This window comes from Rhododendron vialii, chromosome 3a, assembly GCF_030253575.1.
Source record: "Rhododendron vialii isolate Sample 1 chromosome 3a, ASM3025357v1".
Lineage (NCBI taxonomy): Eukaryota > Viridiplantae > Streptophyta > Magnoliopsida > Ericales > Ericaceae > Rhododendron > Rhododendron vialii.
Genome location: NC_080559.1, coordinates 32,355,597 through 32,626,178, shown reverse-complemented (window position 1 = coordinate 32,626,178; position 270,582 = coordinate 32,355,597). Strand labels below are relative to the sequence as shown.

General features: G+C 38.6%; 33 protein-coding genes, 1 long non-coding RNA gene, 1 other non-coding gene and 1 pseudogene across 63 annotated transcripts; 14 read left to right on the top strand and 22 right to left on the bottom strand.

Annotated features, from left to right (window-relative positions):
• Nucleotides 1–4,751: 4,751 nt before the first annotated feature.
• On the bottom strand, nt 4,752–8,344 carry LOC131320102 (vacuolar protein sorting-associated protein 32 homolog 2). 2 transcript variants are annotated; one of them, XM_058350688.1, is made up of 7 exons: nt 8,067–8,344; nt 7,862–7,960; nt 6,825–6,924; nt 6,232–6,317; nt 6,063–6,154; nt 5,663–5,777; nt 4,752–5,178 (listed from the first exon to the last, which is right to left on the bottom strand). In XM_058350688.1, exons 2-7 carry the CDS (start codon nt 7,931–7,933, stop codon nt 4,987–4,989), a joined length of 657 nt encoding a protein of 218 aa, XP_058206671.1. In that variant the 5' UTR covers nt 7,934–7,960; nt 8,067–8,344; the 3' UTR covers nt 4,752–4,986. The 2 variants fall into 2 exon arrangements, with proteins under 2 accessions (XP_058206671.1, XP_058206672.1); XM_058350689.1 differs by having other exon boundaries at nt 7,862–8,190.
• Nucleotides 8,345–9,321: 977 nt separating this feature from the next.
• Nucleotides 9,322–15,742, bottom strand: LOC131320101 (ketol-acid reductoisomerase, chloroplastic-like; annotated as a pseudogene).
• A 3,067-nt stretch (nt 15,743–18,809) lies between these two features.
• Nucleotides 18,810–25,598, bottom strand: LOC131320100 (ketol-acid reductoisomerase, chloroplastic-like). The gene is made up of 10 exons (XM_058350687.1): nt 25,215–25,598; nt 24,997–25,089; nt 22,528–22,593; nt 22,204–22,344; nt 21,243–21,470; nt 21,041–21,158; nt 20,684–20,823; nt 20,338–20,505; nt 19,961–20,116; nt 18,810–19,402 (listed from the first exon to the last, which is right to left on the bottom strand). The coding sequence occupies exons 1-10, from the start codon at nt 25,488–25,490 to the stop codon at nt 19,040–19,042; spliced, it is 1,749 nt and encodes a 582-aa protein (XP_058206670.1). The 5' UTR covers nt 25,491–25,598; the 3' UTR covers nt 18,810–19,039.
• A 2,363-nt stretch (nt 25,599–27,961) lies between these two features.
• On the bottom strand, nt 27,962–29,402 carry LOC131320099 (small ribosomal subunit protein eS30z/eS30y/eS30x). The gene is made up of 3 exons (XM_058350686.1): nt 29,210–29,402; nt 28,943–29,080; nt 27,962–28,195 (listed from the first exon to the last, which is right to left on the bottom strand). Exons 1-3 carry the CDS (start codon nt 29,211–29,213, stop codon nt 28,149–28,151), a joined length of 189 nt encoding a protein of 62 aa, XP_058206669.1. The 5' UTR covers nt 29,214–29,402; the 3' UTR covers nt 27,962–28,148.
• Nucleotides 29,403–32,573: 3,171 nt separating this feature from the next.
• Nucleotides 32,574–36,843, top strand: LOC131320098 (uncharacterized). Of its 4 annotated transcripts, none has more exons than XM_058350684.1 (8): nt 32,574–32,730; nt 32,999–33,060; nt 33,158–33,241; nt 34,685–34,739; nt 35,910–36,045; nt 36,171–36,221; nt 36,301–36,431; nt 36,569–36,843. In XM_058350684.1, the coding sequence occupies exons 1-7, from the start codon at nt 32,625–32,627 to the stop codon at nt 36,398–36,400; spliced, it is 594 nt and encodes a 197-aa protein (XP_058206667.1). In that variant the 5' UTR covers nt 32,574–32,624; the 3' UTR covers nt 36,401–36,431; nt 36,569–36,843. The 4 variants fall into 4 exon arrangements, with proteins under 4 accessions (XP_058206667.1, XP_058206665.1, XP_058206666.1 ...); XM_058350682.1 differs by having other exon boundaries at nt 36,527–36,843; XM_058350683.1 differs by having other exon boundaries at nt 36,301–36,439.
• A 712-nt stretch (nt 36,844–37,555) lies between these two features.
• LOC131320096 (large ribosomal subunit protein eL31-like) lies at nt 37,556–39,796 on the bottom strand. 2 transcript variants are annotated; one of them, XM_058350679.1, is made up of 3 exons: nt 39,651–39,796; nt 39,398–39,522; nt 37,556–38,104 (listed from the first exon to the last, which is right to left on the bottom strand). In XM_058350679.1, exons 2-3 carry the CDS (start codon nt 39,478–39,480, stop codon nt 37,825–37,827), a joined length of 363 nt encoding a protein of 120 aa, XP_058206662.1. In that variant the 5' UTR covers nt 39,481–39,522; nt 39,651–39,796; the 3' UTR covers nt 37,556–37,824. The 2 variants fall into 2 exon arrangements, with proteins under 2 accessions (XP_058206662.1, XP_058206663.1); XM_058350680.1 differs by having other exon boundaries at nt 39,398–39,519; nt 39,651–39,794.
• A 772-nt stretch (nt 39,797–40,568) lies between these two features.
• On the bottom strand, nt 40,569–50,608 carry LOC131320095 (zinc protease PQQL-like). Of its 2 annotated transcripts, none has more exons than XM_058350677.1 (21): nt 50,242–50,608; nt 48,672–48,918; nt 48,469–48,594; nt 48,093–48,230; nt 47,859–47,993; nt 47,470–47,727; nt 47,261–47,398; nt 47,094–47,163; nt 46,788–47,001; nt 46,446–46,551; nt 46,052–46,285; nt 45,277–45,441; nt 45,045–45,194; nt 44,847–44,938; nt 44,132–44,213; nt 43,926–44,009; nt 43,723–43,839; nt 43,536–43,646; nt 42,262–42,342; nt 41,250–41,444; nt 40,569–40,998 (listed from the first exon to the last, which is right to left on the bottom strand). In XM_058350677.1, the coding sequence occupies exons 1-21, from the start codon at nt 50,448–50,450 to the stop codon at nt 40,921–40,923; spliced, it is 3,030 nt and encodes a 1,009-aa protein (XP_058206660.1). In that variant the 5' UTR covers nt 50,451–50,608; the 3' UTR covers nt 40,569–40,920. The 2 variants fall into 2 exon arrangements, with proteins under 2 accessions (XP_058206660.1, XP_058206661.1); XM_058350678.1 differs by having other exon boundaries at nt 48,672–48,913; nt 50,242–50,382.
• Nucleotides 50,609–51,840: 1,232 nt separating this feature from the next.
• LOC131320091 (uncharacterized) lies at nt 51,841–57,565 on the top strand. The gene is made up of 8 exons (XM_058350672.1): nt 51,841–52,282; nt 53,303–53,548; nt 54,272–54,357; nt 56,257–56,335; nt 56,414–56,473; nt 56,599–56,723; nt 56,818–56,889; nt 57,272–57,565. Exons 1-8 carry the CDS (start codon nt 51,935–51,937, stop codon nt 57,372–57,374), a joined length of 1,119 nt encoding a protein of 372 aa, XP_058206655.1. The 5' UTR covers nt 51,841–51,934; the 3' UTR covers nt 57,375–57,565.
• Nucleotides 57,566–58,257: 692 nt separating this feature from the next.
• Nucleotides 58,258–58,329, top strand: TRNAP-UGG (transfer RNA proline (anticodon UGG)). The gene has a single exon. It is a non-coding gene; the product is annotated as a tRNA-Pro (tRNA).
• Nucleotides 58,330–58,361: 32 nt separating this feature from the next.
• On the top strand, nt 58,362–63,297 carry LOC131320092 (deoxyhypusine synthase). The gene is made up of 7 exons (XM_058350674.1): nt 58,362–58,758; nt 59,649–59,816; nt 60,269–60,487; nt 60,766–60,852; nt 61,869–61,974; nt 62,060–62,295; nt 62,472–63,297. The coding sequence occupies exons 1-7, from the start codon at nt 58,549–58,551 to the stop codon at nt 62,559–62,561; spliced, it is 1,116 nt and encodes a 371-aa protein (XP_058206657.1). The 5' UTR covers nt 58,362–58,548; the 3' UTR covers nt 62,562–63,297.
• Nucleotides 63,298–64,092: 795 nt separating this feature from the next.
• On the bottom strand, nt 64,093–66,452 carry LOC131320094 (uncharacterized). The gene is made up of 2 exons (XM_058350676.1): nt 66,271–66,452; nt 64,093–64,575 (listed from the first exon to the last, which is right to left on the bottom strand). The coding sequence occupies exons 1-2, from the start codon at nt 66,450–66,452 to the stop codon at nt 64,389–64,391; spliced, it is 369 nt and encodes a 122-aa protein (XP_058206659.1). The 3' UTR covers nt 64,093–64,388.
• LOC131320093 (uncharacterized) lies at nt 64,093–71,449 on the bottom strand. The gene is made up of 8 exons (XM_058350675.1): nt 71,114–71,449; nt 70,065–70,175; nt 69,738–69,806; nt 69,443–69,574; nt 68,457–68,534; nt 68,255–68,383; nt 66,710–68,172; nt 64,093–66,464 (listed from the first exon to the last, which is right to left on the bottom strand). Exons 1-7 carry the CDS (start codon nt 71,420–71,422, stop codon nt 67,975–67,977), a joined length of 1,026 nt encoding a protein of 341 aa, XP_058206658.1. The 5' UTR covers nt 71,423–71,449; the 3' UTR covers nt 64,093–66,464; nt 66,710–67,974.
• Nucleotides 71,450–73,443: 1,994 nt separating this feature from the next.
• Nucleotides 73,444–77,182, top strand: LOC131320090 (uncharacterized). The gene is made up of 5 exons (XM_058350671.1): nt 73,444–74,283; nt 74,961–75,013; nt 75,858–76,024; nt 76,105–76,256; nt 76,351–77,182. The coding sequence occupies exons 1-5, from the start codon at nt 73,512–73,514 to the stop codon at nt 76,794–76,796; spliced, it is 1,590 nt and encodes a 529-aa protein (XP_058206654.1). The 5' UTR covers nt 73,444–73,511; the 3' UTR covers nt 76,797–77,182.
• A 2,392-nt stretch (nt 77,183–79,574) lies between these two features.
• LOC131320089 (pentatricopeptide repeat-containing protein At3g24000, mitochondrial-like) lies at nt 79,575–83,806 on the bottom strand. The gene is made up of 2 exons (XM_058350670.1): nt 80,621–83,806; nt 79,575–79,783 (listed from the first exon to the last, which is right to left on the bottom strand). The coding sequence occupies exon 1, from the start codon at nt 83,670–83,672 to the stop codon at nt 80,742–80,744; it is 2,931 nt and encodes a 976-aa protein (XP_058206653.1). The 5' UTR covers nt 83,673–83,806; the 3' UTR covers nt 79,575–79,783; nt 80,621–80,741.
• Nucleotides 83,807–88,988: 5,182 nt separating this feature from the next.
• On the top strand, nt 88,989–94,568 carry LOC131320088 (protein NDL1-like). Of its 2 annotated transcripts, XM_058350668.1 has the most exons (11): nt 88,989–89,166; nt 90,903–91,002; nt 91,131–91,228; nt 91,376–91,464; nt 92,323–92,383; nt 92,467–92,553; nt 92,637–92,714; nt 92,826–92,882; nt 92,974–93,029; nt 93,132–93,267; nt 94,044–94,568. In XM_058350668.1, exons 1-11 carry the CDS (start codon nt 89,107–89,109, stop codon nt 94,278–94,280), a joined length of 1,059 nt encoding a protein of 352 aa, XP_058206651.1. In that variant the 5' UTR covers nt 88,989–89,106; the 3' UTR covers nt 94,281–94,568. The 2 variants fall into 2 exon arrangements, with proteins under 2 accessions (XP_058206651.1, XP_058206652.1); XM_058350669.1 differs by lacking the exon at nt 88,989–89,166 and having other exon boundaries at nt 90,897–91,002; nt 91,365–91,464.
• Nucleotides 94,569–101,755: 7,187 nt separating this feature from the next.
• On the top strand, nt 101,756–106,080 carry LOC131320084 (mitochondrial carrier protein CoAc2). Its single transcript, XM_058350663.1, has 7 exons — nt 101,756–102,048; nt 103,880–103,965; nt 104,081–104,288; nt 104,422–104,548; nt 104,631–104,815; nt 105,448–105,570; nt 105,665–106,080. The coding sequence occupies exons 1-7, from the start codon at nt 101,890–101,892 to the stop codon at nt 105,803–105,805; spliced, it is 1,029 nt and encodes a 342-aa protein (XP_058206646.1). The 5' UTR covers nt 101,756–101,889; the 3' UTR covers nt 105,806–106,080.
• Nucleotides 106,081–106,272: 192 nt separating this feature from the next.
• LOC131320085 (protein EFFECTOR OF TRANSCRIPTION 2-like) lies at nt 106,273–109,971 on the bottom strand. Of its 2 annotated transcripts, none has more exons than XM_058350664.1 (3): nt 109,750–109,968; nt 108,062–108,412; nt 106,273–107,328 (listed from the first exon to the last, which is right to left on the bottom strand). In XM_058350664.1, the coding sequence occupies exons 1-3, from the start codon at nt 109,852–109,854 to the stop codon at nt 106,897–106,899; spliced, it is 888 nt and encodes a 295-aa protein (XP_058206647.1). In that variant the 5' UTR covers nt 109,855–109,968; the 3' UTR covers nt 106,273–106,896. The 2 variants fall into 2 exon arrangements, with proteins under 2 accessions (XP_058206647.1, XP_058206648.1); XM_058350665.1 differs by lacking the exon at nt 106,273–107,328 and adding an exon at nt 107,819–107,963 and having other exon boundaries at nt 109,750–109,971.
• Nucleotides 109,972–112,133: 2,162 nt separating this feature from the next.
• On the top strand, nt 112,134–114,025 carry LOC131320087 (uncharacterized). The gene is made up of 3 exons (XR_009198104.1): nt 112,134–112,266; nt 113,404–113,467; nt 113,813–114,025. It is a non-coding gene; the product is annotated as an uncharacterized LOC131320087 (long non-coding RNA).
• A 2,727-nt stretch (nt 114,026–116,752) lies between these two features.
• Nucleotides 116,753–126,956, top strand: LOC131320086 (uncharacterized). Of its 2 annotated transcripts, none has more exons than XM_058350667.1 (3): nt 116,753–116,866; nt 116,958–117,008; nt 120,410–121,105. In XM_058350667.1, exons 1-3 carry the CDS (start codon nt 116,855–116,857, stop codon nt 120,710–120,712), a joined length of 366 nt encoding a protein of 121 aa, XP_058206650.1. In that variant the 5' UTR covers nt 116,753–116,854; the 3' UTR covers nt 120,713–121,105. The 2 variants fall into 2 exon arrangements, 1 of the variants encoding a protein (XP_058206650.1); XR_009198103.1 differs by lacking the exon at nt 120,410–121,105 and adding exons at nt 126,069–126,195; nt 126,292–126,956 and having other exon boundaries at nt 116,767–117,008.
• LOC131320082 (K(+) efflux antiporter 4) lies at nt 121,944–141,879 on the bottom strand. 2 transcript variants are annotated; one of them, XM_058350659.1, is made up of 21 exons: nt 141,345–141,879; nt 140,414–140,457; nt 140,097–140,155; nt 139,794–139,872; nt 139,614–139,675; nt 139,418–139,493; nt 139,229–139,303; nt 138,674–138,745; nt 138,498–138,581; nt 138,266–138,334; nt 137,546–137,623; nt 137,283–137,371; nt 136,648–136,744; nt 136,500–136,553; nt 136,169–136,264; nt 135,514–135,702; nt 135,341–135,418; nt 135,029–135,073; nt 134,539–134,628; nt 134,329–134,385; nt 121,944–122,042 (listed from the first exon to the last, which is right to left on the bottom strand). In XM_058350659.1, exons 1-21 carry the CDS (start codon nt 141,562–141,564, stop codon nt 122,013–122,015), a joined length of 1,743 nt encoding a protein of 580 aa, XP_058206642.1. In that variant the 5' UTR covers nt 141,565–141,879; the 3' UTR covers nt 121,944–122,012. The 2 variants fall into 2 exon arrangements, with proteins under 2 accessions (XP_058206642.1, XP_058206641.1); XM_058350658.1 differs by lacking the exon at nt 121,944–122,042 and adding an exon at nt 133,838–134,230.
• LOC131320083 (protein EFFECTOR OF TRANSCRIPTION 2-like) lies at nt 127,984–132,207 on the bottom strand. 3 transcript variants are annotated; one of them, XM_058350661.1, is made up of 4 exons: nt 131,933–132,128; nt 130,347–130,602; nt 130,240–130,298; nt 127,984–129,492 (listed from the first exon to the last, which is right to left on the bottom strand). In XM_058350661.1, the coding sequence occupies exons 1-4, from the start codon at nt 132,023–132,025 to the stop codon at nt 128,305–128,307; spliced, it is 1,596 nt and encodes a 531-aa protein (XP_058206644.1). In that variant the 5' UTR covers nt 132,026–132,128; the 3' UTR covers nt 127,984–128,304. The 3 variants fall into 3 exon arrangements, with proteins under 3 accessions (XP_058206644.1, XP_058206645.1, XP_058206643.1); XM_058350662.1 differs by having other exon boundaries at nt 127,984–129,263; nt 129,342–129,492; nt 130,240–130,602; nt 131,933–132,126; XM_058350660.1 differs by having other exon boundaries at nt 130,240–130,602; nt 131,933–132,207.
• A 4,812-nt stretch (nt 141,880–146,691) lies between the features above and the next one.
• On the top strand, nt 146,692–150,696 carry LOC131320081 (1-aminocyclopropane-1-carboxylate oxidase 1). Its single transcript, XM_058350656.1, has 3 exons — nt 146,692–147,085; nt 147,169–147,392; nt 149,645–150,696. Exons 1-3 carry the CDS (start codon nt 146,984–146,986, stop codon nt 150,237–150,239), a joined length of 921 nt encoding a protein of 306 aa, XP_058206639.1. The 5' UTR covers nt 146,692–146,983; the 3' UTR covers nt 150,240–150,696.
• A 5,681-nt stretch (nt 150,697–156,377) lies between these two features.
• Nucleotides 156,378–160,898, top strand: LOC131320080 (tetraspanin-2). The gene is made up of 2 exons (XM_058350655.1): nt 156,378–157,016; nt 160,201–160,898. Exons 1-2 carry the CDS (start codon nt 156,519–156,521, stop codon nt 160,510–160,512), a joined length of 810 nt encoding a protein of 269 aa, XP_058206638.1. The 5' UTR covers nt 156,378–156,518; the 3' UTR covers nt 160,513–160,898.
• Nucleotides 160,899–168,926: 8,028 nt separating this feature from the next.
• Nucleotides 168,927–170,358, top strand: LOC131320079 (cytidine deaminase 1). The gene has a single exon (XM_058350654.1). The coding sequence runs from the start codon at nt 169,133–169,135 to the stop codon at nt 170,153–170,155; it is 1,023 nt and encodes a 340-aa protein (XP_058206637.1). The 5' UTR covers nt 168,927–169,132; the 3' UTR covers nt 170,156–170,358.
• Nucleotides 170,359–173,648: 3,290 nt separating this feature from the next.
• Nucleotides 173,649–176,147, bottom strand: LOC131320078 (uncharacterized protein At4g29660). Of its 2 annotated transcripts, none has more exons than XM_058350652.1 (3): nt 175,991–176,147; nt 174,763–174,976; nt 173,649–173,995 (listed from the first exon to the last, which is right to left on the bottom strand). In XM_058350652.1, exons 2-3 carry the CDS (start codon nt 174,943–174,945, stop codon nt 173,885–173,887), a joined length of 294 nt encoding a protein of 97 aa, XP_058206635.1. In that variant the 5' UTR covers nt 174,946–174,976; nt 175,991–176,147; the 3' UTR covers nt 173,649–173,884. The 2 variants fall into 2 exon arrangements, with proteins under 2 accessions (XP_058206635.1, XP_058206636.1); XM_058350653.1 differs by lacking the exon at nt 175,991–176,147 and adding an exon at nt 175,682–175,919.
• A 1,041-nt stretch (nt 176,148–177,188) lies between these two features.
• Nucleotides 177,189–182,106, bottom strand: LOC131320077 (protein HEAT STRESS TOLERANT DWD 1). The gene is made up of 12 exons (XM_058350651.1): nt 181,949–182,106; nt 181,698–181,864; nt 181,139–181,217; nt 180,070–180,243; nt 179,859–179,957; nt 179,119–179,287; nt 178,908–179,014; nt 178,610–178,749; nt 178,452–178,524; nt 177,909–178,024; nt 177,665–177,782; nt 177,189–177,573 (listed from the first exon to the last, which is right to left on the bottom strand). The coding sequence occupies exons 1-12, from the start codon at nt 181,994–181,996 to the stop codon at nt 177,430–177,432; spliced, it is 1,434 nt and encodes a 477-aa protein (XP_058206634.1). The 5' UTR covers nt 181,997–182,106; the 3' UTR covers nt 177,189–177,429.
• Nucleotides 182,107–183,212: 1,106 nt separating this feature from the next.
• Nucleotides 183,213–188,080, bottom strand: LOC131320075 (uncharacterized). 8 transcript variants are annotated; one of them, XM_058350643.1, is made up of 12 exons: nt 187,755–188,077; nt 187,448–187,504; nt 187,296–187,347; nt 187,127–187,200; nt 186,869–186,999; nt 186,329–186,452; nt 186,045–186,148; nt 185,637–185,936; nt 184,590–185,540; nt 184,256–184,378; nt 183,992–184,059; nt 183,213–183,611 (listed from the first exon to the last, which is right to left on the bottom strand). In XM_058350643.1, exons 1-12 carry the CDS (start codon nt 187,777–187,779, stop codon nt 183,608–183,610), a joined length of 2,013 nt encoding a protein of 670 aa, XP_058206626.1. In that variant the 5' UTR covers nt 187,780–188,077; the 3' UTR covers nt 183,213–183,607. The 8 variants fall into 8 exon arrangements, with proteins under 8 accessions (XP_058206626.1, XP_058206627.1, XP_058206625.1 ...); XM_058350644.1 differs by having other exon boundaries at nt 185,679–185,936; nt 187,755–188,076; XM_058350642.1 differs by having other exon boundaries at nt 183,213–184,059; nt 185,679–185,936; nt 187,755–188,080.
• A 476-nt stretch (nt 188,081–188,556) lies between these two features.
• LOC131321349 (uncharacterized) lies at nt 188,557–192,400 on the bottom strand. The gene is made up of 3 exons (XM_058352336.1): nt 192,289–192,400; nt 190,974–191,195; nt 188,557–189,271 (listed from the first exon to the last, which is right to left on the bottom strand). The coding sequence occupies exons 1-3, from the start codon at nt 192,398–192,400 to the stop codon at nt 188,958–188,960; spliced, it is 648 nt and encodes a 215-aa protein (XP_058208319.1). The 3' UTR covers nt 188,557–188,957.
• A 77-nt stretch (nt 192,401–192,477) lies between these two features.
• Nucleotides 192,478–195,024, top strand: LOC131321348 (uncharacterized). Its single transcript, XM_058352335.1, has 4 exons — nt 192,478–192,759; nt 193,677–193,736; nt 194,653–194,678; nt 194,799–195,024. The coding sequence occupies exons 1-4, from the start codon at nt 192,478–192,480 to the stop codon at nt 195,022–195,024; spliced, it is 594 nt and encodes a 197-aa protein (XP_058208318.1).
• Nucleotides 195,025–200,090: 5,066 nt separating this feature from the next.
• Nucleotides 200,091–202,204, bottom strand: LOC131320074 (GATA transcription factor 21). Its single transcript, XM_058350641.1, has 3 exons — nt 201,785–202,204; nt 200,977–201,363; nt 200,091–200,704 (listed from the first exon to the last, which is right to left on the bottom strand). The coding sequence occupies exons 1-3, from the start codon at nt 202,106–202,108 to the stop codon at nt 200,351–200,353; spliced, it is 1,065 nt and encodes a 354-aa protein (XP_058206624.1). The 5' UTR covers nt 202,109–202,204; the 3' UTR covers nt 200,091–200,350.
• A 12,538-nt stretch (nt 202,205–214,742) lies between these two features.
• On the top strand, nt 214,743–222,226 carry LOC131320070 (beta-galactosidase). The gene is made up of 19 exons (XM_058350637.1): nt 214,743–215,134; nt 215,475–215,570; nt 215,686–215,798; nt 216,146–216,212; nt 216,421–216,513; nt 216,616–216,759; nt 217,444–217,532; nt 217,777–217,882; nt 218,004–218,091; nt 218,323–218,441; nt 218,623–218,784; nt 219,099–219,277; nt 219,380–219,489; nt 219,862–219,971; nt 220,067–220,177; nt 220,547–220,657; nt 220,769–220,974; nt 221,110–221,443; nt 221,824–222,226. Exons 1-19 carry the CDS (start codon nt 214,955–214,957, stop codon nt 221,932–221,934), a joined length of 2,529 nt encoding a protein of 842 aa, XP_058206620.1. The 5' UTR covers nt 214,743–214,954; the 3' UTR covers nt 221,935–222,226.
• Nucleotides 222,227–229,684: 7,458 nt separating this feature from the next.
• Nucleotides 229,685–231,984, bottom strand: LOC131320071 (probable polyamine oxidase 5). The gene has a single exon (XM_058350638.1). The coding sequence runs from the start codon at nt 231,623–231,625 to the stop codon at nt 230,003–230,005; it is 1,623 nt and encodes a 540-aa protein (XP_058206621.1). The 5' UTR covers nt 231,626–231,984; the 3' UTR covers nt 229,685–230,002.
• Nucleotides 231,985–238,540: 6,556 nt separating this feature from the next.
• Nucleotides 238,541–239,965, bottom strand: LOC131320072 (uncharacterized). Its single transcript, XM_058350639.1, has one exon. The coding sequence runs from the start codon at nt 239,306–239,308 to the stop codon at nt 238,712–238,714; it is 597 nt and encodes a 198-aa protein (XP_058206622.1). The 5' UTR covers nt 239,309–239,965; the 3' UTR covers nt 238,541–238,711.
• Nucleotides 239,966–244,404: 4,439 nt separating this feature from the next.
• Nucleotides 244,405–247,391, bottom strand: LOC131320073 (uncharacterized). Its single transcript, XM_058350640.1, has 4 exons — nt 247,237–247,391; nt 247,031–247,137; nt 244,821–244,899; nt 244,405–244,595 (listed from the first exon to the last, which is right to left on the bottom strand). The coding sequence occupies exons 1-4, from the start codon at nt 247,237–247,239 to the stop codon at nt 244,548–244,550; spliced, it is 237 nt and encodes a 78-aa protein (XP_058206623.1). The 5' UTR covers nt 247,240–247,391; the 3' UTR covers nt 244,405–244,547.
• Nucleotides 247,392–248,088: 697 nt separating this feature from the next.
• On the bottom strand, nt 248,089–257,131 carry LOC131320068 (receptor-like serine/threonine-protein kinase ALE2). Of its 9 annotated transcripts, none has more exons than XM_058350631.1 (16): nt 256,638–257,131; nt 255,315–255,428; nt 255,009–255,236; nt 254,780–254,887; nt 254,599–254,691; nt 254,409–254,501; nt 253,174–253,302; nt 252,871–253,074; nt 252,673–252,762; nt 252,484–252,543; nt 252,258–252,365; nt 251,777–252,148; nt 251,417–251,695; nt 250,734–251,123; nt 250,162–250,405; nt 248,089–249,381 (listed from the first exon to the last, which is right to left on the bottom strand). In XM_058350631.1, the coding sequence occupies exons 1-16, from the start codon at nt 256,711–256,713 to the stop codon at nt 248,697–248,699; spliced, it is 3,273 nt and encodes a 1,090-aa protein (XP_058206614.1). In that variant the 5' UTR covers nt 256,714–257,131; the 3' UTR covers nt 248,089–248,696. The 9 variants fall into 9 exon arrangements, with proteins under 9 accessions (XP_058206614.1, XP_058206613.1, XP_058206610.1 ...); XM_058350630.1 differs by having other exon boundaries at nt 254,780–254,914; nt 255,009–255,212; XM_058350627.1 differs by having other exon boundaries at nt 254,780–254,914; nt 256,638–257,130.
• Nucleotides 257,132–260,410: 3,279 nt separating this feature from the next.
• Nucleotides 260,411–262,795, bottom strand: LOC131320067 (pectinesterase-like). The gene is made up of 2 exons (XM_058350626.1): nt 261,600–262,795; nt 260,411–261,327 (listed from the first exon to the last, which is right to left on the bottom strand). Exons 1-2 carry the CDS (start codon nt 262,636–262,638, stop codon nt 260,630–260,632), a joined length of 1,737 nt encoding a protein of 578 aa, XP_058206609.1. The 5' UTR covers nt 262,639–262,795; the 3' UTR covers nt 260,411–260,629.
• Between the last annotated feature and the right edge of the window lie 7,787 nt (nt 262,796–270,582).

The following is a 270,582-nucleotide window of genomic DNA, read 5'->3' as shown; positions in this document are numbered from 1 at the left end:
GAATTGACCAATAAAGTTTATTCCGATCAGAAGGAAAGAAAAAAAAAAGAAAAGGACTAATAAAGTTTAAATAATAAAAATGGTACACACAGATTATGATTATATTTCTGAGTTTTTAACCCCACTTGCGCGGGGTGAAAGATATGTCCAGACTCTTTTAATAATGATACATTAAGAAAAATCATCCGGGATTAGCGTAACTCGTATCTCATCCGATACACGTGTTTAGAAAATTATGGTCATTCTTACTGAGTTAACTGTGTTTTTAAGATTATCATGTATAAAAGGAAGTGACACTTGATCTTTTATTATGTTCTTCCTTTTATTGTTGAGATATTCTATCTTATGAATAAAATACTATTTATTCGTGTGAAAAATGACTACTTTTTTAGGGGGCCTATTTAAAATTTGTACCTAGTTGTCATTGGGAGTTCATATGGCTTTAGGAAAAAGGAGAGTGAAAGATTACGAATCTGAGGAATTTGTAAAAGGAAAAGACGAAAACAAATTAGGTAATGAAATAAAGCAATAAATTTAAACTTTTGTGGTTTTTCTAGACAGACACTTTGAAATGTCTCATTTTCGAAGATAGTGACAACCGTTTGGTCCATTTTTAGTGAGGAATTTGTAAAAGGAAAAGACGAAAACAAAGGTAATGAAAAAAAGCAATAAATTTAAAGTTGTTTGGTTTTTCTCTTGACAGAAACTTTGAAATATTTCATTTTCGAAGATAGTGACAACCGTTTGGTCCATTTTTAGTTGTCATTTTCTTTTGTGGGTGGACCAAGACTCTGTTTTTTTTTTTTTTTTTTCCTTCCTTTTTTTCTGTTGAAAACTCTGATCAGAGACTAAATTTTAGTAGTAAATATGGTCATGTGGCATTGGAGTAGCATATGATACTAATAATTTAAGGGCATCTTCAATGGAAACTAGAGTGGCTTCAGAATATTTGATTAGCGGTGATAAAAATATATAATAGAATTTTTCGTTACAAAATCCTGGATATAGTAATGATATTTATTTTTGTTAAAAATTTATTGAGCTTGGCTTATTTTCTTTTGTCGACCTGTGATACTATCTATTTACTCACAAATTTAAGTGAATTTTATGTACTTAGACTTTGACCAAATATTTCAATGCAAACTATATTCGAGAAAACAATTATACATCACAATTATCAAATTTCATTGCATGTTTTGAACCCCATGTATTCGCCCAGTTTTATTTATTTTTTGAACAGCAAAAGGGTGGGAAGGGGCGACCGGCATAAAAACCCCCTTGGGCGTAATTAAAGGGGTTCCTGACCCGCTGTAAAACGTCTGATTTGAGCCATAGCTACTGTCCGGAAAGACAAGTCCATCGCCACAACACCACCTAGGTACTAGATGGATAAAGGACCCTCCCTGCAAGTCCTGCATAACCCAAGGGATTCGCTTCAGCCCTCGTCAAAACCTAGCTAAAATTAGGGCACAATTTCTGACATAGACAATTGTTTAGCATCAGCAGTCGAGACTTTTCGGGGAATGGATTCAATGGTCAAAAATTTAACGGAGAGTTGATTTGAAGAAGCGGGCATGTAGAGTCATTGACGAACCCAGGTGTGCAGCATGCGTGTTGTGCACGATGAGCCGTCGGATAATGCATTCAACGGCTCTTATCTCATCTCGGCAATAGACAACCAAGAGCTGTTCATTACAGAGATGAGATCCGAGCCCGTCGGATGCACGAATCGTGCACAACACGCGTGCTGTGTACAAATGCACAACAGATAACTACAGTAAAAAAAAGAAAAAGATAATCCGAGCATTGTAGGTACGTAAACACAAGCAAGGAACTTATCTCTTCAAATTCGCAAGTTCGACTCTGTTTGCTTAAAAAAAAAGGAGCTTCTGGGTTCATTGCCGGCCGGATGGAATGAATATTCCACTGTTTGCTTCCCCGCATATGTCTCAGGGGTGACATGTGCAGATAAGTGTTGAGAGTTGGTCCAACGTAGTACTCCTAGATTAATTGAATTAATTTTTGAATATTAACCATTCGAGATAACACAAGAGGCCAATTTTGGATGGCTAATGTCACTCGTCTATCTCAATCGCCTCTACATGCTGTAGGACTGCACGCGCAATAGGAGCATCTGACACGTCGAGTAAGAGAAGGACGTTATTCTACTTATTGACGATTCGTTTTATAGGTTGAATGACTCGGAGTCTTCGAAAAAAGGACAAGAAAGAAGATGCAAACGTGAGTATCGTGCTGGGAAAATAGGGTCTTAGGCCATCCACAGTGGCATAATCAAAAATGGATAATCAAAAGTTGACACATCAGCTTTTGATTATCCATTTAAAAGGTTGTTAAGCTTAACAATGTTGAGGTCCACAATGGTCACTTCTAGTCCATAACTAAAATAAGGGATACACTACAATTACACTCTCTCTCCCCTTGTGTTTTCCACCATTGATCACTTCCCTTCATTACACTTTCTTTTTGGCAAAAATATATCGATTTTCTCCTTTAATTTTAGAAAAAAAATTGGTGACTTCCTTCCCTAATACTATGAATTTGGCAAAAAAAATCATGTACTCAAAAAAAAAAAAATGTGTTCTTGAATCTGTAAAAAAATGTAAGGTTCTTTATGTACTCAACCACAAGAAGAGGAACGAAAAAAGAATAAAATAAAAACAGAAAAAAAAAGTGAAATACCTTAATGCGGCGACAAATGTTTTCCACCATTGATCACTTTCCTCCATTACGGTTTTTTTTGGCAAAAATATATCGATTTTCTCTCATAATTTTGGACAAAAAATTGGTAACTTCCTTCCCTCATATTATGAATTTGGAAAAAAAATTATGTACTCAAAAAAAAAAAACAGATGTGTTCTTGAATTTGTAAAAGAATGCAAGGTTCTTCATGTACTAAATCACAAGGAGAGCAACGGAAAAAAAACGGAAAAAAAAGTGAAATACCTTAATCCGGTGACAATAAGTTGAATTGTAAATGATTGAAAGATATGAGCTTCACTTTTGGAGGGAAAGAAAAAGAAAGAGTTTGTGGCCGAAGAAAATGAGATATAGAGCATGCGAAAAAAAGAAGAAGAAAATACCATTTGAAACACGCGTGTACATAAATTTTAGAACTAGTTAACTTATGTGGTGTGATATCCACAAATTTTGATTATTGAAAAAGGTTGCTAGTTTTGGTTATCCAAAGCCCAAAATTTGATTATTTCTAAGAATGTTGTTAAGTTTGATTATACCATTGTGAGCCATCTTTTACCCCAACATTGTTAACTTTACAAATAATTTGCTTTTGATTATGCCACTGTGGATGGCCTTAGAGCATCCGCAATGGGAATAATCAAAATTAATAACTAAAATGTGTCACGTCAGTATTTGATTATCCATTTAGTTCATAATCAAACTTAACAAATTTTACCTCCACATTGGTTATTTTTGCATCTCTATAAAAAAAAACCCACAATAAGCAATTCACCTATGTCCAATTACAAACGAGTTCTAATCACGCACCCGACCACACCAAATTATTCTTCTCGATGAGACGATTCTAATGTGGAGTGTTTTTTAGTTTTTTAGTTTTGAATTTGGTTATTGGGTTTGATTATTGAGTTTTGGTTATTGGTAAAAGTTGTTAAGTTTGGTTATGGAATGGGTGGAATTTGGTTATTTGCTAAAAGATTTGTAACTTTACTTATTACAATGTAAGGTGTTTTTTTAGCATTGTTGTTAAGTTTGCTTATCCATACCAATTTGCTTATTACAATGTAGATGCTCTTAGTTTAGAGGATATAGAGCAAGACCTTAGTGGAAAGGATGATGCATAATGCCATTATTTTGAACAATTGAGGTAGGCCAAGTGATTGAATAAGAACCAGCAGATTAGACACCACTCTCTGCTCATGTTTAAAACGTGTTACATATTGAGTGAAATTTTTTGATCTTTCTATTCTATATTTCTAGTGGCCCACATGGTCTGTTATATATGCTCAAGATCATCCACGTAAACTTTCAATGTGGAACGGGTTGTTACATTTGTCTTGTCAACTGAACAAAGAAATTACATGTCAATTGACTTCAACGCAATTTACAAATTACAATGCTCTCTGCCTGCTTTACCGATGTGTAACGTTGGGATTTGGAATGAGAATATTTTCATCAAATATTGTCATTTGGCACTGGGGGGTGAAATTGATTTGATCTTGAAGAAACTTAGGATCAAAAATTCGCGGGGGAATTGAAATTTGTGGAAATAATCCTCACTGGCTGCTTTCCTTGCTCCCAGTAACCTTTTAAGTTTTAGTTTGTTACGTATAATTTTTTTTGGTAACCAGCGTCCGTGCCGCATCGAATACTTACCGAGAGTTCTTCGCTTGCAATGAGAGTCGAACATGTAGGTTTAAAAATAAGGAATAAGCTCCTTACTTATTGACATACTCCCTTTCGACCAAACCCCTTGGGTTAGTTAAATCATGAAGTCGAGGCCTGCCTTTTCATACAATTTAATGATAAGGAAAATTCACATTCAATACCTTAGCCATGCCGCGCCGCGCCCATACCAACAAGGCAACATGATCGTCCGCTCTTGAAATCACCAGTACAACCTCAAAGATGTTGAGAAAACATAAATAACTGGGGGGTGGAAACTGGAAAGTCATCCATCCTCTTATATTTATGGACATGCCAAAGATTTGAAAATATTATTTGGCAGCCAAAAACCATATACAATACAAGTGTGCTATCAGCAGAAGATACTCCATAATTAAGCAAATGGCTTCAAAATATACACACAAGTATATCGGAGTCTACAGTTCTAACTGGACAGATTCCAGAGACAAGTTACATATCACAAATCAGTCACTGATAGATATCTGCTGCACTAGCACTACAATTCCACATCTATAAAGCTTGAATGCCACACAGAGACCGTGATTGATCAAATTACAAATGAAAGAAAGAGATACAAAAGCACACTCAAAGTGCCATTTCTGCCTGTAGTGCAGCGAGTTCCTCTTCCTCAGCAGTGCGCTTCTGAGGAGCAGCTCGAGCCGGTTGCCTGCCAGCTGGAGTGTGCACCGGCGCCGCAGGGGCCGTCGTTGCAGGTTGCAAAAGCTCTTCCTCCAACTCGGCACCCTCCAGTTCTTCAAGTTCTGCTTCCAATTCGTCCTGGAATGAAAAAGATGTTTAGACTTACATAACAACATTACAGCTCAGTTTGGATAAATGGAATTCGAGGGGGGGGATCAGAAAGTGATGCTGTATTCTCCTTATTCCTACGTTACAAACAGACTGGAAATGAGAATGTAATTCCTCATGACATAACCAGCCCGGAATCACATCGCAGACCAAGTAGGAATTTCTACCTCTCCTACCCCATGGTAATCTTAGATTGCAGACTCATCACTAAAAGATAGAAATGTTGGCTAATAAATTTTCAAAAAAAATGTTTCCAGGATAAGATTTCCGATGGGATTACCACAGGTATAAGATCAACAGAATTGAATTCCTAGTAATCAAATATCACTTGTTACTCAAGATTATGGGCATCCAAACAAAGCCTAACCCCTTCGTTAAGTAGGAAAATAGAGGCTCAGAATAGACTTTGTTTTATATTAATCTAATTAGAGCTTTAAAGAAACAAAGCGGAAACCTCATCAAAATCAGCTGCTGCACCAATGGGAGTAGCCAATGCTTCCTGTATCTGTTTCATGTTCTCAGTCTGCTCGTTTATTTCATCCATCGTCTTGTCCACGTCATCTATGTTGCTGTATACGACAAGTTAAAAAATTAAGTCAGTTTACTCAATCAGAAGGGAAAATTTATGCCAGTTTAAACTAAGTTCTAAACATGTATGTTTTCCCTACATTTAGGTGATAAAATAGATAAAAAGTACAGTTAGAGTTTGAGCTGCTAAATTAACTGTTATATAAAGGAACTTCCTAGCCTGAAGGACAAATACAGCAAAAATAGAGCAAAATGCAATTACTCCCCAGAGGTGAAATCCAGAACATTCAATAAACATAAATAAAAGAAGAAAAGAAGCTACTTACGTTGCTTTCTGCATAGACTTCATTGCAGCTGCCCCACTTCTCAATGCATCCACCGTCTCTGTAGTAGCTTTTGCACCTTCCAACATTATCATCTGCAACATATCATGCGTATTAGGAAGCACCCAGTGAATGGAAATTTGGCAATCCTTGGATGTTCTTCAAAGCTAACCTGGTCGTGGATGCGTAATTGGAAGTTTCCAAGCTGCTCAATTTGTTGCTCATAGAGCCTCTTCCTTTTCAAACATTGAATAGCCGCTGTGACATAACAATGAGGATTCAGGCTCCAACAAAATCGTAGAACATGCCACTTCAATACAACAAGGTAGCAGTTGCCAACTAAACTGCTCCGCATGTTAAATATATGGAGGATAGACTTGTGGCTACTGGCAAATCAATTATCAATGTCAAATCAATTCCAGCTCGCCAAATCTAAACTATGCCAGCAGAAGCAGTGATGAAAGAAAAACAAGGCCAAGACTCCCTGTTTTATATGTAAGAAAAGGGAACAAGACAAAGCACTGTTCATCCATTTTACCTTTTAAAGTACATTGGAATTACCATATGTAAAGGGTTTAGAATCGCAGCAGCAATTTATTATGCCAACAAAATGCGAAAGTGTGCAATAAAGCCTATATGCAAATTCAAGTTGACATGAAGAAAGTAGAAAGATGCAAAACCAACTTGGAAAGAATGAAAACCACAAAAATCATACGCCATGAAAAGGATCGCTGTAGTATTATTGCAGACAATTGGATGCTATACCCCTCTTGTTTTTTGCTTTGGTGAATTCCTTTGCCTTTTCAACTTCTGCAGCAGCCTTCTTCAGGAGTACTTTCTCCTTCTTCTCAAGCATTTCAAGTGTCTACACAAGAGAAACATAGAGGCCTTAAGCAAAATGAGAACTGACATAGAAGCAATGGCAATAAAAGTCACAGTAGCATGCAACTGAGCAGGAGTATTTTGGTGGGAGGAAACCAGTTGTACAAAGTGACTGAAATCACAAAGTTGAATAAAAGGGTGACACCAAAATGTTATGATGCAGATATCATTTATCAGTTCCCGGTTTATTTAGCTATTCAGGTCGGATTGGGGTTACTAAAGAGAAAAGCTTCATTGCTTTTGAAACAATTTTCTGCAACTCTCCTATTATAAATTTACAGAATGAAACTTTACTACAATTAAGTATTCCCTAAAAAATAATCTGCCTCAAAGGTTTAGACCACTACAGTTCTTCAAGTAGATATCACTGCCGAGATTATAAATTGACGATATCACTGCGGAGATTATAAATTGACAGTCCTCTGACAATAAACTCAAGTAATTCACCACAACAGTAATGCAAGAGAGAGAATCCTTTTTCTTCACTACATCATGCAATTTGCGCAAGACATTACCAATGCGTCATAACTGTAACCATTGAACTTAAAAACTGGCTAAATTTTCGACAATATTAAGATAACTTGTCAATATGATGACTCAATTTAAAAAAAAAAAAACTGGGTAAACAGTTCTAGATCAAGCCAATACTTTCAAAGTCCTCTATCAAAATAAAAAACCTAATGGAAGACAAACCCAAAAATCAATCATTGAACAGCTCATTAGAACCAACTAAGTCATAGTAAATCAAATTAGCAAAAACAAATCACCATTTTAGGGAAACACCAAAAAATCAAACAATAAACCCATACAATAACAACAAATTATAACTAATTACAGGACACTAATCGCATAAATGGATCAGATTATCAAAAACCAATCTCATATGTAAAGTGAAGTACCAGAAACACAAATAATTGTACCTCGTTCAACTTGTCTAAAGTGGTAACAGCATTACCCTCCTGCTTCGGTTTGCCGAAAATTCGAGGAAACATGGTGTTGATTCGATTGAAAATCAAAATCTAGAGATATTCAGAACCAATCAATACCAACCTCGTATGAACCCTAATTTTGATCGCTCAAACAGCGCTGAAGGTAAGATCTAATTAAAAAAAATCCAACTTTTACCTGGGAATCCGATTTGAGGGTTTTAGATGACACCGATGGATCGATCGACGAATGACGCAAAAATTGAAAAGAGGTTGAGAATTAGGAAGAAAGACGATGATCAGTATGCGTGTTGGTTTGGTTAGAGAGAGGGAGGGTGGAAGTGTAATTGTAATTGTAAAGAAGGATTCGGGCTAAAGTACACTTTTACCCTCTACTTTTGTTCTTTTGCTCGATATTCCCTAAAATTTGTGAGATTACTCGGTGCCCCTGGGGCATTGCCACATAGTCGTAGTACCCCAGCCACGACACTCCACGTTATTGGGTGTTATAGTGGAGGAGCCTGGGACATCACATAACGGTGCTCTAAGAGGAGCGGATGATTTTTTCTCAAAATTTTTCTCCACCGTAGGAAGGTCAAAAATTTGTAATGAATCGATAGAATTGACTGATCACAAAGTTTTTTTTTTCCTCTTAATTGAAAATTTGGTAGAATGTCTGTAATTAAGAGAGAATTTGTTAAAATGTCTGTAATGGAAGAGAAGGCTCTCGTTCAAAAACAAAGGATGTAAGAGAATATTAAATAACGATAGTACATTAGAAATAAAATTAATTATTTGTATACCCAAATTTTCACAATAGTGGAATCAATAAATACATCTTTCGTTGATTGTTGACTTTTATTTGTAGTATTTTCAAATACAAACATATTTATACTTTAGCCCAAGATGTTCTGACTTTGAGGCTTTAGTACTCCAAAATCCAAATCCTTTGTTCGATTTTCATTTAAGTAGCTCTTGTACGACTTCCCGATTGCCACCCAAATCTGCAGCAGCAAGTTGATTTTGCAAATGTACCAGAGCCAGATCATTGGAGACCAAATCTCTTAAAATGACGATGGATCCCTTCAAGATTCTCTAAAAAAATACACGAGAAGCGAAAAAAATATGAGATAAATTATAAAACTCCCCTTAATATGTCACATTCATTATTCGTGTAGACCAAACCAAGACTTGTTCGAGCCTCCATTTCTCCGCGTTGTTCCAATAGGCTTCCAGTTCGTCTAATTGATTGCAGGTGTCCTTAAACATTGGCCAACTCCGATTGCTCATCCTGTGAATACGTATCTAGGTTTAGCTATTTTGGAGAAGCTCCATATAGTTGGAATTTCAAAAACTTGACGAAACGAAAACGCATGCAAATTGATTCATCAGTCATTTTTAGAGATTTTCTGTGTTAAAGTTTGCCCCAAAAAAACACTATCAAAATACCGAAATTGACACGAACACATTATTATAGGATTACGACCCAAAATACAAACATAAAGTGCATATCATGTCAACCTCCTTAGGCAGAAAACACAAAAACAAAGCGGTTCGAGAGACATAGATAACATTGAGATCAAGACTAGGCAAACCTAAAATGCTCCTATTACAGAGACTTCTCCCTCAAAACATCTCCAAACTAGCTGGCTCAGACACATGTTCTTCTTCAACACTTAGTTGCTGCGCAACTCTGGGCGAACAAAGTCAGCATCCGGGGGTACAGAGATGTCGACCGTAGGTCTCAGGCGAGCACAGACCTCCATTGCTCCATGCACAGGATCAGACAGGAAGTTGCTGATGAGATCTCTGTTGATTGGAGCACCATTGTCCACTGCCACCAAGGCCTGCTGGGTGAGAATGTAATCGAAACGCGGGGCCCACTTCCTTGACCCCAGCCTTGCTGTGGTGGAACAGTTATCAACCATGAATGACACTCCACGGGCATGCATGAAAGGATTCAAAGAGTCCACAGCTTCAATAACGCTTTCATTGATGATCTCAGAGTAGGAATGTCCTTTCTTCCTTAGAACCTCGATCTGTCAGTCCCCGTAAATGATAAGATTATGTCAGTCCTGACTATTGATGATGGATATTTGTTTCCAAATATTTACCAAGGTTTGGAAAAAACAATATCAGAGAAGATAAAGAGCACCATTATTGTCGGTCTAACAGAGAAACATCATCATATTCAAGTTCCAGAAGACAACAAAAAAGCACCATAACTTGATTCATTCTAACAGATATCAATCCAATGAACCATGTTCAATACTCGGTACGCTCAGTCATGATCTTGAATAAGTAACACTCAAAAGCAACTAACTTATAGAACAATTGATACTGATGGTGCGTGTAACCCACCTTGATAATGACTAACGAACAGTCTAACACAGAACAATATAAAAAGCACATCCGGTGTAACAAATAAGAATTATGCAGAACATATCCAGAACAATCTGGCAGCAGTAATTTTGTTAGAGATGAAAGAATCACAGATTCACAAAAAATCACATCACTATTTGTAGCAGTTAGGTCTCAAAATCATGCTTCCATGGCATATGGGCATTAACCAACTTGCTTGTGTGAACAGAGCTTACCTGGGCCATCATCAATGCCCACATAGACACCTGCTGTAAAGGGATACAATGGCCCCAAGTCACCTCCTGAACGTACTGCTCGAACACGCTCACCTACTTTCCACATCCGTGTCTGATCAATTTTACCCATTGGGAAAGCTGGCAAACCATCCTTCTCCTGTAAGATTGGGGGAGAGGAAACCAACAGACGTCAAGAAAAAGTAATGCACACAAATAAACACTCAGAACACTAGCAAGAAATGTTTTCACAAACATGCTTAGAAACATCGTACAGAAGACAGGTTTGCAAGCCAACATGAAACAATATAGCATAAGCTGCATAACTAAAAAACCAATGTCATATAATGGACGCATAAGGTACTAGTAAATGAACAAACATAAAAGCGACGCCCAGCCAAGACAACACTCCTGATCTCGCTTCCGGCGGCGACATCCTCATAGCACTCGTACAATATATCCATACCGGGATAAAAAGAAGCACTATATGCAGTCTCAAACTCCTTTTTGCCATCTTCAGAAAACGAGTTATACAAGGCCAGCATGCCCTGTTAGAGGGAGAAAACAAGTGACACACAGTAGGTAAATATCCTTGTTATGACATTGTATAAGAGTTTCAAAACAGGAAAAGATTTGTCACAATAAAGCACCAAGCCACTGAGTACAAGGAAACAGCAAGCACCGATCCATGCTGCATCGGGTTGGAATACAGGATTGATCACTGACCTGAGTTGAAATGGTTCTCGAAATAACCCCTGTTATGCACTCAACAGTATTCTTGTAAGCTAAATCTTCACTCATTCCATCTTCAGTATACCTTCTAAACAAGGTCTCAACGATTCCGTGTACCGCACCCGATAAAATACCTATTGTTAAAGAGAGAGAAAGTGTTTATTGGGGGCATTAATTAACCCTAACACACAAAACACTTCTATAAATATAAAGAGAGAAAGTAAAAAAGACTTAAATACCCTAAGTCACTGATAGCAAAATATAACTCCTAACAATACTAATTAACCAAAACCGAAAAATGTAATATAGCTATTGCAAGCAAATAATAAAGAGTAAGAAACTGCTATTAACCTCTCTCGCCAAATATGTCACTCTTGTATTCCTGCTCAAGTGTAGTGGCAAATGTAAACGGAGAACCAAGGGCAACTGACCATCCAAGGGCAACATCAGTGGCTCTACCATTAACATCCTGTACACAAACATAGCATCTTAAGAACACACAGGAGAGAAGAAGAAAATGCATGAACTGAGAGAGAGAGATAGAGAGAGAGAGAGAGAGAGAGAGAGAGAGAGAGACCTGGTGGACTGCAAAACTTGAATTGATTCCCGCACCATTTATTTGCTTCCCTTGAACATACAGTCTCCTAACAGACGGACCCATTCCCTTGGGACATACAGCTATCACACTGATGTTCTTGGGGAAATCAAGTCCAATTGACTGCAAATGCCCAAGAAGAAACCCATGGGAAAGCCCCAGAATGCTGTTTGGTTTCATATGGGAGAATACTTTCTCATAGTTATCAGCCTGCAAGACATGCTGAAATTAAGGACAAGAGAACTGAAATAGAACATAGAACAGACAAGATAACACACCTACCATGTGAAAAATGCACAATCAGCTGAGCCACCATGATACAGTAGGTTTGAGGGTACTTATGTCATTTTAGTGTCCTTAGTGATAGTGGAGTCTTGAGTCTATAAATATGTGTCTTGTGCCCTCATTAGTTAGTTTTTGATGTATTGATTAAAGAATATTGAAAGCTATTGCTCCTTGTCTCCCTTTTAGGGATTTCTCTCTTACGAAATCTATCCTTGATGTGGTTTGCATCACACCACCATGCCTACAAATAATACACTGAAATGGTGCAGAGTCGAACCAAGCCCTCTTATTGGTTGTTGATATAAGAGGTCACTTTAACACAACCCCAACATACTTTTATTCTCAAAAAATAGAAAGCAGAAATGGACAAACAATGCTTTGTAGCAACGTCTTGTAGACCAAACAATAGAAGCCACAGACTCGCTGCAGTTAAATTTTCATAGGAGAATTTGATTTTATATGCAAGTTCGTTCCAAATTTATGGATTATCCTCCTAAATACCCAACAGCTCCATGGAATCTATCACAATACTCAACTAAGCTAAAACAACGCAACGTCTTGTAGACCAAACAATAGAAGCCACAGACTCGCTGCAGTTAAATTTTCAAAGGAGAATTTGATTTTATATGCAAGTTCGTTCCAAATTTATGGATTATCCTCCTAAACACCCAACAGCTCCATGGAATCTATCACAATACTCAACTAAGCTAAAACGTCTTGAAACCAATACTTGGGAGTCGGGCGAATGCACAATCATATAACCAACATCAACTGTTCTGGGACTTCTGGCAAAGATCTTGATTAAGGAAAATATTTACCAACCTGTGCTGCATCAGAAATCAAGAGCAGCACCAGATCACTGCCGGATATTGTCTCCCATATGTCACCGAGGGTTCCATTCTCTTCAGTAAAGCCAGCAGCCCGTGCCTCGGCAGAGGAACGAGAACCCTTCCTAAGACCAATCTGCATAAACAAAGAAACCATAGCAAACAAATATATGCCAAGAGAGAAACTGTCTGCCACATGGTCAGTTATTCACAAGACCAAAAAAAAGAAAGAAAGAAAGAAAAGATATATTTAATATGTTTTAAAACTTGACCAAAAACTCTCCAACAAATTAAACAATAAATATGGAAAAACAAGTACCTTGACCACAATGTCTGATTTTGCTTCTCCCAAAGAATCCCTCAAATTTTGTGCTTGAGCAGGGCCCTATGACGAAATACAATGATGTCCACTCTGTTAATAGTGATGCATATTACCAAAGTTTATCTTTTAAGTTTTAAGTATTATTTTGATGACAAAGCCATGACAGAATGACTTTAGATGTGTAAGTCCATACGTTATTTGTTGACTCAAATTGCAGGAAAACATTTTTAGCGTAGATAAAATTCAAAAATTATGCCTTTGTACATGACAAGTCATGCAAACAGTTACAAACTCCGTTCATGTAAAAATGAGTTATAGGTTCTTGATTTCAAGAACTAAATTTTGCATTAGTTTGTCAAAGTGCAAAAATAGATTTCTGAAAGATCTGGTATCTCTTTTTTGGTTTTAAACGGAGAGAAGACCAGTTTGTGCATGGGGTATGGGGTAAATCTCCCTCATTCTCTCTCCCATTTTTCCTCTTTTCTTGATGGGAAATTTATATAAATGGTCCTCCTAGTTTCATCCGAGTCTCATTTTCGTCCTTCAAGTATCAATTGCAACTATTTTGACTTTCAAGTTTGGTTTTCATACCAAATTGGTCCAATTGATAACTTCTGTGAGCCAAATTGGACGGACAAAATCAAATTGATGGCAGTTTGGACGTTGCAGTTCGTACCAAGTTGGTCTAATTGATGACGTATGACCTTAATCTAATTTTTTCCGTCCAATTTGGCTGACAGCCGTTATCAATTGGACCAATTTAGTACGAAAACCAAACTTGAAGGTCAAAAGAGTTGCAATTGATACTTGTAGGACAAAAATAAGACTCGCGTGAAACTAGAAGGACCATTTCTATAAATTTCCCTTTCTTGATTGGTCAATAAAGAATACAAGCACAGAAACCAAAATAGAAAAGGTATGGATATTAGCTATGAAGCACCGACACCCCTAGAGGTCGAGGTATCGCAGTGTCGGACACGGGGACACGTACGGGACACGCCACGTGGCATGTCCCATAATTTAATTTGAATTTTTCACGAGGACACCGCGGGGACACGGCAGGAGCCAAACTGCAATTTTTTTTAAAAATTTGGGGGCCAAACTGTAATTTTTGAAAAATTTGGGGGTCAAACTGTAATTTTTTAAAAAAATTTTGGGTGCCAAACTATAAATAAATAAATATACATATGGCGTGTCCCCGCCGTGTCCGTGTCCCCATTTTTTTAGAATTCCCGTGTCCCGGTGTCCGTGTCCGTGCATCATAGGATATTAGAGTAAGAACGGAGCCATTCAAAAGATTAGTTGCCTAAAATGGCTGACTAAAATAGATTTGAGTTTTAACTTTTAACTGAAGTTGGGGAAGAGCTCTTTGTAGAGCTTTACAAAGCATCAGTTCTCCTAGCGAGGCTTAGGCCGACAAGGCAAGGGCACGGCAACCCCATTCATGAGTCCCAGCCCGACCTACACAAGTTATTTTGGAACCCACATTTCGTCGAAGGAATTACTAAAAAGTGGCAAGAAAAAATAATTAGCTGTGTAAAAGACAAATAACTGATCTTTGTGAGGATTAAGTACTTGTACGGTTGAGCTTTAACTAATCCATCTGTGAAGTTTTCAGTATGATTTTGTCCTTTCTCAATCTAGATCGTTAAGGCTAGCAGAGCTAATCCATGTAACTTTTGCTACGTTCGGGGTTGCCTCATTCTATTGTAGATACTACTTATCTTTTGAAATGAATTACATATTACCTACGAAAAACACATCATAAATGTATAAAATGCCACCCCTACGAGACTATCAAATTTAAAACTCGGCATCCATAAGAGAGAAAAACTTAATGACCCAACGTGGTTCCCGGTAGAAAAACGGGTAGTGCTAAGATGAGGAAAAATGTGTCTCGAAACCCCAAAGAGGCTGCGAATCATAAAGAGTGAACGATTACCTGTGAACCCCAGCCGATAACACCAATTTGCTTAATACCCTTGAACGCATCCGGTAGCAAGGGGAACAAATCCCTCCCTCCTCTCACAATATACTGCAGAAACACCAGAAACAATAAAATCCAAATCCAAACACCTACACGTATAAATTATCGAAAAAACATTTACCTAATGCAATCCAATTGCATTAGGTATATGATTTTGATGCATGAAATAAAACCTCATCGTGACCGGCGAGAGTGATTTTCTCCTTGTTGAACACGGAGGTCTCGAAATCGATCATTGTCGGTGGTTTAATCGCGGGCACAGAGACCGCTTGAACTCGAAGAGATGAACCGGGAAAGGATCGAGCTTTGAGAGGCTTCAAGGCCGTTTTGGATGAGAGAAACCCTAGACTGAGACCTCCGAGGGTTTTGGGAGCTGGTTTGAGGGTTTTCGACGAAGAAGGAGACGGAGATGGAGCTAGGGCGGGAGAGAAGGAGGTCGCAGCCGACATTGGAGCTGTACACTGCAGCAGCTGTGGAAGAGAAGAGTGTCAGGTAGAGACGGCCCTGACGATTTTGCAACTTATTTGTAGTTCAAAAATGCTACAAACACAACAACTCACACACAACAACTGAAACAACCGTCAGCAAAAAACGACGTCGTTTTGATTTGGAAAAAAAAAAAAAAACCCCAGGTGGCGAACACAACCCCTTCCCCTTTGCCTTTTCCCATTCTCGTTCAAGGGGCTCCCACCATCAGATCTTCATTCTCTCTCTCTCTCTCTCTCTCACACACACACACACACTTCCCCAACCGAAATCAGTAGATTTCTCAACCATGTCAAATGGATTCAACGTCCCCTCGTAATCTTCCCCTCCGGCGGAAACCCCTCCACCGCGGCCGTCGCCACCACCCAGCACCGCCTCCTCCTCCTTCTCCGCCCCGCAGTTCGCCGCCCCCGGTTCCATCGGGATCGGCGGCGGCTTGGGGTTCGACGACGAACCGCCTTTACTCAAAAAACTCGGCATCAACACACGCCAAATTTGGACCAAGACCATATCCATCCTAAACCCCCTCAAAGTAAACCCTGATTTGCACGAGGACACCGACTTGTCCGGCCCGTACCTGTTCTTGATGGCCTTCGGCTTGTTCCAATTGCTCGCTGGAAAACTCCACTTCGGGATCATCCTCGGTTGGGTTACAATGGCAGCTTTATTTTGAACGAGAAGGGGAAAGGAAGAAGGGGAAGGGTTGTGTTCTCGACCTGGGGTTTTTTTTTTTTTTTAAATAATCAAAACGACGTCGTTTTTTGCTGACGTCAGCATAACATCAGCAATTGTGTGAGTTGTTGTGTGTGAGTTGTTGTGTTTGTAGCATTTTTGCTTTTCATAGTAAGCCCTATTCCTAAAACGTGCGCATGGTATGAGCAAATCCGAGGTTTTAACACTTTTATCCCCACGATTATTCCAAATCTGTTTACTTCGTCCCTTATTTATCGATTTTGTCTACTTAATCCGTAGAGTGTAAGGTTCGTTGAAATTAAGGACAATGTTTGTAGACACCACCCCGAAAAATGGACGATATAACAACTATAAACATCTCTCTAAGGAAGGGGAAAAAAACATTTATAACCATCAGAATATCTTTCATTAAAATGGTAGTCACGTGACTAGGAAAGAAATAACTAATTATTGTTTTTGTTATCAAAATTTTCTCGATCATTCTTATGTAACATTTGTTTTCCTTCTCTATCTCTATCTCTCCAACTTTTTGATAAGAGAATTGATATTCGCGATCTATTTTTTTATGCAAGTGCTCCACTTTCAACGTGAAGTTAACTTCATGAACAAAGTGGAGCGCTTGTATCAAAAAATAGAGCGCGAATATCAATTTTTTTTGATAATATCACTAATCATCATTTTCTCTAGAGCTTAGATATCTGACATTACTATACCCTCACGTTGTCTCCAACACCTCTAAGTCTAAACATATGACGCTCTTGATGTAGTCATTGAATTACTTTTTGTTTAAATAGTAGCCATGTGATTATTAGAAAAGAAGCAAAAAAAGGAGAACTTAATTATTGTTTTTCTTACCAAATCTCTCTCCCTCTCCTCTTCTTTTTTTTCTTTTTTTTTTTTTGCAACATTTATTTTCCTTGTCGATCTCCATCTCTTCCCAACCTTTTAATAACATCAGTAGTCATGATGAGAGAGAGAGAGAGAGAGAGAGAGAGAGAACATAGGTCATTATTTTTGTTAAGAGGATTAAATATGTAGTTTAACATTTTTTTATTATAAATAATGGCATCAGTAAATACTCCATCTTCTGTTAACTTTAGATAATTACTTTTAGCATTTCCAATTCAAAACTTATATTAGCACTTGCTAGTTGCAGCCCTCATAACCCCAGTCAATGATGCCACAATCATAGCTGAGTTTAAGATGATCAACACAGGATTTAAGTACTCCAAACTATTGGGTCCAGACTTCAAATCTTTCTGAGAGCGTTCCAAGTAAGATATACAGATATACTTGAAATATTTTCACACAAATTTTTTTTTTTTGAAGATATAATATTTTCACACTTGCGAGCTCATACAGTATGCTATGCCTTTATAATGTTGTCCTGAGCAATCTACTTCCAGCAATTCCAGTTCACAAATCGGCTCAAGACATCCATCGCGATGCTAGGTTTTAAAGTCCCAACTTCAGTAAATTGGTTGAAAACATAAATATTTTTTTCCAATTAAAGACAATATGATTAAGTTGTAGCAACCCCAAACATCTCTATACCTTCTCTGTTCACGTGTTCCGATTCATTTCCGATCATTGAATCACGTGACCTAAAAACACGCTGAAAAACCAGCACAAGCAAAATTGGGTACAATGTCTGTAATTAAGAGAGAATTTATTAAAATGTCTGTAATGGAAGAGAAGGCACTCGTTCAAAAACAAAGGATGTAAGAGAATATTAAATAACGATAGTACATTAGAAATAAAATTAATTATTTGTATCCCCAAATTTTCACAATAGTGGAATCAATAAATACATCTTTCGTTGATTGTTGACTTTTATTTGTAGTATTTTCAAAATACAAACATATTTATACTTTAGCCCAAGATGTTCTGACTTTGAGGCTTTAGTACTCCAAAATCCAAATCCTTTGTTCGATTTTCATTTAAGTAGCTCTTGTACGACTTCCCGATTGCCACCCAAATCTGAAGCAGCAAGTTGATTTTGCAAATGTACCAGAGCCAGATCATTGGAGACCAAATCTCTTAAAATGACGATGGATCCCTTCAAGATTCTCTAAAAAAATACACGATAAGTGAAAAAAATATGAGATAAATTATAAAACTCCCCTTAATATGTCACATTCATTATTCGTGTAGGCCAAACCAAGACTTGTTCGAGCCTCCATTTCTCCGCGTTGTTCCAATAGGCTTCCAGTTCGTCTAATTGATTGCAGGTGTCCTTAAACATTGGCCAACTCCGATTGCTCATCCTGTGAATACGTATCTAGGTTTAGCTATTTTGGAGAAGCTCCATATAGTTGGAATTTCAAAAACTTGATGAAACGAAAACGCATGCAAATTGATTCATCAGTCATTTTAGAGATTTTCTGTGTTAAAGTTTGCCCCAAAAAAACACTATCAAAATACCGAAACTGACACGAACACATTATTATAGGATTACGACCCAAAATACAAACATAAAGTGCATATCATGTCAACCTCCTTAGGCAGAAAACACAAAAACAAAGCGGTTCGAGAGACATAGATAACATTGAGATCAAGACTAGGCAAACCTAAAATGCTCCTATTACAGAGACTTCTCCCTCAAAACATCTCGAAACTAGCTGGCTCAGACACGTGTTCTTCTTCAACACTTAGTTGCTGCGCAACTCTGGGCGAACAAAGTCAGCATCCGGGGGTACAGAGATGTCGACCGTAGGTCTCAGGCGAGCACAGACCTCCATTGCTCCATGCACAGGATCAGACAGGAAGTTGCTGATGAGATCTCTGTTGATTGGAGCACCATTGTCCACTGCCACCAAGGCCTGCTGGGTGAGAATGTAATCGAAACGTGGGGCCCACTTCCTTGACCCCAGCCTTGCTGTGGTGGAACAGTTATCAACCATGAATGACACTCCACGGGCATGCATGAAAGGATTCAAAGAGTCCACAGCTTCAATAACGCTTTCATTGATGATCTCAGAGTAGGAATGTCCTTTCTTCCTTAGAACCTCAATCTGTCAGTCCCCGTAAATGATAAGATTATGTCAGTCCTGACTATTGATGATGGATATTTGTTTCCAAATATTTACCAAGGTTTGGAAAAAACAATATCAGAGAAGATAAAGAGCACCATTATTGTCGGTCTAACAGAGAAACATCATCATATTCAAGTTCCAGAAGACAACAAAAAAGCACCATAACTTGATTCATTCTAACAGATATCAATCCAATGAACCATGTTCAATACTCGGTACGCTCAGACATGATCTTGAATAAGTAACACTCAAAAGCAACTAACTTATAGAACAATTGATACTGATGGTGCGTGTAACCCACCTTGATAATGACTAACGAACAGTCTAACACAGAACAATATAAAAAGCACATCCGGTGTAACAAATAAGAATTATGCAGAACATATCCAGAACAATCTGGCAGCAGTAATTTTGTTAGAGATGAAAGAATCACAGATTCACAAAAAATCACATCACTATTTGTAGCAGTTAGGTCTCAAAATCATGCTTCCATGGCATATGGGCATTAACCAACTTGCTTGTGTGAACAGAGCTTACCTGGGCCATCATCAATGCCACATAGACACCTGCTGTAAAGGGATACAATGGCCCCAAGTCACCTCCTGAACGTACTGCTCGAACACGCTCACCTACTTTCCACATCCGTGTCTGATCAATTTTACCCATTGGGAAAGCTGGCAAACCATCCTTCTCCTGTAAGATTGGGGGAGAGGAAACCAACAGAGGTCAAGAAAAAAGTAATGCACACACATAAACACTCAGAACACTAGCAAGAAATGTTTTCACAAACATGCTTAGAAACATCGTACAGAAGACAGGTTTGCAAGCCAACATGAAACAATATAGCATAAGCTGCATAACTAAAAAACCAATGTCATATAATGGACGCATAAGGTACTAGTAAATGAACAAACATAAAAGCGACGCCCAGCCAAGACAACACTCCTGATCTCGCTTCCGGCGGCGACATCCTCATAGCACTCGTACAATATATCCATACTGGGATAAAAAGAAGCACTATATGCAGTCTCAAACTCCTTTTTGCCATCTTCAGAAAACGAGTTATACAAGGCCAGCATGCCCTGTTAGAGGGAGAAAACAAGTGACACACAGTAGGTAAATATCCTTGTTATGACATTGTATAAGAGTTTCAAAACAGGAAAAGATTTGTCACAATAAAGCACCAAGCCACTGAGTACAAGGAAACAGCAAGCACCGATCCATGCTGCATCGGATTGGAATACAGGATTGATCACTGACCTGAGTTGAAATGGTTCTCGAAATAACCCCTGTTATGCACTCAACAGTATTCTTGTAAGCTAAATCTTCACTCATTCCATCTTCAGTATACCTTCTAAACAAGGTCTCAACGATTCCGTGTACCGCACCCAATAAAATACCTATTGTTAAAGAGAGAGAAAGTGTTTATTGGGGGCATTAATTAACCCTAACACACAAAACACTTCTATAAATATAAAGAGAGAAAGTAAAAAAGACTTAAATACCCTAAGTCACTGATAGCAAAATATAACTCCTAACAATACTAATTAACCAAAACCAAAAAATGTAATATTGCTATTGCAAGCAAATAATAAAGAGTAAGAAACTGCTATTAACCTCTCTCGCCAAATATGTCACTCTTGTATTCCTGCTCAAGTGTAGTGGCAAATGTAAACGGAGAACCAAGGGCAACTGACCATCCAAGGGCAACATCAGTGGCTCTACCATTAACATCCTGTACACAAACATAGCATCTTAAGAACACACAGGAGAGAAGAAGAAAATGCATGAACTGAGAGAGAGAGAGAGAGAGAGAGACCTGGTGGACTGCAAAACTTGAATTGATTCCCGCACCATTTATTTGCTTCCCTTGAACATACAGTCTCCTAACAGACGGACCCATTCCCTTGGGACATACAGCTATCACACTGATGTTCTTGGGGAAATCAAGTCCAATTGACTGCAAATGCCCAAGAAGAAACCCATGGGAAAGCCCCAGAATGCTGTTTGGTTTCATATGAGAGAATACTTTCTCATAGTTATCAGCCTGCAAGACATGCTGAAATTAAGGACAAGAGAACTGAAATAGAACATAGAACAGACAAGATAACACACCTACCATGTGAAAAATGCACAATCTGCTGAGCCACCATGATACAGTAGGTTTGAGGGTACTTATGTCATTTTAGTGTCCTTAGTGATAGTGGAGTCTTGAGTCTATAAATATGTGTCTTGTGCCCTCATTAGTTAGTTTTTGATGTATTGATTAAAGAATATTGAAAGCTATTGCTCCTTGTCTCCCTTTTAGGGATTTCTCTCTTATGAAATCTATACTTGATGTGGTTTGCATCACACCACCATGCCTACAAATAATACACTTAAATGGTGCAGAGTCGAACCAAGCCCTCTTATTGGTTGTTGATATAAGAGGTCACTTTAACACACCCCCAACATACTTTTATTCTCAGGAAATAGAAAGCAGAAATGGACAAACAATGCTTTGTAGCAATGTCTTGTACACCAAACAATAGAAGCCACAGACTCGCTGCAGTTAAGTTTTCATAGGAGAATTTGATTTTATATGCAAGTTCGTTCCAAATTTATGGATTATCCTCCTAAACACCCAACAGCTCCATGGAATCTATCACAATACTCAACTAAGCTAAAACAACGTCTTGAAACCAATACTTGGGAGTCGGGCGAATGCACAATCATATAACCAACATCAACTGTTCTGGGACTTCTGGCAAAGATCTTGATTAAGGAAAATATTTACCAACCTGTGCTGCATCAGAAATCAAGAGCAGCACCAGATCACTGCCGGATATTGTCTCCCATATGTCACCGAGGGTTCCATTCTCTTCAGTAAAGCCAGCAGCCCGTGCCTCGGCAGAGGAACGAGAACCCTTCCTAAGACCAATCTGCATAAACAAAGAAAACATAGCAAACAAATATATGCCAAGAGTGAAACTGTCTACCACATGGTCAGTTATTCACAAGACCAAAAGAAAGAAAGAAAGAAAGAAAAGATATATTTAATATGTTTTAAAACTTGACCAAAAACTCTCCAACAAATTAAACAATAAATATGGAAAAACAAGTACCTTGACCACAATGTCTGATTTTGCTTCTCCCAAAGAATCCCTCAAATTTTGTGCTTGAGCAGGGCCCTATGACGAAATACAATGATGTTCACTCTGTTAATAGTGATGCATATTACAAAAGTTCATCTTTTAAGTTTTAAGTAGGGAAATTTATAGAAATGGTCCTCCTAATTTCACCCGAGTCTCATTTTCGTCCTCCAAATATCAATTGCAACTCTTTTGACCTTCAAGTTTGTTTTTCGTACCAAGTTGGTCCAATTGATAACATCATTCAACCAAACTGGATGAAAAAAATCAGATTGAGGGCAAACGTTATCAATTGGACCAACTTGGTACAAACTGCAACGTCCAAACTGCCATCAATCTGATTTTTTCCATCCAATTTGGCTAACAAAAGATATCAATTGGACCAATTTGGTACAAAAACCAAACTTGAAGGTCAAAAGAGTTGTAATTGATACTTGAAGGATGAAAATGAGACTCGGGTGAAACTAGAAGGACTATTTCTATAAATTTCCCTTTTAAGTATTATTTTGATGACAAAGCCATGACAGAATGACTTTAGATGTGTAAGTCCATACGTTATTTGTTGACTCAAATTGCAGGAAAACATTTTTAGCGTAGATAAAATTCAAAAATTATGCCTTTGTACATGACAAGTCATGCAAACAGTTACAAACTCCGTTCATATAAAAATGAGTTATAGGTTCTTGATTTCAAGAACTAAATTTTGCATTAGTTTGTCAAAGTGCAAAAATAGATTTCTGAAAGATCTGGTATCTCTTTTTTGGTTTTAAACGGATAGAAGACCAGTTTGTGCATGGGGTATGGGGTAAATCTCCCTCATTCTCTCTCCCATTTTTCCTCTTTTCTTGATGGGAAATTTATATAAATGGTCCTCCAAGTTTCATCGGAGTCTCATTTTCGTCCTTCAAGTATCAATTGCAACTATTTTGACTTTCAAGTTTGGTTTTCATACCAAATTGGTCCAATTGATAACTTCTGTGAGCCAAATTGGTCCAATTGATAACTTCTGTGAGCCAAATTGGACGGACAAAATCAGATTGATGGCAGTTTGGACGTTGCAGTTCGTACCAAGTTGATCTAATTGATGACGTATGACCTTAATCTAATTTTTTCCGTCCAATTTGGCTGACAGCCGTTATCAATTGGACCAATTTAGTACGAAAACCAAACTTGAAGGTCAAAAGAGTTGCAATTGATACTTGTAGGACAAAAATAAGACTCGCGTGAAACTAGAAGGACCATTTCTATAAATTTCCCTTTCTTGATTGGTCAATAAAGAATACAAGCACAGAAACCAAAATAGAAAAGGTATGGATATTAGCTATGAAGCATCGACACCTCTAGAGGTCGAGGTATCGCAGTGTCGGACACGCGGACACGTACGGGACACGCCACGTGGCGTGTCCCATAATTTAATTTGAATTTTTCATGGGGACACCGCGGGGACACGGCTGGGGACACCGATGGGGACACAGCAGGGGCCAAACTGTAATTTTTTAAAAAAATTTGGGAGCCAAACTGTAATTTTTGAAAAAATTGGGGGTCAAACTGTAATTTTTTTTAAAAATTTTGGGTGCCAAACTATAAATAAATAAATATACACATGGCGTGTCCCCCGCCGTGTCCGTGTCCCCATTTTTTTAGAATTCCCGTGTCCCGGTGTCGGTTTCGGTGTCCGTGTCCGTGTCCGTGTCCGTGTCCGTGTCCGTGTCCGTGTCCGTGTCCGTGTCCGTGTCCGTGTCCGTGTCCGTGTCCGTGCATCATAGGATATTAGAGTAAGAACGGAGCCATGCAAAAGATTAGTTGCCTAAAATGGCTGACTAAAATAGATTTGAGTTTTAACTTTTAACTGAAGTTGGGGAAGAGCTCTTTGTAGAGCTTTACAAAGCATCAGTTCTCCTAGCGAGGCTTAGGCCGACAAGGCAAGGGCACGGCAACCCCATTCATGAGTCCCAGCCCGACCTACACAAGTTATTTTGGAACCCACATTTCGTCGAAGGAATTACTAAAAAGTGGCAAGAAAAAATAATTAGCTGTGTAAAAGACAAATAACTGATCTTTGTGAGGATTAAGTACTTGTACGGTTGAGCTTTAACTAATCCATCTGTGAAGTTTTCAGTATGATTTGTCCTTTCTCAATCTAGATCGTTACGGCTAGCAGAGCTAATCCATGTAACTTTTGCTACGTTCGGGGTTGCCTCATTCTATCGTAGATACTACTTATCTTTTGAAATGAATTCCATATTACCTACGAAAAACACATCATAAATGTATAAAATGCCACCCCTACGAGACTATCAAATTTAAAACTCGGCATCCATAAGAGAGAAAAACTTTATGACCCAACGTGGTTCCCGGTAGAAAAACGGGTAGTGCTAAGATGAGGAAAAATGTGTCTCGAAACCCCAAAGAGGCTGCGAATCATAAAGAGTGAACGATTACCTGTGAACCCCAGCCGATAACACCAATTTGCTTAATACCCTTGAACGCATCCGGTAGCAAGGGGAACAAATCCCTCCCTCCTCTCACAATATACTGCAGAAACACCAGAAACAATAAAATCCAAATCCAAACACCTACACGTATAAATTATCGAAAAAACATTTACCTAATGCAATCCAATTGCATTAGGTATATGATTTTGATGCATGAAATAAAACCTCATCGTGACCCGCGAGAGTGATTTTCTCCTTGTTGAACACGGAGGTCTCGAAATCGATCATTGTCGGTGGTTTAATCGCGGGCACAGAGACCGCTTGAACTCGAAGAGATGAACCGGGAAAGGATCGAGCTTTGAGAGGCTTCAAGGCCGTTTTGGATGAGAGAAACCCTAGACGGAGACCTCCTAGGGCTTTGGAAGCTGGTTTGAGGGTTTTCGACGAAGAAGGAGACGGAGATGGAGCTAGGGCGGGAGAGAAGGAGGTCGCAGCCGACATTGGAGCTGTACGCCGCAGCAGCGGTGGAGGAGAAGAGTGTCAGGTAGAGACGGCCCTGACGATTTTGCTACTTATTTATAGTAAGCCCTATTCCTAAAACGTGCGCAGGGTATGAGCAAATCCGAGGTTTTAACACTTTTATCCCCACGATTATTCGAAATCTGTTTACTTCGTCCCTCATTTATCGATTTTGTCTACTTAATCCGTAGAGTGTAAGGTTCGTTGCAATTAAGGACAATGTTTGTAGACACCATCCCGAAAAATGGACGATATAACAACTATAAACATCTCTCTGAGGAAGGGGAAAAAAACATTTATAACCATCAGAATATCTTTCATTAAAATGGTAGTCACATGACTAGGAAAGAAATAACAAATTATTGTTTTTCTTATCAAAATTTTCTCAATCATTCTTATGTAACATTTGTTTTCCCTCCCTATTTCTATCTCTCCAACTTTTTTGACAAGGGATTTGATATTCGCGATCTATTTTTTTATGCAAGTGCTCCACTTTCAACGTGAAGTTAACTTCATGAACAAAGTGGAGCGCTTGTATCAAAAAATAGAGTGCGAATATCAATTTCCTTTGATAATATCAGTAATCTTCATTTTCTCTAGAGCTTAGATATCTGACATTACTATATCCTCACGTTGTCTCCAACACCTCTAAGTCTAAACATATGACGCTCTTGATGTAGTCATTGAATTACTTTTTGTTTAAATAGTAGCCATGTGATTATTAGAAAAGAAGCAAAAAAAGGAGAACTTAATTATTGTTTTTCTTACCAAATCTCTCTCCCTCTCCTCTTCTTTTTTTTCTTTTTTTTTTTTTTGCAACATTTATTTTCCCTCTCGATCTCCATCTCTTCCCAACTTTTTAATAACATCAGTAGTCATGATGAGAGAGAGAGAGAGAGAGAACATAGGTCATTATTTTTGTTAAGAGGATTAAATATGTAGTTTAACATTCTTTTATTATAAATAATGGCATCAGTAAATACTCCATCTTCTGTTAACTTTTGATAATTACTTTTAGCATTTCCAATTCAAAACTTATTAGCACTTGCTAGTTGCTGCCCTCGTAACCCCAGTCAATGATGCCACAATCATAGCTTAGTTTAAGATGATCAACAGAGGATTTAAGTACTCCAAACTATTGGGTCCAGACTTCAAATCTTTCTGAGAGCGTTCCAAGTAAGATATACAGATATACTTGAAATATTTGCACACAAATTTTATTTTTTTTGAAGATATAATATTTTCACACATTGCGGGCTCATACAGTATGCTATGCCTTTGTAATGTTGTCCTGAGCAATCTACTTCCAGCAATTCCAGTTCACAAATCGGCTCAAGACATCCATCACGATGCAAGGTTTTAAAGTCCCAACTTCAGTAAATTGGTTGAAAACATAAATATTTTTTTCCAATTAAAGACAGTATGAGTAAGTTGTAGCAACCCCAAACATCTCTATACCTTCTCTGTTCGCGTGTTCCGATTCATTTCCGATCATTGAATCACGTGACCTAAAAACACGCCGAAAAACCAGCACAAGCAAAATTGGGTACAAAGGTTTTGAACTCGATTTACAACTAACATGTAGGGAGAACATCAAAGAGGGATGACATTGGACTATTTTTGCACATATAGCTAGAGCAGGAAAAAGATATCAGAACAACTCCAATGGTAAGCCATTTCTCAAAACAAAAAACGCCTTCCCATTTATCAAGCCAAATTTGACACACAAAAAATGGCAAACCCATTTATGGGCAGCAGCATTTGCGTGTTGCTACCTTCTTTGCCCAAATCCCTATCTAAGCATTCAAGTGATCTAACGACCAACATGGATTAATTTAAGGTATAGATTGTGGCTTTGGAACCACAGGAGCAACTTTGCCAAATTTTGACAAAATACTGCAGTATCAAGCCAAAAAATAGCTCATATCATTAGAGATGCTCTCGAAGGGATCACAAACCGTTAGAGATTCTCTCAAAGGGTCCTTGGAAAAAAACAACTCAAACCATTAGAGATGTCATCGAAGGGATCACAAATTAAGCCTTAAATTGCAATTGCAAGTATCCTCGCTAATCTACGTCACATGACCCAATTGTTTTCTCAAGTCTTTCCAAAGAAATCTAGAAAATTCACTGCACCATTCTAGTTGGAATCCTTTTCATGAATGGGGAAGTAATAGTGAAATTCTGTGCACAAATCCTTCAAAACCCTCCACTAAGCACATAGAACCAATGACTCAAAAAACCTACCCAAAATACCAGATACACATTCAAGTATAAATGAAGCCTCTAATACGAAAAAATAAAAACCCTGTACTTTGATAAACTGAAGGATATGTAATCCCTCTTGGTATCAACTATCAATCCATATTCACCAAATCTTAAACCGTTTCTATCAAGCCAGCCAGGCAAAATCAAGGATCCGACCATGGAAAACTCCAATCATGACAGAGAGAGACAAAATAGTTCAATTTTTAACTAAAAAGTATCACAAGTTCAACAGAGTTCAACAAAAACAGAAATTCATTTGTAGCAAGCCCAGAGGACTTAGAACAATACTGACAAGCTCTGATAATTAACATTTCAAAACAAACACCCAACCAGACTTCATCTTGACATCTACCAACTACCCACTTCTTGAGCTTACTTCTCTGATGAGTTAGGCCCCCTCTTCTTCCCAAAGCCCACAACTGCAAACAAGAATTGCACAAATAGTCATCAGGTGAGGTTAGTTTCAACCAATGGAAATGCAAATTTTCAGCCATTCGCATATCTCAGATTACATAGTTGATAGTTCCACTCAGATGAAATCAGTTTAATTCTTTTGTCACAAACCAAGTTGAAGAATCAAGTAAAATGCAAAAGGCCAAGAATACTTGATTCGAATGTCATTTTCTTCCTTTACCCTGTGTTTCTCAGCACGCAAAAACTTTGGAACTACATTCAGAGTCCCATAATTGCAATCGCTGAACCTTAACTAAAAGGAGTACATTTGGAGTTATACGTAAGACTACACGATACGAATATGGATCCACAGATTAATCTACTAACATGAACACACTAAGTCACCTAATCCTACTCGGCGCCACTGCCTTGAATCCCACTCTTACGAATTTTAGTAGTTTGGATGTTTCAAAAGACGTTTTTCCGCTCTACTTGATACATGCACATTATGAGACTTCCAGCCCTTTGGATTGAGGGATTTTATAAGAAAAGAAAAGCAAGGATTAGAGTTTCATGCCAAATCACTCATTTTTGGTTGAGTACTTTGGTGACAAATGGGGAGAAAGTACAATTTATTATTATTTTTATTGGCTCATTTCCCTTTCTTATCACGCCCTTTCTCAATCCAAAGGAGCTATAGTGCACATATACTCAGGGATAACTACCCACACACACACACACACATGTAGAGAGAGAGAGGGCAGGGAAATTACCGGCGGTTACGAAGCGGCGGTTGTACTGCATCCGCTTGTGAGCCCTGCCACGTGGCTTCTTCTTCTTGTCCTGCTTGGCCACCTTCGGGGTTTGGCCTCTCACCTTACCGGCACGAGCCAGTGATCCGTGAACCTTTCCTGCAAAACAAAAAAGAAAACCAAATTAACAAATCCAGATCCAAATACCACACAGTCACAGATAATCGTATCCATATTTACGAAAAATCGATTCGAAACCCTAGACACGGAGGAGGGTTTTGAGCTCACCCATGGCGTGGTCTTGGTTCTCTGAGCTCCGATTGTTGCCTTTTTCTTCGACTGGTGGCTTCGTGCAACAGAGTGACTGGAGCAGATAGAGATTTCTAGGGTTAGGGTTTTGAGTGTATAGTACTCATAGGAATCGGGTTTCCTTTTCGCGGCCTATTGTGAAAATGGGCTGGAGTTGTTTGGGTTGGACAAGGGCCCTGACTTTTGGATTTCGACCCGCAAATTTATGGGTTGTTTGGAGTCTGATTTTCAAGTCCCAATTTATGTTGTTTTGTGCTGGCCAAAACAATATCTTCCCTAGCCCAAAAACTTTATCCGAAACGTTCACTTGAAAGATATCATTGCTTACTATGGCCCTGCAAAAAATCAAGTCGATTGAGCATCGATACTAGTGAACCAATCACTCTTTTTACTTATTTTTTGGCTTAATATTTTGGACATTGATAATAACACTGTAAACAAGTGATTCGTTCACTAGGTTATCGATTTTCGATTGACTTGATTTTTGGTAAGGCTGTAGTACACAATGAGATCTTTCAAGTGAACGTTTCAGATCAAGTTTTCAAGCTTGGGACGATGTTTGTTTGGTCGGCACAGTAGCCTGTTGTCCCTCAAACCCCATTCCTCCCAATTTAAGTGTCCTCTACGAGAAATCATGCTATTTAAGAATTCAATTTTTTTTCTTTAAACTTCTAAAATTAACCTTAAAAACTGTAAAGTTGATTATATGTATTGAAATCGATTATATCTTTTAATATGGATCTAAAAAAATATGTAATATAGATTTTGTTTAATAGATCTCAATTAGTTTTATTATTCAAAGTTTTCAAAATCATGAAAAATATTATAAATTGAAAGAAATTTTCAATCTAAAAATGAAACGAATATAGAAAAAGCTGTCAAATCAATTAGGAAGAAAATGTTACTTTTTAGGAGTAAAATTGAAAGTTTGGCATTGATGGTTAATTTTATAAAGTAGACACTAATTTTGGGATATTCCAAAATAGAAAATGTGGACACTTAAATTGGAACGAAGGAATTAATAATAGTCAAAAAGAAAATGTGAGAAAAATATATTGTGCCCAAAACTTGATTTCCTCTTCTTCTTTTTTTTTTCCATTTTTCCCCTTTCTTTTCCGTATGTTCCAAACAAATTTAATTATAGCTTTTGAAAGAAGATACAAGGTATAATTATGTATGGACAATATAACCATGTGTATATGGAGGGATAAATTATCTTTTGCTCATGGAGTACTAAGGCTGTTTGGTACTCTACATGTGTTATAATTCGTACTGCATGACCCATGACTTTTGTGTTGGTAAATTAAGAAACAAGATGACATGTGGTATGTGATTTGTTGTGATTGATGTGAAGTATTGCTCCAAGAGCAGACAATAACCTCTCATGTGATTCATAGCAGTGAGCAGGCTTTGAAGTTCGGGTGACAAACAAAATTTTCTTCCTATCCATTAGTGCCACTCTTTTATTTTTTTTATTTTTCTTGGTTAAAATAGATGACACTTTTTTTTTTTTTTAAACTCAGGTATTGAGTCAAGTTACGCGCACGTGATGCTCTTGATGTATTTAGATAACATACATATCAACTTATTAGAGCATCTCTAAACAAAGATGTTTTTTTTTTACTTTTACCCTATTATTTTTTGTAATATCCAAGATAAAGCCCAAAAAGCCTGAATATTTCCAAAAAAAAATCGGGTAAAAGTCGTAGTTTTTCACTTTTCCAATTCCTCTTGTCAAAACGAAGCAACAGGGGTAAAAAATTTGTTGCAAAACGAACAAACGTGAAAATATATGTAATAAGGACCAAAAGTCTAAAAGAAACTCAAAAATCCTTTAGCGGAGCTTACCCTGAGAACATCCACCACCACCAAACTGAAAACAAGCAAGAGGGCCATTGCATTTTTATGCTCCTGTATTCAACCACGTGAGTTCGGTAAATCGTGAAGTCCAGGCCTGCCTTTTCATCAAAACCACAATTTGATGAGAAGGAAAATTCACAATCTATCTTTAATCATGCCAACGAGGCAACAAGGCTACACGATTGACGGTTGTCTGCTCTTGGAATCACCAGTACAAACTCAAAGACGTTAACAAATCTTTGTTCTCGGAAAAATTTCGATCGGTCACACTGTCCAAACTTTGTTCTCAGAAAATTTCCGAAAATTCAAGGCGGACTATGAAAAATATATTACGATTAACTACTTTGACAAAATTTCAAGAAAATTTTTGGATAAAGAAATACTACTTTTTAAATTTGAATTCGGGTTGTAGCAGTTATCATTATTTGTTAGATAAGATTAAACAACCTATAAAATTTTCCCTTCGCAATTAGTTTCATCAAACGGGTAAGCTGTAAGCTTAAATCATGTCCATATTGTTTGTAGACTCACGTTAAAAAAAGAAAAAAAAAAGAGAGTAGAAGATTACAACATAATGATAAACACAATCTTTTCAATGTCATGCTCTTTTCTTTTGCCTTAACCTCTTGACGTGGTCGGAGTTATCCCCGACATTTTCTCTATTCTATGAACTCTTACTTTGAAATCGGATGTGGTGGAATTTACCCCCAACATCCTTTCTATTCTCTCAACCCTTACTTCGAGATTGGATGTGGTGTGATCTCTTACTTTGAGATTGGGTGTAGTGTGATTTATACCCCACATCTTCTCCATCCTCTCGACCCTTACTTTGAGATTGGATGTGGTGTGATTTATCCCCAACATTTTCTCTATTCTCTCAACCTTTACTTTGATATCGTGATTAAATATGTCGTGATTAATTAGTCTATCAAGTTTTATTCACAACTAGAATCCTATGTTTCGATTGGAGCTAGTAATTTTTAGAAGAACACTCCAAAAAATATTTCAAAAATTAACGGATGGTTAGATAATTTTTATGAAACTCAAAAGTAGAACCCATATGTCACTGTACATTATGTCTTCCGTACATTTTCTCTTTCTGTAGCCATACAGTAATGCTACCCATACAGATTTTGTGCACAGATTTTTTGTGGGGCTTACTACGGGTCTCACACAAATAATCCGAGCCGTTCATTAAATGTCAAACGTTTTTTCAAGGGCCCTCGCAAAAAATCAGCTCAATCTGATATCTATAAGTCTTTGATTCAATCATTTAACTTTTCATTATCCTGAGATTTGAATGAAAAGTTAAATGATTAAATCAAGCATTTATGAGTATCGGATTGAGCTGAATTTTTTCGGGGGCCTTTGAAAAAATGTTTTACATTTAATGAACGGTTCGGATTATTTGTGTGGGACCCGTAGTGAGCCCCACAAAAAATCTGTGCACAAAATCTGTGTGTGTAGCATTACTGGTACCCATATCATTAGCTTCGAGGAGAGGAGAGGAGAGGAGAGGGAGAGAGAGAGAGCGATGAAGAAGCTGGCGAGAAAATGGAAGAAATCGGGCGATGGAGATGGGGACGACGACCGACTCTCTCTTCCCACTCGCGACGATTTCCATCCCATTGACACCCAAGGTCTCTCTCTCTCTCTCTCTCTCTCTCTCTCATCTACATATGCAAACACATAACTATACTAGGCACACGCGATAGCATTTGCAAATTGTATTATGCTAAGAGAAAAATGGAAAAATCTTCAACTGAGATGAATCTCTAATGAAACCTGATTTGTGAAATTAGAAAAGAGGAGAGAAGAAAGCAGCTGTTTATATGTTTTTAGCTGAAATGGGATAAGGGTTTTAATTGGAGATAACTGATAGTTAATTTAGTCTGTTTGACACCACAGAGCAAGAGGAGTTGGTTCGGTCGCTCGAAAAGAATCAAGCTCAACATTCTCGTTTATGGAGGGTATGTTCTGCAAATCATTTGCTCTGATTTATTCAACTTGATTATTGGGATTATGTATGCATGTGTCTGTTAGAATAATGCGGGTGAATGCTTGTAGGGAGTGTTTGCAGCCATTCTGTGTTGTTACTCTGGGTTTCTCATCTACTCAATCTATCAACAGGCTTTGTCTCCTTGGGAACTGGTATTCTCAAATTTTCACCCTCCAACTCTATATGGCCTTCTTATGTGTTTTTCACTTTCCAGTGGAAGATACTTTTTGTGGTATGGTTGAGTGAAACTTGTACCAATGGCATGACTGATTGTCCGGGTTAAACACTGGGTTGTATTACAAGATCCAGTGGACTGCATTCGTGGAGTTTGAATGCCACAATTGGAGAAGGGATTTCGTATACTTTTCTCAATACACTGGATGGACAATTCCTTGGGAATGTGGCATTAGTATTTAGGGGGGTTCCCGCTAAACCATAAAGACTAAATGGTCAAAAACTCATGTTTTTACGGATTTCTAGATAGGTCATTCTCCTCATCTACATCAACTAAAGTACTGTTTAGCGGGAACAACTTGACTATTGTCATTAGCATGTAGTCCAATAATATAGCGGAAAGCGGAAACGCACCCTTAGTAGTCACCTCACTGTTAGTCCGGTGGGATTACTCATTACATGGTCTCTTATCAACAGGCTTTGTCTCCTGGGAACTGGTATTCTCAAATTTTCAGCCTCCAACTCAGTATAGCCTTTGTATTTATTTATCAGTTTCTAGTGGAATGTACTTTGTGCAATGGTTTAAATTTGGAGACAGCTAGTTAGTGCAAAACGGGTAGTCGGGTACCGAGGGCCTGATTGATTGTCGGGGTTGAACATAAGATTGGACTACAATATCAAGTGGACTGCATTTGTGGAGTTTGAATGTAACAACTAGAGAAGGGATTACGTATCTGTTGGACAACTATTCTCGCTACATTGGAGTCATTGGATTACAATATCAAGTGGACTGTCTTTTCTTTTAGTGATAAAAAGAAATTGGACTGACAATACTTGGGAATAGGGCATTAGTACTTAGCATTCACCTCACTAGTAGTCAGGTAGGATTACTCATTACGTGCTCTCTTATTATTAGCCCGACAAGTCAAAGATGACCTGAGATTAGTGAAATATCTAGTATTGCGTCATCAATGACTACCTCATGGATGTTCTAAATCAGTCAATCAAAAAATGCAGTTGTAGGACCTTATTAGCACAATACATAGAAGCATTCGGGTTCATTTATGGTTGCCTTTTCCCCCCATGTCCAGCCTGTATTAGATGTGAGCTATTTTCTAGTATTACTTATATTTTCAATATATTGTTAGTATGCTACCTCTTTCATAGGGCAAGAAGCTTTACGTAGTAGTAGGCCTAGGAAAATCATAGCTGGCTATTTACTTATGGTTGTATTTTTCTTAGTAGGAATTTATAGCTGTATTTGTTTTGGGTCAATCCTACTTTAATGGTTACCCTTGACTCTGGAGAGATGGCCACAGTTGAAGGAAGCACTAACTTGATTATTGCAGCGTGCAATAGATAGTTTCGTCTATTGTTGTGCTAGTGTGACTGAACTATGTTTGTTGTCCTTTGGTGAACAGCGTTATCATGCTTACTTCATGGAGGAGGTTGACTCATGGATCGTGATATCTGCAGGTTTGTTTTCCACTTTCCCTATTTACTTAGTTTCTTCTCCATCCAATCCTAACTGAGATGTTAAGGCATTAAGTTTCGAAAATATTTGTTGTCTTCTTTGATTCACATATTGCAAAATAGATTGAAATAGTTTTAAAAAGTCATTACAAGTTCCATCAGCTTGTTAGAAAAACATTTAGCTTCATCAGCATGTTCAAAAGGCAGTGGTTCACTCATTATTTCACCACACCTTTCACTTGGGCAGACTTCTCTAATGTGACACATTTCTGATCTTTAGTTGAATTGATTGGCCTGTTCCTTCATATTTTGCTCAGCTAGTTAATGCTCTGTGTGTGGGAGTTGGGACAAGTATGATTTGGGGTTATGTTCCTGCGCCACTTCAGTCCATTCTTTCTAATCAATGTGACGTGAATCATTTACTGGCTTTGTCTCCCCTTTATCGTGATACTCATCTTTACATTTGTTACGGGTATAACATTTGTCAGCGAGTCTAGATCTATGAAGGTTTTGGACTTTTTTTTCCTTCTCTGCATAATGTGTCACCTTTTTCGTGCCTGTTCCTTCGATTGTGAGCACAATATGCCATCACAGGATGTTAGTAAAACGAAGTTTGGGGTTGCTGTGTAGTTGATTAGTTGGTACACTCGGTACAAAATGTGTTACTCAAACTAGTGAAGATCACTTATCAACCTTTTACAAACAGAGATCACTGTTCCCAAACTAGTGAGTTGTGATATCAGAATGTCTGATTTGGAAGACTTCTACATCGCTTTATTAGCATGTACAGGTTGTGAAAGAACAGTGATCGCTGAGCAAACATGTCAGGAAATGTTATCGCCTTGTATATGTATAGGTTGTGATATCATAATGTCTGATAAGCATACATGTCACTTTGTTCTTTTACAAGTTTTGACAAAAAAAATTTACTCTCTGCACGGTTCTCAATAAGTTTATTTATCTCTCTCCACACACTACCACTAAGTACATCTAATTTTTTTCTCAAAACCAAACAAAGTGACTGGGGGTATATTTTGCAAGTACTGTTCTAAAAGTTGGGCCATTTACTTTAGTAGTCAAAAGAGATGCCCACCAAAGATTGCATATCTTAGATGGTTGTGGAAGTTAGGTATGGTCTTAAAGAATGTCTCACTAACTGCAGTCATTTGACAGATTGGGCAGCTGTTGCAGCGTGTTCAATAGCTATTGCTGGGCTACTTATTGATTCAAAATATCACAGAAGATGGCTTTGGTATTCCTGCTTTGGTGGCCTTTCTGTGGCTGTATTCTGGTTGTATCACATGTCGAGGTAAATCAGTTATGCCAAGAAATGGATTGTTGTCCTCTTAAAAAATGTTGACAATCTAGCCGGATCACAATTACTTCCAAAACAAAAATAACTAAGAGAAATTTACCTCACATTTGTTTGTGTAGATTGCCGAGGTTCAGGTGGGATGTTGTCTGGCTACCCTTGGGGCCTCTATGGTACGTCCTCTTATGCACCAATGTTTTCATGAATAAGACTACTTAAATCGAAAGTCCTACTCATACTTCAAAATTGCAGTGGAGCTGGAATTTGCCTGTATGTGGACCATCTGCTTGACGAGTCATCTGAAGAAGTAAAAAAGCTTCGAGGCTACATGTATGCTTATAAAGCGATGTAGAAGTCTTCCAACCTATACAGAAAGGAACGAGGTAGATAGGTGCGGTCTAATAGTCACTGTGGTTTTGGGAAATGACATGTAAATCTCATGGTTCACGAATGGTTAACGTGCAATCGGTTTGTACAGATAAGGAAACCTGTGTTCTCATCTTCAATTCTGCTGCTGCAGATTGGCTAGTCAAGTATTTTTCCTTTGGTGCATGCGAAAATGCAAAAGCTTCTTCTGCAATAGGGATACACGTTTGTTTGGTTGATGTCCTGTTTCCCCATCTTCCTCAGCTGGGATCACTTTTGATTGTAACAGTTAGCATCACGACTTCTTGAACCTCTGTGTATTTCTCGAAAAATTCTGGGTGTCTACCAGTGCTTCCAGACAAGATGAGCTGGCTGGCAAGCAGGGTTGCTCAATGATTGGGCTTAAGAATAAGGTTGCACTTGGTTGCATAACTTTTGTTGATTAGCTTGGTTTAACTTAGCATCCAAGTGGCTACTAATTGAGTGAAATTTGAGAATCTCACCACATCAATGAGGTTGAAAACATTATTCAGCTCGTCTCTTTTAACGAACAAGATCATCCCATTTATATTAAAAAACACCTACAATCTCGACTGGCTTCTGAAATTAGTCATCTCGAGGCACTTCATCCCAAGCAGCTTTCTTCATTTTACAACCGGGCAACGGTCATTGCTAATATTTCTTCAAAGTTATCTCCACAAATATTATGGTGAAGAGTAGGGGGAACATAGGAGCAATGAAATAAACACATTTCAGGCTCAGCTCCATATATGCCAACTTTCTATTTTTTGCACATACAAGAATTTTCTTTTCAATCTTTCCTATCACAAGATTTAAAACTGCAAACTCCCGCCGTCCCATTTCGTTTGTCCATTTTTGTTATTGGTGTCGTTCTTTAAACGCTTATGTCCCAATCTACAATGCTTTTCATAATTTTAAAAATTTCGTATTATAGACTTAATCGAGAACTATCAAACAATATTCATATTTCATTTTTTTAGAGATTTATTGAAAACTGACACGAACATCAAAAAAGGACAAACAAAATGGGACCTCTCTTATGCAACCTGATGCAACTAAGAACATGCATCATTGGATTAAAAAAAAAAAAACCATGCATCACCAAACTGAAAACAAAGCAGAGGACAACTGCATTTTCTTTAGAACCACAAGTGGCAAGAGCAGAAGAGACATATTGGGAATGGTAGCTACCCTTTAAACGGGTTGAAGAAGAAAGTCATGCCAAAACAGAAGCACTAACATAATGTATTACTACAACCAAACCACCGAAGTCTGTGCCATGCTCAAACCAATAATGCATCAAATATCAGAAAACAAAACCAGTCTTGTACTCTCAACACTACCCAAAATTCTCATGTATCATTAGCGCTGAATATGGCAGGAAGGTAATCAATCGTCTTCTTCGATGACCTTGGTGCCAAGCCCCTTCAGCCCTTCTGTTGGGATTTCAGCAACGGTGACGAGAGAGTACAGCTCTTCCTTTGCATCTTCATCATCATTTCTCTTGCGGGCAATGCGAACCCTAACCCGCCTCGGGACACTTCGGATACCCCTGCTCCAGACGTACTTGTTCAACTTGACGTCCACTCTCACATCCTTTGTACCCATGGCATTCTGTGCAAATTTCCTGATCTCCTTTATGGCTTTAGGAGCCTTCTTCTTGAATGTGCTGTTATTATCAATGATAATACATTATAACACATGAGATATCCTTTCTCTTCATAGCACAGAACAAATCATACTAATTTAATGGTTTCAAGATAGTTCTTTACATGATGCTTCAACGTTCTCTCAAATTATAGGCATTTTAACGACTGAAACAAAAAAAAAAAAAGGCAAAAGAAATGTGCATAGAAGCATACAAAAAGCTGCAAACACAGTACAGAAGACTGCAATACAACCACCATCGTGCAATTGTCGATAATATGCACCACTACCAGGCATAGTTTTGTACAGAAAAGAATGAGACATATCAAACAGTGCAAGGTTGTTTCTTCAGTCTATTGACACAGTTGCTTAGACACCCAAGGAGGTTTTCCATGCAACGACCAGCATGCAGAGAATAAATGAGCTATATTCTTATGGCTCGATATAAGAATCCCATCTTCAGACCCTTTCAGCTTGCGATGCATAGGAATATACACGAAGGAGACAAAAAGTAGACATTGACCACGTCAAACGCTAACGCCCAAGTGTCAACCTTTTCAAACGTTCTTTATAAGCAAAATACAGAAACATGTGTCCAGACGTGCCCCCCACTCCAACACAGAGGAGTGGATCTCCTACAGTTAAAACAGCAGAGTACATTTGTTTGAGGCTAGGGGATGACAACTTCCTCCATCCCGTCCCCATATCCAACCTCCCCGCCCCGATCCGTGAGGGTATCCCCGATCTGATAAGCAAATGGGGGTGGGAGTGGGGGTGGTATTTGATTCCCTGCAATGTATATATCTTTTAACTCTCATCACTCATCAAAATCTTGTTTTCTTAGCCAAACACTCTGAAAGAACAAAGTTAGTGAGAATTACAACAGTGAACAGGACCCAATTATTCCCAACCCCGGTGCATCTCCCCGATTTTTTCCCGGTCCCACTCCGCACCGATAAAGAACTGGGCAGGGACAGGAGACTGTAAATCCGACTCTGACCTGCCCCATTGCCATCCCAGAGGCAAATACACTGCATCAATATGAAAAACACAACAAATATCAAGTGATCACCTATTCACCTTCAACCAAACACATTCGAAGACATCTTCCTGAACCTAAATTACAATCGGAAAGTTGGACCTTTCCTCAGCAACTAAAAAACATTTGATGAAATGCGTAAAATAGTGAGCCAATTCATCATCGCGGTAACGGATACAACCAAGCAGCAAACTCAAAAGGCAAACAAAATCGGACTCAAGTACATCGATACATATAACTCATGCGGTTCGACGGAAGAGAGATTGGTGTGTGTACCAGCCGTGCAGACGCTTGTGGAGGTTGATGGTGTACTCCCTGGTCACCACCTCTTCCTTTCTTCCTTTCGTCTTGTCCACCATTTTCGCTCTTTTCTCTCTTAGCTCACTCCTCAGCTATGCCTGCTGCACAAACGAGGCCCTAGCTTTACTTCGTGTAATTAACTTAGATCTTCTATGTACGAAGAATCAATTACGAAACAACAAAGATAAAGATTCATTCAGAGAGAGAGAGAGAGAGAGAGAGAGCAGACCTGTGGGTTCGGAGGACGGAGCGGAGAGGAGGCGAAAGTCGAGTTAATTAAAATGGACGAGATGGCAAAACCCTAATCGTATACCCTAGCAGTATTTGGACCATAAGCAGTATTTGGGTTGGTTTGGGCCTGGCCTGGTATTGTTTTTACCAAGGCCCAACCTTGTAGCATCCTGTTTTTTTTGTTCTTTCCTAATATATTGTATATATTGGTGGGAGGTTAGCCGGGGTGAGAGGGTTAGTGGGTTAGTCCATAGGGGATCCAGAAGTTTGTCCATAACTCTGAATCCCAAACGCCTTTGTTGAGACTCGAACCTTGATCTCCCTTGTGAGAGGCTGAGTACGGGAGGATCCGGAGATAACTGCTGGACTACAAGCTCTTTGGTGCATCGTATTAGTATAGTAATGTACATTCTGATTTGATTTGATGTTTTTTTATCTGTACATTCCGATTTGATGTAAATACTAGTATTATTTTGGATGTCTTACTGGTAAATCTCAGAAACACTTTGTTTGCAAGAGTAAAGCTCCTACGTTTAACTTTTTTCTAAATTCAAAATATGTGGAAGCTTCATGCACTTGGATACGCCCTTTTACGTCCAAGTAGTAGTAACTTTTTTTGCCAATTAAAAAAAAAAACAACAGACACTACACCAACCATTTAAGATATAGAATGAAAGACTCAAATAACTTACGATCAATTCTTGCTTTCGGTAAGATTTGGCCTGTTGAACTCTTAATGAAGTGTAGAAAATTGAATGGTTAGTGTGCTTTTTATGAACCGTGCCAGGGACATATTATAGATATCTGAACAAGTGCTCTCTAAAACGAGAACAGAAAATAAAAACAACATCATAGGTTACAATTGAAGCAGTTTCTCCCAAAAGATGGTGAATAGATAGGTCGATTTCAAATAGAATCAATTTGAAACTTCCAATCGATTTTATTATAACGAGGCGTAACATACTAATATTACAACAGAAGAGAGCGCCCGATGAAGTGCTCTTCACTATTCTACTGGTACAAGGGAGACCATAATTCTAAATCTTGTGAACGGTTGTAGTAATAAATTAAGAACACTGTTGCTTTAGCAATGAATAAATTTTATCAAAATTGATCCGACAATGAAATTCCAAGTCAGAGCTGTTCCTCTTAACAGAACCATCGATAGCATTCCTCAGCAGTTCCGACTCACAGATTGAATGAATGGATATGTGCTCTTCCATCATTTGGTAATCTAGTTGTTTAAACCTCATTTAACATATGTACTCTTACGATTTGAGGGTACTCCTTGAATATCTCCACAAACTAAGAACCATAACCGTCAAGCCAGCGATGCCTGCTAAAATCTGCCGCCACCACACATGAAAAGAGACGTGAGAGATTGTAGATTTCCAGAAATCAATTACAGGTGTGAATTGCTATGAATCATACAATTATATAAAGTACTCCAATAAAATAAAGAGCAACGACAAAAGTGGACATCCATGGGGTGGTCTAAGAAATTCAATGAAATTCTCTTGCAACATGTGGCAAGTGAGAATGAGATTTCCAAAAACGAATAGGTACACAACAATGACAGAAGAATCATATGACTAACCATTGCATCTCTACCATAATGGTTTGGCACAGAACGGATGAATGACCTTAACCGCTTAAAACGAGATGCCCAAGGCATCAGGATCACTACAGTGTACTGCTTTTTGCAAGGGAAGGGCAGTATCCGTTGTAATGCCAACTGGGCTGTTAACGGGGTCAGAGAATTTCTAACTTTGGAACGACCCTCATCTTGAACCTGCACCACAACATCATCACCCACAGTGAAAAGTTAAAGGCTAGAAAGAAAGAATTTTTTCTGAACCCACATAAGTGAAAAAAATGGCTTAGATATAGATGGCAAGAATTCTAATAATGGGAGTAGTAGCTAATGGAACATGACAAAGAATCTGCTCAAGTTACATACTCACACAACTAAACTACTCCAAATCTCCACCAAAACAATTCTTTCCAAAACGAGGGAAAAATCAGGTCTGAAGCAACATCAGCCATGATTCAACAACAATAACAGGTAACCATCAATGCAGGCTAAGTTCTAAACTTCCAATATATTACCTTGCATTTGTTTGGGAGAGAGATCCTTTTGGGTACGCGTGTAGATTGCATAGTAAGAGAGTTGCATAAATAAGAACAGATATTGGATAGGCGCAAACTTAAAAGTTGAAAAGGCAACATAATGACAGATGGAATTTTTTTATCTGACACCAAATCCTAAAAACTATGTGCTATGTTGATTTACTGATGCCATACCAACCTATCAAATATAACCTACTTTGTGTTGCCAACTTGCCGTAACAGGCCTGGTCTAGTCACAAATCTTGGATAGTTATCATGAGATGACCACTCATCATGCCCCGAAATAGTTCTTAAAAATACTTCACCGTTGCTTGTTGCTGTTCATATTATCAAGAAAGGCGATTGACTCTACCATAGTATGGGTGAGATTGACAGCAACAGAATAGCTAACAAGGTACTGAAAACTAAATTACTGTGGAAACCTAATTAGACGCAGATGCAACAAAAGGCAGTAGAAATGCAAGACCCTTGTGACTAACCTCAAAAGAAGTGCCAACGTCACCAGTATAGATCCTTGACTGGTAGCTGCGTAAAATTCTATCCAACCAGTAGTAATTCTCCTGCAAGAGCATATCAAATGGTCTGAGACCAGAATTGGTGCTTTTATCCTACTTGTGTATGGCCAAGGTATGAAGGCGACAATGCATCAGCAGGTGAAAACTAAACTGTCTACGAGTTCACTGTTCTCTCAATAAAAACAAGCATGACAAATGTCTACGAGTTCATTGTTCATGGCTCCTGTCACAGCCTAATGTGAGCCTTTACCACTAGCTAATATGTGAACCAAATGAACTACCCTAACTGAGACTACTAGTTCCTTCTTTGTCTAATTTATGGAAGCCAACTGAAACAAGAGGTGGGAAAAGAGCTTAGATTTAGGACCAGAAACCTCTGGCAACTGAAATCTGATGGAATGACAAGGGGAAGATTTAAAAGTAAATTTAAAAATGAAAGACGAAGGGAGCACAAAGCAAGACAAAAAGAGAAGAGTCAGCAGCATGGAATAGCTTTTATTTAGAGTGGAGAGGGAAAACTGGTCCAGTTTATCCTTGCTCTTCAGCAGCAAGGTACAGTTTAGTTTACATAAAGGTATCAATATTCAATAGTTGTGCTTGCCAACGTACAAGGTTGGTCAGTTAACAGAACCATTCAGAACTTTCTCCTTTCTTCTATTTTGTTTCCAAATTGGAATTTCAACGTCGTAGGCACAGTATCAATTCAGGTATTTTAACCATTTTTATCGCGTAGGATACTGAACTTTCGCATTCGAAAAATATTCCACGAGGGATCTTGGTCGCTGCTGTAGCTAACTAAGGCAGTCTCTCTGAGTCAGTGCTGCTTCCCATTCGTCGAATGCCGGCTGCTCTTATTCCCGATTGGACAACTATCAAAGCTAAGGGGGTACTCGGAACCGGATCCTAGAACCTTCCTTTCAGTTTTCCTGTTAAACTGGTCAGTAACAGTACCAATGCAAAGTTTCTTGTCACTCTGCTTATTTGTTCTAACAAGGTGTCACTCTGCTTATTTGTTCTAACAAGGTATTTGGGCTTCAAAGATCACCAATCTCAGGCAAAATATATTTTTCTATTACTACATCCAAGATTGTTAGTTCTTCGTTCGGCCTCCTAAGGAAAATAAAGAGCATCACGGCAATACAAATGTGGGGTTGATCTGTGATGCCTTCAAATTCCCTCTTCTTTGCTTTGGAAAACAACTGGAAAACAAATAATCAAAGTAAAGATATTGTACAAACCTGCAATCCATTTTCATGGGCCCTTTGCTCAATTTCAAGTATGGTTGAAACATCATCATCTGAAGGTCCTTCCTCTTGGAGACGTAATATTTCATCCAAAGCCAGATCCACCTGCAACAAATGTTGCACAACTATGTTAATTATGCACTCATTTAATTGACCAATAACACAAGTACGGTGAACATACCAGTGTGTTGGAGATATCTGGATCACAAGAGAAATTTACACCAATATCCCCACGAACATCACTAGTTCTTGAAGGTTTATTACCACCAAGGAATACAGAAACGCCGGCAGAGTATATCTGGAGTGTAATACATGGTACAAAGAATCAGCCCAGATAAAGTTGAAAATAACACCAAACCAACTACAAAATACATGCATGCACACCTGGCCATACTTGAAACGGAGAACCTGAATAATCTTAGTCTCTAGAAGTTTGCTCAGAAAACCAACAAAGTGAATGTCTTCCATCTATGACAAACGCAAAAACAGGCAAGAAACAACCATCTTTAAAGAAAAGAAATTCAGAAACTATTACTGGTGAACCCTAGTCAGTATCAACCTTTGAACATAGAGCTAAAAACTCTAAATACCATGGTTTCATTTTTCAGTTCGACAGGAAAGCATAGCTGCACTGAACATTGTGCCTCCACCATAGGGCTGCGAACAACTTCTCTACAAGCACAAAGAGGGGGCGTTAGATGGACATCTCAGTTCCATCATAAAGATTATCTATGTGAGTTTCGGTATAAATATACAAAGACACATATCATCCACGCATAAAACGATAAAGAGATTACAGAACATTGGGTGGTCGATCAGGGATGCAAAAGATGAATGGTTTGAGTCAAAAGTTGAAGCCATTGAGAATTCCAGAAAAACAATGTGCCCAATGAATTAACCCAACACTCCCTCTCTGTTGTCCTAAGTACCTAGAATGCGGATCGTTCCAGTTCGAGAAATGAGAACATGGTACGCCACATGCCCTAAATCCTGGAACGACAGGGGTCGGCTTCCATTGTTTACAATCCAAGAACGTTCTTCTTTCAAGAGAATAACATCCCATGAATTTAAGTATGTTTCATGTAACACACATTTGTAGAACCATTATAATCAACTTTTCTCATCTTTGGTCTTCATAGGGAAATTTTCGGATCGCTAAGTTCAGTCTTGGAACATAAGTGTACCACATTCAGAACGCTTGTTCTAAAACGTAATTCGCGTTTTCTGGTAACATACTCATAACAATTGGACATTGATAATGGTAATGCAATCGAATAGATGAAACACAAGTAGATAGAGACCTACCTAATTATGGTTGAAGGAAAAGTGAAAGGCAACCCTTTGAGGTCATCACGGTTGAACTGAAAAATGGGTTCACGAGGCCTTGGAATTCCACCCTACATGTTGACAACAAACTCACAATATATAATGGCGTCTTGTAACCTAGCCAGCCTGATAACGGCAATACCAACACTGGCCAACTTGATGAGGAAAGTGACTTACCAAATACTGCAAGACTAAAGGACGTGCAATAGCAGGATCAATATTCCCAACAATCACGACCGTAAAACTCGAAGGATCCTTAAAACAGTTGTTGAAGTATTCACAAGCCTTAAATGGATCAACTTTTTTAATGTCACTAATTCTGATTGGCTGCATAAGAAGAAATTAGCATTACTAACAAGGATAAACCAATTGAAAAAATTGACCATTTAAGCAGGTGGATCAGGCATACCCTAAAGAAATAGGAGTTTCCATAATTGAGTTCCCTCACACGGTTTGCAAATGCAGTGTAAGGATCTCTCTCTTGAGCACGCACTGCTTCCTCTGCCATTTGCATAACTATCTTGATGTCTTCTTCCCCTGGTTCCACATCTGTTGTAAATAGTTGATAAACCAGCTGCCAGAAAGCAAATGTCAAAAGGTCAATACAATTCATATGTAGCAGCACTTCGATTTTGATTTGCTAACCAAATGACTTCAATGAACAAAGACAAAGAAAATAGAAAAGAATGCAAGGAACCATAGTTTCATGCAACCAAACAAGAATCTTAAGCATGTCAGTACTCTCAATGTACATGAGCATGTCTCATGCCACACTTACAGAAATCTTACATGCTGCAATTCTACTTCCCCAATTACATTGCGTATTTACCTAGGGCCCTAGGCATCTATTTCTTAACCATCCAGTGGCATACTACAAGGTCTACTAATCCGAAGGGTTGACGGATAGAACAAACACCTCATGAAGCGGAGGTACCGATTTCAAATTGCATCTTAGGGCCACCTCAAGAATTTTTCCTGGTAGTTAGCTGTTCATGTGGGATGCGGTCTGTGTTCCAAGGAATCTGCTGGTGAAAATTCATGTGTTCAACAATTGCAGATGGGGTAACAGAATACAAAGAACGAGACACAGTAAATACTTTCGTGCAAGGTTCCATATCTCATGTTGGAGACCATTGAGGAAAGAAAACGAAATGCTGGACACTATTAATATCTAGGAGCCGAACCTGCAAGGCAGTTTCCAGGTCTGAAGGTGAGCAGTCACCAGAAAAGGTTCTCATATATGCTCCAAGTTTCGTCCCAACTTCGGCTCTCTTACCAGCAAGCATATCCATTATAACTGATGGTCTATAACCAAAAATACCAATTTCTCCGGCAATGGTTGAACCGGTTGAGCAAGATAAGTACTCTTTTTCAGGCAGTTCAGATAAGCCCCCATATGAGAACCCTGTGAAGAGAACCTATTTAAACAAACTGTTAATAATAGTCACTTGTATGAAATGGCTGATGGCAGAGGACATTCACTCATTATATTGACATGTGAGCACCTAAATTGTTTGATAACAACACAGCTAAATATCTGCCAACATGCTAGCACATAGGGCCAACAAAAATTTATACCTGGTCATCAAAGAAGTCTGTCCTCTTATAGCAAACTCGCATGCCATTTGATAAAATTAGCTCAGTAGCTCCAACATTTGACCATTCAGTTTGCTGCAGCACATGGCTGAAAGCAAAGACATGACCGATGTTAAGTGGACAATTCCAAGAGGCCTAAGAATACTATTAATGGGCCATTGCCTATAGTGACTCTGCATTTAAAAGCTAACCATAGATTAAAAGGAATAAGATATAGGCCCAAAATAAAATGAAATTGCTGCATAATTCCTATTGCTTTAGGTGTTATGGGAATTTCTGTAACACGCATTAGAACAGAAACAAAATACGAGGGAGGAAATCTACCCTGGATTTGGCTTCACGATAACAATCTCTTCTGGGATGTTTTCATCATCCCAAGGAGGAATGCTTCTTTCTTCCTCAAGACAATTGATCTTCGACACAACAGCTTTAAGATCATGCACTGTTGCAGTAGCGTGAGGTTCAATTGTTTTTACAACACAGCTACACGATGTTCGGAAATTCTCAGCATACTTGGACACCTCATGTGCTGATATATCTATTGCAAGCAGAAACGTTATATTAGTATTAACATCTTTTCCTCCCTTGTTTCGTCAAAAATTCAACAATGCCACATTAACAGACACTCACAGGGTATAATAGTTTTCTGAAGTTGTGCTTCGTATTCTACCCCAATGACAGGTTCGTTACGAAGAAAATGCTGGAGGAAAAAACAAAAAACAAAAATGAGTAGAACCCTATCGTACTTCATAAAAACTCCAATTCAATGACCAAACAAATTAATTATTTGTAGATACTTGTAAATATTCATCTCGCAGGCTGGTTGATTGCATTTGATCACGCTCCATATAGGCAGATTCAATCTCTGACATCAACAAGGAGCGAACAACAGAAATTTCACGTTCAGAAAATCCATGTAGCCGAACCCTAGCAACCTGAAATGCAGGGAACTAATAAAGCAAAGAAAAAACCAAGCACGCCCCTGACATAGTGAGTAAATACAAACCTCAATGAGCATGGATTCTAATGCTGCAATTGTCCCTCTCTCTTTACAAGACGAAGTCATTATATAGGCTTTCACTGGGCGAACTAGAACATCTGCAGCAGCAGAGCATGAAAAATACGATGGATCTTTTCTACGAGATATTTTAAAAAACCTCTGGTTCAGAGCATGAAAAAACATGGACTCCGCAAGTAAATTCCTATAGTCCTTCACAGTTTTTAGCTCATCCCCAGGCATCTTACAGCTGATCATCACAGCAGACTGTCATCCAAAAGTTTGAGATCAGTGCTACAAGTAAATTTTTCACGTGCTACATAAATGCTCTTGCATGTTGATGCATACTGGACAGAACTACTCTACATGATTAGATGGAAAATCCAGAGGACACTAACCCCAGCAGCTTCGGATTCAATGAAACATGAAAAACGGGGTTCTTCGTGAGATGGAACTGGGAAGTATGGTAAGAGTGGAGGTTCAGGTGCTGACATTTTATCTCCAAAATGTGTCCTTATTAACTCAACTACATTCTGCCACATAGAGAGAGAGAGAGAGGGCAAAGTTAAGAACATTCAACAGCAAGTATACATTGTTGTGTAAAGGAACATGTACAAGTTACAAAGTCCAACCTGCGTATCAGAAAAATCTCCAACAGCTATCACCGCCATATTGTGTAGATGGTACCACTTCCTATAAAATTGCTTCACCGTGTCAGCTGAGACTGTCCGGATTACCTTTTCTAACCCAATTGGCAAACGCTCAGCATACTGCAACAAAAAATTTGGGGTTTTACGGGAAGATAAACAATAAACAAACAATGATGGGAACGGCATTAACATAAAAGGGAGTGGATATCATTATTACAGAAGATTCAAGTTGTTGAAAATGAATTTTTACACAAGCTCACAATCATGCTGCAAGTATACAGTATGATGACCATGAAGATAACCTCACCAGTACTTAAGAGTTAAGACTACCGACAAATATGAAGCTACACAGAATTACCTTTGAATCTTCCATCATGAGAACCCAATGTGCATCCTGCATCCTGCCATTTGCATTCCTATTCCCTCTATACTCTTCCATAACAGCCCCTCTTTCTTTCTCCAAATCAGTCATTGAGACTCGCACCTAAATGAAACAGGTAGTAAAAGTAAAAACAATCGAAATTTTTATCCATATAGTAAAACGATGAAGTGGTTTGTTACCTCTGAACTAAATTCTGCCAAGACTGAAATGGCCTGAGATAACAGTTCTGGCTTGTCAACAGGCACAAACAACTCATAAACAGTTTCATCAGAAGATGTGACAGCATTCTGACAAGGGCCAAATTCTGCCCCTATACTTTCAAGAAACTTAACAATATCATGATTGGTGTATTTCTTTGTAGCACTGAAGGCAAGATGCTCGACTATATGAGCAACTCCACGCTCATCCTCCTCTTCCAAAACTGAGCTGCCACATTGAATGCCTCAGATTATTTAAATTAGCAGATCACAAAAATATCTATAATGGAATGACTATAGGCATTTAGGCCATGAGAATGGAAGAGGGTAGCAATTTTATTGCTTAGCAAATGGGAAATTATTTATACTCGCAAGAAAAAGTTGAATTTTTTAAAGTGACAAGCTGAGCCTGCTTAAGAAACAACCTTAATGAAGGGGTTGGCAGTTTCAAGGCCAATGGGAAAGGCTAGAAAAAAGGACAACTGTGCTCTCCTGTATGAAGTAACACGTATGTGAGAGATGAGTTCCTGATTGGCGAGGAAGTAAGAAGTGAAACCCTGGTTGTGTGATGGCTAATAGAAACTGGGTATGTGCATATAGATGTTAAATATGTACATAGCAGCCTAATAGGTAAAATGGATAGGCACAGAATTCTAATTAAGTAGCTTAAGTGCTGAACACGCGTCTTATACAAAATAAGGTAAAAGTGGAACCCAGTTTTGTGTGTTGGGTGCGTGTTATAAAATAACCAAATTTCATGTGTCAGGTGGGCATTATTTAATTTGGGTAATATAACACACATCCAGCACCTCCCTCTCCTCTCAAGTCTCAATAAGAAACCGCTACAGTTAGCAATGCAGCTAACTTCTGACCCATGCAAGTGTAACTTAGCAGCTCTGCTAAAGCATCAAACGGAGCAAATTTGTTCAAGAGTGTTGACAATGCAAAAAACTGTTTTTGTTAACACCAGTAGTGCATGAAAGACTTGTACTGTGAGCAAGGTAACAAGACTGTTATACACTAAAACTTTGACATTAACAAAAAAAGGTTTGGCATTATGCATTATCAATTTCCCTGTACAAGGCTCTTATGCACTACAACTTTTGGCATTAACAAAAACAGTTTGGCATTAGCAGTTTCCTTTGTTCAATGTCGGGATAGGAGCCTACTTTAGAGTAATGCGTGAAGTTCCTGGATGCTATAGAAACAAAATGACTAATGGGGACCAAAATAATTTAATTGCATATATCAGGGATCATTGTGCAATGATCTACTCCCTCCGGCCCAAAATGTTCATCCGATCTGCAAAACGGGATCTTAAAACTAATTCTATTTTTGCAAGGAAAAATCAAATTTTTTTAACAACTCACTGGATATCAATGAGTTCTTTTAATTTGTGAAAAAAATTGAATTTTCTTGAAAAAATATGTATCACTTTTAAGTTACGGTTTTACTACCGGACAAACATACATTTTGGTTTTACTAGCCGATATCGATACAGACAAAACTACAACGACCATCCATAAATTGGATTGCAGCAGAAAGCGCTTACCCAGCTTTGACGGCGAGTGCTAGGGCAGCTCTCATTCTAGGCTTGCAGTTGGATCGAACGTAGTAGCAGAGTCCGTTGTCGAGCCTCCCGTAGTCGACTCCGAAGGGCTTTTCGGATAGGGCGTCGTCCATGTCTATGTTTACTAGTTTCAGCGACCGGAATCCGTGTTTCTTCTTGATCTGCGACGACTCCGCCGGTAGCAAATCCATGATTCTAGAGGGAGAGATGAACGCGGGTACGGATGTGTACTTCTATTTCCCCCTCTCCAACCGGAGAGAAGTGCTAGTGTGGCCTGGTAGTATCAATGGCCTACTGCGGAATCTCTCCCAGTCGTAAACTGTCACTTGGGTAGTTTTAATTCGTGGAGATGTCGGGGTGGGACTTGCGTAAGCAGCCAAATGATTGGAGAAGTTGGAGGCCGGGCCGGGCTCGTTTAGTCTTGGGCTCATTTTTTGTTTTGTGTGTTTTGTTCGAATTTTTTTTTTTGTTAGATTCGTATTATATTTTTTAGATTAATTTAATTTATTTACAAAGTATAAAATTATGATAGAAAGCAAAAAAAGTTTACTAAAGACAAAATCAAATAATAATCTTATTTGTTTAAAGTGGCGTCTTATTTATTTTTTAACATCGGTTTATATTTTTATACTTTTTTGATTCGCATTATTGAGACGAATGATTAACTTCAAAAATTACGATAAAAAATTAGATAAAAAATAAAAAATATCAAGAATAACGAGCAAGTATATCAAATGAGCTATATTTACAAAATTAGGTAAAGTAGAGAAGTAAACCTCCAAAACTCCAATGCAGTAGACTAGCTAAACATAAAGGTAAAATACATTTCTTCAAATGGGCAGGTAAAAATAGCTAAGCACTATTTCTCATCTATCCACTTTTTTATTATCTTCCTAACAATTCTCTCTCTCCCTCTCTCTTCTGCCCTTTTCTCTCTCTTCTATCATATGGGGTAATTTATAATATTTTAATGGAATAGAGAAGATTATGGAGAACATTGGTATAGAATGAAAGTTAAAAGTAGCTAGAAAAATACAATTTGGCACTGTTTAATGGTTAGTTTTCCTGACCATTGGTGTACTTGCTCTTATTACTAATAAACAACGCACCAGGTTTATCCGCTCCACTTTTCTGGTCTGGTTCATCGGATTCGGCCCAGTGAGTACAAATTTGATAGAAATTCGGTATTATTGAGAACAATCATTCTACAAATACATATACATTTACACATCTCGCTCACAATAAAGGTGGAACTCACATACACTACACATTCAGTGTATGTGGGCCTATCTCTGTTGTGAGCGGGGGTTAAGTAGGTGTGGAGTTAGAATTTTCATTATTGAAAATAACTTATTCATGGAACTTCATGAATAATTTATTATAGAGTCAATTATGACCGTTTAAAAGTGTTTTAAACGATTTAGATTAAGAACAATCTACGCATTACCGCTAATAGCGGTAATAGATTATTTTTTTAATTCAAATTGTCCAAAAAAAAATTGAACAAAGGGGATTGATTGTTTTACGTGAATAACGTGTTTTCATCCTCCTCTTTTTTTTTTTTCTTTTTTTTTTATGGGTATGCATCAGAAATTCGAACAAACAGCGTTCCGGGGAGAGAGAAACAGTGAAAAGCTCACTCTCTCTTTGTCGTCGAAACAAAAATCAAACGCTGATGTTTATCCTAAAACCCTGCTCGCTTCTGTCTCCTTATCAACTCCCACGCATTTCACGCTGCAAATCATCTCTCCGATCAAACCAATACCCTCCTCCATCTCAACCCCATTCAGTTCTTCCAATTCTATCCTGTACTCAACAACCCAAGAAGACACGCCTCGTCACTACCAGAGCAAGTGCAACCGGTGACGGCGATGGCTACGAAGACGAAGACGTGGATGAGTTTTCGCCCGAGGGTGGGTTTCGGATAAGGGGAGACGAAGAGGAGAAGGGCTATGATCGAGGGCCTGAGTTTGCTGAAATCCTTGGGAGTGTTCTTGACGACCCTCCAAATAACCGGTCCAAAGTAAGCTAATTTCTGTGAAATTATTCTGAGAAAATGCTAATGAATTACAGGGCCGTTTGTCTAGATATGAGTAGGGGTGATAAACGAGCCGTACGAGCTGGGCGGGTGTAAGCTTGATTTGAAAGCTTAATGAGCTCCAACAACATGTTCAAGCTTGATTTGAAAGGTTAATGAGCTTCAAAAATATATTTGAACTTGGCTTATGAAATATTCGATCCCATAGGAGCTTCAATCGAGCCGTGTTTGAGCCAAACATGATCCAATCTCAAGTAGCTTGAAATTTCATGCATCATAAGCCGAACAAGCCGAGCAGTATGTTATTTGAGCTTGGTTTGAAATTTTAACGAGTTTCAATTAATGTTAAAGCTTGGTTTGTTTGGATAACAACCAATTCTTGAATGAAGTCTTAATGCGCTAACACATGCAGCTTGGTTCATTTATCGGTCCTGGATATGAGCATTGGATTTGGACTACATATTCAAGAGACTAAATATGCGGTATTTGGTTAAGATATATAGGATTTGGATTAATAAGGAATCGAATATATAATCTCACACGTGAGATGTGCAATAACCAATGGAGTGACTCTGTGACTGCATATCACAACCAGTGATACAAAATATGGAATATACACTGTGAGTGGTATTGGTAACCCCGTATGATAGATAATCATGTGAGCATACTATGTTTTGTACGACTAATCAAACTTGAGATATTTTTGGATTTCCAAATTAACTGGGTATTTCAAGGAGCTTGGTTTTGTTGATTGAGGAAATTTTGACCTCTTCATCTTTCACATTCATTTGCTTTGTATACGTCTGTATCATCTTTCACATTCATTTGCTTTGTATACGTCTGTATCTTATGTGATTTTTATGGTTTTCCAAATTAATTGGTAATACCAGGAATTAGATTATTGTGAATAATATAAGTTCTTGAACCATGTATGTTTCATATTTATGTGCTTTTGATGTTTGCATATACGTTGGCATGTTGCTTGATGATTTTTCTGGTTTTCAGCCCAAGACACCCCTTTTCAATACCAGAGCAAGAGTGAAAACCCAGAATTCGGAAACCCAAATTGAACAAGACAGTTTAAGTGATGATGTCGACGGTGATGTCTTTGAAGACGAAGAAGTGGATGAGTTTTCGCCTGAGGGTCGATTCCGGCTAAGAGGAGAAGAAGAGAAGGATTATGATAGAGACCCTGAGTTTGCTGAAATCCTTGGGAGTGTTCTTGACGACCCTCAGAAAGCCCAGTCCAAAGTAAGCTGATTTTTGTTGAATTATTCCGAAAAAAGATGCACAAAGATAGACCCCAAAAAAAGTTGCATGAAGAGAGACCCCAAGAAAGGCTACACGTGATAGACCTAATGGAGCTGCACCTGCACGTGACGGGTGTTAAAGAATAGTTCCACATTTCTTGAGTATGGAATGAGAGATCACTAAATGACACGAGGGACCTTTCTACTCATTGCCATTTGGTTTTAGATTGGATATAAAAAGTTTTCACATATTCAAGTGACTAAAAATGCGGTGTTTGGATAAAATGTTTAGGATCCTGATTAAGAACGAATCGGTTATATAATCTTATGTGTGAGACATACAGTAACTAGTTGAGTGACTCCGTGACTGCAAATATACACAGTGTATATGGTATTACTATTCCCCCTGTGATCAGTTGTCCGACTTATAAAACTTGAGATATTTTTGGTTTTCCAAATTAATTGGGTAATTTCAATGAATTTGGTTATGTGGATAGAGGAAATTTTGACCTCTGCATCTTTCACATTCATTTGCTTTGTACTTGTCTATATACTATTTGATGTTTTTGGTTTTTCAAATTAATTTGAAATTCCAGGAATTCGATTATTGTAAGTTTTTGAATGTTGTATGTGTCACATTTATCATTTATGTGCTTTGTATATTTGCATAAATGTTGTTTGATGATTATTTTGGCTGCTGCTTAGTGGGGTATATTTTTTCCAGATGGCAGAGAGATTTAAGAAGAAGAGGAACAAAATTTTGCACACGAAAACCGGTTCAACGGCCCCCATGGAAGTGCGTTTCAACAAGTATGTTTAACATGTAGTTTTACGATATCAAACATCCCCTTCCCAGTCGCTAGCAATAAGTACATGAGGTTCATTACGAGGAACCGGAAAAAGGAATGCCACTCATGTAGACTTTGGGCATATTTGGTGATAATGGTGCAGGGATCAAGAGAAAACAATGATTGAGGTCGAAAAAGGTACAATACATCTGCACCACATTTGACCACCAAACTATTTCTGTATGGGGTTCAATAACAGGGAATAAGAGGTGGTATTGTGGATTTGATTGTGCTTACCCTAGGATTTAATTTACTATGTTTCAATAGGGGAGGATAAAAGTGGGACGAAGGGACAGCAATTATTCTTGACAGTTGGCTGAGAGAAAATAATCCAGAGGGGAGGGATTAAAAGTATTCCCATGGGGAGGGTGGCATTACGTATCCCCACATTAATTCCTCATATAAGGGACAGAACTATATTGCTTATTTGCACCAAACAATAAGGGGAGACATGATATGCATTCTGCCTTGGCTAAGTGCAGGGTGTGATTTGCGCTCATACTCTAAATGTATGCACATATTTTTTTAATCAATCCTTGATTGATTTCCCAACAAAGATTTAGGTACTTTTCGATCTTAGGTGACTCCGAACCTTGCTACAAGTGTTATGTAGATTATATTACTCAAGGGAAACCTGTTATGCAGACTTCCTTCTTGAATATTTTTGCATGTTGAATCTTGTGTACTTGATGTTTCCGGAATAAAAACATTGGATAGGATTAGTTAGCCCTTTATATTACACATCTCTTTCCTGTGAGTTTCTTCTAGATTTGAAGACACCGTGTTTAGTCATGTTACATGTGGCTTCCTGATTCGACAAATCCATGGGGTCTTTTTAATTTGGTATTCAATTCTCATTTTTATTTTTATTTTTGGTTTCTTTAGTAAGTGAAACGAAAGAAGAGGGTTATGAGGAATGTCTGATGACATGAGAGTACAAGTTGGTGATCTGCGTGCTTCCTGACTAAGTTCATGATTACCCGTAATGTTTAAAGAATGTAATAGTAGTTTAGCTTTGCAATTCACCCGCGTCAATCTCGAAACCCTTTGTAGTATAGCAGGGAAGTTCTTTTATGTACATTTAGGGCTTCCTCAAGTTCACCTAGCAATCCGAGGGGTGATTTATGACTTCCTCAATAGTCAAGATTCAGTTAGGGCCAGGAAAGTCAATAACCAGAGATGTCCATGTGATATCAATTACATACATATCACCATTCCTCCGCAGTTGTGGAAGAGGTTATGTTGATTGCTAGCTAACCTTTGCTTATGGCAGAATTCGATCCTTATGCATGTGGAAATCATGAATTTCTGAGACTTCTATTGTGATAAATTTGTTCAGAGTACATCCTTTCGCTTGTGCTTCTCAAGTTGATCAAAACTACATAATTTGTCTTCTTTAGTTTATCCATTGGCGATTCTGATGTTTAGAATCACAGTTAGTATTTGCATTTTGATTCTAGTACAAACACCATGGAGCCTTATATTAGGGTGGGTATATGGATCCATTCTGTGCTGTTGGTTATATCCAAAGCCATACCATTGGTTAAATCCAAGGCAAACATGTCAGTTTTGGGTATTTTCTGATGGCTAACCGATCCAGGTGGGAAGAGACATGCTTCTATTTCTGTATGGGGAAGATTTTAGTTATCGTTCTATGTTAGGGATCCTGTTTCAAATGGATGCACCTGACATTCACATCCTCGTTGCTGCTTACACCAAAGTTACGTTCCCTTTTGCATCTAGTGATGCAATTATATTACGTTGGTCAGTTCTATTTCGTGCATATGCAATGGTTCCTCTTTTAAGCATTCAAGTATTTCTTTTTTCCATTTTAAAACTTCTTTGTGGTTGACGTTTGCAGATTTGACTTCTCAAACTCATACATATGGTTTGAATTCTACAATGCTCCACTTGAGAAAGACGTTTCCTTAATCCGTGATGTTAGTACCTTCTTTTTCATTTTCGATATCATCTGTTAGCAAATGAATCCCTATTAATCTAATCTATCTGACTTACAGACGATTCGTGCATGGCACATTGTTGGACGTCTTGGCGGATGTAATTCCATGAATATGCAGGTAAATTGCTTTTATTGTCCTGTTCCTCTTGAGTCTGTTATTGTCCAGTTCCAACGGGCAGCTGCAGCTTTCCCATGTTTTTATTTGTTTTCTGTTGCTCAAATTCTTAATTCTAACCTTTGCAGTTGTCACAATCTCCTTTGAATGAGAAAAGACCGAGTTATGATGCTATTGAGGGAGCAAATCTTGACCCAACTACATTTCATAACATAGGGGATCTTGAGATTCAAGACAACTTAGCACGTGTATGGTATGTTTCCATTTTCTAATCTCAGTTGCTGATCTTAGCCATGTTTTATCATGGATGGAAGGAGTTATTTTCCTCCTCTTTTGTTTCTTAACAGGGTGGATATTGGAACCAACGACTCATTAATATTGGATATTTTGGTGAACGCATTGACACAGATAAGCTCTGAGTAAGCTCCCTCTGAATTTTTTCCCTTCATTTTCACAAATCGCTACATGAACTCAATCTATTCAAAATCAAACATTTTCATGTACTGCCGAACCTGCTGCAAAAGCAGTAAGTGAGTTCTTGAATGCCTGCTTAAGAAAACAAAACAAAAGAAAGGCAACAGGCTTTTATGTTCTTAATGAGTCAATCAAACATGTAGATCAGTATACTGTGATTGGCTTAGTTCTGGGTTCCTTTGCGATTGTGCTTTTTCCGCCTTCTTGTTTATCTACGATACTTTCTTTTCCTTTTCTCTTTTTTTGCTGGTTTTAGCTCCATCAGAGAACAAGCATTTATTTCAACTACGCAAACTTGCCTCACCAAATTTGATTCTTATTTTACAGCCATGTTGGAATTAAGCAAGTGGTCTTCGGTGGGAAAGAATTCGAAAACTGGAGTCAAGACTTGATGTCAGAGGATGTAGGTTACAGTGTGCACAAGATTTAGGCGATTGGTATCAGCACCGTGCTTCTGCTGTTTCCTACCTTTGTTATGTATTTTGTTAGCATTAAGTAACCACAGGTAGGTGCAGAGCTTAAAGATTGATCCAAAATGTATGCAATTTTGTTATTAGGCCTGTGATGATTTGTTACTTCGAACTAGGAATTCAAAAGAAAACTTTTACTCTTTTCGGCGAAGTTTCTGATGCTGTGGTGGTGCGATTCTAAGGAACATGTTACCCTGGGTGGACGCATAAGTTTAATAACGTTGGGTGGACAAACATTCAATTGTTTGTTGTTACATATGTATGTTTGCCAATACTTATCACAAAAGCAGTATCAAAATTATCTTGAAATGAACTTATGCAGTTGCAAAATAGAGTCAAGTAGGAGTATAAATTTAGATTCATAACTTTGTGCATTCATCTCTGGCCCAAACGTTTAATGGATGGTTTTGAATTTTTTGAAAACCTAAAAATAGGCGGACAAACTTACTTCAATTTGAAGCTTTTGAGATTGAAAAAAAATCACAATAACTGTAAAAAAAAAAAAAAAAAAGAAATACGATAGAACGATTGCCTGCGCTCATTCATCCCGCGTTCTGTTGCTATTGTTATCTATTTTTTACCCTAAAAAAACTTGTTCCAACGAAGAAATAAGGAGCTCTCAAAGGTGTTAAAAGATCACATATTCTAAGAGGCTCGGCATTGGTAGAGGGTGAAGTGGTAATACTTTCACTAACAATAACTACCCCATTTACCCAAAAAAAAAAATGATAATAATAACTATCTTGTGGGTTTTTCAAAAAAAAAAAGGTTGGCGTATACTTGGAGGAGTTCCAAGAAGAATATAAAGTGATTACATTTAATTTACGGAAAACAAAGAAAAGTGGGCGTTTGGTCTAGTGGTATGATTCTCGCTTTGGGTGCGAGAGGTCCCGAGTTCGATTCTCGGAACGCCCCTTTAGTTTTTTCTCAACGGTGTTTTTGACAAGTTCTCAATCACTACTGCGCTGCTTTTGACTGATTTTCCCCTCTTTGCCTTTTTTTAACGCTTCGTTTGGATACTCTCTTCTTACTAAGCCCTAATTGAGAAAACCCAGCAAGAAAAAACTCCTCAATTCCATTCTCCCATTTCGTTTTCTTATTTATTTTTGTTTTCTGGCAGAAGAATAAAAAAAAATGGGGGAAGCCATGGGAGAACCGGCTTTGGATTCGGTTCGTTCTGTCGTGTTTAAAGAATCAGAGAGTCTGGAAGGGTCGTCGTGTATTAAGATTGAGGGCTACGATTTCAACCGCGGCGTGAACTATTCTGAGCTGCTCAGCTCCATGGTCTCCACTGGGTTCCAAGCCTCCAGCCTCGGCGACGCCATTCAAGTCGTCAATCAAATGGTTTGTTTCTGTTTTTTTTTTCAGCTACAGTTTTTTACTACTTGTATTACTGTTTTTGACTTCTACTCTTTCCGTCTCTCATAATGTTTGCTCCGGTCCGCGTAACGAGAGTTTCAAAATAATTACATTCTTTTCAAGTAGATTATTGAAAAAAAATTGAAATTTTCTTTTGAAGAATTTATTATTTTTAAGTTCTTGGACTGGGCAAATATTTTGCGAGGGAGGGAGTGTTTTGGGGGAAATACTTAGGCGTTGTTATTCCGTATTTTTCATGTCACATTTTGGATTGGTCATTCCTCCAGACGAGATGGGTATAAAAAGTAAACAATTACTAACAAAAGTTCACTGAAGATGAATTTTTTTGATGCATTTGTCTTTTTTGTCTGTTGACCTGTGTGAACTTTTTTTAACTTCGGTCCATGGTTATACTTTACTTGTTCTTCTAGTCTTGACGAATGATTTATTGACGCAAAGCTCAAAAAAAATTACAAAAAGTAAATAATACTGAAAAAAAAAACATCAAAGCAATAATTTGAGAACTCAGCCTCCAGTTTGACGTGTTTGGTGATGTTTACATCCCCTTTGGATTGTGAGAATGGGCGTGCTAAGAAAGGGTAAAGAGCCAATCAAAAATTATTGTTTTTGTACTTTCTCACCAAATTATTCAATCCAAATGAGTGATTTGGTAAGGAACTCTAATCGTTTCTGTTGCTTTTTCTTATCAGATCCCTCACTCTGAAGGGGCTGTTAACCTCAATACATGTGTGATTATTTTTGTGCTAGTTAGTAAAAAGTGTGCACCATGTTTTAATGTGTCTTCCAAGATCCATTATTTTTTGATTTATGTGCAATTCAGAGGTGGTTTTATTTTTCTGTTTGGGTATTTGAAGCTGGACTGGAGACTTTCTGATGAGTCTCCGACGGAGGATTGCGGGGAAGAGGAGAAGGACCCGGTAAACAGGGAGTCGGTGAGGTGTAAGGTGTTTTTGGGTTTCACTTCAAATCTCATTTCGTCTGGTGTTCGTGACACTGTTCGCTATCTTGTTCAGCATCACATGGTGAGGGAATGATATGCAAATGCCCTGCTTCTTTTTTTTAATGTACTTATAGCTTGAAATTAGTTTTACTGCTGTGCACTTGTGCTCAAGTTGCAGTCATGTGGGAAGGAAGAACAATGGGCTTTGTATTGGACTTACATAGGGTGTTATGTATACTCCCTCTATCCCATATTATTTGCCGATTTTCCAAACTTGTGCCATTAATTGGATAGAAAAAATATTTCCGTGCACAATATTATGATTTGTTTGGGTCAATCAAAAGAACTACGGAGTAATTGAGATCCGCAAAAAGGTTCAAAGATTTATGCACAAAAGTGCTTTATTTTTCTATCCTGAAATTTTCAAACGATATGGGACACAGTGAGTGTGTTGGTTGTGCATCTTAGTTTTTTTTTTAGAATGGGATCATTTTAACGTTTTGCTCTGCTGGAATTGTTCTTATCTGTTTTCAGGTTGATGTAGTGGTTACAACAGCTGGTGGTATTGAAGAGGACCTTATAAAGTGCCTTGCACCAACATATAAAGGTGATTTTTATCTACCAGGCACTCAATTACGCTCGAAAGGATTAAACCGCATTGGTAACTTGTTGGTACCTAATGACAACTACTGCAAATTTGAGGATTGGATCATTCCAATATTTGACAAGATGCTGGAAGAGCAGGCTGTGAAGGTAGTGGGAATTGCATGTGTGACGAGATTATATGCGTGATACTTTCTTGGTTCTACTGACACATTAATATCCCCTTGAATTACACAAGATTGTGTCAAGGCTTACGGAGTACTTTTTTAATCTTCCCTAGTTAGTATAATGTGATGTACGAATGCCTTTGTGTACTAGGACATGAAACATACATTTTCTCATCTACTCCTCACACCACCATTTGCTGTTATATGTGTACTTCTTTCCTGGACATTGGTATCCTATACTTTTCTGTTTTGGATTTGCAGAGATTATTGTGGACTCCATCTAAAGTTATTGCTCGCTTGGGGAAAGAAATAAATAATGAAAGCTCGTACCTGTACTGGGCATACAAGGTATGTTTCTACGAATTTAAGCAGAATATTGCAATTCCAGACTAGAGTTTACTTTATCCTTTTGTCTCATGAACTTCACTTATTATACAACCATCATTGTTTCCCCCCTTCTTTTTTTTTCTCTTCTTTTCTTTTTTCCTTTCTTTTTTCTTTTTCTGGGGGGGTGGGGGGGTGTGGGGGTTGCAGTTTAAATTTCAAAAATCAAAATATAGCTTGCTTTTTTGTTAGTTTCTATAATGCTTGGGTAAGCAGGGAGCTTTGATTTAGTTGCAGGGCATTCTCCTGGTAAATTACATTGTAGCATTTGCAGTTTACTTAGGCTGAATCTTCCTTTCTTTGTAAGACATGCTCCATTGAAACTACTCCGTGAACATCATAAGATCTTCATTGTCCATTAATAAGCAGCTGAGGGTACCCTAATAAATGTCCATGCATACTAATTGAAGTCTATTCCTTGCTAACCTTCTGAATGAGAGCTATTTTATTCATTCCTAGTTTGAGTGCTTTACATGCTGAATATCTTTCCTGTCAAACTCGTAACACAACTAAGAAGTATGCATATCCATGCACATAGGAGCATGCTTCTGTGTGTGGTACATAAGAATCATATAGGGCAAGCACTTTCCAGGATCAGCCTTGTTTCTGCTTCTGCTCTCATCTTATGCTTCTGATGTGTTGATGGTTGTTAGAGAATGGAGAGTTCAAATCTAATATAAACATCTGTATTCCATGGAAAAGTATCATTGTGGAACTTATACTTTGATGACATATATAACTTATCATGTGAAATTTTGCATTCCAATGGAATTGATGAGCGTAGAAAGGAAGTTTTGTTCTTGCATGGATGGCTTGTCAAGTGAGTCAAACATTTAGCATATGAAAAGTAAGCATCTGGCTGTGTTATTGTGTGAAACTGCTGGCGTGATAATTGCTACCATAATCAACTACAGTAGAACTATTCAATTTAGTCATTTATGCTGATTTGGACAATTGCTTTAATACTGTTGGTTTCCCAGAACGATATTCCAGTCTTCTGTCCTGGCTTAACGGATGGCTCACTGGGGGACATGTTATACTTCCATTCTTTTCGCAACCCAGGTCTAGTAATTGACGTAGTGCAAGGTATATGTCCCCCCTTCAATGTTCTTTTCAGGGCCAAATAGGATGGCTTGGGAAATTAACTGACAAATGCTAGCCCTATAAACAGATATTAGAGCTATGAATGGTGAAGCCGTCCATGCAAGTCCCAGGAAGACAGGGATGATAATTCTGGGAGGAGGGCTGCCCAAGCATCACATATGCAATGCCAACATGATGCGTAACGGGGCAGATTATGCTGTCTTCATCAATACAGCACAAGAGTTCGATGGCAGTGATTCTGGTGCCCGTCCTGATGAAGCTGTATCATGGGGGAAAATACGAGGGTCTGCTAAGACTGTTAAGGTTCATCTCTCTCTCTCTCTCTCTCTCAAAGTTTCTGTAAATGTAATGCGTGAAACTGTTTTCAAATCACATTTTTTTGTGGACTGGTTGACATTTTGGGTATTTGTTTGCTTGTTTTAACAGTAGTCACTGTATGATTCCTACTGCATTTGTTCTTTCAATTTGATTTGAACCAGGTACATTGCGATGCGACCATTGCTTTTCCGCTACTGGTTGCCGAAACATTTGCTGCAAGGGGGATGAGATCTGCTGAGATGAAGGCCTGAAACAAAATGTGGAAGGCCGTGTCTGCAACTGCAGTAATGATGCTAACCCTGACGTAGTTTTGAAGAGGTTGATGATCCATCCTGTGGTTGAAATAGAAGTTTTGAAGAGGTTGATGATCCACCCTGAGTGGTGGTGTCAGAATCAGATTATAATCACACTTTTTATAACATTATTATCTGAAAACACAAGCACTCATCGTTTTGATATTGTGCTTCTTTCTTTTTTTAAATATTTTTTTCTTGGGAATTTGAAAAAACTGACTTGGTTTTTGTCCCAAAAAAATCTTACTAGCAAGATTCGAAATCCATCAACGAAGTGAGTTTTCTTCTATTCTGGAAAACTGATTCTGAACACAGCAAGTCACACAAGGATAACTTCTCCAAATCACAACGGGAAACCATCTGTAGGCCAGCAATTGAGGCACATTTTGTTGGAGATGATACATTGTAGGGCTGGTAATGGTATGATACCACATTGTAGGTTGGGACTGATATCGCCATAATTGAGAGGTGTTGAAATCGAGTCAACGGTGGGGACTTGTGTCATGCCAATTTTGGTTGTTGGAAATGGAGTGAGCATAAGGATTGTGTATTAATTTTCATGTTAGTATTTTTTTAAGCTTTCCAGATTTCAACAAGAAGATAATACCATCCTTCGTAGATCTGGAATACTCCTGTAAGAATGAACGATAAGATTCATCTGGTTAATTGAGAGATGCTGCTTCCGTTTTGATAACTCAATGTCTGGTGGCCTATTGAACCGACCAACAATTTGTTAAGACAATTTTTTTTTTATCCTCAATTTGTTAGACAAATTCAAGCGGCGGATTATGTTGCGCCCAAAACTTAGCCATACAAGCAAGAATTATGCAGCACTCCTGGGCCCTACCCCAACAACACAATTTTCGGCATTTAAGGTTAAACCTCAAATGTTCGAAGGGCTTTTAAGAGAACTCTTGCGGTTAGAACTTAGAACAGGGGTTGGTTAGAACTTAGAACAGGGGTCGAAGACCAATGGTGACAGTGTGGTTAGAACTTAGAACAGGGGTCGAAGACCAACAGTGAGAGACTGGGGACTATGTGAAAGAGCTCTCTGTTGGCTGTAGTGTTGATGCAGAACTATGGATAGAAGAAATTCAACAGCCAAGAGGGGGAGCTGGAGATGCTCAGAGAAGAGGAAGAGATGGCAGTAGCGTTGACCTGAAATGGAGGACTTGTTCTTTTTCCATGTCTTTCTTTAATCATGATAAAGGCGTAAACATAATGAAAGAAACCGACATCTCCACTTTCAGATACAAATACAAGAATGCAAGTCAACTAATAGGTGCAGATGACACCATGCAAGATCATGTGACTGAACTAAAATGTTAATTCTCCAATCATTTGCGGCCACGGGTTAGAATCCCACGTATCTGGAGATAAGGGGTCTACATGTATTTGGAAATAATCAGAGCAAAGCCAAGGAGGCAAGGATGCACACAAACAAGAAGGAAAACCAAACTAACAAACTCTATCACCAATATGTGGTTAGTTTAGAGAATAAGCAAAAGATTGTGTAAAAGCAGATAGAAACCTGGATCAGAACTCTGACAATCACAAGTAGCAGTAGCTTCAAGATAGAATGACTACACAGTTCACTCATTTCCGATTTTGAGGATTATTGACCAGACCGACCTTAGTATTGATTCCTCAACTTTCAAAAAATCGGGAAAACTCAATCTTTCATGTAGAGAACCAGTGATTTAAATCACCCTAAATGTTTGAAAGAAACCATACAAATATGAAATATCGATCTCCCCAGCACTTCTGCCCATGTGGTGGTTCTTCTCATGGATAGTAACCAGTGAATGTAAATCCCCTTCCAACAATCTCACCAGCGCAAAACCATGCAAAGCACTCCAGCCCAAACAGAGCAGCAATGCCAGCATCCTCAACCTTCAGATCTTTCCTGTTCTTCCATGCATTCTTGACGAAATCAAGTTCCTTCCAGAATGTCTCCGTTCGACCAGGAATACTGTTAGGAGTAACCAAGTTAGAGATATATAGTGGATTAAGGAGCAACACACATGCAAGCATGGCAAAGGCACACCATTCATTGCATGAGAAGATTAACTTTCAGACGTAAAATGTACAGGCATTCAATTGTAGTGCAAAGTATTGTGATGGGGGAAAGTTACTAGAGTTCTTACAGGTAACATAATTTTCGGCTCAAAGAATAGAAAGGAAATGATATTAAAAGCAATTGAACGATTCCCAGCTATCAGTTTCTTTTTCGTGAAATGCAGCTAGAAACAATTCTTGTGCGCTTTGTTCCTAACTTTTTATTTTTGTTTTCAAATCTACCTTTGATTTTCAATGAATTCCAATCCTTTCCTCTGTTCTCGTCCATCCACCCGCAGGGATTACTTGGCCAAAATTAAAAGATCACATGTCATATAATTCTTACTTACACCAAACTATCTTATGACTTTCTATATCCTAACTAAGTCATCGCATCTGAAGTACATAAATCTCCGCTCAAAATATTACACTCTAGGGTAAGCAGCATACTTCATACCCCTTCTGTTTCTAGATACCTAAAATTCACCCAGTATTAAATACAAATCTCAACATGAAGCAGCATCCCACCCTCAAGTATGCCCCTCCCTCAAATAACCTTAGAAAACCCAATCCCCAAAGGTAGACCCAACAATCGACAATTTCTATAGCTTATGGAAACCTCAGCAAAATCCATGCATATATTTAATAGAAGCAACCACGTCCAGGCCTAGAGTAGTGCTAAGCATCAAGGAGTCGAACCTCTTGAATTTTATTTACACAAATAAAGTTAAATTGCATGCTCAAGTATCAGACACATCAGCGATCCCTAGCGCTAGAAAACCATAAACATCTAGTAGCCAAACCTGAGAAACAAGTTGTTACAGGTCATAAGGTCAAATCAACTCAACTTTTTGCCAGATGCAACCAGCTCAAAAACACTCTTGACGTGTTTGCTCTCCAGATATAGAATTAAGCAATAGCTAATGCCTAATGATCAAGAATTAAAGATACTAATTAACAAACTCTCTCTGTACCATTGGTTTTAGGCAAGAGCCAATCACCTAGGCCTCTCCCACCTTCACAATTCTTCAACCACAATGTAATCTTTCAAGGACCAGATACAACCCTTGTGGGACTTCTACGATGAGCGGGAACATAAGTAATGCTTTTAGAGAATGCCAACAAAGCTAGCGATAATAACTTAGAATTACAAGGAAAGGCATTTAAATGGACACAAGTAACATAACGCAAAGCTTTTCGATCAATCAGGCAGCTAAATGTGACATTTGACATCCAAACATCAATACCTCCTACCTTCCTGCCTAAAATACAACCTATCTTTTTAAGTTTCTTGAAAAATAGAAAACTCAAACAGCAAACAAGTCCAACAAACCAACTCTGCAAGAACTAAGAACATATATCCTCAATTTTTTTAACAAGTAAAAATATTTTTTGAAAGGCATCAAAGGGTCGCCATTCCTGTACAAATCAAAGAGAAACAAAAAAAATGGCCCAAAATCTGACAATACCGAAAAGAGACCGGACAATAAATAGAGCCTATACAACTCTCTAAGCGCCTAAAATATCTGGGTAGGTTTACACCCCCTCAACTCTCAACAAACAACCAAGAAAGGAAAAGACTCTTAACTTGAAGTACAAAAGGAATTACCTAGCGAGTCGAGTGTAGAACAACTGCTTAGACAACAGGTTGCATTTCTCCACGGTAGGTGGCTCCTGAATGTACTGTTTGTTCTGCTCCAGCAACTGTTTGTAGTACGTAGATCCATGCTTCCCCACAAACTGCGACGCTTGACATGCCTTGGACTGTAATTGCTGCAATCTTGCCGCCATCACTGCCCCAATCTACTAATACATAATCGAAATTCACACGTCAATAACCTAATGCAACAAACTTGCTAACCAAGAAAATCAAGAAACCAACATTCTTTAATGAACCCATGTGGTACCGCTAACAATTCAATCAGGCCCAATCAAGTTGATGATAAAATTTCTTACTATTTTTGGTTTGTACATCAATTTCCTTTACAGATTACAGGCACCAATACCAATTATGATATCTAGAGAGAGAGAGAGAGAGAGAGAGGTACCTGATCTTATGGTGTAGCCGGGCTTTGTTCGATTTGAGATTTTGGGTTGGTTGATCGATTAGAGTTTTAGGGCAGAGTTAGAGGCAGATAAATATATATTCCCCTCTATAGTCTTCAGAAAATTGCATAAATACCCTTAACGTTTTATCCGTGACACAAACTAAGCCTTGTATGTTTTTATTTATCAGTGTAAACCCTATACTTTTAAGTTTAATAACATTGGCAAACCCTGTCAAATTAACCGTGGAGGGACTAACAACGTCTCATCTCTTTGAGGTGTTGTACGTATGTCTTATGTACTGTGGCCTGCTATATTTAAATTTTTATTTTTTTTATAGTCCAGGTTGTCTCGGGCTAGCTTGCGTGCACCACAGACCGATTGTTACAGCTCCTCCCACAGTCTTTCCACACGCTTATAAGTGAGGTAACCCCAAAAGTTGCTAACAAGAAGAATAAACCTGAGATCTCAGGCGGGAGCAAATTTCTAAGTCTCAGGTCTAAAACATCAGGCCAACTCATTGAGGTTTGCTATATTTAATTATGTTTTTTCGTGTTTGGATAGATGAAAAGCATGTAAAATGTTTATGGTGAAATTCAAAACAACTTCACAAATAGGGGTATTTAGCGTTAGATCCCAAAGGTTGTCACATCGATTTTAGATGCATCTGTAAACTCTTTTTTTTTTTTTTGAGACTGGGAAAAATCGCCCGACGGCTGATGCATCTGTAAACTTGGAATTTGATTCTGCATCAAGGAGGTGTCCTACAATAAGATCCAGCTGAATGTGGTGTTTGCTTCTGGGTTGCAAATTTCATTAGGTTGTACATAACCGGGTATACTTGGAATCTCTATAGCCTGATAGCACGGGTTTTATGTTAGTATAACTTAAAAAACATGCACAAAACAAGGACTTTTTTATCCTTCCCCTTCACTTTCTTGTAAAATAAACTCAGGCAAAAGTGACATTTCTTTGTGTTACTTAGAGGAAGATCCAATCCATTATAAGCGAAAATAACATCAGTGATAACAGTCCAAATTCATCTGAGAAAGACAGAACAAAAGACTTGGTTGACAAAATTTCCCAGAGCTGATTAAACACCCACCGGCCACCAGGGAACCAGAAAATCCGATTTGGTTTCATATCATTTTGATATGGATATTCAAGTGTGAGGTTTTTTGGTGCGTGCCTTGTAATGCCTCGTAGAAACTAAGTTATCCTATGAGAAACTAAAATTGTCCTCTCTCTTCTTACAAAAGTGTCAACTCTAAAGCTCTGGTTTGCTGGACTTCGAATTCTTCTTCTTCATACTTGCCTTTTTCCCCTTCCACCATTTCTGTATCCGATCAGTGACCTTGTTTGCATGTTTCTTCAGCGCTTCTCCAGTGTCCACAACTTTCTTTGTGATTATTTGTTTCCAATCGCTCTTTGATCTCGCTCTCTCTCGCTCTTTCAGCACATTCCCCTGAAATAAACTTTTCAAGGTTAGCAAAATAATCTACTCATCATACGCTATGCTATATCGTACAAAGGTCTTCTTTTGATACCAATTTTGAGGGGAAATCTGCCTCATCATCGTCATCTTCTTCATCTGCATCTTCATTACCGAAGTTACCCATGTTGTTCATCAAATCTTCCCTTGAATACATTTTCATTCCGGGCGCTCCTGGCATTCCCTAAAGCAGAGGTGAACTAAGTAAACCAATTTGGCACAAACTGAACCAAGTATTTGTTTGCAAATTTATTTACCTCCATGGATTTCATTAACTTTTCCATTTCAGCCTCTTTTGATGATTTCGGTACAAAGGGTTCTCCTGGAGTTCGATCCTGATAAAATAAATACAAACATATTGAGGTTCATGAGTAAAGTGAAACATTATCTTGATTAACCCTGAGCAGCCAAGGTGATGTTTATCATAATATAAAGATGCCCATGGAATGGACTGTTAAGTGACGAACATGACCTAATGCTGAATCGGAAATACCGTTAAATTTCACTTTCAATCGTTTCTTTTTTCCTTCCTCTATGAAAAACAGTCTTTCAAAGTGCGAGAAATAAAAGGAATCAGTTTTTTTTTTCAACACAACTTTAGTATTCAGATATCCGCTCTCGAATTCAAGTCTTATAAACGCCTATCCGCAGATGTTCCACATTAACTCTGCATATGTCTTCATGTCTTACCTCACAACTACAATCCGAAGCCCCCCCAAAAGGAGGCTTGTAAGGTAGCTCAAGGCAAAAATTAGTTCTTTACAATCCTTCATGATCATGAATGTATACGACCCTTGTCTTAGGCACTGCGGTCATAGAATATCCAAGTTATTGCCCTCTACAAACTCAGCCTATTAACCTTCAAGTTGTAGGTTTGATATGAGGCAAGCGCTTTATGCATAAAACACCATTTTGCCGTTCAGCTTTTCCACTTCAAACAGCAAAATTTTCTCTATTTTTTTTTAAATCCCACTGTTAGTAGTTTTAAATGTATATACTACTTCCACAATCAAGCTGTGAGAGTTTATTTTCAATATATTTTTCTTGAGGGTTTGTAAAATTGAGGGATTCTACTGAGGATTCCACTAGGTTTTGGCAGTTTTCCATATGTAAGAAAAAAGATGCAGAAAAGCATGTAGCAGAAATGCAAAAAAGAAAAAGAAAAAGAAAAAAAAGAATGGTCCACAAGAAAGCAAAATCTAACGCGCAAAATGATTAGCTTGAGCATCATAATGCAAATCACCTTAGGAACTGGTGGTGGCTTGGTAGTGCATGCTTTACTAAGCTTATTGCAAAGCAAATGCGTCAACGACTCAATCTGTGGCTTATTTTTGTATAAATATTCAGCGACATCAGTATCAGAGTAACCCATGACCTGCAACAACTCGAAAAAATCCAATTATTAGGACAAAAGTTAAGGAGCTCATCCAAAATCTTACGATATTACAAAATAGCATAATTGCAATAATTGTTCAACGATACAATTAAACGTGAAAAGAAGAATTAAAACAGGGAGCAAATAATTATTAAAATCTCACCTCTTGACAAGCGCGCTCAATTGTTTTGCATTTTGAATTGCATTGTCCTTCAGATTCATGTTCAACAAGCTGAACAAGGGCAAAATGAAGTCAGAAAATTCGCTAAGCATTATATGACTGAAGTTTTACCGCAAGCGTGTCATCAATAATTTTGGCAAGCATATAAACATCCCGTGATTCCACCAACGAAAGGTGTGGGGGGTTTCCAACTAGGTCTACTCATATAGCCACTTACCAGAAATACTCAAAAAGCTTACACTCTCACAAAAGAAGATGAAAATCATTCCACAAATCATGAAATATAAAGGCAAGATAATATCACCTCACCTCCAATTTATCTCCTTGTTCCACTATATCAATTTTAAGAACCCAATCTGCTTCCTGCTTCTTTAAATTACACACATTCTCTGATATTTCGATGATTTCATACTCTGATATCTGATCCACAATTGCAGAAGAAACATTTATAACAACCACATAGCCATCAAAATAAATAGTAAATATGCAGTAACAGATTGGTAGCAAACAAACAGTGAGGGACAATTGAATAAGAACGACAACAAACTCTGGGAATGAGGAATCGCAACAAAGCTAGCTCTTAAGACAACAGAAAGGTAGAGAATGGGAAATACCCAGTCATACAAAATAACTAGATCCAAAAGCACAGTTAAATGTCTAGATTTCCGTGAACGAAACGAAACCAAATCAAGAGTGGTGAGGCTTGAGTGACCCATTAATTACAATGAAGAACACACGCTAATCAGGATTCAGAATACTAACGAGAAAACAAAGAATACCCACTACAAACCCATAAACTGAAAGACATGAGGAGATACTAGAACCTTAGTCACATAATCCTTCAAAATGCCATGAGCTCTCGCTCTCAACCCTCACACTACTCTCACGCTCTCAATCCTCGTGAATCTTTGTAGGTTCGCATGTGTTTCTAAGAAGTTTTCATGCTTCCACGAATTATATGACTTAGAATACAACTCAGTTGAGATCAAATCTTACGAATTAAAGAATTCTTGAATAAGATCTGGAATAGAATGAGCAACACCCACAACCTCAGTTACTAAATCAAACGTATTGACGTAGACTACACAGACAACCTCACACCAGCAATTTGATGAAAGTGAAACTAACATAAAATAAAAATAAAAAAAATTGAAAGAAATTAGAAGATACTCCAACCCAGTTGAACCACAAAGCCCAATGACTTAAAGATTACACCCAAGTAAAAGAAAAAATGAAAAATCCGATTCATGATAATGAGAAACGCCCACTACCTCGATTACTGAATAGTATAATAAAATTATATGGACTTGGGGAGAAACTCAAAGAAACAAACAAAAAACTTCGATTGGTAAAAATACCTTCTTTGGCGAGATCTGGGCTTGTTTATCTTGGACTTGTTGATACAATTGATGAGCGAGCTTTTCGCAGACCTGACACTTTATATAGGGTATGTCCTCTTTCCTCGCAGCCCCAACTGGTTTCTTAGCACATTGATAAATCGGAACCCATGTGAATACAATCAAAGCAGAAAGTACTAGCACCCCAATTCGATCAATCTTGGCCATTACTCTCTCTCTCTCTCTATTTGGAAGAAGACGAGACTTTGAAGACTCTGTTTTATTTTGAGCTCGCAAGAGTGAGTGAGATTTGCAGAAAACCATGAGCATACGTGGTTCCTTTGATTCAACAGGCAAGACGTGTTTTCTTGTTTCTGATTGGTTGCTTTTGAGGACACGTAGGGTGGACCCGTCCTTTTCAGCCAATCGAAAGCAAGTAAACAGTTGATTTCTGTAGTCGTCGTTACGTAACCTCAGACCCGCGTTAAAAGTAGCGAGTTTGAAAGACGCCGTCGTTTTACAAATCTGGCACATGGAGACGGGAGGTTGAACAGACCGCGCTCCTCAAACCGCGTTCTTGAGGCGCGAGTCTGGAGGATCAACATGTGAGGTTAGGTCAGGCTACTTCTTTAGTGAGAACTAGCGGCCTGGGCACACGATATGCATGTGTGAACCGGATTTTATCCAAATTTGCACAACTTTCCATTTGATATTTGATCGAATTTTTACAAATTTATACAAAATTCGACTTGCAGACGCAATGGGTGCCTCTAGTTCATGAATCTGAATGCTTTTTTTTTTTTTAAAGTTGAAAATTCATGCCTTCGTAAAAATATAGGTGTTTCAACTTTCAATGTTTTTTTTTTTGGTTTGTGAACAAAAATTGCGTTTGGGACTCTGTAATTTTTTGAAAAGAAATAATAACAGAAGCCAATACAAAATTTGACCTGACCTCACGGCTGCCTTTCCTTTGTACCATTTTATGTGTAGCATAATTGTTCAAACAATTAGAAAAAAGAAGGTTGAATTAGGTAATGAAAACGAAAAAGTGTAAGAAAGTAACAAGTGAGATGAAAGTGACAGGTGAGTCCATTGGTGAAGCAATTGCAAACTGATATAGTGTAAATACGGAAACGAACAAAAATTAAAAAAAGAAAGGCCATTATAGTAATTGAGTAGAAGACGAATTTACAGAAGTTGCAGGTATGGAACCTACATGAAAGGAAATTTTCTAGTAGAAATTGGGGAGAAGAACAGAAAAATGTGTGGAGTTGGTTGGTGGCTGGTGGAGTAGGAGGACATGTAATAGGGTGACAATTGATTTCCGCAGTTTTTTTGGTGTTAAAATGTCAAATATATTCTTACAGTTACAGTAATTGTTATTGTTTTGTTACTTTTGTATTGGCTTTTTCTTTTTTTAAGAGGGCATTTATGAAAAAGAAAAAATACATGACATGACTTCAAAAAAGGAGTGTTGCTAGAGGTACCGAAAATGGGGGAGCGATTTCGGACCAACGGCCGCCGGCGGGCCGTCTCTGGCCACCGAACGGCCGATCCGAGCCGTCCAAAAATTCTAAAAAAAAAAACCGAGGGGCCCAACGCGGGAATTAAAGTCATCCGAGGTGTGTAGGGTGCTTGATCGGAGCACCCTATACATATACACACGAAAAGGGGTGCTCCGATCAAGCACCCTACACACCTCGGATGACGTTGATTCCCACGTTGGGCCCCTCGGTTTTTTTTTTTAGAATTTTTGGACGGCTCGGATCGGCCGTCCGGTGGCCGGAGACGGCCCGCCGGCGGCCGTCGGTCCGAAATCTCTCCCCCATTTTCGGTACCTCTATCATTTCTGTCAAAAAAGGGAGACATCAAAGTGGTGTTCTCCTTTTATATATTAGAATAGATAAATTACTCATGGTCACTAATAATTGCTCATGGCCGTGTAAAATTAATTTTAGTCGCTAATAATTGCTTATGGCCGTGTAAATATACTCATGGCCGCATATTCATGACCGCATAAAATTACTCTAGGCCATAAAGAATTGCTCATGGCCACTAAGAATTACTCATGGCCGTATAGAATTGCTCATGACCACATAAAATTACTTTTGGCCGCTAAGAATTGTTTATGGCTGCATAGAATTGCTTATGGCCATTAGAATTGCTTATGACTGCGTGAAATTACTTATGGCCGCTAAGAATTGCTCATTTCCGCATAGAATTGCTCATGGCCGCATATAATTACTCTTAGCCGCACAGCCTCAAACCCGCGTTTACAAGATGCGAGTTTTAAAGACGCCGTCGTTTTACTAACACGCCAATTAGGGTTTTGCTTCCCTTTTTTTTCCCTGTGAAAAGGGGTTTTGCTCCCTCGCTATTTGAACTCCCCGCAGTTCACCGAAGGGGACTCGTCGTCACCATGGCTTCAACCCTAATCCCTCCGCGAAACTTCATCGGCCAAAACTTCGAACAAACCCTAAACCAATCTATACAAGACCTCTTAGACTCCCGCACCCGTGATTTCTCGGATTTCAGCTCCAATTTCTTTGAACTAATGCAAGCTAGAGCTAACCCACCTCTCGAAACCATCTGGGTCTACTCGGCCTTATCGTTTAATCGCACGAATTTGCCTAAGGACGAGATCTTTGATCGAGTCTCAGCCGCAAAAGACCTGTTTCAGTCGGTAGCGGGGTTTTCGGCCTCGTGTAGCTCTTCTAAGAGCATCGTGTTGCTCGCTCCGGTTGTGTACGAGGTGTGTATACTGGTTGCTGATTTGGAAGGTAAAGAAGAATTGGGGGCAAAGAGAGAGAAGAAAGTGGTGAGAGAGATTAAGTCTTTGGTTGATGCAGTTCTTGGAAATATCAGTGTGTGTTGCTCCGCAAATGGTGATGATGGTGGTGGTGATTTTTGTAGACCTTTTGAGGAGTTAGTTCGTGTTTGGATTGGTCAGGATATAGAAGCAAAGGAAGTGTTTAAATTGTTTTTCCCGCTTTTGGGTGATGAGATTGTTCGAAGGCTTAGTGTGGAAGGGAGTAGTGTTAGTGAGGTGGCTGGAGTTGTGATCGCGGAGGCATTTTTATTGAAATTGTGTTTGGATTTCCGTTGGGGAGATTCAGAACCGGGGTTGGAGAAAGAGTTGAGGAATTGGGCTGTTGGTTCCATAACTGGTTTTCGGAATTTCTATTTCTTCGGTTAGTGTGCTTTCCTTGAACATAGTATGCTTTATTCTCATTTCCAACTAATAGCTATTAGCCTATTCTGCTGGAACTCTTTTGTAAAATGATTTTATTTCAAACAGTTGGGAGTCTTGGGATAGACAATTTGGGTGTAGAATGACACAGCTTAACTCCTAAGCATGGCATTGATCTATTCTGATTAGTTGCTGACATTTTGATGCTCTACATTGTGAATCCTGCTTTTGTTAGATTGTAATATTGTCATGAGCCATACACCTATGTGAACACATGTTGTCTTCGCATTTGATTATGGAGTCCTTGTTTCACATATGGAAAGATTGTTTAAAGATAACCGATCATTGTGAAACGGTTTTGCTCAAACAGTTGTGAGCCTTGGGGTAGACTGTTTGCATTTATATGGATACATTCTTCGTGATTGTTTCCACAAATCTGCTAACATTTTAAGGCTGTACAATAGATCCTTCGTTTGATTGATCCTTATATCAACATCTACCATGCCGATAGCTGACCATGTATGATAGTTGTATATGAATATTGAGCATGAACTTTGCCTTGTAAATTTTCATTCACTTAAGGGTGGATGAGGCACTATTGGATGATCTCACATAGCTTCTCGGGTTCATTTTCTCTGCAAATATTCTCACGTTTGCTTTTCTCTTATGTGTCTCCAGATACACTAGTGCGGATTCTTCTGGAGCAAACTTTACCTGTAAACTCCCTATTGGTAAGAGAGTCTTTCTGGAATGCTTCTAATTCATTTTTTCTTTTCTCATTTATGGTTTGAATTTGATACAGAGGTCCTTAAATTCCAACTTTTGGTGCATGCTTGTTCTGTTATAAAATGTTTTTTTCTTTAAGAAACTGGGCACTTCGAATTCTAATGACTGTCCTGTGAGTCTAATCATGAAAATCTAATCCCTTAAATGCAAGTAACAAAACTGAGTCAGTGCTTGTCGTACTCATAGGCTGCATCCCTCCTTATTGGAGGCTGGAGTTGTTAAATTTTCTGGGGTGGGTTGGTACCAATCCAAGTTGTTGGTTGCTGGTGGGGACCATGGGGTTGAACTGTAAGTGAATAGAAATTTGATTTATTTGTTACACTATGAAAAATGGAAGTATGGAACAATGAAAATCTTAAAGGGGACAATAATTGCAAATCCAAGTACTTCTCATTACATAATGAGAATCGGTTGAACAGTTGTATACAGAATGTCAACCTTGTTTTGGTTTCGAGTTTTTTTAGGTGCTGGGAAGTATGCCTGGCTGATGTATGTATTCAGTGATTCCGTGTGAAGTGGTATGAAGATGATAGTGATGGGGATCTGTTACCGGACTTGAATTGAACATGAACTCAGGCTAAGCTAACTCTTATGATCGCTATTGTTTTCCTCACGAATTGTATATGTTATTGCCAAAGTAAGAATGAGAATCTGGTATTTAGTTGCTGGAATTAACATTATTATGTCACGTTATATGAGGTGACATTTCTAATTAACTGTGGCTTGTTCTTTTACTCTCATTTTTATCATTAATTTGAGATCCAATGAGCATTTTGAAATGTCCTGCAGAGTTCTGAAGACGAGGTCTCCGTGAGGAAAGTTATCTATGATGCTGTGATATTGGCAGAGTATTCTTTCCTCAATCTCAATAAACTAGTTGATCTACCTGCTAAACGCGTAACAAATCTTGCTATCGCAAGAGTGCTTGTTACACATGAAGCCACAGAGCTATTCAGGTACTAAGCGTAAAAATTACACCTGAAAGTCTAACCTAAGTCTCATGCAATGATTGTAACCATAACCAGCCTTTCTGCAGGAGAAAAGGCGATCAGACTAAAGCTATCTCATATATAAATGCCTTCTCTGGTTCCACATTACCTACCCAATTAGTTAAATTGGTCTCCAATGAGATTGGAATGGGCAGTAAAGCTGGTCAACCAAGGGGATTGTCTCCCAGAGCACTTATGAGTAAGTAGCTCTAATACTTTTGAGTTGCAGTAAACTATTTATGGCCAATATAGATCTCTATTAACAAAAAGTTGTAATTGGTCTTATTTTCCAGAGTGGTTACTTAATTTAGAGGATCAAGGGTTCAGATTATTGGATGAGGGCATTGCACAATACAAGTCCAGATTAACATTTGATATTTTAGAAGCAGAACATGAGCAACTAGCATACAATAGAAGGGGAACAAAAACAGATGCTGATCTCGGCTTCTTCATTGATAACAAGGGGGAAGATGGAAGCGAGAATGACGAAAGGACAAAAGAGTCTATGAATGCTGCATTTGTGAAGGCTGCCCACACAATGACATCAGCAGAAAATGGTGGGGGAAGAAAGAGGAAAGGAGGGAGGAGTGGTGGAAAGAAAAAACACATAAAGTTTCTGAAGTACAACCTACATAATGATTCTGGTGCATCAGGAGAGAATTTGGCATTTCTCAGGAACCATGAAGTAAGTACTGGAAGCGAGGTTGTGGATCCACTCTCGGATGAAGATATTGATTAAGAAAAGGAGGAATGAGGACCTTTGGATGGGACGAAATAGATCGCAACGAAGGCTTTTGCCATCTACTTCTGCTATGTGGCTTGTGTTAAAGCTAATTTTTCTGATTCGATGTCCAAATCCAGAGGTTAAGCAAATGCATAGCAGAGTACGCATGCCACTTTTTTCATAGTTGGCCTATTCACAGGGGTGAGATTACAATATGCGGGAAAAAAGGTGTGCTACCAGAAGCTTAAATTTTTGTTATGAGATCTTTGTGCTCTGGTCGGATCTGCTGCGCAAAACTTTTTGCCCTGTACCAGTATCTTATTTTTTTGTATGATGGCCATTCTCAGATACTCTCTCCTCCATGATGCTTGACAAATTATTTAAATTGGGTTTGATCTGAAGTTATTTTTTTGCTAAGCAAAAGGAAAGAATTTTATGAATCAATGAACGAAGTAGTACAAAGATTTAAAGAATAATGAGCATGATGGCATCACTACCAAGATCAGACATCCCAAGGAGGTTGGGACCTTTGAGCTTGGACAATCACATGCCACCCACCGCCCCAAAGCAAGAAACAAGGTTGGCAAGGACTCAACTAGAGAGAAATAAAGAGAAAAAGAAAGGGTTACAATATCGACAAGAAGCAAGAACCAAAGACCAGAAAAAAAAAAAAAACTGTCCATAAAGCTTCAGAGCCTAGCCTTCGTAAGCCACGGAATACCAGCATCATGAAAACATAGGTCTAACAGATCCATAACCAGCAGAAAACCTCAGAAGACACTAGACCAAAACCAGCAAATCAGCACCAAAGCGAGTGTTGGTGTACAAGGTCCACCATCAACTTTTGCAAAGAAAACAGCAGCAGCATCAATTGCAGAAAATATCGAACATCCAGAGCAGAAAACATCACCAACAGACAAGCAGAAACTGTACCAGCAATAGCAAAACCAAACCTACAACAATCCAGTAAAAACAAATACCGCAGCTGAAAAAATCATCCCAGAAATACAAGCCTTGTAGGATTTGAATGCCACAACCAAGCCCCCGCATCACAAAAACAAATTCAAAGCACCTTAACAATATATCCCATTCTCAGTAAACATCAACTGCATAAGGAGAACCAACTGCAGAACCATTCCCCTCCTGCAGCCAAAGCGATAGTGGTTGTAGCATCCACTGGTAATGTGCGTGAAAAGGGTAAGCTTTCTATGTGGATAGGACGTATCAACACCAGCAAACCAACATCATAGCACCAACCTTGTAGAATCTGAAAGCCAGTATAAATCCCTGAATCCAAAACCAGCTTCAAAACACAACTCATCCCTGCATCCCCAACCAGCTTCAAAACACAACTTCAAATCTGAGCACAAGCGCAGACGAAAAACAATAGGCCAAGCCTTCCAAATCCTCAAGACGCCACAACCATCATAGCAGAACTTTAGAGTAGAGCTAAATTCCAACCAATCCATCAAAAAGGACACCCCTCATGATGAATTTTCTTACATCATAAGCTACAGAATCATTTTTAGGCACCTTCAGCCTTCTAATCCCCCGGAGGCATCTCTTGAAGTCATCCAAAGAAACCCTTCAAGACAAAGTTAGCTTTAACCCACCGAGCTACTCTTGTTTTAATCCACCAACTCTGCAAAGTTCTGCTCCTTCATATGGAAGACAACCTCATTCCTTTCAAGCCAAATTGATCATTCAGTTTCAAAGCAGCATGCCTCCCAACACCCCTTCTCTACATTTCTGAATTTGTTGAAGAACCACCAATTGATCTGTTAAAGCATCTAACTCCAAACCAATTGGCAAAGAGTGGAGAGGCCGCCCAAGCTCATATACTAGTTTGGAGGAGATAATTAACCAATGTGAGACAAATCCCAACACTCCCCCGCACGTGCGACCCCTGACTCGCACGTGGAGAGGTAAACAAAGGATCCAAAACACTTGGATCACAACAAACAACGGTGCACTTATGGCACAAACAAGGGGGAACAAATTCTCCATACCAATTGGCAAAGAGTGGAGAGGCTGCCCAGGTTCATATACTAGTTTTGGAAGAGATAATTAACCAATGTGGGACAAATTCCAAAGAAATCAAATTGGAAGGACAAACCCATTGAACCTCCCACCAATCAAAGTATTTTTGACCAGCCTCTCCATGAAAACTTGCAATGAATTAATAGATGATTAGAAGTTTCCCGCACTTTCACAAACTACAGGTCTAACTGCAGAAGTATAAGATGGGTAATTTTTCGCAAGTAGTAGCTTATTGCAGTTCTCCATCTGCTGCATTATTTTGGACCGAGTGATGAACCTCTTGTGCTCTGATAAGTTCCCATTCTCCGGATCTTATACAGCAGTAACAAGCCTCGTGCAGCAAGCTGCGAGGAATTCTGTGAATAAAAAGGACATGACTTCGGTTATGAGAATGAAATGAATTATATGATAGCCTAATTTTTCCAACCATTTGAATTTAATAGAAATCAAATAAGATACGAAATGAAATGAATTACATGCAGATACGAAATGTGTGCTGTCTGAGACAACATGCAGTCAATAAAGCGAAGAGAAACAAAAAGAAAAGAAAAGAAAGAAGATATGGGTATTCTCAAATGACAGGCCTTAAAAGGAAGGACAAAGAATAGGTACTCTAAAAGGGTGGGAAAAGACAACTATCAGGAGTAGAAGATTGAACGTTTGCAAGACCTAAGAACGCTGAATGCTAAAGATCCTCTTGTAGATGTAAGAGAAAGGAGGAAGGCCAAAGAGTGAGTCTGATACTGCTTCCTATGTCACGGGTGAAATAGTCCTACATCTAGGCAAAAATTATATGGTACCTTTCGAAAGCTCTACATCCACAATATTGTGTACAAGGATGGCCCAGTGATCTAGCACCATCACTTGTATATGCTGCACAGAGCTCATCAATTAGCATTATGTTCCACTCATTGTCGAATGACGAATAGCAACACAACAAATTTTACCGCATGCATTTCGTCCTGCATAAAATACACAACAGACTTGTCAGTAATATACCCCTTATTTCCTCCTGCATTATATGTGCTTTTGTTTTTGTGCGGGTGTTAATGTGTTATACACTTTCGGTGCTGGGAAAAACACCCTCACTATGCTGGGTGTTGAAATTAAATCCCCCTCTCATGTACAGCCTCTCCTATGGCTATGATACTATAGATCTATATTATAAAGAGAGTCCATTTTCCTGGGTCTTTGAAAGTACTACAATCATGTGAACTCCAATCATCTTCACTAAATAATACAGAAGTAATAAGACGTTCGAGGGAGCAAATATCAATATGGATGCCATCTAAGTTCAAGGATACAATTTCACAAGTTGAAGACAAGCAACTTAGATGAGTTTCTTCTTTCAGTTTTAAAATCTCCTTTCCAATCAAATATCCAAATCAAGGCTACTAAAATAGCTCATTGGTATCAGAACCAAAAGAGAGTTACTATTTTCAATGAATTTGTCTTTATTTAGAGTTGCAAAGGTTAAGATATAGTTCAATTGTGTTCCTGCTATAGACATGTAAAGACAAATATGGCGAACTTTTCTTGTTATGTCTGATTTCAGAACTTCTAGGATGCTTTAGGCACCACAGTGGCAGGGTTATTACATCTCAAAATAGAAAATTCCCATCTCAAAATAGAAAATTCCAATTAAATGTGAGATATGCATTGACCAAATGGAAGAGTTGTCACTCCAACAGCACACATTTACGAATTGACTAAACGCAGCTACAACCAGTCAGGTAAAAATTCTCCCACTATCCATATTTGCATTGCATGCAAAAAAAAAAATCTAAAAGGAAGGGTACCTTGATCAGAAAGACAACACCAGGGGAACACTGGTAACCTTTTCTCCTGGATGCTATTAAGCTGCAGACAACAGGATCTTCAATTTTATGGAATATAGTTACCACTTCATATACCAGAAAATCACCAATAATCCTGACACGAGCAGGTGCCCTGTTGGAAGTGATGGAAGCGTTTAATGTCACGAACAACTATCTGCCGATTTATAATGCTCGAAATGTGCTTCATAAAATCATGGCCGTCTTCACAAATGCGGTGATTCTTGAAGATTCTGATTGTTTTATTCGGCTTGTCGCTTATGAGGGCAAAAGCTAGAGCCAACCTTTCACTGTGATGAAAGAGGTTCTGGCTCTTCTCTTTACCATCCACATTATGATGCGCTTCAACTTCGTTTGGAATATAGGCCACTGAAGCACGTTTCTGTTCAAGCTCCTCTAACTTTTCATATATTTCCAAGATCTTTGGATGCGACCCATCTTGAGACAAGAACACATGGATCTGAGCACCTACCTCTACCCAGCTACACCCTGGTTCCTTTTTAACACCACGACTAGACATCAATGCCCTAATTCTTGAAACATCACCCCACCTCCCATTGGCAGCAAAAATGTTTGAAAGCAAAATATAATTTGAATCAATCTCTGGTTCAAGTTCAAAAAGTTTCTCTGCTGCTCTCTCTCCAAATTCTATATTTCCATGAATCTTACAAGCCCCAAGAACAGTCTCCCATATCAAGGCATTTGGTTCAATCTCCATATTGTCAATGAGGCTCTCAACCTCGTCAAATTTGCCTGCCCTACCTAGGGTATCAATTATGCAAACATAGTGCTCAGTGTTAGGAATTATCCCATACACATCACTCATTGAGTTGAAATACCTTTTAGCTTCCTCAACTAAACCCATGTGGCTACAAGCAGAAAGAATACCAAGGAAGGTAACCCCATCGGGCACTGCAGCCTCAACTAACATGATTTGAAAAGCTTCAAGAGCTTTTTCTCCCTTCCCGTGTTGTGAATACCCACATAACATTGTGTTCCACGCCACGGTGTCACGAAAATCCAAGCCCTTGAAAGAAGTCTCTGCATTGTCTATGCAACCACATTTTCCGTACATATCAACAATTGCACTAGCAACAAAGATATCATCACATTGACCCGACTTAATTGCGAATGAGTGGAGCTGCCGCCCATTTTCAAGGTTCGCGATCCCAGAACAACCCCTCAAACAGCTGGCAAGGGTGAACTCATTGGGTTTAACACCTTCTTTTTGCATCTTACCGAAGTACTGAATGGCTTTCTCCTCTTGATCAGTTTGCACGTAGCCAGAAATGATCACTGTCCAAGTGAAGACATCTCTTTCTTTCAATCTGGTAAAAACTACTTCTGCATCTTCCAAGCACCTACACTTGACATACATGTCAATGAGAGCAGTTCCTACGAAAACGTCATCAAGTTTCCCTTTAATAATACGGGCATGAATTTGCTTCCCAAAGCTTACATTGCTAAGGCTGGAACAAGACCTCAGAATGCTGATAAATGTTTGCATGTTAGGCTTGAAACCTTCCAGAAGCATTTGGTTGAAGATCCTCAGCCCTTGATCACAAGTTTCATTATCATGGAATCCTGAAAATAGGGCATTCCACGAAACTAAATCCCGATTACTCATTGAGTCAAAAACCCGACAACTATTTTCAACATACCCAATTTTCATGTACATCGTAATCAATGCATTGTTGACTGAAGTGTCAAACTGAAAACCATATTTGAATACAGCACAATGGATGCTTTCACTATATTGTGGGTTGAGATCGGCTGCGGTACTAACAAGACTAGAAAGGGTATGTTGATTTGGTCTCAAACCGATATCCCTCATCAAGAGAAACAAATTTGCTGCTTCTTGTTTCCGCCCTTGTTGATCAAGACAACTGATCATTGATGTCCATGCCACTATGTCAGGATTTTTTATCCTCGTGAACACTTTTAGCGCATCATCTGCAAGCCCCCACTTGGAGTACATATCTACAAGAGTAGAACTCACAAATTCATCTTGTTCAAACCCAATCTTGATCGCCATAGAATGGATAACTTGCCCTGCCCCCAAAGCATCTGAGTTTGCAAAACCCTTGAGAACAGTAGACAGGGTAAACTTGCTCAGCTTCATTTGTGATTCTGTCATCTTGCAAAACAGTTCCCATACCTCTTCCCCATTACCCATCCGAGCATATCCATTAAGCAGCGTATTCCACGACACATCGTTCTGTTCGGGCATTGAAAAAAACACTTTACATGCATATTTCATCTCACTGCATTTTGCATAGAGGTCAACGAGAGCAGAACCAACGTAAACATCCGAGAATTTCCCAACTTTAATCACCTCCGCGTGTACCTGTTTCCCAAACTCTAAATCCAAGCTCATAGAACCAGCTTTCAAACCAGTCGCTAAAGTAAACTCGTTGGGTCTAATACCTTCCTTCCTCATCTCATTAAACAAGTAAACACCATCACTGCCATAGCCTTCAGCAACGAACCCCGCGATTAGAGCCGTCCAAGACACCACATCCCGGCCCGGCATTTCATCAAACACTTGACGTGCAAACTCCAAACTTTGACACTTTGCATAGAAATTAATCAATGAAACCCACAAATGCATATCTGGGTCTACCCCGTTCTTGATAACGTGCCCATGAATTGCCTTCCCTTCATTCAAAGCACAGTCTCGCAGCATTTGTGAGTACCATTTAAGCCTCTCTTTTCCACCTGTATTTCCAATCCCTCTATTACCCAACCTATCCAAATTCACCCCACTTTTACTTGACTCGGGCAAATTGGCACTAAATAATTTGCTGCCTACTTCAATATTGGGTTGAATAACATTCAAAGCAGCAGAAGGAGATGAGCGAAAACGAAGAGAAAGAAACAATGGTCTTGAAAAGCTGTAGCTTTTGTGTAGGAGTATCATGCGATAAGTGGGTATTGGGTAAATGGGAGAACAAAGACCTCGCAAAGCATGTGGGATTATGCGCATGTTGAGGGGAAGAAGAAGGTCGCATTCCATTAACACGGAATCGAAGCTTCGGCACGCATCAAATAGAGAAACAAAGGCATGGAGATAGGCTTGTATGAATCACTTCTTCTTCGTATGAATGCGTTCATTTAGCCAAAACTTGGGACATGGAGACTGGGAGCAAACTTTTTCTTGTTTGTATAAATGGATGTCTTGCGTGCACTTGGATTAATTCTAAATGCCTGAAAGTATACAGGGGAAAAGTCCCAATGGCCTGACAATTTAAATTATTTAATTCTCGTGAGATTCAAACTAAAAGCAATTATTTTCAATCCGTCACATGTGCTGGAATCAAGAATGACTCCGTAATTTATCATGTTTGGTACTTTAAGATGAATGAATTTCGATTTTTAGAGTGAAAATCTAATTGTTTTCTACAGGAATGTGTGTTTTAATCATATTAGTTCACATCTAATGAACTTAATTTTCAACGGGCATGATTGATGTTCTTGACGAAGTTTAAAAAATAAACAAAAATGAGTTCATTTTTCAAGTAGAGCCAACAATATGGTACGATCTCTTTACAGAACCGAAGAGGATCCAATGAAGGGTATGAAAGAATAAATTACTTCAAGGAGTCCAAAATTTTCCTCCTTCCGTCTCAAATCCTTGGTTCTCTTTTATTTTTTGGAAGTCTCGAAAGATTGATTATATTACTATTACTTATATCTTTTAATTTATAATATTTTTTATATCAAATATGAATCTTATTTGATAGATGTCAATGAGTTCTTTTATACAAAGTTTTAAAATTACTTAAAAGATTATAAATTATAAGATATAATCAATTAAAAAATAACACGCACTCTTAAAGATAACCAATAAATTGGAACGAAGAGAGTGATCACTTACAATTCTGGAGGCCCTACAATGTGACCAAACCCTAAACCTAACCAGCCTGTGCGATAAACAGACAAAACCAGTAGTAACTTGTGAATTTCCGATTGACCAGGGAAAAAATAATAATTATTGATCTTGGCCGCAAACTTTCACACTTAGCTGCAAAATATTGCCCTTGGACGCAAATTTTTGCATATGCCCACAGATTATTGCTCTTAGCCACAAATTTTTACACAGCCACAAATTATTGCTTTTGGTTGCAAAATATTGTTTTTGGCCGCAAACTTTTACACTTGGCCGCAAAATGTTGCTCTTGGATGCAAACTTTTGCACATGGCCACCAAAATATTGCTCTTTGCCGTAAACTATTGCTCTTGGCCTCAAAATATTGCTTCTGGCCTCAAACTATTGCTCTTGAACGTAAACTTTTGCACACTACCGCAAACTATTTGCTTTTGGCCGCAAATTTTTCGCACATGCGGCCATCTAAGAATTATACCTGAGGTTGAGTTGCGGTCAAGTGTCCCCAACAACTTGTCAAATGCTACAAGTATAGATTATGGAGTAATTATTTGCACGAGCCCCACTAATATTAAAATATTTGTCACTAAATATTGCTTGCGAAATTGACCCACTGATTAACAATCCTAGATTCGGTCCTGATCGAATTCATTATTGTACTACCAGTTTTTGTCCAGACAAATAGAAATAGCTCGTCATTTGCTAGGGGTGAATGATTCAAGAAAAAAGGCTAAGATAATTAATTATGTCCTTAACTTGAATAAACCAAAGAGATAATTATACTCTTCACATTCTTGATTCTTCTGCCAAATGGAGATAATTAATGTCCTTATATATTTGGAAAACAAATTAAGCCACCATTCCTTCCATTTGATTGGTGTGATTGGAAGATTTATTCAAAGGGTCCTAATTGGACCTATCACATTGACAAAATTTTAGGGAACACAAGTTTAATTTGAATTAACCCACCAATCCATTCCGCTTAGGTTTTTATTTTTTAAGTACTTATTTTATATTTTACAAGACAAGTCACTCTTTCATAATACATCACATTTAATTTTTTTTAAAAGTACTAATTTAGTTAGTGAAACACACCTGTAGTAAATACGAATCCGCCACCAAGAGCAAAGGTTTTGAACATAAATATTCAGTCAAAGAATTTTTTTGTGTCAAAAATATTAAGCAACTATATATAGTGTATCTTTGGCTCGTGTATTTCTCATATTAGTTCATTGATTTCACAACCGAAAATTGCATTTTAACTGGGTAAACCACACACACGGAAAATGATTTGTTGTGGATCCGTCTTCCTCTCCACATTATGAATTGGCCATTGAAAGTGAAGGTTTTAGAGAGAAAGATTAAGTAAAAAAAAAAAAAACAAATTACTTTTGAGTCTCAAATGTTAAAGTATCATTAGCCCGTGTGCTCTTCAAAATATTTTATTGGCTTCACACACAAATATTTTATTTCTATGATATGAAAGCGTAAACTACGCAAGCACGAAATATACACACTAAACAAATTTTTAATATTTTTGTCGGTTTGAAAGGGCAGTCGATGTATATATAAAAACCGGAAGGATACTACTTGTATTCCCAGGAAATTAATGGGGCATTTGGTGTAATTTACCTATCTTATTTTTCTTCTTACCATATCAAAAAGTCTATAAACACAACTCTAGTTATTCAATGCAAGTAGACCAATGTGCTTGAAAATCATCAAAATGTAATTTTGCTTGGAGTTGTGTTTTATAGATGTGCTAGTTGCATTGCTCGTTGGGTGCTTGACCCATTTTTCAATTGCTTCCGTAGGTAGAAAAACACATACTTCCTTTTCAAGTGTCTATTATGATTCTGTGTGTCATTTTCAGTGGCTTATATCTCTCGACGTATATTATGTTTTTTGTTTTCAAAATCACTGTCTTATAGAAATAATTAAGATATATCAAATAATATCCCTATTGCGTATTTTTAACAATATATATCGAGAAATATAGACAATTGAAAATAACACTACAGAACCACCGTAGTCAATACTTTCAAAATGGACGGAGGGGAGTACTATAAACCAACAATTTTTTGTAAGCTCGTGATCACCGTAGTCAATACTTAAAATGTACGGATGGGACTACTATAAACCTAACTATTTTTTGGCAGCTCATGATCCATCATTGAGTAAAGTAGATTCACGACTAATGAACTCATTGCTTCTTTAGCTTCTAAGGCAGCACCACAACTAAAATAGTACTCCTTCTATTACATACCCACCAAAATAAAATAAATAATCAACACAAATGCCAGCTGTACATGAAAGAGCATCCAATGACAAGGACTCTTGGTGGAAGAGTTTTTAGCTAGGGAAATTGTCTAGTAAACATCACCACTTCATTTGTTATTCAGATCAATATTTTTTGAAAAATGATATTGACACTTTAAAAATTAATGGAGGCACTTTAAAAAACAAAGAAAAATAGCTTTGAAATTACGTTGATTTGGAGTGCTTTCATTAATTTTTGAAGTACTTATATTAATTTCCTAATTTTTTGGCATATTAAATAAAAGCTAAATTTAAGATACACGCTAGATTTGAGAGGTGAAAAGTCTTCTTCAAATATGAAAATATATAAAGTACCAACCTAATTTATGGAGCGCACGATACATTATGCATCTGTCGATTCATAATAAAGTCAAATCGCGTTTCTTTAGATTCACAAAAAAAATATTAATCCTTCCACTAAATAGAACAATTTATTCTATTGAATGTTTTGCATTTAATGAACGGTTCAGATCATTTGTGCAAAATTTATAACAGCTCCCACGGGGTAATACGTGCATAGAATCTGTGCAGTTAGAGGCTCTCGATAGGAAATTTAATTGCCAAATTCTACGAGGTGTAGCGCATACACTAGGGCTAGTTCGTTTAGGGTATTCAAAATTGGATTTGTTCGTTTGAGGTATTCAAAATTCTTGCGCAAGGTTCCCAATAAATTTTCTCTATCTATCGATCTCCATTTATTACATTTTAAAATCTCCCTTAAAATCCAAACCGAACGGAGTAGATAGGTGACAAGTGGTGCCGGGAGCACCTGATACTTTTCCCAAGTCCCACAAGTGAGACAAACCGTAAAAAATGGCAAAAGGAATTGACCGTGACTATATTACGATAATCTCGGCACAAAACGCGAAAAAGCAAAGGGGAAAATCTGAAAATCAGAACCGAAACGACGTCGCCCTCGACTTTTTATCGCGCAGATATCGCGATTAAATGATTGCGGGGCAAAGTTGGAATTGCCAAGCTGTCGGATTTAACCATGGTTATATGTTGGACCTGTCTCGGGTTAAATCCAGTTAGTACGGAAAGGAGAGAGAGATAATTGCGTCGGTGGAGGTTAACCGCAGGTTACTTTGGGAGGGCTAAATTGCACTTTTGTCCCCTCAACTATTCAACGTTTCTTTATCTCATCCCTAGTCTGTCAATTATTGCAAAAATTGACAATTGCTTAGTCTAATTTTGAGTTTTCCATCTGTTTATTTACTGGAAATTGGACGACAGCCGCTGATTTCTGTAAACACCAAAGAAAAAATTATTATTCTTAATCGTGAACACCTGTTGATTAGATGTCCATATTTTTTTCTAGGACCAATGTTCTCTCAACTACCTTTTTCTTTTATTTAAGGAAAAATATTATTAATCCTATTATAAAATGGAAAATTATACATTTTTGCATGATTTTTTTTTATCTATATATAAACCTGCTATATGCCTCTCATATTTGGCATAATTTTTTTCTCATTGACTAAAAGATCAAATGATGATATTGAGCCTCAATGTCGACCACATGAGCGAAATAGTCGCATTCGTTTGATAAATAGAATTGAGAATCCAAAAACTAGACTAATTAGATGCCAATAATTCTAACACCATCCCCATTCACACCTATTTACACACCCCCACTCACAATAAGGATAGGGCCCACATACACTAGGTGTAGTGTGTGCAAGTTCCACCCTTATTGCAAATGTAGGTGTGTGGTGGTAGAATGATATTGTCCATCCATTCCAAAGATATTGTCCGTTTAACAAAATAAGAATTTAAAAATAACAAACTTTTGCCAAAAAAAAAAAAAAAACTCCACATTTTTGCATAAAATAGAAAGAATTAATTGACATCTAATAATGCGAGAAAAATAATATATTTTTGACAAAAATATTATTTTCTAAATTCTTCATTAAGCAGACCGAACAGTCTTTTTGGGACATAAGGATTATTACTTTAGGAAGTTTAAGGACTCAATAGCTATAATTTATAGATTAAGGATGATGTAGGAAGCAATTCGATAGTCGAGGGAATAAAAGTGAAATTTAGCCTTATCGGGTATGGAATACAGAGAGAAATTAGAGAGAGAAAATTAGAGGGAGAATCGCTTCGTATATAAGCCATCGAGTCTCTCTCTATAAACCGGACAGGATAAAGATAGAGAGAGAGAAAGAGGGAGAGAGGAGAGAGAGTAGTTTTAGAGAGAGAGAAGGTCTTTCCGTTAACGGACGGAGGACCGTCGGCCATGGCAGATTCAAACGACTCCATTTCTGTTGATATGGAAACCATCTATCTCGGCGGAAAGGTTAGATTTTTGAATACGTATATACATGTTTTTTTATGTTTGTATTTTGTCAAGATAGATGTTTTGATTGTAAAGTACGAACTTGTTCGGTTTTTTTTTGGTGATTTGCTCACATTTTCGAATATTTCAAGACTGCATTATTGGATTCTTGTGAGTTTCTTGGTTGTCGGTGTGTTTTATTTTCTGGTAATGTTGGAAGAAATTATTGAACATATATGTACGTATTTTGAGGTTCGTATTTGACAAGACAACTGTTATGATTAGTAAAGTTACGAACCTGTTCCTTGTGTTTTTTTGGGTGATTTACTCCCTTTTTCTTTTTCTTTTTCTTTTCCGGTCAGGTGTGTGCTCACGCACACCTCAACTAATTCTTTTCCCGGTCTGGTCGAAGGGAGGTCGTCCACGCCAGGACCGGAGATTTCACAAGAAATTACTTCCTTGCAAAAATTTACTCCCATTTTCGGATATTTCAAGACGGCATTTTTGAATGCTGTTTGGGTTGGTTGAATATCGGTATATTTAATTTTCTTGAAATGGTTTATTTTTCTTAGTTTTCCATTCTCAGAGTCTAAACGGAAGGTTTGAATTGCTTTCACGATTGGTTGTTTTGGTCCATCGATTTTTGGAGTTTTCTTCAGAAATGGAAAGATTGGAAGTTTGATTAGTTTGTGATGTAGATCTGTTGTCTGTTTTACCTTTCATGATTGGTTGTTTTGGTACTTGTGATTATAGGTTTTGAAAAGTATACCTCTCATGTGCTTTCAAAGCTCGGTTTGCTTTCTTGCCTCTTATTGCGAACGTTACCGATTAATTGCCTTAAGCAGTCCTCTTTCTTTGTCAGAGTATCCTCTTTCTTTGTCAGAATATGCTGTTAATTGGTCAATTGCTGAGAAACCTAAAAACCAAAGAAGAAGAAAAAAGTGGGATAAAATTGGAATACGAAATCGGAAAATGGAAATGTTGTATTCTTTGTTAAATGAAGAAAAGTAAGCTTAGCTTGGATAAATGACAAGGGTTAGCGTTGTAATTTTTGTGGTTTTAAAATGAAGTCCTCATCCAACTCTTGTTTCTTGTCAACCAAATAGGGTATAATTGATGATGGATTTGTTAAGGCCGACATTGTTCCTTCCTATTATTTTTTTTCTCACTATCTTTTGTTGTTTCTTTTGATTCCTTATTGTTATTGGTAACAAATCTCAATCATACAGAGATGTTATTTCTATATTCATGACGGGGACAGCGTGGCTGTTACTTTATCTTGCTATTTGTTTTATTCGAGTATTTGGTTAGTAGTTGCAATCAATAGTTAATTAGTTCATCTGTGATTGTCTTTTTTATTTTATTGGAGTCCATGCTCTTCCTGTATAGGCTCATTTGCTTTGTTGAGTATTCAATGATTGTAAGCAAGAAGTTTTTCTTTGTTTTATCTTCTTATTATACAACTGTATGGTATGTTGGCGTGGCATAACAATCTGTCCCCAAAAGGGTCAGTATAGGTGGCAAGCTTTTCTGGAATGAAATTAGCTGGGAAAATTCTCAGGTTTTGGATGTACTTGAAGGGTCTAAGATATGAAAATTGTTATTGCTCCTACTAAGGGTGTTCTTATCTAAGATACAATTTCTTTTATGGTTTCTTGAAGTTGGGGTTCCCGTATTGGTTCATGCTTGTTTTATTTTTTATCCTGTTGCCATGACAACTTGTTTTCAACCCAACAACACTTTCAATTTTAATGCAGGAACACACTGTAAGAACTGGCCAAGGTTCTGTGTCTGTTATTGTGTACGGAGACCAAGACAAGCCCGCACTGCTTACATATCCTGATTTAGCTCTAAATCGTGAGAGATTTGTCCCTCATGTCTTTCATTTTAAACTTAATTATTCTCTTTTTGCTGTATCGACGTGTTTTGGAACCTTTGTTTCCTTGTTTACCGTTCATCGCCTGATTTTGTAACTTTTTGAGCAGATATGTCATGTTTCCAAGGATTGTTCTTTTGTCCAGAAGCAGCTTCTTTGCTGCTCCACAACTTCTGCATTTACCACATCAGTCCTCCTGGGCACGAGGTCTGTGGCTGCTGACTTGTCCGCATTAGAGTGGTTCTGTCATTCTTGTTTCATGAATGGCTTGTTTTGAACTTTACTTTTGTCCTTTCTACTGAATGCTATTGTTCACGTAATTCATTTGGGGCCTTTCCACAAGAGTTCTTGCAGTTAGGAGCAGCAGCACTTTGTCCCGATGACCCTGTGCCATCTGTTGATGACTTAGCGGATCAAATTATCGAGGTTCTCAACTATTTTAGGTACTAATACTACACTGCTAAGTTGCTATTACTTTTGTCTTTTGAAGTTTCTTGTTCTAATTTTATTTATTTATTTATTTTTGATAAGTAAATATTTATATTAAAGAAGGCATTAAGGGAATGCCACCCGTATACAAAAAAAGGCCATCAAGACAAAAAGGCCCTATACACCACCAGTCGAAAAGAACAACTCAAACCACTCTAGAAAATGATCAAGGGAGGGATTATAATCTCCCTTGTCCCAACTATACAAACTACTAACCACAAAACTTTTAATTTTAAATAAAGGCTTCTCGACCCCTTTGAAGCATCTCGAATTCCTCTCACGCCAAATAATAGTCCACATCAAACAAAGAGGGATCATAGCCCATACGCGCTTTCTCTGCTTGCCCACTCTAGCACCCCTCCAAGCTATTAAAAGCTCCAAAACATTTCTTGACATAACCCATTGTAACCCAAACCAAGATAACACCGTGGACCAAAGTTCCCATGCCACCAAACAATGGATGAGGAGGTGATTCACCGATTCTGCATCCCTTTTACACATACAGCACCAGTTAACAATTATTCTCCGTCTACGAATCAGATTATCGATTGTAAGAATTTTGCCTTGAGCCGTGCACCAAACAAAACACCGTGGACCAAAGTTCTAACTTTATTTATTAATCTCTTTCAAGAACAGAACTTTAGTTATATTTTTTTGCTTGTGTTTTTTCTGGTAGGATATTGTAGAGACTCTTTTCTGAGCTTATTTGCTATTTGGTTTCTTTCTTTCTGCATAGCACTCGTAACGATATTTTTGTTTGTGTGGAAAATTCGATAACTTGATGTCTGATGACATGGATATGACTTGTTCAGGCTTGGCGCAGTGATGTGCATGGGGGTCACAGCGGGTGCTTATGTTCTCACTCTATTTGCTGTATGTTTCCTATTTGATATTCTGATTTCTTCAAGTTTTTAATGGTTTTAGGTCATTAAAATTTTTTACGATTTGCCTTACAGATGAAATATAGGGAGCGGGTTCTAGGTTTGATACTTATATCCCCTTTATGCAAGACTGCCTCTTGGACAGAATGGTTGTGTAATAAGGTGTTTCTCCTGCCTCTCTTCCATCTGTACATTATAAAAGAAATTAGTCTCCATACTAAATCAAATTTCCATCTCCTCTGTAGGTGATGTCAAATTTGCTGTATTTTTATGGCATGTGTGGTTTGATGAAGGAGTTGTTGCTTCACCGGTATTTCAGCAAGGTGATCTAGACTCATAGTTTTTACAGTCTACCAGCGTTCCCTTAATTCGTTTCTGCCCCTGCTTTTTAATTCATGTTAGGCGGTTCTGATGAGATTCATTAAAATATACAGGAAGTTCGTGGTAGTGCGGAAGTTCCGGAATCAGACATTGTTCAAGCATGCAGAAGAGTTAGTGCTTCATCTATTCAATGAAGTCGTGCTGGAGTCGGCCAGAGTGTGACATTGTTTTGATTAATATGATTCTTTTTTTCATCTTCAGTTACTGGATGAGAGACAGAGCATAAATGTTTTGCGGTTTCTTCAAGCGATTGAAAGGTAATCACCTGGTCGAATGTTTGGCTCACTTTCTCAATGAGTTCATTCCTTTCGCTATTGATAACTAAACAAACTTCTCTACCTTTATTTGCCAACTAGCAGTAGACCTGACATTACCAGCGGGTTGAAGACACTTAAATGTCGGACCCTTATATTTGTCGGGGAGAACTCTCCTTTCCATTCAGAGGCTGTCCACATGACATCAAAACTGGATAGAAGATACAGTGCCTTAGTTGAGGTATGTGATGCATCATATGATTCATATCTCATAATATTAATGTAAGACGAACAGAAAATATCTATAATGTAGAGGCTGCGCACACCAAAGGAGGAAAATTGCATAGAGATTTCTAAAATATCTATTGGATGACTTGACAATTCTAATTCAAATCGGCTAATCTGGTATATTTTCCACACTCATAGGAATGCGAGCTATATTGTAGATATAGATATCTATATCTTTATTTAAAAAGTTCAACTTTTAATTGTTATATCATGATATGGATTATTTCTCAGCTGTTTGAAATACAAAATTGTAGGGATTAATGCACGATCCGCGAATGCTAACAGAAACGTAATCACAAGCATGAACGCTCCAAAGGTGGAAAATTGCTTAGAGATTTCTGCGGTTCAACACCAATATGCCTTGTGTCCCAACCATAGATATCCTAGTTCTCATACATGTTTGAATCCCAGTAGTTTATGATGGACACCCCAATCCTAGTTTTTACAGAACATTACTTATATAGGAGCCCACAGATTACGTGGCTCACACCCAACAGAAAATAAGTACGACACGGTTTCACTTTTTATGTTAGTATTGAGTGGTAGATTTAGCTTTTGTCCATCGTGGTGGGCTGCATTACTGGGTAGCTATCCCCTTCCCCGTGGCCCCTCAGTCGGGATTCAGTCCCTGGTCTGTATTATGACTGCCACTTCTAAAGCCTCTCTTGATGTAACAAATGTACTTGAGAGAAATGGTGTGTTTTTATGCGAGCGTATGGGTTTGTGCAGGTCCAGGCCTGTGGATCGGTGGTAACAGAAGAGCAACCACATGCGATGTTGGTACCAATGGAGTATTTCCTCATGGGTTACGGATTATACAGGCCGTCCCAGTTCAGCGGCAGCCCAAGGAGTCCCCTCAGCCCGTCGTGCATATCCCCCGAGCTTCTCTCTCCAGAAAGCATGGGCTTGAAGCTGAAACCTATCAAGACTCGGATCCCTACCCATGTCAAAAGTGTATCCAGATAATATTCAGGAAAGACAAGGGACTTCACCATTGGATGTATACAAACTCCACATATGTATTTTCCAGTTTTTTGGGTTCTTTTTGCTGGGTAGATGTGGTGGTTTGTAGATAGGAGGGAGAAAATTCTTTTCTGGGTATATAATAGGGAGGGAGGTTTGAATTCATTCATTTGTAGTCATCAGTCATAAGCATGTCACCCTGAGCTGCATGTGACTCTGTAAATCCGGACACAGAAAAATTCTTTTTGTGATTGTGACGAGGACTAAATAATAGTACTCCTATTGAGGAAATGAGTTGAATTTGCTTACCAGTTCTCTCTCTCTCTCATGTGTGGCCTGCGATTATGTCTGGTGAAGATATGATTGAGTGAATAAACATTAGACTGGGGAAGATACAGTGCATGTGACACCCTGTTGCTAATGATTAAGGGAATGTTAATTGGAGATGAAAAGACGGTTTTGCCCCCAATTTTCTTAAATAGAATCTTTTTGGGGCCAACATCAGACTTGGTTGGTGATCCAATGAATATGGACAGAACCCGGGGATCCTGCCGAGCGGGTGTCGAGCGGTTAATCCGGTCGTTCATCTCGGAATTAATGGCCCGGATCGAAATATCTTTTTTCTTTTCCTTTTTTTTTTTAAAATCCGTTCGATATCTTTACATCTGGACCGTCCAAATCACTTTTGGACGGCCGAAATGTGCTCGGCACCCCTGCCAAGCACCCCTGCTTGGTAGGGTCTCCAGGTCCGGACAATTTGGTTGTGGTCCATAAATCAATGGCAGCAGAGATGTCTGGCCCTCTTACCCTTGGACGTGACCCACATCATTGAATACTCGGACATACAAATTTGCCATTATTCTCAAGTTTTCCAGAGAATACAATACTATGTTATCGTTTGTTCAGTCGTTAGCTTTAGAGTTTTGAAATTTGTCAAGGTATGCGTAAGTTGATCTGAAAATTCAGTTATTTAAAATATATATATATATATCGGGGCGGTTCCGGGGACACCCAAAAAAACACCTAAAAAAACACCTCATAGTTCCCGATCAAAGTTTGATGATCTGAGCCGCTCAATGTGATCAGAACGTGATTTTAAGGGTACCCGTGATAAATCAGCAAAAAAAATGACCGGAAGGGCTTGATCCGAAGAATTTCGAACAAGTTTTTATTGAACGGTTCAAATAAAAACTGCTCAAATCAAGCCTTTCCCGATCATTTTTTTTGTTAATTTCTTGCGGGCACCCTTAAAATCACATTCTGCACACATTGAACGGTTCGGATCATAAAAATTTGATCGGGAACTATGAGTTTGAGATTTGGGGTGTTTTTTTAGGTGTTTTTTTGGGTGTCCCTTGAACCGTCCCGTATATATATATACAGTCCCCTTCAGGTAAGGGCGCCCTTACCTTGTTAAGGTAAGGGCTTCCCTTTTTCTCCCTTTTTCCGATCGAAGTTCGATGATCTGAGCCGCTCAATGTGTTCAGAACGTGATTTTAAGGGTACTCGCGAGAAATCAGCAAAAAAAAATATTAGGAAGGGCTTCATTCGAACAGTTTTTATTTGAACCGTTCGATAAAAAATAAACAAAAACTGCTCGGATAAAGCCCTTCCCGGTCATTTTTTTTGCCGATTTCTTGCGAGTACCCTTAAAATCACGTTCTAAACACATTGAGCGGCTCGGATCATCGAAATTCGATCGGAAAATGGGAGGTCCTTACCTTAACAAGGTAAGGGCGCCCTTACCTGATTGAATCTGTATGTATGTATATATATATATATATATATATATATATGTTGTTTTAGAGTAGCAAAATTCGAACCCCCGAAATAGAGCCCTCACTCACTGGTTCCACCCTTTTTTTTTTTTCAGCAAATTGGTCTAAAGTCCAAAAGAAGAGGTCCCAAAGTAGATTTAGTCCAGCTTAAGTTTCAGTGATGTGTACAGTCCATTAATGAAAATATTTTAGAGTTTAAGGTCCGTGAAAAGACCAAATTGCCTTTAATGAGACAAGGGCCTTGTTTGGCTAACATAAAAAATATTTTTTTTAATTTAAATGATCTTAAATGAGACAAGGGCCTTGTTTGGCTAACACAAAATATGTCTTTTTTCGTATTTTTCGATCTTGTTGCATTTTCATAGGGTACCCTAGGATTTTAGGCACTTTCATAAGGTACCCTAAGGTTTTAGACACTTTTATAGGGTTTTAGGGTTCATTTTCTTATTATAGGGTTTTAGCGGTTTAGGCACTTTCATAGGGTACCTTAGGATTTTAGGCACTTTCATATAAAGAATACCCTAAAATTTTAGGCACTTTCATATAGTACCCTAAGGTTTTAGGTACTTTTATAGGGTTTTAGGGTTCATTTTCCTATTATAGGGTTTTAGCGGTTTAGGCACTTTCATAGGATACCTTAGGATTTTAGGCACTTTCATAGGGTACCTTAGGGTTTTAGGCACTTTCATGTATAGGGTACCCTAAGATTTTAGGCACTTTCATAGGGTACCCTAGGGTTTTAGACACTTTCAACGCCGGTTAACGCCAGTCAACGCCGGTCAACTCCGGTCAACTTTGGTCAACTCCGGTCAACTTTGGTCAACGCTGGTCAACCTTGGTCAACGCCGGTCAACTTTGGGAGGGGTTATTTGTAAATTTTGGACAGAATGTCCTTTAAACTTTAGAGGAAAATATTTATATCCTTATCATGGCAAAAACCCTTATAGTATGTCCTCCTACTCAATTTACCCTTTTTTTTTCTGGGAGGGAGAATCATCAGTAGTTTGTTTATCAAGCAGTGTCCCTTTCAGAAGTAATATGCTTAGTTCATTCCTTGGCTGAGGAGGAACAGCATCTTGGCTTACTTCTCCCACACAAAATTCCAGAAGAATCAATGATCATGTGCTTTGCTCCCCATTATAAGAACCAGTGATCTCCAAGAAAACACAGCATGAGTGCATGATTTTTTGACATATACCTGTCCCTTCACTTCATTTCATTTCAGGGATCTACACAGTTTTAGTAAACCATCCCTAGAAAATGGGAGCTACAACAGTTTTGTTCGTTTCGATGTAGTAAACATGTATGCTTGTGCATCAAAACATAGTGGTGCTGTCCCAATACCCACTTTAAGTATCGAAATAGGACTGGGAGACGGAGGAGATGTTTGATTATTTGGGCAGGAGGGAACAAGTCTCTTTAACCCAATCTTCTTTGATCAATTTGAGAGAGCGCCTTTATGCGGAGGGGGAGACGGAGGAGATGTTTGGTTATTTGGGCCGGTAGGAATAAGCCTCTTTAACCCAATCGTCTCTAATCCATTTGAGAGAACATCTTTACGAGAAGGAGGAGATGTTTCATTATTTGGGTCAGAGGGAACAAGTCTCTTTAACCCAATCTTCTCTGATCCATTTGAGAGAGCGCGCCTGCTGTGTCTTAAACATGATAGCCTGTTGTAAGGCCCATTTTTGGCCCATTAACTCAATCCAATTCGTTGTTGTGTTCGGATTGTTGGTTGGTATGACCTGCAAAAAATCATGTTAATCGGACATACTTAAATGCCGGAACAAAACATGTTCTTCTTGAATTTCTTTTGATGAGTAGGATTTTTGAGAATAAAAACGTGTTTTGTACCTGCAGTTACTATTATCCGATCGGCTTGATTTTTTTGCAATTGTTGAACACTCAACGAGCCAAAGCTAATGAACGGATCAGATCAAACTAATGGTCCCGAGGAGAATCCAAAATGGGTCCTCACAGCAAGCTATTGTGCCTTGGAGGCACAACATGAACCCCCAGTTCATCAAAATAGATCTACTATGAAGAAAATTGCCTGTCAATGATAGGACACGTGTGACAAATAGCTTGACGTACATTTAATTAGTAAAACAAAAAAAGAAGGATGACTCATGATGTATATCGAATGGACTCGCTAATTATAAGGCTTATTAAATTTTGGCGGTTGATTTTGTCATTCTATTTTTTGTTAACGTCACTTTTTTGCAAGTGTATTTTTGGTGTAAAAATACATTTATAGGGGAGTGACGTTAACAAAAAAAGAGAGCGACAAAATCATTTCCCTAAAATTTTAAGTGATTCTGACACAAAAAATAGTACATATAATTATATATTATAGGATTGGTGATATAATGTCGGACTAAGGTGAGGCAAAGAATGACAAAAGATTTTACTTTTGCATGAAGTTGAAAGGTAATTTGAAGATTAAGAATTTCTGTTAAAAGGCCTCCTCATTGGATTAGGGGCATTTCCGCTAACCAAAGGTTTTGTTCTTATTAAAAAAAATTCGCGTTTGTTAATTTTGTGTCAAATTTTGATGTATTATTGGTTCGTTTTGACAAGAGAAACAACAAAAGTAAAAAATTATGACTTCTACACAATTATTTTTGAAAATATCCAAGAAAAAAATCCAAAGTTATTGTCTACAACTTTTTAGTTAGTGGAAACGTCCCTATTAGTAGTTCAGCTTGTTAAGATCAACAAATAATGAGAAAATGACGGCCAATGACGTGTTTTGATAATTAATACTCTCCAAGTACATTTTCAGTATTAACAAATGTTATTAGTTTGTCTTTGGCGGGTATTAATTATCAAAACACGTCCTGGACCGTCATTTTCCCTGGATAACTAACTGATTAATTAGAGACCAGGGGAGGGATTGGGCCAACCCGATTGGTCTCAATGAGGATCTTTTTGGTGTCCGGTCAATACGTATAATTTTTTTAACTGTTAAAGTTGTCCGCGTCGATTTACGTGCATCTCAACTAAAACAATTTTGAATGTCAAAGGTGTTTGGTCAAAGTAATTTTCTTGACTGTCAAAGACATCTCATCTACATCGGAATTAGAGAATTCTAAAAAAAATTAGGAATATTTAAATATCCATCCTTTTTATCTATGCTATGTAAGAATTCATTCCGCCATTTTTTCATGCTTACGTTTTCATCCTCTTAGTGTGAATTACATTTCTTACCCTTTTCATTATGATATACATATATTATGTTATATTGCTTTCCTAATTTAGTGGGATTGGATTGGATTGTTTTCCCAATTTAATGGGATTGAATTAGATTATTTTCCTAATTTAGTGGGATTTGGTAAATTTAAATATTATTGATTACTTTTTTTTAATCATGGAATGTAATTGTGGAATTGATTTTTTTAAGGAATATAACATGATAAATTGACCACATCTTTGCATGTTTTCTTCAATCTTCGAGTTGGCCAACCAGACAACAAAAAGTCATATTTTCCATTGATTTTATTACATGGAACATGGCTAAATTACCATAAAAAAAGAAATAATATGACATACTCAAACCGTTAAATGATTAAATGGTTAAATTACCATGACATTATATGGTTAAATTACCATGACGATTACAATGTAGACAAGATAAATATCCCATGACTATTACAACGTGAACACGAAAAATGTCCCCTGATTCGAACAAATATTTCATGGTAAACGGTTCAATTAATTTATCAAATCTAAATAACAGAAAAATATATTTCATGGTAAATGATACAAATAATTTACCATGAAAACTAAAACCAATATAACCATGAATACCCAAACAAGTTATAAACCAAACAAAAACATGGTTTATCTCTATCACGAATAAGACGACAAAAAACCATGTATATTCAATTGTCAATTCATGGTTTATTTGCGATACCGAAACAAGTTGTAAACAAAAAAAAAAAAAATCCAAACCATCACCACCGTGATGGTTTTTGGAAGCCAAAATCCAAAGATTCACCTTCAAACCATGCTGCTTCATGAACCTTTTATTTTGCATACCAGGTACTAGCATAACATTACCGACTCTTTCGTAATGTCTAAGGGATGGGCGAGGAGGACGGCACCAACAACTTTGGGCAATTCCACATGGTGCATACAACCCCTTCGTGACTTGGAAACCAACTGGGCCGTCGATCTCGCTAAGAACCTCGAAGACTACCTTTTGCAGATTTGCTTTGACGAAATCGACGACAACCACGATAACGCCCGCTTCTCCGTTAAACTTCATCGATGACAGAAGATGATTGATTGGCGAAAGGGAGGAGGGAATCGGTGGACAACGACGGTACCGGAGAGAGATTTCTGTCGGCTTCATTGATGACGACGGAGGATGATTGATTGGTGAGAGGGAGGAGGGAATCGGCGGCGGCGGTGCAGATGTGTGAGATCATGGACGATTTTTCTGTCTTCATTGGGGCGATTGAGTTCGGATGGAGGACTGCAGATGGAGTGGTTTTCGGAAAAATGGGGAGCCCAAAGTTCAAATGAAATGGATTCAATTTTTGTAGAGATTTCCGGGATTAGAAGGCGAAATCAGTGGGATATTAATGGCCAGAATAATAGCGGGGACGGGAGGACTTAAGTTCTCGTCCTCAATTTCTCTAGCTACTATATATATACACACACACAAGGGTAATTTTGGGATTAAAAAAGATAGAGGATGAAAACATAAGTGTTCAAAATGAGCAGGATGAAAACATAAGTCAATTCGGATAAATATTAAAATCTCCCAAAAGATTACTTTCTTGTTGTCTGGCTCCAAGAATCAAAGGATTGTACGAGGAGAAAACTCAAAAACCAAGCAGACAATTATTGAGCTTAAAGACAAATTGTCCATCTAGTCAATACAATTATGGTGCAGTTAAGGGCTTGTTCTTCTACTTGGTTTATTTTTTTATCCTTATTCAAGTTTTTTTCGCATTTGTTAGTTTTTCGTTAATTTTTTAGGGATTATTACTTCGTCATGATGAGAGGAATTTAAAAAATAAAAAATTACAATTTTTTTGAATAAAGACAAAAAAAAGCCAATAAGCTAATTTTTTTTTGTCTTTATTCAAAAAAAATTGGATTTCGATCATAGTTTTTTATTTTTTAGATTCCTCTTATCATGAAGAAGCAATAATCCCCAAAAAATTGATAAAAAAAATTAACAAACACAAAAAAAATTGAATAACAACAAAAAAAAGAAGCTAAATGATGTCCCGTTCCGGAACTCAAAATAAGTATTTATTTTTTAAAAAGACAATTTCAAGCTCAAAAATAATGTATTTACGCAAATAATTTTTCTATCAATATGGATTTTGTTTAATAGATCTTATCGAGATCTATTATACGGTGCAAAAAAAAAAATCAAAAAATTATTTTTCATTTATATTATTTTTTAATTTGAAAATATAAAATAAGTACTTATTTTTTAAAAAAGTGTTCTGAAACGGTATCTCTCTTATTTAAAAGAACAACAATAGAGACTACCTCTCTCTCATCCACCATAAAATAAAAGAATAGGTCCAAATTGTCCAATACTATTCCTTGACTTGACTTTTCTTACCAGTATTTTGGATTTTCGGAATCCCACCAACAAAGGCGTTGTGGCTGACAGGCTGAGTTGTCCTAATTCTTTATACTCCATAACACGCGTTAAACAACAGGATTTAACCACAATATATTACAGCACAGTAAACGTTTTCGATTCCTCTCTTTCTTTCCCCTTTGTCTGCATCAACTGTTTCTTGAAAGTTGAAAGTATCACATACCCAGATATCCTCTCTCTCTCTCTCTCTCCCTCTAGAACTATGGCAAAGGGGAGAGAAGAAGGGGAGGGGTGTGTGCATTGGGATGGGGTTATAGAGGGTATGCCTCTTATTGCAAAGGAGTTGATTGCTGGGGGTGTGGCTGGTGGGGTTGCAAAAACTGTTGTAGCTCCCCTTGAGCGAGTCAAGATCTTGTTTCAGGTACCTTTTTTGTTATTATTATCTGCTCCTGTTCTTGATTATGATTCTTGATTGCTTTATAAGTTTCTTGATTCTGCTGCTTTTGATTCTTTCTTTCTTTTCATGTTTTGGTTTCGATTGAGAATAACTATTTCTTGTTCTAAATTAAGTATTTGAGTTGAGGAAGTGGGTTCTGTTAAAATCGTGTTGAATTGTGATTTCATGTACTTTGGACCAAGGTTACTTGAGTTTCAGTTCCATTTTCCCAATAGTTTTTTTTTTCCTTGAATATGTTGCATAGAAGGGATATTAGGACCACCCCATTGTCCTACATTTGTCTGTAGTGTCATGATGATTTTTTTAATAACTCGGAAGCCGGTCTAGTGGACCGACTAATCCGGGGAACCAATACCACGGGTCCACTGGGGTGGGGGGAGGGGACAATCAAAACCAGGAAAAGCCCTGCATGGACTGCCCCAGCACAGGAATTGATTACACTCGGGTGAGAGTCGAACTTCAGACCAAAGGCTTCTCAAGGCCCCTGGTTGCTAGGTGAATATCGCCGTGCCAATTTCTGTGATAACTATATGAGTCTAATTGGTTAATTACAATCTCATTAAATGAAAGGACTATGTATTGCCTAGCTATGCTGTGGTACTTGCTCTAGTTTCTGATGATATCGAAAGGTATTGATTAGGTTTCATATCCAAGTATTGAAGGAATGGTGTCATTACTTATTCTATTTGTTTTGGGAAGTTAGATATATCACTCTAACAATACATTGGGAAGTCCAATGAAATGAGTGAAAACCCTATTTTTTCCGCCTAAGGTCTTTCTTCTTAATGTCTGATCCTATCAGCCACATATTAGCAGAAAAATAAAAGATTGCCATTGATGAGTTGGGTATAAGTAACTCATATTTACTTCACAGCAATTTAGAATAGATGCCTACTTCTAGCCCTCCCCAATGGATCCAACCTGGATGATTTACTGTAGAATCTTTGGGGATATTATTGCTATTCGATGGCAGGGTATCATCAGGTTGATTTAAGAATGTTCCAACCAATGAGACTATGGTAGAATTTGTGGATCCATCTGGCATGTTTTCGTTGTGGTGGATTTTGTGAATCCATCCAGCCTGTTATGGTAAGTGATGATGGCCACATCAAAGCATAATATTGAGTCGTGGACACTCTTTAGATGGGGTCCGACTCCCCATGTATAGAATCTCTTATTTTTTTTGATTGGCATAACATATTTATTAATGGGGAAAGGGGAAGGGGATTTCAACCATGTATAGACTCTGAAGACCAGACTTCTTCAAATACAGATTCTCTTTCTCTCTCTCTCTCTCTCTCTCTCTCTCTCTCTCTCTCCCCATTTCCACCTCTAGGTTGCGCCATCTCAGTGCCTTCCCTTTCCCAGATCACCATGTAATTCATTACGCAGTACCCAATATTGCATTGCTTTTGGATTGGCAATAAAGATTGCTCTGGCAGAAGATCTCGACTTTTGAAAGAACTGGATTCTCTTGAAACTATGATACTTTTACCGTTGCTGGTCATCTCTCTCATATGAACCAAAAAAATAACAGGATTGTGTTGGATATTTGCACTTTTAGATATACGAAGTAGACATGGTTACATTTCTCTGATTAGGCTGGTAGATCCGCTATCGATATTGGATCAATAATGTATTGTCTTGCTTTATTTGGAGATCAGAATTGTTTATCTGTAGGCTTCTACTTCTCAAACATAAGTAATGCAACTGGATTTTGTTAGGAAGCAGACCATCCATAAAAATTAGAAGAAAAACTTATTTTTTCCCTTTAGTTCTTTTCTTCTTGTTTCAGACCAGAAGAGCAGAATTTCAGAGCATAGGGTTACTGGGATCGTGTAAGAAGATTGTGAGAACAGAAGGGGTGCTGGGCTTTTACAGGCGGGTATTTGCTTAGAATTGTTTGATTATGTAATCTTTGAATTTTTTTTGGGTACTGTTTTCCCCTCCTTTTTCCCAACCATGTATTTATGCATGTGGACAAACTTATCTTCAGAGGGAATGGAGCAAGTGTTGCTCGAATTGTTCCTTATGCGGCATTGCATTATATGGCATATGAGCAGTATCGTCGGTGGATTATACAGACTTTCCCAGACATTGGAAGGGGTCCCGTTCTTGATCTCGTGGCAGGATCATTTGCTGGAGGAACTGCTGTGCTGTTTACTTATCCTCTTGATTTAGTTCGTACTAAGTTGGCATACCAGGTATAGAAAACTAATAAGAATTTGCTTGTTCTTTTTCGTCCTCTCTGTGTGTCTAGTTCCCCAAACTGACGATCTTATAGATGAGACTAGTTCGAAGATGGAAGTTACAAGACGAATTTTTATGATAGTGCAGGTTGTGGGATCACCAAAGTTAAATGTTAAAGGGCTTGTTCATAGTGAACAAGTATACAGAGGGATTGTGGATTGTTTTTCCAAAACCTACAAAGAGGCTGGGATAAGAGGCCTATACCGTGGCGTGGGTATGTCTAATTGCAGTATTTCCGTAGACTTCGTACAAGGTCTAATTGGTTAAGCTATCTAACATGTTGACACTGTTTTCAGCTCCATCACTCTACGGAATATTTCCTTATGCTGGCTTGAAGTTTTACTTCTACGAGGAAATGAAAAGCCATGTCCCTCAGGAACACAAGAATGATTTAGTGGTGAAACTTGTGTGTGGATCCATTGCGGGTTTAATGGGTCAAACTTTTACATACCCTCTTGATGTTGTTAGGCGGCAAATGCAGGTAATCTCTCTCTCTCTCTCTCTCTCTCTCTCTCTCTCTCTCTCTCTCTCTCTCTCTCTCTCTCTCTCAATATATACATATATATATGTATGTATGTATATATGCAACTAAAACTCAATGTTATATAAACTCCCTAAATTTCTGAGGTACCCATGTCGGATTGTTGAACTTGGATAAGGTCTGCAAGTATATGAGAGATTTGTCTAATATTCCTAGTTGGACATGAACCCAAGAAGTATGTATAAGTTGTTGAGATTGGTACATGACCATCAATAGATCTCCATTGAATACATAAACTGCTCTATTTTAGCCTGCAAACAGCCTTTACTACTGAAAAATAGAAGAGGCAATATAATAAATATAGTGTATGAGATTGTCGTTCAAGTGTTTGGTTTACTGGAAAAAATGACAATGTACATGGTAATCATTGTGTACTACTTATGGTGAACGGCCATTCCATTGGAAGGAATGACCAACCATTTGATTGGGAGGCAATGGATCATACCATTCCTTACCGAAATCATTCCACTTAAGAGTCTAACACTTGTCCAAAACTTACACTCATATCCCAGTCTATGTAACACTAATGAAAGCATCCACTGATAAATAGAACAATAAAATTGTGGTGACAGGTTCAACGACTCTTGTCGTCTAATAGTGGAGATTTGAAAGGGACAATGGAAAGTCTTGTTAAGATTGTCCACAGTCAGGGGTGGAGGCAATTATTTTCAGGGCTCAGCATCAACTACCTCAAGGTAAAAATACAGTTGTTATGAGGTATCAGAAGAATTCTTCTTATTCTTTCTGTCTGTGACATGGATATAATTGTTTTGGTTGGTGTATTGTCAGGTTGTGCCATCAGTGGCGATTGGTTTTACTGTTTATGATGTTATGAAATCGTTCTTAAGGGTTCCGTCGCGAGATGAAGCCACTGTAGAAGTGGTGACCAACAAAAGGAACACCAACCAACCATCATCCCTGCACTCATGACTACCCCATTTTTGGAACTCAACAACAGCCACATTGACCCAGTTATTGAAGGGTACTTGTGCTTGGCCATCTTTACAATGCTGAAGGCTGTCGCCTATGTTTCAGACCATTTAATAAGGTCAATCCATTTAGCTAAGCTATGGCGATTATTAATAAGGTCCGTATATATCATTGATTCAAGATTTCAACACAGCTTTGTATACTCTCTCTCGCTCAAGGTTGCAGATGTGCAGTTTAATGATCTCATTAAAGGACGGCTTTGTTGTTGCTCATAAGTTTCTATCTCTTTTTCTCATCATAGTTTGTCTTACTTTGCATTAGCAACCACCATTCGGATGAGCAAACAAGAGGTAATAGTGGGGCTATTCTCGAGCATTATTCAGGTAAGGAGAATTGACTTGAGTTCAAGTGGAAAGCCAAATTGCATGAAATGACTCGTTAATATTATCCAGGAACATTGCAATCTCTCATCCGAATGCTGAGTTGGTCCATTCAACAAGATAACATCTCACAAAGCACAATAGAAAGTTGCATTTACAGAAATGCAGGACATTTTACAAGTCACAATACAGACATTAATAGACCTAGTAAACCACTCAGCAGAACTCTACGAATGACCTGACTTCAAATGTCTACGGCATGGAAAACCTTACACATTAGCAAGCTAGGTAATAGCTAAGTATGATTTACCTTCCAAAGGTAATAGGCCATGGTTTTATTTAGCACGAATAGACAGGTACCAGACACTTATATAGATACCCGTACCAGACACTTGAACTTGAATCTATGTACATAACTCAGAAGGCGGCCCTTTTGCCTCTGTGCTTCTCACACCTCTCCCTTCCATAGACGGGTGTTCTACGGCAGATGGATCCATACGCTGTGCTAGCCGCACATATATCTGATGAACTTCCTCCAGTGTCATAGCCCCACATACCTTTATGCTGCCAACACCTTTTTCTACCTTCAACCGGCTGCCTTCTGCAAGCGGAACCATCATCCAAGGTAGCTTCACAAGTAGGAGAATTATATTCTATGACAACACTTCTACATGTGACTGATTTTATTTTATTTTTTTGCTCGGCTGGGACTCATTTCTTTTTTCTTTTTTGCTCGGCTGGGACTGATTTTTTTTTGATCCGCCTATATGGGACTGATTGATGAGTCAAATTACCATATGGAGTATGGACTGATTGATGAGATTGATGAGTCGAATTACCGTATGGAGTATGGACTGATTGATGAGTTGAATTACCGTATGGAGTATCAAACACACTGGATAACTTGAGATTACTGAAGGGACATTGCTGTAGCCAATGGATGAGATCCATCGGCTGGCACTCATTAGCCCTCATCCAGTTGTTGGCCAGTGTGAGGAATTGGACACCGCTTGAAGTACTTCCCTGAAGTTTTTGGAAAACTTCTTCAAGGCGACGAACACCATTGTTGCCTTTGTTCAATGCATAATCATAGGTGTTAAGCAGTCGAGTTTCTGCCTTTTCAGCCTCCTCCTTATTTTTCATCTGTTTAACAATTAAGAAATGTATAATAAGAAGCCCAATTAATCACTTCAAATTTGCTGGCACCCACTGTTTCCTACATCTTGAGGAGGCAACTAATTCTAAACATGCACACTTGCAAATAAAGTCTTAGTTAGTAGTATCCATGCACAAAACGATCACAAGGTATCAAACATTACAACACAGACACGAATACTCGACATAGACATAGCTGACACACGATTTTGAACCATCAAAGGACACAAAACGACAAGCCCGAGACGCCTTAAAAATATACAGCTGTTAAGTTTACTACTATATCTCTTGCATGTGATGGTGTCTTCAAAGCTTATAAAAATAACATCAGATAGTCACCATAAATATCAAGATTCAAAACACAATTGATGCATGCATCTTGTAAATGTCTCAAAGTGTACTAAGAGTGCAAATTCCCCCCCCCCCCCCCACCTAAAGAATGTGAACTGTGAACAGTGTTGATATGCAGAGAAACATGGGGGGGTATAAGAAGTGTTGCCAAACTGTCCCCTAGGTGTCCGCGAACTAAACAGAACATCACATCATCGCTGGTTTTCATCCTAAGAATAAGAGATGTAATTGCTGTCGTTTTCAAACCTGTATCGACCGTTTTTGCTTATCTTCTATTACCCAAGGAAGATCAAATTGCACCATCTATTTACCAAGGAATTAAGTTCAAGCAGTTTTAAAATAATGACGAAAAAAATGAAGATGTACTTACAGGAGCCCATCTATACACGATGGTGTAGCCCCTGGAGAAGGCCTCCGAAAACGCTCCATGCCCTTGTTGGGGTACATAATCATTCACCTGACCATTGAAGTTGCCATTTTCTAAATGAGCGCCTTCGCGGCCATAACACTGCAGTCTACTCCTAACATTGCCAGTTTGTCCAAGGTAAAAGGGAACTGGATCAAGATTTCCGATCTTGCTTCCTGAATGAGCTCCTGATATAACTATGCCAAGCTCATAAAGCCCTGGACATGAATAACAGTTCGGGAGATTGTGAACCCTGTATCTCTCTGCTCCTTTCCACAGGGAGTGGTCTTCCCAATCAGAAGGCCCGACGAGAACCTGCACAGATAAATACATAGGAAAATTCAGAAAGTTATCTTATAATTAACAGAAAAAACAAGCTTCAAAATTATCTTTGACGTTGTCTTGCTCTTACACAATACACAGCCTTGGATAAAACTCAACCCCAAATACTAACTGTTTGGAGTAGTTCACCAAAAAAAAAAAAAATTGTTTGGAGTAAGGGTGCCCTCATGCTTCTATGTTTAGAATGACTTTGATACCAAGGATGGGGCTTCACTTCACACTCTCCCTTACGCACGGTGTGCTCATCTGGTAGCGCCTGTCCTGTGCAGGCAAGAGACACTCACCCTATCCATTCCTGGTAGGCTGGTACCTAAAGTATTGGGTGGAACTCAAAAAAAAAAAGAAGAAGCTGTTGTAGTAATGACTCTCTTTTTGGTACCAATAATTAAGATTCACTTTCACCTACGTGCTGCATCAAAAACCAAATCACAAGCTTCTGATAAAAAACAAGCAGTTAGAGCAAGATTTGTAATATACTAATATGTATGTCTCTCACGCTTATATGCTTCATTTTACTTTGGTACCCAGGCTACGTGTGACTTGGCTTCACTCTCTAATTCACAGTCATTGACATGCAAAAGACTAACTTGCCGATAAAAGTTTGTTGGAGCAAGAATGTATGAAATTCCTCCACCCCAGTTTCACAAATGCTCTCACATGAAGGCTGGGCAAATCGATAATGTGTTTGGAACATAGGCAAAGAGATGGAAAAGAAAATAAAGTTTTAAATATTCCTTCCCATGTTTGATTTCTAGAGAAAGAGAAGAGAAAATTTGAAAAACAAATTCACTTTTCTCCAATTTCTTCTTAATTTTCTCTCTCATTTTTCAACATTATTATTTTCCCTTCTTTTGCCCTTCCATCCCCAAGTTCCAAAAAAAAGCCTAAATCTTTCTCTCAACCCTGCGATGTTTCGTGACTTGAATTCTCACTAATAAGAGTGTCCACAATGACATAATCAAAACAAAAAGATTTATTATGTTAGCAATGTTAGTCCAAAATAAGGCTCACAATGAACGCTGTACAATTCTAGGCAAAATTTCACCCCGGCCATGGCTCCACCTTTGCCCCCATCGAATGGAAACATTTTACATTTGGCCTTGACTTCGAAGAAATGACAATCACTAAAGCTAGATCACAAGTTTCAGAAGTTCCTCAATTGATTGTCTAAATTGAGAAGAAGGAAAGCCAAGCCGACAAGTGAAAAGTAAAGTGTAGAAATCAGCTTATATGTGCATGCATGTATCTGCATGGAGAGAGAGAGAGAGAGAGAGAGAGAGAGAGAGAGAGAGAGAGAGAGAGAGAGAGACCTTCCAGTCGTAGAAAAGAGAGTCGTGTTTGGGGTGGAAACAGTCTTCTCTCTTCAACAACACTACCTGACACTCCATTTCCTCTCTCTCACAATTGAAAGGCATACAAACGGTAGTTAGTTACTCGCGCCGTTTAAATAGCGCGCTCATAGTTTCTCACAATTCCAGTTTTAACCCCCGATAGGAATCGTCTATGCTAAATAGGTCCCCAGCGGCAATGTCCCAAGACTCTCCCAACCTGCCTTCTACTTATAATTTTTCAGTAACATCCTTCGATTTCTGAGGTAGGACAAGATTGTGGCGTTTCTATATTTTATTTCTATTGCTTTAGAATAAGATTTTTACTAGGAGTATTTACGTTTAGGTTAGAATTATTAACTTTCCGTATTTGGTTTGATTTTGATTTCTAACTTTATCGGGATTCTTGGCATACAAGAATTAGGATTTTATTTTAATTAATTAAGAATTATTTTTCTTTAATGCCACTTGTTTTGGTATTATTTAGGATTTCTTTTTCAGTAGGATTTCTAGGGCTAGGGTCTTATAAAAAGGGCTGTAACCAATTCAATTATTCAGTTTTTTATCAATAATATTGCAGAGTTAATCTCTCTTTCTTCCTTGTGCACAAGATTTGCTCGTTGCTATGAGTTGTTTATCTCGTTTGGACTAGTACGCTAACTAGTCTCTTGAAATTCCGCTGCGTCAATTTCACTTTCAATTCTCGCTATACACTTCTGTTCTCAATCTTTGATTTTGCGGTTTTAGAGGCTGCACACGTTAACATGAGTAATAACCTTCAAAAAGTTAAACCTTCACTAGGTATAATAAAAATTTTGAACCAGTTGAAAAAGTATAAGAAAAAGGGATGAAGTTAGTCGGAGTTATAACTTGACTTGAAACAATTTTGTAAGACCAACTTTGACTTATAAACAAGTGATGCAACCCTTTTCTATTTTAATTACGTTTTGAGTAATTGGGCTTAACCTTTTATACTTGGAAATCTGCTACTGTCACGTTCGTTTTAGGGAATCTTTTTTTATGTCCACACAATGATTTGCTTTTCGAGAGTTAAAAAGAAAAGGACAGGGTAAAAGAAATTAAAAAAAAAAAAGCATAGGAAAACACAACTCGAGACACAACTGTATCTGGAACCGTTCGATGTACATGGTTCCGACATAGTTTGAAGGAAATTTTGTTAAAAAAAAATCTAAGTTTCTCATGTACATGCATGCACTATTTTTTCCTCCATTGGTTTAGGATGTTTGATCTTTTTTTGGCGGTTGTTAATATGGGCGCGATCCGAACAGAGGTTATTCTCTGGTTGTTTGCTCATTGTGTAGTGCTGGTTACACTCACACTAGTTTAGGATGATTGATCTGTTTTGGCTGTCGTCAGCAGTGACGGATCCAGGAATTTTACATAGACGGGTCACCTCTCGAGTACAAAACTGGCCCAGAGATTTCAAGTACAAGTATGGACGCGATTCGGACAGCGGTTATTCACCAGTGCTGCGCTCATTGTGTAGCGCTTGTTACTTTTGGGGTGTGCTATGCGTCTCTTGAAATAGATGCAATTTGATGGTTGTGAGGCTGTTTGGTTTGTGATTGGGCGTTCATATCTGGTGTACACCTTCGAACTTGTGGGGTTCTTACGCGGTTTGGCGTCTACGGTGTTGAATGCTTGGTTTGATATTGGGTCCGGTGACTGTGGTTTGGAGGTCCCAACTGGGGTTGGGGGGTGAGCGGTTGGATTCACAAGAATTGTCAATTGTAAAACTACCATGACAGCTGAAGATTGACAAGAATCATGCGTGGCTTGGACACCTGGCCGTCTGATCAATTTATTACTGGACTCAATTCTTTCATTTGACTTGAATGTGTTATCTGTCTCCTTGTATATAAAAGGTCTTTGTAACAGTTATATTAGTTGAACACGGTAGCTTGTAATTATTATATTTATCAATGCGTTTCTCTTGTGTTTCAAAAAAAAGAAATAGTACCATCTTGCTCCTTAGCTGCCAAGGAAACAAGAAGTGCTAAGGCCCCACCCCCCCCCCCTTTTGGGGGCAATAATTCCATGTGCTTTCCATTGAGTTAAAAGCTTGGATCAAAAGAGGCTCTGAATGACTGCACTAAAGTTTTTGTAGTGTACGAGGAAAGACTTCAATGATGTTCCTCGTCAATTCTCCATTCATTCACAGGTTCTAAAAGTATTGTTGGTACACTGCACCCATGTGATTTAGTCGCATCCAGTTGAATAGTACTGTAACATCCTTTTATTTTTGAGGTGCTTTAAAGTTATACTTTAGTAACTTAAAGGGGCAAAGTGCATTTTTTTAAAAGTATTGTGCATGTGTGCCGTGTGTGTGTAACAGTGTGAGTCATAAAACAAAAAGAAAAAAAAGAAAGAAACCCATCAGGGTGGGTTTTGTTCTAACGTAGAGAGAGAGAGAGAGAGAGAGAGAGAGAGGCGGTGAAAAGAAGAGGAAGAAGAGTGTTTGAAATCTCAATTCAGTAGGTAATTTTCAATCCCTTTTGCTTAATTTCGTGTATGCTCTGCATTATGATATCTGTTGCTGGACAGATTCGTACAGCTCTGAGTTTGTCTATTTCTCACCCTTTTATGTCGAAATTTACATGGGTTTCTTCATGAAATCTGAATTAGATTTGATGTTTGTTCTTTTGGCTTTGGAATCACTTGAAAAGGTTAAGAACTCAATTTACTGTGAATTTTCGAATGTTGGTCTGATCCTGAGAATCTGTTTTGTGACAGATTTGCGAATTTGTTGTGTTTGCCTATTTTTATCATCAACAGGCTGACCATGTTATTTTTTTGGTAATTTTACTGGAGATGTCTATGTGTGTGTAGCATGCGCTGTAAAAATTTCAGAATTTTCTGAGTAGTATGGAAAAAGATAAAAATCATGAACCGAGCTGCTGTCAGATTCGCGTCTGTACAGGCAGCACAGACACGTGTTGGAAAAATGGGCATAACTTCTTGCTCGGGTGTCGGTTTTACGCACCGTTTCTTGATTCTGAAACTAGACTTACATACCTTTCTGAACATGGAAGGTTTGTGCCTTAGTTACTTCTAGGAAAACTCAGTTTCGGTTCTGAAGTTAATGGTTTGTTAACTCTGAAAATCTGGGCAGGTTTTGGAGCTATGTTATTCATCAATGTTGTCATAGTTAAATGTACTTACTGGCTATGGGTTCTCATGAGTCTTAAACACTGATCAATTGGTGATGTTTTGGTATTAAAATTAATGGAAAAGATTGAGTATGTGATTTTTAATGAGCATTCGATCACAGGCTGTTCTGCAGAAACTGCAGAGTTGTGTTTCTAAGTGTGCATCTTTGGACAGTCGTAACTTTGTCATTCGAAATCTATTTAGGACAAACTCTATATCGATATTGGTGTACTGAAAGTCTACTTTCTAATGGTGGTAGTTTCATGACCCAACTTTGATCCTATAAAATGCTACAGTCTTTTAAAGACAGGCTGGTTGTAGGATGTTTTGTTATTTTGGGAGTGTTGTTGTGTTTGAACTTCATGTGTGTTATTCTTTGGCCATTGTTTAGTTCCTTATGAGCTTATTATTCTTGTGTTGATCGTTCGTTGAATTCATTACTAATACGGTTAAGCGTGTGGTTAGGTAACGAGCTGAGTAATCGGGAGGTGCCAAAACCGTAAGTTGGCATACTTTGGTCGACTCACAGGTGAGTGTGTTTGATATCTTATATCTTCAATAAGATGTTAACATGTTGGTTGTGCATCATGCTATGGTTGGTTTAGTTACTGGCATGCATGATTGGTGTATGTTGATTGTACCCGTATAAGGTTTGTGGAGTGAATCACACCTTGTCGTGGGCCGTGCCGTTCTATTTACAGTGAATGGGAACTTGGTGTGCGGGACACAATACCTTGGGTACATGGGATGTAGCAGACGTGTCACTGCATGTGTTGTGAACATAAATTGTAGTTGTTCAGTTAGTTGTTTATGTTGAGTTTTATTGAATTTATTCTATATCTTACACACTCCTGGTTTTCTTTTGGATTGCCAGATAGCAAGGGTTTGTAGGATGGTCCACTATCGGTCGGCGTTTTGGGGTTGGCTTTGAGGATGTTGATTGTGTTGGTGGTAGTGAGTTGTCTTGTATATATAATCGACTCGTTTTGTAAATGATGTTTTGCACTTTAGTTTGCCAAGTATGTAAAGTTATGGGTATAAAGTCGACTCTTTTAATAATATTAATGTTAAGTCTTCCGTTGGTTTATTCTGAGTTAATATCTGTTGTTTAGTGATTGTTTGGTTGGCGTTTGGAAATGCCACGTGGCCGCGCCGACTCGGGCCCACAATGGGTGTCGTTTTGCGGGGCGGGGCGTGACAAGTACTACCAATACTTTTGGGGTGAGTGAAAAAGGAGAGGCCAAGAGAGCTCGATGTGTCAAAAAAAGCAGAAGAAAAAGAAATTGCGCGTCGCGCAATCTTTCTGGACATGATCAAAGAAACGAAATGCACTCTAAAGTAAAATCACATTACGAGTACTTTCAACGAAATATTTCTTGAACTTGTAATGCGATTCATTAGCTACTATTAAACAACTGATAGGGCGTGACAAGAAATCGCAATTGTAATCCGTGTAAGCTAATGACTTTCTCCGCAAACATTGCATGTCAGGTTAATAAGTTCGATAAAACAAGAAGAGCGTCGTCACAAGCTTCTTTTGATAAAAGGATTTAAGCACAAGCTGGAAACAATCCGCTAAAGCTATGCTACAGATTTAGGAATCACCTCGACTAGATGAACATTAGCCGCACATGTAGGAGAATAATATTCTATGACAACACTTCTACGTGGTACTGATTTTTTTAATTTTTTTTGCACGACTGGGACTGATTTCTTTTTTGCTCGGCTGGGACTGATTTCTTTGTTTTTTTTGCTCGGCTGGGACTGATTTCTTTCTTTTTTTTTTGCTCGGCTGGGACTGATTTCTTTGTTTTTTTGCTCGGCTGGGACTGATTTCTTTTTTTTTTTGCTCGGCTGGGACTGATTTCTTTGTTTTTTTTGCTCGGCTGGATTGATTTCTTTTTTTTTTTTGCTCGGCTGGGACTGATTTCTTTTTCTTTTTTTTTCTCGGCTGGGACTGATTTTTTTTTCATCCGCCTATATTGGACTGATTGATGAGTCGAATTACCGTATGGAATATGGACTATTGTGCATATGGAATATGGAATATTGCAGAAACATCCCTAAACATTAGAAGCATCCCTTAATTTTAGGGAAAAATATTGTAGCAAACATTGTAGAAAATCTAGAAGCATCTCTAAAAATTAGAAGCATGAACTTTCCAACATTACCAAATAGGAAAATGATTTTAGCACTCCACTATCCGATAACTACACTACAAAATTTGTATTCTTTTGTGATTTTAGAATTGTGCTATGTGTAATTTTAAACACTAGAAGACAAATTTTGGAAGGTTGTTATCAAATAGTGGAGTGTTAAAATCATTTTCCTAGCAAATATTACAGCAAATCTAAAACAATCATTCTTCCATTCGAATTTTTGATACAAACCAAGAAGAGATACGTCCAAAAACCCAACCAAACCTGAATAAACTGCGAGCAATACAGAATTTAGACAATCGTTGCTTCCGTATAGCAGGAAAAAACAATAACCAGAAAGATAACAACTCAAAACAAACGAAAGACCGAAGGGCAAAAAGAACTTTTATAAAGGATGATGTGCTTCATAATCTTAGCCGATTCCAAAGCACAATGGTCAAAAGAAGCAAAATCCCTCTCCTTTTCACCTAATATAAATACTGAAATTTGCTACATAGCTAATGGTAAAAATGATTGTAATAACAGAAGGTAAAAAATACCCCCTCTCGCTCACGCACATAAGCCAGAATGTGTAGACATACGGTTTCACTGTGATGAGAAGTTGTGCGTTATTGAAATAGAATATACTCTGAAGGTGAATCTGATTGGCAATAATTTCGCCGTCCAAACTTCAAACCAGTAACAGAATTAATGAATCATAGAGAAGTTCAACTCAGGTTTTACAGAACTTTTTTTAGAAAATTTTAACAGCTAAACCTGATCTGGAACTATCTATATATAAGTAAACCATCAGTGAAAATGTGAAAATGAATCTAAAATCAACGCAGTAGAGGACAAATGCAAATAGTTTGGCATAATGAAAGTCTTGAATGGAAACTCTTAAATTAACTGGCACAGGCTACTACTTCCGTGTTTTTAAATCAAAAGGCTACTATTTCCGTATTTTTGCATCAATTTAGCAGTGATGGAAACTCTTAAATCAACAGGCTACTCGATCGTTAGTTAGTTCACCAAATAAGGGGTGGAAAGTAAAGGATGGTGGCTGAAGAAGAGAGGACATACCTTTCTTAACTCCTAGGCTCTCTACACCTCTTTCCCTTCAAAAGACATCTCATCCTCTCCCTTGCTCACGATACTGCTCGGTACTGCCCGTTTCGCTAAATACCGGGCGAGATGCTCTTACCGGAAATTCCGATTTTTTGCAATGCTGGGTCATTTTATAATAATGTCCAAATTAAGTTCTAAAACCGTATTTTCCCCTCAATTCGCTGTATATATCTAGGCCCCGTTCAGTTGCCAGGAAGGAAAGAACAGAAAAGTATGGAAAAATCAATTTTCCCATAACTTTCCTAGTGTTCAGTTGGCAGGAAAATTCTAGGATTTACCAATTTAAATTTTCCTGCAGGAATTCCTGCAAAAAACACAGGATTTTGCATTGCGGGAAAAGGAAAATGAGTGAACACTCACAAAATTTTCTCGAAAGTTTCTTTTTCCTGACAAATGAACAACTAAACCTTAATTTTTTCTTGCAAAATTCTTTTGTCAAATGAACACTTACAGAAAAATAATTTTATTTTTCTTTTACTTCACCTTAGTTCACTTTTTCTGGAAACCAATTTCCCACGCAACTTTCTCGACAATTGAACGGTGAACGGAGCCTGTATAACCCTGAAACCCAAATCATTCTTCTGGGCTGTCCTTCAGGTACTGTTTTCGCGCGCTCTCTCTCTCTCTCCCCACGCCGCCCCCGGAGTTGGATGTGTTTTCTGGTGCGCCATTGATCGATTATGGTTTCTCTCCTCGGTTTGCGAGTTTTTTTTTGGCCGTTGCTTGAGGTTTCGTTTTGTTGTTTTTGGATAGCGGGCTGTGCTTCTGCTTTGGGCTTCGAGGGTCTTCTACGCTGTGCTTCAGGTACTGTTCTCCCCATCTCTTCTTCTCTGGCCGCCCTCGGAGTTGGATGTGCTTTCTGGTGTTTTCGTTTGGTTCTTTTTTGATAGTTGGATACTGCGTTTGTGTTTTGGGGCATACGAGCTGGCTTCCCATTGTTGGTGTTGGTTGTGCCTTTCAGCCATTTGTGTTTTGTGTTTCGGGGTTGCAAGATACGCTTTCGCTTTTGTTATTTTTGGTGCTGCTGCTCCATGATTATGTTGACTGCAAAGATCTGTTTCTTTTTGTTGCTTGGTGCTTCTTTGACTTCTCGCTACGAAGTCACTACGGGGACTGTCTTTTAGTGCTTAAGATGATGTTTTTTTCTTGTCTTAACTTGGTGAGTAAAGCTTTGTGTCTACGTTGGTGTGGGTTTTCCCCTTGTTCAACCATCTGCATTTTTTAGATATTTTAGTCCTTTATATTATGTGATCACATTGTTTTTTGGCATCTGTAAATATGCAGAACAGCATCTGTAAATAACCCTTTTGCTAGCCAAAAACTATTGGCATCTGTAAATAACCCTTTTGTGGCGAAGAACTCATGCTTTTATCATCTTCGTCAATGCATATGTTCTGCCTTTTTGCTAGCCAAAAATTATCAGCATCTGTTAATAACCCTTTTGTAGTGAAGAACTGATGCCTTTATCATATATTCTGCCTTCATCGCTATTAACAACCACTTCTAACAATGCACTCACAACACAAAAAAACTACTGCCCTCAGACATAACTTGCTCCCTTCAACTCGCATAACATTCGTGCCTTGCAAAAGGACACTTACAAACACTCGCCATAGCATTATATTCATCACTCAGATTTTGTTCTTTTTGGATACTACGTTTGTAGGGTATGCAGGTTGGCTTCTTGTTGGTGGTGTTGGTTGTACCCATTTTATTGTTGTTGCCTTCTTCTTGTTGTTGGGTTTGGTATGCTTTTCATCGTTTGTTGTGGGACATAAACGTACCATCTCCACTTCTAATCTTGTGAGACATAGTAACAGTAATAGCGTACCAACTCATTAGCTTCTCTCGGTAATGCGATTTTTCGTCAATGGCATTGGTCTTTATTGTTAATGCTCTCACCCATACCCTTGTATTTGTAGCAAAGGTGTTGCATCTGCTAGATTACTAATGGTCCCAGCTGTTTTAGTCAAGATTAGAAGCCGTTTTACTGCACTTTTTCCTTCTAATTTTAGTGCAATTTATGTGCCAACAATGATTGTCTCAGCCCACAAATAGCCTACTTCCAGTTTTCTGCTCTGTAGTTGTATAATTATTGCTTTCACAGTTAGATCATAACAAGGCAGGTAGGTAAAAATAGGAAGTTTAGAGGAGTGAACAGCTTTAGAAGGGACTAAAAGACAGCTAACTAACTATATTGTATTCCAATATAACAATGTAACTACGGTTATCAAATCTTTGACTTCTCGAAGAGTAAAGCAAAATCTCTTACTTCATCTGTAAGAGAAGAGTAAAATGATTTGTATTGCTGTTAAAGATGTAAAATTCAATTATCCTGAAATGATTCAGATGAGACATTATAAGTTCTAAAGAAAGTATTTTAAAGAAATCAATATATGCAGAAAAAAAATTGGAAAAACAGGCCGCCAAAGACTGAAAAAGAAAATAATTGAAACAACGTAGCCACGAAAATGCCACTTACCTCAAATCGTCCCCCTGTTGATAGATGGTATGCAACCATATATACAAATCATGAAGAGAAACAACCGCTTCAGGTAAGGCCTCTGTGATATTCACTCATGTGGTATTCACTGCATCTAATAGGTATTCACTGCATCTAACACCAAATCCCAGACAACAAGCAAATCATAGTAGATGGTAACTTGACGGTTAACCAAATCAAAAGGGACTGGGACTAGCCCACTCGCCAATAACACATCCTCGTTGTTGATTACTCTGATATTATCCAAAAGATTCCCAGAACTCATATCGCTATATCTAACACCAAATCCTAGACAGCAAGCAAATCATGTAGATGGTAACTCGACGGTTAACCAAATCAAGAGGGATTGGGATTGGCCCACCCGCCAATAACACATCCTCGTTGTTGATTACTTTGATATTATCCAAAAGATTCCTAGAACTCATGTCGCTATCGTGATATGACTTCACCACATTAATTATTTTCCTTAAAAAAAATGACACAAACTTTCAACCACTAAACAAACAATCAAATACACAAGATAAATTCATCAATACCTAAAAATGCGTAGCGAAACATTGCTTAAAGCAACGGGCTGCCCATAGACAGAAATCCTCCAAAATGTTTACGCGTTTTCCAAACAAAATTGGCGAAACGATACATCATGTGAAACATTTGCCATAATCCTTCAAACAGAAGTACTAGTTTAAAAAGAAATTAAAAAAATATTCTTAACACAAACAGTTGAGATATAATCAAGAAATTGCATCATATGACCAAGCAAGTCATTAATTGCAACACAGAACCACATTTCCAAAATTTAAAAGCATACAAAGCAGTAGAATCTATAACGTAAAGTCCAAGGAAAATTGAACCCTTGGGTGCAATATGCTGCCCAAAAAATCAAAACCCATCACAAGCAAACATCTAGAAGGACAACTACAAATCATCAAGTTGTGGAGAGAGAGAGAGCAGTTTTTTTGGATGAGAAGAAACAAAGAAGCTGTGATATATCTGCCACACACCTATCCATCTTGTTAACCATTTGAATTTGCCCATTGGAGAGAGAGAGCACACAACGTCAGAGGGAGGAAATACGAGTTGATACGTTTGCCTTGGTAGAAGAATTAATGGATGGGTGTTTTTTAGGCAAAAGTACATAAACACTCCCTCAACTATTATTTTTTCCCACAGAAACAACCTAACCTTTAAAAACGCCCAAGAAGACCCCCTCAACTATTCCCCGTTACCCATGTGACACCCTTCCGTCTTCCGTCTTAGAACTGTTAGCTGGAAGCTCACTTGTTACAGATTTGGGCTTTTTTGGACAAAAACGCCCTTTGTCCATGCTATATATATCTTCTTCCCCATTATGACACCCCCCCCCCCCCCCATTCTCTCTCTCTCTCTTCGACCAACACCATTTTCAGATCCCCTCCCCTATCTCTCTCTCTCTCTCCGTAGGTAGCCATGGAAGATGTCAACAGTAGCAACAACAGTCGCCAAAGCTGTAGCCACAGCTATAGCTCCAACCAAACCCAGAATTGGGTTGATGCTTATTGTCGTCGTGGAGAAAAAGCCCCTTTGAGGACTTCCAAAACAAATGCCAACCCTGGAAGGAGATTCTTGTGGTGTGAATTATGAGGTTGGTTAATGGCTACAATAATCCAATTTTGAGTTCTACATTATTTGCCCTAATTTGTTCTTTTTAATGGGTTTGTAGGAGAAGAATGCATGCAAATTTTTCGTATGGGTTGGTCCTCCTACTTGCCCTAGAGGACTAAACTATGGTAGACACTTGCAAGAAAAAATCAAAGAGCTGCAAGAGAAGGAAGAGAAGCTGGAGAGGCTCAATGAAGTTATGGAAAAGGGCCTGGAAAAAATGATGAAGAAGATGGACAAGTTGTGGAGAATTAACAATGAATTGAAGAAGAAAAATGAAGTGATGTGGAAATGCAATGTGCTGGGCATGGTAGTTATAGGTGTACTTTTGGTAGTTTGGTTGGCTAATTGGAAACGCACCTAGGCCTGTCAATAGATCGGATTTGATTCGGATCCGATTCGAAAAATCCGATCCGAATTCGATAACGTCGATCCGATAATCTGAATTCGGTAATCCAAATACGGATCGGATTTGCACCAATGTGATTTAGACGCATCTAGTTGAATAGTACTAGCAATAATTTTGGGGTGAGTGAAAAAGAAGAGGCCAAGAGAGCTCGTGACCGACGATTCAAAAAAGCAGAAGAAAAAGAAATTGCGTGTCGTGCAATCTTTTCTAGACATGATCAAAGAAATGAAATGCACTCTAAAGCAAAATCGCATTACGAGTACTTCAACAAAATATTTCTTGAACTCGTAATGTGATTCCGCTTTATAGTAAGTGATTCAAATGTCTGCCCTTGCACATGCATATAAAGCATATCTTATGTGACTCAAAATGGGGCTTAACGGTCACATTTGTATATCCGTTAATTTCATTTTTAAGTTTTGATATGCTTAAAAAAAAAAAAAAATTCAAGTTCCATCCAAATGAGGCATATTTGTAACGAGGAAAAACTTAATAACTCAGACTACCCATTTCTCTTCTTGTCGAATATTATTTGACCAAACCGATGAACACATTGGGGACAACAAAATGAACAGTTTTGATCATCAAAGAAATTGTGTAAATCACATTTTGCATCACATGAATGATCTCCGCATGATAGAATCTTGATCCTTATAGATTTTTTAAGCTATTGTTTCCTTTCTTTTTCTTGCTAATATATCACTATGCAGAAACCAGAAAAGCAAGAGAAAATAGAGGTGATTTTCTTCCAACCAAACTGAACCAACTGGTTCAATAGATTAACCTGCAAAACCGTTTTACTATGGAAGCCGGCCTATTTCTCAAAATCCGGCAAGAACAAATGGTTGAACCGGTCGACCACCGTTAAATGACATGACTATGTCTAATTCGTGCTATGCTTTTCATTTAAGGAACAAAACTGAAATGAAATGAATTGATACATTTGGAAATTTAATTACAATGCCAGGAATCCATACGTTAAAAATAAAAGAAAAAGGAAGTAAAGAAATAAACCAAAAAACCGAGTATAAAATAATAAAAAAATTAAAAATATGAATCATATTTACAAAATGGACACTAATTTACAAAATTAAGGTAAGTGGGAGTACATGCACTATGACCTAACTAACGAAGACTTACCCATCAATCATATGTACCTACATCTCCGTCACGTAGCGGTTTTTTTTTTTTTTTTTATCCGAGCGATATTTCAGTCGCTTGCTTGCTTTATTTATGTAAGGAAATAAAGGATTTCTCAGTCAAATTCCTTCGCAGTTGTAGGCATCTGTCCTCCGAATAAGAAGCCGATCAGGTAAAAGCCCCAAATATTCATTTTCTGGTTCATCATTCTATTTATTATCGTGAATCGTGAGAGCCTTGTACCATCAAATTTATACGCTGCTTAGTAGTGATGTTTCCTTTAAATCCAATCTGGGATTATAAATAAGTTCAATGTATCAGGAACTTATTTTCCAAACTAACTCAAAACTGTTCTATTAGGCTCCGTTCAGTTGCCAGGAAAGTACAGGAAAGGATGGAAAAATCAACTTTCCCATGATTTTTGTAGTGTTTAGTTGGCAGGAAAGTAATGGAAAACATGTTTTTAAGTTTTCCTGCAGGAATTACTTTCCTGCAAAAGTGATCCTGCAAAAAACACATGATTTTGCGTCGCGGGAAAAGGAAAATGAGTGAACACTCACAAAATTTTCCCGAAAGTTTCTTTTTCTTGACAAATGAACAACTAAACCTTAATTATTCTTGCAAAATTCTTTTGTCAAATGAACACTCACAGGAAAATAATTTTCTTTTACTTTTACTTCACCTCACTTCTCTTTTTCTGGGAACCAATTTTCCACAGAACTTTCTCGATGCTCCGTTCAGTTGTCAGGAAAGTACAAGAAAGGATGGGAAAATCAACTTTCCCATGATTTTTGTAGTGTTCAGTTGGCAGGAAAGTAATGGGAAACATGTTTTTAAGTTTTCCTGCAGGAATTACTTTCCTGCAAAAGTGATCCTTCAAAAAACACAGGATTTTGCGTCGCGGGAAAAAGAAAATGAGTGAACACTCACAAAATTTTCCCGAAAGTTTCTTTTTTCTGACAAATGAACAACTAAACCTTAATTATTCTTGCAAAATTCTTTTGTCAAATGAACACTCACAGGAAAATAATTTTCTTTTTCCTTTACTTCACTTTACTTGACTTTTCCTGAGAATAACTTTCCCGTACAATATTCCTGGCAACTGAACGGAGCAGGCAGGGAATGGGCAAAATCACATCCTCCTTTGCTTGGTGAAAATTTTTGAGAGGACAGACACATTTTCAGGCGGGGTAATCTTACCTCTATTGGAATATCGGGGGAGAACCACCGCAACAGCACTCCAAGATGTACAACAGCAGGAATCAAGTTGAAAAGCAATGGGGTAGTCACCTGCAAACTATAGGCGGGATCAGAAGCAGGGAATCCTAAGGATGCTCCCGTTGTTAATCTTTTGCATAGAAGAGAATGCTGTTGGTCAAGCTCTAGACATCAGCTAATGGCGTCCAGCAAACAAAAAGAAAGCATCGAACCCAAAACTCTAACAGCATCACTGGAAGCATAAATCAGAATAGCTTACGCACCAGGTTGAGAGCTGTTGTCCGCAGCAGCAGCAGATATAACTTACCCTGCATTGGTTTCAAAACGTTAGGTACTATTAAAACAATTGATAGGGCGTTACAAGAAATCGCACACTGAATATCAATTGTAATCCATGTAAGCTAATGACTTTCTCCACAAACATTGCATGTCAGGTTAATAAGTTCGATAAAACAAGAAGAGTGTCGTCACAAGCTTCTTTTGATAAAAGGATTTAAGCACAAGCTGGAAACAATCCACTAAAACTATGCTACAGATTTAGGAATCACCTCGACTAGATGAACATTAGAAGCACGACTTAATTAGGAGAACAAAAGCAAATTCCCCAATTTGCGCTCGCCAGAGACATTCCAACCTACAAATATCACGTAACTTAGGTCCCTCTGTTGACAGGTATGGTCATCATCAAGGGGCAAAATTATCTAACATGAAAGAATGGGTTATCCTTACCAGCAGTTAAGTCTTGTTATTGTATCTGAATCCCTTGACCATTGTGGCAACCACAACAGTTTTTATGATGAAAAGCCCTTAATTTAACGAGTGTGCAGATCTTTCACCATTTATGGTAAGCATCGACATTGAGTTTTACCAAATTTATTAATAATAAAAAATTCCGTTCAAAAAAATAAATAAATTGTGACATGAATAAACTTGTTTTAAGGTTCAATCTCAATGAATGGGCAGTACCATTAACGTCAGGATCATACCAAATTTTTGATGGGATTGTACCAATTTTTTTTTTCCTACAAGTACAAAAAAGTTAAGTGTCTATCTAATGAAACTATACAGTGTAAATACTAGTAATTTTACTTGTACGTTAAAAATCTGGTTCCTAATTATTCTTTTTTTGTTTTCTAGATTAACTCCAAACGGAATCAGTAAACCAAATGATAGTACTTTCCCACTAAAAAAAATCTAAGAACGACCCCAATCTATATGTTATTTTGTCCACGTTTTTGTTTAACGGGAATATCTACAGTGTCACCACTACATACACATATGGACGTGGGACACAAACGTAAAAAAAGTATGCAAGTACGTCATTTATTTATGAAAAGCCGTGTCCCTCAGGAACACAAGAATGACATGGCTAGTGGTAAAAATTGAGACATGAACCCAAGAAGTATATATATATAATAAGTTGTTGAGATTGGTACATGACCATGAATAGATCTCCATTGAATACATAAACTGCTCTATTTTAGCCTGCAAACAGCCTTTACTACTGAAAAATAGAAGAAGCAAATATAATAAATATAGCATCTGAGATTGTCATTCAAGCGTTTGGTTTGCTGGAAAAAATGACAGAATGTACATGGTAATTATCATCATGTACTACTTTTTTTTATCGGCAAAAGATGAATTTTATTAAAAAGGGTAAAGGGGAAGGGGATCCAACAAAATGTTAAAAAATACCTCACAAGGGCAAAGACCAAACCACCCGAGGGTCACAAGGGTCCAAAACTTATACGACAAATAAGCCCGATCCAAACCCAGATAAGACAATAACAGCACCAAAACAACCAAACCCGGTCCAATCCTGGACCGGCCCACCCAATCCAACCCCAGAACCCTAACAACTACGGCCACCCCTCCCGTACAAATAACAGCACCAAAACAACCAAACCCGGTCCAATCCTAGACCGGCCCACCCAATCCAACCCCAGAACCCTAACAACTACGGCCACCCCTCCCGTACAAATCACTGGCGCCCCGCCTCGCCGCTAAGCCGAGCCAATCTCTCCCAGATGTAGAGATTGGCGGCAGAAAACAAACCGGCCTACGAGAAGAGCAACCGCAGCAGTCAAAGCCGGGGGAACAACCACCACCAACAGCCGCACCTCCCCAGCTCCACCCCTGCAACACAGACACCCAACGGCAACAACAACAACCCAGAAGTAGCGACATGATAGCCCCACGCCCGATTGAGAGCACCGAATGGTCGCTGACCGTACTTCGGCACACAAAACGACCAAAACCCCCAGCCATGGGGGCCACTTTCACCTCACCGATCGACGCCCCATCTTCACCGATCATTTTTTAAATAAGAACACCTGCAAAACGAACATTAGAAAAACAGACTAGCTACACCAAACCCCCACACCACCGCCCACTCAGCCCACAAACTCAGCCAGATCTACAATCGCGAGACCCACCACTAAACGACCACCGATCTCGAGCCACCATACGTCGCTAGACATCTGGAGGAAGCCAAGGAGACCACCGGTTGGAGGCAACGGCAGCCGCCTCACCCTCCACACAGAGGAGGGCAGCGGCCCGAGAAAACGCAGGCGAGAGGAAGAGGAAAGGGATTGATACTGGAAGGAGAGAGGAGAGGAGAGAGAGATTGCGGGAGGGAGAGGAAAGAGGAGTCCGGGGGGAGGAGGGCCCCCCGGCGGCGGCGGCAGCAGCTGAGAAACCCTTGGTCTAGAGAGAGAGAGTCTCTCGAAAACGTATATTTATCATGCATGTACTACTTATGGTGAACAGAAGGAATGACCAACCATTCGATTGGGAGGCAATGGATCATATATACCATTCCTTCCCGAAATCATTCCAACTAACCAAACATTACTGAAGAGTCTAACACATCTTACACTCAAATCCCAGTCTATGTAACAATAATGAAAGCATCCACCGATAAATAGAACAATATATAAAATTGTGGTGACAGGTTCAACGACTCTTGTCGATCTTCTAATAGTGGAGATTTGAAAGGGACAATGGAAAGTCTTGTTAAGATTGTCCACATTCAAGGGCGGAGGCAATTATTTTCTGGGCTCAGCATCAACTACCTCAAGGTAAAAATACGAAGTTGTTACAAGGTATCTGAAGAATTCTTCTTATTCTTTCTGTCGGTGACATGGATGTAGTTGTTTTGGTTGGTGTATTGTCAGGTTGTGCCATCAGTGGCGATTGGTTTCACTGTTTATGATGTTATGAAATCGTTCCTAAGGGTCCCGTCGTGAGATGAAGCCACTGTAGAAGTGGTGACCAACAAAAGGAACACCAACGTCCAACCATCATCCCTGCACTCATGACTACCCCATTTTTGGAACTCAACAACAGCCAGCCACATTGACCCAGTAATTGAAGGGTACTTGTGCATGGCCTTTCTTTACAACGCTGAAGGCTGTCGTCTACGTTTCAGACCATTTAATAAGGTCGAAATATCCATTTAGCTAAGCTACGGTGATTATTAATAAGGTGTATATATATATCTCATTCATTCAAGATTTCAACACAGCTTTGTATATTCTATCTCTCTCTCTCTCTCTCTCTCTCTCTCTCTCTCTCTCAAGGTTGCAGATGTGAAGTTACTTTTCATTAGCAACCACCATTCGGATGAGAGAACAAGAGAAACAGTGGGGCTATTCTCGAGCATTATTCGGGTAAGGAGAATTGACTCGAGTTCAAGTGGAAAGTCAAATTGCATGAAATGACCCATTACTATTGTCCAGCATGGTTTTAAATTGCGGTCGCGGTCGGGAGTAACGGGTATGGGGAGTATCGGGGTCAATGTGTAATGGGAATCGGAGACCGCAGTCGTGAATTTTTTTAAAACTCTAGCAAATGCTAAAAAAACCATGGATACACATGTTCTAACCTTATTTTTTTACAAAATTGGATGTGTTTAGCGATCATCTTACCAATATTTGACTTTTATAAGTAAGATTGGATGTTCTAACCTTAGTTTTGTAAGTAAGATTGGATCAAAAGTTGCGTTTTGAGACAATAAATGTTGATATTTTTGTGTGGAATGGATTTTCAATATCTAACAAACTAGGTTTGCTATTATGATATATATATATATATATATATATATATATACACACACACACACACACATACACACACACTCCGGATCCCCTAAAGGATCCCGGATGGAGGCTTTGGTGTGGGACTCGGCTTCCAGCCGTTGGATTGTGTTTTGAATGGTTGGGATCTGCGGATAGTTTGTTCGCGCGAACAAATAGTGAACAAACTATCCAATAGTGAACAAACTATCCGTGGATCCCGACCATTCAAAACACAATCCAACGGCTGTGGAAAGAAGTCCGCTCCTGAGCAAATCCCTTTATTTTTAGCCATTAGGGTTTTATTTTTTAGTTAATTACGTATGCAAATCTCTTTAATTTTTTTTATCAAAGAAGAACTTTAGTTATCTAAATTTTTCGGTCACACTCCCCCTCTTAATTACAATGTCAAGAAAAATACATACATTAGGAAAATAATTCTAAACTAATGGGTACACAATACATCCTATAAAATCTCGTTCCTTAAATATCACTACATACGTCTGAAAATGAAATTACTAAAAAGTGTCTAAAGAAATTTTAAACTAATGGGTACACTATTGTATGGCATGCAAGACACACCCAATAAAATTCCCAGTCATTAAACAGCCCTACGTGTATACTTCTCCCTCAGCCGCTCACCACACCGTATTATAACGTCGCCGTAACCGTACCGGCCCTCTCAAATCCCCTTACGTTAACAGCCGTTTTTTAAAACCACGTTGTCCGGGGACATTGCAACCTCTCATCCGAATGCTGATCGATCGAGTTGGTCCATTCAACAAGATAACATCTCACAAAGCACAATAGAAAGTTGCATTTATAGAAATGCAAGACATTTTACAAATCACAGTACAGACATTAATAGTCCTAGTAAACCACTCAGCAGAATTCTACGAATGACCCGATCGACTTCAAATGTGTAGGGCATGGAAAACCTTACACAATAGCAAGCTAGGAAATAGTAGCTGAGTATGATTTACCTTCCAAAGGAAACACGCCATGGTTTTATTTAGCACACATATAGACAGGTACCGGCCGGACACTTATATAAATACCCGTACGTACCAGACACCCGTACTCGAATCTATGTAACTTAACTCAGAAGGCGGCTCATTTCCCCTTGTGCTGCCAACACCTCATCTTTCCACTGGCAGGCGTTCTATGGCAGATGGACCCATTCAGTGTGCTAGCTCCGCATATATCTGATGAAATTCCTCCAGTGTCATACGAAGGAGTGAAACTATGAGTCCTTCCGGTATTGCCCCGCATGCCTTTATGCTGCCAACATCTTTTTAGACCTTCAGCTGGCGGCCTTCTGCAAGCGGAACCATCAACCAAGGTAGCTCCACAAGTAGAAGAATAATCTTCTTCGACAACACTTCTATATGGGACTGATTGACGAGTCGAATTACCATATGGACTATCAAACACACTGGATAACTTGGACTCATTAGCCCTCATCCATTTGTGTTCCTCACACCTCTTTCTTCCTACCACAGGCCGCTCAGTGCAGAAAGTTCCATTGTCTAAATCCGCCCCACAAATAGTGTCTAACTTAGCATTGGTAACGGACGTCTCAGAGTAAACAGGAGACTGTGGTTTAATTGATTTAGGGGCTTCCAAAACTGGACCATAAACATCATGTTGAGTTTTCCCATTGGTTACTGATTCCGAAGAAAGGGATCCTGTGATTTTTCTTCCTTTGTGATCTTCACATCGTTTCCTGCCTTGGACTGGTGGTTTTCTACACACACTGCCATTATCCAAGGTGATTCCGCAATTAGGAGAGGAGTTAACAAGTGATTCTCCTTCCGTCAACAACTTTTTTGAGGCGAAGTCATTAATTTTCATCCCTTTATGTTCATCGCACCGTTTCCTCCCCCCAACAGGTGGCCTTGTACAGACAGATCCATGACCTAAGGCCACCCCGCAAATATTTGAATGGTCGTCATTGAAACCTAAACTAGGTGTAACAAGTCTAGGCTGTGATCTTCCAAATTTGAAAATTTCAGGAAGGAGATCGTTGCTCCCCCAATCGGTATATATTCTGGAACCATCTTCCCATGAAAGTGGCTTGCAAGTGTCAGTTTTTACGTCAATTTTCTTCTGATCTAAACTGGAGAGCTTTTTGGCCTTAGACAATGGAACTTTCTGCACGATACTGCTTGAAGTACTTCCGTCAAGTTGTTGGAGAACATCTCCACGGCGACGAACACCATTATTGCCTTTGTTCCATGCATAATCATAGGTTTCAAGCAGTCGAGTTTCTGTTTTTTCAGCCTCCGCCTTATTTTTCATCTGTTTAACAATTAAGAAATGTAATAAGAAGCACAATTAATCACTTCAAATTTGCTTAGCACCCACTGTTGGCTTATGACAGAGGAATGAACTTGTTTCCTACAGCAACTAATTCTAAACATGCACACTTGCACATAAAGTCTTAGTTAGATGTATCCTTGCACAGAGCAATCACAAGGTATCAAACATTACAACATGGACACTAATACTCGACATAGACATAGCAACACGCGATTTTGAACCATCAAAGGACACAAAACGACAAGCCTGAGATGCCTTAAAAATATACAGCTGTAAGTTTACTACTATATCTCTTATATGGGATAGTGTCTTTAATAAAATAATTCGGATAGTCACCATAAATTCATTCCTTAAATATCAAGATTCAAAACACGATTGACCCATACATCTTGTAAATGTCTCAAAGTGTGCTAAGAGTGCAAATTTCTTTTCTCTGAAGAATGTGAGTGTGTTAATATGCAGAGAAACATCACATAGGTCTTCTTTTGGGGGTATAAGAAGTGTTGTCAAACTGTCCCCTAAGTGTCCGCGAACTAAACTGAACATCACATCATCGCTGGTTTTCATCCTAAGAATAAGAGACGTAATTGCTGCCGTGTTTTCAAACCTGTATCGACCGTTTGTGCTCATCTTCTATTATCCAAGGAAGATCAAATTGCACCATCTATTAACCAAGGAAGTTCAAGCAATTTTAGAAGAATGACGAAAAAATGAAGATATACTTACAGGAGCCCATCTAAACACGATGGAGTAGCCGTTGGAAAAGGCCTCCGAAAACAGTCCATGCCCTTGTTGGGGATAATCATTCACCTGACCATTGGAGTTGCCATTCTCTAAATGAGCGCCATCGCGGCCATAACACTGCAGTCTAGTCCTAACATTGTCAGTTTGTCCAAGGTAAACGGGATCTATGAGGTGTGAATCAAGATTTCCGTTCTTACGTCCTGAATGAGCTCGTGGTACAACTATGCGGCCAAGCTCATAAAGCCCTGGACATGAAGAACAGTTCGGGAGATTGTCAAACCTGTATCTCTCTGCTCCTTCTTTCCCCAGGGAGTGGTCTTCCCAATCAGAAGGCCCGACGAGAACCTGCACAAATAAATACGTAGGAAAATTCACAAAGTTACCTTATAACAGAAAAACAAGCTACAAAATTATCTTCGACGTTGTCTTGTTGACTTGTTATACAACCTTCGATAAAACTCAACCCCCAAAACTAAGTATTTGGAGTAAGGGTGCCATCATGCTTCTATGTTCCGAGTTACTTTGATACCGAGGGTGGGGCTTCACTTCACACCCTCCCTTACACACAGTGTGCTCATCCAGCAGCCCCTGCCCTGTGCAGGCCAAAGACACTCATCCTATCCATCCCTGGTACCTAAAGTCTTGGGTGGAACTAAAAAAAAAACTAGCCATTGGAGTAGTGTGTCCTCTCACGCTTATATGCTTCATTTTACTTTGGTACCCAGGCTACGTGTGACTTGGCTTCACTCTCTAATTCACGGTCATTGACATGAAAAAGACTAAACTTGTTGATAAAAGTTCGTTGGATTAAGAATATATGAAATTCCTCCACCCAAGTTTCACAAATGCTCTCACATGAAGGTTGGGCAAATCGATAAATCTTTCTCTCAACCCTTTCGTGACTTGAATTCTCACTTATAAGAGTGTCCCCAATGGCATTATCAAAACGATATATTCAGTTATCAATGTTAGTCCAAAATAAGGCTCATAATAGTATAATCAAACTTAACAGTCCCTTAAATTTTGGCATTTTGATAACCAAAACTAGCAACTTTTTATCTTTGGATAATCAAATTTAATGGGGACCACACACTTCCTCTTTTCTTTCTCCCTCCTCCTCTCACTTTCAATAGGCTAACCAACTTACATTTATTCCCAACTCTATCTATCTCTCTCTACTAAAAATGGTTTTTGATTATGAACCATTGTGGATCTTTACATTGTTAACCAAAAGATGAGATGACAAATTTTGATTATTCAAATTTGTTTTAGACATTGAAGATACCCTAAGGCATCTCCGCCTCATACAATGTACTCCGTACAATTCTAGGTAAAATTTCACCCCGTGGCTCCACCCTTGCCCATCGAATGGAAACATTTTACTTTTGGCCTTAATTTCAAAGAAATGACGATCACATCAAGTACAACGAGTGTGATAATTAAAAACCTTGAGTACGATCTCAAATAAATTTTCTCTATCTATCTCTCTCCACGTATTACTCTCAAAAACCTCCCACCTAACACAATTTTCAGAAAGTCCTCTACTGATTGTCTAAATTGAGAAGAAAGAAAGCCAAGCCTGTCAGTGAAAAAGTAAAGGTAGAAAACTGCTTCTATAAGCATGTATCTGTAATTCTGTATCGATCGATCGATCGAGAGAGAGAGAGAGAGAGACCTTCCAGTCGGAGAAAAGAGAGTCGTGTTTGGGGTGTAAACCTTCTTCTCTCTTCAACCTGTCGCTGCTCAAGCACGCTACCTGACACTCCATTTCCTCTCTCTCACAATTGAAAGGCAAACAAACGGTTAGTTACTCGCGCCGTTTAAATAGCGCGCTCAAAGTTTCTCACAATTCCAGTTTTAACCCCCGATAGGAATCGTCTATGCTAAATAGGTCCCCCGGCAATGTCCCAAGACTCACCCAACTCCCAACCTGCCCTCTATAATTTTTCAGTAACATCCTCCGATTTCGCTCTCAATTCTCGATATACGCTTCTGTTCTCAATCTTTACTTTTGCGGATTTAGAAGCTGCACACGTTAGCATGAGTAATAATAACCTTCAAAAAAATTAAACCTTTCACTGAGTACAATACAAATTTTGAACCAGTTGAAAAAAGTATAAGAAAAGGGATGAAGTTAGTCAGAGTTCTAACCTGACTTGAAACAATTTTATAAGACCAACTTTGACTCATAAACAAGTTATGCAACCTTTTCTAATCTTAATTTCATTTTGAGAAATTGGACTTAATCTTTTATACTTGGAAATTTGCTACTGCCACGTTTGTTTTAGGGAAATCTTTTTTGTATGTCCACATAGTGATTTGTTTTTTCGAGAGTTAAAAGGTATAGGATAGGGTAAAAGAAATTTAAAAAAAAGGCATAAGAAAACACAACTCGAGACACAACTGTATCCAAAACCATTCGATGTACCTGGTTCTAGCATTGTTTGAAAGAAGTGTGGTTAAGAAATACAAATTTCTCATGTACACGTATGCACTATTTTTTCCTTTCATGTTTTTCCTCCATCACAATAGTGGAGTATCATCTTGTAAGGAAACAAGAAGTGCTAAGGCCCCACCACTCCCTTTTTGGGGCAATAATTCCATATGCTTTCCATTGAGTTGAAAGCTTGGATCAAAAGAGGCTCTGAAGGAATAAAGCACTAAAGTTTTTGTTGTGTATGAGGAAAGACTTCGATGATGTTATACTCAACAATTCTCCATTCATTCACACGCAATAATCAAAAAGTATGGTTGGTACACTGCACCCATGTGATACACATCCAGTTGAATAGTACTAGCAATAGGTGAGTGAAAAAGGAGAGGCCAAGAGAGCTCGTGACCGACGAATCAAAAAAAACAAAACGAATCAAAAAAGCAGAAGAAAAAGAAATTGCGTGTTGTGCAATCTTTCCTAGACAAGACAAAAAAAAAATGGAATGCACTCTAATGAAAAATCACATTACGAGTACTTCAACGAAATATTTCTTGAACTCGTAGTGTGATTCCGATTTGTAGTAAGTGATTCAATGTCTATCCTTGCACATGCATATAAAGCATATCTCATGTGACTCAAATTGGGACTTAACGGTCACATTTGAAGATCCGTTAATTTCATTTTTAAGTTTTGATATGCTTATCATCCATGCAAAAAATCAAGTTCCATCCAAATAAGGCATATTTGTCACAAGAGAGATGAAAAACAATAACAACTCAGACTACCCATTTCTCTTCTTTCGAATATTATTCGACCAAACTGATGAACACATTGGGGACAACAAAATGAACAGTTCTTATCTTCAAAAGAAACTGTGTAAATCACATTTTGCATCACATGAATGATCTCCGCATGATAGAATCTTGATCCTTATAGATGTTCTAAGCTATTGATTCCTTTCTTTTCTTGCTAATATATCACTACGCAGTAACCAAAAAAGCAAGAGAATAGAGGTGATTTTCTTCTAACCAAACTGGACCAACTGGTTCAATAGATTAACCTACAAAACCGTTTTACTATGGAAGCCGGCCTACTTCTCAAAATCCAGCAAGAACAAAGGTCAACCACCGATAAATGACATGACTATGTCTAATTCGTGCTATGCTTTTCATTTAAGGAACAAAACTGAAATGAAATGAATTGATACATTTGGAAATTTAATTACAATGCCAGGAATTCATATATTAAAAATAAAAGAAAAAGGAAGTAAAGAAATAAAACAAAAAACCTATAAAATAAAATTAAAAAAACTTTAAAAATATGAATCACATTACAAAATGGACACTAATTTACAAAATTAAGGTAAGTGGGAGTACACTATGACCTAACTAAGTACGAAGACTTACCCATCAATCATATGTACCTAGATCTCCGTCACGTAGTTTTTTTTTTTTATCCGAGCGATATTTCAGTCGCTTGCTTGCTTTGTTTAAGGAAATAAAGGATTTCTCAGTCAAATTCCTTTGCAGTTGTAGGCACCTGTCCTCCGCATAAGAAGCCGATCAGGTAAAAGCCCCAAATATTCATTTTCTGGTTCATCGTTCTATTTAATATCATGAATCGTGAGAGCCTTGTACCATCAAATTTAGACGCTTAGTACTGTCTGCGCGCAGGATGTCTCCTTTAAAACCAATCTGGAATTATAAATAAGTTCAATGTATCAGGAACTTATTTCAAACTACCTCAAAACTGTTCTATTAAAGCAGGGAATGGGCAAAATCATATCCTCCTTTGCTTGGTGAAAAAATTTGAGAGGACAGACACATTTTCAAGTGGGATAATCTTACCTCTATTGGAATATCGGGGGAGAACCACCGCAACAGCACTCCAAGATGTACAACAGCAGGAATCAACTTGAAAAGCAATGGGGTAGTCACCTGCAAACTATTTTATGAGCATATGTCGATACTGGCTAAGATTTATTCAGTAAACAAACTTCTAGCACTAATTTCTCTGGCAGAAAAAAAGAATAAGGGAATTTGACTACAACTTAAAACATTAACAAACAGATTTTTAGCTGTCTATATTAGAATTACCACGTGCAAGCTTTAAGAAAAACTCATTTAAAACCCACATGGAACTCATACAGCCTGCAATAGGCGGGATCAGAAGCAGGGAATCCTATGGATGCTCCCGTAGTTAATCTTTTGCATAGAAGAGAATGCCGTTGGTCAAGCTCTAGACATCATCTAGTGGTGTCCAGCAAACAAAAAGAAAGCATCGAACCCAAAACTCTAACAGCATCACTGGAAACATAAATCAAAATAGCTTACGCACCAGGCTGAGAGCTGTTGTCCCCAGCAGCAGCAGATACAACTTACCCTGCATTGGTTTTAAAACGTTAGGTACTATTAAACAATTGATAGGGCGTTACAAGAAATTGCACACTGAATACCAATTGAAGCCACAGCCTTTTAGGCATGAAGGTTCATAACAGTAAAAAGTTTGATGCATTAGCTTACTCACAATTGTAATCCATGTAAGCTAATGACTTTCTCCAGAAGAGCGTCACAAGCTTCTTTTGATAAAAGGATTTCAGCACAAGCTGGAAACAATCCACTAAAACCATGCTACATATTTAGGAATTACCTCGACTAGATGAACATTAGAAGCACGACTTAAGAGAACAAAAGCAAATTCCCCAATTTGCGCCAGAGACATTCCAACCTACAAATATCAAGTAACTAAGGTCCCTCTGTTGACAGGTACAGTCATCATCAAGGGGCAAAATAATGAAACATGAAGGAACGGGGTATCCTTACCAGCAGTGAAGTCTTGTTATTGTATCTGAATCCCTTGACCACTGTGGCAACCACAACAGTTTTTATGATGATCACCAATATAACAGCCGCTAGTAAAATGTCAATGTGATTCCAAAGGAAGTGAACGTGTATAAGCATCCCAATGCTGGCAAGGAACAGCGCGGCAAATAAATTGCGAATTGGCTCAACCTAAAAAAAGAAAGAAAGATTAAATGAATTCCAAGCCAAGATCAAGCACGGACAGTGCTTCAAAGTAAAGGTCAATACCAAGCAAGTTATTTTAAATACGTAAAACGAATGAATACAGAGAGTTCATGTAAATTTGAAGCATAACTAAAAAAAAATTGTTAAACAAGTGAACCCACCAACATACACCCCAAGTATGAGAGGGAGGGAGAGAAGAAAAGAGAGATTCATACATGGCAAACATCAAGCTGAAACTAACGCTTTCCAACAAAGACACTACAGGAAGATTGCTAAATCTAGGACTAGGAACACCATGTTCAACTAATGCTTTCCAATTCTTGCACGAGTAATCCACATAGCAGCGGGCTCATGGTTACCCCAGAATTATAATCACTTAACTAGTATATAACTAATGTAATCAGCCACCTCTGCAACTTCTGACAAAGAGCAAGCAACTAGGCTATATTACCTGTTCAAGCGTATGTTGAGCAAATTCAGTAGTTGATATCATTACTCCAGCAGCAAAGGAGCCCAGTTCAAGACTTAGACCCAGCTTATCGCTACACTGGAAGGACACAACAATCCAAATTATACACAATACATACAGGTGTGTGCAAGGGCAAAGTGTTTGGAAAGATGGTGGGCAGGTAAATAATTTGTTGGAAAAGTCTTCAATCAAGATGGGATGGGCAGAAATTACATGTTTCCCATTCCAAAAAATTCCAGACCGCCCAGGAAAGTACGTTGAACACAATATAAGAAATGTTTGATACAAAGGGAATTGGTAAATAAGGCTTTACCCAGGCAACTACCAAGCAGAAAGCCACTGCCGCCAATTGATAAAGTTCATTAGTCTGCAAATCAAGATTTAAAATCAAGGCCTAATAAACACATAGAAACTGCAGCAAAAAAAAGTACATTGACCATATTGTCACAGGGAAAATGTACCTGCGATGATAGGCTAATCATCAGCTTCAAAAACCAAGGTACACAAGTCCGAGAGAGTATTGATAAAATGGCCAAAAATGCAATCAAAACCACCAGCCTGAAAAAAAGACATTTTATAGATTGAACTCAAATACATGATAAGCAGGAGCCAGGAGATAAGCATTTGCTAGCTAATCCGAAAATTTGGAAACTACACACTTAAGTACTTAACCACCATCATGGATGCCAACAGCCAAGGGCATCAGAAATGTTCAATTTGTGATCATACGAAAGATTTTATTAAATCCCCAAAGCCATCAATGTAAATGTGGAGTCGGCCCTCAGATTTTATTCTATCTGAATCCATTTAATGCACCCCGAGACACAAATTACTAAAATTGTTCAATAAGACTTTCACAAATTTGATTTGTTTGTTGCAGTATGATACTTCATTCACAAGGGCCTAAAGACACTAGAGCTGTTTCCACTTATATGTATGATACTATGATGACACGTGTTAATTATTAACTGATCCACTTGAGTTTCTAATTCCATCTCAACATGGAGGATCTAATTCGAAAGAAACGGGGATAATATAGAAGCTGATTAACATCACATTTCATTATAGAAGCCGATTCTTCAGGTTTTGTTCTTACGATTTTGTCATGGATATGACTCCTTGAAGAACACCAGAAGTACCACCAAGAACTGGAAGCAAAGCAAACAGCAAGCCAACAGCGCAGTCCTGGTAATAACAAACAACTCAAAGTTAGGATCCAAAAGCAAGAACAGAGAAAGATCTTAAGCGAGATAAAGTTGTAGTCTTCACTAATTTTGTGAATAGCTAGTAGAAACTAAGCATTTTTAGATAAATTATAACATCTACAATAGAATAACAAAGTGAGAGGATGATACAGACCTGCAAGATAAGGGTACCAATTGTTATCTGTCCATGGACGGTACTCATACTACTTTTTTCCATCAAAAACTTCAAAACCTGTGAATAAAACAAAGTCACATTATTCCTCACATTGCTAGAAGAAAAATACTTTACTAGTAAGAAAGGGAAAAAATACATGTTGATGGGCTGGAAGATTAATTAGAAAGAAGCAAACTACGTTATACAAGAATTGGCTAATCAGCCCTTCTGCTCTCATTTTTAAAAAGCCAGGAAAACTAAACCAAAACTCCAAAGTAGATGTAACCTTTAAAAAGGATTGAGCAAGGCCAAAAACATCATCGTCACAAGAATACTGCTACTGGCGGAAAGATATTAATAGAAATAACGAGGCCCCACATGCAGGCATGAAAAGGCATGGTGAATAAAAGCAGTACATAGTACATACCAATAAGAAATAACTTATTACTGATAGTTTTGGAATAATAGGTAAATCAATAAATCCTGGTATGGTAGGAACTAGAAAGTTACTTGTCAAAAAACTTGACATGCTAGTAAGCAAGACCAAAATGCTAGTAGTAAGTTTTGATGTATAGAGTTCCGTTACGTAAATAGTACACATAACTTAAACCAAATTTTCTGCGTATAATAGCACTAACAGCACACCACAAATTTCATAGTGTTGACTAAAAATTTACAACTAATGAGTCGATAAATAAGGAGTTATTTGAAGATACTCACAACAGCTGTTGATGACATAGACAAGAATACACCGATAAATACTCCCTCAGACAATTCACCACCGCATAGCTGCACACAGCCACAAATATCATAAGGTCATGCCTAAGATAATTGAAAGAGTAAACAAAATGCAAGACTAATAAGTTGTTTTTTCAACACTTTTCTCGGAGACGAGGTACCCCTCCAAGGCAATGTCACTTTGTACCCACCCTGACAAAAGGATTAGACATACCGAGGCTGTTATTCCACACAAGCACATAAATAGGAATATCTGGAGCAAGCCTCCTAAAACAGCAACTGCTCGAACAACGCGAAGCTGCAATGGTAAAGTGAAGGATCAATCACAGCCCACGAGTCAATGACATTGGTAAACCAATTATATGTTCAGGAATAGTAAAATCTGCTAACCTTCGCAGTGGAGAACTCCAGGCCCAAAGCAAAAAGAAGAAAAATTACACCAAATTGAGCTACTGTTTCAACCTGCATGCGACAATGAGAGCATCAAAGTTTTATGTGAATGCATAGAAATACGGAGCCTAAGTCTGAAGCTGTATCATGACCATGTGAAAATTGATTAAGTACGACAACTACAATCGAGCACCATTATCACAAACAAATTTTCCCTTATCTTCTTCCCAATTGGAAAGAAGATGACCAAAAAGAAGATCACTCTGCTTCAAAAGAATATGCATAATAAGAATGCCAGAAGCTAATTGCATCAGTTCCACAAAAGTGCGGATTTAAACAGCCAGACATGGTGGATGGATTCAGCAATTATACACATAAAATCATGTCATTGCCCATATTCCATGTAATACTTGTATTAAGAAACACTGTGACCTTAAACTGTCCTCTTGAACATCCTCAAGAAAGCATTCAAATTTACTAGATTAAGTGGATCGAGGATGATGACAAACTTCAAATAAATATTCTAGTTGGGCATCATAGAGACAAAAAACATACTTGCACCAGTTCACTAACAAAATTAAACCCTCCAGGTCCAATTACAGATCCTGCTAGCAAATATCCAGTAATAACCTGCAAAATTCAAGAACACACATAAGGTCCGCAAAAGGAATGATAGCAAAAACAAATCCGCAAAATTGTATTTCGTCCATGATCACAGCATGGAACAAGAAGTAGAGGGCCAACCGGTTGTCCAGCACAAGCAAACGCAATGCCACCACATGTTGCAAATACTATGACGATAACAAGGTCCGAGATCAACCTGCAAAGTAGTTTATTGAACACTTTGAATAAGCTAATATTGCAGGTTACCAGTAAAACAGGTGCATGAGAGAGAGAGAGAGAGAGAGAGAGAGAGAGAGAGAGAGAGAGAGAGAGAAACCTTAAGTCCAACTGTAGCACAGGATACTTTGACTTGAGATTTGATATGATAAACACGTTATCCTGAGCAGAAACCCACAACAGATGGATCAGTACTTTGTGAGGTTGTCATCTATTTTCTTAGCACTTAACAAGAAACCAAATGTGATGCGAACCCTCTAAAAATAGCTATAAGTCACACCTTTCGATCTATCAATGTTGGCATATCTTCTGCTCGATTCTCACTGTCCAAATTGAAAACATCCTGAAGCTGAAATGACCTGTCATGAGAGTCATAGAGATGGGCTATAATCAAATCTCGATGATGATGATAATATGGTCTACCATATTAATCAGCTGCTTCCATTGGACATAAATTCTAAACAATCTGTCATTTCATTCTCTTTTTCTTTTTCTTTTTTTTGTCATACGTTATACATGAGCGGGGGTTAGCGGGGTGTAGTATGTTAATCTGTCATTTCGTTCACGGGATAGAAAGACATACTTCTCCTCCTTGGTGTCATTTTTCTTGGACTTAACTCTAGCAACAGTTTCCAAAACTGCCTGACAAAATTAAACAAATTAGATTCAGCAAAACACAATAGCCAGGATTTGGTAATGCAAGGATTACATAGAACACGTATTGTCGTAGCAAAGGAGCATCTATTACCGATGCCCACATGTGAAAAACAACACAAGTTAAAAAAAGAGAACTGTTTGTCTTGCCATATATTCTTCCCAAATTACTCTAAAAAGAGAGAGTACCAGTATTCAAATCACTAAGAATAAAGAAGGAACAGGAAGAAGAAGAACACTGCCAACCTGCTGTTCATTAACACTGTTATTAAAGCTCCCAGGATCAGTGGCTGCAACAGACAACTGAAAGAGTTAGGAAGCCCTAATCACTCATTCTTGGATAACACCAAGGCAGTGTGTGGTTCATTGGTGTTAAGCTAGAATGGAATGTTTATTCTCATTGGGTGGCGAAGGAATCACCATTCAGTTATTACATCTATCATTCCAGCCAACCAAACACTACCTTAGCGAAAATATCATCTACATCATTGCATCAATTATCCTACCATGGATGTAAAAGATAGAAAAACAAAATTCTAAGATCCAACCAAATAGGACAACAACTTTTTTAACCAGACTATCAATACAACCACATTTACCCACAGGAATGAACAAAATGTAGATAAATAAATACCAGTATCTGCTATTGTGTGCAAGTAGAAACTGTTTTATTGGAAACAATAACAAGGAAATATTTAAGAACAGTTCCATCTTCACTGTTAGGTACTCCGTACATTAGAGCATCTCCGGCCCTTACTCGAATTTTCTCCTTTTTTCCACTTCAACACAAAATTCGAGTAAAAAACACCTCCAAATACACTCCATTTCTTTACTCAAACTTATATCAAAGTGAATTCTACTCAGACTTTCACCCAAATCAAGGGAGACTCAAATCCTTACTCAAATTTCAGAATCCCATTTTGTGCCTCTCAAATTTACAACTATGCCATTAATGAAGCTTTTACTCAAATTTATGCTTAGATTTGGTTTTGTCCATTTGAAGTGTTCTTAAATGAATCAGATGAATGAATTCAAGTAAAATATCTTTCCACTCACGTCCTAGAGAGGTGATTTCCAGTAAATGCAAAACCCTAACTCATAAACACATCAAACACAATAACCCTAACAAAAGCCAGAAAAGAAAGGAGTTTAAAAAAAAAAAAATCAAACCAAAAACCTTGAGACTGCTCGTCATTCTCGGTGAACTCCTTCTCCAGTGCCCGATCGATCATGTCGGCGAAGCTGTCCTCCTTAGATCCCGATCGCGAGGTGTTCGATTCCAAGGCCGTGGCATTGGGAAACTCCGCCAGCGAGCCGTTCGAGTCGAGAGAGGGTAGAGAGAGAGAGCAGAGGAAGAGATCGAGGAGGAGGAGGAGCGAGAGGAGAGCTGTACGCATTGCAGGTGCGGAGAGAGAGTAGATGGTTTTAGGGAGAGAGAGAGAGAGAACAACCGTCTTCGTCGTCGTCTCAGGGGGTTGTGATTTTCTGTATGTATTTTTTGATTCCAATCTGTGATGAAGATAACGGAGGGAAAAAAGAGAGTTTGGGAGTCGTTAGAGGAGGGGAAACGGAGGTGGAGTGGAAAGGGGGATCAGCGTTGTGGGTTTGCCACGAAAGTGGGAGGGAGAGAGACAACCTACGCGCACTGGAAGAGCGTGGGGAGAACGCGCCGCCTCATGGCCACCACCTGGTGACAGTCTCTGGTGACCACTTTTTTGATATCAAGTGATGTGTAAATAATGTATTGATACAGCGCACCTCACTTGTCATGTACTTTATGAATTCAATGATGATCACCATAGCATCGTTCTTGTGTAATTGCTTGTCGATTTCGTACGAATCAACGGAGCATTTTGTTGTTATTGATCGAATCAGACCAATTATTTTGGACGGTGCGGATCGAAAAGGCTCATCTATCTTGATCGAGAAGAGGGACAGGTTCATGCAGAAATACTGCCCACCCTAATGATTCACCGAGTTGTTCGTAAGCAATTCGAGACTTGAATTATAAGTAAACAAATTTTTTAATAAACATGCTGAGCTTTTATAATTGAGACGGTACATTATTAAACTTTAGGTCGAAGTTAAGTAATGCCTACCTCATGAGCATAATCAGCATATATATATCTATTTTCGGTAACGTTGCGCAATACTTTTCAGGGTTGTATTGAATATTTGAATTTGACAAATATGACAAGTGACAACGAAAATTCAACAACCTATTTTTTCAAGTGATGTGCTTTCGTTGTCAATGTCACGTAAGTAATTCATGAGACTCGACAACCAATTGAGGGATGGTGTTGTTTAATATTGTGTGCAGTACCGTGCTGTGAATTTTCGAGCCATCAGATTGTGCATCCGACGGTTCGAATTTCATCACGACAATAAACGGCTCCCGATCGTTGGTTACTGAGATGAGTCCCTCGACAACAATGAGCCATGGAATGGTCGAGAGAAACTAATATCAAGAGAGAGCAAATCCGCCAGGAATTTTGCATTGTTTAAAAGATTTCAATGAGATCTAACAAACAAGATTCATATTGGTAGAAAAATTATTTGCATAAACACATGATTTTTGACCTTGAACTTTATCTTCTTTTTCAAAAAGTTAGTTACTTTTTGAAAAAAAGGAACGAATTGAGTTGTGTTTGTTTTGCATGACGCATGAAGTGAGCTTTTAGGCTCTGAAGAATTTGTATCAGAGAGACAAGAGAGATCAACGAGGCTAGCAATGTGAAAAATTCATGAGTGTTGAGCGTTCTTCCTTGGGTAAAAGCTCATTCCTGTTTTCTCTGTTAGTTGCTCTAATTGTTCTCGGTGGAGTACCCGGTTTTGAAAAATCACGTAATTTCATATGTTCACGTTTGCGCATGTGTGTGTTGACTCTTAGGGCGCAACGATGATTAGTAAGATGTTTGACTTATTCGATTATAGAAATGTGAAGAAATCCGTGGAGCACCCAGTTTTGGGAAACCGCGTAATTCCATATGTTCATATTTGCGCATGTGTGTTTTGACTCTTAAGGCACAACGATTATTCGTAAGATGTTTGACTTATTCGATTATAAAAATGTGAAGAAATTTATCAAGTGAAAAGGAAAACTATGAAGACACTATAAAAGGGAAAAAAACTACAGTTAATTTATAAAAGTTGAGAAAGGAAAAAAAAAAAAGAGTGTTACAATGCACTGTTTTGATGATCTTATATGCTATTGGAGAATGGAGACCGATATAATCAACGAAACATCTATATTTTTCTATAAAAAAAAAGAGTTGACTATTCGTCGACTTTTCTCATTCCCAAACTACCCCTCCTAACTTTTCTCTCCCAAAACAGTCACAACTACTCCCTCACCGGACACCCAAACAACACACCCTAACTCTGAACGGTTCCCCCAACTATGCCACATCTCCCCACCGCTCCAAATGCAAACCCACCCAAACCCCATTCCGCCCACACCTCCATCTTCATTTCCATCTCCAACCACCCAAATCCCGCCGTACTTACCCGGACCGCCAGAGTTTCCGCCCCCGGACGACCTCCTGCAATTCAAACACCCACTATACCTCCATACCGCCCGACATTCGGCAACTGAAAAGAATTAACCCGTAAGTGCAACTTAAACAATTGTCTGACCCCATCTCTATCTATATACATACACCCATCTGCATTTAACTTTTCTTTCCTAATGAATCATAGCATAACGCACACCAACTACTCGATAGAATTACACAACTTTAATTGGTGTTGGATTAAAAAACTTCCTACCCTCCTAAGTACCAAAAAAGGGGAGTTGTTGTATTTACATGTGTGACCTCAGTTTTAGGTATGAGATCAGTTCCGCACAGTCGTGCGCCCAAGTTGGTTTTCTATGGGAACTGAGACCATTCTCCTATTTTCTTCCGTCTTCGATATGTCTATATGGTCACAAGTGGTTGCATCTTTTTCTGGTATGGCTATGGCCGTGAGAATGGTTTGGGGTTTTTCACCCGTGTGAATTTAATCTTTTGAACTCTGAAGAATTTACTCTAGCCTCTGTTTTGTGTTTATTATATTTTGAATGGTCCTTTGATAGGCTAGGATAATTAAAGGGTTTATTATTGTTTTATTCCCGTGCTTCCTAATGGATGACAGCATAATGCACACCAATTGTACAGTACAATTATGCAACTTTAGTTGGTGTCGGATTTTAGAACGTCCTGCCCCTTTAGGACCCACACCAAAAAAAAAAGTATGTGTGCTTGAACTATAGGATTTGAGGGCCTTTAAAACACCGACTATCATGTGCACTAACTGTTTGATTTAATTTCGGAACAGTTTTGGGTGGTGGTTCCATTGTTTCATTGAAACATTTAGTACGCTATAATATTGTGCCGCTTTGGCGATGAAGGAGTACCAATTGCTATTTATCCAGGGAACATGTCAATAGAGTAATTTAAAATCATTTATCCTTAAGAGGAACTTCCTCTTTGTTAGAGTAATTCATTTCTGTATAAAATAAGGATTTAGAAATGCAAAAAAAATAGTTTCCTTCAAAGCGCCAGACAACTTCTTTAGGTTACTTCATTATATGCATTTAAAACAACATTTCCAACAAGACGAAACGTTTTCCTAATCATGTAATAATCAGAAGTGATTGATGTAGCACTATAGATTATGTTATATGATGGATCTATTTGTGTCTAGTATCCATAAAAGTGTCCATGACCGTTCGATTGCTTTTCATGGACACTTTTATGGATATGTTTCCGTATGCTATTTTTTTTGTTTTCTTTTATAAAATCTCACCACACAATGGTACCGAGTCTTTTTTTTTTTATAAATTCAATCGTACCAAGTCAGTAACTAATCCACTTTTGTGATTCGTTTCCAAGGGAAAAAAGGGTTCGGGCCAACGTTTTTTCGAGCCGGAAATGATTATTGCCCAAGATAATGGCCCCATTGAAGGACGCACCAAATGGTGCTTCAAGTGCTGCGGTCAAGGGATCCAATTGACTGGAACTAATTGAAATGTGTATACTCTGCAAAGGCAACCATATAAGAAATTCAAGGATTATGTGCTATTAACCGGCCCACTGATCTAAGGCCTTCTCAATTTCTCAAACTTCTACTAATAACTCGATATTAGTAAAAGAAACCTCACTTCGGGGACATCGGATAAAATTGAAACGACGGGGAGAATGGTAAAAGAAAAGAGAATAGTAGGTTCTGAATTTGATGTCATTACCCGACTTCACGAAAATAAAAACTATGCAAATACCAAAAGATAGAGATTTGCAACAATAGAATAACGGCCAAAGTTATGTACTCATTAGATTCTTTGATCATTTGCTATTTGAGGCCCCCGCATCGGACAGGGGTGTGTGCTGTGCAGCTTCGTGTTGCACAGCGTGCTGCACCGCCTCCGGCGAGGCTTTTCCGGCATCGGTCCAACGATCGGAGACGTTCACCGCGTAGAGCTTGTCGAGTTCTACACGTGCACCAAAAATCAGCTCGATCAAATATCGTTAAGGGCCTCATCCGAACATATATAACTTGAAAAAAATGGATTTAGTAGTTTTGATCCAGTGTTTCGTATCCATTAGGATTCATTTTTTTTTAAGTTATATATGTTCGGATGAGGCCCTTAACGATATTTGATTGAGCTGATTTTTGGTGCACATGTAGAACTCGACGAGCTCTACGCGGTGAACGTCTCCGATCGTCGGACCGATGCCGTAAAAGCCTCGCCAGAGGCCGTGCAGCACGCTGTGCAACATGAAGCTGCACAGCACACACCCTCTGTCCCCCTGCATCACGTAAGATTGTGTTTTACTTGAATCTTTTCCCGACAACTCAAAATAAGGTTTCGCATGCTAACTACAAAAGCAAACCCTCTAGGAACGCAAAGAGCTGATTAAGATTTCTAGTTCAAATATCAATATCAATGTTACTTTATAAGGTAATCCAAGACAGCCAAAACAGCCCACAGGATGCCTGCCTATGGGTTTCTTTGTCCAACTTGTCTGTTTCCACGCAATTCATTCAGTGGCACGGCCCCCTGTTTTACTAAAACAATTGAATTCCAATTCAAGATACAACCAGCCGAGAAAAAAAAAAAGATACAACCAGTAAAAGTAATGCTTTTTCGCATCAGTATGTAGAGAAAAAATGGCCAATTGTTGGGAAATCCGGGTACTCCCGGAGTACCATGTGGCAATGCCATGTGGAGTACTTCACGATCAGAAGATCGTCACTACACACTGTGGGTCACTCTTTGTTTCCAGCCATCCAACAAAAACAACTGATAATGTTCCTACCGCAAAATTTGTCGCAACGTAAATTGTTGGGAGTACCATATAGACAACGCCACGTGGTACTCCGGGAACGTTGAATAATCTCACTCGGACAAAAAACTAGAGTAGTTGACATAAATATAATAAGCATGGAGATCTAGATTGACAGAGAGAGAGAGAGAGAGAGAGAGAGAGCACATGATAGGCATCATTACAAGTTAGGAAACTTTGACGGGAAACAATACTTATTGCATAAGAGAAGGTTTTGGCCGCTTGGAGTTTCAGATAATAATAAAAAGATTAATCAACATGGGCAAAGTGAATTGAATTGGGACCCCATTGATTTGGGTTGCTCATCCCAAGGCACCAAAATAACGCTTTGTTCAATGTAACGGTTAGCCGTTAGCCTGCAACTACCCCTTTCCTCAAATTAACTGTATCCAAATGTATTAACAATATATTTGAAGTATCTGTCCCCTCAGCCTCTGTGCCTATAAAAACCCCCCATTAACTTGCAATATCTCTTCATTCTGAAACGGAGATGGAGGTCCCTCTGATAGACTTTGAGAAGCTTGATGGTGAGAAGAGAAGTGAAACCATGGCACTTCTCCACCAAGCTTGCGAAAAGGGGGGCTTCTTCCAGGTAAACGGGAATCGAACGGAATTTCAGTAATCGAAATGGAGTCTTAATAGTAGTACAAATTCTGACAAGCTTTGTTTTTGCAGATTGAGAACCATGGAATTGACAAAGACTTGATGGACAAAGTCAAGCAGTTGGTGAACCGGCATTATGAGGAGAATATGAAGGAAAGCTTCTATGAGTCAGAGATAGCCAAAGGGTTGGAGAAGAAGAGCATTACCTCTTGTGCAGACTGGGAAAGCACCTTTTTCATTTGGCATCGTCCGAATTCCAACGTCAATGAGATTCCAAACCTCTCAGATGATCTCTGGTGAGTAGTTCTAAAATTTCACCTGTCCAACTTTTAGCAAGAAATATAAATCGTTTAGAGTTTAGACAATGGAAACGAGGATGAATAAGCTTGAGCAAAGCAGTAGGCAGCGGCGATGCTTTACAAGCTACTCCATCCGTCCTAATTTTTTGTCCACTTGAAGAATCCGACTTCCTAAGTTAACATAATCATCACACTTAAAAGTTTTAATTTTAAAAGGACAAATGCTAATTGATACTCCTGGGGCACAAGTTATAGTGCATTAATTGTAAGGGAAATGATATTAGCACTTCAAAAATTAATGCAGGCACTCCAAAAAATAAAAGGAAGTGGCTTTGGAGTTACACTGATTTTGGAGTGCCTGCATCAATTTTTGGAGTGCCAATATCATTTCCCTAATTGTTATAAGAATAGCAAACAACTTTTTATTTCCAAGGTTAGTCAATACTGTAGATTCGGTAAACGAGGGGCTCAACTATTAGTATATTAATTGTTATAAGAATAGCAAACAACTTTTTATTTTCAAGGTTAGTTAATAGTACTGTAGATTTGGTGAACGATAGGTCTCGAATATTAGTACTAATTGTAGTAGCACCAAATATTTATTATGCCAAATCTACCCTTGTTTTTTATTAGTTGTTTATTGGTTTCAAAAATTAAAGTCAAGGTTTATGTTAGCTTTATTACTTTGTATGAGATATAATAATATGTTTATCATGTCAAATCCCTGAGTTTTTGTACCTTTAATTTTTGGTATTTTTGTTGATTTTTTTTTTGAATTTTTATTACTTTCATGTTTTTTTTTTTGACTAATCATCCGTTTCAACAAGAGAAGTCTGAAAAATAAAAGGTTATTAAAAATAAAAAAAAAGTTCACTGAAGATGAACAAAATACTAGCATATGATAGTTTTGTTTATGTATTGCCTTACATTATCTTTTATCCATATTTTTACACTTTATTTTATTCCACGTCGAGACGAATGATTAATCGCACAAATTAAGATAAAAAGCTAAATAATTTTTTTTATAAATTAAAATACTGAAAAAATACCTATTCAAAATTTTAGGAAGAATGACGAAGAACAAGAGGCTAGGATATTATAGACAGCCAATTGTGCGAAAGAATTGTTTTTTTTATGAGGTTTAATTGTTGACCTCATTAAGTTTTAGTAAGGTTGAGGAGGAGGATAGGGGTAGTTCTCATCCCCATTCTTTGTGACTAGAGTTTTTATTCTTTCCTATTTATGTATCGTTTTTTAATCTTAAAATAATGTAAGAATATAAATTTCGTTTGGGTAGAGGGTTCTATTGGATAATATGAAATGGTCAATTAATTGCGAGTAGTGCTACATGTACCGACCTCCCCGGTACCGAAATCGTACCGCCGGCCGCCGGTGGGCCATCTCCGGCCACCGGACGGCCGATCCGAGCCGTCCAAAAATTTTAAAAAAAAAAAACGAGGGGGCCTGCGCGGGAATCAACGGCATCCGAGGTGTGTAAGGTGCTTGATCCGAGCACCCTTTTTTCGTGTATATATGTATATTCGCGGGAATATACATATATACACGAAAAAAGGGTGCTCAGATCAAGCACCTTACACACCTCGGATGCCGTTGATTCCCGCGTTGGCCCCCTCGTTTTTTTTTTTTAAAATTTTTGGACGGATCGGATCGGCCGTCCGGTGGCCGGAGACGGCCCACCGGCGGCCGGCGGTACGATTTCGGTACCGGGAGGTCGGTACCAATATCATTTCTGATTAATTGCATCTGAGTAGAGGGTACTATTGGAAAATATTATGGTCCATCACCGATGCAATTCATGTTGTTTAGCTCCCCTAAACTAATGGTTGTTGTTGATTACAAAACAATTAATGTGGGCTATTGTAAATATAAAATTGCTGCATTTATTAGGGTTAAACTAATGCCCCAGGGCACTTATTAGCGGAATCGTTTCAAAAGATACCCTTCATAGGTTTTGAGTTAAAAAGCAAGCTTCCCAGATAAAAAAAGGAATGGGCAGATCTGAAATTTTACGTACTTTGGCACATTGACCTTTCAAAATGTACAAGTCATTTTGGAACATTCACATAAGACACAAATTGGAGAAACCATTCCGAACGGAGGGAATACTTACTGTTACTTACAAGGAAATCTAATGCCAAAACTCCTTTTTCTTGAATCATACAAAATAAGCTGTTCGATTTCGTGCACCTGTATACGTCTCCTGGCTAATCAAAGAAGCATATATGCAGCAATACGATGGATGCTTATATCAATCAACTTATCAAGCTAGCAGAGAAACTGTCAGAGCTCATGTGTGAGAATCTTGGTTTGGAGAAAGACTACATAAAGGAAGCATTTTCAGGAAGCAAATGTCCTTCTGTAGGAACCAAAGTGGCGAAATACCCCCAGTGTCCTCACCCTGAACTTGTTAGAGGACTCCGCGAGCATACGGATGCAGGCGGGATCATTCTCTTGCTCCAAGATGATCAAGTCCCCGGTCTCCAATTCCATAAAGACGGAAAATGGGTAGAAATTCCACCTTCTAAGAATAACAGCCTCTTTGTCAACACAGGTGATCAATTGGAAGTGGTAACTAACGGAAGGTACAAGAGTACTTTGCACCGTGTAATCGCAGACAAGAACGGGAGCAGAATCTCTATTGCCACCTTCTACAATCCTGCGGGAGAAGCCATCATTTCTCCAGCTCCCAAACTCTTATACCCCAACCACTTCCGCTTTCAAGATTATCTGAACCTTTATGGTTCAACTAAGTTTGCAGACAAGGGTCCCAGATTTGAATCCATGAAGAAAATGTTGAATGGGCACCCGAGTCTTCTTGTTTGAGAGAATAAGCACATCATGCTATGTGTCTTGCTAACTCCATATCTCTGTGTGCTTTGTTTAGTTTTACATTCTAGTTTCCAGCAGAAGCTAATATCTGTTGCTTCCTCGGATGTGTACAGAAGCTAAAATCTGTTGCTTCACTAGGGAATAAAATCACTCGGGTGTGTGTACTATGTGTACTAATACCACACCCCCAGAAGTGCTTAAGTTGTATTTGTATTTTCATCTTCTTTGTTTTCAGAAAAAAATCCCATTAGCTTCTCAGTTCTTGGAGATGTAGGGGGCCCACTGTTATGATGGTATTCTGAGAGCAGCCACTTTGTGCATATATTGCTAAAGGTTAGGTCTGTCTTCAATTGTCTCCCGCCCACATACCCAATGATTTGGGACTAGAAGGGTTCATTGTTGTTGTTGTTGTATCTTCTTTGTTTTCAATCAATGCTTCCTTGCCGTCTCATATGTATCAAGTAGCATTTTTAATTCAATTCCTCTTGTGGAATGGTAAGTCGAGGAAGACAAGAATCATTGGCGCTTGCTGCATCCATAAGCCAATGGGTTAAAGACTCGAACAAGTTTTCAGCTCTTTCTTCTCCATAATGTTAATTCAAACAAGAAACCAATTCATAACTCCAACAAGTTGGCTTGGTGATGAATGCCTGGACTTATGGTTTGCTCCCTCTTAAAGTCCCCGACTCCTAGCTTCAATTTTCTTTACGAGCAACTCTTTAGATCACCCCATCCCACCCCACGCCTAGGTGCGGAGTGTGTGTAAAATGGTTGTAGGAGGAACTATAAGCGGGGACGAACAGACATTGGGGTACTCGATTTCATAATATATTTTTATAACGAAAGGGTTGAGCAGTTCCAAAACCCCAAAAAGCGCAGAATAATTCTGAATATAGAAAGGATTGTGATTTTGGCACTCCAAAAATTGATGGAGAAGTTCCAAAACTGGATTGTGTTATACACAAAACGACGTTGTTTTGGAGTGCTAAAATCAATTTCTTTAAATAAAAAAAAATTGAAAAATGGGTCAAAATTCCACCTTCTAAGAATAGAAGCATCTAAGGAACACAGGTGATCAAGTGGAAGTGGTAACTGACGGAAGGTACAAGAGTTATTTGCACCGCGTAATGGCAGATAAGAACGGAAGCAGAATCTAAAACTAGTTTCGGTAAAGACTCAAACTAGTTTTCAGCTCTTTCTTCTCCAGAATCTAAATGCAAACAAGAGACCAATTCATAGTTTCAGTCGGACACCGTGTCGAGCAAGTGGTGTGCAGATTTCTTGACCCAGATATAAAGCCCTCCCTCCCCCTAAACCAAACCAATTAGACTAATACTACTCCAAAAATAGTGCGTACAAATACTTGTACTATTACATAAACCACGGCATTTATGGAGATGTATATTTTGGTTGGAGTCGTGTCGGAGAGTTTGTTATAATGGCGGTGTTGGACGGATCCGGATCCTTTACGAAGATTTTTCTGTAAGGATCGTGCGAGAGTTTTAATGGGTGAGGGCCACCTCGTAGAGAAAAGGATCCAACGGCCCAAAAAAAGGGCAGTCTTTTGTTAAAATGAAACGGCGTCGTCCAGTAACAAAAAACACAAACGGAAAGAATTTTAACACAAAGCCGTTAGCTCTACCAACCTTTCTTCTACCTCCTCAGGCCCCTTTTAACTGAACTAGCAAACCAAAACCGTAATCTCTCAAATTGGAAATAGAGTTTAATGGGACTTTCGAATCAGTAAAGTCTGGCTCAAATTTTTGCTTACGGATACTCAAAACTCTGTTCTTTTTCACAGAGATGAACAATGAAAGGCGTTGCTCGGTGGCTATTTTACAAAAATGATGCAGAGAGCTTAATTTGCAGAAATCAAAGTCCTGAAAAGAAAGCAGCTGAATCTCGAAAACAAAGATTTGAAAATCCACATCAGATGCGTCCTTGAAAAAAATGGATCAAACAACAAACCCTGCTGTTGGGCTGACTCAAAACGATGGACGGAGTTCTTCTGTGGACTTTGGATGAAAATGGGATGGACGGAGTTCATCTTTGACTAATTGGGACGAAAATGGGAACTAAGGTGGGAGCAGAAATAAAATTAAAATTGGAAACACACCATCGTCAAGTCCTGGCCGTGACCCATGAATCCTTGAAGAGGTTGGGGTGGGAAATCAAAAGGGGTTTTGGTCTGAGAGGGGGGGTTGAAACCAGGCAGTGTGGAATGGGGATGGAGAAGAAACAAAAGTGCGTTTGCTTTCCGTTTTTTCTTCGTTAGTGTTTAAGTTAGCTCAATGACGTCGTTTTGATTTTGCTTGCTCGACCAAAGTGTGTCCTCATAAAGAGCGCCCCAATGTAGAGCTAGGTCGGTTGCAGCATAATAAACTCGGAGGTCCGAGATCAAATCCACAGGGAGCCAATAGAGCTAGGCCGGAGGTTTGATTTACGAAGGGTTTTTAGCGTTAGGACCGCCAACCTTTAGGTTCGGCTTTGAGACGGCCAACTTTTGAGTGATTGAAATTCTCTCTACCTCTTAACTTGATTGAAAATGAAGTTTGACTTGAAATTAAAAGCGGCAAGGTCTAGGGGTTTATTCCGCCCATAACTTAGGTCGTTCAATACTTCTCTTCGATAACTCAAGTGAGAGTCATTGTCATTTGATCTTACTCGGAAGATTTAACCATGAAAATCAAGTTTAACTCATACAACAAAGTTTGGAGATGGAAAGGAACTCATTTAGACATTTTATCAAACACCTAGAGTGACAGAGTTCCAAGCATGCCGTGTGCCAAGGAGACTTGTCGACACGGCATCAAAGAAGTTAATAACCCTAAGTTTAGACCAAAGATTAGAGTTCAACAAGTTCTTTGAGGCTTTTTGACAAACACTTAGAGTGACATAGCTCCAAGCATTATATGTGGCAAGAGATCAAGTCCTTGCCTACACATAATCAAAGAGGTTAACAATCCTAGGTTTTGTTACATAAAAATGAACTTAATCCATTCACAAACCACATTAACCACAAGAAATGAAAGAAGCCATTAAATTACCCAAGTCACGAGATAAAAATTATCCCATGACCAAGCCTTTATCATTACTCAACCATAGAACAAGAATGACGAACAAGCATAAAAAGATAAATACGATTCATGGATAAAAACGAAAATAAACTTAAGATTACGAAAGATCTCAACCGTACCTACGACATTAATGAAGACGAAATACCTCAAAACCCAACTCTTCAATCTCCTTTGAAGAGATATGAAGAGTTTGAGAGGAGAGGGAGGTAGAGAGAGAAGTTCCAAGGGCTGAAAATGAAAAATATCCTCTCAAAATGAGATTAAAAACTATTTATAGTCTCAAACATGCGAGATACAAAAGTCTAAACTACCCCTGAAATGTCCAAAAGTCGGGCATAAAATCTGTAGAAACTTCCAAGTGCTACGGGTAGGACCATTTTTGGGCTACCGGTAGTAGTCTCGTTTTGCAATTTTGACACAGCTTCTGATCACTGGCTACGGGTAGTACCATTTTGGGATTATGGGTAGCGGCTGGACAGATTTCTTTCTCATTTGTTTCTTTAGCCTTTCCATGTCCTTTGGGCTTCTGTTGTCCCGCACACCCTCCGAAGTTACTTTTCATCATTCTTGGGATTCGATGATGGAGTGTCACATGGCCTCGGGTGTACGGATACCTTTAGAGTTGATCCATGGCGTCAAAACACGCCTTATTCACCTGAAAACGCCAAAAACACATCTTTCGTGCAATATCATTTAAATCAAGCAAGTTATGCACTTGTGTGTGACAAAAATGAGAGAGATAAGTCCTATTATTTACATTATAGAGGGCTGATCAGAGTTAAAAAAGAAAAAATGAGTGTCTTAATTTTCTGTCGTTGGAACCCTTAATTTTAATTTCAATTTTTTTAAATAAGGCAATTCATTCATTCATGCTTGAAGGCAAAGATTGCATCGGCAATATACAGTAATGCACCAAATTACTTAATCCGAGACACGAGTTACTGCATAAAGCATACCAGGCCGCAAACTCAAGGACACCTTGCAAAAGCAGCCGACACAAGTGTCGGCATAAGAATTCCGTCTAGGACTAGGCAGAGAGATACCAAACGGAATCCCAGCACAAACCATTAGACAATAAGCACATATGTAATAATAACAACAACAACAAATACAAGCGAGAAGGAAATATCAGCTCTCAAGGACGAGCCGCAAGGGCCGCCGGCTGGAATTGGACCAGGTGACCCAATCTAGAGTTGTGGAGTTCTCAGAGGCAAACCTTCGTTGCCACACAAGGCTTCGGGCGCTAATGCTGAGGTAGCACCGGGGAAGATCTCCGGCATGCCAAATGCGCCCACGATAGCCGAAGAACAAACATACCCAACCGCCAGATCTGTTGTCGAACAGCAACCAAAATAGGGAGAAATGCAGCCGACCAAACAGTACCGGTACTGTTCTTGGAAAACCTCGACACAGCCACTATCTACCACCGCTGCCACAGCCGAAAAGAACCCCAGAACACGACCACCACTGATTCTGTACCACCGAAACTCTCTACTTCGGCCAGACCACCAAAACCCTAACTAAAATCATTCACCCAACACCCACCGAATCTAGAGCACTAGAATGGTATAAACTGGATTGAAGAGACTCAACCGGTAGAAACCGAGCCAAACGGTGGGAAAAAAAAATAAAAAAACCCTAACCCCATCAGAGTCTAACCCCAAACCACCGTTGGATCCCTTAATTTATGAGGTGGCATTCTTCTATTAAAACCTTCACACGATTCTCACAGAAGATCCGGATCCGTGTTGGATGAGGCGTTGAAAGATTGTTGTAACGAATAACGAGATGCCTCTGTTCCTGGACATGGGGAGTAGAGGGATGAGTCGATTAGGGGGACCCTTGACTCCATCCTTTCAAGTTCTCAATTGTAAAAAAAAAAAAAAATACTAGGACTACATTGCCCCCAAGGGATGAAGGATCCTTAGTGCCGATGAATTTTCTGACCGTTTAATTTATTTAAAACATAAAAAAGATTACACAATTTAACGGCCGAAAAATCCTCTCGGCACAGAAATTAGTATATGAGTTTTCGGGAAAGAGGAAATCGAACATCCCCCCTCAAACACCAGACGGAAGGTAAATGTACCAGTGAACGAAAAGAATATGAGTACAGGGATTCATCTGTATATACCGCGTACATATATTTTGTGCAAAATATATTTTCAATTAGTAGTAATAATTTAATCAAGGGGTAGAATGGTAAACCAGTTTTCGTTTGTTGCGCGCGGACGCGTGGGAAAAAAAAAGCGGGTATGTAGAACGTCATGCGGTTCACACTATGGACAAGACAAGAAAGTTGAAAAAGCGTCAAAATTCGTTTCCCCACCGGCCCCGAGTAATTATTCAGTGCCCACACGTATATGTTGAATCCATATAATTAGCCTTGTTTTCCCCACCAGCCCCGAGTAATTATTTTACGTAGAGTAACTCTTATCGAAAGAAATGCTAAATTTTGAAGAGTGTTGAAGCTTCACGTGACGCTAATCTAAGATTACCAAATAATTATTCCACCATTCCCAGCATTAACCTCTCATCTAAAAATAAGATCCAACGCTTCGAGAAATTTTTGGGTGCTGGATGGGTACCACGTGACCGTGCTCACGTGGTGTCTGAGCAATGCATTCAGATCATCCAATAGTGTATTGGACGGTCAGATTGAAATCCTCTTTCTCTTCTTATCCTATCACTTTCTTTTCTTTTTCTCTCTTTAAATCCGAGCCGTCCAAAATTAAAATGGATTGTCCAAATGCGATGTCGCATACCCCGTGGGGATTGGGAGATGCTGCCAAGCAGAGGTGCTTGGCAGCGGTGCCGAGCGCATCTCGGCCGTCCAAAAGTGTTTTGGATGGCCCGGATGTAAAGGTACCGAACGAATTTAAAAAAAAAAAAAAGAAAAGGAAAAAGATGTTTCGATTCGGGCCGTTGATTCCGAGATGAACGGCCGGATTGGCCGCTCGGCACCCGCTCGGCAGGGGTGCCGCTCGGCAGGGTCCCCGGGTCCACCCCGTGGTGCCCAGCAAAAATTCCTCCAACCCATCCCCCTCTTTTTTTCTCTTTTTGATCAGCCCAACCCATCCCCCTCTGCTACTCCAAAAACTCACACACACACACTCACTCTCTCTCTCTCTCTCTCTCTCTCTCTCTCTCTCTCTACATCTCTCTCTCTCTCCCTCTCAACAGAACCAGCACCGCCATGGCAGTGAGCAACAACATAACCTCCGTCCTAAACTTCATCTCCCTCCTCTGCTCAATCCCCATCATCGCCTCGGGCATCTGGCTCGCCTCCAAGCCCGACAACGCCTGCATCCACTGGCTCCGCTGGCCCGTCGTCTTCATCGGCATCGCCGTCCTCCTCGTCTCCCTCGCCGGCTTCGTCGGCGCATACTGGAACAAGCAGTCCCTCCTCGCCTTCTACCTCATGTGTATGGCCGTCCTCATCACCGCCCTCCTCATCCTCCTCGTCCTCGCCTTCGTCGTCACCCGCCCCTCCGGCGGGTACGCCGTCCCGGGTCGTGGGTACCAGGAGTACCGGCTGGCCGGGTTCTCGGCGTGGCTGAGGAACCATGTTGTGAATTACGGGAATTGGGGGAAGATTAGGGCCTGTCTTGCTAATTCTGATACCTGTGCCAAGCTTGATAGAGATTTTATTACGGCTGAGCAGTTTTTTTCCGCTCATATTTCTCCTCTTCAGGTACGTCGGTTCCTCTGCTTTTGATTGTGCCTTGTTTGTTTCGTTGAAATGAACAGTGATGCAAATGAAAAATGGAATTGAATTCTCTCCTATCCTAAGTTCATGTGAACATTTAAGAAAAAAATGTCAAAAACCTAAGGGTTGGCCTAGCGGTCAATGCTTAGAGACTTAGAGATTTGTTTTCTCCTAAGCTCTTAGGTTCAAAAACCTCTTAGGTGTTATTAACTTTTTTGGGGCCAATTTATATAGAGCATTTGCTCCGACTTCAAGTGCGCTTCCCGCTAGTAAACAGATGGTTTATGGTCTCTAGGATTAATTAAAATACGTGCACGTTGGCTCGGATACTTCGTTATGAAAATATAAGAAAATAATAGTGATAATGAGTTGATAGAGATAGATAAAAAAATTTCATAAGAACCGTGCAGGTGTAAATTTAAAATTTATAAAAGAACAAAGTGAGTATATTCTATAATATCTCTTTTACTTTACTTTTTTCTCGACCTCTTTTTTCCCTCTAATATTGTTGAAATTCGAATATTGCCATTCACATCATTAAATCTTCCACCATAATTTGTCTCTCGACCATCCAAGGCACTAGTTGATTCCCTTCTTCTCTCATACCAACTTTGCTAGAACTCACGCATAAATGGAATTTTATCCTCTCAGGTTTTTAATTTAGATTAATTGGATGAGATCCGAACCATTGATTATATGAACGAATGCGTTAGATTTGGAGTCTTTTGTTTTGGATCGGAGAGAATCTGAACCCAATACAAATGTTGTGCAAATGTGTGGTTTGGGACTTTTAGATCCATCTTACACTCGTTTGGGTTTCCAACTTAATTGTGAATGATAGTAAAGCCAATATAGCACAGAGTGACCAACAACTTACGAGTAAAAATCTTACATTTGAAAGGTATATGTTCAATGAAGTTTGTCAGTGAATGTATAAAATTTTCAGTGTTAGATGGGTACCACGTGGTGTCGCTCGGTACATTCAAACCGTTCAAAACACGGATGAATATCACGTGTGACAGTTGAAAAAATTTCTCCAGTGAATGAAGTCAATGAGCCCGGATGTCCTAGAATTTCTTTATTTTGAAGAATAGAACCAAGAGTTAGTGGGTGGACCCACCACGTGAATTTGTTGTCTACACTCTACTGTAATCTGAGCCCCATTCTAACCACCGTTCGGCTAACTTTTTCGAGGGTCAAAATTGGCCTTAATTGGTGGGCCCAAAACATAACATGCACCATGCTAATGGATCGATCCGGTTCAATCTTCTCTTTTTTATGATTTTTTTGCTGGTCCATCTTAGTATTAATTTAAGTGAATACTATAAACATATCAAATTTCAGTATGGTCGATCTGTATACAAGAAGCTGAAAAGGGTTATATTGTTGCCAGCCTTGGCAGTATGACATGGAGAGAAATTTATTCATGGTGGAGCCGCCGTGAACAAGTTATTTACGGTTCCACGCAATTCTAGCCGTCTATTTCGATAATCAATGGTCCGAATTTTAGAAAAACTATTTGATAGAAGAATTTAACTATTCTAGCGAATTTTATTTTAAAATCTGGACCGCCCAAAACTCTTTTGGGCGCGCGCGATTGAGCGGTGTAGGTTCGGAAAGGGGTTCGTAATGAGGTGCTTATGTGTGAGTATTGTGAGCTAGAGAGGTGCGATTGGTTGATGATTAGTGGAAGGAAATGGAGAAGGAATCTTGAGGGGTGAGGGGAGGAGCAGGAGGTACGGAAGGAACAGAGGCAGCGCGTCCCTCTTGTTCTCCGCGGGATGTCTGGCCTTTTCCGAGCTTGAATGAGTGAGGTCACTTCTTTCCTCTGAGGAAGAATGTTCTCCTTCCTCAAATTCAGTGTTTACACACTCTCTCCTAGAAAAGGGTCGTCACTAATCATTAGGAATGTCAGAGGTATTTATAGGGCACCTGGGCCTGACCCAGGCCCAAGACGGCACTCCTATTAAATCCTGACACGTGTTCCCTCTGTACCACTTGGCCTTGAGGAAACTTGCCCTTCCGCGGACGCTTTTCCGCGGGACGACTCGAATTCCTGCGGCGATACCTCCACCCCAAACCACCAAGCCACAAGAATTTTCTCGATTCCCGCTGGAGCAGGGTCGCGACCCGCGGCGATCGTACTTTTCTCTGCGGGGTTCCTTCCGGACCCTGCCTCTTGGCCAGGACGGAACCTTGGGAACTCTTCAATTCAACTTTTTTGTGATTACGAGGTCCCAGCGACTCGTGGGCTCTTACGGCGGTCTCTCATTGCTAGAACTATTCCGGGGTGCATTTTACCATTCCGCGGCACCCGTGGGGCTCCGCGGTTACTTCCCGCAATGATCTTCCGCGGGGGCACCCTCGTGTCTTATTTGCACATGTGCTCTCTTCTCATTGGGTGGTCAACTATTCTTCTCCAGGTGGGGATTTGACCAAGGCCACCCTTTTCTGCGGGCCCCGTTGCCACGTGTCCGCAAGCAATTGAAGGGTCAAATAATCTCCCTTGGTCACAAGTTAATGATTTTGACCACGCCTACAAGCGGTTTACGGATTGCTCTGTAAAAAAGTTTCTCTCTATGTCATGCCCAAAGACATACATATGCGAGTGACATCAATCATCCTGAAGATGCAAAAATGGGCTACTCAAAGTGTGTGAATGGGCAAGATTGCCATCCATAGGTTATTTGTGGTTATTTTTTTAATAACTCAAGTGTCCGGGCAAGATTACACGTGAACATCGACTAATTTTAACTTGTTTAGCATTCAATGAGTATTAACGTTTATTGACATAGTTAGCTAAATTCTAGTGTTAAAAGGAGGACACTCAAGGCAATTTCATTAGAATTCTGGGGTCAAATTCATACAATAAAGTAAAGTTTTCATCAGATTAATAGGTTAGTGTGGAAGTCAGTGTGGTCAGGTGAACCCTCTTGACCATATCTAGCTCCGCACCTGTGTATGAGTTGTAAAACAGTTTTGTCACCCTCATTTCCGATTAATTCAAATTTAAAAGGATTTACTGTACATTCCGATAGATTGAGGGGTAATTTTACCGGTCGAGTGGGGTAATAAAATCGGACTCCGTATCAGTTAAGTCTTTCTCTTTTGCCTTGTTTCTTCTTGTTTTTTGAGATATGTAACCTATTCTTCATTTCATTTTATGCAGTCAGGATGTTGTAAGCCTCCAACCATTTGTGGATACCAGTTTGTCAACCCAACAATGTGGGTAAGCCCGGTGAACGCTTTGGCCGACCCGGATTGCGCAGTTTGGAGCAATGACCAAACCCAGCTGTGCTACAACTGCGATTCTTGCAAAGCTGGACTGCTGGGGAACCTCAGGAGGGAATGGAGGAAAAGTAACGTGGTCTTGATCATAGCAGTGGTGGTTCTGATCTGGGTCTATCTCATTGCTTGCAGTGCTTTCAGGAATGCCCAGACAGAGGACCTCTTCAACCGCTACAAACAGGGCTGGGTCTGATCATGCTGTTCCCAAACGCACCCCTTTTCCTCAAACTTATTTTTCCTTGAGATAGATATTTATTCACAGCGGGACCGTTAATAAGCTCTTTACAGTAGCGGTGAATCGCAACCGTCCAAAAGTATTTTGGACGGTCGCGATGCACCTCCTTAAAACTTCTTTACGGTGCCCTCCGTAAAGAAGTTTTTCTCTTTTCTTAGATTTTCTTCTGGTGCAAGTAAAAGTGTCTTTCCCACTCTTGTGTGTATATTTTTGTAGTTGAAGATAAGTTGGAATCAAGATTGAAAAAAAGGGAAGGGGGGAGGGGGGAAGAAGTACTAGAAGATAAGTTGGATTGTCCTTTTCAATTAGCTTTGCTCAATATAGTAAGTATTCTTTTCTTATCACGTGCATAAAGGTGTAGCATGGAATTCAATTCCAGTAATCAACTTTTGAAGGAGTGCTAGATTCTTGTAATTGAGGGGTCATTGTAGCTGTTGAGATGCTTCTTTTTTTTTTTGAACTGTTCACACTGATGGAGTTTGGGGAACTATAGCTTTATAGAGATTCTCAAAAAGTTCTTCAAATTGGGCACGCAATGATTAATTTTATTTCTAAATATTCAAAATAGATAGACAGGCGCATCAACTCCATTTAAAAAAAATTCTAAACATTAGATAGATAGGCCGTGGGCGCCTTTAGAAAATTCCTAATATTCGTAAAGGTAGACAGGCGTACCAACCGCGCATTAAACATTTCATAGGCTCCATGATCTCGCATTAGACCATGATTATTTTTGGGGCAAACTTGACTTTGTACCCTGGTAAATAAGGGTGTTTTTATGGCAAACGATAAAAAACATAACCAAGCCGAATAACTCAATCGATCAGAGTAAAAGAAATAAACTCATTATAGGATAGAAAAAAAAGAAAGAAAGAAAAGTGGCTAAGGGAAGAATAATTACACGCCGATGAGAAAAATTGAACTATGACTTCCTAGTAAGATGAAAGAGTCCTGACCAAATGAGTTTGTCCCGATTGGTTATAGTAAATGGGGTTCACAAACCTCAAAAGAACTTAGTCAAAAGTGTCGCATCAACTCCTCATCCCCCTCCTTCATCCACCATCCAATCGGGGTCTTAGCATAAAATTTTCGTAAGTCTATCCGCTGCATATCCAAAAATTTGATCATCTAGAATAAGTAAAAAAATAGTAGCCAAATTGATCACCAGAAAACAGTATATTATTGGAACACAAAATAAAAGTGCAGGTATGGTACCCCTTCCTCTCTCTCAAGAAACATTGCCCCGTCACACTATGAGGATCTCACCTTGCCTACGTCGTGACCGAAGTTAATGTCCTATCACGCGTGAGTGATGTTAGGAGTATGTTTAGCCCCAGCAAAAAATTAGGGGCTACATGAACTCGAGCTCGAGTATTGTCCAACTAAGTTCGGTCACGAGAAAACACTGTTGTGGACACTGCGAGTGAAATTTAAGTGAAGCCCAAAATGCAGCCCAAAATGGATCCCGTGGTATTCTCAGTTTTGGGCTTTGGGTTCCGAAGATTATTATGGATCGTATGCTACCACCGAAGCCCAACTAATTCCGTGTCCTAATGTTTCTTCGAAGCAATAATGAAATACCAATTCCGTGCTAGTCTCTCCCGAGGTTTGGATTGCACAGTCAGGTCCAATAGTAACTCGGCTGTAAGGTTGTTCCTCAATTATCAAAAAAAAAAATTGAAATATCAAAGCAAAAGTTTTTTTTTTATTATTTAAAATCTATTTGGGATTATCTCATGTCCCCTAAACTTTAAGCCTTTCATACTTCGGTTTGATTATCTCAAATTCATTATGATTAACGTATACTGTCTATCGAAATTCTTGAGTTTTGCAGTTTCTTAGGAGTATAAGTTCATGGGATCTTTTGTTTACAGAATAAAATCATGACTCCGGCCCTCCACTAACCTATCCATAGATGGTTGGCATACCCATTATTTTTTGCCCTTAAAACAATAAAAACTACTCCATACAAGACAGCCAAACTCAAAGGGAAAAGTCTAAATGTCGACACACCTAAGTTATACACAAACAAATTGGGACCCAAGTCTAGTACGACTTGGGTGCCATGATTGAACTCATCAAAACCTCTCCATTCTAGCCTGGATATTACTCCTACCAATTAGCTAGAAGATCAAGCTGATGAGGAACAGCTGGCCTCCAACTACCTCCCGCTGAAATCCAAGCTTTTGATGTCTGTTTTGGGTTGTCTTTTATTTCGCCTTTTGGTTCTTGTTGGCCTCGCATGAAAACAGGACACCTAATTAACCAGCTAGCCGAACTCATCACTGGGCCCTTTTCAGAACTGTGCTCCAACAAGACAGCCTTGGTACAACAATTTGGTGTTTATTTTTTATTTTTCCTGATTTCAGCTCTTGCTTGTTTCTGAAAAAAAATGGGTTTTTTATCTTTCAACCTTGTCAAAAAAGTGTATTTTTTTTTTCCCTTCTAACTTCTTACTTGTGCATTTTCTTTTATCCGCAAACTAATTTGCAGTTCTTTCTAGCATTTTTGACATCTTGTTCGGACCAAATTTACAGCGATGAGCACGAGTAAACAACACCCTTTAAAAAATTATTGTAACCATAGATTAGTAGGTAAACGTAGGGGCCAACAAGGAGACTATGGGATAAACAAAGTTCTAAAGACTTGACGGACGACGGTGAAAGGGTATAAATCCAATTTGGATTCCGCCAGCAAATGTGAGAGTACATAAAGAGAAGAGAATTGCATATCGATGCTTGCAAGCTTGCAGCAACCGAGTACGCAACAGGCCAAGGGGGGTTTGGAGCTAGCGTGAATCCAATACTATGTCATTACCTACTACAGCAATTAGTAGGGCATATGTTCTTGAGCATATATATGTCCTTTGCATCTGGGAATTTTTTTTTTTGCTTTATGGCATGAAAGCATGCATACAAGTCTATTTGTAAGATTGAGTTCGACAATTTCTTCTCTTATCATTTGGTTTTCATCTCCCAGGGAAAACTTTGAATAAAACCCCACCTTCAAATTACCTCATCATTGACAATGATGTCTCAAGGTGCAAAGCCAAAGTGTTGTCATGATGTTTGGATACAAAGTTAGGTATTTCCAGCTAAGAAAGATTCTAATTCTTTAGGATATGGGAATTTAATTTGGTTCATGTGTTCAGAAAATTGGGAGGAATTTTGGAATGAAAACCGAGGGGTTTCGCCTCCTGGTCAAGACCTGGGGCTTAATTAGGGATTTACTTCTTTTTGAGGTTTCATGTTCGAATCTTTACAGGTGCTATCAATTCTTTTGGGGCCAGTACATGCTGAGCAATTTCTTCAGCTGCAAGTGAGTATTGTGGTTGGGCGTCCAGGATTGATGAAGGTGTGCATAAACTGGCCTGAACACCTGAATTATCAAAGTAAATTTGAAATGGACCTAAGAAAGTCTTTATGTGGGGTACAAACTGGAGCAATTAACGCAATTTTTCACAAGTCATCCAAAAGAGATTGGTGTAGAAAGAGGGCAACAGGAGTGTCTCTATGCTACCTGCTAAAGCCTCATCATCTTATTCTATTCCAAATTCGATGTGGATCAGAATGTGGAATGTTCCTACACCACCAAAAGTTGGCATCTTTATGTGGAAAGTGGTGAAAAACTGGATAGCTTGTAAAGCTAACCTGTTTAAACGCAAGTGTTCCCCCTCCCCCTTGTGCCCAATTTTGCAATGAGAAGGGTGAAACTGTGGAACATATCTTATTCCATTGCCCATGCACGAAACTAGTTTTGTTTGGGAGTGGAAAATCTTTTCTGGATTTTGGAGGGGTTGATTACTGCCGCTGATAGATGGATGGAGGATCTTTTATGTGGGGATTTGGCTAAAGAATCTCCTACGGAAGAAGTAGTTACTAGGCCTGTGCAAAAAACCCGCCTACCCAACCCGACCCGAAGGGTTTCGGGCGGGGCCGGACATGTGGTTTGGATGGGTACGGGTTCAATTTTTGTAAAAAATCATATTTCGGTTCAGGGTTCGGGATTTGGGGTGGTGCGTTTCTTATCCGACCTGACCTGACCAATCGATAAAGACCAATTCGGTTTTTGGTCGGACCTGACTCGAACCCGACCCAACAAATCGGGTTCGTGGACGGTTCCTACCCCTATTCGGTTCGATTTGTGGGCCTAAGATTTTTGTTACCCGAATTTGTTGGGCCATTCGGAAAGCTAGGAATGCTTTTGTGTTTAAAGGAAAACCTCTGAATCCGCAGGAAACCATAAATACAGTCTTCTTAGAGCTCTGTCTATGGTTCCTAAGGTAAATCCAATGAAAGCAAAGAGGAACACGAAATGCAACCCAAAACCTACCCACCCACCCCCCCAACCCCCCCCCCCCCCCCCTTTTATTAAATTTAATTGTGATGGAGCATTATAATTCTTTCCGCAGCTTGGCTGCTTTTGACGTTGTCGCTAGAGATAGTGGTGTAACAACTTAATGTTAGCGAGTAGGAAGAATTTCAACTGATTCAGCTATTTCGATTGAAGCCTGGGCTCTTAGAATTGCAGTTACCACAGCCTTTGAGACAAATCTGTCTCAAGCTATCTTTGAATCGGATTGTTTAGAGTTGATCAAGGCTGTTACAGATGCAGATAGTTCTGGTCCTTGGGAGGTTAGCACGATGGTTGAAGATATTAGGAAATTGGCCAAGGATAGATGTTGGTCCTTTATTTGGTCAGAAATGCTGATGGTACAGCAGCTTCAGCACAGATAGCGCATACAGAGCGTGTTTGGGCCTGTCTTGGGTCCAATAAAGATAATCGGAGCCGCTCATTTTGTTCAATAAATTTTGCTTAAGGTTCCTATACAAAATTAGCTCCATCCAACATCGATAAGGGCATTTACGAACCGTTCAAAATCGCTTTAAAAAATGCCCTTATCAATTTTGGACGCTTCGTAAATGTCCTTATCGATGTTGGATAGAGCTGATTTTTTACATAAGACCTTAAGCAAAATATATTGAACAAAATGAGCGGCTCCGATTATCTTTATTGGACCCGAGACACGCCCAAACACGCATAAATAGAAATCTTGTTTCAAATTCAGGTTGTATTCCACCTGAGATAGAAGTTCTGTTGGTTAAAGATGTAATTGGTTGATTTGAGTTTAATGAGAAAATCCGTGATCTCGTCAAGAAAAAAAAGAGAAAAGAGGGCAACAGTACTATCACAGAGTGTAATGTATTGGAACTTTCAACCCCTAGTTGCCTATGCAAATTTGGTCACAGGCACCTACTTTTGTTCTAAAGAGATTTTTCCATACAATTTACCCAAGAAAGAATGATTATATAAATGAACTAAATTATAAGATATCCAGTCCCATAGGTTGCTCTGTATCTTCCAGGCAAGTTCAAGTTTCATTTTAATATTTGAGAAAAGAATACTGAAAGCTCAGCATATAGGATTAAATAAATAAATAGAGTTGATGGAGAAATATTTATTTACGTACCATTAAAAGAAAATTGAGGTGCATGGGATACCCTGGTGGGTTGCATGTGTTGTATTGTATCCCCAAAATGTGAGAGGTCAACTACTTTTCTTTCCCTTGTATTATTTTAAACCTAGACCACCACGTAAGACTATCGTACCTCGTGTGGAGCTCATTTCAAGTTTTGTAGTTTTAACTTTACAAATTTAGAAAACATACTTATTGATATTTGTTAAAAAAAATTTCCCGGGCCCCAAACGGCGTGCGGTGGTACCATGTGGTGGTCTTAAACTTTTTGAAGTACAGTAGCAAATCATAAAATATTTAAATATAAAAATTTACAGGCCTCTTCCCACACAAACTTAGGGATTGCATTCATTTCTTGGTTCCAAGCAATTTTTTTCGTACTTTTACAGACACGTCTCTCGTGCTAAAAAACACTATTGATCACCACTTTTTCATTATTATTTTCATTTACAGTCAATATTTGCCTGTCATTAGTTAGCATTTCCCTTCCAAAAGTCTACTCTCCGATCCACATACAAGATTTTATAGAGCCATGGAGCGTGTTTGCATAGCAATGGATACATATTTTAGATTACAACTTCAAATTCTGGTGCGTATTCAAGATTTTAGAATTACAAACATGTATACATGTTTACCATAGCTGCGGATTTATAATTGCGCGGTAGTAAAAGCTGGTACAGTTTACTACAAAATGCTAATAATCAACTACCAAAGTAGTTAAAATCTAAAATTTGGTCCGAAAAGCACCTCAAATCCAACTTTTTTGGAATCAAATCTTATTTCCTATTTAAGCTTCTAATCCGTAAATTCTCAAAATCTGTTAATAATAATGCCTCTTGACAAACACTCACAACAGCTTCTAAAAACTCAAAATCTCAAAGGAAAATTCTATTAATATATATTCACAATAGTAAATGTGTGAATATGTATTAAAATGTGTATAAAATATACATAAATATTTTTTTTTTGTCTTTTAGAGTATTTATTGTCAGCTAAATAGCATGACCGAATCTCAAAATCTGCCCCTCGAATATTTTGCGAACACCCACCATTATTGTCTTCTTTAATCCCTATATGTACCATCACGTACTCCTTTCTTCTACCTATTTTCAAAATAAACAATTTAATGAGATCCAAATGTCTAAACCGAATCTTAAATTTGCAGCATGTTTATGTTTTTTTTTTGCCTCACTCCTACTAGACCTTTTTGTCCCTCTCTGTTGCAAAGTGACAGCAATATCACATTCAAATAAAAATTTAAGCCACCCTATTTTAACTGGTAGTATTAGCCGACACTGCACGGGATTCTCTTCAAATTATTACTCTTACCATATGAATGACAAGTGGGTATCATTTTGTCCTCTCCCTATAAGAGTTTAGACAAAAGCTATGGCTCAAATCCGGACATGCCAATACAGGTGGGTTTCCCATGGTCAGACTGAAGAAGGGTCAACGACATCGGTCGGTCGCTTCGGCCCACCTTTTTATTGAGAAAAAACAAAAACAGAAAGTACAAACGATCCCTCTTGTTAAATGAAATACATATGGAAATCACTTCGTAATTGTTCCTCATCTCTTTCAAAAGCTACTTGCATACAGTATATGGGCAAATGGGTCATTAAGATTTAAGTGCCAACAGCAAAACCTTTTCTATAATCAAAAGTACTAGATGTGAATTGTACACTTTTGAGAGAAACTTATTTATGGACCTGCTGCAAAACGGCTCTTTACAGAGCTGAGCGATTTCAACTGTCCGTTTCGGCAATCAACGGTTGAGATATGTTTTTAATCTTTGACCGGTAAGAAACAAAAGATTAACTCTAATTCAAATCGTACAAAACACTTTTGAACAGCCGAAATTGCGCGCCTATTTATCTAGATTGCAGGATGTACATTGCATTAATGGTGGGTTAAGCCGGCAGACTCTCAGTCCTCATGATACACGAGCAGTTTATATTGTACAGAATTCTTTGAATAAATCATCCAAATGAACAAATCGAATTGGTCAACACATAGTTAGCTGCCTTATTGTGGAATTTGATAGGCGCGCGAATGGTGACATTTACGCCTCCTAAGTTGGAATAAATATGTTATTTAGAGTTTGACAATTATGCAGGGCTGGTGCTGGGGTAAGTCTCGCAAGCCGTCGGGCTTGGGCAACCGCCACAACCCCAGCATTGGGCAACCAAAAGACAAAGGATACATTATTTTTAAGTTATTTAAACTTATTGTAATCTTTTACTTGACCGTAATTTTTCTACTCCGTATTTTCTACTGCTATATATTATTAGTACGGTAAAACAACAAGGCATTTGATTTTGTCACTTCCTTATTTATTAACGCAACTCCCTTTCTTGTTTATATTAGGTAAATTTATTAAAATACCTTTTGCACTTTATGATACCAAATAAAGTGTAAGGATGTTTTAGTAAATTCACCTAATAAAAACAAGAAGATGAGTGACGTTAACAAATAAAAGAGTGACAAAATTGAGTGCAATTTTGAACAAAATCCTCTCTCTTATAGGTTAAAATAGTGTGGGTCCCACCACAAAATGATGTCATGCTTACCATGCAATACACTTTTTGGTAAGCATGACATCACTTTATGATAGGATCCACATCATTTCAACCAATAGAAAGAAAGGTTTTGTTTACCCTCTTAAGTGGAGGGTGAACAAAACTCAACTCGGCAAAATCCGCTGCCAACAACAATCGTACATGCATATGTAAACACTTGAGCTAGAAAAGATATTAAAATTACTCCAATCATTCTATATATATAGGCCCAAAATTGTCAAAACGCACCTCTTGTTCCAATACAAAATACTCTCCCTCCTCCAGAGATTCCATATCCACCCATCGCCTATATATATCCCTCCATTCCCTCCAACCTCCTTCCCCCCCACCCTTCCACCTTTCAGGGATCTCCCTCTCTCTCCTCTCTCTCTCTCTCTCTCTAAAAACCTTTCTTATTAGGAAAATCAAACAAGTAACCATTCCCCATTCCACCTTCTCACTACAAACACAAACAAACACACACAAAAAACTGATACACATCCATACATATCCAAAAACAGAGACACATCCATATCCACCAAAAATGAACGGCCCAAGATTTGTGATTGAGGCAGCAGAGGCCGAATCAATGGCCCAACAATCAAACCTCTCTCTCCTCCAACTCCTCCCAACCCTCGTCAAATCAGCCCAAGACCTCGCCCGCCCGCTCATCTCCAACTACCACGTCGGCGCCGTCGGCTTGGCCTCCGACGGCCGCATCTTCACCGGCGTCAACCTGGAATTCATCGGCGCCCCCCTCCACCACTCCGTCCACGCCGAGCAGTTCCTCCTCACCAACCTCGCCGTCCACGGCGCCCCCCGCCTCCTCGCGCTCGCCGTCTCCGCCGCCCCCTGCGGCCACTGCCGCCAGTTCCTGCAAGAGCTCCGCCACGCCGCCGACCTCCAAATCCTCATCTTGTCCGACCAAGATCAAGAAAAAGACCAAAAACTCACCAAAGATTTAGAAAAAGACGGAAAACCCACCAAGGATGGAGAAAAAGACGACAAACCCATTAATTACAAACCACTAATCTCGTTCCTGCCGTACCCATTTGGACCCTTTGATCTTTTAAACGAACAAACCCCTCTTCTTCTCGAGCCTCACAACAACGGATTGCAATTACAAATCCAAGCCCTACCCACTTCGAAAAATCCAATTTTGTGTAACGGGCATTTGAAATCTCATGGAAAAGATGAGCTTTTGGAAATTGCAGCTTTAGAGGCTGCAAATGAGTCGCATGCTCCGTACAGTGGGTGCCCGTCAGGGGTGGCTTTAATGGATTGCGAAGGGGAGATTTATAAGGGTTTTTATATGGAATCGGCGGCGTATAATCCGAGTTTGGGGCCGGTGCAGGCAGCGTTGGTGGCGTACCTGGCAGCCGGGGGCGGTGGGTACGAGAGGATTGTGGCTGGAGTGTTGGTGGAGAGAGAAGGGGCGGCGGTGAGGCAAGAGGATACTGCAAGGATGTTCTTGAAATTGATCTCGCCAAAATGCGAGGTTCGGGTTTTGCATTGTGTTTTGGGTTCGAATGGGTGTAAAAGGCCTTGTGATTTGGTATGTGAGTAGATGAGGGGGAATCAGGTGCTGAATTTGTTTGGCAAATGTTGAAGTGATGGTGTAAAGTGTCGATCCCAATTGCTAATGTGAAAAATGTGAATCCTTCATCATAACTCTTAAGTGTGAGTCTCAGGCTTTGAATTCATTTATGCCAATGTTAATGTAAAATGTGAATCCTTCATAATAAGTGTGAGTGGCTTTGAATTCATTTATGCCAATGGTATGATAAGTGATAATGCACAAATTATTTTGTTTGATGATACGCTCTATTAGGAACTCGAGGAAAAAAAGGAAAAAAAGTAAGAAAAAATGAGGAAGAAAGTCAAAAAAAACAATTAGGCGAAAGTTGCATTTATTTTTGAAGTCTACGCATGTCTTTCTTTAAAAACCAAACGAGGGGAGAACTTTTGAAAATTCTCTTACTTTATCTACTTATAAAAAAAATTCTTTCATTTCCACAAGTTCCAAACAGAACCTTCAACTTATAGTGCAGGATCGCCTTGCAATCGGTATACAAGAAGTAAATGTGAACTTTTTTGCCCTTTGAAGAGTTGAGCCCAATTTACCATGGTTCGTTTCCATTATCAAAAGCTGGGATTATACCGTCTAAAATAGACCTATCAGTTTAGAGAGATTGGATAATGAATAACATATAATTAATTATTACAGTATGTCCCCCCTTATCAATCCGTGCTTTACCGTAGTGGCTTTAACTCATGCTTAGCATAGCTTTTGTTCAAAAAGTTCTGATTGTTCAAAGCAAAGAAATCAGTACTTCTCTTTATACCACAAATTACCAACTTTCTGAGCTGTCATAAACGTATCCAATCTTTTTACCTTTGCCCCTTCATCCATCTACTACTTTGAGTACTTAAGTCACTCAGAGTTTTAAATTATGGTATCGATGATACGATCGTATATCGATTGATATCAGACCATATCAGCCAATACTTAAGTAAGGAGGTGTTTTCACTAACAAAAAAACGCTAAAAATTTAACTCGTTTTACCATCTCGTTTTCACTAACAAAAAAGTTGTCAACAAATTTTTTTTTGCTATAGTAACTCTATCCACAAACCCATCAATAACTAATTCATTACCGAAAATAACTAACAACTTCTCAACCACAAATAAAAATCTACAAAATTTTTATTACTGAAAACACCTCGTAACTAACAATATCGAGAGTCCGAAGTCGTGTACGTATTATATAACAAACGATATGATGCGAAAAGGCCTTTACGTGACGGCTTAAATATTAGGTAATGAAAAGCACTCATTTCTTTTTCCGATAAGCTTTTGGGCTGGCTTTTTACATATCCTGAGCAGAAAGCATCATTACTGCTAGTAATTGGCAGTGTTGTATCCTAGTGCTCCACGTATGGTGGCATTATGATTGGTTGGTGGTAGAGAATTCTGAGATGGAACTCCAACATTCCACCCTCTTTTCAAAAAGAGAGAGAAACATTTTTAACCATGTAAAATTAGATGAGCAATCTAGCACTTTTAAGAGTTGAAGATTCTCACAGAAGAAATGTTAATTCGCTTGGTCCATATCTCACTAATCACTGATGATTTTGTTTATTTGGTTCTTATTAGACTATCTCTCTTAGAATAAGTGGACACAAAGTTTTAGAATAACTGTTTGAAACCATTGAATTACAGGTCAAACATCTGTAATTTTGTTCAAGGAAAGAGGGCTAGGGGCCTCTGGTTTTTCTCCTTCACTGTGTGACAATGTGTTAGACAATGTCACATAGAGAATTGATGTCTTCGTTTCCGAAATCCGAAATTTTTTGACTTGATATTAAGAAATTGGTGGGGTATCATGAAGCGGGGGAATTAGTCTCGTTTTAATAGTACAGAATAGAAGAAAAGATCAAGACAAAAGTACTTGAATGGGGGAATTATTCATTCGCAAATTAATAATTTCGTGATCCGCCGTCAATAGTAGATGACAGCGGCAAGACTTTAGTACAGTGAATTGTTATTTATTTGCAAATGCGTAATTCCTTTATCAAATCAATTGTCCACAATAGATGACGACGATTAGACAATAAATTATTCAACTACGAATATGTAATTCCTTTGTCGATCGTCAATATAAATCGCAATAATAATTTCCCGACGCATTTTTAATCTGATCCATGTTTAATCTGGCTAATCAAAAGGCCTTGCCCCAAATACTGCATGACATGACAGTAATATAAAAGATTTGAGCTGGGTGTAGCAGCATTTATTAATAAACATCTTTAGCACATGGGTTTTGACTATTATTTTCTTCTTAACCAATAGCAAATTAATTCTACCTCCATCCATCCGTATAAATAGATATCATAATTTTAGTGACAAACACGTGCTTGTAGCAATGGGACATGTTTTTCTTCGTTTAATTTGACAATGACAATATTTCAGCTTCCATTACTTGCATAAAATAATCCATTTCTAATCTAATAATGAGTTTTGTGTATCCTAAAGTAAACTAAAATCACACCATTAAATAGTTTTTTTTTTTTTTAAATGAAAAACTTTATTCAAAGTCCGAAGGCATTACAACCGATATCATTTCATGATACATAACCAACCCAAAGCCACCGATTACCTAAACACGACCACATGCATATTGCATGGTTGAATGACACATGGTATACTCACCCACAATGGTATACTCATTGGATGTATGTGTCAATATTGGAGATTAAGATGAAGAGAACGAAAGAAGAGGTTCTCTTTCAGAGGTACCCTAGGCCACACCACACCAGATCCAACTCTACCTCCCTCTCCATTTACCACCAAATCATCCGTCCTCCTCGAAACACCGTGAACCACCGCCGCCACCGCAACCTATGCTCAACTTAGCCACTTAGGTAAGGGCAAGTAGTTCCTTGGCCAAGGAACTATTGATGAGATTCTTAAAACTCCATTTCTATAAGCAATTGAGTTTATTTGCAGTCTGGGGTCCAATCGTCAGAAGCAGAATCAAAACCGTCAAGACAGAGAGGCCATTAGGAACCGCACAATCGTTGATCATACATGGAAGATGACAATCAGCTTGTTGTGAAGAATGACAATCGATTCGTCGCAAAGTAAATAGAAAAACCAAGCAGCCATCGTGAATATGAATGCGAGAGAGAAAGAGAGGGAGCTAGAGGAGGCTGGGGAAGAGAACTAAGAGGAAACAGCAGCGTAGTTCGTATGGAAGTATGCAGAGTCGGAATGGAGTCTTCCGGCAACCGCGCTGTCATGGGGAAGGGAAATGGAGCGTGGTGAGAGAAACTCTACCCAGTACCCACGGCACCATGTACCAAAAGAATTCTAATCACAGGCCAATACGATGATTATTAGCCTCAATGCCCCACGTGAAAAATGCTTAGGAATGCATTGAAAGAACATAGAAATACAGAACTGAGCTACATAAGTTCCCATCGTTCGGCTGGCTGGAAGAAACTGAGAAACAAAAAATCACCTCCTTTTCTCATTGTTTGCTTGTCTAAGGAAAAATGTAGCACAATCAGATCTCATTTTATAACCTTAAAAGGCTTGTACAGTGCATATAAAGCACGAATCATATCCTTCTGAGAAGTGCTTTCTAATAGTATCTGTTTCCAAACACAAGCAGGCAATAATAGCTTATACAAGTTCTATGTTGGACAAGGACTTTTCTGTTTGCTTTAAAACCAGTAGTATCGCTGTGAGGACAGAAGATTACAGTGGGTGTTCAACAGGTTGGTTGCATATTTCACTGACCAGGAGGGGGAATGTCGCCTTTGAGTATCTTCCAAGGACCTTTGTAGAACTTTGGCCTCATAATCGGCACTGCTTCACCAGGGTGATCTTCCCAGTACTTCTCCTGCTCAATTATCACAAATCCACAACTTTGTAAATTAGACCGTGTGGATGTTATCGCACTTGGGAAAAAAATGAGAGAAACACCGAATCACAGAATCAGTGATCAATGACTACCAGTGAACTAGTCTGGTTTAAAATCCAACTCACTAATGTTCCAATGTCAATAACCCCATGGAACTCCGAATTTCCGTGAGAATCAATAAACATGTGCTGATTGTAATCTACCCATTACTATTTTGAGAGAAATCTAAGCAGTCAAAATAAGAGTGAGCCGGTCTTAACAAACTCTGCATATAAGTAGTAGAAGGGTTCCTAAGGATTACTGAATGGTAAGGGTCTCCAAACGGTGAGTAGCTTTATTTAAGACAAATGAAGCTTCTCACGGATTAATGCCATAGACAAGTACAACAAGTACTAGCAATTCAAATACGAAACAATGAAGGCGAAAGAGAAGTATGTGCCACAACAGAAATTGTTGTACATTGTATGCCACAACAGCCTTCTTAGCACATCTCTAACTACCTCCGACCAGACACATAAAAAAGTTAAAAAAGAAGAAGAAGTGAATTGCAGTGGATTTTTCAAATGCTTAATCTATGTCACCTCTATGGGTTCCCTTCACCCACGGTACTTCGTCACAGCACTTTTGCTACCGGTCACCCATGAGTATTTAGCAGCCATTCCTTCTCTAATGGCCATGTATTTTCATAGGTGTTCAAATCAAGTAAGAAGGACTAGAGCCGTCAGAAGGTAATGATAGAATCTAACCTTGTAGAGTTGCTCTGTGATAGCAGACCCAATGACACCTGTATAGAAAGCAAGGACATAGAGCGAAACAAGAGGGGTGAAAGATTTGGGTCGCCTGTAAGGATCAACCATGTCCCAGAGAATTGTTTTTTCCCACTTCGAGTACAAATAATCTGCATATTTCCGCCACAAATAGCTTGCCATTATCCCTACTCTTGTTTAGTTTCCTGACGGGCTGCATGAAAGGGAATTTAAAGCTTACAAGATGTACTAAAATGGTTAGCATGAAAAAAATATAGGGTGCAATGAAAACAAGTAGAACCAAGCAACCACTACAATGGCCCTCAACATGTAACCTTTCAAGAACAAAATCTTGGCATACTGAACAAGCAACAAGTACACAAAAAGGTACTTCAAAGAACACAATTTCAGCCAACAAACCATTCTTGGCATACAGAGCAAGCATTTAAATCTTCAAATTTCACAAGTTGTACTACGGATTTTTGGAAATTTGTTTCAAATATTCAATCAGTTATTCTTCTAATTTCTCAGTCCTCTCCAACACTAAGAAGTTAAGAATAAGAAAAGCCCACAATGCTGGCTCAATTCAGAAAACACGAAAAGCATCAGTAAGTCTCATTTGGAAAATCAAGGCATTCCACTTCACTCTAAAGCATTTCTTTTTGGTAAGTTAAAGCATTTCTTTATACTGGGAAAAGCCCCAATTGCCTCATCAAAGCCTTGCACTTTTCATTGTGTATACGATCCGCCCATACCTCTTTACTAAATTACCTTTGTTACACACACACACACGCACGCACTTATGGGGTTATAACTTATACGAAAACATGGAAAACTCTTCTTTTTCATCAATTTGGAAAAGAACCACTAAAACCCCACTTCTAGATACAATCTTTCATTCAGGACGACTAACAAACACCTGGTGTGCGTAGAAGCGGTGGGACGCATACCAAAGCCGTCAATGCAGCTATCCCAGTACCCTATCCCATACGCACACATCGAACGAAATCCATGAGTAAGTGCGTAAATACAAGAATTTTTATGATTAAAATCAAAAGTTAAGAGAAACTAGTGAAATACGCAGAAAAACTGGATGCTCTTAAACCGGGCATCCATGGGTATATAAACAGAAATCAAGAATGATTTCTGATTACATTCTAGTTTGGGGGAGAGAGAGAGAGAGAGAGAGAGAGAGAGAGAGAGAGAGACGACGGTGCTGGGAGGTTACCTGGTTGGCGACGCAGCGGATAGTTTCCGCGGTGAAAGTGGGGATTTTGATGATAGGTGGTCAGTGACTTTGGGAAACTTCACTAAGCACCCCTGGATTTCATTCAAATCATACATTGCATCTCTCTCACTTCTCTAAAAACAAAAATCACAATGCACTTAGACCCACGTTTTCTCAAAGAAACAAATTTCAAAATACCAACTTTGCCCTAATTTTCTCTCTCATCTTTTTTAATGAATGTACTCATTTTCTCTACCTATATAAACATTCAAAACATAACAAAGAAACAAACCCCAAATATATGTATTCTTTGAACTTTTAAAAAAAAAATTGGTTCCTACTTTGATACTTTTTCCTTCCTCTAATCGATATAAATACTTACTCCTAAATACTTTAAAGAAAAGCTAAAAACAAGTCCGTTAAACACAAGAAATAACCCACTGTTTTAAAATATTACTCAGTAGTACATTAATTTAGGGGGTGTTTTCGGTAGTGAATTTTTTTTAGCTTTTTCTTTGTGGTGAAGAAGTTGTTACTTGTTAGGTGTTTCCGGCAGTGAATAAGTTGTCGATGAGTTTGTGAGTAGAGTTACTGTAGCAAAAATGATTTTTGTTGACAACTTTTTTGTTAGTGTAAAAATGCAAAAACTTTTTTGATAGTAAAAATGAGACGGTAAAATGCGTTAAACTTATTTGGTATTTTTAGTGTTTTTTATTAGTGAAAACACCCCCTAGTCCAAATCAATACCAATGAGGGCTTCATTTGAATTTACTTTAGTAATCACCAGAACAACCCTTGAATGAATTATAAGCCCCAAAACCATGAATTACATTAGTGATCACCATGAATTATATGAAGGGAAAAAGTGACGACGGTGTGCAGTTGCAGCGCCGTGGCCTGCTGGGTGCGGGTGGCTTCGTCCCAAAAAGCCTTGTGGGGTTCTCTTTTTACTACAGTACATACTTTTTATGAATATTTCTGTGACAGATTGGCAGAGAAGATTTGATTTTTCATTTGCTGCACAACTGTCGGAACGAGCCCAGAACAAAAAATTAATGATAGTCCAGGGCACCGTCACATGATACCCCAAAGGTATTAATAACTACTCACCCAGATCAGGCCAGAACAAGCCTCCTCATTAAAAACATGAGTTCCAGACTCCCTCCCTCCCTCCCTCCCTCTCTCATGAGACATCAAGTTGTCCAAAATGACTGATATTATACTGAGCTCAATAAAAACTCTAGAACAATAAGATATAGATTCACAAGACCGGTGACTTCCAGACTCCCAGTACATGCCAAATTCTCACACAACTAGAGCAACTACGAGTTCACTACATACTCTTCATACCATACTCTCAACCAAAAGTAAAATAAATACGAAGTAATAAATAACAAAAGAAAACAAAATTGCCACGACTTGCAAATCAGCTGAAAATTTTATATAATTTGTGCGTCATTTGACGGAGGAAGAGCAGTTTCGATATTTGAAGGCATCAGAATGTTAAAACCATCTGCAGCAGTTGCTATGATCATCCCGGGTATCTGTGAATGCCAGTGGAGTTCTTTCAAGTCTTTCTGACCCTGTTATAAACACCTTATAAACATGAGTTTACCAAACACCTTGTAAATAATTCGTAGACATTTCTGATGAGGAAGTTTGAAAGTATATAACCTGATGAACAAAGAGAAGCTGTGGCGGTATATCTGTAGGTGCATTAACTTGCTCTTGTGTCTTCGCTTTGAACTCAGCCTCCTCTTCCTCATCTCTTTCTAAAGAAAGGTCCCACACTCTGCAACGACAGGCAACCAAAATTGTAGGCACGAACCTCAAAGCAGAAAACTTGGGACACTTCCATTATCATTTGGTCTTTTAGTTTCAGCAACATATTGATTTATAAAATTTGAAGGTTTCTTACGTTAATTGATTGTCTGATGAAGAAACTGCCAAAGTGGAGGCTTCATGTGGACTCCATTCGATGGATGTGATGGGATGTTTATGGTATTCAAAATGAGCCACAACTGAATCTCCATCCTGCCACAAGTACGAATAGATCAATTAGTTTAGACTTCAGAACAACCAGTATAAAAATCTGTCTTCAAAATATGAACACAAAGCAGCAAGCCCATGGTAAAAACTAAACCGCCTTAACATCAGTAAGAGAGGGGGAAGATACGACAAATCAAGGGGAAGTATCATGATCCAATTGTTGCATCAATTTGGACTGAGAAGCAAGTACAAACTTGCCCGGGCTTAAAAATGAAGGAACCAACAAGATCAGTAGTCCCTTCTAGCAATGGCCTTGTGGTACTATAACTTGTGTAAGACGATGGAGATGAATTACATTTTGAAACAGATCGTACAGGGAAACCATACATTAAGTCTAACAATGATTTTACCTTGTTCCACACCATAATGTGGCACTTCTACGACAATAGACCCCATAAAAGATGTATCTTACCTTCAGTAATCTCAGATCACGGATAGAGAATGTTCCATCATCACTTCCAGATGCCAGCATACAGCTAGCCAGCCTAATCAAAACCAACAAAGAACAGATGTTGTCAGATTCACCTACCGCAGACAGGAGTTACTAACAGAAGAGAAATGTTAAAATACCTGTTCCAGGATATAACATTCACGTCTGCATTATGCGCCTTTATAGAAGCTGCTGGTGTATTTCCTAAACGAATATCCCATATGGCAATATTCCCATCCACAGAGCAAGAGGCAAATACATCAGCTTCGGTAGGGCTCCACTGCATAGATCAAAGTTGGAAAAGAAGTGTTTAAAAGAGAGAACAATTTCACAGAAATCATTGAGATAAATAAGTTAGAAGGTACAATTCTATATGTCTAATCCTTATACATGACTAGCAAAAAGAACCATCATTTACATCACATGTGCGCTACGTACTTGTAAATCTTCAACACTTGCGGCATGTCCAACAAAGGGATTTGTGCCGACATTCCATGTTGTACCAGACGTAGGTTCCCACAGATAAATACAATTTTTGCAGTCCCCTACGAAGGTGAAGGTGATGGTATCAGGAATCCAACGGAATATACAACTAATCACTGAAAAAAAATCAGATGAAAGACAAAAACAAAAACCATTCAACCCGTACCTGAAACTAGCCTACCAGGGACAAGAGGACTCCAGTCTATGGCATAGCCTTCATCTTTATGCCCACCAAACTTCAGTAATGGAGCCTGATTGGAAGCAGGGGGATCTTCCTGGCTAACTCCAGCTTCTGATTCCGCCAAAGCATTTAGATGAGAGCTGAAGTCCCATAACTAAGGAGTTACGGGTATTAAATCAGGAATCATGTAAGCATACAGAATTAGCAAATCATTTAACTGCTTCAATCAAATACAAGCCTTGCTCCAGATTACTCAGGTCAAATCCCTACTAAACGTCACCATTTTATCCGGATGCCTCAATTCAAAGCCATATCCTTGGACGCGTGAATTTTTCAGCACAGTGCATGTCTTGTAAATTTCTACTCATGAGATTGGATTTAAGGTCTATGAGAAAACTTGCATGAGACTCTGAGGCACAACACAACATTATTACATGTCCACAGAAATTCCAAGAGACTATACTTGTTGCCAACTTGCCATAGCCAAGCAACCCAACAAGATAAGCTTTTGAAACGAAGAACACTTTGCATAACCTAATTTAGTTCACGTGATCAACTACATTCATCATAATCTGAGGAACCTGTAGCCTGTAGCTAATAACCTAAAGCTAATAGTCACATCGAATGCTTGTGGATTAATGAATTTGCAAACAACCCATACTTAAAAAAAAAGAAAGAAGCATTAATGGAAAAACCGTACACATTTCCATCTGTATAAGTCTAACCTGGACATGACCAGTATCTGCCCAGGATGCACTTATATGTGGATTTTGGGGCATGGCACGGATCCGATTAACACATCCTTGATGACGCACCTTGCGCATCTGCAGATGAATAAAACATTCAATAATTAATTACATGTGGAGATAGTCATATGTTTGCATCAATGATTAAAGTGTTAATCACGTTTTAGAATTCACGTAAACTAAGCATTGCCTGGAAAACTGGTGCCGCAGATCCACCATCCTTAACAACATCGTCTTCATCACTATCACTACTGTCGCTATCCATGTCAGAGCCATTAGCTGTAGAAGGGACTAACTCTCGGTTTTTCCCAGAAATGTTGGAAATTTTAAATATTCCAATAGAATTCAAGGAAGCTTTATCAGCCTGTCAAATAAAACAAAAATATAAATATGGAATTGGTCTATTGATTTGCAAGATAAATACAAAACTCCTCAAGTCTTAGCAAAAAGATAACAATTACCATAACTTGATAGCTGAAAAATCTTATAATCAAAGTGCTAAGAGATTTGCATCTTCAGCTCCACCTGAGTAGGAAGCTGAACGAGCAAATAGCTTCCTATGGTTCGAAAAAATTTCAATAACCAAAGATACGCTGATCGTAGCTAGTTAACTACTGTAAATCACACAAATTGAAAACAAATTCCAGTCTTCTTAACATGGGAAAAACTATTCGGAAAATTGCACTCTGCAGAAACATAGAAAATGTATTTTGATATTGTCCCAAGTAGAAGAAAAGGTAAAACCAGACTCGCTGGCCTATCTTTCTTCTAAATAGTATAGTATGATTACTACCTCAGATTTCAAAGGTCAATGAGGTTTTCAACAGGTTATTAAGTATTTTGCAGCGTCAATGGGTTTCGCAGAGTTGATTTCTGCACGTAGATTCAAATGCAAATAGATTTATTTCACTGCAATAGATATATATTTTGGAGATTGCTCAACATATTGGCAAATAGAGAGGGGCAAGAAATGGGAGACACCCTTGAATCCAGAAGGAGAGTAGATATAGAAAGACAGAAAATTTGAATCCACAAGCAGAAAAAAAGAGCAAAAAAAAAAAGTGACGATGAAGGATAACTAACAACTAGTGCAACTCACTAACACACTCCTGGTTTCACACAACTTGGCATGTTCTTCTGCATGTTGAAGTGAGGAGGAGATAAATCAAACGCTAAAGAATACAATCGCCAACTTCAAGCACCACATATGAAGACAATAATATCTACAAGACAACTAAAGGGATGCCTATGAAGCTCACCTGAGTGCCTGCAACACAAAACATTGTGTGTGGGAAAGATGTCCGAACCAGCCCTAGAGAATCACGCACGACATCAAAGCTGTCACAGTTTTCCGAAATGAAGTCAAATTAGCAAACAACAGTTCCCAAATAAATTATCACAAACCAAAAAAAGAAAGCTCTTCAAAGGAAATTCCCAACCATATTACCAACAAAAAAGTTCATCATTAGCTGTTTTTTTCTGGTATTGCCCCCGTTAGTTTATAACTCCACTTCTCGTTAAAACAATTCAACTTACCAAAAGAAGTTGATCATGTGCACATATCCATCTAAAATCCAACAAAAAATTACTGAATTTTAAGGTCAATAACTTGACCTTAATATATGAAACATTCCGGATGGTCACTTCGGCAGCTAACAAACCATGTCTTAGTATAGATTTAAGTCAAGATAATGAGGACACGAACATTGAGTTTCACTATTTTTAACACGCACCCCCTCAAGCTAATCTCGTGTATCCTAGATATACAAAAGCACGTATTTTTACATACAAGCATAGAAGTATCTACATTTGCAAGACCTTAAACACGGCCAGCCAATGTGAAAGGCGTGGAGCGAATTGTAAGCAGAAGGGTCACACTGGAGCTCCTCTCCTTCTTCGATCTTGTCCACGCCTGGTTGCCACACCTTCACAGGCATTGAAGGTTCTGAATTGGAAGACGAAGAGCCCTCTCCCTTACTCGACCCCTGCAATCCAAATACATCAAAACCAAAATCAATTACTACAAATTAACTGTATGTAGCTGGAAAGTGAGGGAAACGAATTGAAACCTTGTTCTTTCGTTTGGCCTTCTTAGGGTTTTTCAGGCCTCGTGCCATTTCCGTGGGGTTTTCTTTCTTCTGTGTTTTGCGGGAAAAGAAAAAGAGGAGCGAGAAAGTGAAGGTGAAGCAGAAGGGAGAGGGTTTTTGGAGTTAGGGTTTTATGCATCTGAATTGTGCGGGTCGGGTTGGAATATCGGTTCAGGCCTAAAAGTAGCCGGTCCTAGTGCGGACTTTGGGTCACTGGTTTTTGCAGGCCCAATAACCAGGCCCTTGGGTTGGTTAAATGAATAAAGTTCACCAAAAAAAAAAAAATTTAACTAAATAAAGTTTGGTGGAACTATTTTTTGACTAATGTAGGGGTTCTTCATTTAGTGAATGCTGGTTGACATATGATATGGATTTTTCTTTTCAATTGCATCTTAGTCACATAATCGGCTCGCACTCTCACAAAACCTAGTTGTTTTAGGACGTTTTTAAAAGACATTTTCATGCTTATGTTTGCCTGCACTCGCACCCACATGCGCATAGCATTGCATTATGACAAATAGATAAGCATCTTCGTGGCTTGGTTGATTATTGGAGTTTCATTTCAAAATGAAAAACTTAGGTCCCGTTCTTTTGAACTTAATTTAACCTTAACTTATTTTTTCTTCTCTTTTGGAACTTAAATAGAAAAAAGTTAATTTCATCCATTCTTTTATACTTAAATTTAATTGCTTAACACACACAATTACAATATTGCCCTTCTATTTTTAAATAAAAATAAGTTACTCCGTAAGTCCATGCATTCTTCAAAACAGAGGGGTATTTTGGACATTTTGACATATGCCTTGAGGCTTGTTTGGGAAGGATGAGAAATAAGTTAAGTGTAGAAGAATGGATAGGATTAAAAAAATAAGTAAAGTTTAAGTTAAGTGCAAAGGAACACACCCTTAGTTAGCATCAACTTCGTGCTTATTCTCTTATGAGGTCGCATGTTCAAATCCTACGAAGGTCAAACATTCCAAACTTTGGGGCCACTAGAGGATTTGCTTGGTCGATAACTTTAGGGTCTTAGAATTAGTCAAAATGCGTGCAAGTTGGCCCGGACATCCGGTCATAAAAAAACCTTCAATTGCTGATGGAAGTTCATTGTTGCCCTGTAGATGTTGTATTCCGTTGATTTATGAGAAAGGATCCTCCATCATGTAAAATGATATTCATCGTGGTCTTACTTAAAAACACGATCTTAATTCTAGTCTTTCAAACTAATCTTAAAAAATAAAATCTTATATATTCAATGATTCTAGTCTTATTTAACAAATATTGTTTCATTGAAATGAATATTGATGCCCGATCAACCTAATTTTTTGGAGTTATGATGCACATATCAAGACCTCCAAAAAAGCTTTATGATCAGACCAATAAATGCTATCCAATACAAAAAGTGGTCATCTGAAAATCTACAACAGAGATTGTAATTCACCTTACATTTGCAAAATTTAGAACAGAGATCATAATTTTCGATCATGAAGGCCTGTTTGTACATGCTTTATCACAGGTAACAAAAAGAATTAAGTGGATACAGCATATTTGATCCAGCACTGAGGATGATAGCTGTAGATCCCAAGACCAGCAGCATTCTTAGCATTGGCAGTTAAGAGACAGTTGCATCTAATCCCCAAGATCTTATCTGCAATATCACAAAGAGGGAATTTGAAGGTGCTTTTGGCTTACAAGTTCTTAATTTTTTTCGTTTTCTTTTGCGGGTAGTTGCCATATACAAGTTAAAACCGTCAGCTGGACGTGGGTCTCACAAGTCTGTGTATGCACAGACTGAACAATTCATTTGCACTGCCACTACTAAAAAAAAGAATCGCTAGAAAAGGTCCTCAAATACCTGTCGCAACTTGCAAGAAATAAATGTCTCCTATGCTTCCTTAAAACTAAATGAATTCTTTTGCTTACGGAGTCTATTTTGGAGTTAGGTGGATCCACATTCGGTACAATCCTAATACCAGATAGTTCAAGAAAACTATGCAATAGTCATTTATATGAGAATAGCAAGCAGACCTGTGTTTTCTTTGTCTTGTAAAAAAAACAAGTACTCCAAAAGCTACCATTATTGCAACTTTTACTGCCTGAGAAGAAAAACACAGACAGAAAATTTAGCATTACCATCAATCTTTAGAATAAATATCAGCTGGTAGATACATGATTTTAACTCCTGTTGGAATTATAACACCATGTCTCCACCTAGCGTGATTTTTGTGCGTAAAACTACAATTCAGTATTTGCTATTCCAAGGTTAGATAGATGTGTAAATTACTTGTTTACCTGTCCAAGTGGTCCATTAGAAGATTCAACTTGGGCAGAATTATCAAGCTGTGTTGTTCTCAGCTCATCAGAAATCTCGTCACCATTATTCAACACATCGCAATCTCCAGGTTGAATATTTGGCTGGAAGTAACGTTAGCACAGAAATTATTTGATCATCATATAACATAGAGAAGAAAAAGAATCTTCACCATTCCAGTGTCGCATTAAGAAGTAAAGATGATACATGATACCTATTTTCCAATATTGTAGCCAATCTATTCCTAAAGTTATCCTGCCAAGTAGAATCACTGTGTGGAAAACATTCTGACATGTAAATTTGAGAGATATATACCTTTTCCACATGTTCTGGCAATGAAAAACAGTTTCTTCCTTCAGGTGTCCTTTCTTGGATTCGAAAACCTTCAACTAAACCTGATTCTACTTCTATGCTTCCAGTAGTTATACACAAGCGCCTCACGTGATCTGGGAATATCCAGGCATCAGAGCTTTCACAAGTAAAATCTTCATTTTCAAATAAAGTTGCTGATTCCAACTTATCCTCTGAAACCCCTTGGATATCTATTCGATTGGAATAAGTAGAGCAAATTCCACTTCCATGCCTCTCCACGACTGTAGCTGCTTCAACCGCTGACGTTCCTTCCAAATCATTTGGGCTCTTTCTCGATTCATTCTCCACAATTGATTTGGTTTCTTCTACTTGGATATGTGCGATACTTGGCTCCTTCAACTGCCTAGTGTCCAGAGATGATTTGCTCCTATTTAAGTCTTCATCAAAACCAAAATACTCTTCTCTCTTCGCTTTGTATGTATGTATTTGTTGGACCTCCCCTGACCTCCCCAAACCTCCCTTTGGCTTCGTAACTGATTCATTTTCTTTGACTCGTATATGTGTGGTACTTGGCTCCTCCAACTGCCCAGCATCCTGAGACCATTTGCACCAATTTAAATCAATATCAGAAGCAATATGCTCTTCCTTTTTCGCTTTGTATGGTTGGATTTGTTGTGATTCCCCAATTACAGAAGGATTCTTGAGCATTTCAGAAGTCAGCTTGACTGGCTTCCTGATAACTTCCGAAATTTGATCCCCATTATAATCTTTACCAAAACCAATATGCTCTTCCCTTTTCATTTCATATTTCTGGATTCTTTGCGACTCCCCAAATAGAGAAGGCTTCTTGAGCATTTCAGAAGTTGTCTTTCTTGGCCTAGCTAAATCCTCCAATTTTGGATCCTTAGATTGCAATTTCACTGCTGGTGGTGGTTTAATACCAGGTCTGATATCCTGCTTTCAATAAACATATTTCAATCTACTGGGAAGAAAAAGTAATTCCCATGCAATTTTGTTTGTTTCAACTATGAAACATCACAACATAAATACCTTAGCTAGACTACTTTCAAAGGCACTTATCATTTTCCTTACATTGCTAGGAGTTTTCCCAAGGGGATCCTGCTTCTCTGGTTGATCAGCCTGAAACATCTTCAGCTTGGAAGAAACTAAACTCTTCTTCGTAGCAGATGTAGGTTCTTGAAGTAAAACCGGTCTTTTGGGAAGACCAACTTGTTGTAACTTAGTCTCAATATTCTGCTTTGATTTCCTACTTAAAACACCAAGATCCAGTTCTAGGCTTTTTGACATGGAGGCCGCCAATGAAGTCTCTTCACTTTCATCTGTATCATTCTAAAACACGTGGGTTAATTGTTAGAAAAGCTCAGCATGCCTACTGAAACCCACTTTTGACAAAATAAGAAATGCTACATTAACGGGGCAATGTGATTAATCCTTAACTGGCTCAATTTGTCTCTCGTCAAAAGAAGTTCCTCCATCTCCAACTCGCATGGGTGGATCTCCAATGCTCAATGCTTGGCTATGGGCAACACTTCTTTTTGAATCTTGAGAAGATGCAGCACTCAGAACATCACAAAGGGATATTTAGAATTAAGTTGCTATGCAAGAATGTACGAGCTTATTGACATCTTGACAACCAGGAACTTCTCTCATTATTTGTTTCTTCGGCTTAGTTTAGTTGTTTATTGACATGTATTTTGGAATTCAAGAAAGCATGATCAAACCTGAGACCTCATGGTTGATGCCCAAAGATGATGTGACGGTATCACCAGTGGTACTAGCAGTTTCAGTACGTCTGAGACTCTTACTGAGCAGTTCATCACTTTTCTTCTTCATTGCAGATTCTCTCTACAAACAACTAGAACACACTCGTTGAATAGGAATAGCAATGAACCCCAACACCACAAACTGAAAATAGTTGATTGAATCGGTGCCCACTGATTAGCTCCTTATACAGCTAAGAAATGCCACCAATTGGAGAGCCATTTGAATACTATTTTCTTTTAGAGCTATTCATAGAATGAGCTAAGGCAGTTGTAAGATTGGTTCAAGTCAATAAACTGTGTTTGGGTCATGGATTTACTGAAAGATCTATAGAAGAAGAGGATAAGATAAGCAGCTAAATTTATTTCTTCCTGTTCTCCTGTCATTCTGTTGCCTCAGGCAACTCCATAACTTAATGATCCAAAAGGGTACATGAAAGATCTCCAATCACGTAACACCAATTCTTAAAGTGAGAAGACAAGAATAAAGGGAAATAGTACCATGGTACGAACTTGATTGCGCTCGTCTTCGCTAAGAACAAACTGCAACCTCATACGCACATTTCCCCCTCCTTCAAGGGAGATAAACTCATCCCATGAACCTCTTTCCACAACCGACATGATTTGAACAACTGTAAACAAAAACAAGAGAACACGAGAAAACAGCCCCATCAGCCAACTGTGTGGAAGAAAGACCATCACATGCACGTAAATAAGTTATCAACGTGGGACTAAAAAGATTATAACTACACATTTAACCTGTTTGTGACATTTCATTACCCTCGGTATCCTGAATTGTAATAGTCACATTGTCGCGAAGGGCTGTTAATGGGCTGTTCTAAAATCAACATAAATAGGAGTCATAGGAATTAATAACCAAAGCACATATCGAATGTTAACAAATGAACACGAAATATGGAAACATTACAAAGAGAAGTCCCCCTTGTCCCGAGTTTGATACTCTCTTTTCCCCATCGTAACTGCATTACATCATAGAATGCCTATTCAAGTCTGAACATTCGCACGCATCTAAATCTTGCAACAACCACCAAAATTAAATGGAAGCAATGATCTACTTACCCTTCGTCAACATTGATGAAGGTGGGATTGAAGATGGAAGGTCCTTGAACTCCAGAACTGGGGGTTAATCAACACAAAAGCTAAAGTTGATAAATAGGAAATATACATGTAACAAGGCTACAAATATTCAAAGATTAATAAAATTTCTTTGCCGTTCAAAAAAAAACAAGGCTACAAACCCACGCCAAGTTAACATGAAATCTGCATCCTTGCACGTACCCCGGAACTAGGTCTCTTGGTACTCATGTTTGTGTGTGTGTGTGTGTGTTGGTACTCATGTTTGGTGAACGGAGGGAAGCTGCCATACCTGAAACCTTGATAGTGCCTGGCATTGATGGTGTAGCTCCGATTCAAGAGCCAGTGATTGAATTCAATATGGTTGATAAAAGTTTGAGTAAGTAAGGTACTGAGCTATTTTGTGAGGTCTTGACCCAGTACTTCTGTGGCTGTTGAGGGTGTGCCTGAAGAAACAAACAAACTGAGAATGGATTGGATGGAAGAATGTGGATGTGGGTGCACTAAGAGAGAGGATGGTGGGGTCCATCAAGCTTCAAGCTAATTATTGACCACCTCAAATGCTGGGGAAAACAAATCTCTATTTTGTCTTGCCTCTTTTACGACCAGAAAGTAATTAATGAACTATTTACCACTACAATCTGGAGAAGATCAAGCCAAAAAAGGAATGTAATAGCACTTGAAAATTACGTTTGTTGCGTGTGCCTCATAATTTCAGAAAGTTGCTCAATCCGATATCAGAATGGATAAGCTATGTAATTGTAACCTCACTTGCCCAACTACTATTCTGGCTAGATTTTTGTCCCAATTGAAAAAAGAATGTTTTCATATCTCAATATGCACTCTTAGTAGTACCATTTACCTCTAGATTCTCACCACATCTGTGTGATTGTAAGCACAATGGACATGGAATATGTATTTTTTTTTTGACACATACCCTGGGTATCTTTTACAATTGCATGATCGTGACTAGAGATTCGTGTGTTTTTTAGTTTCTACTATATCAACAGATTTGAGAGTGCATAAGAGCCAAAAGAAAATGTTAATCTAGGGACAATGAATCTGTGATGTAAGTAATAGGGAAGACCTAAACGTGACACAAACACCACTTTTATTCAAGAGAACTCCCTTGTTCACCCATAGCACGTCAGTCAAAACAATAGAGATATGGGTGTTCCTCAAGGATTCTACTGGAAAATTGCAGTGAATAAAAAACAACTGAAAAAGAAAGCAAAGCCGCCGATGTCCAGTATCTATCCAAAGATACAGCCACGAAACAAACGAACATAAACCCAGGTAAAAACCCCATTAGCCAATGGAACGTTCCTTTTTCTGTGAACAAGGATCAACAACGTAAGGCCAGATGGGTATCAATTGAGATGGGTTAAGAATGCCCTACAAATGTACCACAAAATCCATAGCCATTGATATACACCAATAAATGTAACGTTTCAAATGATAATTTTCTGTGGGCACAATCTGTCAATAATAGGAATCAGAGACTCGGGATAGATTTGGCACGAATAAACTCTTTGAGGAGTGCCTTTTCTTCGTCAATTCGCTTTTTCTCTTCACGATCCTTGGGTTTCACTTTTCTCTTTTCCTCCAATATCCATTTGAATAACTCACGCTGCTGGTCCTCAGGAATGGGCTCGTGCACCTTCACAGGCTCAATGATTGGAGGAGAGAGGAGTGGTTCCTCAGGAACAGAAGTGGCAGTAGTTGCAACTGGAGTGGAGGGCTCTTTGGCTCTAGCTTTCCTGTTCTCTGCAGCTCTTTCTTTCTTTCCTGCCCTTGCAAGCATATAGACTGCAAAATATCAAAATTAAGGTAGGTTACTTGCCTTGTGACTGTCAAGAGGTTGAAATTTGAATTGAAGGATTCATAGTTTTCTTAACTCTGTGACTGCTGAATAAGGCACCAAAAAAACTTGGAAGGAAGATGATCCCAAGGCCAAAATCATCTAAAGGAGCATATTCCTTTGAGTGCATAATACCAACACACACACAAGGATCTATTTGGACTCCTTCAAATCTAGACAGTAGTATTTGGAATCACAGAATCTATACCTCTAATTATTCTCTTCCCTATTCCCTGCACCAATGGTACCTCTACCGAAACATGATCATTAACTACTTTGAAAGGAGAATGCTTTCCTTAACTGGGAATCGTATACCTTTCTGCCAACTATCTCCTAGAACACCAAGACAACAACAATAATGATGATACAAATCTTTAGAAACAGGGAATCATATACCTTTCTGCCAACTATCTCCTATAACACCAAGACAACAACAATAATGATGATACAAATCTTTAGAAACAGGTAGCCTTAGAACTAAAGAAGACAAACTTATAGATGAAGTAAACGCAAGCCCAAGTATATGCTAACAAAGTACCTGAAAATCACTTAACAAAGGCTTCCCACAAACCTTTCATCAATGGATTGGCTTATATCCGGAGAAACAGCCCAAAACAAGATATGATTAACCCACATTTAAGGATGAATAAGACTGAAGGGCCATATGATGACTACCAGCTTCTCAACATATTCCTAGAATAGTAACAAAACAAAAAAACCTGGAATCAGCATTTTTAGATAAGGTCTTTAAACAAGTTAGTAATTAAGATAACTTTCCAACTTCCCACTTAATATATTTTTTCAATCGAACTCTACATATTTGCAAGTTCCTTCTCTGTAAACAATGTCTCTCACGCTCATGGCACAGCTCATCAAGTTAATTAGAATGTCGTCTATTCAGTCTGTTATGACCATAGATCCCAGAAACAACATTAACAACGCATTTTGTCAGCACATTTAAGTATGTAACTTCTTCATTCTAACAGCAGAAAGACTACCCTCCTATCAAAACACCACAAAAAAATCTACAAACACTTTGTCATATGCTCCGCAAACAATTAAGAAAAACACAGCACCGACTTGCACATCATGCCAGGCAAATCCTTCAGGAACAAAACAATTCCCCAAGCAACAACTCAAGATACAGGAAATTCGGAATAAACCTCGTCTAATAGCCTAGAAACCTGAGTTATCAACTCCTTTTGGGCCAGTTCATACAAAGCTTTACTCTGGCTTTAGTTGGGCTCCTCGCAAGTGGGCGTAGGGATTGAGCCCAGAATTAGTCGAGGTGCGCATGAGCTGGCCGAACACGTGAGTTATCAAAAAAAATAGCCTAGAAACCGTTGCTCATGATGTTGCATTTCACAAAAACCACAGGGCCTCGTCACCAATCAAAAAAACAAGCTTTAACCCAATGTCTCAGACATTTCATCAAACACGTAATATCCCATGCTGTACACCATCTAACTAATAGAAAAGCACAAACCCAAGTAAATTCCAAACTAATATTCCAAGATCCACCTACCCAGTTTGCATTTCAACCTACGATGCAAAACGCAAACAGGGTTATTCGCTGTCACGCATATATCTGTATCTGCATCATATGTAAGAAAACACACACATTTCATAGAAAGAGAAATAGAGAGAGACCTCCAAGGACAAGATTGGAAAGAAGAAGAGTACGCCAAACGACTTTGTTGTAACGTCGAGCGAGCGATTCGGTGGGAGGGTGAGGTGGAGGTGGAGGTGGAGGTGGAGATGAAGACAAAGGACGACCACCTTCTTGCATTTTCTTTTCGATTTCCGATTTGCTCTCTAATGTCCCCACCACTCCAGTTTTTGTGCTATCTTTGACATCATTGACAAGTCTCTCTTTCTAGATTTGTTGTGAAGTAAGAAGAATTATCCAAGTATCCAACAATGACTTTAGCGGATCAAAAAAAAAAAAAGACAATGACTTTAGCGGTTTTAGCCTTCCTTGGGAGGTTATGCTCTCTGGTGCCTTAATAGCTTAGGCCTTGTTTGATTCTGGTGGAAAAGGAAGGGAAGAGAACAAGGAATTGAAGGAAATTCTTTGTTTTTTTTAGAATGCAGGATGTCTCGGGCCAATTTGCGCACCTCGGATTAATTCATACAACTTTATTAAACAAACACCTAAGTTTTAGGTCAACATCACTTAGCCAGTTGGCCAGCCCCTTGTGATTGGAAATTCTTTGACTTATCTAAAGCTTTTTCTTCTTAGAGCATCTTCGGCCCTTGCTCTCTTTTATACGAACTGAAATCTGAATAAAGTTCCATGAATCTCACTCTAGCTCTTGACTCAAATTCATATCAAATTGAGTTTTTCTTGAATTTTAAACCAAATTAAGGGTTATTTCCAAATATGCCATTAATGAAAATTTTCCTCAAATTGATGTTTAAATTTGAATTTGGCTATTGGAGTGCTTCATTCCAAATGAATCTTTCAAACCTCATTTGAGTGGTCTTAAAAGGTGAATTTTTATTTTTTTTGGATCCGCATCTTAAAAGGTGATTTCATTTTGAGAAGTTTATGGACTTAAGCTTTTAATAGAATATTTTTCGTTCTTTTTATCTGACAAAAAAAGAAGAAGAGAGAGAGAGTAGATATATACCAAGCTGAGCAAAAAGTTGCCGATAATGAAACAAAAAGTTCACTAGAAATTTATAACCAGAAAAAATTAGATTTTGAAATAACCCAATCATGGCCCAAACTAACAATATGTAAAATTGTTTTGGGTCTAAACACAAAATGCCCTAAACCTCTGTAGCCGAACTAAAGTTGGATGGCCCTACTCTGCAGCCTTGTAGATCTAACTGGGCCATGCGTAATTGGGTCAAATTATGCATACAATGTAATGCACAGAAAGCAAAAGTTCACCAGTCCTTGACCGGATGATCTTAAACTCAAAAATTAAAACTCCTTATGTCTTAGATATAAACATACCTTGGAACGTGGTTTTTATTGTTTCACTTTGGCAATTGTGAAAAGCTCGTAACAGGAAGAGCTTTGACAATGTTGAAACAATCTCAACCGGGTGTCTAAGGAATGCCAACATCTATGCAAAGGAAATTTTTTCAGCTTTCAAGGCTCCACAAAACCAATGATACACGATATGGAGTTCTGATTTGTTGGATGTTACCATCTCCAGGAAAGCTCGAGCTGAACACCAATGGTTGCTTCTATGAATCCATCAATAAGGCTGGATATGGAGGAGTTCTTAGAGACAGCTCGGGAAAATGGGTGCTCGGCTATTATGGGAAAGCTACAAGCACCAGCAGCTTGGAAGTTGAAATATGGGCTATCTATAGAGGTCTCACTGTCATCTTCAAGAAAGGAATATCAAGTGTCATCCTTGAGTTCGATTCAAGTGTGACAGTTAACTTCTGCAATGAGGGACCTCCGCCTGATCACCCTGTAGAGACCCGGATAAATTATTTATTTATTTATTATTGAAATGTTTATTCAATGACTAAATGGGAAAAGTAGAAATTATTTAGTGGTTTATTTGAATTGAGGGTTGAAGTGAAAGAGTAGAGACTTGAGGGAGTGTGAGTGTGAGTGTGAGTGTGATATAAAGATATGAGAGTATAAATAGAGTGGGTGGGTGTGTAGGAGATTATAGATCTCCATATATATATATCTCTCTCTCTCATCCGTTCTCTCCCTCTCTCTCCACCGATCTTCTCTCTCTTCTCCTCTCACTCAAAAACTCCTCAAATACCTTAAGAACCTTAAGGATCAACCTCCCTCTGGCCTTCCAATCGCGTGCTCGAGCTTAACATTTCGTGGGTCAAGCTTGGAGGGAAGCTCTCGTCGATTTCGGAGTTTGGGGAGGCTAGGGCTCGACCAAATCGTTTGAATCTCGGCCATTGTTACGAGGTAGAGACTTTTTTACCTCTTCTATGTGTATATATGTTGATTTGGTGTGTGGATCGTTCCCCTTTGGTGCTTCGAAAGTTTGTCAAAACTGCAGAAAATCGCCTTGAATCTGCGTGGTATTGATACCTAAATAAGGGGTATTGATATCCCTTTTGTTTCTGGAAATTCAGCAGCCTGGTATTGATACCCATATTAGGGGTATCAATACCCCTCCCTTTTCTGGACAGCTTGTGTTGTTTTGGTGCCTCGTAGATCGTATTGAGCTCCAATTGTCCCTAAGCCCCTTTCGAACATCTTTTAACCTTTCTCACATGCTCAATTGACCTTCTATGATTAATCGTTGCTAACCATAATTCATTAGACTCCGTTAGTAAAGATCGAATAAGGATTGTTGTGATAAAAGCTTTGTTAAAATACGTTATGCTGGTTAATCGATTACTTGATGATGTTAGTGGCATGATTATGGCGTTGTTGGCATATCATATGACGTTTCACGTGAACTTGTGACTAGTGTAATGTCTTAGTTTGCGTGTTGAGTATGAAGGTAGGTATGTGAGTCGGAAGTTGGATTAAGAAGTCTCGTAACGCAAGGGGTGGTAATACGGTGACCAGAGTTGTTAGGGATCACCGTGACGCAAGGAGTGGTAACACGGTAATCCCCGTGGTGTTATACGGTAGCACAAGGGGTGGAAATACCGATGGAGGTGATTGACAATAGTGAGTTGCGTTGAGGTTACTTGAGTTGTTTAACTTTGTGTGAACTTGGTGGTACATTGAGCTATGGGCATGTGTTAGGATGATATTATTGAACATTGGAAAGCCTTTGAATCAATTGTTATCTATTGATTAAGCCATACTTCTTGTCTTCATTTCATCTGCACATTTCATCGTGTGTACATATGAAATCGGTAAAGATTTTCCTACTGGGCTAGTGTAGCTCAACATAATCTTTCTTTCAGGACAAAATGCTGGACAATAGACTGTATGCATTCGTGTGCTTGGGCACGAAGATTTTTGGGAGCTAATTCCGTTTTAGTTACTTAAACATTTTGTATTGGCTTTCTTTTGACAAAGATGAGTTTGTAACTAATTGTACTTAAATTCCTCTTGATTATAAAGTACTCCCTCCGTCCCTATTTTATAGTCCAGTATTCCATTTTGGGCTGTCCCTTAATAAGTGTCCATTTTGTAAAGTTAGTGGGTAAAGTTGGTGAATTTTCTATTTTGCTCCTAAAAGTAAATTCCATTTTGAAAAGTTAGTGAGTAAAAGTGTAATGATGATGGTAAGTAGGGAAAATGGAGGAAAAAGTTGATGTGAAAGGTATAATGATAATGTCTTTTTAATAAGTTGGAGTTACGAAGCATGACACTTAAAAAGGGACGGAGGGAGTATGTAATATCTTAAACAAGTTCGTACTTGTATTTAAGTTGATTTGGGCCGTAGTGCCAAAATTGTAATTACTTAAACTTGGGGACTCGTTTGTAAAACTGTTGGAAAATCTTTTGGGTAATATTTATGTTAAGCAAGGATCTTTTATTCAAATGGATTATTTATTTATGTTGAAAATCGAAAGCGTGACACACCCACAACGCCACATTATTGAGGAAGTGAGAAGACTTGCCGGTGGAACAAATTCAATTATAACCCACATCTACCGACAAGCAAATCAGACTGCAGACTGTCTTGCAAGACTTGGCTCGCAACAAGAAGATGATTTGATTGTAACTAGCTCCATTCCTTTTGCAGCTAGGGAATTCGCCCTGGCAGACGCCATGGGTGTTGGCCATCTCCGGACTTAGGTCTACGGCTTTGTAGCCTTTTTGTCGCCTTATGATCTTTGTATGCCGAACTTCTGGCTAATGACGTTTATGTTCGTCTTTTTTTAATGCATGAATTTCCGTTTGACCCAAACAAAAAAAGAAAGCAAAAGTTCTACTAGTGTCTTGTGACACTAAAACTCCACCGCAACACCAACCACACCCGTACAATAAGTCTAGAACCACAAATACACAAACTCTCTCACATAAAGTATGGGGCCAACACACACCGCACATATGCTAGGTGTGCGGGCGCCACACTTAATGTGAGAGAGTTTGTGTGTGAAAATATTTGTGGTTGTAGCATTATTGGTAGTTTCAAAATGGTTAATCTCCCATTACCAATCATGCAGTGCCATGTTGGTAGGTGTGGTTGGTGTCTTGGTGTTGTGGTGAAGTGTTGTGTCCCTCGCATCAATGAAGTTCTAAAACCATATACAGCTTTACACACACAAAGGCAAACATAATCACAGTGCACTAGTGCAAATTCTCTATTCTATGTAGCATAATAAAAAGAAGCCAATTAAATCAGTTAATTACTATCAAATTGAAGATCAAATATACCAATATCACAGTTTTGCACGCACAAAAAAAATCCAAATAATTTCAAGAAGAATAAGATCCACGGGCAAGAGAGGAATTTACACCCATTTCCTCATGATGAGATGCAGGGATCCTAAGGAATAAGGATTTCAAGAGTTTCTATTTAGTGGTGAAGTGAGTGCTTGTCGCAAGTTAGATACCGATAAAAAGTGATTATTGTAAAAGTGGAAGTCAAAAACATCAAATAAGATTTTATGCTATCAACTTTTCCTTAGCTAGAGTCAGAAACAGGCTCAATGATTGGAGGAGAGAAGAATGGTTCCTCAGGAACAGAAGTGGCAGTAGTCACAACTGGAGTGGAGGGCTGCTTGGCTCTAGCTTTCCTTTTCTCTGAAGCTGTATCTTTCTTGCTTGCCCTTGCAAGCATATAGGCTGCAAAATATCAAAACTAAGGTAGGGGTTACTGTCAAGAGGTTGAATTGAAGAATTCATAGTTTTGTTAACTCTGTAACCGCTGAATATAAAAGGTACCGAAAAAACTAGGAAGGAAGATGATCCCAAGACCAAAACATCTAATGGAGCATATTCCTTTGAGTTCATAATACTAGTGCATACACACATAAGGATCTATTTGAACTCCTGCAAATCTAGATAGAAGTATTTGGGATCACAGAATCTATACTTCTAATTATTCTCTTCTACCAAAACATGATCATTAACTACTTTGAAAGGAGAAAGCTTTCCTTAAGTGGGAATCATATACCTTTCTACCAACTATCCCCTAGCACACCAAGACAAGAACAATGATGACACAAATCATTAGAAACGGGTAGCCTTTAGAAATAAAGAAGACACAAGTTCATTGATGAAGTAAACGCAGGCCGAAGTATTTGCCGAAGAAGTACCTGAAAATCACTCAACAAAGGCTTACCACAAACCGTCAATAATGGATTAGCTTTTATCCACCAAACCAGCTCAAAACATGATACTATTAACCGACATTAAAGGATTAGTAAGACTGAAGGGACATAGGATGACTACTAGCTTGTCATTTTATTCCTGGAATCAACACTAGCTATAAGCTCTTTAAACAAGCTAGGAATTTAAGATAGCTCTCAAACTTCCCACTTAATAAGTTTTCTCAATAGAACTCTGCCTATGTGCAAGTTCCTTCTCCGCGAGCAATGTCTCTCACACGCACGGCTAACCTCATCAAGTTATGAGAATGTCCTCTGTCCAGTTTTTTATGACCATAGATCCCAAGAACAATATTAACAACGCATTTTGTGAGCACATGTAAGTAACTTCTTAATTCTAACAGCACAAAGAGTACCCTCGTTTTTAAACACCAAAAATCTACAAAAACTTTGTCATATGCTCTGCAAACAATTAAGAAAAAGTGAAAACACTCCACAAACTTGCACATCATGCTATGCAAATCCTTCAGGAACAAAACAATTCACCAAGCAACAACTCAAGATACTGGAAATTCGGAATAAACCTCTTCTAATAGCCTAGAGACCGTTGCTCAGTATATTGGTATTTCATAACAACCACAGGGCCTCATCACCAATCAAAAAACAAGCTTAAACCCAATGTCTCAGACATTTCATCAAACATGTAGTGCCCCAAACTGTGCACTCCCTCTAACCAATAGAAAAGCACAAAACCCAAGTCAATTTCAAACTCAAATTCAAGATTCGCCTACCCAGTTCACATTTCAATCTATGATATGATGTAAAACCCAAACAGGTTTACCGTTTTCACGCATATATATCTGTATCTGCATTATATGTTAGAAAAATCACACACAGTACAGAGAAAGAGAGAGAGACCTCCAAGGGCAAGATTGGAAATAACGAGAGTACGCCAAACGACTTTTTCGTAACGTCGAGCGAGCGATCCTTCCATTCTCTTTTCGACTTTTGATTTTGCTCTTTGACGTCCCTATACTAGTTCTTTTGCTATCTTTGACTTGATTGACAAGTCACTCCGAGATTTGTTGCGAAGTGATCCAACTTGGGAGAGCGATCCACCCATTTATGTTTGAGTGTTCGAAGTTTTTGGCGTGGTCTAAAAAATAAACGATTTTGACTATCGTTGGTGAGCCGTTGGCCCAAAATGGACAAGACCGAAGGGAATGGGAGCCCAGTCCATCCAACAATGCCTTCAGCCTTCCTTGGGAGGTCTCTGGTGTACCTTTAGGCATTGTTTGGTTCTTGTAGAAAGGAAGGGAAGAGTTAGAGAACAACAAAATGAAACAAAATTCTTTGACTTTTATAAAGCTTTTCTTCTTAATTATTTTACCTTCTCTTTTCTTTTTCTTTTTAATAGTGTAGACTTCTTAAAAATAATCTTCTAAGGCTTTTTTTTTTTTTTGTCATTCGTTAATCATAATCTACACTATTCTAATCTTTAAGCCTTATTTGAGTTGTCTTAAAAACTACTCCCTCCGTTTCAAATTTTTTTGTCTATTTTTTGACTTTTGCTTGTCCCAACTGGATGCTAGCTACAGGGACCCGGGGTCTGTCTGTGAGTCCCTCGGTGTATGTGGGAAGCGGGGTTTCTGTAGCGATCAACCCTGTAGTGCATCATCTGAGCTGTCCATTTCCACAATCAATGGATTAGATTGTTTGTCACTAACTCTTACCGGCAAGAGTGCTTCTGTAAATCTGAACCATCAATTGTGTAAAAAGACAGCCCGAATGGTCACTACAGGGGATCCTCGTGTGTGAGTGTGCATCTGTGTGTGTTTTATGTTTGGCACTAGCACTTTTGGGACAAAAAAAATAGCTACACAATTTTATGACAACCATAAGAAAAGAAGCAACACAAACAAAAACAATTATGTACACAGTAAACAACGGATTTTTTTTTTTCCAATTAATCAAATAATTGTAAGCGTACCCACGGTTCTTGTTCAAATTCTCCATTATATGTTGCATAATACAAAGAAGCCAATTCAGTTAATTACTATATCAAAATGAAGATCAAAATATCACAATTACAAACACACACACATGTACAAAAACTCCGAATAATTTCAAGAAGAATAAGATTCACGGGCAAGATAGGAATTTAGATTTATTTATTTTGATCATTAGAGAGGAATTTAGATCTATTTCCTCATAATGGGATACGAGGATCCTACAAGCTGTAATACAATACTTAACATTTTCAAGATTTTACTATGAGGCGAAGTGAATGCTTGTCGAGTTGTCGTAAGTTAAATAGATAGTGATAAAAAAGTGACTATTGTAAAAGCTAAAGTCGAAAAACCATCGAATAAGATTTTACAAAAAGAAAAAAAAAACTGAGGTGAAAATTAATTTTATACAAAAACACCTCGATGTGATGAATTACTGGTCAGAACAAGACTCTGTGTGTGTGTTTTAAAAAATAAAAATAAAATTACGAGACTCGGGTTGGCTGAACAAGAAAACTAGATCTAGTTGTCTCGCAACTTGTTTGCCCCAAACACCAGCCAACCAAGCCAAAAAATTATTAGGGTTGGTCGAGCACCGCTTCTTGGTGTCCCAACTTCCTTCACTAGCTTAAATTTACGTAAAGCTCACAAAGAAGTATATGAATTCCGTGTGATGTTCTAGCCTCAAGGATGGCCTTAACCCCAATGGGTACCCAAGTAGTATGAGAAAACTAATAAGTATAATTGTCCTAGAAATCGCATATGTCTCGAATTCTATGGAAATTAAATATTTCAAATTTTGGGGCTACTGGAAGTTTGCGGCCTGATCGTTAACTTTAAGATTCCGAATTAATTAAGATGCGCGTAAATTGGTCCAGTGAACATCAAAAGGAGAAAAAGATCCCCCTTATGTATGGACATAAAGTCCTATACTTTAGAGTTTAGTCCATGTCTGATCGGAACTACTCCAAGAAGAAAAGCTGCTGCACAACATGAATCATCAGCATCATGATTTGATCATGAACCAATTTTAGACATAGCCCCGGATTTCTTCTCTCCTATTGTGTGTTGATATATTCTATTTTTGGAGATGGAATTTTCTTCGCCATTCAAAAAAAATAAAATAAATAAAAGCAGAAATATTTGGTCCTTTCTTTTTGTCTCGATTTGTCAGAAAGAACTTCCGTAAAAAATGTGGCTCCGATACTTGTACGCGAACAAGATAGCATTGTGATCGATCGATGTGAAAACGATAGACAAATAGAGTTAATTTAAATTATAGTAAAAATTTGTGACAGTAAAAGTTTTGTATTCAGCTACATTATTTTGGTTTGAGATGAATAGATCGAACATAATAATCCGAATATTTTTGTGGAGTGATCTTCAATGACTTGTAAATACTACACAAACATTGACACATTTGAAGCCTACAATTCGAAGATCAAAAGCGTATAGAGAGAAAAATAAATCAACAATTTTTTTTTTCTTGGAAACTCGCATATATAACACGATTTTTTTATTTAATAATTTAAGTGCCCGAACTAGCCTACGCGCATATCGAAACTCACATAACATGATAGATCGGTGAACAAGAGATCCATGCATTTTCGATCTGATTATCACCCTGTTCAAATCCACATAACTAATTATCAAAGTACTCCTCCCCTCAGGCTATGAGCTGATCCCAAACTTATTTCTGTTCTAACTTATTGAATTTTTTGGCATCTCTCTCTCACACACAAACATCCTCTGGTCCCTCTTCTGAGAAAACCCAAGAAAAAAAAATTGATTTACAAACATATATAATTTCCATAAACTCACAAGGAGTAATGGAAATTCTCAACCATGAACAAGGTCACAAGATAGAGCCATTAAGAGGATAGCCGCTTCCTTCTCATCTTGTGGAAAAACTCTGTGAAATGCCAAATTATTGCTCAAGAACTCCTCAAAGCATATCTTCTTCTTTTTCCCGTGAGATGTGGTGGTGGTGGTGGAAATTTTGGACCTTTTCTTGTACTTTGTGATATAACCATCAATATTGGTGGCTCTCTTATCTTTGAGTTGCACTTCAGTACTCTTTGTTGGTGAAGTCTCAGCCTCAAGAGTTGTAGTGCCATTTGCTGCTGCCGCGGCAGCGGCTGCCATGGCCCTCCTCGCCTTCCTTTGCCGGATTCCGCAAGCGTTGCAGAGTGACTGCACCACCGTATACGGTTTATGAGAATTGGTAAACTAATTTCTTGGAGATCGAAGAGCCATACAATTAAGGAATGGAATAGGATCCTCTCCGGTCCCTTTAAAAGACTTGACGGTCATGTTCGGGCCATTTGCAGGCCCTTGCACCTAAGTGCACTTTTGATACCGTTGGGCCAAAGGCCTCTCCGCAATTCTAGCTACAAATGGGGGTCTTATAGAAAGACACAGATGATAGAAGTTTAGAGACATACATATTGAGGATTATGGTTTACCTTAGGGCCTCTAGGTCCACTTCTCCATAGAGGGGTCTTGGTAGTATTACAATCCGAGCAAACCCTAATTGAGTTGCTGCCATGTTTAGTACTTTCCAAAGAAGATGAACTAGCAGCTTGCAAATATTTCTGATCTTCAAACTTGATAAGTTGGGCGTTGGTTGGCGTTTGATCATCTCTTCCGGGTCGACACGGGTCCGCCGGCTCCATCATCTTGAGGATCAGCCTTTTCTTTGTAGGCATCCACTCGATCGGACCGTTGTGGTCATCACTTTGATTCTCACGAGATCCATTTTCTTTCTTCCATAAGGATGGTTTCACGCGGCGATCACTCTCACCTTCCGGTGTTTGATGATGGTTTGATCCTCCCGAAGCTAAATTAGCAGCCTAAAATCAAGAAAGTAACCCCACGATCATCTCATCAAGAGAGAGGAAAATGCATAGAAAAAAACACGAGATCGATATATCCACCCGCAAGTTGATTCTCCCATTACCGAAAAGAGAAGGTAGCCAATGAGGGAAAAAGATTGCAACAAAATTATACAGAAAGATTTGACAGCGACATTTTTAGAAATCGCATAGCCATAGATAATGATGAGTATTTTTGTTTGAGATTGCGAATACAAAAAATCACCACATCATTCTGGGTTAAAATTATGTATCCAAATTATTGTCCAAAAAAACCATATTAAAAAAATATAGGTATGCTATATATGTACTTACAATTCGATATTAGAAAATAAGTAAGAACATGAAATAAATACTGGAGTGGATCATTTCTCTTAGTGATAAGGAAAAAAACTCGTACCTGTTTATAATTTAGTTGGGGTATGATCTCCCTATGACAAAATCCTCCTTGATCTTGGATTGGGTAGGTGAAAAAATGACTAGAGTGAGAGGAAGATAAGCAAGCTTGAGATTTTGCAGTGCTGCTGTTGAGTTGATCATGCTGATCCACGGCAAAAGGAGAAAGTGACGAGTCTTGGTCATCATCAGTCATGGAGAGAGAGAGAGAGAGAGAGAGAGAGAGAGAGAGAGAGAGAGAGAGAGAGATATCTAAGGAATTAAGAGAATGGGAAAACCCTTTTGAAGGACAGAGAGTGCAGTGAGGAGATCGAAATCTAAAAGACATTCACGTGATCAGTTCTTGAAACCCGAAAGACACAAAAATTATAATAATAATAAAATAAAATAAAAACAAGACAGAAGAAAAGAAAAGGAGAAGAGTGTGGAATGCCACCACACGTACGGCCCTATTTGAGTAGGAAAAAACAAAAACCCTATCTATCTGTAAATTAAATAAGTTCCACACACTAATCTCCCCCTGAAAACGAATGGTGATTCCAAATGTAAGATGCATGATATCCACACATGGCATTGTCATCCACTGAAATTCATATTGACAAAACCCCTAAAATTGTTCAAAAACTCTAGGGGGTTTGTGTTTTTTGGTTGATATTTGTACATTAAATATGGTATCTTGGATAGATTTTGGGAGCAATTATTCTACCTCTACACCCAAATACACACTTTCACTCATAATAAGGGTGAAATCCGCACATACTACACACTCCCACTCATAATAAGGATGAAGTCCACACACACTACACACTCAGTGTGTGTGGAACCCACCCATATTGGGAGCTTTTTAGGTATCAACCACGCGGTATCCCAACCCCTTTTGACATCGTAGATTCTTGTGGGCTCTAATCTAAATACATAAACCTTGTCAGCAAGGGCGAAAACAGGAATCTACCATGCCCTAGGCTAACCCAAGGACTATATATATGAACTCAAAAGATTTTTATAATTAATAATATCTAGCAAACTTATACATAAATACGTAATGTTCAAAAATAAAGATAAGAAAAGTATAAAATAACGTACACTATTAAAGTTGTACCTTATGTTAAAGAATGCCACCTAGTGTGGTTGGCCTCGCCCTCTCCCTCTCCCTCTCTCTCTCTCAAGGGGGATGTCTTGAGATTGAGTTTTGGTAGAAGAAGTGCTCGACTTCCATTGTAACTACTAATAATTAATTCCTAACATTCTACCATATGGTAAAAAAAAAAAAGTTGTGTCCTATGTTGTTTCAAAGAGTATAAATTATTTCGAATTTGAGTCGATATTCTTAACAAATTTTCTTTCAATATAGATAATCATACAATCCACAAGATCGAATGCTATTTCCGTAATTGCCGTGGTAACAGGAAAAGTTATAACAAGACGAATCAACCTTACGATCAAATGATGAGGTGGGCTAAAATTCATTGGGCTAAAATTTTACACATACAGTAATTTTTTTATTTTAAGTTCCCCTGGGCTACAGCCCACCTCACTTTGACTATTCTTCCGCCCTTGCTCGTCAAAATGTGTGGCTATGGAGTGTATTCGATCGATCGGCCACCATGCATGTGATGCCGTGAATCCGTGATGGATCCCTAAGACCACCAAATAATTACTCTAGCCATCACCTTTTTGCGACGAATTGCAAAAGTTCTTTCCACACCATTTCTCTTTACCACCCCTAGCTATGTTCGAATATACTATATATGCTTCTTGCATGTCCCCGATCTCAATCGTGGATTCAAAATTCACTTCTTGAATGAATTAAATTCTCTTGCATCTGCATGTGATGCGAAAAACATGAAGAATCAGTTTGAGGTAGACATGCAGATGTCTGGTTGCTGAGGTAGCTAGGGGCCGGGACTCTCCATCCATACAGGGAAAGGGAATGCCGACATGCACTTAATGCTCTCTGCATGGGATGCCCTGTAAACACTTCTCCACAATACAAACCAGTTTGGATTCTATCACCACCTCACGGGTACATGTATATTAATTATGTACTGATCAGTTCATAGCATGATTTTGGGCCTTTGGCTTCTCGATCTCTAGCTAGTTTGCATTCTGTGTTTTGAACATGCCGTTCGTCCATTCGCATTTGTACGTGATGATTCAGACTTTGCTGAAAGAGTTGTACGGGTGCAAATTTTCACCATGCACCCTAATATTGCCAAAAGGCATTGAATGCTTGCGCAGGCTGTCGGGACAGATACAGCCACAACCTCGCCCATCCGATCCCCACACTTCTGTTGCCATTCTCAATCTCTCTTTTCCATTTCCATTTTTTCCCTTTCTTTTTTTTTGCACCATTTATCCGGGCTAGCTTACGCCCGTACCCCGACTAATTGCACGACTCTGAATGTAACGACTGTACATAATCCTCAGTGGCTTCAAGATTTGGGATGGTTGGTCTTTCTATGAGATTTGAACATGTGACCACATGGTCAAATACTTATTACTTTCTCATGCGGCCATGCCCACTTTATCAATCCCTTGAAGTTTTTTTTTTTACATCATTCAAAAGTTCTTTTTTAATGGTCTCAAAAAATTTAAACAACTATCCAGAATACGCATAATTTTTATTTTGATATTGACACGGTTACCTAAAAGGACCAATAATCGAAGACGAGTATTCTATACCCTTGGTTGGATTCCCTCTCCTCTCCTCCCAAATTAATGTACCCTTCGTCAAGTTTCTCAATAAAATTTTTGCCTATCAAAAAAAAAAAAAAAACACATCTTCACGGCTTATATGGTACTTGTATCATTTATTTGTTTTTATTTCTTTCATAACCACATGTCCGGGTCAATATAAGGGAAAGAGCCACCAAATTAAAGCAACAAAAGACTAGGAACTTACAGGATGCTACCATAAGTTACCATGCATGGTACCAGGGATGGAGACAGGAAGGAACCAGTAGGAGCGGTCCGATTGAGGCCTAATTTGCCAAATGTGTAAAAGGTACTAAAAGTATTAAATGAGCTTTTTTTTTCCTTCACAAAATACAAAGAAAAAAAAGAAGAAGAAGCCTATTTAGTGCTTTTATTTTAGCGCTTTTGAAAAAATAGCCCCGGGTATTGAGCAATGATTGCACTGATTTGCCCGTTCGATAGTTTACAAGGTTTCTTGTCCTTTCGTTTGTCACCGAAGGGAGAAATTTTTCAGTGTCGAGTGGATATCACATGTCGTCCAATGCGATTTTGGACGGATCAGATTTGGAGAGAGAAAAAGGAGAAAGAAAGAGGAGGGTGAGAGGTTTCAATCAAAACCATCCAAAAGTGCATCAGACAGTTCAGGAGTGTCGAGCGGGTACCACGTAGGATATACCCGCTCGGCACTTAAAAATTTCTCCACCGAAGGGCATCTAATATATATAGAATATATTATTTACAAGACCACACCAAACACAAATCAAACGTAAGCTATCTAAAAAACTCAAAAACAGGAGTCGGAAAGTTACGAAGAACAAAGATCGGAGAAATTAATATACATTAATTTCACTAATTAACTACATTTGCTGTAAAAGATGTACACTTTTTATAAATCACTTCCGTAAAATGATTATGGAAAAAATCACACTCTTCGATTATGGAAAAAATCTCGGAATGCGACATATCTCAACTTGATACCATCCGGATAGGGGGCCGGGAAATGTTGAAAACTAAATAATCAATCATTTTTTTTTTTGCGATCATGAGGCGAGCTACGTATGCAGCTCAAGAATCACACCTGTACATGTTGGGAGGTAGAGATCGATGGCTACTGCAGTGTTATATGTATTGTTATACATATATCTTTCAGGTTTTCTGTCTCAATGTTTTAGAGGGTGAGACGTCCAACAAATCAAATTGGTGCTACAAAATCTTATGGACCATTTCAAGTGGACTAAATGACAGTATTTCTCAATGCTCTCTCTCTCTCTCTCTCTCTCTCTCTGAGTGAAAAATGTGGTGCATGGCAGTCAACTTCATGGGCAGCTATGGACGTGATGATTGTGATCATATCACGAGGGAGCTAGGTCATATAATTGTACAGTAGCACTCCTGGCTGAGTTAATGGGCTCCATTTTAAATATTATATTTTTGACGTACAAACCACACATTGATGACTAACTCAACCAAATTAACCTCTGATCTCCCAATAGGTAGGTAGATTAAAACAAAGACATAAATTAGTGCTATTTTCACATATTAGAAAAGCTGATGAGAGCAAACACAAATAGAAAAACACGAATATATATCGGGCATGGCTATGGGTTCTAAGTCAATGGCTTGTACTGCATGTCTAGAACTCCCCTGGCTTTCCTTTGTATAAATACTTGGTCTTGGTGCAGGTATATATAATATTAATAACCAAAAGTCTAATTGCACATATGGAGTACATGAAACACATATAACGCACAGATTTTCCGGTTCCTCAAGGTTGATCGGAACCGCTCAATCTTCTTAAAATTTTTTTTACACATTCTTATAAAAAAATCATCTCAATCTGATATCGGTAAGAGTACGTTTTTTCAGAGCTTTGATATCGGATGAGATGAATTTTTTTTTTTTACAGGAGTGCATTAAACAATCTTTTAAGCAAATTGAGCAGTTTGTATCATCCTTACAGGACCAAAGGTGGGCCCTGCAAAAAAAAATGTGCGTTGTACGTGCAAATAGCACAGTTCTTATAATAAAGATTGTAGAAAGTCTAACTGCATAACAATTGTGCACAGATTATGATGTGGGGCTCACTTCGGATTTCACACAAACAATCCGCACCGTTTATTAAATACAAAATATTTTTTTAAATGCTCCTATAAAAATTAACTCAATTCGATACCTATATATAGTTGATCGATCCAATCAATACCTGAAGATTGGATCGATCAACTACATATAGGTATCGGATTAAGTTAATTTTTTGCAGAAGACTTTGAAAAATATTTTACATTCAATGAATAATTCAGACCGTTTGTGTGGGACCCAGAGTGAGCCCAACATCATGATCTGTGCACAATTGCTTTGCAATAAGTCGGGTTGTAAAGATTGGAACGGTTCCTGTAAAAATAAGGGAAAATGACGGCTTATGACGTATTTTGATAATTAATACCCACCAAGGACATGCTGAGAACAATTGTTAATGCTGAAAATGTCATTGGCAAGTATTAATTATCAAAACACGTCATTGACCGTCATTTTCCCTAAAAACAAGTATCCTGACATGAATTTGGGCCGGTCCAAGTTCTATTTTGAGCCCATTGAATAAGTTGTTACCGTTCAACATACTTATCACAGTCCAAATCGCATTCACGGGTGCAGTGACGGCCCATCCCGTTCCATGTGTTACCTCCTCGAAAAATGACAGCTAATGACGTGTTTTGATAATTAATACCCGTCAAGGACATTTTCAGCATTAACAAATGTTCTCGCGAGTATTAATTATCAAAACACGTAATGGGCCGTCATTTTCCCTTACCTCTTTATATGAGGAAATACAATGGATTCAATACTTTTATTTTTTGTGTCGACAAACTGAGTAAAATACGATGAGAAATGCGTACTCAATTTTCTTTTGGAGAAATCAGCCGAACCAACACATGCAGAAGCGCGTAAAGAATAATCAACAATACCGAAAATAAGAACACCAGACACGAAGATTTTTACATGGTTCTCCAAATCTCTGGTTTAGTACATTCATGGGCTCACACTAGCTTCCATTATGTGTCGAATGAATGAAGAAAGAAAAAAACAGTCATATCAACTGTTGCATATAAGAAGTAGTACTCCTGTTTATAAGCTAGTAGTCCTAGGAGTGAGAGCACTATGGGAATGCAACGATTAGGATATAACACTTGAGCTCCAGGCCCAACCCATGGGATAGGGTATCTCTAAGGTTGGCCCACGCAAACAAATTTGCACTTTTTTGTTATTATATGCTACAAATATTCTTTCTTTGGTTAATTATTAGGACTTTGTTTGTTTTAGATATCTTTTGTTAAAGTACAATGTGTTGATTGTATGTGTAAAGTTGGGAACTTGGAGCAATTTCAAAATTGTGGTAAAAATATGTCTGACTAGGGCTTTTGATATTTTAAATGATAGGAGTAGGTCTGTCAATGGACTGGATCCGATCTGAAAAATGCGATCCGAATCCGATAACAACGACCCGATAATCCAAATCCGGTAATCCAAATACGGATCGGATTGGATTAAATCCGTTATCAATCCGAATCCGAACTTTATTTTTTTAATTTTTTTAAAAAACAATAAAAAAATTTATTTTGAAAAAAAAAATTTAAGAAGTTGTATTTTAATTTTTAATTTTTAAATTTTTTTTTTTTGGAAAATATATATTTTTTGCTAAAATTTTTGAAGTACAAAAGTTTTTGGATCAGATCTATATTTTCCGGATTCGGATTACCACTATCAGATTCGGATCGGATTCGGGTCTTTTCATATTCGGATTGAATCCGGATCAGATCCAGCCCATTGACAGGCCTAGATAGGAATATAATATATTGCTTCTTTGTAGATTTTTTTTAGAAAAATGGGGAAAAACAAGTGCTCCTCTTACATTAAAATTCTTTATCCGTCAATGGGTCTAAGTTAGCTAGATACAATTATAACCTTTGGCTTATATTTCAAGATCTAGAAAACATCACATCGTTTTGAATAAAATGGCATGGCATGACATTGGTATGTACGTTGACACGCAGAGATGAAACAAAGAACAATTTAATAGATCATCATATTATATAAGATTGTCATCAGGGGCCATACAGACTATGAGTACCCAAACAACTCATCATCATGTGATCATTACAAAAAAGGATGAGCAACTTGTTCTCCGGTTCTGCATATGACTTGGATTGACAAGGAAATGAGTCTTTTCCTTCCCATAACTGCGGCTAATTTGTCTCATGGAAAACCCCCGGGGTTGGCTTGGCATGTCTAGGCCTGGAAACTTAAATTGTAGTGATTTGTTCCATCTTAAGTTCTAAGGTTCGATTTCCCTTTTCTGGACCCACAACAATGATCTAAACCGTTTACTTTTTAGAGCTCGCCGAAAACATTGTTCACGTCAAAAATCACGTTGATCGGATACAATTTGATAGGATTTTGAAGTGCTTTACCCTTGCAATAAAAAAGCTGTGCAATACTGGACTGCAACTAATGTGACACATTTATCTGAAGCTTAATGCATTTAAAAATTCTGTTCTATCAAACGATATCCGATCAACGTGATTTTTGGCGTGGCCAATGTTCTTGGCGAGTTTTAATAATCGAACAATCATTGTTGTGAGCTTGGGAAAGGGCCCACAAATTATCGATACTGGACCGAAATGGAGGGATACAAAACTGGACAGGAGCCGAGTCCCATTTTGTAGTATATGACTGCTGCAAATTGTCAAATTGCATCCCTTGGAAAAATAAAAATTGGAACTGCGTGACAGAAAGGTTCTTTGATCAATTTTGGAAACAACTTTATCATGATCTGCTATTAATTGGTGGTTAGGTGAAATTAAGCCAAAAAATGAAAGGAAAAAAAAAACGAATTTTATTCGTACCAATCAGATTTAGATATGACAATTGACAGTACCCTCATCTGGTAAGATGCAAACTCAAAATTATTGCCCGTGCTATTTTCATGCTGAACTAAGATAATAGTACGATTGCAAACTATAAACAAATTGTTCAAGCTCGACTCAATTTTTGATATCGCAAAATGCTCGTTGGGTGGAAGACATAATAAACAAGACAAGTTCGAGTACAATTTGACATTCGCTGAATTTGTCCATCTAGTTAGATGTAAGTAAAACATGATTTGTCTACTAAGTTGTAGATGTGCGATTGACTTGGTTTTTTTTTTTTTTTTTAAAGACTGTTAAACGCGTCAAGCTATACAAAGTGAAATGCTCGGATCATGTTCATGGGCTCGGGAATCAGAGGAAATTGACAGATCTTGTCTTTGTATCCTCCCTTATAATTTACTTCAAGAGATTTCTATTTCAAGAATCCCCATTCTTTGCTTAAGATGATAGGAATTTTTTTTTTTTGATAGGCATGATAGGAAAATTTCTTTCTCTTTTATGCCTATTTAATAATAGCTTTTGGGACTATACAAAATATGTGTGAGCTACTTCGAGATAAGTGGCAAGTCATGGACATGTTTTTTGAGCTTGAGCAACCCGCTATTCATTTAGGTCGGCTCATTTTTCTGAAAGTCCAATTGGCACCATTATTACACCAGGAGTACTTCTTAAGAACACATACGAAAAGTTAGAAAGAAAAATAATATATTGTCGATGAAGAGTTGAGATCCTCTCATGTGGTGCAAAACGGGACGTATCACAGGTCCATTTGACGACCTGAACCGTTCATTTCGCAAGTCTCGAAGTGTTCAACGTCCTTGCAAGAAACCAATTAATTTCATTAATTGGACATCGACATCCCGTTGAATGAATCATATTTGTCGCAAAGTAAAATAAACGGTCAGACTCTGACTGCGTAGTTCAGCTGTGACGAAAATCATTCAACGAAGCTTGTACCAGTCTCCGGACAACTTGATTATGGGCGGTAAACGCATCGAGACCTAATAAATGAATCGCCCAGATCATGAATTAATTAAGACTACTGTGACGAGTCCTATTTTGCGTCACATGAGGAATAACCACACAAAAGGATCTTAATTGGTTGATGAAAGGGGTCATCAAACTTTGGCGGACAGTTACAATAGAGCATTAATGCCCTAAACATGGGTAGATGGAGGCCAATAAATTTCATTAGCTGAAGGAATAGACTTCTCGGCGCCACATATATAGATGGCTAGCTTCTAGGGTACCTCTGAAGGAGGTAAACTATTGTGGAGAAAAATACAATTAAATCAGTTAATAATGGATAAAGTGGGCTCTCGTATTCCATATCATTGAGTTAAGCAAGAATTAGAACCTTTGATAATCACTTTAGGAACTTATTAACTTGGCAAAGTATCTATATCCAATAAAGCCCCTTATCTCTTACTTTATCTCTAAATAGCCCAGGGAAAGAAAAAAAAGTAAGACACTCCCCCCTATGACTGGTTAGATTATCAACTATGCATACATTGCCAGCATCCGAGGAACATACAAATAAAGAAAATAAAAAGAATGCAGATGCAATGACGAGAAAAAAAAAAGTGTGGAAAATTATAAAGGGGATTGCGGAAATAATTTTTCATACAAGTTCTTCTAAGTACCAAGATTATATTGAGGTTAAATGTATTTAACAAGGATTTGGCAATAAAGGTAATTGGACCTTTTTGATTTCGAGCTTAAAATCCAATAAAATCTATCAAAAATCAAGAGAAGATCAAGAGAGCATAGTGTTGCCCAAATGCTTATCAATGGATGGAAACTAGAGTTTCAGCTGGCCTGGCATTTCTAATTTTATCGTCATCTTGTACTAACAATTTACATGAATTCTTGTAATTGCTTACCTTATTACTATTAGGAAAAGCCCGAAAGGAACCCAAGTTTTGGAGTTTTTGCCCCAACCTAGGTTAGGCATTAGACCGTAGCTTGTTACTGAAAAACAGAGCTTTTATTTGGTATAAATTTTAAACGCGAAATACACATATGGCATATTTTGCTATAGATAAGCACAGGACAATATGGTGATAGATATAGCGATCATCCATGATATTGCTCCGATGGGAATAGTTTCTTAAACTATTAGTAACAACCTAGAGTGTTAATTTGGAAAGGTTAAAAGGATGTAAAATATTTCCTTTTGCGTCAAAGGCATAAGTTATTAGTCATCTTACCCTTTTCTTGTACGCCTAGCATTTGGGAAAACTGGAAAAGGATCCATGTGGTTTCCTTCTCTCTAAGTATCATTATCTCACTTCCTCTACCAAAACAAGAGTCATGAGATAATTACAACTACCTGCGTCCCATAAAGTTTTTATTTTTATTTTTTAATGATCGGATATTCGGATCAGCTTGCATGCACCTCAATTAATTTTGGGGCATAACCTCCAGTGGCCCCAAGATTTAGAATGTTTGGCCTCCGTGGCAATGGAACCTGTGATCTCCTGGAGGAGCACTTATTGCTTTCCCGGAAAAATTGTCCGATCTGCAAAAACAAGAACAGAAAAATAATACAATTTTTCAAATTAATTTTTTTTCCCCACAAATTGCTAGATATCGATGACTTTTTCTAGAATCATACAAGTTTGGAATTTTTTCGACAAAGGTACATTAAATTTAACTTCTCGTTTTAAGGACCAGACAATTTTTTTTGGAGACGGATGGATTATAAATTTGCAAGGAGTTTGAGTATCCATGCAAAGAATATTCTTCTGTTTTTTCCGGGTTAATACATAATTTTGTACCACACAAGAATAACGTCGATAAAACAAGAAAATCAACGACGACGACGTCGGTGAGATTAGCATTAATCAAATTGTGCATTTGTTAGCTATAAGTATTTTGGTCGAAGTTCAAGAGTTGTTAAACTATCACATTCTTTTTTCACTAAAAAAAATTTGTTGAGGTCTGCCTAAATGCTAGCAGGTAGCAACTGACAACTGGACTAGGGGTCCCTGACGGATTAGGGCCGGACCTATAGCCCGCGATCCGTATCGTGCATCAATATAATTAATGGTCTAAATTGAAAAAAGAGAAACAATAATGTACCGGGAGTTATTTCACGTTTTTCACCTCCTTAATTTACAGTCGCAGTTTCTGAAGAAAAGTAGTCAAATACTATAAATAAACTAACATTAATAGCAGTATATTTATAATTTGCATGTTGATCTTTTGACGATTTTAAAGATTTGTCATCCGTTGAGAATAACGTGCACAATAGTCATCAAAGAAGCATGAACACTCTTCAATTTACCTATGTGGGAAAGAAAACATCATATCATAATTTATTACAAGACACGTTTAAGTTACTTAAATGCCCCTGTTACTTGTTTGGAGGACATCTTTTTCCTTGTGCCAAACAAAGTCATCCAAGCTAAGCTTCCAAACGTAACCTTAGTAACTACTCTTTTTTATTCAAACAAAGGTTGGGCAAGGAAATTGAAGGGTTAATTAGACTTATCACTTCCCACCAAAAAACGGGGGAAGGGGGCTCATTGAGGGACAGCAGGTACCTGCTGTCCCGGTCGAGCGGGGCTCACTCCGATCTCGTTCTGATGATCGGAAATATTCACTTTATAGAGCTCGTCGAGTAGAACAATTCTGCAAAAAATCAGCTCAATTGGATATCATCAAGTGCCTAATCGAAACATTTTTATCTAAAATAGAATGCATCCACAACACTGAATCAAATCCATTATAACCCATTATTGATCAACAAGTTATATGTGTTCCAATCAGGCAATTAATGATATCCGATCAAACTAATGTTTTGAGAAGTTATTTTACTCGAAGAGCTCTACAAAATGAACGTTTTCGATCATTGGAGCGAGACCGGAGTGAGCCCCGCTCGGACAGCAGAGCCCCTCCACCAAAATCATACTAGCACATTGACATTCAATTTTTGACAATCAAATCCTTGCCCTTTAATTTGGTGAAGTTGTCCTATCACATTTGGTTGTGCTATCAATTTATGAGATTAATGAGAATTAAGCCTATGTGACCACAAAGATAATATTTGTTACGAGGTTGGAATTTAGAGTGACCACGTGATGTGATGGTATAAGGAAACAAGGAAAAAGATAATGATAAATGATTAGGAGTTACGGTAAGCACTAGACAGTGGAACCGGAAATTCTAATCGCACGAAAGATTTGCAGGAAATCATGTAAGAAAAAATGTGTTTGGGTTTATTTCGGGTTCTACAAAAATCTAGAAAGATATCCATAAATTTTTGAAATATTATTTTATGGGGCCTTGTAAAAAATTAGCTCCAACAGACATCTGTAAGTATTACTTTTGAATTCGTAGGGCGAAACTACTCAATTCAACCCTATGAATCTAAAAGTAATACTTACCGATGTCCGTTGGAGCTGATTTTTTATAGAACCCCATAAAATAATATTCAAAAATTTATGAATATTTTTCTAAATTTTTGTAGGACCTGGAATGAGCCCAAACACTTCTTTTTTTGCGTGATTCCCTAAAAATTTTCTTTGCGAATAGTAGGACTTTTCAAAGGAAGAATAACAATTGTAAATTCACATAATATAAGGTGTTCACTTTCTTTGAAAAAAAAAAAAATGCCAACGATAGAAAGGGGATTGCAAAAATCCCAACAGGAGATGGTGCTGGGCGGATGGTGAAAAGCACCGTTCTGTGCACCATCCGAGCCATCCATTCAGCAATCCAATAGTCCAGATTTTATCTCGTAAATGAACGGCTCAGATCCTACACAATGGAGATGGGATTTGGACCGTTGGAATGCCAAACAGACAACTCAGATGTGCCCGCGCAGCACCATCCCCGGTTCGCAAAAATCACTATCTTTTTTGTAAATTGAAGAATGACATTATAAATTTACATAATGCCTCATTCACATGCAACCTTGATCTTTTCAAATTTTTGCTGAGTTTTCTTAAATAGGTGTGACAAATGGAGAAGAGAAATTTTTGGGTGTCGGATGGCTACCACATAATACCCAAGCAGCGCATTTGAGCTGTCCGACCACTCACTCTCCTCTTTCTCCTTTTTTTTTCTTTCCAAATGCAAACCGTCCAAAATCGAAATGGACAACTGAAATGCATTGTTCGGACATCACGTGGTGCCCGCCCGGCATCGAAAAACTTCTCGTGACAAATGAGCTTCATCCCACTTTACAGCCAAGGCATAAAAGATTCTAAATGATTTTCCGCTTGACAAAAAAAAAAAAAAGATTCTAAATTGGACGAACCGTACCCTTTTAATAGGCTACGTGGGGGCCGCTTCCTTAAATCTTTAAAGGCAGTTGAGCTTCCCATTTCCCCTCCCCTGCATTCATAAACCAACTTTACTCTGCAACTCCCCTCTCTCTCTCTCTCTCTCTCTCTAAACATACACAATATATTGTAGTATTTCATAAAACACAACTCTTTCTCTCTGCTGCTCCTCATTTTTTGATAGAGAAAAGCAGAGAATAAAGTGAAGAACAAAGACAAGAGAAAGAGGAGAGGAGAGAGAGAGAGAGAGGGGTCACGGGTGCAATGTGCAGCAACATGTTGAGAATCAACAGTTTACTGAGTACCATAGCCTTGTATTTGTGTGTTTTTTCTTCTTCTTCCGTCACAGCCTCTGTTACTTACGACGACAAGGCCTTCATCATTGACGGCCAAAGGAAAATTCTCATTTCCGGCTCCATTCATTACCCAAGAAGCACCCCCGAGGTACAAATTTCCCCTTGCATTTCACACACCCATGCGTATATGTGGCTATCTTATCCATGTATGCCCAGTATTAGGTCACGTGTACCGTACTTCTGTTCTTGTGCAATGTCGACTGTAGGATTGCACAATAGTTTCTCCCCGGTTGAAATTGATACCGGAACAGAGGTACAGACACTTTTTTGGTACTACAAAAGATTTGAACTCGCCCCTGTATGACTTTTTTGGCCCTTGAGCTTAATGGGTAACCACATTTTTTGTCATTTATGTTTAGTGGAGTAATACTCAATGCATTGGATTCTATGTTGGTGTGGAATTTTTCTTGGAATGTGGTTTTGTGTAGATGTGGCCTGATCTTATCCAAAAGGCAAAAGATGGGGGATTGGATGTGATACAGACTTATGTATTTTGGAATGGGCACGAACCTTCTCCTGGACAGGTAAATGAGAAAAAATTCCTTTGTTTTTTTGTTTTTTTTTATGTCCAAATTAGAACTGTAAAGCTGAGATTTTTATCATTTGTTTTTTTGTTTTTTTTCTTTTCTTTTTTTGCAGTATTATTTTGAGGGGAGGTATGATCTCGTGCGATTCATAAAACTGGTGCAACAAGCAGGTCTCTATGTTCATCTCAGAATTGGCCCCTACGTTTGTGCTGAATGGAATTTCGGGTACTGCTTACAAGTCAATATGTATACTAAGTAGTTCTATTCTGTCCTCCGGGGGTCCCTTGTTTGTGTCGAATGGTTTAGAGAATTTGATGTCATGTTTACGGTGCTTTTCCATAAGAGGAGTTCGAAGGGACTGGACGGTCCAGTCCGCCCCGTATGTGGGTCTGCTCACCGTTTAGACCCCGTCAAAACTCAAAAGCATCAAGCCATTTCAAAAATCATATTGATCGGTTTTTCAAATATGGTTATTGCATTGCTGGAGTAGAAAATGTCAAAGAAAGCTCATTCTAAAACAGCAATCAAACAGGCACTAAAAATCTCTGTTTTTGCTCTCTGTTTGGATGCAGGGGATTCCCTGTTTGGCTGAAATATGTTCCAGGAATTGCTTTTAGAACAGACAATGAGCCTTTTAAGGTTTGCTCTCACTAGTCTCTCCTGAAATGTCACATTATATTTTAAATTATCTCTGTGTTTTTCTCTATACGACATGTTTGGATCTTGGGTTTTGTGAAGTAAAACGACATATTTGAATTTCTTTTTTTGCATTTATTTTCTTTTTTCGCATTTTGTCAATCCATTTACTAATTAATCACGTTTAATTTCCAAATGGACTATCTTAAAGGCGGCAATGAAAAAATTCACGGCGAAGATCGTTGACTTGATGAAGTCAGAAAATTTGTTTGAACCTCAAGGTGGTCCAATTATCATGTCTCAGGTCTGAAGATTACCTCATCTCATTTTTACTAATTGTGCTACTAGAAATGAAGTTTACCCAGATAAATTTACTTAACACATTTTTGTTATTTTCGAAGGACAGATAGAGAACGAATATGGACCGATCGAGTGGGAAATTCATGCTCCCGGTAGGGCATACACGAAATGGGCAGCCGAAATGGCTGTAGGCCTCGGCACTGGTGTCCCGTGGATTATGTGCAAACAAGAAGATGCTCCTGATCCAATCGTGAGTATTTTTGCCGTTGTTGTGTTTTTATTTCCTATTTTCATTTTTCCATTCGGGTGGCCTCCAAAGTCAAGACTCTAGCGGAATGGTTTTCCATCCCATCTGTTCAGGTTCAAGTTTAGATTATTTATGGTCCCCATTTATCTGTTCATTCTTGCTTTCCTGTCATTATTTGTGGGTCTAGAATTTGGAAAGTTATACAAAAAAAGAAGAAGATAACTACCTTTCTTGTTTCCTTGTGGGAAAGTCAACCAACACAACAACATACTACATAATTTCTTAATTAATATAATTTATATCGGTATAATAACAAATTGGTGACTATATGTGAAATTTTATCTTACAAAATTTAGAGAAGGGATGTGTTTGTATAAAAAAGTTGGTGTGAAATTTTATCTTACAGAATGGTAATGTTTGATATCATCTTAACGTAAATCAAACATTACCATAAATTCATTGGATATAATTTTAACTTTTGAGAAATCGCTTGGGTCCGTCCCCGCTCACAAACTCTTGTACACTCACAACCCATGTTTGATTGTATAAATGGCTGTGTAATGCGTTGTGTTACTAGACTTTCCCGTCGCTTCATATGTCTGAAAACGACCGACTGTCTTGATCTCTTCTCTCTCTCTCTCTCTCTCTCTCTCTCTCTCTCTAAATGAATTATTGATCATCTTGCAGATAGACACTTGCAATGGTTTTTACTGTGAAGGCTTCAAACCGCACAAGGACTATAACCCTAAAATGTGGACCGAGGCCTGGACTGGTTGGTAAGTCACACCTTTTTTCCCTTTCTTTCTATATTATTGACCGTTTAATGCCCAAGTACTACATTTTATCTGACTCATAAGAACTTTAACGTAATGCTGCATATCCGGTTCCCTGGATGAATAGTCATTCGGATTTCGGACCCTTATACCCAGTCAAACAAGCGGACCCTTGCTAGTTTTTGAAATCATATATTGTTTCTCACTTTTGTCTGCGTCTCCTAATTCGATCCGTTTCATTACTCAGGTATACAAGGTTTGGAGGTCCAGCTCCTAATAGACCTGTTGAGGACTTGGCATTTTCTGTCGCGAGGTTTATACAGAATAACGGATCTTTTGTCAATTACTATATGGTGAGGCCTATTTCCAAATTGCGTTCTTGAAAAGAAGAAAAAGAGTCAGCTCAATTATGATGGTGTGCACACGGTTTGATTTATACATTTTATCTTTCACAATTCAAATTTTCTGCACCAGTATCACGGAGGAACAAATTTTGGCCGAACAGCTGCTGGTCGCTTCGTTGCCACTAGCTACGACTATGACGCTCCCATTGACGAATATGGTATGCATACTCTCTCGTCTCATATTCAAATATGGTGTGCAAGTTTTGAAACGAAGTGACTCTTGGAGACCAAGGATTTTTGGATTTCGACCACAAAACCTTATTATTTGAAATAGAGATCTCTATCCAGAATACGCGTGAGATTCTGCCTTAAGTATCTATTTTTGGACTCTTCTGCCGCGAATTTTGATCTTTACTTCATTTTTACGACGGTAATGCATTATCTGCAAGGATTACTGAGGGAACCAAAATGGGGACATCTGAGAGATTTGCATAAAGCCATAAAGCTATGTGAACCTGCTTTAGTTTCCACATATCCTACAGTATCCTGGCCTGGCAATAATCTCGAGGTTAGATCACAACTCTAACTTTTCCTCGGCTGTTTTTCCGTTGTTTTAGCCTCCCAAGTGAATATTGACACTTTCCTGTTAAGCATATCTACTGCTGCGTTCTTAATGTGATTCTTTTTGACAACCGATTGAAACGAGCTCTTTTTTTATTCTTCTTTTCGTTTGGTTTTTCATTTTCCAGGTTCATGTATTCAAATCCAAATCAGCTTGTGCTGCATTTCTTGCAAACTATGACACAGAATCTTCTGCAACTGTGACATTTCAAAATAAGCAATATGATCTGCCGCCTTGGTCCGTCAGCATTCTTCCTGACTGCAAAACTGAAGTTTTTAACACAGCAAGGGTAAGGGAATAGGCTCTTCCCACTTTCCACAAAACACAAAAACCTGCTTGTTTGACAAAACTGATTGTGAAAGCTATATGAAAACAACCCACATTGCATAAATCACCTAAAAAATGTTTTCAGGCTTCCAGAAACAGGTTTTGCACTAAATAAAAATGATAAGAAAAAACATAGGGTATGTCTTTTTGATTGGTTTTGAATTGGAAAAGAGTCAAATGGGAAAAAGAAGAACATAGTTAACAAAAAGACAATACCAAACACTCATATCTCTTTTTCAAGAAACGGATTTCATGTTAGATCAACGTTGTTTACAGATTAACTCCCAAAGTTCAAAGATGATAATGGAACCTCTACGAACCGGAGCGTTTGATTGGCAATCATACAGTGAAGAAACTGTATCGGCGGACGATTCAGACACACTGACAACTGATGGACTATGGGAGCAAATCAACGTGACAAGAGATGCCTCGGACTATCTGTGGTACCTCACCAAGTAAGTGTCAAAAATACTTCCATTACAATTTGACCATATAGGTTGGTATACTGGACAATTTAAACAGATTTTATTTTTTGTTTCTGTTTTTGGGCATTGCAGTGTGAATATACAACCGGATGAAGGATTTCTAAGTAACGGACAGTATCCGGTTCTTACGGTCATGTCAGCAGGCCATGCTTTGCAGGTTTTCATCAATGGGAAACTATCAGGTATTTGGACTCGTAAAGAATTTGCCTCCATTGGGACTTGTGAGAGAAGATAAAATATAGTCCATCGAAAACTGAGCACAAAGTTATTTTCCTCCCCTCTTTCCTTTCGCTCCTTTCCTTTCACTCCCTTCCCTCTCTTTTCTCTTTCAGGCCAGTAACCTTGTGTGTCCTTGCCACTTCTTTACGCTTGTGTTTAAAACAAACAATATGTTCTTTCTAAAGTTCTTTTCTTTTTTCTTTGCCTACCCAAATAGAGGAATATATGTAGCTTCCATAAAACTTGTCTCTAACTTACATTCACTTCCTCTCTCTCTCTTTCCCAACACCACCCTTAACGTGTAGCACATTTTAATTATCTTATTTCCATCACAGGAACTGTTTATGGGGGATTAGAGAATCCAAAGCTGACATTTAGTGACAATGTGAAGCTGAGAGCAGGCATTAACAAGATATCTTTACTAAGCATTGCTGTGGGTCTTCCGGTTAGTTCTTTGTCCTTCTATTTAAAGCTACATTTTTAGGATTTAATGATGCTAGAGCAGGGTTTTTTTAATATAATTTTGTGGATCAATTTCAGAATGTTGGCCTGCATTTTGAGACATGGAATGCTGGGGTTCTTGGCCCTGTCACATTGAAGGGTCTTAATGAGGGGACTAGAGACTTAACAAATCAAAAGTGGTCTTACAAGGTTTGTTCTCACAATAGCTTGTGATCCATTTTTTCCGAGGCAGTAACATAACTTGAAAGAAAAAATCGCCAAACTAATCCAGCATGCTCTCAATCCGGAGAACACAAAACTCGTCATTTTCATGTTGTCTTCTTCCTATCAATTTTTTTTTCGGACTTTGAAACCATCTATTTGTGTTTTCATTAAGTATGGGTCCTTATGCAAGAAGATCCTTATGAACGGGTTTCTAAGTCAGCAACCAAACGATTTTTATGGTTCTGGAAACTGATTCTGAAACCGCAACCAAACAAAGCAGACTAACAGTATATACTGCTAATAGCTATAATAGAAGGGTATACAATTAATCGGCTTCTTTATGTTCCAATGCAGATTGGTCTTGAAGGTGAAGCTTTAAGTCTTCATACAATCAGTGGAAGTTCCTCTGTAGAGTGGGTTGAAGGACCATCATTGGCTCAAAAGCAGCCCATGACATGGTACAAGGTGATCAAATCTTCCCAATATCCCAACAACTAATACCTTTCCATTGCTATTCTATAAGTTGTGTAGATATGTTTATGAAACACTTTTTAGTTCATCTCATTGAATTTCCAGACAACATTCAATGCACCAGAAGGAAATGATCCACTAGCTTTGGATATGAATGGGATGGGGAAAGGCCTAATATGGATAAATGGTGAAAGCATCGGGCGCCATTGGCCTGGATATATAGCAAAGGGTCACTGCAACGGCTGTAGCTATGCCGGGACTTTCAATGAGAACAAATGCCAAACTAATTGTGGAGAACCCTCTCAGAGATGGTAAGGATAGTTTAGCGTAGGCAACCAACAAATTTTGCTTTTCTTTCCATTGAAAACCACCACAATGTTTTTGTTTCCTAATTTCCAGGTTTTCTGCTTATTCTGGTAAGCCTGAAAAAAGGGTGTTAATTTCAGGTACCACATTCCACGATCGTGGCTAAAACCGAACGGGAATCTGTTGGTTGTGTTTGAAGAATGGGGCGGTGACCCTACTGCGATTTCTTTGGTTAGAAGGAGGACTGAAAGGGTTTGTGCTGATATCTATGAAGGGCAGCCAAGTCTCAAAAATTGGCGTATGGTAGCCTCCGGGAGACATGATAACCTACAATCAAAAGCCCATTTGTGGTGTCCACAGGAGCAGAGAATCTCTGATATCAAGTTTGCAAGCTATGGATTGCCACAAGGAACGTGTGGCAGCTTTCGGGAGGGAAGTTGTCATGCTCACAGGTCGTATGATGCGCTCAAAAGGGTATGCTCCAAAAACTAAGCTATTGTATAATTGGATCCTTTCACTTTTGCACGACAAAAATTGTAATAAGTCGAAATAGCTTATTTCATTGAAAAGGGATGGTTATCAGCTGGGGGAGGGATGCTTTTAGCTTTGCTTTCTGAAAATCAACTTTCAAATTGCTTCAGAGCTAATTAAGCTGTCCACTCTGCATCCAAGAGATGCCACTTAGCTTAGTCTCTACTGAACTTCTGCTTGCTGAGAGAGGACTTAGGATTTAAAAGCATTGTTTGAGTCGCAGGCTCGATCATCACTTAATCATTTCGCCTATTCTCATCCTTTGGTATCTTAGTTACAGACTACTATTTCGTTGATGTCATTATCGCATGGGTTTTGTGCAGAATTGTATCGGGAATCAATCTTGTTCAGTTAGTGTAGTTCCTGATGTTTTTGGAGGAGATCCGTGTCCAGGCAGCATGAAGAAATTTTCAGCTGAGGCGGTCTGCAGCTGAAATCATGTTAACCACACAAAAGCCCGAAAAGAGTTTTTTTGCTTTCGGTTCAATTTGTAGAGACATAATGCATACCATTTGGCCAACTAGAGAACACAAAGGCCTGCAATAAGGTTTCAATTATTTGCCATTAGGTACATGAAGGTAGAAAGGGATTAAATACAACTACAGTCAAAGGTTTAGTCCGAAGAAGTTTTAGGTCAATTCATTCAACTCCCAGGAGAATCGATGTACTCTCTTTGTAAAAGCAATAACAGTGTCCGTTCAATGATCATATACTGTTTTTTTGTTCGGATTCTCTCCGGTCCAAGTTTTGCACATCCCTGATACACGCATTAGGTAAAGATTTCACTGAGTTGGAGTGAGGACAAGTTAATTGACAGCAATACTTCAGAAGAGCTCATTAAGTTAGTATGATCGATGATTATGAACAGTTAACAGATTGAACAAATGGACATTCGACCATCATTCCCTACAGTAACGAAGAGGCCTATGTAACTAAACAAAATCTGCTTAAAAGAAAGACAGGCTTCCATGGAATCAACGCGATGCTTCGGACCGTGAAATACATCATGCCCGGACGCCTCCAATGGGCCGGGGAAGCCTTCCGCGAAAGATCCACCAGGCATCAGAAATCCAGCACCTTGTCAATTTTGATGTGAAGTAGCTAATTAAGCTTCTTCACACAATTCAGCTAGTACTTGTCACTTGTATGCTTATAGTTTCACCTGGTTAGTAAAATCGAATCCATTCTCTTCGGTCTCAACCAATGAAGCTGATATACTCTCAACAACGGTCAGTACCACTGTTTCATCTTCTTCCCTAACGTAGGACTTCAAGTTGCCGAGAAAATCCCCGGTCCCGGTGAAGATGGGGACTGAAACAGACCCTTGGAATATTGACGTTAAGACTGTGCATGGCAATTGGCAACCATGTGGGTTCTGTACCACTTGTTGGCAATGCCATAGACAGCACCGGCGATGGTGAGAATGTGGAGGAAGATAAGGAAGAATCCACAGAGGGAATGGATGAGTCGGTGAGAGAGAGAGAGAGCGACGAAGAATCGCCGGTTGATCGCTGATTTTTCGTCGAGTTTGCGGTCACAATGTTATAGAGCTTAGCTGCAATATTTGAGTACGTGGCCGCAATATTTGGAGGTGTGGCCGCAATGTTTGGCTTCCTCCCTCTACTGGTTTTACATCGATAACTGGTTGTTTATTTCATACTCCAAACACACTTCATATTTTTCCTTTACGATTCAAATACTTCCTCCGTCCCAAATTGTTTGTCCTTTTTGGATAATTGTGCATTTTGCACTCAAAAGATATAGTATATTCATGAGATTTCTTTTTGAAAAATTTTTACACCAATTTTTTATTCTCAATGAAATCTTTAAATTGATGTAAAAACAATTGAAAAAAAATTCCTACTAGTACATTATTTTTCGGGCAAAATGCACGGTTACCCCAAAAAGGTCAAGCAATTTGTGACGGTAACAAGTAACGACATGCCACATAACTCATGTGCCAAACATTAAAGGGTCCGTAAACAAGCCGAGTCAAGCTTTGTCGAGCTTAAGTTTTTCGAGCCGAGCTTAATCATTTACTAAACGAGCCTCTTCAATCAAGTCGAGTCTCCCTTAATGAGCCGAGCGTTTGTCTCATTTACTAAATGAGTTGAGCCGAGCTTGTGAGCAGCTCGGTTCATTTACAGCCCTAGGTACAATGTGGCGGTGTCCCAGAAGTACCCAATAATTTTTCACGAGAGAGAAGGTCCCGCTAAAATGTGTTATCTACATTAATGGGCTCGTTTTCGAACTTGGACTCTGCCGTTTATTTTGTAGCCCGAAGAAAGCCCATTGTTTTCGATACTTTAAGGCCTAAGTTCTCTATGGGCCTAGCCCAGTGATTACGTACCTTTCCTGTTTTCTATGTTTTTAAATTATTTTACTTCTTTTTCCCCCTTATCTGGGAATCTTAAATGAATTATTGTCTGGCCAATTCCCTCATTTATTTTGTTATACAGGGTGTCCTCAGATAGTTTACACGAACCCTACTAAGTTAGCTTTTGGAACGTTTTTATGGTAGCCGTTGCAGCCCCGAGAATAAGTCCCCTTACAAGCGACCTTGCTTCCACTCGACAAACTCATCGGTATTGATTCCCAGATATTTTTGTCTTTTACTCTCTATATTTTGGCACTAACAAATTCGTTTTTGGAACAACAAACCGACGGCGATGTAATGATAAGTACAATCTACCAAAAAAAAAAACCCTAATTTCAGATTCTTATCCAACAACTTGAATCAGTTCATGATAGTGGAGTATAGTCTTTGTAGGTGACCTGAAACCCAAGTAGCCAGTGAGTATGGCATCAAATCAAAAATGAAATTTGTTTTGTACTGGTATAGGTCTAGGACATACTCGGGCATAGCTGGACCATCCATTGATCTGACAAAAACAAGAAATGATGCCTTTTTTTTGGAAGTTTTATCAAGTACAGATCTCCTAGAGAAATGTGGTGTTTATTGAACCACCACACAAGGCCTAGCTCCCTCCCGTTGGAGGTATTGTTCCCTTGTTATAGAGTGGTGAAGGCTAAAAGGGCTACCCTCCAGTCCACAGACCCTAGCTCGCTAGTTCCCAATGACTAGTCTAGTCCTCTCAAGATTCCACCAATTTCAATTTTCACAACAATAATATTGTTGGATTTTGAGGAATAGATACTTGTGGAGAGAGACGGCCGGGAATACAAGTGAGTGTGTTTATAGCATTTTCGTAAATTCTAAGACGAACAACATTGCTTATAACCATTAACGTGGGGTTGGAGGTTGGAATACGAACAACTACAAATTAGTAGTATCTATTTCTCATAATCCAACGCAGTCTTGTGTCAGTTCAATTACGAAGGCTATGCACGTCTATCTCTTGTCTTGTTTTAAAAAAAAAAAAGGAAATTTTTTAAAATGACACCTGAACTTTCACTCTAATGTCACCGAAACGGCTGAACTTCACTTTATTTCAATTAAACACCTAGACTTTCAAAGTCCCCAAATTGAGGCACCTGCCATTAGCCTCCATCTATTTCCTTTTCACAAATCGGCTGATGTTGCTCATTTTTTGGCGTTAAAGGGTCCCACTAGAGATGTTAGAAAGTGAACTCAATGCACACAATCACAACCTATGCCAACCCTACTTCACTTTTGGATTGTGATTTTATGCATTGAGTTCACTTTCTAACATTTCTAGTGGGGCCCCTTTAACACCAGAAATGAGCCACATCAGCCGATTTGTAAAGGAAATGGATGGAGGTTAATGGCAGGTGCCTCAATTTGAAGATTTTGAAAGTCCAAGTTTTTAATTGAAAGAAAATGAAGGTCAGGTGTTTCGGTGACATTGGAGCGAAAGTTCAGGTGCCATTTTGAAATTTTCCAAAAAAAAAAAAATGAAACGAGGTAAAGCACACACAACAGGTATATAGTATCTAGTAAACATATAATGTTTCTAGAAGACTAAAATAATTACTCCCAAACAGGGCTTCGGTTAGGAATTTTCTGTTGATGTGGGGGAGGACCACCCTAAAATTTTGTCTTTAGACAAGCTAGCCCTATTGTTTCCTTTTAAGTTTTAATAAAATTATTTCCCATTCAAATGTACCTTTAAAGGGTGTCATGGGATCACATGACTTTGTAAAAAGCAATGTTTTGATTCTCAAATGATAACATACTTAAAATCAGTTTATTTTTTTCAGTGAATCTAGAAGGTTTCCTCCAATGAAATTGTTCAAAATAAAATAAATTATCCAAACGAAGGAAGAATAATGAAAGCAAGTGACCCTAATGCATGGTGAGCCCAAACCAAGATCTGCAAATCAAGAACATTGATCCTTAAGATTTAAGACACTAATTAAAAAAGAGGATTCGATAAAGACAGTTTTGTCAGTTTTTTAAAGGTCATATAAACCATTTAAAGTAAACCAATCAGGCTTAAGAAACTAACATGATAGGCCTAAGAGTAGATTGTATCAAAACTTAGAATGTGGCCATAGATGTATCTTTAATCAAAGAATAAAGCGATGCAAATAACCAAAAAGAAAAAGGGGTGTTGTCCTCATGATGAGGACCTCATCTGAGCCGTCAATGCTCGGCAATAGATGGATGGATAGCTGAGATTTGTTCGGTCGCAATAAAACCTAAGCTGTCCATTGCAGAACATGGACGACTACCTTAAGGAACAACAAGATCCCCGAGATCGGTTTATCTTGTGGGTGAGTTAGGACAAGTATGCCGCAAAGAAGCGGTTTGGTTGCAATTTATTGTGACCACACTACTAATCTCAAAAAATGGAGGGGATTGGGAAACCGGGGATGGAGGGAGAGATGGAGGGATTCGTAGCCCAATCCGTCGGAGTATTAGAGGAAATGTGGTACATTGTCACATTAATTCTTCTTCTCAACCCGAAATGATATATACTAGTCTATACATATGACCAAAACTAATTAAGAACTTCACTAGTATTTCCTTCTCACTACTAATGTTATTAATTTGAATCCAAATCTACTCTTCAACATCGCCCTAAGGTACGATTTCTGATCGAAAACGAAAACGATCAGTCTACAGACAGTCAGACACACATAATAAGTACACACATCTATACTAAAGTGTGTTCGTGCGCGTGAACACGTGTGTCACTGAGATTTTTGAAACAAAACTTGTGCAACATTATCTTCAACTATGGGCCTAGAAAATGAACCTAATGAGCATTATCATTATTATTGTGAAGAAATGTATTGGTTGTGATGATGATTAGTGGGCAAAGAGGGGGTCAGGGTTTGCAATAAACATGTTTGATGATAATCAGCCAGTGGTGGTGGGTGGGTGGGTATTGGGCGGTGTGGGGCCGGGGAATGGAGATTCTGGTGTGTTTGGTTGTGATAAATAGCTGATCAATCAAACAAATTAAGGACGGGGTGACAGATTGGTCTTGCATGGGATATGCACAATCATCAAAGGGTGATTGAAACCCACATGAGGCAAAAAGGAGACATCAAGTGGGCCAATATCCAAATTTCTCTCGAGGTAAGCCTTCGCAATAATAGAGCCTTTGCTATAAACCAAAGGGCAGATCTGGCAATTGGGACGAGCTGTAAGCTCAGACAGACATTTATTAGAGTTCGAAGTTTGACAATCTCTTGGGGTTCCGGTCCGGTCGCAAGAGAGAAATCTCTTATAAATCCCTTAGTCTTGGCGCAGATGGTCTGCCTTTGACCAGACCAGGAAAGGGATATAATCAAGGTCCTGATATGGGCGTGAGCTGGTATGGACACTGCGGACCGTCGAAAAAAAAGAAACAGAGCCCTCTCTGCACAGCTCTCTCCTGACTTGACGATTCGGTGTCACCAAACAGACCCTTAGCGAAAACATCAACCCAGTGCAAATATGTCGACATGAATAAGCTTCTCAATTGCCCACACAAGGACTTTTGCAGTTCAAAGAAATGCTGTACAAAGACTGGGGCAAATAATTTTGCACTGCACTTTTAATGCAGTACAATGTTTTGTCGATTGGTGTATGAAATTAGAGATATATTAGAGAGTTTGTATATGGAAGAGAAAGTAAAATGCAAAAAATATTTTAGAAAAACTTTTAATTTCTTAATTTGACACTGTATATGGGGATGTCTAAAAAACTTTCTTGTGGCCGCAAGCTTTAATATTTGTGGCCAATAACTCTGACCACAAGCTTTGATATCGTGGCTGCAAACTGCGAACACGTGTCAGAAATTTTGATAATTTGGCCGCAAACTCCGACCATGTGACCGCAAACTTGGATATCAAAATGATGGGCTAGGAACCTACCCTATTAATTTTATTTTTTTTTGCACAACTCATGTGTCCGGATAAATTTATGCGTACCTTGACTAATTCTGAGAGAACAACTCCACACTCCACCACCCATTTACAAGGATAAGTTTCGAATATGAGAAATTAAAAGGAAGCAAAACTCCTAAGAGCCTGTTTGGATGTCGACTTTTTGCATTCTCATTTTTCCATTTTGCCTGTTTGGCCTCCATCATCATAATGAGTTTTCTCAAAATGCATTCTTCAATTTGGGTGATGGAGACCAAAATGCAAAAGTAAGGAGCAACAATGCTATAATCACACACAAACACTTATACACACTTACAATAAGTGTGAGACTCACACACACTAGAGGTGTCTCACCCTTATTGTGAGTGTATGTGTAAGTCACCTCCAGTGTGTGTGAGTCTTGCATTTATCGTGAGTGTGTATGTAAGTATTTGTGGGTTTGTATGTGATTCTAAACTTATTGAAGTAGGGAGATAAGTGCTTTTTAACTTCTCATTTTTTCACTTTTCCAATTTTTGTTTGCATATAAGATTTACAAAATGTATTCTGCATGTATCTCACAAACACTCTACGAATTCATATTACATTCTAATTCAAAAAACCACAAATGTAAGTAAAAAAAATTAGACTGCTCCTGTACATATAATACTCCGTATATACTAGTAAAAATAAGAACTAGGGCAAGCCCTTGGTTAACTCAAAGGGGAAGCTGCTCCTGCACGTATGACATTAAATGCTGACATTTGTTTGGTTATGGCTCTGATAGACAGTCGTGATCTGGAGAAATCTCCAGCATATGTTTGCATTATGCATGGAATGGGACCTCTCAGGCCAATGGGTCCCTACCCCAGAGACCTTCCTCCTACATTAAATATCAAACCAATCAGATGGCCATCAGCACCTCTGCCTCTGACCCCCACCCCCTGTCAAAGGACAATTTGGAAACAAGCCTGATTGAAACAAATTGGCCACTTGTGTAGGGCTGAATTTTATGCAGAGATGTACTAGGTGGGACCCCAATGTATGGGGACACTATATCTTCTAGTAGTAGCCGTATGGGTAGGATCGGTTCGGTTGGTTGGTTGACTTGCTTTTGTATTATTGGTCGGTATTTTATTTAAGCTTAAGTCGTAAGAAAATAATTTCTTATGAGTTCTTTGGCCCTGAGCATAGATGAGCATTTGACCAAACCAAAAAGAAGATTATTTGAAATGCATGTAAGCTGACTTAAACATCCCAGCGTCGAACAAATAAAAAAGTACGGGGCACACTATTTTATAGTACTACTAGTTTGGCCAGCTAATGGATTTGGTCCAAAGTGCCAGTGGCCTGAAGGGTGCAAGGATCAGTACGTTAGTTTGCAACCCACATCTTAATTGCATTGTGCAATTCTTTCAATGCGTACATTAGATAATCTGTTCCGTTTATTTTGTGAGGCTTGTTGGAGCAGATCATCAAACAACTATTAACAGATCATCAGACAACTATTACAGTAAAAGATTAGGCAGGTGCAATGTTCGATCAAATATGATTCACAGAATTATTCAAGAACGCAGCTACACTCCTTGACCAATATCGTTTTTCATGAACGACCAGCTCGGTCAATCCTTCAATATTAACGTCATGGACCATCAACGCTGGGAAATCACGTGCGCGAAATGCAAGGAGCAATTCAAAATCTGGATATTGGACAATCAAGATTCCATTGAAGGCACTCCTTTGGGGTGAGGAGGGTGTGTTTGGATCTGGGGAAAAACCAGTCTAACAATACCAGAAAAGGAATAAATGAAGAGAACTTGCAAGCTGGAAAGAGCCGGGTTAAACGGATCCTGTCCAGTGGTCAAACCAAAAGAAGTTCTTGAGATATAGAAAAACCAAAGAAGATGAGATCAAATGCTTTCTTTTATCTCTACTTTATCATACAAATATTCAATGCCAACATCATAAAGTCAGCTAGCTTGCTTTCAAAGATCAAGACATCATCAAATTAAATTAAAAAAAGAAGCAGCTCAAAACTCATATACCATAGCAAATTCAAAAGAAGCTTCTTTAACTAATGTCACCATCTCTCTTTCTTTCTCTTACTCCCTCCTTTTTTATTCCTCTTTTCTCTCACTCCAACCACATCACAAAGAGAGAATAACCAAGATTGGCAATTTCATGAATATGAGAAAAAGGAGTTAAAGAAGAAACAAGAAACTCTCATACCCCATTGCAGTTATAATGCTGAAGAAGCCTATTAGCTTCTCTAATACCACTAAAATAGGCTCCATGGGTGGTGGAATAATGGGTTCTATGTGTTGCCTCCCCTGCAAACAGGATTTGGAGTGGAGAATTTGACCCAAAATTGGTATGTTTGGGCAATGGCATAGCCATTGTGTCCAAATCTTCACCACTGGATCCCACTGCAACATAGCTATAGGATCCCAAGAACAGTGGATCATTTGCCCATTTGCTCTTCAAACACTTGGTGAATTTTAATTCTCTTCCACTAGAGCTCTCCACAGAATCCAAATTCCCATGGGAATTGGAGTTCTTCCCATTGTTCTGTGAATATGATAAAAAGCTAGATATTGTTGTTGAGACCCCACTTATAACCTCTTCATCATCGAGAGACTCAAGCTCAAGAGCTTCTTTCCCAGCAAACCAAGATATTAGGACACTTGAATTCCCATAGATTGGACACATATAAGCTGTCTTTCTTATCCACCAAGGGATTTTCTGGTTCCTAAATTCGGATTCCGGTCGATGAAACGCCATTTGCAAATATGGAATCCTATCATGGTTTGGACTCAATTGTAAAAACAACTTGTTGACAACACCATACCCAAGTCTTGAAATTGCCTCTTTCTTGAAATTAGGAAGTTGAGGATCAAACATACCTGAATTTTCTTGTATTCCGGATTTGAGCACCCCCAATGAGACTGTAACAATGACATGATCTGCCCACATAATGGATCCATCCGAAAAATGCAGCTTCACAGGCCTAGAATCATGCCCATTTTCACTCTCCAACTCATGATGACTCTCGGGCTGCCATTCGATTTTTGCAACTTTTCGGCCTAATTGGATTGAACCGGAGGGCAAAACAGAAGCAATGAAATTAATTATGCTCATATAACCCTTTGCAATGGTGATTTCTTCACCAGGAAACATCCGGTACTCGCTTTCTGCATTGTAATCAAGTGTTTGCAAGTCGCCAGCTGATGTATAAGTCCTTTGGGTATTCTCATGGATTGCAAAAATGGCCCCTTCAAGCGATTTTCGAGTCCAATTCCCGTACCCTTTGAGCTCCTCTTGGCCTTTCTTTGAACCCCAATAAGCATCTAGCCCTTTTCTAAGAAAAGACCCAACACTGAGCTTTCCAAGAGGACTTTCTCTTGTGATATTATCAAAAAAGTCAATGTCTTCTTTGCTTAAGCCTTCTTCAACCCCCTTAGCAAAATCCATTAGTTTATTGAAAAAACTAGTCACAGGCTCAACAATAGAGGGATTGAGTTCATACCCATTTTCAGCAATTGTCGCTGGATCATCCAAGAACCCATCCATACACTCCCAGGGCTGCTCAGACTCCAGTGAATTGATTTCTTGAGCAATTTTGTGAATTGGGCTACCCCCAATGCCATGGATCCAAGTTGCACCCATCTCAATTCTGTCACCACAGAACTCTGAGGTGTTAATCCTCCCACCAATCCTGTTTCCACCTTCTACTACACAAACTTCGAACGATTCCGTCGAGCCGGGGGATGTGCAGAGCGTGTTGGCAGCCGTGAGGCCAGCCATTCCTGCCCCAATGATCACAATTCTTGGCTTCTTGACCACCATTGTTGCTAGCTAGAACTTGTCACTAGTTTTCTTTCAGGGGGACAAGTACACAAACATGTGATAGGCAATATTAAGTGGGACTTTGAGAATAGAGAACACTAAACTGTGGGAGAGGTGAGGATGAGTTACTGAAGAGGAATATAAATAAGGAGTGTTTGGTGATTAAAGCTTGAGGGGGACACTCTCTCTCTTTCTTTTACGTACATTGTTTATATCGCTAATAAAGACATGGTTCTACTTTTTCTTGAAAATCTCTCTACTAGCTTGTACTTGTAGGATAGCTTCAATCCTCATATGATCACAACTCCCATACCCTCCTCACCCAGTCTTCCCTCTTAGAGCATCTCCAACGAAGGCAAGACAGATAAAAAAACTTAGAGATTTGAAGGTTCGGTCATGTATTTTGGATAATAATTTTGTACCCTCCTTTAAAGACGTGAACATTACGGGCTTGTTCGTTTGGGAGTCTCAAAATCTCTGAGCACGGTCTCTAATAAATTTTGTCTATCTCTCTTCACTTAAAACCCAAAACGAGAATCAATTCCCTTTTCGGTAATAATGAGTTAGTTTGTGATGTGACCCACGCAATTTTTACCAATTACATGAGGAGTTAAGTCACCCTTCAAATAATAAAAATTTACATATTTTTTGCCTTTTCAATTAACTCTTCTTCTTCTTTTTATCTTTGTCACCTTTTGTTTTCTTCTGCAGCTAGCCGTTGAAATTTCAGAAAAAATAACTTTTCTTCTCAAAATGTTAATAAAATTTGTAGCAACTATTGGAGTGCACTCTACTAAATTACCCTTCAAATTATACTCTCTCCGTCCCAATTCTTTAGTCCATTTTCAATTGATTATAACTTGCAATTTATAATCTTTTAGATAATTTTGAATTTATCATTTAAAAGAGCTCATTGAGATCTATCAAATAAAATTCATATTACATATAAAAAGTATTACTAATTAAAAATTATAATTAATTTTTTATCCGGTTAGAATAAAACGAGGGACAAAAGAACGAGGACAGAGGGAGTATACTGTAGCAAACTGCAGTTTTGAAAATAACTTTTGTAAAGTTTGTTTGGAATGCTCTCACAGGCTTACGTCATATATATAAGTGTAAGAATCAATGTGCCATATATTTTGCCAAGGAAGCTAAAGTAAATATCTTTGATGCCATGGCTAATAATAGGTTGATGATGCCTTTCACCAACCTCTCATGAAAATCCCAGTCACTGACAGCCTACCAACCCCCACCAGTCGAATGTTTACGGTTAATCCGTAAATGGGTTTCAACAGCTAATGAAACTGATCATATTAACCTAGCAGTAGCGGAAGCCGCGACTGCTGTGAGTAAATACAGCAACGTCAACTTGCAACTGTGGTTCATTTCATCGTCCGTCTAGACAATAAAAGAATTCTTTCCTGAAAGAATTCTTTTAAAATTCGGACCGTGGTGAGATTGGGCGTTGTTGCACGCTCACAACCGCCCCTGGTTCCTACAACTTGTTTTGCTCGCAGCAACCCCCTCTTTCTACAGTTGCAGGGACTTAAATTAAAAATGACTTGTGGCCATGGTCATTTGCTAATTAACCCTTTTTTGGCACCTTGTTTTTGCATAGAAAGAAGCATCTTTTTCATTGACATTGATTTAAAAGTACTATCTCCTTGTAATCACATAGGATCCCTTATTAAGTGTAACATCTTTTAGAAATTCGGTTTCTCAATAGTTATCCACGCACACCAACTGGTAAAATGAGAAATTTATCAATTATTAGTAAAGTTATCAAAAGCACTTCATCTTTTGGAAATTCATTTTCTCGATGGTTATCCACGCACACCAAGAAGTAAAATGAGAAATTTACCACTTTGGATGATAGATGAGACGGTAAAGTGCAGTTCAATTTAAAGTATTCATGATTTTTTCACGTCGTCGCAGACTTACAAGATCAAACCTGTTTGCAATAGTTGTCATACGAATTAGATACTATTTGCGAACAGTGGTGCTAGAACCACAAATACATGCTTAAATAAATACACAAACCAACTTACGTTAGGTGTGGGGCTCACACACATCGCATGAGAAAAAGCTTTGTTATGCTCGCTCCTTGATTGAACATCCTTAGGAGAGATTACTGCGCTGAGCACAACAACAACAAAAAAAAAAAAAAATGAATATGCGCTATGCTGCAGACATGAATTTTCTCTATCAAACTTTTACACAAATTGACTTACGAAATTTTAAGTTTCTTTCGTAGTAAATTACTAAAGGATAACCATTTTAAAAGAACTTGTATCTTTAATTCGAATCATGAAATGACAACAAACTTCAAAATCATAGCCATCGATCTTTTTATTTCTAATAATAATAACTCAATGCTAGTATTAGGGTTGAACAAATTGAACTTCAAAAATTAGTACAGAAGTCAAATAAAGTCCCCTAAATAATATTTCATTTAAATGATAACCCCGACACTCTTTATAATTAGGTCCCATCAACTACCAGTAGAACATGGACAGGCATTGCAAAAAAATAAAATTAATTAATAATGGAGAGTGATTTTTCCATTTCCCAAATTGTTAAACAACACTCTCTCAAAATCAACTCATATTGATTTTTCCACTCCCCAAGAGTTAACAATTTGGAGAGTGACAAAATCAACTCATACTGATTTTGGCATTCTCTTGTGGAGTGCCGTTAACCAATTTGGAGATTGGCAAAATCACTCTCCATTATTAATTAATTTTCGCTACCCGATGCATGAACCTTTTAAGAAATTAATCTTCATGGAAGGCAGTGAAGATATGTAATTATCGTGGCTGGATTAAAAGGACTATAGATTAATAAAAGAAGATGATAGTATGTTTCAAAGGTGACTAAAAAGAGATTAATCATTGTGAAGTCTTTTTTACTTTTTGGGACATAATATGATTATCTCCATTTCATTAGCATTACCACTTTAAGTTAAAGTTTGGCAAAAGATAGAAGAATAATGATTGTTTTTTGGGTTATGAGAATTTTTCAGCCATTGACTTTTACATGAACATTCCAAATTATAATAATTGAAGGTAAAAACCAATCTAACCGATCGAGTGAAAAAAATCACACGGGGCATATGGTAAAAAGAAGTGAACCGTATCTCATGTGTGTGGTTCTTATTGAAAAAACCTTAAACTAATTATGCCCTGATTTAAAGGATTAAGGTGATGGATAATTATCAATGCTTGGTCGAGACCAAGTCATTTTTTTTTTGGAAGAGTAAGAAGTCAATTTCTTGAGTTTATAATACTCTCTCTCTCTCTCTCTCTCTCTCTCTCTCTCTCTCTCTCTCTCTCTCTCTCTCTCTCTCTCTCTCCCACGAAATGCATTGAAGCTTGGGTTCAAAGGGTATCCTTAGGATCTCGTGCATTTTCTCATAAGAAAACAAACAAATGTGTAGTCACAAAGCCACAACTCAATCTTGAACCAAGTGATTAGGCTTTTCAATTGTAGCGTATTTCCAAAACTTTCCCATTTATGTATATGTAGGAAAAAAAAAAAAAAAAACACACAGTTTCACTTAAAAATTTCCCTCTATGTGGAATTATAACATGTTTTTCAATAAATCAAGTGCCTAGACTAACTTGTTTACGTGAACCTCAATTGATATTCTTAGAGGACCAATCTCATTTTCTACGAGCGGGAATCCATTAAAATCAGAGTAAAGCCTTGAATCGATCGGCCATAAAGGAGTTGATGGTGGGGCTGCGCTATTGTTTCACTTTAGGTTTGATTAGAAGCAATTTGATATGAAGATGATGGGATGGTGTGGGGCAAAAGGAGTGGTGGGTAGGCAATTAGTAGCTTTTTTAGTCCCTCGTTTTTGTCTCATTTTCACTTTCTGTGTCTGCGTTACATGACTCCATCATCAGCTCTGCTTTTGATATGGTCGTGAATTAGTCTTTAAGTTTGTACATTTTTGCTTGTGACTTGTGTATATAAATGGCTAAACTCATTCTTAATTTAGTTTGATCTACATATTTAAATGTAGGGCAATCAACACCCCTAGGTGCACACGCGCAATCCAGAGGTGTGGATTCTAGTCAAGAAAACTAACGCTACGTGATTTTCTTTCGACCTTGGTTTTATAAGAATCTCAAATACCAAGTCGCTTATTTACACACATATATATGAGTTACTCTATGATGCGTCCTAATCTTGCTTTTTGGTTTTTTGACTGTCTATAGTACGTTGTCAGGGAATTACCTCTATTCCATCACGAGTAACGCGGTTCAGCTAAGAAAGATATTCGGCCTAGTCCGCGGGCAGGTTTCGTTCTCCTACCAACGATATAGATGGGGCTCTTGCCAGGTTCTAGGGGGCTACTCTTCTTTTTTTGTCGATCGAGCCGCTCTCCCTCAATCCACTCGTCCAGCCCTCTCTTCACGAACTTGTACAATCGATACCACAGAGATAGCCAACTCTATTATTGAAGAAATCAGGAAACGAGCGACGATTTGGCACCAGATATCTGCAGGTGTGGAAAGAGCAGCTGTGAGAAACGGAAAAATCATCAAAAAAAACGACGAGTGTTCGTGGAGGTTTCCACAGAACATTAGGGTGAGAGCTCAAGAAGGAAATTAGGGTCACTCTTTGCTCCAAGCCACGAGCTGTTCATTCACACTTTTGCTCTTGGCCTTAGACCTTTGTTGGGCCTTGTTGATTATTATTTGTTGGTTTTTAAAGTCAAATTTCCAATAACTACCATTACTAAACTGCTTGGATTTGAACTGTAATCCCCACATTTTGGCCTAAATCAAAATACTAGCCTCCATTCCATTGACAGATCGAGACCTGTTGCATGTCAAGAAGTTTTAACAAAACACTTGCGATTAATTGTGATGAGCTGAACAACACCGCAGCTAGTATGGTTGGTTGGTTAGCTACACTCCCTGAGAGAGGTCCTGAGGTCGAGTCTTCATCGAAAAGGTGTTCAATTCCCGTTGTAACTAACTACTAACCCATAGCATCCTATCGTCTCGGGAAAAAAAAAATTGTGATGAGTTAGCCCATAGCATGGTGGGGTAGGATTGTTGGGCCAGCACATATCATGGGTTATGGGTAGGATTGTTGGGCCAGTCCATGACGTGTTGCTCGAGCCCTGTTAAAGTCCGATTCTTATCGGGCCACGAGGAATTCTAGATGGGCCCAACGTTATTCCTTTTTCTATTATTGGATTGGAAAAGCCCCTTACACACAAATTAAAACCAGGCAATTTCCAACCTGAGCCATCTGACTGGTCAGTGGAAAAGGTAATACAAATTTGTTTACACTCCTTTATAGGATCGGAGAGAAATTAGGGTTCTGTTTGCGAAATGTGAGCAAGGTTGGATACAAATTACAAAAAAAAATGAAGTTGATCGAGCATCATGGGTAACTTTATCCAACCCTATTAGGATTCAAAAAACGGGACGAATGCATGACTATGAGAGCAGAACTTTCGGCATTACTGATTTAGTGTGTTTCAATTATCTGTTCACCGATGTACAATCAACGTGATTTCGTATAAGACTCAGTTTTTGTTTGGCCCCGGATCACAACCGTGGGGATCGACCACATGGATCACAATGTGGTGACACAAAGTTTTACTAGAATACATTAAGACAAAAATTGGAAAAGTATGAGGAAAAAAAAAAAGGCAAATCATAAATGTGCACACCATCAGCTAAAATCACAGGAAAATATCTTCAGAATATAAATGAAGAGCAATAAATTCTTCCTTAGCTATTGTGATTCACATCAAATTAACTACTGGACACAATTGAAGTAGCAGACCATATTTATTTGCTTTAAATATGAAAAAATGTGACACCACCTGATGCATAAGTGAGGAGCCCACAGCCGACATGCCGGAGGGGGATCCGAAATCGAGTTGGTAGTGCTGAGTGGTCGACCACGGGGCGCATTTCAAACCGAAATCGAGCTGACAGTGCTGGGTGGTCGACCAGGGGCGCATTTCGAACCGAATATAAATGTGTGGATGTGTTTACCTCATTTTTTTCTTTTTAAAATTTGGTCAAAAATGGGTGGAATAGACACTACTTGAATCATTTCTCAAAAATTCCTTTCTCACAGTTGGTTGAAACTATGCATGCCACTTTGACCCAAAAAGAGAAACTATGCATGCCACATGCCAGCACTAATCACACACCGACTCTTCATAAGTAGACCACTAGAGTTGTGCAGAGCAGCCGATCTAACCACTCATCTTGGCAATTAACGATTCGGTTCTTAATAGCAATAGACAGTTCAGATTTATTTATGCTCAAATTCGATCTGAACCGTTTGTACCAAAATAAACGGTTAGATCGGCCACCCCACCCTGCACTTGGCATGTCAATGTTCCGGATAACATCAATGTCAATTCCTAAAGCAATTAAGGCTCCGTTCTAGAACACCTTCTTAAAAAATAAGTACTTATTTCACATTTTCAAACTTAAAAATAATATAAATGAAAAATAATTTTTTAATTTTTTTTTCACCATATAAAAGATCTCAATAAGATCTACCAAATAAGATCCATATTGATAAGAAAATTATTTACGTAAGCATAAAATTTTTGAGTTTGAAATTGTCTTCTTAAAAAATAAATACTTATTTCCGTTTCCGGAACGAGCTAATTAAAGTAATCAATTCATGCAGCAAAAACACATTGAAATCGTTATAGGAATTGATTCATACTGTTCACTTTTCAGAGATTTCAAAACATTCAACAAAAGGATAAAGAGGATCATATAAAAGACAAAATAGCTCCTCTTTCTTCACTCTCTCTCTCCCCCTCTCTCACTTCCATTATCTGTACTTTCTGTATCTACCTATATCCATTGTATTGATCGCTGACCTAACTAATTCCCGTTAACAGTAGGAAATAAATTCTTTACACCGTTGTAAATATTTATTTTTTTTAAATTAATTAAATTGTGCCACATTACAAAACAGTGATTTTAATTAATAAAATATGACGACGTGGCACAATATAATTGATTTGAAAGAAACAAATATTTACAATAACGGTGCAAATAATTTAATATCTTAATAGAACCCTAATCAAAGTTCTTCTCCAATAAACCTCGCCAGCATTTCATCGTCAATAGGATAACAATCCCAGCTGTTGATTTCTTTAACCTGATCAAAACCCTCAGCACACGCCTCCGCCTGATCAAAATTCTCAGCACACGCCTCCACCTCCGCCTCACCGAGCGCCCCCTCGCCGTCATTCAACCACGCGCCGCCGTCCTCCGCCGCAAACCACCGGTCCACTTCGAAGCCGTTGACCAGACCCCGGCAGACAATGTCGACACCCGCCATCACGGAGGACTCCATCTCCGAAAACGACGACCCGCAGGACTCCTCGTTCCCGTTGATGGTGACGTAAGAAGACGACGACTGGAAGATGAGAGGGAACGCGTAGTGCGGGTTGTCGACGAACCTCACCTTCGGGTACGACGCCGTCGTCTCTAGAAGCTTCGCCAGCTCACTCGCTGCCTCCTCCTCGTCAATGCTCAGCAAGGCCGTTATATCCTCGCAGTCGGCGTCGCTGTTCCTGTCCGTCTCGTCCGACGTCGCCGGAGCTCGCGCTCGTTTTACGGTGACGGCCTCTTCGTCGTTTTCGCCGCCTTGCGATCTCTTCCTGCTTTCCTCCATCTTTTTGAAGAGAGAGAGAGAGAGAGAGAGAGAGAGGGGACAGCGCTGGAGCAGATTTTCTTGTCTACAGAAATGTAGTATAGGGCAGAGTGTGAGAATGTGTATATATGTGACTTTACAGTAAGATTTGAAGCCGCTTTTAGAGAGAGAAATGTACAGAGCAGAGTGTATATATACATACACCTACACACGCCAAAAAAAATACTGTCTCAGTGCGGGGAGGAATCAGGTGGTAGAGAGTCGGGGAGGGTGTTTAAGAGAGAGAAAGCGTACGGGGGACGGGAGGAGCCAGGGTGGGGGCTGTATGTAGGTAGGTACAGAGCTAGGCAGATAGGTGTATATGTGTACGAATTCCAACCAGTATACACAGAGATTCAAAAGTAGAGAGAGAGAGAGAGAGAGATATGAGAGAACTCAGAGAAGAGGTGTGGGGGTAATTATACCGTGCTCTTTGGCCACTGCTCCAAGAGATTTTAAAACCAAACATTGCTGTGGGATGACGTTTTTGGCATGAAACTCACAGTGATGTGTGGTGAGGATTGTCTATGGAATTTTAGGCCAGGAGCATAGAATCCGCTACAGTGTGGCAGGGAGGTGACACGTGGAGGGAGATGGGTGGAGGAGTGTCTTGGCGGTGGGAGAGAGAGTGGGGAGGTTAGGTTTTTGGTGTGGCGGGAATTGTTTGTACGAACAAAAAAGTGGGACTGGAAAGCAAGAAGGAAGGTGGACTGGCTCAGGAGTGTATATTGTCGGTTAGTCTTTTCTGGATAAAATGACAAAGGTAAAGCTGTGCCCCCACTTTCGAAAATAATAGTATTCCGTAGTACTAGTATATACGTAGTACAGTAGTATCACTTAAATTTAAAGCTTGTTTGGTTTGGATTTTGGGACAGATTTTAAAGTTTAATACTGTAAGTGGAGAGAGATAGATAAAGAAAGTTTATTATGGACTATGCACAGTGATCTTACCCCAAACGAACAAGTCCTAATTAATTACGATCTTACCGCTCATTACACCGCCAAAATGAGTGGTGGTGCCCGGACACAACTCCTTGTAGTGCGGCCAATCCAATCCTCTAGAGTTGCAAATGAACCGCCCTGTGTACACATACACATATAAACGAAAGCCTAGTTTGGGACATGCAGCATGCTTGTTGTTCCTCATCTAGGCAATCCGTGCGCGGCAACGGACAACCCAAATTTTATTACAGCCGAACAAGTCTTAGCTGTTAGTCTAGATAAAATCTGAACTGTCTGTTGCCGAGCACCGACTACCCAGATGGAGACAACACGCGGCATGCACCCCTGCCAGTTTGCAATGGTCCAAATCAACTAATTAATGAGCTAGCAATTTTCTTTTAGTTAAAAGCCTCTTAATCTTATTAGAGATGCAATAAACACGTACTCCTATATTGAGATAATATGTGTATGTAAAAAGAAGAGTAAATTTAATTTGATTTCTACATCACCATTTTGGTATCCATTTGGTAACTTATTCGAGCTTTTGATGTAACGGATGGAAAATGCACACTTTTTGCCAAAAATATGCCCCCAAGTCATGAGGTGCCCAATTCCTGCTATATATATATACACACACACTCCATATTCAACGATCGTTTCACTGGCGGATCACAACCAGAACCAGCTTTGAGTTACTAGCAGCAGCTTTCTTCCTGATGAGAGAGAGAGAGAGAGAGAGAGAGAGAGGCGCATGCAATGGTAGGTGTTGTGGCGGCAAACAGGTTTCCCTGATGGAGACGAGAGGAGAGGTAGCGTGGTCCACTGGTCCTTTGGCCGTCACATGGGAAAGGACACTCACGTTGAGTTAGCAGACGCACATCCGGAGGGGACCACTCCGGGCCAAATTAACCATAATACGACACGTGTGCAGAGCGAGAGCATTTGGGTTTTGAATCGAATCGCATCATAATCATCATCCCATTTACGAACGAACGCAGATGATATGCGTGAGGGACCCAAAAACGTGATTACAGGTTGTATCAGATCAGATCAGACCCTAGCTATACTATATACGTCTACGTATGGAATAGTACATGAATAAAGACAAAAAATGAGAGGTGTTTCCGGTAATGAAAAATTTGTAGATTTTTATTTATGATTGAGAAATTTTTAAGTATTTTCGGTAGTAAATAAGTTATTGAAAAATGTCAAATTATTTTTTGATAGTGAATAAGTTATTGATAGGTTTGTAAGTAGAGTTACTGTAGAGAAAAAAAAAAAATTTCCCAGCTTTTTTTCTAGTGAAAACGATATGGTAAAATTCTAAAATTTTTTTGTTAATGAAAACGATATAATAAAATGGTTAAATTTTTAGTGTTTTTTGTTAGTGAAAACGAGGCTCGAGTGCAAAATACTAATGGAGTACTACACTCCAAAAGGAGATTGTGAATAATTTCCCCATGTGTATATGGACGAGGGGGCTTTGCTATGCCTCATGGGCCACTACCCGTACCCAAATCCAAACGGTGCCGTTTTGTAGGAAAAAAATTCTTAGGCTTTCCTATTTGCAATTTTATGAGTAGAAATGTGATTATAAGAATTTTAGAGATAAAATTTAATTATGTCTCTTTAGAATAATATATGATTAGAATGATAAGATCTTCACACTGGTTCAAACGGATTGAAAATTGAAACAGTTAATTTTTTAACTATATTTTTAATATATAAACCGTTTAAAAATTAAGTACTCCAATTTTTAATCCGTTTGAACAAGTGCGAAGATCTTATTATTCTTGACATAATATTCTAAAAAGACATAATTAACTTTTGTCTTTAAGACTTTAATAATCATGTTTCTGCTCCACATAATCCTAAATAAAGAGCAAATACTTAATTATGGGAGTTCTAGAGACAAAAGTTAATTATGATCCTTTAGAATAATAAGATATTCGCACTTGTTCAAACGGATTAAAAATTAGAGTATTTAATATTTTAGACTGTTTATATATCAAAAATACAGTTAAAAAATTAACTGCTCCAATTTTCAATTTGTTTGAACCAGTGTGAAGATCTTATTATTTTAAAGAGACATAATTAAAATTTATTTCTAAGGTTTTCATAATCACGTTTTTGCTCCAAAGGATTACGAATAGAAAGCTTAAGAATTTTTTTCCTCTAAAACGGTACTGTTTGGGGGTGTGGGTAGGGGGTACTGTGCCTCATGGCAGAGCAGAGCCCTCGTGTCCTGTGTATATATGGCATTAGTGTATCAAAAAAAATACTATGCTGCCAAGGGTACTCAGAGGCCGTTCTACTTTCTAAAAAAAAAAAGAAAAGAAAACTTTAAGAAAAAGAAGATAATTTCAAGATAAAAAATTATGTATTTTACAAATTATTTTTCTATTAATATAGATCTTATTTGATAGATCTCATTGAGATCTTTTAAACGGTGCAAAAAAAATTTAAAATTATTTTTGTTATATTTGTTATATTTGAGTTTGAAATTACCTTCTTTTTAAAAAAATATATTTTTGAAGAAAGCAAAACGGGGGACCTGAGCAGTGAGCACTGTTGGCTATCTGGGCTCACTCCAAAGTCTCGTACATATGATGATCTGAGTCATTATTAATTTTAAAATTGTCGAGTTGCTTTGAAATAATCAGCTCATTTGAATAACTGTGCTTGATTACCTGTCTAACTTTTCATCCACAATTCAACTAATTTTGAAACTGAATTTAAAAATTGAAAGATTGTATCAAGTACTCAATATTATCCAATTGAGTTGATCATTATGAAGGCACCTCGATAAGATTTTTTTAGAAATTACTAAACGACACAAATCAATAGTGCGGGACCCCACCACACAATCATCAGTACCCATAGTCATGTTCAAAGTACATACGGGCAATTATCCAGCTCCTCCGAAGTATTACGTGACGTTGCCTATCTAGTATTCCAAACCATTTACGTTGCGAAAAATTTTGGGGGTAAGGTCATTTTATCATTCACTTTTGTTGAGCGGTTGGAAGACAAGAAATGACCTACATTGTGTGGTGGATACCTTTTATTTGCAGAGACTCTGAAAGTAAACCAGAGAGTACCACATAACAATGGCTCATGGTTTACTCCGAGTATTGAATAATTGGCCAATATATACATATGCCAAAAATGATAAAACAACAAACACTTGAATGCGAACTCACAATATGTATGTGGCCCACACATAGTACACCTCCTGGGTGCGTATTTCTGTGTGCAAGTATTTGTGGTTATAACATTGTTGCTATGTGTGCATATGCATATGTATGCACGAATGAATATCGGAGTAGGGGCCCTGTATTTTGCTCACTACAGGATGTATTGAGTAATCGCAGCCGTCTATCTCAACAATCAACAGTTTGAATTTTAAAGAAACTCTTCTAGGAAATAGAAAACTCTTTCTAGAACCGTTGAAAATACTTTTAGATGGCTTCGATTACTCACTATACCTTGTAGTGAGTTTGGCCCCCCGGATGAATATACGTCTAATGCAGCCGATCCATCGACAATCGTTAGTGAATCGGGGGGTGGTAGGGAACGCTAGGTATTATCAGGCTGTTCTCATCTCTGTTATGGATACTCGATTTCAACTTGCAGCAACGGTATGATGTTTCTCTACAGATATGGTCATATGGCGCATGAGCTATTTGATTTACAGGCCAGAAGAAAAGGTTCTAGATGATCTCAAGAAGTTCAAATCACATGCGATCGAATGTACATCGAAGTCTTGAAAGAATAAACAGAACAAACAGAACAAACAGATACTTCAAGGATCGCGAAGAAATCGTTCGTAAATTTTTTGTCGAGTCGCTGTAGCTCTTCAAGTGGTATACGTTAGGACTAAATTCTAATGGTTGATGCCAGTCAGTGTCCGTAAAGTTGATTAATTTTACCTTTTCTGATTTTGAATACCAGGACTGTACCATAGATTCTTGGTATATCTGAACTTGCCTTCAGACCACATGCCAATATGCAATGCACTGCATAGTCTTGTGATTTTTGGTCCGGAGTTGGTACTTTTCAATTCGCAGTATGCGTTTGTTTTGCGTTCACAGAGAGAGAGAGAGAGAGAGAGAGAGAGAGAGAGAGAGAGAGAATTGTCAAATTAAGTTCTTCCAAAACACAACCAGCAATTCATTGAGCTCCCACTGCTAAGACAGCGTTAGAAATTTTAACTGATACTACCAAAAAAGACATCCTTCTTCAACCAAATCATTCTCGGTTCACTGACGAGCAGAAATTAAACATAAACACCACAAGCAAGGAGCAAGAACAAGGATCCAAAACCCTGCACAATAGCAACAAAGGTATCACGTCATAATGGATTGCTTAGGGTTTTTGAGCTCCTCGTAACCTGTGAACCCGCCGCGGACAGGGTAATATTGGACCTATCCGCAAACTATGTGAGACAGGGCATTATCAACACAGTCGTACAAATTTTCAGGTTTACAGTAACGCATTTTAGGTTATTAACGTGAAATACCACCAGACAAATTAAAAGCAGCTAACATACCAAGAAAACAGATGCAACAGCACCAGTGGTGAGTTCCTTTGCCAGGCTGCGGTTTTTCCTTGAAGAGGTTGCTTCATAGCTGCAGTTACAAATGTAAATCCATCAGAAAGCACAACTTTGATAAAGGAGAAGCGATCAACCTCACTATTAGTAGGGGCGAAGCAGCCTTTATCAGTAGAGTTTTACAGCAATTCAAATACTTGTTGCATACTTATTTTAACTCCAACAGGCAAGGCCAATTCAAATTTCAAACACAAAGTCTCAGGTGGGGAAACAGTCCCAAAGCACAATTACACGAACAAAAAAAAAAAGGGAGAATGTTTGGGCTCACCAAGATTTTAAGCTATGTGGATTCGTATTATTCCATAATATTTCCTAACTTATTTCTTTTTACCCTTCACATGCTTTAGTTTTGGGTAGAAAAGCAATAGCAACAATAATTGGCACACCTGAAATAAACCACCACACCCACAATAAGCGCAACGCCTACTACCAGGGAAAATCATATTTACTTTGCAAACTTATAAGTATCGCCACACCAATTATCAGAAAAAGTCAGTGATGAATTCCCTTCACAATTCCCTAGCTCTCTCTCAAGTGTAACGTGCTTGACGGTGAAATCCAAAACCTAAACACCATGAGATGAAGTGTGTGCACATACGTATAGTTTGCCATCCTTCTAGTATAATAGCAATTGGACAATCACAAAATTATACAGGTTAAGCACACCCAAATTATAAGATTTTCACCAGAAGTTAGAATCATGGATCCATAATCATGATCCAATTACGTGCACACACAGGTATAGTTTGCCAATTGCCATCCTTCTAGCATAATAGTCATCAGACAATCCTGAAATTATGAGGATTTGCAACGGCCTCTTTGCATCCCACCAATACACATGTTATTGAAACAGCATAGACTATTTTTATATAACGGTCTCTTTGCCGCCTCCTTACTTCACGTTACAAAATCCTACCCACAATACCTCCCACTTACCCAAACAACCACCAGCATCGCTGACTCAGACCCTTCATCTCAATGTGCAACGCGGCAATAGAGACTTTGACCCTTTCATCTCTGGCTTTTCACCCTACTCCCACTCAAACTGAAACTTTGATCCCAGTCAATCGTATACAACCAAAATGAGATAGAAAAAAGGAGCACAAAGAGGAAGGCAATTAAAATGGACTTCGTTATTTTCTTCCCATTTTCCTTTTGAAGCCAAAGAAGTCTTTTCCAAGTAGTTTTTTTTCAATTTTTTCTACAATCAGACAAGAGAAAGTAATCCATTTTCTTCACAATTTCCCTCGTAAACATTTTCTCTTCTCTTCTTTTCTTTACCACATGTTCCCAACAAACCCTCAATATATGGGTGAGCCCAAAAAATGTTCTCCCATTCCGATACAGAACAACAACAACAACAGAACCCATTCCCATTCCAATACAGAACATGAATAGATATATGATGTAGAATATTGGCTCGTGTTAGTCATTGTCAAAGGATAAAGGCGCAAGTTGGAAGATACCAATCTTGGACTTTGGACTTGGCAGAAGCTTTTTCACGCTATGGAAATCTTTGCTTTCAGTCTTTGACAAAGAAGATAGGGAGCATTTTTTGCTTTGCTTGTGTAGTATCTATAAATGGCAATTTAGATGTGTTTAGGAAGAACAATGGAGATGAAAAATGCAAGATCTGCATACTTGTGGTGAAACAAGTTGTTCTTTGGGTGGTGAGAGTGGGTGTACAAGGGGCTGGTTATGTAATTTAGCATAAGCATTTTACTTGTACTCGTTATTCTCATATAGTAAAACTGTAAAAAGAACGGATCTCTCCCGACCCGTGGATGTAAGTTGTTTTTGGCCAAACCATGCAAAATTTTGTCTTTATTTATCTGTTGTCGTTGCGAATTACTACTTTCTCTCTGAATCCCGGCCTTGGTTTGCTTCTGCTAAAATCCCAACAGAACCCGTGTCCATCGGACGATTTCGTGATTGAAACTATCCAATTAGCATATACTATCAAAACTAAAGCCTAGATGAATGTCTCTACTAAAAGGAACTAAAATCTTCCTACACACGCGGCATTTTCTCCGTTAATTCTTCAAAGCGGCCAATACCCAATAACAAATAAATAAAAACAAGTTCTTATCATCCAAGCCCAATTTATCAGTCTTTTTTTTATTGTTACGAGAGATCAGATGGCTTACACGAAGAAAGAAGCGGTGACGACGAGGCCGATCGCGAGCATGAAAACGGCTAGGGTTGGGTACCACTCGTCGGGGACGGGGCTCGATATGGGTTTCACTGACTGACCCTGTTTCAATTGCAAAGGGAAAACACAGAATGCGAAGATCAGAAAACAGGAACTAAAAACTGAAACGAATTCGAAGAAAAAAGTGGAGAAATTTGGTACCATTTTTCAGATCTTCGATCGGCTTCTCTGTCTGTCTGAAAGACTCCACACTCGAGAGAAAAGTCCTCTGAATATATGTATGTAAGACTTCATGATGATTCAGTACGGCGACGCTACATGGAGGCTCGTGGTTTCTCTCGCCTCCCTGGCCGTTAAATGCACGCGAATGTGGGCAGAATAACTTTGGCCGTTCGATAAAGTCGATTTCGTCACCTTTTATTGCTTTTTTTTATTTATTTAAAAAAAGGGAAAAAAAACATGGCAAAGGGTTTGTTTACACGGCTGTAAACGAATCAAGTAGCTCGCGAGCTTGACTCGGCTCGTTAAGGCTAGGCTTGGCTCACCTCCTTCGACAAAAGTTCGGCTCGTTAAGGGTTACTCTGCTCGTTTGGTAAATGACTCAGCTCGGCTTGTTAAAGCTTGAGCTCAAATATTTGGCTTTCATGATAAACGGGCCAAGCTCGGGTTTGCAGCCCTAAATAGTTTGGACTTTGAGGAATGGAATATAAGGAACTTAACCAGGCTTTTAATGAGCTCAATACAAATCGAACTCCGGAAACTTCATTTTTGCTTCATTTTTGTTTTAACATTAGAAGTTATCGAGCCAAGTAATTGGTTGTTCAAGATTTATTTGGATACCCAGTGAACTCAAATATGTGTTTGAGCACTATTTGTTTACTAGACAAACCGATCTTTGAATGAATTTTCAGCATATGGAATACGAATCGAGATCTACCTAGCTTGATTCATTTAACCGCCCTAATTCTGAGCTTCATTCATTCCCTGTGACCTCCAAAGTTTTTCCTTACTCTCTTTTTTCACTAAGGTGCATATCAGCAAGACAAATGAAAATGACAGAGAAAACTCGAAACTGATGATAAAAACATTGCTTCAATATTTACAACTACTACGAAAAGAGAAGCAGTTCAATATCACAACCTGCACATTTCCTCGAAAGAAAGAAAACTCTCACCTCATCAATCATAAGCAAAAACAAAATAATTCTTGATGCCACCATCCGAAAAATGCGCACCGTCTTCTTATTGTTGTTTGTATGGCCAACTTGGAAGCTCAGTTGAATTGCGGTGATCAAGATCAAGAAAGTCGCTTCCCGTATCACTCAATACTTATTGTGTGCTTCGCAAAATTTCCCAGCATTCAAATGCTACCCCAACAAAATTTGTTAACCATCCGTCAAACAACTTCACGTCTCCACCAGTTTCAATCCTAGAAAATAATCCATCTTCACCGGTGGCCCTTGTGCTTGCTCTCACTTAGAAGTTGAAGAAGTCCTAAGAAATTACAGGTGAAAGTGGATTCAACAAGACTGGGGATTTTGGATTTATGAAGGGCTTTGGAGAGGCAAAAGAAAAAGAAAGAAAGGAATTCATGATTTTCCCTCTGTTTTCCATACCCCTCCACAAATCCAAGATCCAAACACGAGAGACTGGCGGAAACATTCAGTAGGACCCAGGCCATAACCCAAAGAACACCCCATGCTCGCTCACGGTGCCCCCAGACAATCTCCTCATTTTCTGCCAGAGCTGCCTCCGCCTTCCACTCCTCAGGGGACCTGAACTCGAGTGCCTCCGAAACGACTCAGATCTCAGAAGCATTTTAGACGAACCAAACAAATCTGACGTTGAAATTCCCCTCTCAACATCAGATCCATAACCATAGTTGGAAACCGGGGAATGGTTTTGTAAAGGATCTATCAACTGTCCTGAATTGGCACTGATCCTGGCATCCAAATCAGCGGAAAGATCCTCTTGGCTACAACTTCTTGACCCGAATTCCTTAGTATCATCACTCTCATTACACACTAGTTTCAATGCTTGAACAACCTCACCCATAAAAGGTCGGTGTGACACCTCCGGTTGCACGCACATCGAAGCGATAGCCGCTACTTTGGCAATGCTATCAAAGGGGAAATCAAGTCCCAGAGATGGGTCTATGATAGATTCTAACGCTTCTTTGCTCGTGAGTAGTGAACGGGCCCATGAGACTAAGTTTTCTTGACCAGGTGGCTGAGACATGTCAACTGGTTTTCTGCCCGTTAGGAGCTCAAGGAGGACTACTCCATAGCTGTAAACATCACTCTTCACAAGAAGATGACCGGTCATTGCATACTCAGGAGCCACATATCTGTTTGGGAAAATAGGTATAGATTAGTGTATGATCATGTGGAATCACAACACATCCGTATTATGAAGCAAGAGCCACAGAGAATTCACAAAGTTTCTGAAAGAGTAAGTGAATGGCCTTAGATCCTGGTAGGAAATGTTTGACCACCAAACTATGACAGTTTGACCGGTTAAGGAATCATGAATTTTGCATCCCACATTTCCTCAGAAGATGTTTAATTACCATTTCCTTCTCCAATCCTGCTAATGGTAGAAAGGAGCAACTGTGATTGCTCAGTTAGTGAATCATTGTAAAGAGAAATCTACAGGATACGGAACCATAAGAAAGTCACGGGGGTTGTATAGAAGTCTGAAACCATCGTGGTGTTGCTATGAGGGGTGTATCCTAACAAACCCTAAATTAAAAGACCAAGTCATTTGTGGTTTTTCCTTGTTATGAGAATTCACAGTGAGAAGATATGCAAATATTTTGCAGTGAATTTAAGAATGATTGTGGTGGGGAGCAAATAGTGTGCATTGTATCCTCCCCCTCATTTTTTATGGTAGATTTTGAACTGTCACAATTGAACTACTTAGTCCTACCACATCAAAATCCGAGGTTAAGAATCAGAGACTATATCTTGCCGTCCATCAGGTCTGATGTATCAAAAGGAGCAGAGCCTATGAGGAAGCTAAAACTAAGCAAAGCAAAAAGTTAAATACACAACAGGGATAAAAATTACGGCAAAAAGAGTTTAAGTACAGAGAAACCAAATACACGCCAAATCAGATAGGAAAATACCCAAAAGTTCCCATGACACGTGTAGAAATGTGCCTGTTCTCTTCATCCAATGCAGTTCGAGCCAAGCCAAAGTCGGACACTTTTGGTGTAAAATCATGTTCCAACAAGATGTTGCTTGACTTGAAGTCCCTATGTATGACTCTGGGACTTGAATCTTCATGCAAATATGCTAGACCCCTAGCCGCTCCTAGTGCTATCTTCACCCGTGAGCCCCAATCAAGTGGAGCAGTTACCCTATCATCGCCTGAGAGCAAGCAAAATATGTTCAAGTATACCCACTTACAGAGAGTTAGAATGGAACTGTAAGAATCTAAATACAACGGCTTTGTTTCTTACGGATTAAAGAATCAGATTGGACTACAAATTTAAGGAAACCCATATCCTGTGAGCGGTAAGAATTTTGTGGTCCGGTTTAAATATCCACAAAACATGTGATATACAATACCATGGGACTGTGGTGTACTATGAATTCACACACTACTAGTCCAATCTGATTACGTATCCTATGAGATCATACATCTTTCACAATTACACAGGTCGAAAGAATAAGGCCAATAAGATCAATTTTGTACCATGTAGATGAGATTCAACGCTGCCATTTGGAATGAGTTCGTAAACTAGGCATCGACTTCGTTCCTCGGTGCATATCCCAATCAACTTCACCAAGTTTCTGTGGTGAAGACGGCTAAGCATTTCGACTTCAGCCAAGAACTCACGACCACCCTGCTGATCGTCTCTCTTAAGAACCTTGACAGCTACTTTTGTCCCATCTTCAAGAACACCATTATATACACGACCAAAACCACCTTCACCTAGTATTTTTGAGGCATTGAAGTTATCGGTGGCTTTCTTTAAGTTGCTTGAACTGAAAGTCTTAGCAGATCCAGTGTAAGTTGCAAAACTAGACACAAAAGATGGTGAAGCAGAAGTAGGCCCACTCCCAACCATAGAAGCAGTAATCCCTGCAATAAATATACTTTCGAACCTTGAAACCATCGGTAGTAACAAATTAACCCAGTGGCTATATTCCAGAAATAATACTACGAGAACACTTCATTTAACTACTTTTGGCAATGACAATTGTTTTCATCATTCTCCGGATCAAAAGTCACCATATTGCAACCAATTTTTAGCAGTTACGTGGAGAGATTTCCATCCTTTTTACGCGTCTTTATGTAGTCTTGCATGATATATCTATTTAGGCAATACATTACAATTCTTCACCTGGATTTGTGACAGTAATCATGTATATTACCTGATGGCTTTGACAGGGAAGGTAAAGTGGCCTGAGTTGAATCCTGTTGGCAGTCCCTATGTCTGAAAAGCAACACCCAAGCAACTGCACAACATAAAATCATGGCCATAGAGGCTGACATAACTATGATGGCCACGACACTGCCACTAAGCCCATTTTTATGCTTCCGCCTTCCAACATCAACCCCTAGGGGATGTATGGTCCTTCCATTATTGTCATGCCCAGAATATGGTGCACCATCTATAACACTAATGCTAGAAGGTGGAGAGGGTGGAAGACCTGTACGACTTTTAGTAATTAACAATTAGCAAACTAATAATGCAGAAATAAATCAAGGATAATGAAGGCTAATTCAAATACCTGGGTAACGCACGTATAATATTTCAAAATTTCCAAACAGGTAAGTACTTATTGCTACTTTTTTCTGCCAGAATCTCTGAAATATCAAATATGCTGTAGTGTTGTCAAATCTTTCTTCAAGAGGTACCAAGTCAATGAGGACAATCGTCTTCTCTGGATCTTGGCTAGCTGCATTTGCTCCCATGATGCGAACTTGACTTTGTTTCACAAAGACCCCGACAGCAATTTCCTCAGCAAGTTCTGATACCGAAGGGAAGAACGTATACAATGCTACATTCAGGCGCAGTCCAACTTGCATGGGCAACACGCAGCCACAGGGCGATCCAGGAGGAGTATTTGTCAGTGGATCCACACATGCTAGGTATGAACAATCTACAAATTGGATAGAACTGTACTTTAGGATTCTGCTGTAAATCAGAAACTAAATATCGGCAACCAATAAGAAAATACTGGACATAATAAAGTGAGAGAACTTGTGTACCTTCATTAGGAGGTGGAGGTGGTAGCGTGCGAATTGGAGGAGAGATTGGCATCTTTGGATTCCTCGGCAAAGATCCAGAAGGAGAAATTTTAGGGAAAAGGTAGGGCACTAGCGATACAAGCATGACCAATGGATAACCAATTAGAAAGTAAATGATACAGAAAATTTGAATAACTTGTGTCTCTTTTAACCATCAGAAAAAGGACAAGAAAGAAGATTTTCTTACAGTTAGTTTGTCCAGATGGAGCTGTTGGATATGGTGCAGGTGCAGGTGAAACATGACTCTCTGGTGAAGGAAGGGGAGAGTACAATGGGAAGACAGAATAACATGCCATGTAAGAGCAATGTCAGGGTTGGGAAACATCACTTTAGCACATAGGTCTTATGAGATGAAATTTCACAAGAGTTTACATACCTCGATTCATGGGTGGAGGGGCATTGTCTCTTTGCCTACTTTTTGGATGTGATTTGAGAGGATGTGAAGGAGCTGGAGCGAAGCTAGGACCTTTACGCAATATTAAAATCAAGGATTATGGAAAAGAACTTAGTGATATATGTACTAGTTCAAACACAAATAGAAAAATGGTGACATGTATTAAAACAAATATCCAACCTCGCTGACTTGAAGCAGGCGGAGGAAGCAAAAGTGATGATGGAGCAGGATTGGGGATGTTATCCTTCGCATGATAATGCTTGTGATTTGAGATTGGAGGTAATGCAGGAGAATCAGACTCTACATTTGGAGGAGGAGACATCGGAGATGAAAGACGAGGAACAGAATTGTTAAAATGCCTCGGGGCTTTGTGCATGGAAGGACCTGCAACAAGAAAAGAACCAGGTAAGCTGCATTGACAGCAATGTCAGTGACATCTAAAACCAATCCGTACAACAAGAAATACACAGCTTCCAAACATACCCTTTTGGGGGGAAGGGTTCACTGGAGAAAATTGATTGGGTGTTTCATTTGGAGGTGCAGCAACTGGGATGCCAGCACTTTTCCACGTGGCACTTGGTGAAGGAGTTAATACAGGAGAATTATCAGGTTCTGAAAAACATGTTCATCTCAATTATATCCAAATCAGTCTAGTAGTAGTGAAATTCCACAAAGATGAAAAATAGAGATGAGGTGGTCAAAGTTTGATATCTACACTAACTTATAAACATATAGCACCAATTTAGAAATGAACGCACTTGAAGGAAATAGACAACATAAATTCTAGAAGCACGACAGTACCAATCCAGTAGTTATTCAGAAACAAGATCAACAGATTGATTTTGATATAGTTCACACATGCCCCTTGTTGAGATGTGAGGACGTTCGAATCCCTAACACCCCTTAAATTTCTTTCACAGCTTCCGGATTATAGTCGACTCAACTCAACAACCCAATTCTAACTAGTTGGAGCTGGCAAAAAATTTTATTATATTATGACACTATCAAGGGCTATCTGTTATGGGTGAAATCCACCAGAAACAGATCATTTCTCCAGTGTCAACCATGGTTAGAGGCTTAGAGCCACATATCTATGAGCACAAACATGGAGATAGGATAGATAAATCAACACATGGAATTCTGAAAGGAAAAAGATAGCTGACATTCAGAAAAAATAAAATGGATATTTCAACAATTTTCTAAAGAACAGGGTTTTTTTTTCTTAAATTCTGTATGTCAAAAGCACTCCTAATGACTTATTCGAAATATTCTGCATTCTTAGCAGAACTTGCACAAGAAAAGAAGGTTGTTTCTACAGCCGTATACTTCCATCATAATTGGACCCTATTAATTTTCCTTCTATAGGCTCTTACTTTTTCGTTTTCTGGGACCGGAAGAGGAGGCCTGATTCCAAAGTATTTGATTGGACACATATCAGCAAGTATAAAGAAAGTATCTATAATATCCCACACAATTACTATGTAGACATGACTCCTTCGCAGAACTGAACGATGTAGAACATAATGCAGCCAAGTTACAAGAATGCTATAAATTCCCGCAATCATTACCCAAAGAAGCTAGTCATAAGGCATACAAAGGGATTAGATAAACTGCTATAAATTCACATTTAGTTGAAGATAAAGACTTTCATGATCACAACCCAAAACAATTTTTTCCAAAAACTTTAAGTAAGTAAAGTTTATTATATAAGATTATACCGGGTAAATGAGATGGAGGTTCCATGGGGATTGGAGGGGGACTGGTGGGTGAAATTGGCAGCACTTTGGTTGAAGGTGATGCAACGGGCACTGCTTTATATCAACAGAAGAAAGAGTGTCAGGTATAATTTCAACCGGAGATATTCTTCTAGAGAGATATCACATTAACCTAACATGGAATGGTGAGTACCAGGAAAATTCGATGGTGGTACTCCAGGCATAATTGGCTCCCTGGGTGGTGGTGGCTTTTGGGGTAGTTCCTTTGGTGGTGATGTAGTTGGTACTGTAATTGTATACAGTATCAACTGGTATAATTTAGAATCAACCTTAAATGCAAGAGACGTTTTAGCAAAATCACATAAATCACGTACCCGGAACGCTCGGCACGGACAGAGGAGCATTACTGTCTGGTGCTTTGTTTTGACGAGAACTTGGTGGCATGGATCCTGGCACAATGGGGTAGAAGGTTGGTGGATTTTCTGGAGATTTCATTGGAGGCAATGTAGCTGGTTATCCATGATGAAACAAAACACGCATTTTAGGACCAATTTCAACCACAAATAGTTCATTATCGATATAACACCACATTCAGCTATATACCTGGAGCAACTGGCAAAGTGACGGGATTCTTATTCTTTGGTTCCTTTGTTCCAGGAACACTCGGTGGTAGTGATGGTACAACTCCATGACCAGTTAATGGTGGAGGAATAGAACTTTGTGGCGGAAATACCGTAGGAGTACTTGGGGACAAAGATGGTGCAACCCCTTTGATCGGTTGGGGTTCTGGGGGTGACACAAGGGGTGCTAGCAAAGGTGGCGGGTGTAAAACTGATCCCAACTTTTCAAATCAGAGTTGGATGAAGTGTTATTAAAGCAAATGGACATACCAGTATGATGGAATCTTACCGTGAGGTTGAGATGCTGGACTAGGTGCATTGCTTCTATTTGCATGATCAGGGGGTCCTTCTTTGATAGGAGGAATTGTAGAAAAAGTTGCTGGAGATGGGGAAATGCCATATCCTGACAATAACCACAATGCTAATGGTTCGCTGACATAACTTATTGGAAACATAAAATTTGCAAATTGTGGAAAGTACTGAGTTAGACACTGAGGAAGACTCGTTTCACTAAATGGGTACGTTGTATGCCTCGTTCCTTCGTTTTTGAAGGATACACATCCTGGTTTCTTTACTTAGCCCAATTCTATCATGAATATAAGAGAGGACCTTTTCTGCTTCCACTGGAGTTTAACAATCTATTAACTTCTCTGTCGGTAACTAGTGTTCTGGAAGAAGGGAGAAGGCGGGGAAAGGTTGTTTATACAACACATTAATTGGGGAAGACAAACCATTATGGACAAGCAAATTTTGCAAACAGGCTGAGTAGCTAATCTAACAGAAACTGCATAACAAATCCACGTCTTCAAATATGGCTGGCGGTAGCTTCCCAAAAAGACTCAGGGAAACTGCCAACACTTCTGGCAGTTCAGATTAAGGTTCCAAAAGACACATTTCTCATAGACACCTCAAAGAAAAGAATTGCTGGATGAAGTTTGAGTAACTTCATGTATCGAAAAACCCCAGCAAAACAAATATATTGAAGAACGTAATCAACAAAAACGACATCTACCTTGACTGTCAAATCCCCTACGAATTAGTCAAAAGACTCAAAACAGACTCTTTATATATTCACAGAGCACATATCCACATGTTTCCCATAAAGTGGAAATCATATCTAAATTGGCAATATACAATTTGACATACCCAGATCACCAACTTGTTGTTCAATTCACAAACATAGCAACAATCAAAAGAAATCAACACACCACAGGGGAATTTGACAAAATAATCCCGCTTTAATCCTTATAACTTAAAACACAGTTGAAATCAGTGGGAATCAAAGCAATCAAAACAGAATGTAAGAGTGAGCAAATATCAGCTGGTTCCCAAGAAATTGGATCACATATCCAGCATTGGCTAAACAGAATTTGGCAGTTAATACCAAAACCACCAAATAATCGTCCGAATATGCACACGCACAGAGACACGATACAAATAAAGAAACATCATCACACCCACAAGAAGCCAACCCCAATTGATTGGGACATAAGGTTCGGTTTGGTTTAATTTGGTTATCACACCCACAAGAAAATTCTCACAAAAAAAAAAAAAAAAAAAAACTTGGGTTGATTAACATATGATCAAAAAATACTGGGAACAAAATAATCACCTGTAGATCCTTGAACCACCAAAGCAAGCGCAATGGCGAAGAGCTTCACCGCCAGCCAATTCAATTGCAGACCCATAACACTAAACCCCAAAACTCTCTCAATCCCAACCTCCTCGAGTATACGAAGCAAGAAATATTAAAAACAGTAGTCAAATAAAGAATAAATAAATAGATTGATGACTTGAAGCAAAAACAAAAGGGTGGGGGGGGCAGGTTTAGATTAAACAAGACCCACAAATAGTGAGAAACAAGCAACCGAGGAGGAGGAGGGGTAGTTTATTGAAAAACCCCCAAACGGGTTTCTCGATAGGAAGCCAAACCCATAATTTGTTGTGGGTCTGAGCTCTGCAAGTTGCAGAGGTTTGAGGTAATTGCCATGCTAGATTGATGCAGACGTTTCTATTAGGCATGTGAGTGAACGGAGGGTGTAATAGGGAATCAATTTCACCAGCTAAGAAAAAACAGGAAGGGACAAACAAACAAACAAACAAGCGAACACTCACAGTAGTAACTGACAGACACAGGTTTTTATTTCTGTGGGGCATGGAGTGGGTAACGAAGATGAAAGAAAATATTTGAGAGTTGTCAAAACTAGTTTACGCAGTTTAATTAATCATTTTTTTTTATCTGATCAAAGGCAAATCATTCACGTTGCGATTAGAAAATTCACGAGAAAATAATTTTTTAATTTCAAGAATCGAATTCTGGTCAATTGAGTGGGAAGCAAATCCATCAACCAACCAGACTAACCCAAGTCACTTCTGTATGACTAACCCTGGTCAATATTTATTGTTATTTTCTTACCATGGCAGTAATATCTATAGAAAATTACTTTCAGACTTTTTTCACATTTGCCATTTATTTTTTAGAATATGCTTTTGTGTAAAGATATAATAAGATTTGTATTTTCTAGCATACGGATTTCCCCACTCTTCTTTTTATATTTGTATTTTTTTTTGTCTTTAATAGTATACATTTACAATATTATCCTCTCATTAATCATTTTTCAATAAATTTACACGAATAGAAAGAAAAAAAAAAAAGAGGTGTGCTGATAATAAAAAATAGATTGCATAAAAAGCGAGGGATTAGGAATCAATAAATGAAAGGCTAACATGTTTGTATACATGTTACAGCCAAAAAAAAAAGAAGCATTGCACTAAAAATGCACTAAAAAAAAGCATTGCTCCACCTATGGGGTTTAAGAGAATTATCTGGACTTGAAAATGCACTAAAAAATTGTACTCCGTATTTGTTACATATAATTTGATTTTTCTTTCATACTTTTTCATATTGTCGGCACTGAATTGTTCATGAATAGTTAAAGTAAAAAAAACTTCACTTAAATTTGTGAGTATGTAAATAATATAACTCAACAAAATAAAATAAATCAAGAAAAATTCATTTTCAATCATAATATATATATATATATATATATATATATATTATATAGAGCTTTGCATACAGTTTTTTTTTTTTAATGTTTTTGTCATCGCTGAACTAAAACACTGAAGCCGTCATTGTCTATTTTGATTTGTGTAGATACAGAAATTAACTTTATTAGTAGGAGTGTATTAATCGATGGGCACCGCTATTCGCAGCTCTTTATTTTCTCCCATAACCCACTACATTTCGGTAAATGGTTGTTGAAAATCATAAATAATATTTCGGTAAATTGCTGTTGAAAACAAGATTATATTTCGGTAACTACATGTCGAAAATATGTTCAACTTTCAGTAAACAACTGCCGAACATACATTTTCGGTAAATATCTGTTGAAAAAAATATTTTATTTCGGTAATTGGATGCTGAAAATATATCTCAATTTCGGTAACTAACTGTTGAGTATAATTGAAAATTTTTAACGGGCTATGAGAGAAAATAAAAAGCTGCGAATAGCGGCGCCCTAATCGATTGACGAGAAAGATTTAAATATTTACTCTCCCCTTTTATTAGTCACTCACGTCACGCTTCTTCTGTTGAGTATTTTTACATCTTCCGCGCTACAGAATCTCTGTGAGATCTTTTTTAAAATACTACTCCAGACGAACTCAGCACAGAGAGAGAGAGAGAGAGAGAGAGAGTTATTTATTAATAGTTTTGGCTTGACTCAATTTACATCCTTGTTGGTTTCAGTTGATGATGTTTGCCACATGACCTAATGTGTGTGTGTGTGAGAGAGAGAGAAGGCATGTGTCAAACGGCATTTGACACCACACCCTCTCTTGTTTTGCAAGCCGGAATTAGATTAACTTCTTCTTTTTTAATCAAATTAGATTGACTATTATTAGAGGTGATAATTTGGGTCCGGTAATATGATTTCATCCAAATTCATGTATTGTTTGCCAACCAACCACTCCCACCCTTGAACCCTTCAACGCCTTTAATGCTTTGTCTTTTGAATCTCATCACATGACCACTAGTCCTCCATTAATGAACACCGCCACCAACAATTTTTCGGTGCCTGCTCGGCACATTCGGGTCATCCAATACATTATTGGACGGCTCGGATTAAAATCATTTTTCTTCTTTCACCTTAACACTTTCTCTCTCATTTTTCTCTCTTCAAATTCGAACCGTCCGAAAACACAATGGACAGCTCGGGTGCGCCAAGCGAGCACTATGTGGTAAAATTTTCCGCCTCGTCAAAATTACGTTGTTGTTTGGAAATGGGAAAAAACTGATTCTTTAAGTATTTACGAGCCTCTAATTGCTTCAAACCTTCAATTGGGTTTGGATAAAAAAGTAAAAGTAATTTCTTGTTTGTTTTTTTTTTTTTTTTTTTGCATCTGTTTATTTTTCGTCAAACTTTTGTGACTTATTGATTTGTCTCGTCGAGAAGAATCGGAAAAGTAAAAAAATTTGCCCAAAATTCATAATTTTTTGAATAAAGAAAAAAATAATTAAAATACCGTTCATTTGAATAAAGACAAAATTTTATCTTGTCGTTGTTTATTTTCCCTTCCAAAAATTACGGGACAAACATAAAGTATAACTAAATTTCAACAATTTTAAGCCTAAAATGGCTTCGATACTTGTTTTTTGAGGTGATCGACGGATTTTATGTACAGTTGAAAATGTCTTTGGCAGGTATTAATTATCAAAACATGTCATTGGCCGTCATTTTCTCATTAAAAGGAAAAATGACAGTCCATGACGTGTTTTGATAATTAATATCTGCCAAGGACATGCTAACAACATTTGTTAATATTGAAAATGTTCTTAGCGGGTATTAATTATCAAAACATGTTCTTGGCCGTCATTTTCCCTTATTAAAATAAATAAAAATTCGAGGTCTTAGTTATTATATATTTGAAAAAAGGATAGAAAAGGAAGGAAACATGTTAGGTCGGGTTGGGTCAGGTATGTCTTGACCCATATTTAACCCGATTCATTTTAACCCGTCAATTATTGACCCATATTTAAACCCGTCCATATTTAACCCACAACCCGTTTAAACCCGTCCATTTGTCACCTCTACTATTAAGATAAGAGTTGAATATCCTATGGTACATCTAGTAGGGAACTTCTCATATAAACAATTCCTCATCGATCGTTCATGTTGCAAAAAATAGGATTTGTTATGATTTCATTTGACAATCTGAACCGGTCATTCTGTCGGATTTAACATGTTAATCATTCGTTAATATTCCAAAAATCAAGTTGGTTAGACCCCACAAATCTATTTGAACTATAGTCATACGGAGTATTTGTCAAAGGAAACTAAACCACTTGAAGTTTCGAATGGACCATATATAAGCGAGTCGAGTCTATGAAATGAACAACTCAAAAATATTCGAAATATATTGTACTAGTTTGATTTCAACGTTACATGATGTACCACAAAATTAACATATCCAAAACTTTCAATAATTAAGATGGTCAAAAGTGCACATATATATAAATATAATGACTCAAAGTCTCTCCGCATTTATTAAATTAAATCACTCTTTTTTTCACCAGAGCACCACCACATTTTGTATATTTTCACTCTAGTATTTCAAACCAACGAAGAATGGTGCACCCGTGGCTCCGAGCCACGACTGTCCCTGAATAAACGGCACAACCGTGTAGGAAAGAGCCTCAGCCCGGTTGGTGATCACCTTGTGCCCCCTCCAGTTCACCCTCTTAGCGGTCGCGGCGCCCGGTCCCCGGTTCGCGTACTCTGCGAAAAAGCAAGTGTTGAGGGCGAAATCCCCCTGCCAGGGCATCCATCCCGCGGGGTGGATCAGGTCCCCCAGCGTGGACTCCATGATCACGGCCCTGGAATATTCCTTCCAGGGCCGCCCCAGGTACGTGGGGATCTGGAACCTCGCCGGGTACAACTTGCCCTCGGGCACGATGCGGCAGTTATGGATCACAATGCCGGTGGTCTCCTTGGCGTAGCCGCGCCCGTGGGCGGTCACGGTATTCTGCTGGTTGTCCATGGGCCTCCGGATGATGATGAGTGAGTTCTGGATGATGGTGGCGCCGTCGCCAAAGATGAAGTCGACCGTGCCGGAGATGACGCAGTTGCGGTAGAAGTTGCGGTGGGCTTGGGCGTACAATGTGTCTTGGTACCCGTCCATCCTGCAGTTGTAGAAGGCGGCCCTGTCGGATTGGACCCGGAGTGCCACCGCTTGGTGTCCTTGTGGCCCGGCTGTGTTTTGGAATCCCATTGCCTTTGCTATGAACCCATCTCCAATTGCACCTACACAAGACATTTCCAATCAAAAAATATTCTTCCATGAATAAATGAACTCGGAAGCAGATGCAGAGTTAGGATTTGATTTGATTTGCTGATGTTATTATCCGAGATAACAGGACCCCCGAGAGTGGGACCTATTTGAAGAATTAAGTATTTCCCAAAGTGGGACCCTTTAAAAATATATTTTGCTAATAGTATGTGGGAACTTTAAAAAGTTTGAAGAATCAAGGTAGTATAAAAGAGCAAAACGATTAGTGAAAGTGAGAGAGACTAACTGAATGAGGCAGTCTTGAATGTTGAGACGCCACCGGCATTGCTTTTCCTTCCGGTGACCATTGTCTTCCTGGGTCCATCTCCATACATGAAAATGTTCACTTGGTTCTTTTCCACGGTAATGTACTCATCGTAGATCCCTGCCTTCACGTAAATAACGTATCTCCCCTGCAGGTTCTTCGGGTATGCTGCCAGCGCCGCCGCAATGGTCCTGAACTGCCCGCTCCCGTCCTTGGCCACCACAGCGTTGGGCCTTATGTTACTGCTCGGGCTCGCCCGCGCAAGCAGTTTCCTGTCTGCAGCCGAGAGCCACGTAGGGTACTGATCGGTACCCCCTGCGGTTTCATCGTATGCCTCGAGGAGGCGTCGTTGCTGAGAGCTTGCGTTGGAGATGCTGGTCGTGTTGATGAGGGGAATGTTGAACGCGGTCAGGATCTGGGAAATGGACGAGACGATGGACAGGGCGTTCTCGGTGAGCTGGGTGGCGTTGAGGAGCCCGTCCGACATCGCCTTCTGGAGATCGGTCTGCGTGAACCCGTCGAGGCATGTCTGCTGGTACGAGTACACGGCGCTCAGCCAGTTCATCAGCTCGGCCTCTCTGTCGTTCATGGTGTGCAAGCTGCTGTCGCCCACCATCGAAAAGGAGGCCTGGAGCTCGTCGATCGCATACTGCAGGAGCTCCTGGCAATCCTCCACAGCCATCTTGTTCAAGGGATCGTTGGCTGCATTCCCGATAGCCGTAGTGTTCGATAACGCAGCTTTCACAGCGCTGACGGTGTACTGGAGGGCAGCCTGGAGGTAGTCCTTAGGGGTGGCGGATTGGTTGTTGGCAACCGCGCTGAGGCTGTCCACGCACGCCTGCTGGTGGTCCGTCGGGCTACAAATGGCGGAGACGGACTTTGATGTCGTCGATAAGACATCGCCTTTGTTCGAATCGCCCGACGAGGAGGAGGACTTGTTAAACCCAACAACGACACCGATGACCACCGCTACAACGAGGATACCGGAGAAACCCACGGCCACAAACTTGCCTCCTTTCATCTTCGACAAAAGAAGGTTTATACCTTACTTGTTTTTGATAATCCGTTTTCAAGGTAATGAAAATGGTGGGATTTTTTTTTTTTTTAGAAATTATTGACAATGCACATGGGTTCCCAAGAGATTGGGATAGAGATAGAGAGACTGATTTGCTGAAGATCATGCCCGAGACTCTTATAGGCATTGGTGCTCTAAATTTGGGAAGAGGGAAGTCCATGTGGATAGGAATGGCCGTTGTTTTTTGGTGGTTAAATTGATCATGTTGGATAAAAGTTAAGTTTGTTATCAGGTTTTGTGGCTTAATTAGGACAATGAATCATTCAAGACCAAGGGAGATTGAGAGAGAGAGAGAGTTGAAAAGGCATAGTATAGCCTTTGGAGTATTGGAAGTCCTTCATTTTAGGGGATGGGGAAGAACTAGTTCATTTCAGTTCGTGGATGTAAATGAAAGGTCTCTCGCTCGTTGTTATTCCACTTTTCTCTCCCGATCGATAGCTCCTCCAACAAGGGCGGAACCAGAAATTTTGGATGGTGGCTTAGGTATAAAAATCCCATAACCAAATAATGCTCAAATGATGGGCGTATGCGTTGGAGCAAATTACATATTTCAGTGAGGTCATAGGAACAAAATATATGAAAAAACATTTAATCTTATTTTCAAGTGAGATTATATAGTCAATAGGGTCAATTATATATATTGATCCCTCTTTTTTAAGGAACATGCAAAATGTTTTAGTAGTTGTTAGATGTTATTAATGAAATTTGACCATTGATCTTGTGCATGGGGGTATATGGTGCTTACTAATTTGGCTACCGCTCCACTGGCCAATATTGATCCCATTTGTATCAGTTAGTTCCGCATTTGCACTCCAACCTTGTACCTGAATAATTTTCGTATAATTTCCTTAATATCAGTAGAAACATCAAGGATCCAGTCACACTACATTAATTTTTCAATTAGATCCTAAAATAATAAGCATTGAGTACATTTGGCAGAGGGACTTTTAGAGACAAAATTGGGGCAATTCACCCCACTGACATTCTTCTTTCGCCAAGGATATTTCGGACTCGGGAGGTGCTAGCCCGGGCGTGCTAGCCCGGGCGTGTTAGCCTTCGTGCTATGCCCCAATATGATGCCGTTTTGGAATAATTTTGGATACACCGTTTTAGCCTCCAAGAGCTTTGTTTTAACTGAAACGTAATTAAAATCATTCCAAACCCCTGAGTAGATAAATCATTCCGAACCCATAGTTTTGTGGAAGGATATGCGAGATGCTAATTCTTTTTTTTTTTTTTTATTCTTGTGATCAATTAGCTTAGTATGTTTTCTACGCAATGGAACCCATTTTTCCATTAACCATTTGGAACCCACTTTACCCATTTTTCGATTTTTATAAGACAACAAGGGCTTTCGGTAGACTTCTTTCATTGGAGTTTTACTAAATTAATCCAAAAACCTAAAAGAGGAATTAAGTGTCTGCACCAAACAGGGCCTTTGGGGAGTTGAATTTTGTTCACCCTCCACTTAAGAGGGTAATCATTACGTTCTTTTCTATTTGTTGAAATGGTGTGGAACCCACAACAAAATGATGTCATGCTTACCAAAAAGTGTATTGCATGGTAAGCATGACATCACTCATCACTTTGTGATGGGATCCACACTATTTCAACCAATAGAAATGAGGATAACATTCACCATATTTTAAGAAATGTGAACAAAGTTGCACTTGCCGTTGAGGGCTAAAAAGGTATATCCAAAACTACCCAAAACAACGCCGTTTTTGGGCAAAGCACGGGCTAGTACGCTCGGGCGAGCATGTCCCCTGAGTCCGGATATTTCACACCCCAATTATGCTTCTTTAGATCCCACTTCAAAATTTTAAATTGTCCCCACCCATTTTAAAAGTTTGGTACATACTTTGTTTTGTCAACACTGCTAACCACACAGTCAATTTGTACGTAGGTTGTGCATAGATTTTATTGTGGGGTCCGTCATAGGTTCCACACAAATGATTCAAACTATTCATTAAATGTTAATATTTTTTCAAGAGTCTCCGTAAAAAGTCAGCTCAAGCCGATACTTATAAGTATTAGATCCAATCATCTAAATTTTCATTCAGATTTATGGATAATGAAAAGTTAGATGATTAGATCGAGCATCTATAGGTATCGAATTGAGCTTATTTTTCGTGGGGACCCTTGAAAAAGTATTTTACATTTATTGAACGATTCGAATTGTTTGTGTGGAGCCCGCAATAACCCCATAATAAAATTTATGTGCAATCTATGCACAGATTGTTTGTGTGGACAGATTAATTGCTTATAAAACCAAAGGGTGACAAATAGAATCTCCTGACTACTTTTCTTCTCCCACAATAATTATAAATATTCCCCAAACATTATGCACATTGCTCTTCTTGGCACATACATGTACTGACAAATTGACCCTACTTCTTTCAATTTCTCAACAGGAAAATTATGTTTGATATCCAAAATTTCCATTTCGCCATTTCGGCATAGTTTAAAACTCTTTTTAATTTGCCCTGAGTTATTTCAAACACGTGATACTTTTGAGTGGTACATAGTGATCCTTGATTTCTAAGCATTTTTTCGCTGCAAAAATCAGACACTAAACCCCAAGATCAAACGCAATTAAAACTTGTGCACAAATTAGAATTCTTAGGCAACTATTTTTAAATATTGAAGACTCGTCAAACCAATGCCGATGCCAAGTATTGTCAAGTTTGTGTTAGGAATTGAACTCTTTGTTCAACTCACAGGACCCGGGGGCTCTGCTGCCCGCCTGGGCGCAGCAGCCCCTACCCACTCTACCCACTGGCAAAAACGTTTTCGTTTTGCTAAGGAAAAAAAATATTTACCATCTATTTGCAATCCTATGAAACAGAAACGTGATTATGAGAGTTCTAAAGACAAAATTTGATCATGTCTCTTTGGAATAATATGATCAGAATAATAAGATCTTCACACTCGTTCAAACGGATTAAAAATTGAAACACTTAATTTTTTAACCATATTTTTTAATATATAAACGGTCTCAAAAAATTAAGTACTCAAATTTTTACTCCGTTTGAATCGGTGCAAAGATCTTGTTATTTTGATCATATTATTCTAAATGGTCATAATTAATTTTTGTTTATAGGGCTTTCATAATCACATTTTTGCTCCACATGGTCCTAAATAAAGAGCATATATTTGATATAAGAGCTCTAAAGATAAAAATTAATTACGACCCCTTAGAATAATATGATCAAAATAACAAGATTTTTGCACTGATTCAAACGGAGTGAAAATTTGAATACTTAATTTTTTGAAATTGTTTATATATTAAAAAATATGGTTAAAAAATGAAGTGCTCCAATTTTTAATCCGTTTGAACGGGTGTGAAGATTTTATTATTCTGATCATATTATTCTAAAGAGACATAATCAAATTTTGTCTTTAAAACTCTCATAATCACGTTTTTGTTTCATAGGATTACAAATAGATGGTAAAGATTTTTTTTCCTTAGCAAAACGGTAAGGTTTTTGCTAGTGGGTAGAGTGGGTAGGGGCTGCTGCGCCCAGGCGGGCAGCAGAGCCCCCGGGTTCCAACTCACAACGCCCTACGGATCTTAAAAATCACAGAAATCGCAAGCAAACAGAAATAGTGCTTAACGAACAAAAAAAGAAATAACACAAGATATACGTGGGAAACCTCAACGCGAGGAAAAACCGCGGGAGCCACACCAGTCCACAATGAAATCGAATCAAGAGTACAAGTCTTCTCGCAATCTCTCTGAGACCTGCGTTTTCTCTCGTCTCTTTCTGTTTTTCTCTAAAAACACGTTTACCTAATTACATACAAACTGCAATGTAAAATAGGTCGGGTCCTATATGTAAATTACACCCCAAATTCTTGAAATATCGTTTTCGCCACAGTTCGGGGTGCGACTTTAAGAATTAAAACTTGATGCTACTATGCAAAACACATCAAGTTGTTATTTTTCCATTTCAATTTTGGTCTACAAATAAGTTTTTTTTTTTTTGTTAGATCCACTTTTTTTTTTCCCGCCACCTCTTTCTCTCTCCCAGGTAAAAATAAAAAACAAATATTAACATTGTTACATTTTTAATTTTAATATCTTAGAGTATCCACACCAGTTCACGTACATTTCAATTAATGAACTTTGTTTTAATATGAATCAAAATGAAATTCAAATGCTAGGAACAACAAATGCTCCTGACAAAATTCGAACCCTAACCTCCCACGAGGAAAGAACCAAAAAATTCCATTGGGCTACAAACCCTGTGGCAATAATTAGATTAATGATTTGAATTTTGGATTGACAATTTTATTTTATCTTAGCGTTATTGAGTTTTTAATTATTCGAAACCATCACTTTCCTAATTTTTGAAGTCTTAACAGCAATGAAGTCCACGTGTGGAGATCTAGCTGATGAAATCACGGAATTTATCTTTTTGGCTGTAATTAATGGAATCTTTATTACCAACCATGTGACCAGATTATGGTACCGATATGTGCTTCAGGATTTGTTGTGGGCCATGGGTGTTGACACAAACACGAGAAAGTTTTAGGGTGTTGGACCGGGTATCACACACGTTGTATTTTGTCGGCGATTTCAGTCGTCCAAATGCATTTTGGACAGTCCGGATTTTAGAGAGAGAAAAAAGAAAGAATAGTGGAATAAGAGGAAAAGAAAGAAATAAATTTGAGATGTTCAAAATATGTTTGCTGATGGATACCACAAGATGGTACCTGCTTGGCACCAAAAATTTGTCCACAAAACAAACTAAGAGCAAGTTTATCAATAATTAGGTAAAAAAACTTGTGAACAGTGCACATTTTTTATTTTACCTACTCACATTTCTTTCAACACTACACCAACATTATCTATTTAACCTATCCTCTATTAAAATATACCTTTTTCTTTCTCAAAAAGTACAACAAAGTACAATTTAAAAAAAAAGAAAAAAGAAACAGGGAGAGAGAGGGACAGAGAGAGGAGAGAGAAAATAATTTTTTTTCCTTACCTGATGAACAGTTGCTAGATAAAAGTGCCGAAGCACTGTTCACAAATTCATTTTAGCTCTTTGTTTACCTAATCTAGTGTAAGACTACTTTTCCTCTCTTGATGAGTTAAAATAGCTATAAAGCTATTTTAGCTTTGCTGGTAAAATTGTTCTAAGGAAGGAGAAGGAGAGAGAGAGAGTCTCAAATAAACCCCACACTGGGTCACAATTATGACCCCTGCGAACAAGGCCCAGTCCAGAAAGATACTTGCCAACCTTAGACTTCTGTTCGGATAAAAAAAAAAAAAACCTTAGACTTCTGTTAGATTGGGAAACTCTATAGTTCAAGGTTATGTAAGGCACTCTGTAGGACGCATACGGGTTATTGATTTTGACAATGAATGATTGAGATATAATTTTTTAATTATGATCAGTAAGAATAATTTATTACCGGTCATAATTAATTTTTAATGTGAACCGTTGATTGATGAGATCGACGGTTGTGTGCCGTCCTACATGTACACTACATGGGGTGCTCTACAGCACCCCGGATCCGGTTCTTTTTCCGCTTTAAAAAAAAAACACCTTAGGCATTGTTTATTTTGGGGTCTCAAATTTTTGGGCACGTTCTCCAGCAAATTTTTTTTTATCTCTCTCTTCAGTCATTACTTTCTAATAAATTTTCTCTATCTATTACTCTTGAGCCATTAATTTTTTCTTTTATAATTCTAATGTCCAAACCAATTTACGTACACCTCGAATAATGCTGAGGACTAATCTCAACGCCAGCCTTAGTTCTTTCTTTGAAGGAATTATTACAAACAAATAGTAATTTATACACCGATAAAAGTCAAATAAAGTACATGATCTTTAAACCTAATATAACCTAACCAACAAGAAAAGTCGAGCAAACCCAAGAAAAGAAAAGATACAAGAATGCTCATGAGAGAGTTGTATTTTAGTAATACTCCCTCTGTCCCATAATATTTGTCCAGTCCACATAACGAGAACGTAAAAATAATACTCCCTCCGTCCCATAATATTTGTCCGGTCCGCGAAACGAGGACTACAAAATAATGCATTTCTTTCGAAAAAAAATTTAATTTTTTTTCATAAGTTAAAAGAACTCGTTGAGATCTAGTAAATTGTTGAATTTTTTTTCAACTTTTCTTACAAAAATAGTATTATTTTTACGTCTCCGTTTTGCGGACCGGACAAATATTATGGGACGGAGGGAGTATATTTTTTTCAAAAAAAAAATTAAAATTTTTTTTAACAATTCACTAGATATCAATGAGTTCTTTTAATTTATGAAAAAAGTTCGAATTTTTTCTTGAAAGAAATGCATTATTTTTAAGTTCTCGTTTTGCGGACCGGACAAATATTTTGGGACGGAGGGAGTAGTATAACTATCGTCATCTGCATCAAATTTAATTTCACACCCGTCTTGGATTGCAACAGATCAACCGTAGTTTCTTCAATCAATTACCTCTCTCTCTCTCTCTCTCTTCTTTGAACCGACATGAGTCTCTCTCTCTCTCTCTCTCTCTCTCTCTTCTTTGAACCGACATGAGTTAAGCAATTAATCTTATTGAAAGGTCTATCATAATTGAAGCTTAGGGATCGGACCACACAAAAAGTCCTAATTAAACTTCTAACTACCATGTGCACGTACATATGCATACACACACCTACCCCTAATTCACTATCCAAAAGCTAAAGTACTTATTTTCCTTCTACTTTAACTTTGTTAGTATTTTGTTTTCTCTCTGTCGAGGCTAAAAATTTGTTCGATTTCATTTTTTATTCTTCCTTGAGAACCGGATGTCCGGGCCAGCTGGCGCGCACCTCAACTAATTCTGGGTAATAGCCGGACAAATCCTTCAATGGCTCCAAGATTTGGAATGTTTGGCCTCCGCGGGATTCGAATAATTAATCAAGTTTGAGATCATGACTTTTTTGTGCGTGGTTTAAAGGCCTTCAAATTCTGATAGCCCAATGAGGAAGCTGTTGTGCCTAATCAAGTTCCATTTTCGTAGTTGAACTGAACAAATATCAAAATCTCAACTCCAACAACAAAAAAACCTTAATGACAAGATACAACCATTAGCTAAGGAATTGAGATTAACGGATGTAACGTAAATCTCTAGTTAACGATTCGCACGCACAATGACACGACTGTGGAAGAGTCACGAGTTCAAAAAGAAAAATGCTCGGGACACAGACGTCCGGCATGGCGGCATGTATGTGTTCGGAGCTGACCAATGATCGTTCATTCAGGAAACGCCCCATTGGCATTTTGTGAATTGTGATTATAATCCAGAAATGCTGACCAATGATCGTCTGGCTGGAAGCTATTTTTGCTTAATGGGTTGGGAGCATATATTGGCCCAAAATTGCTTTGATACATTTTTCTTCGAAATAACCCATAATTCCTTGATACGAAGCCCGAAAGTTTTATGTGGGCCTGAACTAAAAGCCTTTAAGTTGTATGGCCCATGATTTAGCCCATTTGTTTTATCATTGGGCTGTGTTCTAACCAGGGCCGAGTTGACTCGGGAGGACAAGTTCAACACTTGAGCATTGCTTATTTTGTATGGTTCTACATAGTGTTCATATTCCAAGAGCACCATTAACATCGAGCTGCATACTTGGTGCTCGACAATGAATTCAAAATCGTACGTGGACTAGACCGATTGAGTTCGGTTGCGTGAGCTTACCCGGGATCTTGATAGTGTCAATCTGAACACAACACGATTTAAGCAGACCGGGTTAGTGTCAAAGTATACATTTGACACGATTATGTTAACAGGCGTTTTGACACGAATCCAAAATGATGCCTGCCCTAACTAAAATAGTACTACTAACTTTGATTAATTGTGATACAAAGGAGAAAAATTGGAACTTTGGTTTTTGG

Coding starts and splice junctions, on each gene's coding strand:
- LOC131320084 (XM_058350663.1), top strand. CDS start 101,890: ATGGCAAAGGGGAGAGAAGAAGGGGAGGGGTGTGTGCATTGGGATGGG. Junction 104,289..104,421: donor GTACTAAGTTGGCATACCAG/GTATAGAAAACT, acceptor ATGATAGTGCAG/GTTGTGGGATCACCAAAGTT. Junction 104,816..105,447: donor TTGTTAGGCGGCAAATGCAG/GTAATCTCTCTC, acceptor TTGTGGTGACAG/GTTCAACGACTCTTGTCGTC.
- LOC131320073 (XM_058350640.1), bottom strand. Junction 244,900..247,030: donor GTCACCGCTTCTTTCTTCGT/GTAAGCCATCTG, acceptor TTGTAACTGCAG/CTATGAAGCAACCTCTTCAA. Junction 244,596..244,820: donor CTGTTGCATCTGTTTTCTTG/GTATGTTAGCTG, acceptor GCTATTGTGCAG/GGTTTTGGATCCTTGTTCTT.
- LOC131320090 (XM_058350671.1), top strand. CDS start 73,512: ATGGCTTCAACCCTAATCCCTCCGCGAAACTTCATCGGCCAAAACTTC. Junction 74,284..74,960: donor TCGGAATTTCTATTTCTTCG/GTTAGTGTGCTT, acceptor ATGTGTCTCCAG/ATACACTAGTGCGGATTCTT. Junction 76,257..76,350: donor GTCTCCCAGAGCACTTATGA/GTAAGTAGCTCT, acceptor CTTATTTTCCAG/AGTGGTTACTTAATTTAGAG.
- LOC131321348 (XM_058352335.1), top strand. CDS start 192,478: ATGTTACCATCTCCAGGAAAGCTCGAGCTGAACACCAATGGTTGCTTC. Junction 192,760..193,676: donor GACCTCCGCCTGATCACCCT/GTAGAGACCCGG, acceptor TGATGATGTTAG/TGGCATGATTATGGCGTTGT. Junction 194,679..194,798: donor TGGGCCGTAGTGCCAAAATT/GTAATTACTTAA, acceptor GAAAATCGAAAG/CGTGACACACCCACAACGCC.
- LOC131320095 (XM_058350677.1), bottom strand. CDS start 50,450: ATGGATTTGCTACCGGCGGAGTCGTCGCAGATCAAGAAGAAACACGGA. Junction 47,399..47,469: donor TAGAATCCATGCTCATTGAG/GTTTGTATTTAC, acceptor CCTGCATTTCAG/GTTGCTAGGGTTCGGCTACA. Junction 45,195..45,276: donor GAAACTCCTATTTCTTTAGG/GTATGCCTGATC, acceptor CTTCTTATGCAG/CCAATCAGAATTAGTGACAT.
- LOC131320075 (XM_058350642.1), bottom strand. CDS start 187,779: ATGCCAGGCACTATCAAGGTTTCAG. Junction 187,201..187,295: donor GACAAGGGGGACTTCTCTTT/GTAATGTTTCCA, acceptor ATTTTAGAACAG/CCCATTAACAGCCCTTCGCG. Junction 184,379..184,589: donor TGCCAGAACATGTGGAAAAG/GTATATATCTCT, acceptor CGTTACTTCCAG/CCAAATATTCAACCTGGAGA.
- LOC131320102 (XM_058350688.1), bottom strand. CDS start 7,933: ATGTTTCCTCGAATTTTCGGCAAACCGAAGCAGGAGGGTAATGCTGTT. Junction 5,778..6,062: donor AAGTCTATGCAGAAAGCAAC/GTAAGTAGCTTC, acceptor TGTCGTATACAG/CAACATAGATGACGTGGACA. Junction 5,179..5,662: donor CAGCAGCTGATTTTGATGAG/GTTTCCGCTTTG, acceptor TTTTCATTCCAG/GACGAATTGGAAGCAGAACT.
- LOC131320093 (XM_058350675.1), bottom strand. CDS start 71,422: ATGCTCATGGTTTTCTGCAAATCTCACTCACTCTTGCGAGCTCAAAAT. Junction 70,176..71,113: donor CCCAGATCTCGCCAAAGAAG/GTATTTTTACCA, acceptor ATTGTGGATCAG/ATATCAGAGTATGAAATCAT. Junction 68,535..69,442: donor AGCCACCACCAGTTCCTAAG/GTGATTTGCATT, acceptor TTATTTTATCAG/GATCGAACTCCAGGAGAACC.
- LOC131320079 (XM_058350654.1), top strand. CDS start 169,133: ATGAACGGCCCAAGATTTGTGATTGAGGCAGCAGAGGCCGAATCAATG.
- LOC131320082 (XM_058350659.1), bottom strand. CDS start 141,564: ATGCGTACAGCTCTCCTCTCGCTCCTCCTCCTCCTCGATCTCTTCCTC. Junction 140,458..141,344: donor GAATGACGAGCAGTCTCAAG/GTTTTTGGTTTG, acceptor TGTCTGTTGCAG/CCACTGATCCTGGGAGCTTT. Junction 136,554..136,647: donor TGATTAGCCTATCATCGCAG/GTACATTTTCCC, acceptor CTTGATTTGCAG/ACTAATGAACTTTATCAATT.
- LOC131320070 (XM_058350637.1), top strand. CDS start 214,955: ATGTGCAGCAACATGTTGAGAATCAACAGTTTACTGAGTACCATAGCC. Junction 218,442..218,622: donor GGCCTGGCAATAATCTCGAG/GTTAGATCACAA, acceptor TTCATTTTCCAG/GTTCATGTATTCAAATCCAA. Junction 219,278..219,379: donor TATCTGTGGTACCTCACCAA/GTAAGTGTCAAA, acceptor TGGGCATTGCAG/TGTGAATATACAACCGGATG.
- LOC131320085 (XM_058350664.1), bottom strand. CDS start 109,854: ATGCCTTTCAATTGTGAGAGAGAGGAAATGGAGTGTCAGGTAGTGTTG. Junction 108,413..109,749: donor CTCTTTTCTACGACTGGAAG/GTCTCTCTCTCT, acceptor TTATCTGTGCAG/GTTCTCGTCGGGCCTTCTGA. Junction 107,329..108,061: donor TCGTGTATAGATGGGCTCCT/GTAAGTACATCT, acceptor ATTGTTAAACAG/ATGAAAAATAAGGAGGAGGC.
- LOC131320094 (XM_058350676.1), bottom strand. CDS start 66,452: ATGGCGGCAAGATTGCAGCAATTACAGTCCAAGGCATGTCAAGCGTCG. Junction 64,576..66,270: donor TTCTACACTCGACTCGCTAG/GTAATTCCTTTT, acceptor TACTCCTAACAG/TATTCCTGGTCGAACGGAGA.
- LOC131320096 (XM_058350679.1), bottom strand. CDS start 39,480: ATGGTGGACAAGACGAAAGGAAGAAAGGAAGAGGTGGTGACCAGGGAG. Junction 38,105..39,397: donor CACAAGCGTCTGCACGGCTG/GTACACACACCA, acceptor TGATAATAACAG/CACATTCAAGAAGAAGGCTC.
- LOC131320089 (XM_058350670.1), bottom strand. CDS start 83,672: ATGGAATGCGACCTTCTTCTTCCCCTCAACATGCGCATAATCCCACAT.
- LOC131320092 (XM_058350674.1), top strand. CDS start 58,549: ATGGGGGAAGCCATGGGAGAACCGGCTTTGGATTCGGTTCGTTCTGTC. Junction 58,759..59,648: donor TTCAAGTCGTCAATCAAATG/GTTTGTTTCTGT, acceptor GGGTATTTGAAG/CTGGACTGGAGACTTTCTGA. Junction 59,817..60,268: donor ATCTTGTTCAGCATCACATG/GTGAGGGAATGA, acceptor ATCTGTTTTCAG/GTTGATGTAGTGGTTACAAC.
- LOC131320100 (XM_058350687.1), bottom strand. CDS start 25,490: ATGTCGGCTGCGACCTCCTTCTCTCCCGCCCTAGCTCCATCTCCGTCT. Junction 21,471..22,203: donor TGATTTCTGATGCAGCACAG/GTTGGTAAATAT, acceptor CATGTCTTGCAG/GCTGATAACTATGAGAAAGT. Junction 20,506..20,683: donor CGAGAACCATTTCAACTCAG/GTCAGTGATCAA, acceptor TCCCTCTAACAG/GGCATGCTGGCCTTGTATAA.
- LOC131320081 (XM_058350656.1), top strand. CDS start 146,984: ATGGAGGTCCCTCTGATAGACTTTGAGAAGCTTGATGGTGAGAAGAGA. Junction 147,086..147,168: donor AAAAGGGGGGCTTCTTCCAG/GTAAACGGGAAT, acceptor TTGTTTTTGCAG/ATTGAGAACCATGGAATTGA. Junction 147,393..149,644: donor AACCTCTCAGATGATCTCTG/GTGAGTAGTTCT, acceptor GCATATATGCAG/CAATACGATGGATGCTTATA.
- LOC131320078 (XM_058350652.1), bottom strand. CDS start 174,945: ATGGCAAGCTATTTGTGGCGGAAATATGCAGATTATTTGTACTCGAAG. Junction 173,996..174,762: donor TCACAGAGCAACTCTACAAG/GTTAGATTCTAT, acceptor ATAATTGAGCAG/GAGAAGTACTGGGAAGATCA.
- LOC131320074 (XM_058350641.1), bottom strand. CDS start 202,108: ATGTCTTTTAGATTTCGATCTCCTCACTGCACTCTCTGTCCTTCAAAA. Junction 201,364..201,784: donor CCCAACTAAATTATAAACAG/GTACGAGTTTTT, acceptor TCTTGATTTTAG/GCTGCTAATTTAGCTTCGGG. Junction 200,705..200,976: donor GTGGACCTAGAGGCCCTAAG/GTAAACCATAAT, acceptor ACGGTGGTGCAG/TCACTCTGCAACGCTTGCGG.
- LOC131320068 (XM_058350627.1), bottom strand. CDS start 256,713: ATGGGTCTGCAATTGAATTGGCTGGCGGTGAAGCTCTTCGCCATTGCG. Junction 252,544..252,672: donor CCCTCCACCCATGAATCGAG/GTATGTAAACTC, acceptor TTCCTTCACCAG/AGAGTCATGTTTCACCTGCA. Junction 251,124..251,416: donor TTCCCTGTCAAAGCCATCAG/GTAATATACATG, acceptor TATTTATTGCAG/GGATTACTGCTTCTATGGTT.
- LOC131320072 (XM_058350639.1), bottom strand. CDS start 239,308: ATGGAGGAAAGCAGGAAGAGATCGCAAGGCGGCGAAAACGACGAAGAG.
- LOC131320091 (XM_058350672.1), top strand. CDS start 51,935: ATGTTTATCCTAAAACCCTGCTCGCTTCTGTCTCCTTATCAACTCCCA. Junction 54,358..56,256: donor ATGGAAGTGCGTTTCAACAA/GTATGTTTAACA, acceptor TGACGTTTGCAG/ATTTGACTTCTCAAACTCAT. Junction 56,336..56,413: donor ACGTTTCCTTAATCCGTGAT/GTTAGTACCTTC, acceptor TCTGACTTACAG/ACGATTCGTGCATGGCACAT.
- LOC131320098 (XM_058350684.1), top strand. CDS start 32,625: ATGAAGAAGCTGGCGAGAAAATGGAAGAAATCGGGCGATGGAGATGGG. Junction 34,740..35,909: donor ATGGATCGTGATATCTGCAG/GTTTGTTTTCCA, acceptor GTCATTTGACAG/ATTGGGCAGCTGTTGCAGCG. Junction 36,222..36,300: donor CTACCCTTGGGGCCTCTATG/GTACGTCCTCTT, acceptor TCAAAATTGCAG/TGGAGCTGGAATTTGCCTGT.
- LOC131320067 (XM_058350626.1), bottom strand. CDS start 262,638: ATGAAAGGAGGCAAGTTTGTGGCCGTGGGTTTCTCCGGTATCCTCGTT. Junction 261,328..261,599: donor ATTCAAGACTGCCTCATTCA/GTTAGTCTCTCT, acceptor TGTCTTGTGTAG/GTGCAATTGGAGATGGGTTC.
- LOC131320099 (XM_058350686.1), bottom strand. Junction 28,196..28,942: donor CCGCCGCTTCGTAACCGCCG/GTAATTTCCCTG, acceptor TCTTGTTTGCAG/TTGTGGGCTTTGGGAAGAAG.
- LOC131320077 (XM_058350651.1), bottom strand. CDS start 181,996: ATGGCACGAGGCCTGAAAAACCCTAAGAAGGCCAAACGAAAGAACAAG. Junction 180,244..181,138: donor TTTGTGTTGCAGGCACTCAG/GTGAGCTTCATA, acceptor TTTATTTGACAG/GCTGATAAAGCTTCCTTGAA. Junction 178,525..178,609: donor AATGTTATATCCTGGAACAG/GTATTTTAACAT, acceptor GGTTTTGATTAG/GCTGGCTAGCTGTATGCTGG.
- LOC131320083 (XM_058350660.1), bottom strand. CDS start 132,025: ATGGAGTGTCAGGTAGCGTGCTTGAGCAGCGACAGGTTGAAGAGAGAA. Junction 130,603..131,932: donor CTCTTTTCTCCGACTGGAAG/GTCTCTCTCTCT, acceptor TTATTTGTGCAG/GTTCTCGTCGGGCCTTCTGA. Junction 129,493..130,239: donor TCGTGTTTAGATGGGCTCCT/GTAAGTATATCT, acceptor ATTGTTAAACAG/ATGAAAAATAAGGCGGAGGC.
- LOC131321349 (XM_058352336.1), bottom strand. CDS start 192,400: ATGTTGGCATTCCTTAGACACCCGGTTGAGATTGTTTCAACATTGTCA. Junction 191,196..192,288: donor AATAAAAACCACGTTCCAAG/GTATGTTTATAT, acceptor AAATCTAGAAAG/AGAGACTTGTCAATGATGTC. Junction 189,272..190,973: donor TTCCAATCTTGTCCTTGGAG/GTCTCTCTCTAT, acceptor GATATTTTGCAG/TCTATATGCTTGCAAGGGCA.
- LOC131320086 (XM_058350667.1), top strand. Junction 117,009..120,409: donor TCTTCTACGCTGTGCTTCAG/GTACTGTTCTCC, acceptor ATGGGTTTGTAG/GAGAAGAATGCATGCAAATT.
- LOC131320088 (XM_058350668.1), top strand. CDS start 89,107: ATGGCAGATTCAAACGACTCCATTTCTGTTGATATGGAAACCATCTAT. Junction 92,883..92,973: donor TTGTTCAAGCATGCAGAAGA/GTTAGTGCTTCA, acceptor TTTCATCTTCAG/TTACTGGATGAGAGACAGAG. Junction 93,030..93,131: donor TTTCTTCAAGCGATTGAAAG/GTAATCACCTGG, acceptor GCCAACTAGCAG/TAGACCTGACATTACCAGCG.
- LOC131320080 (XM_058350655.1), top strand. CDS start 156,519: ATGGCAGTGAGCAACAACATAACCTCCGTCCTAAACTTCATCTCCCTC. Junction 157,017..160,200: donor CTCATATTTCTCCTCTTCAG/GTACGTCGGTTC, acceptor CATTTTATGCAG/TCAGGATGTTGTAAGCCTCC.
- LOC131320071 (XM_058350638.1), bottom strand. CDS start 231,625: ATGGTGGTCAAGAAGCCAAGAATTGTGATCATTGGGGCAGGAATGGCT.